Consider the following 258,643-nt stretch of genomic DNA (forward strand, 5'->3'; position numbering starts at 1 on the left):
CAGCTTCTTTTAAACTCTCCCTCCCCACCCACCCTTATCTGCCACACCTCTTTCTTCATCCTCCTCATCATGGCCATAAACCTCCACCTCTTCCTTTCGTATTGCTGCTACACCTTTACCTCCTCGCATTTCCCCAGTTGCCATGTTTTTCCGTCCACCCTCTACCCCCCACCCACCAACATCACCGCGCACACAACCACCAAACTCTTGTGCTCCTGTTTGACATTGATAAATGGAGACTCACTGAGATGACAGCATCATTACTCATGCTCAGTAGCGACACCACCTTGGACAGATAAAAAAAAAGAGAGGAAGAGGAAGGATGAAGGGAGGGATAAGAGGAAGATGGGGTGTGATGTCGGTGGAGGAGAAAAGCTCCAGCTGGAGAGGTTTGCTACAACTCAGAGCTCAACCTGAAATCTCTAGAGAGAGCGAAACTGAGGTGGTGCTAGGGGTGTGGAAAATCCAGGCAGCTGTGGAAGCACAAGCATTGGGATTTTCTTCATCTAAATCTGGTGGTTGACCTTTTAGTCAACAATTTATTAGATATCTGTTAAACTTAAAACCTTACATTTTTGATAGTTTCACTTCAGTTTCAGTTTTCTCAGCAATAGTGTCTTTTCTGAAGAGTGTGACCATGACCAGGATCGTCATCTTTTGGCCTTGGACATGAATGGAGCTTACTCTGAACAGCAAACAGTTTGCTGCCAAAATGTTCTTGAACCCCTTTTTTAGATAACAGTCCTGCAATAAACACGTAACGGTTATCCTCAGATCACAGTTAAAAATAAAGGGGTCTCATCTTTTCTGAGTCAAGAAAAGACTCATCTTTTCTGAAAAGAAGATCAGGGAGTATCTTTATGAAAGGCTGCAAAGTAACAAAATCCAAGAAAAGTGAATTTGGAATGAGTTTGTTATAAAGATTTCTGTCTAGACACAAACCTGGTCCATCTGGTAAGTTTGGTAACAATTTATGTTAAATTGGGAAATGTGATTCAAATTTAGCTTAGAAGAAAGATACAGCCAAGTTTGTTAAAAACTCCATCCATCCATTGTCTATACCCGCTTACCCTTGTGGAGCAGTGATGGAGTTGGTGTCTGTCTCCACCGGTCACGAGGCAAGAGTTGAGGTTCACCATGGACAGGTTGCCAGTCCATCACACTACAACACAGCAGACAAACAACCATACACACAAAAAAAAAGAAAGACTAGGTAACTTAAAAGACATGTCTGTGGACTGCTGGAGGAAGCCGCACATGCTCAGTAAGATGTTCAAAGCTTGAGATGTTGTTTTCTGCCTTGAACTTCTTTACAACTCTATCCCTGACCTGTCTGTTGTGTTTTTAGGTCTTCTAACTGGTCAATTAAAGTATCAATATACAGAGCGTAGCTGTATGACACTAGAAATATTGCATCCTAACAAAGAAAACATCCAAGCAGCGATTGCGATTCTGCATGCACTGATATCACAATTATAACTCCTATTCAATATATTGTCCAGCCCTATTGTATAGTCGCACACAAACACCAGCCTTGAGCACGCTCTGCAGGGACATTTATGACACCAAACAGATCAACAAATGATGTGTCACAAAGAAGGAGATGAGTTTAAAGGATGATTCACTCCTCTCCGAAGGTAATAAGGTAATGAAATGGTGCTGAAGAAATGTGGAGAGGAGAGACAGGGGACAGAGGGAACAGAGGATGTGAAAAAGTGTGTGTGGGGGGTGTGTGGGGGCGTGTGTGTGTGTGTCTGGTGTCAACTTGATGAATGTGGTGCAGGAGCCATTGTGGTGGTGGAGGAGCAGGAGGCCACCAGATAACGGCAGAGTAAAGCCTGAACGATCCCACGAACACGGACACACAACACGCTAATTTTTAATTCCCTTCCAATAACTTTATTCTCCATTTGTATTAGCCAGTCACATCACTGCTCTGCGTAAAAAGCAACCCCAGTTTGTTCATTATCTAGATATCAATGTAAACATACACTCATTGTCTAAAACACTGCCTGCCCTCTTCACATAAAGAAGTACAGAGCTTGAAAAATTTGCCATAGTGGAGCGGCCATGTAGTTTGACCTTGTATACGTTAGTATGGCGCCCTCTAGTGGCTTTAAAATGTGTCGGCATAATTAATGTGTAGACCTGGTATATACAAAATTCTGTAGTGCCATGTTCACTTCTTGAACAAACCTCGAAGACCTTCACAGGACAGTGAACAATTACTTGACCTCTGAAGACAGTTTATTAAACTGGACTGTATTTGGATGTATCAGAGTAACGGGGGCTGCAGACAGATGTAAAAAAAAAAAAAACAACAACCATGTCTCAATTCTTCAACTTCAAAACTATGTTCTACTTATTTGTATTGAACAAAATCTCACATGGAGTACTAGGCCTACTTCACAAGAAGAGAATTTTTTCTGACGCTTGGTGATTTAATCAGACATTGTGATTTGAACCTTAATGTTAGGATTTATGAGAAATAATGTAATAGAAAAAAAGCTAAATATTTGCTCAACTCTTTTTATTTTTATTTTACTTAAATCTCAATATTTTTAAAATCATACTGTATTATCAGTAAATACATATTTTTTGCAGTGCATTTTTGACTTTCTTTACATTTAACATTAATTAATAGAGAACAAGACAGAAAGAGAGATATAGAGAGAGAAAATTAAAAGAAAATATTGAATGTATCCAGAGATTTTTGAGTATTTTATTTTTATTTTAAAAATGATCTTAATCTGTTTTATTTTACTTTAATGACACTTTTTCTAGATTTTTTGTCTTTCTACGTTATTTATTCATTTGAAATGTTGCCAAAATTTTAAAGTTTAATCTGAAACTGTGTCACAGAATGATTACTAAATCTATCAATTTGAACTTTATTATTTACATTTTAAACGATAACTGACCTTAATCTGGACAGTTTGACCTTACCTAAACATGTTAAATCTCGGCTCTCAGCACGTGAGGAGGAAATGAATGAGAAGAGAAAACAGAGCAATCGAGCAGAGAGTTGCTGAAGCAGGAGAAGCAGGGTTTACGGCGCTCAACTCATCTGGACTACCCGGGCTAACTTTAGCTACATGTGCTGAGGTCGATTCCGACTGCAACGATGCCCACGGTTACTTTACCGCCGAAGGAGAATGCTCTCTTCAAGAGGATTTTGGTGAGTTATTCGTTGAAGGGCCGCTCGGTCACCAGCAGCTGACTTTTGGGGCTTGTTCATCAGTGAGCTGACAGCCGCTTCAGTATGATAGCAAAATGTCATCATTGAGTTAGTTAGCTCGCTAGCTAGCCTGGGCCTTAATATGCGCTGTCACTGCTCTGCATTAACGGCTGGCAGTGATATTATGACTGTTCTGAAAAATCTTGTTGTTCATATTAAACCACAGCGAATATTGCAGTTGTGTGGCTGATATTATGCACAGTTGACAGTCAGCTAGCGTCAGGCCCCGCCGTTTGTCACAACAAACAGCCTCCATGTAAGCTAACTCCCTAGCCACACGTTAGCCTCCAAGTTAGCTTCCACTTTCTCACCTAATGGCTCACTTCTGAATGTAATGTGGCGTTTGGCTTTTCACTTTTCATCGAATACAGACAGACACGCTATCTATTGTATGCCCTACATTAGAAACTGTGGCTGCACTAAAGCTTTCGGGAAATTTTGGGGTTCCTCATCGGCTAAGGCTAGTCAGCTTCGCTAGCTGGGGTAAGCGGTCTGTCATTTAGTGTTGATTAAAATCTGTTTCAGCGCTGTTGCAGCTGCTGTTCGCGATTAGATCAGGGCAGATTGGGGTTGTGCATTTCTTGCACGGAGGCAAAGCACAACCAGGAGCGGTGCGAGCGTGTCACCGTGTTTGTAGCGGATTTAGGCCTGTACATCCATCCCTGTGCTCCATGTATGTATCTGCCTGTAGCCTGGCTGTGAACTTGTCTGCACGCTGTCAGGTGTGGCACAAAATTACTAATCAATCTTTACTTCGGTTTGGTCATATTCTCACCGAAGGGACTGCTTTCTACTTCTTCCGCGCTTTGTGTTGTGTGTGTGTGTATATTATTGTACTTTAGCGCGGGTATTTGTACAGTAGTGACACACTTTCCAGGAACCGGTGTGTGCAGGTAAATCACCATTATCCGGTTCAGATAAACATGATTGTTTTGAGAGCCGGTGGCTCTGCAGGGAGCCAGATGACGTTGAACTCATTTAGCAGACCGCTACCAATCAGCTGGTCTACAACGGGCTGCTTTAAAAAAAGACTGTAATCTGCACTTGAATTTCCAAACTAATCACTTCTGCACATGGCATTGTGGTGTTGTGTGGTATTAAATCATTGGTGGTCAAATTGACAATTTTGACTCAATGTTACTATTTTAGTCATTTTTAGAGAGATAAGCACAGTGTGTTTAAGTTTCATAGTAAGTGCTTAATAAGACGTGTTCAAATCTCCCATACAATTAATTAAGTTAAATTTTATAGTCTGAAAGTGACTCTAAGCAACCTGCAAAGACTTATTTATTGGCGTCTATGATCTCAAATAGCTATAATTGACAAAATATGAAACTATAACTATTATGAAACTTTGGTTGGGAAACGGCTCAGATTTCACACCCTTAGAAAATATGTATGAAGACTGAAACTGCAAAGTAATACCACGGGGTGAAGGGTGGAAAAGAGCTTAATAGTTCTTCTTCACCAAGATAATAATCTTTATGAAACTGGAAGATCTACTACATGGTTCTGCACAAGTGATTGCAAATGTATCAGTGTATTAATGCTAGTACAACACAGTCAGCAATAATATTATGAATCTCATGATTTCCTGCTGTGGTCCAGGTCTAATGGTGTGTCCAGTATGTCCTCCTTATTCTGGTGCAATGTGTTTGCTTTTGCTACATTTCATCAGTTGTTTAGTTGATTATGTGTAAAATACAAAAAAAAAAAAAACATTACTGGCAGTTATTTGTGCACCAGTTTGTCAAATAAACATCAGTGTGATTTTAGCAGCATTAAAAGTATTGCGGAAAAAATAAGAGAAATCAGACAATTGTTGTATTTCTCCTTTTAAAAAATAATGTAAAATTTGGGTTTGGTTTCCTGTTGGGTTCTTCTCCGGCTCTTGTTTGGAGTGCACAGAAAAATACTTTATTTCTAATTTCCTAAAGTGGATCTGCAGCATAATATCGGATGAATAGGATGCTTGCAGAATAAGTTTTAGAACATATAGAATTGGTTTGTGTTTAAAGTTGGATGTTCCACTATGAGTGTGTTGTTTTATTTTATTTTTCTACGTTATTTTCCACTAGTAGAGCAGCCAAGTCTATCGGCTGCTTTAACTGTTGCAGGTTAGCTTTTATCATTCCGCCTTGCACATTTACGTGAAACAAAATTACAATTTGGTTAAGAAAGGCACAGTATTATAATTTTTCTATTGTGCACAATAAAAATGTGATGACAATGAATCAACATTAAAGCCTTGGGTTGTGGAGCAGAAATGATGTAGCATGACTAGCCAACAAGCTGCTGTGGCTGATTTCTAAACTTTTCTGTTTCAACAATAAAGTGTTCAGCCAATCATAGCAGACGATTGACTATGCGGCAGCTCAGGGTTTGAGGTGACATATCTGTAATATGTCACAGAATAACCTTCCTTTAAAACCCAGGAATGTCAAGGCCTCTAAGAGCACCTGCATGTCTGCACAAAAAATCATCTAATTGTTTCAAGGCATGATTTTTTTTTTCTTGCCACAAAACATATATAAAGTAATTAAGAATGTTCTGAGAAAAAGTTTGTTGGTCAAACTCTGTTTTTTTTTGTTGTTTTTTTTACTGCCCGTTTAGAACTCAAAAATTTACATCTTTTTCCTGAATGTACCACATTCAAGTGCCAGAAAGTTTTGATAAAAATCATATTCAGGCGTGAAAGTTCACATATTTACCTATTTTCTGTTTCAATGAGGTGTTTGGGCATAGATATGTAGGAAGCCATTTAAGGAAAACTGCATTGTTTTATACATGAGGCGTGTCTGCATTTTAATTTGTGTGCAGGAGAGCGAGACTTTCAGCAGGTAACAGGAAGGCTGAAGAGAGTAGAGGAACGTTGCTGTGTTTCATCAATTTGTTGCTTCAACCTGGAAATCCTTCAAACCTTTGGTAGTTTTAAAATGTGAACTCCATTATTGTGTTTAAAGACAATTGTTGTACTGATCCCAATGTAGTTAATGACAACTCAGGGCATTCCTAAAATGATTTGATCTTATTGGCTGCTGCTTAACTATGTTCAGATGTTTAGCAACAGAACAAAGAAAAGTTTCTGATCTCAAAAACGATTCCCTAAATTTAGCTGCAACTTTAATTAAACTGAGCATTCCTGCCATATGAAAGTCAGCTTCCCTCCAGCATGTCATGAAGTCCTTAGTAACATTAAAGTTTGTTGTGGCAGAGCTTGTTCTCTCTTCCAGTCTGACTTGCTTTCACACAGAATGTGGTGTCATCGCTGAAAACAGGCTTTGAAAAGTTTCGTCAGAATCAAATGTCGGCACCGGCAGAGAGCCCCTGCAGCCTGGAGACTCATGCTCCGACAGATTTTCTCTCTGACTCAGGGGGGCCGAGTTATTTTTGTAAGGAGCATGCAGAGAGAGCGCAGCTGGTTGCGTTAATGTTGCTAAATTTATTTGAAAATGCGCCGATGCTTTCGGCGTCATCAGCATTTGTGGCTTTTTTTTTTCTCTCTCGCTCTCTTTTTTTTTTTTTTTCTTTTGTTAAAATAAAAATTATTTGTAATGTGAAATTTCAGCAATTCTGCAAGATTCTTAACTTTTATGTAATTGTAAAGCTTTTAGAGAAGTTCTTCTGTTTAAGAGGAAGTGTGTTTTTTAGAGATTATATATTATGTTATTGTCATATATGCATTTTACTTTATGGGAACTATAATTTGTGCATATTTCAGTTGCCGTCCAGCAGCTCTTTTTGGGATCTATCAGCTTTTCATGCATAAAGGATTGCAGTGGATATTCAGAAACTTATTCGTCCAGCACAAGCAAATCTAGAGATAAAAATATCAAAGCCACAAACAGTTAGAAAAACCTATACTATATTTTTATTTTTCTATACCACATGTTGCTCTGCCTCAACATTTTGCCATAAACAAGCTCGTGTTCCAGCCAACTGTGGCTCCTGTCGTCCTCTTTCTTCCTTTTTGTTTAATTTTAGCGGTTTGTGGGTCAGCGAAATGCCATCTGCCACATTAGCTCTTCCTCTCTTATAAAAAACCCCGTTGTCTCGCCCAACAGCCACTAATCAGCTTAGCAGCAGAGGCGATGTGGTGTTTGTTCAACGACATCCCTAGATAAAGCTTGGAGGCAAAACTCTCCGCGTTTCTAAACCTCTGCGTATCAGTAAAAGGAGAAATGTGTTTTTTTAATGTCAATGTAATGGCAGGTGTTTCCCAATTAATTAGATTATCATCAAAGAAATAATTGATTTACAGAAAATCACATCAGAGGCATCCATCAAGCATTTATTTCTCATAATTTAAAAATAAAAAAACATTACAGCACACCAATAAAATAGATTTTCAACACAGAAGTGTTTGTTTTAAAAGTTTATGTGCAGCATGTACATTTAATTGTTAGTTGGACCTTTTTGCATGAATTGCTGCATCAGTGCAGAGTGGCATGGAGGCGATCAGACTGCGGCGCCGCTGAGGTTCTAAAGAAGGTTTGATGGCGATCTTAAGTTTGCGTTGTTGGGTCTGGCATCGCTAATTTTCAGCAGCAAACTACTTTCTAGCTTCTCTATGAAGTTGTTACACCATTTTCAAGCAGACAGTGATGCCATGTTCATTGGAGCAGATATTGTTGCTTTTTGGCAGAGTGGTAAGACACTGATTCCTGGTGGAAGATTAAATTTCCATAAAGCTTGTCAGCAGAAGCAAGCAGGAAGTGCTCTAAGAGTTCCTGGCAGACGGATGCAGCGCTCTGGGAACAGCCAGCGTCTTTGGCGTACCTTCCTCGTGGAAAGTGTCAGTTGCTTTCCTGCTGGATCGCTATCAACCTAGCAGTCATCAGCCCCATTATGTTTAGTCATCATTTCTTATTTTAAAAATCTCTTCAGTGAGCGTTCTAATCTTCTGAGGTGCTTTGATTTGTCTGAATAAGGCCGTAAAGTGTGAAACACACATGTGAGGTGGAAAACGCTCATCAGTTTTTCTGTAGATTTCTTTGAAGTTTCAGTTCAGAAAGTAATTTCACTTTTCATTTGACTTCTTAGGAAAGACTTTAGCACCATTTTGAGAGTTTTAGTGTAGATATCGGTGTTGCCTCTGGATCCTAATGTCTCCTCTCCCCCTGTTCTTTCGCAGCGATGTTACGAGCACAAACAGTACAGAAATGGGCTCAAGTTCTGCAAACAGATCTTGTCCAACTCCAAATTTGCAGAACATGGAGGTAAGAAAAGTATTGTCTGACAGAAATATTCCCCTCACCGTTTTCTTCACTCTTTGCCGCGTTATATCCCTGCTGCAGAGACGCTGGCAATGAAAGGCTTGACCCTCAACTGCCTGGGGAAGAAGGAGGAGGCCTACGACCTGGTGAGGAGAGGCCTTCGCAACGACCTCAAGAGCCACGTCTGTATCCTAACTCGCGTAAAGCCGTGAGGCGCTTTCAGTCTCTGCGCTGTGTGTTATGCAACAGAACCGTTGGGTTGAATTCATCTTGCAGCACATCCTGTCAACACAGCTCAGCTTCGGCCTCTCCTGTCATTCTGAGGCCCGTGTAAAATCTGTGCACCCTCTGCACGGATAAGGGTTACCTCAGCAACACCCCATCTCTGAGCGGACTCGCTGGTATCTCTGTAGCTCCAGTTTGCTCTTATCTCGAGTAAGTAGCTGCGTGTGGAGTGGACCAAAAGGAATGCCTGCTCATAAATCAAGTGGGGAATTTTCAGGGAGCAAAAACTTGGCAGCAAAGTCCCTTAATTAATGTTATTTGTTGCAGTGATTTAGTTGATTTAATGTGGTTTATTTTATTAATTCATCAGGTATTATTACTTGATATTACATGGTTTAGTCGTCACTTGTTTATTTGGCAAAGCAAATAGAGACAGTTTGAATTATTTATTCTCATCAGTGACTTTTTGGTTTTGACCGTTTAGTTTTACACATTTTGAAATTTTTGGTTCACTGATAGTCTGGATAAAAGTCGATTCTGTATTTACAAACTTTATTCCTCAGGATTGCCTAACTATTATATTCTTTCTACATTCCTTTTTTTATTCCTGCACCCTTGCTTCCATCTTTCCTTCTCTGCTGCCTTATTTTTTTTTTGGGTCTCCTTGTTTGTTGCTCATTTAAATTCCCCCTTATGTCATTCCTTCCTTCCTGATTTTATTCCAAATATTTAAAAGCTGTATTTAAACCTTGATTCGATAGTTCTTCAGTGAATTTGTGGTACTTTTTGACAGTTACACTCAAAAAAATGGACTGAAAACTTGTGAAAAGTATTGAAATTGGACCTGAAATATGTGTTGGGACAGTGTTGATTAAAAGGCTGTGCTTTGACAGGCCCACTGCCCTGACCGGAGCACCCTGACGTGTACAATTTGTCTCCTGGCCTCAGATGCTTTGGACGAACAGTGTGTGCTCTTTCCTTGACTCTCCCCCGCGTCGCAGGCTGGCACGTCTACGGTTTACTGCAGCGCTCCGACAAGAAGTACGACGAGGCCATCAAGTGTTACCGCAACGCTTTGAAGTGGGATAAGGACAACCTGCAGATCCTCAGAGATCTGTCGCTGCTGCAGATCCAGATGAGGGACCTGGAGGGATACAGGGTGAGGCGGACCGGCCACATCAAATCCTCTTGAGCCCAGCTAGCCTGTTGTGAGAAATAAGCTGGAAAAATGTTTGACCTTTGGCTTGGGTTAAAAAAAAAAACAATAACATAAAAAACAGTAGTCGGCAAAGAAAGATTGTTTGTGATTATGCACAGTTCGATTCATCAGCATCAAGACTTCAGGGTGTTAGTCCTCACATTTCATGATTATCTCAGCCTGGGATTCACATCTAGCGAGTGACTGGAACGCTGAGATAAATGTTGGGTTGAAGGGATTAGAAATATGAATGAAATTGTAAAAAGCTTCTCTCCGAAAGGCTTTAGAGCAAACCTGACTCAGCAAAACGATCCACTCTACAGCAGGGGTCAGCAACCTTTTCCATTCAGTGAGCCACTTTTTTTTCTCGCTGCTACAAAATAAAACTCAAATGGAGTGGCCAAAAAAAACATTGTTTTTCAAATATTTCTATATAAAATGTTTTATTATGAAAGTTGAACTAAATTAAACTAAAATGTATTTTTGTTTTCAAATTTTAGAAGCAAATCCTGTGTTACTAGATGGGGGGGGGTGATTTTGTAGAATGAAGTGAGCCTTTTCTATACATATGGAAAATGAAGATGGATGGGTAGCATACTTAGTTTTTAAAGCCTATTGTGGAAAACTCCTATAATGACTATTTCTTATTGTAAAATCAAAAACCTTTTATTTTGGTGTTTAAGGACCACAGTGGACACTGGCACAAACCCCCTTTTTTCACTCCCTGCTCTTTTCCTCCAAACATCAAATAATTACATGCATCAGAACTCAAAGTCGAAAAAGACATACATATTTTCTTTGTTTCCGTAGGAGACGAGGTACCAGCTCCTGCAGCTGCGCCCCGCCCAGCGGGCCTCCTGGATCGGATACGCCATCGCCTATCACCTTCTTGAAGATTATGAAATGGCTGCAAAAATCATTGAAGAGTTCAGGAAAACACAGCAGGTGAGATGCGGTGAAGGCTGTGTGAACGAGGGGCTGCTCTGCAAATCCAGAACGGGGTTTGCTGACGGATTTTGTCATGCTGTGTTTGACAGCTGCTGTTTTAATTCACATAAGAGTTTGTTGGTTTTTTTCTGCTTAAATACCAGACTCTGAAATCTGACCAGCAGTGCAGCTTTACCCTCTTTGTCTGATGAGATTAGCCTGCTTCCTGCCTTTGTGCCCTCGGTGTAGCACGACAAGCAGACGCCGATATAAACTTGTTCGCAGTTTCCTGTCCGCCGCAAAGCCAGCCAGCGGCTTCCACAGGTTTCCATAGGTACCCGTCGGTAAAAACTCACGTAGGCCTTTCCCTGCCTGTTTCCGCCCAGACGTCTCCGGACAAGGTGGACTACGAGTACAGCGAGCTGCTGCTGTACCAGAACCAGGTGCTGAGAGAGGCCGGTCTGTACAAGGAGGCCCTCGATCATCTGTCCAACTACGAGAAGCAGATCTGTGACAAACTTGCCGTGGAGGAGACGCGAGGTGAGTCTCCCCCCTGCCTAGCAAAAGTATTCACACCTTCAGTTTGCAGCAGAAGGTGCTCCAGTCAGGTGAGACCACGGTGGTGGCAGCGTCAGCGCACTTTTACAACATGACGGCATGGAAGATGTTTCTGATATAAATTTGCGCTGAGCTGAACTGTCGTGTTCCTGCAGGAGAGTTGCTGTTGAAGTTGGAGCGTCTGGACGAAGCCACAGAGGTTTACAGGCGCCTGCAGGAGAGAAACCCAGAGAACTGGTCCTATTACCATGGCCTGGAGAAAGCCCTGAAACCCAGTAGGATTAATCTGGGAGTTGGACATCATAGTTAACCACTCGGGTTTTATGAGACGCAGCTAAATGTAGTTCCTTTTGTCAGGCAGCGTTGAGGAGAGACTCAAGATCTATGAAGAAACCTGGGAGAAGTTTCCTAAGGGGCTCGTTCCTCGAAGGCTGCCACTTAACTTCCTCTCAGGTACATCTAATAATGCTCCGACTTTTGCTTAAACTAGATCATTTTAGAGACTCTTTAAAGTGCTTTCTAGATTTACTGATTCCTTTCTTTTTTGTTTTTGAAAACTGAATTTTTCTTTATGTGCAGGTGAGAAGTTCAGGGAGTGCCTGGATAGATACCTGAGGATGAACTTCAGTAAAGGCTGCCCGCCTGTCTTCACCACGCTCAAATCTCTGTACAGTGACAAAGAAAAGGTGAGATATTGCAGCAAGAGATGAATTGATTGTGAAACTGAAAGGATTAAAGGAAACAGGATTCACTTTTCTTTCCGCCATTGAGATCATCTTTGTTCTTTCTCTTCTCAGGTGGCAATTATAGAGGAATTAGTGGTCAGCTATGAAACGTCGTTGAAAAGCTGTCGAATGTTCAGCCAGAACGGTAAGCGGGAAGTGATTTAGTTAATAACTTTTGACAAAACCGTGTATTAAGATGTTTTCACTGCTTCAGATGACGGTAAGGAGGAGCCTCCCACCACGCTGCTCTGGGTGCAGTACTTCCTTGCTCAGCACTACGACATGATCGGCCAGCAGACCCTGGCTCTCGAGCACATCAACGCCGCCATCGAGAGCACGCCCACGCTCATCGAACTCTTCCTCATCAAAGCCAAGATTTACAAGGTAGCAAAACGTCACGCCACACATCTGGCTGTGTGTGTGTGTGTGTGTGTTTCAGTCGAGGGCTGCTGTTGCTCTATTGCCCCGAGTGACCGTCTTCTTCCCTGACGCAGCACGCTGGGAACATCAGAGAGGCGGCTCAGTGGATGGACGAGGCCCAGGCTCTGGACACCGCCGACCGGTTCATCAACTCCAAGTGTGCCAAGTACATGCTGAAGGCGGGCATGATCAAAGAGGCGGAGGAAATGTGCTCCAAGTTCACACGGGTGAGAAATATCAAGAGGCTGCTGGCTTGTTGCAGACGTGATTAGTCATTAGTTTTTCATCCAAATTTGAGCTGAGCAGCTCACTGCTCATTGGCTCTATTAAGACAATGGATGCAATAATTCTAGTTTTCTGAAAAGGTTGCAGTGGGATCAAAAACGATTTGAGTATACAGTGTTTTTCTTTTCTATTGAAATTAGGGTTGAAGTGATTAATCAGGTTAATTGTGGTGAATTGATTATTGCAACAATCATCAACTAAATTAGTAATCAGTGGCTATCTAGAGTGTAGACTCTTTAAAAAAGCCATTTGCTATTCAGAGCAGTAGATAATCCAAAACTGCAAAAATACATGCATTTTGCATTTAAGAACTCTTCAATGTGCCATTGTTTTTAATTTGATTAATCGCCAGAATAATCGATCATTAAATAATTATTAGTTGCATCCCTAATCGTATAACTCTATTGAAAAGCTGCCCTTGGTGTTGTACCAGATTTACTTTGGATGTTCTCCCAGAGTGAACTCAGACTACAGTCACCCTCTGCGGGGGTTACATCGGCTCTGATCTGCCTGTGTTTCTCATGTTCCCCCAGGAGGGAGCGTCAGCGGTGGAGAACCTGAACGAGATGCAGTGCATGTGGTTCCAGACCGAATGTGCGCTCGCCTACAAAGCCATGAACAAGTTTGGAGAAGCCCTGAAGAAGTGTCACGAGATCGAGAGGGTTAGTCTTTACTTCGGCTGCTTCCTGACCGCCTCATCGAGCGTCGCTCTTCTGTTTGAGCTAAAACTCTTCTTCGTTGCTCTGATTAGCATTTTGTGGAGATCACAGACGACCAGTTCGACTTCCACACCTACTGCATGAGGAAGATGACGCTACGCTCCTACGTGGACCTCCTGAAGCTGGAGGATGTTCTCCGCATGCATCCGTTCTACTACAAGGCTGCCACCACGGCGATCCAGATTTACCTGAGCCTCCATGACAATCCTCTGACGGACGACAGCAAAGAGCTGCAGGCGGACACTGGTGAGGGAAAAAAAAAAAATCAGGCCGAGATCATCGTTCACACTCATTCTTCCAAACAGTTCAGCAAACAAAGGCTGGAAATGTTCGATTCGGCTTTAAGTCCTCTTTGCGCCTTTATTCTCCAGCCAACCTGTCTGATAAAGAGCTGAAGAAGCTGAGGAACAAACAGCGAAGAGCCCAGAAGAAGGCGCAGCTGGAGGAAGAGAAGAAGAACGCAGAGAAGGAGAAGCAGCTGAAGAACCAGAAGAAGAAGAAGGAGGACGATGACGAGGAAATCGGAGGGCCAAAAGAGGAGCTCATTCCTGAGAAACTGGTCAAGGTTGGTGACGGAACAAAAAGGGAGCAGATCATCAGAAACTGATGGTGATATTAATGCGATTATCGGTTCTGTCCTTTTGCAGGTAGAAAGTCCGCTGGAGGAAGCAGTCAAGTTCCTGACGCCGCTGAAGCACCTGGTTAAAGACAAGATTGAGACGCACCTGTTGGCCTTTGAGATTTACTTCAGGAAAGGTTGGCTAGCCGCCTTTTCTCCTCCCACTACTTTAAAAGCTTATTCTCTTTCACCCTTTGCTAATCTGTGCTCTCCTTGTAGAAAAATCCCTGTTGATGCTCCAGTCAGTGAAGAGAGCCCTCAGCATCGATCCGGACCACCCGTGGCTTCACCAGTGCCTGGTGCGCTTCTTTAAAGGAGGTAAGGCCCTGTTTCTAGTTCTGTTGCTTCGTAGCGAGCATGTTTTCTCCTCTGCAGTGACCATCGTGTCTCATCTTCTGCCTTCCTTCAGTTTCGGAGAGCAAGGAACTGCCGGACGTGGTCAGGACGGTGCTGAAGCAGGAAATCACCCGGCTGTTTGGAGACAGCAACGCTAAGAGCTTCAACCAGGCCTACCTCACCAAGCACTCCGACTCCATACCACACCGACTGGCTGGTGAGCAAACGTCATGTCAATGGGTTAGCATGTAGCCTGTCAGCGCTGGAGTTGGATGCAAATATGTAGAACTGCGACATCAGAGCCAGTTTGATGTTGTATTATTTAGTAACAATGCTGCTCCCCCGTGGTTCTTTATTGAATTGTAAGCCGATCATTGTGTCCTTTAGTTTCCATTTGGCTCAATGTACAAAAGATATCAGAGTGAAACCTAAACTTACTTCAGGACTCTTGTCTTTGATCTAAAATATGCGTCTTGCAAAATATTTTTCTGCTTTAAGGCAAAACTTAGACAAGTATCTGTAGTGACACCAGTGAGGGCAGCGTATTGTAGAATCAAATATTATTCCACTTCAGGCGAGTTTTTTTAAAAAAAATGTTTTTATTATTATTAGTTTATTTGATAGGGACAGACATACAGCGACATAGACAAACTGAAAGAAAACAGCAGCCCCATGTTTGTGTCACAGTGCAATAGCAAAAGCTAATTCTCAGCACTTGTCCCTAGATGGGCTTTTTTTTTTTTTTTTTTTTTAAACTGCACCGACTCTACAAAGTTTAAAACTTGAGGATCAGAGACTCAATGCAGAAGAAACAGCTGCTCTGTTTTACAAACACAGCATTACATTCCCTCAAAGTCACGTTGTCTTCGTCCTGCAGTTGCTAAGATGATGGTGTATCTGGACTCGTCAACGGAAACGAGAGCAGCAGAACTGGCCACATCACTGGACGAGTCGCTCAACAACAGAACTGTACAAGTACGTATTCACTTGGTTCCAGATAAGATTCTACTTTTGAGATCTATCAGTAGCACTATTTACACTGTTACTCTATTAATTTAAGTAGTGTCTAATAATTTTTTAAAAGATTCTTATTTTATTAATTACTCTTAACATTTTTTGCATAAGAGGAAGCAAGACTAGCATTTTACCATTTTTTGGCACAAAATAAATGATCTATGATGTTGGGCTAGCATTGCAGCCCTGAATAATCTGGCGCTGCTTCCTCACTCCTCCTGTGTCCGTCTCTTCCTTTGAAACACAGACCTGCACAGAAGTCCTGGATTGTCTTCGGAGCGGCTCGCTAGGAGACCGTAAAGAACACGCGGAGTCGTACCGTGCCGAGTGTCACAAGCTTTACCCCTACACGTTAGCTTTCATGCCCCCCGGCTACGAGGAGAACACAAAGATGGTGAATGGAGATGTTTCCACAGAAACGGAGGAGCTAGCCAACGAGATGTAAGCGCTGCAGAACAGCAGCGGATAAGAAAAGAAGTTGGGCCGAAGCACAGAGCCTTGTGGTACGCCAGGCAGACATTTTTCTTTCTTTCTTTTTTTTTTTTTTTTTTTTTTAAAGAGCCAGAAACAGGAAGCAGAAGGGGGTGTTCGGTCCTCTGGCTCAGCTTAATCTGGTCTGACCTGGCATGGCTTGGCTCTCTCCCAAGTGGGTGAACTTCAGGACTGTGTGGGTGTGTGTGCCGAGTGCGTGCGTATGTATTTGTCGGTTACAAGGGGAGGGGGGAAAGAGGAAGATGACGGAGCAAACATTTTACTTTTTAACAGTCTGCAACCAAGTTGAACTTGAAAATAGTCATCGTGAAACAGATGGGTGAAACTGTGACACAAAGACACAGATTGCTGGTTTTGACTCGGGTTGTTGAATTGCAGCCACTTGGGTTGGGACTCCAAACAAACATCTACAGCACACCTGTGTTCCCTTATTTTAAAAAGAATATCTCATTTATATGGAAACGAGACACAGTCGTCGCTCTATGATGTGGCACGGAGTGGATCTGGTCTCTGGTCTGTAGCCAGCTGAACATTAGTCAATCTGAGGACATCCAGCGGCTGCAGGCGCATCTGCTCTAAAACTCACTTCAGCATCTGTGGAGAGTTGGGAGAAAGACCCGATTCCCCCCCACCCCCGCGGAGACACGGCAACGTGTGGACAGTTTTCCATCAGAATGTGCTTCCTTCACCGCTCTGGGTTCAACTAGGGAACATTTAAACCCGTCTGATCTTTTGGAGCACCTTGTAGCACAGAATAAAAGCTGTAAAGATTGTGTTGCGCTCTGTTTCCAATACACTGCTACTGTGTTGTTGTTGTTTTTTTTTCTCTCCCTACATGGTTATGACAGAGATGGGTAAACCTAAGCAATACCATAGTCACCTTCCTGTCCATACAAAAGGTCAGTGGAACCACCAATGCTAATCAGGCTTTGATACATTTGTGGATCCACTGATCCTGTAAGCAGAGGCCCGTGTGTAGTTGTCGTTGCAGTTAGAAATGGTTTTATCTGCATGTCAGCACTCTGTTGAAAAGAAAACGAGCATTTTAACGCGTCCTTCAGAGGGACTTTGTACCTGAAGTGGCTCTCGGAACGGTCAGAAATCAGCATTGAAGCCTGTTGAGGGAAGGTGTCGCAACACAATTTTACCTCTTCTGTTTCCCTCAGTTTCAGGAACTTTTCTTCCCCTTTTTCCTCTCATTTGGGTTCTAATGTGAAAGATGAAATCTGAGGTGGTGATGTATGATATCTCTGGATTTTTGTATTAAAAACAAAAGAAAAAAGATCTGAGTTTTTGTGTGTCTTTCGCTGCCCTCTTTATTGTAAATATAGATACTCTTAAAAGCTTTGATAGACTTTTCTCGCTTTTCAAATGCTCAGATGACAAAGCGGACCGCTTGTATTTTAAATAGATTTGACACAAAAAGTGCTTCTACTTTGGACTGGAGTATAAATTAATGATACAGGAACTTTTAACAAGCTTGAAGGTGAATCTGTTTCCTGTAGAGGTCGCTGCAGAGTCGGTGTCATTGTTCGATAAACAAAGAACTCATTAAATACTCATTTTGTGACAACTTGAGTGAAATCACTCCACGTAACGATGAACGCAACATTAAAATAATCTATGCCCACATGGCTAAATGTGAGAATAATTCAAATCTAAATTATGTCATTCTGTATTCATTTAACTAGTTCTAACGTGTTTTCAGTCGTACGCCTGTAGGCGGCGCTATCACTGCAAAGGGATTGGTCAAGTTAAACCAGGGCGCAGCGTAACCAGTCAGACTTTAGTTTGTTGCCTACTTGTGAGGATTTCAGTTGTTTGATAGTGGATTGTAGTAAATGAAATGTTCTATTATCTATCATAAATCCGGAAGTATTTATATGTAGTTTTAGCAAACATTGATTTCAAGTTCAAAATAATGATCGAATCACACATCTAATTAATATCCTATTGAAATATTTCTATTAGTATTGATGCTTTTTCTTTTTTTTTACTGTTTAGGATACAGTGATGAGAATTATTATTGCACTTTTTAGGGTTGTTTTTAAAGTCCACTATTTTTGGTAATCTTGTGGTAATGTCAGTTTGAACTATTCAACCCCGTGGTCTGTCAAACTGTTTTTTTTGTTTGTTTTTTAGCTTATTTTGTTTCCATTTTTACTAAAGGTTATTTATAATTTTTGAAGTGCCACGTCCTTTGGATAGCCTTTTTCCCTTACAAAGCTCTTTATTCATACAGAAATAGTAAAGCGATAGCCTATATTAAAATTTTATTTAAGTACAGTAACAAAGTACTTTGCATTAAACATCGCTAGATGTGGGATGTAGCGGTGATATATATATATATATATATATACACACACACTTACTCGGGTTGTCTGTTATAAATGTGATTATGTGAAACGTGTTAAGGAAAGGAATTTGAACCTTCGCCCCATCAATCAACATGTTAGATGTTAGATCAGGTCAGATCTCGATGTCTCTCCGCCCTCTGGCCCCTCCGATAAATCAAACACAGATGCTGAAGCAAAGACGGCCCACTTCCCCTCTTCTCTCACCCACGCGGCTGTCCAGCGCGGTGGAGTGAAGCTGAGCAGCTTTTGGCCAAAAAGGACGGACTGGATAAAGGGAAGCTTTTGCCCCAGAATCACTGGAATCAGAGAGTTTGGATCCGTGTGGAGCTCAGTGTTCATGGAGTCTTCTCTTGAGTTCTCCAGCTCTCTGGGCAGCGTGTCCTCCCTGATTAGCCGCTGTCGGACCTTCAAGGTGCTGGTGATTGGAGACTCCGGGGTGGGGAAGACCTGCCTGACGCACCGACTGTGCGCCGGGGAGTTCCCCCGCAGGAGTGAGGCCACGATCGGGGTGGACTTCCGCGAGAGAGCGTTGGAAGTTGATGGAGAGAAAATAAAAGTAAGAGGAGACTTTTTGTTAAGATACTCGTTTTAAGTTAAAATCGCCCGAAGGCGGTGCGGACATGCACAGTGTGCCAAAACATTTTTGCGCACAGCATAGATCGTTCTCAAGCTAAAACCTGTTTGGTATTTTCTTCCTCTTTTTCATGGAGCTGTTGCTTGTTCTCAGCTGAGCAGCAGATTCCCAGGATAGCAGAAAATGAGCCGGACTTTCTGTGTCTGCAGCTTATAAATCACCGCGTGGAGAAGTAATTTTAATGGCATGTTGTGTGTGAACCTCACCAGTGCATCTAATTCCAGCTAGGCTATTCTGTCATGGTGCACTTGTGATTTGTTGGGAAGCAGCATCCTGCAGACATGACCATAAGCTCTCCATAAAAATATATATTTTTTTAAAATGTGTGGGTGTTGGTTGGTTTCCTGAGTGTTTTGAAATGGACACATGAGAGAGGAAGTGTCTTAACTTTTTCTGCCTTATGCCGAGAGGGTTTGATTCCCTCTCTGCTCTCTGATGGAAGAAGTGTCATGTTGCTCAATAACAAAACTCATCTGCCTTAGATTCAAGATGTCATGGTGATTTTTATTTTAGATTTTTTCCCCCCCATTTTGTCTCGTTAAAATAAAAAACTGGGCCTTTGATGTGATGGGTAAACACAAACCGGAGTGTTATTAGGAAGTGGAAGGAAAAGGTTGCATATGTACGTCATACTGCCACACATGTTTTTTGTTTCTTTTCTGTTTTTTCAAGTGCTTGCATTCAGTGCTTTGTAAAACCACAATTCACAGCAGCTACGGCTGTAAGCTTTGACATATGTCTTTGGTTTGCAATTCAAAAGATTGATATTTGCGCCCATTCTTTGCAAAAGCATCTGATTTTATCGAGTTTTTGTTATGTTTCTTCTTCTTCATATGGAATATTCCTTTAGCAGAGTATCGACTATAAAAACAAATGTTCGGTTGAGATTAAACATTTTTCACAGGAAGAGTGAAAGTAACTTTCAGAGGAGAAGTTTGCTAAGATTGTAACATTGTACCAAAGAAAACCCAAGACTGATCGATGTTAGGATCATGTTCAAGCAGCAAGAGATGGACTTTGAATTCTCTTAGTCCTGCTGTGAAACGGACCCGTCCAGCTGCTTATCCTGCTGCTGAGTCCATTTTAAAGTACTGAAGGAATTTAAATATATATATCGTTTCAAAATATTGATCTGAATGTTCTCCAGGTCGATGTCAACATGTTTCTTTCCTTTGCTCGCTATCAGAAATGACTCACTCTTATTTCTCCGAACGACGCCGTCTTTTCTGCCTGCTTGGAGCTATTTCAACACACGATTGCTTTTCCTCTGTTTGCCTTCAGCCTCATTCATTTCCTCTTTTTTTTTTTTTTTTTTGTTGAATGTTTTTGTTTCTGCCACCTAACTTTTAGAAAAGACCACACCTCAGTTCGGTACTCAATCCCTTGTTTCTCATTTTGCATCCCGCCGATCAGCTCCAGCTGTGGGACACTGCAGGACAGGAGCGCTTCCGGAAGTCCATGGTGCAACACTATTATCGGAACGTCCATGCAGTGCTGTTTGTTTATGACATCGCCTGTCCGGCCAGTTTTAATGGACTGACCGCCTGGGTGGAAGAGTGTCGGCAGAACTCTCTGGGTCACGAGATACCCAAGTAAGTCAAAGTAAAAGCACTAAAGTTTAATGCAAAACAGAAACTTTTGGAAGCAAATCAGTTTCATGGTGCCAATACAAATAATATTATGAAGAAATAATTTTTTTATGAGTTAAAAATATAACTTTTTTTTTAAAGCTGAATTTAAAGTTTTAAACTATAACAGTGTTAGCTTTTATGACGGTGTTAACGGTTTCTGGTTTTCCTTTGAATGTTCTTCTAATCTCTGTGTGCTGCTACCTGTCTGGCCAGGATTCTTGTACAAAGTAACTTTTTAATCTCAGTGGGATTTTCCTGGTGAAATAAAAGTTTTAATAAAATAAACTCACTCAGTATCAACTATGTAGAGGCCGGTTTCCACAATGAATATATATATATATATATATTAAAACTAAAGTTTCAAAACTTACTTTTGCAAACGTGCACTTGATATGACATGATTTATCATTGTTGTCAGTCATTAAATAAGAAACAGGCTCTGATCTTGGAAATATCCTTTGTTTTTTTGTTTGAATTAAAGTCAGATTTTTATTAGTACTTCTCCAAATGTTCATGTAAATGAATATGAACATAATGGCAGGTTATCTCTTGAAAACATCTGCACTGGAAATTGTTCCAGTCTTTTTTTATATATATCACTCTCTGTTTTTTTTGTTTTTTTATCATTAACGTTTTAATATTGACTCCTACAATAAACAAATCCGATTTCTTTTAGTCTAATTGGTGCAGTTCAGCTGTTAGTTTAGACAACATGATTAGTTAAAACTGGTTGATCTGTATAAAACGTTAAGTTTCCCCAAATAAAGCCTGTAGGAATCTTCCAATTTGAAAAATATCCCATGTCCCAACTATAAAGCCCGGTGGAATTCCACATTGAGACGTGTTTCATTTGTTACCTTTCTCCTCAGGTTCCTCATTGGGAATAAGAGTGACCTCCGTGATGCCGGCAGAACCAATTGCCATGTGAGCCAGGAGCTGGCGACGAACTTCGCCAAGGCTCATGGGATGGTTTTCTTTGAGACTTCTGCCAAGAACCTGCCTAAGAAATGCTTAAATGGACGACGAGGTGAAGGAGAGGAGCTGTGTCAGCGGAGTAAAGTGGAGGACATTGTCTCTGCCGTTGGGACGATGCTGAAGAGACACAAAACACTAATGGCCAATTCACCAGCATACAGCGGATCTTTTAAAGTTCACAGGAAAAAACAGGAAAAGGAGTCGTGGACTTGCTGCTGAGAACGGTTCTGATTCCCTCCACACTCTCGAGTAGAAAATGTGACTCTATGGCTTTTTAAATATTTGATTTTCTGAATGTAAAAATTCACCTTGTGATTAATTTTGACCAATGCCAAATGTTTTTTTTTTAATAACTTTGATTTTCATAATTGATGCATTCCTTGAAATATTTGTGATCTTCTTGTTTATATTGTTTCAAAATAAAAGACTGTTAATACAAATGTCCTTGAGCCTTCACCACAGTGTTGTGTTTATTCTCAGCCTGTGTGGTCTCACTGGGAATGTGTGTTATCTGGGACTGTTTCTCTTTTGCTCCAGTACGTTCCTCATCAGTAGGCCATGATTCAGACACTGGCAATGGAGACTAAACTCCTTCAGGTTGCTCCCGGTCAAAATATGGGGAAAATTATTTTGAAAGTTCAATGATTTGTACAGTTTTCACGTTTTTTTTTTATTCGTTGCACACGTGCAGCTCGAACTTCAGTAAAAGCCTGACAAGTTTACCTCTTGGTGTTAACCTTTTACTTTTCCATTTTCAAATTTCAACGTACTTCAGAACCAGCTTCTATCCCGGCTCCACCAGTTTACCCTTGATCACTGAAATCTGTTTTTATTCCTTAACGCAGCAAAATATTCACCAGTCAGACTTCCACCTTTTCCAGCCTGTAAGAGAAAAAAAGACAAACACGGGTCCTCACATTTACTTCAAGGTTAAAATAAGATGAGGTTGTGAACTGAGTCTTGAATGCATAAGTGGCATAATATTTAATGATTTTTTTTTGCTCAAAATTTTTACTTTTTAGCAACAACACAGACTTTGTTTGTGGCATGTAACTGTTAAACTAAGGTAAAGTTTTCACACTAGTGTGTATGACGACATTTGGAAAGTTTTGTTTTATGTTTTCCATGATTTTGTATCTGAGAGGATCCGGAGGTCAGAAAGGTGCCCTCGAAAAATCTAGAAATCTAAATATTTCTGTGAAACACGCAATTAGCAGTCCGGAGGGTTGATGGTGTGACTGACGACATCCCTGCATGTTCGACATGTTCACCAAACGGGAGCAAGCTAAAAGGTTTCAGGCCGATCCGGCTGGGATTTATTTGCTCTTGCTAGAAAACATCCATCAGTTAACGCGCTGTAACAATAACATGTTCTTTTTATGATGCTCCTCTGACCATTTCCAACAAAACTTCACAGCGATCACACTGCGTTCTTATGCGTGACCTCGATGTGTGTGTGGAGGAAAAAAGTGCATCACATGTGTATCTGTGATGATGTGTGTAATCTGTGATTCATAGCTGGTCACATGAGGGACACACACAGCGGAGTCCGTGTGTGTGTGTGGGTGTGTGTGTGTGTGTGTGTGTGCCGCACTGGTGCAACATTCACCAGTCAAACGTTAGAAGTCTCACTGTGAACTCAAAGATAGACGATAATCAAATGGACGACGGCAGCTTTTTCTGGAGAACACCGGGAAAACAGTGAAGATGTTTTTGCTGAAGATGCAAAATCTGTTTTTTTAAGTAATTTATAACAGAAAGCTTAATTCATGTCTCTTAGAAAAAACTTTAGTCATTCTTTGGAAACTATGCTGAGATTGTTGCACAAACTCAGCATTTGAACATTTATTAGTCCATCTTCCTCAGTTACATCCTCACGTTTATGTTCAAAGGCAGGACATCAGATCTCTCCTTTCGTGGTGCTGCTGCGTTATGATCACATCTAAAAACAGGAACATTGTGATTTTGCAAAAACTTTGATGTCATAGTGAGATCATTAATGCTACTCGCATTTTAAAATGACATTTTTCTTTTTCGTACATTAAATGCACAAACCAAAAGTCTATTTCACATGTATATGTAGTACCTTGCAAGAGTTTTTATGCTTGATCTTTTTCATATTTTGTCTTGTCAACTAACTTAAATGTATTTTATTAGAGCTTCGTGTGAACAGATACAGCACTTGGGTTCAGAAAGGTGTTGCAGAAGGTTTAAAGCAGGGCGAGGTCATAAAACATTGTTCCTACCTTTGTTTATTCCGTTATCTAGAAAGGGAAAGAATATGGCACAACCAACCTATCAGCAGATCCCTTTGCTCAGTGAGATCCTATGATCATTTGTAAGCTCTTTGTAAATGTGTCTTCAGCTAAACAATGTGAAGAGATAATTTCAGAACTGTAGGTTCACCAGGTCAATTATATTTGACGTAACTTGCAAACTATCTCTGTTCTGATGTTTGTCGTTGAGTAAACTCAGACCTTTCTTTTTTTGCTATCGTTATCACCCCCCCCCCCCCCCACCCCCAAACAAAACAAAACAAAACAAAATCAGTCCCAATCAATAGTTCTCCAAGGCTTCTGAAGGTTTTTCTACAAACCTTTTTCTTTCTTAAACTTTTATTTTAATTACATTGGATAACATAGGAAATAATAAGGAAACAGTTTAATTCGTGTCTGTTTACATTCATCAATTCATGAATGAATTTTGTGCGGGTGAGTCCCACAGAGACACGACATCTAGTTTTTCAAGAAAGATTTATGTAAGACATCATAAATAAAATTTTACATTTTAAAAAGGAAAAGAAAGACAATACTTCAAATGAATGTATCAAAGTGGGCAGAATAAATAATAAAAAGCGAGAAAAGGTTTGAAAGAGAAAGAACAATGTCACCTCTGACTGATTCTGTTGAAGCAATGATAATTTCTAGCCTGTGCGCCTCTTCTTCGCCTCCCTCCATTTGGTTTGGGCTTTGTCTCTGACATCAGTGTTTCACATCGATACTCTGGCACCGTTTGCTTCGTTATGCAACTAGTCCACTCTTTCCGTGCAGACGGTTTGGTCTGTAATCCGTCTGAAAAGCAGCCTATGGGCTCTCTGAAACCTTCTCACCCTCGCACATGCAGACAGATCGTAAAGTACTCACTTCCATCACTCTACTCGGTGATTATTAAATGAGATGCAAAAATTCAGCTTAATATCTGCAGAAACATACATTCTTACTTCCAAGATTTTTTTTCCCCTTGTCCATTTGTAGTTTGAGATTTTCACCTGCAGAGGGCGTTCTTTTTATTTCAGAGGGGGTGCTGGTGTGCTCTTCATCCCGAACATTGCACAGGAGGAGAGCGCTGCTGGTCATTTATCTCCGAAGAGCGACTGGAGACAGACGCGTCCTTCCACCTGCTGCTGAAAAGACGTCAACATGTTCTGCAGACGGGCATTGCAGAGAGTCGGGCCGCTGGCACGGTGGCTTCTGAGGCCCATATCCAAGAGCAGTATGTTGTTTATTGACCACTTTCTGGTATTTAGTCTAATTATCAATTACCATAGGAACTGGTGTTCTTTAAAAGAAGTCGGAGGAACAGCTTGATGTTTTCGTCATTGGGGGAAAAGACCGGAAGTAACTTTTCAAAGTGTGATTTAAAAAAAAAAAAGATTATTACTTGCTTATGTGTCATGGGAGTTTTTTTTAAAGTTGATTTGGAAAAAAAAAAATCTTTGTTGTTTTTTAATGTGCAGAGTCTGAGGGAAGGAGGTGTGTCCCGGATGGGGAACACGCAGTTCTCACATGCATGACAGAGCTTTACAGCTAAACTCTTGAATTGTGGATAAAATGTTTCAAACCGTTTCCATATATTGGTAAATATTTGCAATTTTTTGTTAAATTGGTGTCATTTTATATATATATATATATAGTGAACTATCTGGAGTAGAATCAGTCCAAATATGGGAATCATGCAACAGTGTGGAGACTTTTAACATTGTGCACCATTAGCATGTCTCATTCCTGAATACAAGCATTTTGGAAGCGTTGGAGCTAAACTGTTCTTTCAGGAGATTTTTCTATCTTTGTCTTTGCATGCTTCCCCTGGTCATCCTTTGCATTTGGAGTTTGAGCTTATGGAATCTGTCCTGAGGGCGAGAGGCAGCTTTAATTTCCTGTTTCAGAAAATTTCTGCAAACCTGAATGTGTCTAGGCTGGAAAACTATTATTGTGGGACTTTATGATTTAAACAAAGACAGCAGAGCTGGATGCAGGAAGCTTATTCTCCTTGCAGGCTGTTTTCTGTCGCTGCCTGACGCACGTTCATTTTTACATGCAGCTTGAACTTGAGGAATCCACAGGGATTAACTGATTACCTGTATAAATAACCTGCGCATGGAGCTGCTGTGTCATGGGTATTAGAGCAGGAGGAAGGACAGATGGCTACCAAAACATCCACGGATGGGCAATATGAATAAACTTTACTAGGAAAGCCGTGCACAAACATGGAAACCCTGAGATTTAAATCCAGCAGAGCTAGAACAATAACCATCTCAATATGCCTGCTTTTTCTTTTGCTAAAAGTGGAGCAAGAAAAAAGAAAACAGCTTAGTTTTCCAATTCTTGAATCTGTTGCTCAGGTAAGATTCTCTGTTGTCTTGGTGAGTTCAAGATGGACTCTCCTTCATCTAAAATGTCACATTGATTCGGACTGCCTGGCTCGACAAGAGCTGGAGTCACCCAACATCCTTTCATGGTAACCTTAATGCTTGTGCAGCACTTTTTGCAAAAAATAAAAAAAAATAAAAATGGTTTTGAATACCAAAAAGTAAAACAAACTAATCAGACTTTATTTATAGACCACTTATCACACAGTCAGATGTAATGAAGAGCTTTTACAGACATTCAAACAAACATGCCCACAACAATGAAAAATCGCAAAACACATAAAATAGATCAGGTATTAATAATCAAAAATATAGCAGAAAGTAGACGATTACGTGAAAGGGATTTTAAAATCTTAAGTGACACTGTAAACAACATAGAGATAAATAATATTAAACACATGACGATCAAATTGAAAATGCAAAACAACAAAGCAAAGACAAACTCTGACATTCCTGTACGGCCGGTAAAAATAAATAAAATAAGGTATAATTCTGAAAGTCAAAATGAAAGTCAGGCTAAAAAGAAATCAATAGCTGATCTCACGACTGAACAATGTTCCACACCCAGTGTTCAGAGTCATCTGTGTGATTCTCTCTCTGAATGTCTGTACATTAATGCAAACTTGTGTTTTGTCAGAGTTCTCCTAACTTTAAAATACAGTTAAAAGGTGGACCAGGGGCTCATCATTAGACACATCAATATGGAGTTTTGTGTAGTCGGCATCAATTTCAAAATGCTGAAGGTTTTAATACCAAACTTAAAGGGATATTTCAGGATTTTTTTGCTGTGAGTCTAGTTAACGGTTTATCCTTCTGGGCCATTTAGTATAAATCCAGATTAGCTGGTTCCTGAGGTGGAGGGGCCGAGACCAAAGTGAACTTCTACTGACTTAAAACAACTCCAATCTCAAAAACATCATTGCGGATCATGAAAATCCTACTTTAAAAATCACATTGGCATTAGACAGGTTCTTACAAGGAAATGGATCTTGGAGGTGGTGCGCCAGTAATGACCTTCCTGTGTGAAATTTGCTCTGAGAATAAAGCACACCCATTCCCATCACACCAGCTTGTCTAATAATAATAATAATAATGTCTAATAATTGATCTGTCTAATACAGATCAATATGTAAAACAAATGAAAGAATAATATACTGGTAGAGTAAGGGAAAATACAAATGAGAAAACCTTAAATAACAATACGAAGAAATTGTTATTTAAGTTGTGAAGGCGATTGTTGTCCTCTTCATCATAGTCTTCATCTAAGCTGTTCTCTTTAGGGGAGCTTAGATGAAGACTGATGTTCAGCTTAGATGTTTCAGACTTCTCCCTTCTCTTCAGGGAAGAAGTCTGAAAAGATTAGATCAAAAGGCTTCATAATTCATAGCGGTATTTTTTTTAAAGCGTTTATTGTCTGCAACACTATTTGGTAAAACCAACTGATCACCTACAACCCGCTCGCTGTCGATCTTCATCACTTAAGGTTGGTCTTTGTTTTTTTAGGATCGATTTTTGCTGCACCAGCCAAAACACACATCGTGCAGAACATGTTTTGTTTTTCAAAAAAAAAAAAAAAAATCAAGCATCGCTGATCAGGAAGACTCTGCAGTCTCTCCCTGTGGAGGATTAATGGGCACATCTTTCAGCAGAATTGACATTATTAATGTTGTACGATTTGTAATAAAACAATACACACTACTGGTTAGTAGAAAAAAAGAAAAACTAAGCTTTTATCTGCTGATGCATCACTATTGGTAAACTCATTATATTCATTTTGTATAATATGTTAAACTTTGTACAGATTCAGTTTTTTATAAATAGAGGAAAGCCCTAACACCACATGTGAACCAAGCAGACGCTTCTGTCCGAGCTTCACATGGAAACTGATTTCTCCTGAGGAAGCAATGTGCTGGTTCTTAAAATGACTTCACCTTCTGCAGCAACTGTATCCATTAATTTGCTCTTTGTCTTGTTAGAGAGAGATTAGGCTCTGGCAGTGTCTGCGAGAGTCTTATCTAGGGCTTTGTCTTTCGTATTGCTCTTGGTGATGTTTAACAAGTAAAGCAGCAGAAGAACGATCCACTAAAAGGGGCTTTCAGCGGAATCACTGCGGCTCCCTGAAGGGACTGTTTTATGAGCCTGAACCCGCTGGACGAATTAGAAGTTGTTTGTTTTGATGCATCGGTCAGGAAGGGTTTTACTGTTTGCGTTGGGGTTAAATTCAGGGACAGTTCTGTGTTTAGCTTGGCTGCTGCTAAATCTTTCCGTGTCCTCGGTTACAAAGAGCCGCGTTGTATAACTGGATTAAAGGATGGAGACATGGTGAATCTGTCACAACGCAACGTATGATGGCGTGACTGCTTGCTGAAGGAGGAAATTTTCTGTGCTGTCTATCATTTTCCTGTTGATTTGATTCTATGTGGTGTAGGGCTTAATAGGAGAATGGAGGTTAACAAAATACTATCTATGTCTTCATTTAACAGGTATTAAATTAGATATACTGTGGAAGGTGTTAAATAAATAATAATGTACCTGCTCACTTTTTTCGGTTTGTGCATTTTTCCAAACTCACTCTCTCAACATGTTGTGTTTCCCAGCTGCCCCGGTGCGACACATGGCCTTAGGCGTTCCTGGAGGATCCACTAACTTGGCGTACGTTGTTTTGTGTGGAGGAGGCCTTACCGCTGCAGTCGTCTATGTGAGCACTACAAAGCTGAGCAATAACAAAAGTCCTCAGCCTGAAAACCTGCTGCATAATATTATTATTTATTTATTTTTTAACCACTTATAAGATCCGGAACCATTATCTAATTTGGTTGAATTAATAGCTTAGCTTGGAGCAGGAGCAAAGCAACAAAAAGTTTTCCTGATTACAAAGTTTAAAAAAAAAATGAATAAGGTAATGTCACCATTCTTAGAAGATGAAACATAAAGGTTGTATTTTGGGTTGCATGATATTTTTCTGGTGTCATCTGGAGCCAGTTAACATGCGACCAGCGTGCAGGCTGGACTCCAGACTTCACCTCAGCTTTACACACTGGAGCAGACACAGAGGCTGTTGTCTGCTCAGAGACGCTTCAGTCCTGAACATCAACAACAGAAAGTCTTGTTTCCTTGGAGAAAAACAGCTCGTTTCTGCTGCCTTATTTCATGATGTAGTGTGATGACTATTCTATACTAATGTAGGATTATAATGTGCATTTCTCTCGTTCTCAGGCCTATAAGACAGTTAATGGTGATGCCGAACGTTACGAGGACAGACTGGCCAGCATGAGGTCCGAGGAGAAAGGTAAAATCAGCTCATTTTGTAAAAATAAAAACATCCACCGTGTCTCACAAAAACAGTTTCTATTAAACCTTTCTTTTTACATTTTGTTAAAGTGTTTTTGGAAATCTTATGTGACTGACCAACTCAGTTCGGAAGTGGAAGAAAATAATAAATGGGTTCAACATTTTTTTTTTACCAAGTCTTAAAAGTGTGGTATGCATATGTTTTTGTAACTTCCCTTCAACTATGACCAGTTTTCTTCTTCCAGCTAAAGAAACACCCCCACTGCACGCTGATTCGTATTTTAAGGATGATATTCATGCTGATGTAATGGTAGTTGTCTTCCCCCATAAGCATTTAATGTTGGCTAAAGAATTTGATTTTGATCTCACATGAACAGAACATGTCTCGGGTGTAACCTTTACAGGACTTTTGTTAAACTTCAATGGGACTCTATTTGCCTTCCTTCTGACCTAAAGTGCTTGGTTGTCGCTAAGGCTGTCGCTAAGGCTGTCGCTGAGGCTGTCGCTAGGGCTGTCGCTAAGGCTGTCGCTAAGGCTGTCGCTAGGGCTGTCGCTAAGGCTGTCGCTAAGGCTGTCGCTAAGGCTGTCGCTAGGGCTGTCGCTAAGGCTGTCGCTAAGGCTGTCGCTAAGACTGTCGCTAGGGCTGTCGCTGAGGCTGTCGCTGAGGCTGTCACTGAGGCTGTCGCTAAGGCTGTCGCTAGGGCTGTCGCTAAGGCTGTCGCTAAGGCTGTCGCTAGGGCTGTCGCTAAGGTTGTCGCTAAGGCTGTCGCTAGGGCTGTCGCTAAGGCCAGGGAGAGTTTTTACCTGGAATAACTATAGCTGGAACAAGACATTAATGCTTCCCAAATGTCATTTGTTAGGAAGCTCATAGCTTGTCCTAATGGCCAAATACGAAGGGCTACATATGACTTTATTTACCTGACGATAAATGGCTTTGAAGTGGTTTTGTCTACAGATACAAAAAAAAAAAAAAAAAGTTGGATTCAGAATGGGAGTATGAACTGGAAAACTGCTAAGTCGGCTATAACCAAATTATTTGAACTAAAACCCAGTGAACTCCAAGCAGCATTCCCTACGTCTGTAACGAGTTGCACCAAATGAAGGCATCCCACGCAGTTCAGGTGCTGCACAAAGAGTAATCTTTAAACTCTCACAACTAGCCTGTTTGTGGAAAAGCACCAGGGTGTTTGTTGTGAAGTGACTCTGCATTGTTGAGTGGCTGTCCAGTTAAGAAAAGAGACGCATGTTTGAAAAGTGCTAAAGCAAATTGAAAATGAGTGCAGTGAGCCTGAAAACTGTTTTTCTGGCTGCTCCACCCAAATCTCCCGCATGGTAGAATGACTCCTGTCAATGGCTTCATCGTGCCTGTCTGTTTGGATTTGTGTCTGCGAGCTATTTGTCTGCTCGGCTTGCAGAAATCGTGGCTTTGTGCCCTGAGCTACTAACTAGTGCAAAACCTGATTGTTACTGGAAAAGTTGCTTCGGAGAAACGGAAACTTTAACAATTTGGATGCTGATGTGGGAGAGTGTTTAAAGTTTTATTCTGTTCTCAGATTTGATAAATGGTGCAAACATCTCATTTTTTATAGCTACAGTTTAACACCTATGTTTTATATATGTCAATATATTTAGGCTCCGATGATGGTTACCCTCATAAACTGAGCAGTTTAACAGAAGCTGCTTTGCATTTTTAGACAGATAAGACACAGGGTGCTGACTCAACAGAACCTCCACAGTCAAAAAGCTTCTTATGCTCAAATGATATCTCTGTTTTGACGAGCTGGTTTGTGGGAGGCAGTCAGTGGAAAACTACTTGACTCTAAATGATTATACAGGTTCATATTTATAAATGTTTACCAGTGGAAGTTCTTTTTTTCCAACTACCTAAAACATCTTGCAGGGTCTCATCGCTCTGAATCCTGAAGTCAGTCAGTCTCACTGTGATCTGAAGACCCAGTTTTTATCTACTTTCCTCAGGAAACATGAGCAATGGTGCCCAGAAGTGCCACAATTCCAGGTTTAATGTATGGTTTACATATTCATAGACACTTTGTGTGCTGCACTAAAATGTCTGAATGTATAATTTATCTTTACACAACATTTGTGCGGTTTTGCAGTTTTAAGCTGTCACATATATGAATTTTTATTTGACAAACACAAAAATGCTCTGACTGTAAAAATCAGACCCAATCATGAAAAATGTGGAAAAACATTTTGCAGCTAAATTCAGCTTGCTAGTAAAAGGTCAGAACCAAGAAGCAACGCCACATTCATGGACAAAAAGGATTTGTGGGTTATGTAGCAACTCAATTTGAAATTTGTTGCCAGAAGTGAATTAAATCATACAACTAATGAAACAAAACAAAGTTTTCCATTCTTCAAATTTAGCTTTTGGAAGGAAAATCAGTGAAAAATATATTTTTTGGCTTGAGATTGAGCTCATAATCTTCCAGCTGGTAAAAAAAACAACAAAAAAACAAAAAAAAAACAGCAGCCAAACACTGGAACCATGAAAACACCAAAAAATATTTCAATTTCTGAGTAAAATATTATGACGTATGAGTATTAATGAGAAATTGTTTCTGATTAATTTTCTCTTCATGACAGTGATTCTGATAAATCAGTTGCTTTGAAGTGTTTACTTTCTCCTAACAGAGGAATGACACACAGGTCGGCCTAAATAGTAAGTTTACCAGGTTGTATGTCACTGAATTAGTTTAAGTAAGCTTGACTGCTTTACTGCAGAGACCAGTCACTTCTGTTCATCTTATAGGCTGTGTCTGCGGCCCTCTGTTTAATGTACAGCAACCTCTTCATTTATTGGTACTCCTGGTCAGGAAATACAACAAATAATTTACTTTGGTGTTCTGAGACAAAGATGAAACTTTTTGCTTTTTTTCCCCAGGGACTCTTTTATTCACTTACATTTGTTCTGAAACCTCTTCATCTGCAGCTGAAGTCACATCAGAGGCTGCATCGTCTCCTCCAGTTGAATCCGCACAAGCAGAGGAGGAAGCAGCTCCCGGAGCTGAGGTCACACTAGAACCTGTTCCCGCTTCCCCAGAACCAGTGGCTGAGACGTCAGCCGAACCCACCGCTGACGCCAGCCCAGAAGAGCAAGCAGCTGCCGAGGCGTCTGAGGCAGACGTCATCGAGGCTCCAGCGGAGCCAGCAGACGCAGAGGGAGCGCCTGTTGCGGAGGAAGAGACCGCTCCGGAAGTTGAACTCGAAGTTGCAGCCGTGACCCCCGCTGAGGACGGAGCAGCAGAGAGCGCTGGTATGGCGGCCGTAGATGAAGCCCCTCCCGTTCTCCCTGCTAATGCAGAGACTCCCTCTGAAGCCCCTGAGCCTGAAGCAGTCCATGCTGCAGAGGTGGCTGCGTGAAAGTGAAAAGCGCTCAGCAGGGTGCATCCAGAAAGAAGGGCTTTTAGGATGTAGATGTGTTATTTTCCTGATTCCCTGGCCTGAGGGAAAAGGACTCATGAACCTCATTCTCCTACAAAAAGTAAAAGGAACATGCTCTTGTTTATTTCTGTATAGTAGTGGATATGTTATGCACACTAGAGGTTCATCAGTCCAGTTTTTCTGAGGCTTTTTTTCTCTTTACCTTTGCTTCCACATTCCTGAAAACCAACTAATCTGATAATGTCTTGTTTTAATGAAAATTATGGTTTGACTGTTGCGGGGGGAAATCAGCGATATGAGCAACAGAAAGAACCTCGTCGTGTTTTTATGAAAGAACATTTAATGGTGGCCTTAAGAGAGTGGCCAAAAAATCCTGCTGGCTCTTCTTTTTCAGACTACATCTAAGTAAAGTATTTTTTGCACAGCAACAAACAAAAACATAAATAAAGAATAAATAGTTTCAAATGGGTTTTTTTTGTTTCACCTTGCATTAACAAATGCTTATGTTTTTACTGTCACCCCCTCTCTGTTTTTAACGATTACACCAATTGGTTTCCATCTTATGAACCTTATCCATGTCATTATAAAATCTTTTTGTACTTTAAACTTTTTAAGACATTTTTTTTTCTGTATCAAAGTTTCTGTAGCTCCCATTTTCCTTAATACTGTTCAACTTTTATCCTTAAAAATTCACTAATCTGTTTGGGCATTAAAAGTTGTCCTAATAAACCAATAAAGATTAAAATATCACTGGGTCAAAAGGAAATTTGAAATGCTTTAATTATTTCATATTTCAACTGGATTTTTTAAAAATATACATTTGTACATTTTATTGCCTGTTATTGAAAAAAATAATAATAATATGTTTTATTTTGAAGAGAATTTGGTAAACATCAGCGCAAGCAGAGATGGTCCTGGACAAGCAGCATGTTTGATCTCAATTCTATCTAAAGATCATGTTTTTTGGGTTAAATTGACGTTTTCTGATTTTTTCCTACTTGAAACTCTTTTAAAATTCCCAATGGTAATATTTATGATTGAAGCTTACGGCGACATGAATCTCTGTACAGTCGGAAAAAAATCTATCTAAATTATTAAGATAATTAGTAACTTCTTATTAAGTGTTATTACTTAGAAATAAGTATATATGAGTAGTATTATGCTTGTTATGGTTTTATAGCAAACACAACCTGCAACAAAAGATACTCCACAAAATAGTTGGAACATGTTGAAAGATAATGTTTAATATCACCTTCAATATTTTTTTTTTTACTTATTGTGCAAGAATTGTTCCTTTTCTGATGTAGAACCTCCCACAGGGCCCAAAATTGCACATTTACTGCACATATAAACAAAACCTGAACCAGCTGCAACTGACAGATAAATGTTAGATGCCCTTGCCGCTTGAGCATCCTGCTTTCTAATGCCGCCCTGGGCAACTGCCCATATCTAAAACTGCAACTGGGCACAAGGAGCATAAACCAGTCTGGCAGTTTTCTATAGACCATCCAGTCACAGATACCCTGTCTTTGCAAATGTGATTATAAAATAGGTCATGTTTCATTTGGTAGAAACGTAAAATGCATGACAATCAAATATATTGTTTGTAGTTTTAGTTCTTCTGTTTTTGTATTAAATCCTGATTGGTTCTTGCTGTCCCACAATCTGCAAACAGCTGTACAGGCCTTGGCTAGCTCCACCGCAGAGATCATCTATGCCTTCGTGGGTGAGGAGAGTCTGGGGGAAGCTCTGCACCAAATGGAAAACGATGGAAAGGAGCTGAACAACTCGAAGGAAGATCTCCAACCACATCCTCTAGAGACCACAATGGAAACGTCTGTAGAGGCGGCTGTTTATATTGAAGAGCAGTTATTTGAGGTAGAAGAAGTGCCACATGGTCTAACTATTGAAGAATTATCTGCTGACCGGATTCCAGCCGCTGACGCAGAGCAGGAGGAAGAGGAGAAGGAAAGAGCTGTTTCACTTCCTGAGGAAATCGCAGAGGCTGAAGAAAACACTGCGATCCCCGACTTTCCTTCAGAGGAAAGCGTCTCCTCTCCGGAAGACTCTTCCTCCTCTGATGAAGCAACACCAGAGGAGGAAGAGACCAAATCTGAGCAGACCGCTCTGGGGACAGTTGGTGAGACGACTCAGCTGGCAGCCGCCTCCACCGAGCTAAGCCTAGAAGTTCTTTCAAACACGGAACCAGAACCTCCATCACTTGTGGCTCCAGCGGACAAGGGAGAACCCTGCCACAGCTGCCACTCTTCTCCATCCTCCAGCAAGGAGGCGGCGCCACCTGCTGCTCTGGGAGAGGATCTGCTCGACATGGACATCGCACAAGAAGCAAAGGAGTCCTTTGACAAACCGTTGGCAAAACAAAGTAAGAACACAGAGCTGCTGTTTGTTTGCACTTGATTCAGCCGAGCATGTAAGAACCCAACGCGACTCTGTTTAACCTGAAGGAAGGCAGACAACAAAGTGTAATCCTCTACCTTAAAGGGCAAAAGAATAAAAAAAATGGCAGTTAAAACAATAGCAAAAAGTAATCTAAATGCAAAAAAAAAAAAAAAAAAAAAAAAAAAAAAAAAAAACATTTACGTAATTGGTTGTTGAAAAATAATGACACTTTTCTAATAATTATAATTAAGGAAAAACAAAGTGTACACATAATAATAACTATACAAGTAATTGTAGATCATTTTGTGCTGGAAAAAAAGAAAAGCATTAAGTTACTGCCTTAAATTATTCACGTATGGGCCAACAATCAACTGGACATCTATTACTAATAAAGTGGCCAGTGAGTGGATGAAAATGACTCCATTTTAATTTAATTTGGAGTCAGAATCATCTTGATTCTGTAAACAGAGCTAGTCGTGTGAGAATGCCTAAGACTGATGACATTTAAAGGAGATGAACTTAAATTTTGTTCCATCTGCCTTTACACATCTGGAAGTCTAATCGGAAAAAACAAGGATTACTTTATCTCCTTAGAAACTTCACATATTTGTAGTTTTATGGCTTGCAGTTTCCAGTTTCCTTTACATTCTTTACTACACTAAAAATATATATCAGGACTGTTCTGTGTTAATTTAGTTATACACCTATACCACTTTATTATCTTTGCAATTAATTTTTATGGTTAATTAACTGGCTTGAAAGTTGTAATATGTGGGCTTATGAATTAATAAGACAGTAGATATTTACTTGTTTGTATAAAAAAGAGAAATGCATAACAAAACATATAGCTGCTTCTCAAAAAATATAATATGTATATAAAGGTTTTAATATTTTTGTACCTCATGTGAAAAAGTGAAATCATGTGGAAGGAAAAATTATGGAAGGAAAAAATAAACCAGGTTTGTTGTCAAGCAACATCCATTCAAGGATTTGGGGGAGCTTCACAAGGCCAAGAGGCCCAATACTAAATAAATAACACATCATTAAATCATTAATTAAAAGTATCATAGAATATGTAAACTCTTAATTAAATGTTTAAATAGTTAATTTAATAAACAATTTATTAAATATCTCTTAAACTGATTCAAATACAAACGTAGAATAGCCGAGGCAAATAATTAATTAAATGTGCATTTAATTATTTTATGGATCCTGTTCCTGCGCATCAACATAAAATAATAATCTGTAAGACGCAGCAGTCAAAGCTGGAGTTTCATTATGTAAGCCTTAATCAGATCTACAATAAAATACATTGAATATTTTACTCCATGTGTAATGAATGTAGTTTCACCTTCTGAAATGAGTGACAACATTTTTTCTGCTTTTTCAGGATACTAAACTGATTAACCTCGCTACTTTTTCCTATCAAAACCCATGCATAAAAGTGTCGTGCTTCCATCTCACATCTTCTTTTTTGTGTTTGCTTGTTTCAGCCATTGAGAATGGAGTTGTGGTGACAGCCATCTCGTGACAGAAAGTGTGCCTTCTTCAATCAAACCTGGGCGGCAGAAGACAAAAACAAAAGAAGAGGTCACACTCTGAAGAGTTGTCTTTATTAACAGTTGTTATTATCGCTTTTGTCCACTAGGTGACAGCATTGCAAAAACTTTTAAAGACGTAGAATTCAAAGAGTTTTTAGGGAGTGAAAGTCTTTGATATTGTAATAAACAGTAGCCTTAGATGTTTGCTTCTCACCGAAGCTGACATAAAATATTTCAGATTTGTATCACTGCTGCCCATACACCCAAGTATTTTGCAGTATTTCATTTGCAGTGTTTCATATTTAAGCTTTTTAATTAGAAAGTCACGTGCTGTTAGAGAGTTTAATGTTTCAAGGAAAATTCCCATATTTTGACGCACACTTCTTCTTTTTTTTTTATTGTATTGTTTTTTTCCTGTTGTTGCCCTGTTCATCAATTAGATATAGTGATGGAAATCTGTGTATCCTCCAAATTTAACAGAGCTGTTAAAACAAAAACGCAATAACGAGGATAAGTATCTACCTTCTCTTTGACTGTCATTTTGAGTGTAACTAAAGACTATATCAAAGAAAAAAAATACTGTCCAGACTGGCACAACATTTTGAGGCAAGCACTGCACATCATATGAAGGAAGACATTAAGAAAAATTCTGACTGTAAATGGGATGTTTATATGTTATTCGAGCTTTGCATGACTAGGACATAATGAGGAATGTACTTGACAAGCAGACGATAGCGGTGTCGTCATGGCATACTCATATTTCAAATAAAGTGGTGGACAACCTTGCTTTTTCTTTTTCAACATTCATTTACTGTTCGTATTTGTAATTGTTTGAACACCTGAACGAACCTGTCACCTTCAGAGATCCACAGGTATGTCAGGGCTGATTTCACTTTATGACATGCTATGTCAACTGGGTATGTATTTGTAATCAAGAGATAGTAAATTAAAATGTAAAGAGACATAATGTTAAAAAAATTATTCAACATTTTATTGTTAAAAATATAACTATTCAAAATTGAGAAACAGAGTAAAAGGCAAATAAAGTTTAAGCAAAACAAGTAAGCTTTTGAGACGTCATAATTATATAAATCTTTATTATAAGTTTTTTTTATTATTATTAAACATTTCTAATCAAAACTGTATTTGGTCAAATGAAAAATGTTGGAATCTTGATTTATTAATTCAAACGTTAAAGTATTAAAATCTAAACGTGACACTCAAAATAGAAGAAAGTTGATTTAAAAAAAGTTTAATAAAGTATTTTTTTAAAAGTCACCCACTGATAGTAAAGTTGTTTTTAATAAATGAAATGACTCTCACTGTCAAACTCTGACGTTTTATGATCTGACGTCAGTAGTCTGATTTTTCCGAACCTGAGAAGAAAAACAACCGAGCCGAGCTAATCTCCTTGTACCCCTGGAGTACTGAACCAGCGACTGTCCACTCATCCAGCCAACCAGCCGTGTTTCACCCACAACGGGGGCGCTGGAAGCCTTCGGCGGCTCCGTGGGGCTCCTTATCATGGCAACGGACACTACTGTTACCGTTAACTAGTCTGCGGCGTCGCTGAGCGGCGGGACTCTGGAGGCTGATAGTCGGCGCCAGCAGCAGCGGACACGGGGGACGGAGGAAGAAGGTAGTGTTCACACTCACACTGTAAACTCTGGTTAGCAACCATGCTAACAACAACAATAAGCAGCAGCTGCCTGGGAGCCAGCAGGAAGCCGATAAGAGGAGTTTAACCCGACATTAACCAGCCTTAGCAGCTCGGTTTGTTATTGTGGTTCCAGCTTGTTTTACCTGGAGGCTATCGGAGCTAGCCTGTTAGCTCTTGACAGTCACGGATTTCTTCTGGGTTCTTTAAAATTCGTAAATTAAGCAGGTTATTTGGTATCAACAGTAGCAATCTTTTCAAGTAGTGACATTATCTGAAAGCGTTAACACTGAAATCCACCTGCTACAGACATACTGGGCTATGAATTATAGAGGTCTGTAATCCAAAGCAGGTTGGATCTTGACTGTATGAGTCAGATGTGTCTCTACGAGCAATTTAAATTTGTATTAGCAACTATAATGGTATGCTTAACAACAACTAATAGCATGAGTCTGCAATAAGGTGTAGAAACAGGAGGTAGGTTACAGGTGTCAAGGTGTTCTCACGTTTTAAAAAGTTGCAGTTTAAAAACAGGTGAAGTTTCCATTCTTGTGTATTTTTTTACATGAAGTCTCAGACGAGGTGTTGGAATGAGCAAAGTTTTTTCCAGCTATACCTTGAGTAATGTTTCTTGCTGCACACTGCCCATCAGCTGGCTGAACAACACCTCAGGGGCTTATACATCCAGATCCTTTTAAGCATTGGTTTGTTCACTTTTAATTATTTGTACGACTTAATTTTTGACCTTTTGCTCATGTTTGAGTTTAATCATGGGAAATGATTACATAAGGAGTGCCACATAAAGCAACAAACTGCAAGCTACGATCAGCATATCATGCATTATATTGGTATTACGTTGTAAAGACCAGAAGGTTAAAAATATGTATGATAATATCTGCAATCAACAGATTTACCCAAAATACGGTGAAATTTTGCTACATATATATTCTGTATTTTTGCTTAAGTTTTTCTAGTGCAATATTGTAGTGGGAATAATCAATATACTATGTTATTTAAAAACAACATATACTAAAATATGGATAATTTTTAAAAAAGTGATTAGATTGTGTTTATATATTTTTTAATTCCAGGATATATACTATCATACAACTCATCCATGCACTACAGTTTTTACATAGAGACTAAAAAGACTGTGATTGTGTAGAGAGTAAGCTGAGACCTGGTGTGCCCCATAGTGAAGTGTGTGTGTGTGTGTGTGTGTGTGTGTGTGTGTGTGTGTGTTAATGTTTTGACTGTCCAGCCTTTTGCTCATCCAAAGTCTGAGGAGGCAGATAAAGCCTTGTGAGAAAGGTTATGGTGGGTCATCCTTTCATGGAGCGCTTTAAGAATAAACAGTTAAAGAGTAGATGATGAGACTGAACTCAAAGAGAGGTAAAGGATGAAGTGTATCAGAAAAAGGTTCACCAACCAGCGGGACGTTGACTTTAAACAGTCATCTCTGTTTATATCCAGAGTTTATATCAATGCATTTCAAGTGGTGGGGTGGTCCAGTCAAAGTCCAAATCTGAATACCATTTAGACATTTTTCTACAGATACTCTATATGCAATCTTACTGAAATACAGCTATTATGCTAGGAAGAATTAGCAGCAGTTCCAGTCTGTAGGTTTGCACAGCTGTCAGAGACCTACAGCAGACGACTGTAACTGGAGCAAAAAGTTGGCTCTACAAAGTGTTAACTTGGGAGGGAGGAATCGTGTATCATTTTTTGTTCCAAATCACAATGTATCTGCTGCAATGTGTTGGTCCTTCACATAAAAGCCTCCCCCCTGACAGACTGATGTTTGTTGTGGTAATATGATAAGAATCTGAGAGTTGTCCAAGGCAGGATGGCAATTAATTATATGATTAGAGTTTCTTTAATACAAATCTGTAACCAGCTCTATTAGATGTAGAAGCCTAAGAAGCTTCATCGCCACGTCACCCGTCCTAATAACTCGGTGGACTTTGCTTGTGTGTGTTTAAATATGGGCTGGGCGTTAAGTAAATCCTGAGGTCATATTTGCTGTGTATTTGTTCATTGTATCATCTGTGTGTGTGTGTGTGTGTGTGTGTGTGTAGGGAGGGCAGGACAGGACACAAGGCAGGGCGTTGTATCTAGACCAGCAGCCCCAGTTATTTGGAACAAAAGCTCAGTTGTTGATAGATCATGTGACTGTGTGCATGTCTGTGTGTGTGTGGGTCTGTGTTCCTCCCTCATCATGTGATGCAAGCTCGAGGCAGACTCTGAGAAGTGCTGACTCGATTCTGAGAGGATACTTCCACCGAGGGAGCAGGCAGGCATGCGGGCAGGGAGCAGAGACGGCCGTCCACACGGCTGGATGGACGGGTGTTGGTTGGAGAAGACGGAAACCTGCGGGGGGGTTGTTCTCGGCTCAGATGGGAACCATCGGCTATCGAGTCTCTTTACCTGTTTTTGGACTTCGAACAGGAGAAAAGTGAAGATGCAGTGCTTCATTTCGAGTCCACATGTCAGTGACGAGGCAAGTTTGGGCTTGTTCTGCTATCCGTTGTGAAGCGTTCATTGGGAATTCGATTTGGAAAACTTTGCGTTTTTCAGCGCGACATCAACACCGCTGCTGATTCAACATCAACCAAGAACATTCAGAACAATGCTGTGCTTCGTATCACTTCTCACTCTGGTAGGACTCAGTGAACTGGCCACTGACACATGTAGCTGTTTTCCACCGTGCTCCAAAATATCATTTGAAATTTCTGAAATACCCACATGACTCAAACTTAATAGGCCATGGTTATTCATTCCTGTAATTATCCTCTGCTGAAAGAAAGGCTTTAAAACCAATGCAGGCGTTTTAGAGGAACAACGGTCAGGCAGCCACGTGTCCTCAGTTATCTTGCAGGTCCTGTATTGCTTGTTTGATTGAATGCAGCCTGCTTGAGGAACCCTGCAGCTAACTGTTGGGTTTGTTTTTGTTTTGCTTTTACATACATTTCGATGTCAACTATTCGTTTTCCATCTGTACATTTGTCCATCTGTCTTGCAGTTGTTAGATTTGACCCCTCAACAAAGATCGCATGCAGGACTCTGCCCGCTGACACACCCTCTAACTCTGTACTTGTTTCTTATTGTCTTCTTGCTGCCCAGAGCAACATTTCACAATCTTTAACTGCTCGTTGAACTTGTTTCATGGTTGAAAGAGTCACTTTACAGTGCTCATGCAGAGCTTCCTTTGACTCAGAATAAAGGGTTTAAAACAGTTATAAGTTAATAAATAAATGAAATTATTGGGACACTAGATTTGTGGATATGTCATGTGATTGAGGAGCATGTTGAAAACATGAGTCACACACTAGTCTTTCTGAAATTGTATATGCATTTAAAACCAGAACTTTGCATACACATTATATAAATACACATTACATTCTTGACTGACATAAAATATGTCCTAAACTGTGCCTTTTGTTAGGACATTTAGGATTACCAATATTGGTCAGATGTTTTGGGTTTCTTTCTGCCAACGTCTCACAATAGTTTTCTGGTATTTTGGCTTAAGTGAGCCAAAGTTGTTGGCCATCTTTTTTCAGAGCTACCGACAAATTACGTGCCACTTTGTAACTAATTTGACTGTATCCTTAGGATGGATCGTTGTCCATTTAGAAGATGTATTTGTTTCTGAGCTTTGACTTTGAGGCTGATGTCTTTAGATGTTGCTTCAAAATCTTCCATATACAGTGTTGCCCTCATCTAGTATAGGAAGTGCAGCAAAAGATTCCACACAAAATGTTGCCACCCCCTGTACTTTAGAGTTTGCAGAATGTTTTGTTGTTACAGCAATCATTTCAGTTCCATAAAGCTTTTCTGCTTCAGACCAGACTTTCTAATCTCTATATGTTTCTTTTGGTGTAATTGTTTCTTCCTATCTGAGGTGTCTTTCGTCACTTGTTAGTGCAGGACTTGTTTCATTCTGGATAACGACACACCACTTTATCCAGCATCTTTTTAAGGTTTTTTTTCCCCCTCCTATCTTCTGTGATTGATACTCCCATTCCCATGCTTCCTATACATTTGTTTCATTGTTTAAAAAGACTAATATGGCACCTTAGACATCTGAAAATTATACCCAAGGATGAACCAGACTTGTGAAGGTCTATTTGTCTTCCTGAAATCTTGACTGACTTTTGTTGTTTTTTTTTCTATGACTTCACAAAACAAAGCTGTGTCAATGAAGCAGTGCCTTAAGCTACATTTCCAGGTGTGCCACCAGGTATCCCAAAGGTTGTGAATTAACCAATCAGACGCTTACAAAGGCATGACACTGTTATATGGGATTCCCCAAGTTAGTTAAAGGTGCAGTAATCTCAGTGTATTTAAACTTTTATTGACAAAGGTAATAAAAATGATCTCTGTCATTGTTCTAAGATTTAGCAAATGGGAATAATGACTCTAATCAGGAAAGGTTTAGACTTATTTAATGTCAGACAATTAGAAACTAGTGGTTATGTATCTTTTTTATCTCAACATTTAGTTGAAACTGTAAGATCTGAGTCCATCATTGGTTCTTTATGATGCTGAATAATTGAGCTAATATCATGTTGGTCTCAGGAGCACAGCATGGCTCATCCATTATACAGTGGTTAACTGTAACTGAGCGTGTTCGAGGACTCTGTATGGTCAAGCTGGTGCAGTGAGTTTGTAGAGAAAACATACACATTCTCTAAACTGTGCATTCATTTTACACCCCGTTGGTCTTTTTTTAATCATACTTTTATATCTATTTTAACTCGGGTATTATATTTTCTGAAACATATTTCAGTGCAAGATTACTTTAGGTAGTGTTTTAACTGTGAAGAAGAAAAACGTATTCTGTTGTGTTTGCGCTCTTCTTTGGTTTCAGAAATAAAAGGAATGCGTGGCGTCTGTAAATTCTTTAGTCAACAAAACAGTTGTTTTGTAAATAAATTTTTAAATTAATTTACCAAACACCTTAAACCCTTACAAATTATTTACAAATTAAATAATTTGTAAGGGTCTAGTGGCCTATTACTTAAACCAATGCCTGTTTGTTTGCTGAACTCATGTAATTAAATTTCATTGCAGAAGACTATAATTAAAATGTCATAAAATTATGTTTAACCATTGGTTGTCAAAACATTGGCAAAACATCCCTCTGGTTATCATGAATTGATGTGAAACATCCCAGCAGCAGATGGTCATAATTACAAAGGTACACGACAGTTTGGAATGTGGGAAGTTGATTGACCTGCACAGTGTCCTGATTGAACGCTATTGTGATGAATTGGAGCGAAGATGGCAGGCCAGACCTTCTCGTCCAACATCAGCGTCTGACCTCACAAATGAGCTTCTTTAATAATGGTCCTAGTGGAAGGCCCTCCCTGAAAAGTTGAAGATGTTATAGTTGTGGAGGCTGGGCAGGCATCATGTCGAAATCTATGGATTAATAATGTGAGGGCAAATAATTTCGAAAGTTCACAGTTAAAGAGCTGGAACGTCATCATAATAGTCCTTTGATTTTAAGGGTTTTGTGCACACCTTGTAGTCCAGTAATATGAATAACCTCTTCCTTTGCTTAACGACTGGGCAGAGGAAGTTCAGATGAGAAGTATTAAAGGTGTCAGACACTTGTCTAACTAAAGGTTGCTGCTGCACTGAACAGGCATCGAGAGCTGGTTCCTAGCAACTGTTACCATCGTCCTGTCTGGACACTGTTCTTGTGTTTGATGTAATGACTTGGCTTTCCCTCAGCGCTTCTCTTCCTGTAACAGCAGACAGGCCGAAGCCACTCAGAGAGAGATAGAGATCAGATCTCTGCTTTTAAGTCCACATTTAGAAAGACACAGGGAGATTTTAACTGTACTAAGTAGTGATCAATCTCAATGGTAGGGAAAGTCTGTTATTTCTGCCCAGTGCATTTAATATGCATTAATCTAGTTTGCTTGTTTTTCCAGTGGCTGCTGTTCTCGACATTAGCCGAGGTCACCAGGAGGAGGGTCTGTGTCTCCTCACCCCAGGGGAGAATGAATCATGACGTCAGTGGTGCTGGTTGACACTGGTGGAACGATGGTGGAGTATGTCACAGCTGAAGAAGATCCTCAGCAGGTGGTTGTTGGACAAGAGTCGATTCCTATCTGACACTAGTTCTATATTGTCATTGCCGTGGCTTCATTTTTTTTTTCATCCGTTTTCCCCAGCACGAGGGATTGTATGAGGCCGATGCGGAGCTGGAAGGAGAGGTGGAGGATGAGTGTGAAGCAGAGGAGGTCTGTGAGGAGCTGGAGGAAGTAGAGGAGGCTGACGAGGACCTAGCAGTCATAGTGGAGGAGGTGCCCACGGCTAGCCGGCTGGATGAGCAGGGTTACCCCGCCCAGGTGGTGATGTATGGGGATGAAGCCTACGTCATGCAAGAGTTGGAGGCGGAAGGAGAAGGAGGTGGGATGTTAACATTTTTAAGGAGCGTTTAGTTTTGCCAAATCTGAGCCAATCGGATCGACTTTAATCCAAGAAATTTTCATCTTACGCAAACTTCAGTGTACTTCATTGTGATTTTACGAGACAGACCAACACAAAGGAAGTTCATAATTGTGGAGTCGAAGTAAACCGGTACATGAATTAAAAATTATTTTACAAATAAAAATCAATAGTTTGAATATAACCCTGGCAGATCTCCCAGCTTCAACTACAGCTGGTAGGTCCACTGATGGAAAATTGTACATATTCTTCTGAGCTAAACACCTCAAGCTCAGTGAGACTGGATGGTTGGAGGTTATTGGTGAAGTGTTGCTGAAGATTTGTGATTGGATTTAAATCAGGTCTTGTCTGTGAGTGGGCTATCAAACACATGCATAAGTTTTGATTTAGCTCTGGCTCTATGTTCAGGGTCAATACCCTGCTAGAGATTGAACCTCCAGCCCAGGGTGAAATTGTTTGCAGGTTTTCTTCCAGGATTGCCCTGTTTTCATCTCCATCCATCCATCTTCCCATCACCTCTGACCAGTTTTCTCTCTCCCTATCGAAGAAGGAGATCCCAGCAGTTTGTTGCTGTCACCATGGGGAGATCTCTGGAACTCCTCCATCTATCATTGGGTCTCTTTGGCTCCTGGTCTGATAAATGCGATTTATGATTATTGGAATATATGGGTCTGAATCACAGTTTTTATATATATATTTTTTAAATGTAGAAACCACATGTCATTTTCTTTGTACTTCACAATTACACACTTCTTTGTGTTGGTCTATCATATAGAATCCCAATAAAATCCACTGAAGTCTGAGGTTGTAATAGGAATAATGTGCGCATATTATCCATGGTACAGAGTGAAAGGGTCATCTTAAACTTTAATTTTAGTCTCTTTGATTCTTTGCTTGTTTGCTAAATGCAACAGAAAAAATGATCCAGAAAATACAGACTGACAGACTTTGGTGTTGTTAGGTCGCCACCTTGTGGATAGAATTTAAATAGTTGATGCATAAGCAAGAACAGATTTACCAACCTGATCTTAATTAATAGCTCAATAGTTAATCTGTTAATAATGTCAGTTATTGTCTGAATGCATTCAAAAACCAGCTAACATTAGTTAGTTTTGCTCTTTCTTCTGAGCATATGTTAGCAGAATACAAAATGATTGCCAACAATTGCTTTTGCCTATTTAGTAACTGAAATTTAGATTAATAAAATATTTATTTTTCTAAAGCAGTTTGCTGCTCACCAAAAATTAAACTGCTACTCCATGAAACTTTATGTCATGGTTCTATAGGTATTTTTGTTTTGGTTAAATTAGAAAACCAATAACTTTAAATCGACCAATATTAACAATGGATTTTTGGGGTTATTTTTGTACTGTGTATGTGAGCAGGTAATTTGATAATTTTGGAATTTTTACCATTTGGCACTTGTTCAGTATCATTTTTTCTTTTTTGGTAGGAGAATGTTTTCCATTGAACATAGGTATGTCTCTTCCTGATTTGGGGACGTTTTCTACGGTTTTATAAATAAAGTTAAACTGATATGGGTAGAGTTTCTCTGCTCAATCAGCTGGAATCAATCAACCAATTTTTCCCTGCTTGTCTGGACAAACACTGAAAGCGCCCTTTTTTTCTTTAGCTCCTCTGAAAATTTATCAAAACTAAAAACTTTGATAATGCATTAACTAATCTCATGTTTACTCTGCTAATATGTCAGATGTGCACTTTTTTGGATAATAGTTAGTGACATAAAATTTAATGCGTCAAAAAGAAAATAAACAGTTATTCTTTCCTATTCAGTTTGACTTAAGATTCTTGCCATTGTCAAAGAACTTAGCTCATTTATTTTCTTTTGTAATATATTAAACATTAATTAGCATTAAAATAACAATACAAATGAACTGTACAAAAATGTACTGGGAATTGGCCAGTAAAAGCTTGGCTAGTGAATCTCCAGATTTGCAATTAGTTTGTAAGCACTTCATCCGCTTCTGGTTGTGCTTGTTGTTTCAGATCCTTCTTTCAGTAAGGTCTGCATTTTAACACGTTTTGTTATTTCTTCAATTTGAACTTCATTGGAAAATTTCAAATGTACGATTTTATATGTTATTTTGAAAATAACAGATTGTAGTTCTGAGTTAGATGCTGAGATTAAATAAAGTTGGATGGTGAAAAAAAAGCAGCAGCTATATTTGACGTATGAACTACGCAGCAGAGGGAGGGCGAAAAGAGAACTTCCTGTGTCGCTCGCGGAGGGATTTGTACATTCTGGCGTGATTCGTCTCGTTGAGATTTTGCCTCTGCTGCGGAGTGATCCAAACAGTGAGAAGTCAATGAGAATCTGCAGCGAGAGGTGGAAACATGGCGACTTCACAGCATGAGGGGCACGCAAACCAGCTCGATCTGCTCATCAGAGCCGGTAAGGTGTTTCCACGTATTGAGAACTCCGACTTTAGAACCGTGGTTGACGGGCGGCTTTTGTTTTTGAGACTCGAAGCGCGGCGCTTCGGCCCGCCCGCCGCGGTGAAGTGATCAGGAAGTGATCACCTTGGTCTCAACCTGCATGGCGTTGCTCGGCGGCTATCAAAACCCGCTTTAAAAAATATAGCGAAGCTTGCTGCTGGATGTGTCAGTGTGCGCCCTCGGATAGCTGTGTGCACGAAGCGTGTTTTGCATGTTTTGGTTGGTTTTTGTCGGAGCTCGATGAATGTGAATAACGGTTCGGCGCTGCACAACCAGGAAGTGTGTAGTTGTTGTCTTTGCCACGCTGTCTGAGGCGGAAGGACATGTGGGTTTATTTTTACTCTGCAACTACTAGATATAAATGTTATGTAATTTATTACACTTGGGTTTTTTTTCGTGAAGCTCATATGTTTGTTTATTTTTAAAGTAAATCCTAACAATCCTAAATAGAGCAGCACTCCTTAAAAAGTAGGCCCTGTACTTTTAAAATGGATTTAGCAAATTTCAATAATTTTTGCTCAGACTTTTGCCTACTTTCCTCCAGTATTCCCCCAGATTTTTAAGTCTCTATATTGTGATCCTACAATCCGTTTATCGTGTTTTTTTTTTCCTGTCTCCTTGTTGGACGCGTGGGACGGCCTGGCTGTGCTCGCTTTCTTCCCCTACAAACGTCCAATCAGGTTTCAGCAGGGGCGGGATCTTAGCTGTAGCTCGACCCAATGGGAGGCCGCGGCGGGTGTTGAGTGACAGGGGGATTTGTGAGCTTCTTCGGAGAGAACTGGAGGGAAATAAAGAGGAGTGTAAACACGGAAGTCGTCAGAGGCAGAACTACTTTTTGTCTGACTTCCAGGGAGATGATTATTACTGGGAGCCACTCCGGTTCTGCGCTCAAATCTTGCATTAAAAACATATTTTTACGTAATTCCGTTGTAATAACATTAGGGGATTTAATGAGGGGGGAAAAAAAGAAAAAGTAAAAGAGACTTTCGGGGTAGTATTTTAGCTAGACAGCGAATTCTTCCAGCTCATTGTCTTTGCTAGAGAGAGGTCTGAACGAGTGCAGCTGTCTAAAGATAGCCTGTTTCTGTCCCCTGCACTGCTAGATGGCCAAACATGGACAGGGCGTAATGCTTATCTCAGGTTTCCCACCGGTGATTGACAACAACAGCAGGTGCCCCCGGGATCCCTCTCATGGTCCCAGTGGAGGCCAAACTTCCCTTAACAAAGCCTCAGTATTACATTCTTTGAGAAATAGATCTGTTTTGAACTGAATTATGATCAAACTTTATTTTTCTTTTGCTAATAAATATTTCTGCATGCTTGCACTGAAGTGCAGCATTATGCGAACTGGAAATGGGTGACAGGTTTATTCGTGAGAGTATTGGGCTGAGCTTGCAAAAAACCAAACTAGTTTTTAAAGATTTGAATAGTGGACTGCAAAAGTTCTAACCTTTGAACTTTTCTCTTTTTGTTGCATTCAACTGGTTTTATAAAGATTTTTTTTTTTCATGCTAGACCAACACAAAGTCTGCCATAGTGGTGAAGTGTAATGAATAGGATTACAATATGTTTCTAATTAATTTTAAAAAAATGCAAAACTTCAGATATTAGTTGGGTGAGACAAGGGAGGTGTTAATCTAAGCGGCATCCTGGATATTATAGGCAACTCTGGGGTGCAGATTTTCCCATATCACAAGGGAAAATCTGTAAACACAAAAACCTTTATTCATCCTCTCCTGAATGCTGACCATTAGAGAAGAGTGGCAAAAAGAAAGCTCTTAAAAGTTGTTGCTGTATAGAGGAAGGTGCTCAGGTTTGGTGAGCAACTGAACTATTTTTTCTAACATCTTGAATTATATGTGAAGAAAAACAAAACTGTGCATCATTTTAAACGCATCCTCCTCACAGTTAAAGGTAGCGGCAGTATTATGCTGTGGGGATCCTCTTATGCTGGATATTTAGGTATTTTATTCATATCTGTTAGAGGCTGCAAAGGATTTGAAGCTGGACAAATCCCACGATGCGTCTAGTTAAACACCAGACCTGAATTCATTTCAGAGTCTGTGGAAACAATTGAAAATCAGGGTCTGCTGGGGGGTGGGAGGGTGCTTCAAGATTTTTATTAACTAATTCTGTGTTTATGTTGCAGTGGAGGCTTCTGGTTACAGCAGCGTCCACTGCTCTGACAAAACTATCGAGGCGGCAGAAGCGCTGCTACACATGGACTCACCATCCAGCCTCAGAGAAGACCGCAGCCCAGGTAGCTGGAGTCTGGGATGCGCCGTTTGTCGTTTTTGCTGTAACTAAAACAAGAAATAGCTCAGCGCTTTGTAGTATATCTACTTAGAATACTAAATATACTGGACTGTTCAAAAAATCTTTTCGATTTCTTCTTTTAGAAGCTTTTACGCCACAAAGTGAAGCTGCACCAGACTTCCTCCATGCTGCCATGCGGCCCGACGTGATTGGAGAAACGGAGGTGGAGATTACCACTGAGGACTGCTGCGAGGAGGATGAGGAGGAGGACGAAGAGGAGGAGATGGTCACCTCACTAGAAGAGCCAGAACCCGACAACGAGCCTGTCAGAAAGAAGCGAGGTGCACAAACCCGCCGTTTGTTTCCTCCTCTTTTTTTTTTCTTTTTCATGTTACACTGTTTGAGCTACAAATACTATTAGATTTGGTGTTTGTGCTAAAACCTGAAAATATGGATCATGAGCTCCAATCCTATTATGTAAGCGCACCATCTAGTGGTCAGCTAGAGCAGTGGTCCCCAACCTTTTTACCACCTTGACCCCCACTCCCCACCCCGATTGTCACAGATAGCTGTCGCTTGCGATAATCCTAACTGATCCTCCGGTACTGTGAGGGACCGCTCCGATCTAAAATTGGGCATATTCAACGATGTTGAATATGTCTGTCGCAGACTGTGTGGTTTTCCCTGACTGTGAGCGAGAACGCAGCCTGTTTAAATGTGACAGGTAGCCAATAAGAAAGCGCGGTGATGTAAGAACGGAGGGGAATCCCAAACAGCTGACTGAGAACCCGGTCAAGTGGTTAATGCAGCAAATAGAGCGGCTGCTCACACCGTCATTTATCCAACACTTTTTCTTTTTGTTGCGTCTTTTATGGCTTAAAATGAGTCCACAAACTATCACTGTTTCTATATAGTCATCCATGTTTGTTCATATTTAATTCACCCATGGTATGTTGGGGATTTTACGGGATTTTCTACTGGAATCGGGATGTTCATGACTGGAATCGGTTCGTGTGTGGTGTGTTGCTCCTGCCGTGTGGCTGGACACACCAACTGACCAAACCTGTTGTACGTCACCTCGTGTGTGTGTGTGTGTGTGTGTGTGTGTGTGTGTGTGTGTGGTCACAGAGGTTTGGAAATCGGCCGACAATTCTTAAATCATGCACCAATACGTCACCATTGGTCCACGGACCGGTACTGGTCCGCAGCCCAGGGGTTGGGGACGACTGAGCGATAGCCATTAAGTCCAGTCCCTGGACCATGATCTAATAGGAATCTCATAGGGGTGACGTCAACCGTCCTGTTTCTGTGGTAAAACCAAGAATAAAGTGCCATCGTTCTGGACTTAAGTTGGAGCAGAATGCAGAAAAACCTCTGGATTATTCTCAGTTCTTTCGGCGAGGTCGCCTTCAGAGCTTCACATCTGGTGAGCTTTATAAAATAAAAAGACTAACCACCTGGTCTTCTCATTTAGAAAGAGTTGATTGACATACTTACCTTCCTGGAAATTTCCCCAATAACACTCCTTAACCTGCAATAATATATTATTTAATCAGTCTCAGCAGTGCTGTCAGCTTTTTCTGTTTCAATCAAATTTATCTAACACAACCTTTAGACTAAAAGTAAGATTATTTTCAAATTAAAATCTTATTGCTAGAAGCTGGAGTCTGGTTTCTGTATTAAACCAAAAATTTCTATATGGCTTCCTGAAATACCGAACAATACCTGAGAATCTCAAAACTTAACTTCATTTGGCCATAAGAAGTACATAAGTGAAAGAAAACACATTGAAAAAAAATAAATAAAATTTGTAATAAGTGTATCAGCTCTTTACACTTAAAGATTTGGGACGTGGTTTGGAACACTTGGGTGTTACGTCTCATCAATCAATTTGGAAAAAACCTTTTTCTGACTTACAGCCACGTAAGAATCAACAGCACACATCTCCTGAAAGTCAACTCCATTCACACCCATTGTAGACCCGACTCCATGCCAACGTTCCAGACAGTCAGGACATGACGCCTCCTCGTGTTTGGACTTTTCAAACTTCTATGTGTAGATATGAATGTTTACTGAACGTGTCCGGTTGGAAAACCTGCCAATGTCTCAACTCCTTACGTGGATTAGGAAAAACGCCGCATGATGTAAAACTAGATGTACATGATTAAAAAAATGCTTATCTCTAATGAATGGCGACACACAAACTAAAGAGGTAAAAACGACAAAAACAAACAGCCCGTTGAAAATCCAGACACCTGTCACAATTCCTCAATCACTCAGGACAACAGGACTGACAAGATTCCCATCAGTCTTCAGTATTGAGTTGAACAGCAAGTTGTCCTATTCTGCCTTTTAACTCAAGCAAAGTTAAAGCAAAGTCAAAAATAAATAATATATTAATATAAAATAAATAAACGCTAGTCCACAGATTTGGTCACTGATAACAGCTGCAAGACATCCAAAACCTCAAAACGCCTTTCATCATCTGAAAACTGAAAGAATTTTGATCTTTTGATCAATTTCTACATCACTGGAAAATTCTGTTCATGTATTTTTGGCGGACGAGGAAAATTTCAATTTGATAAAAAAAAAAAATAAATAAAAAATTGTCCCTCCAGGACTGGAGTTTGACACCTGATGGAGAAATAAAATTGTTTATGAATATTAAAATGTAAAATCCCATAAAGGCGCTTTAGGATCAGCCTGAGGAGAAGGGTTTTTTTTGGTTTATTTTACTTTAAATCCTTTATCCGGTGAATGGTTTGTTAGAGATAACGATCACATCAGACCTGATATACGTTCACCACCCGAGATGTTTTCATCTACGAAATCAGTCGAGAGCTCCGACTCACCTAAAGTCTCCATCACTGTCCTGAGCTGCAGCACTTCACTAGAACGTTCTCTGTTCTCCTCTAAATGAAACCGTCCTCCTCTCAGATGTGGCTGCTGTCAGCAGAGAGTTGGGATGTGTTTGCCCTCTCTTCTCGTTGCCGCCTTTAAAGCCTCCAGATCAGGACGCCGGCGACACTGGTACTATGCGGGGCATCGGCGGTCACATGCTGCTGAGCTGGTTCAGTGTGTTACTATGTAATTAATCAGCGTGATGCTGCACGATTGCATAACAGCCTCGGCACAGGTGCGCAAAACGTGCGAGGCCTTTTTCGCTGTCTGCCTCCGCCTGTGTTTTGTAACGCCGCACACATAACTCCAAAAACAAGTTCACCGTCGTTATACAGCTGTTTTTTTCCAAGATGAGTGCTGTACTTTTCCACACTGATATAACTACATATAATCTGAATGTTTACAAAGTAATGGAAATGCAGGGATCAAATTTTATGTTTATATTAATAATATAAACTATTTTTTAAAAATTGTTGTTTTAAATTTTCCAGTGCAGTGCATTGAATAATGAACTGTTATTTGTTAAATGGCTAAACTGTCTGCAACAATGTTGTGCTTTGTTTCTGTTGCCCCAGATTTGGCAGTGGAGACTTTTTGAAAGGAGCTCAAAAACATGCGCAGCAGCGTAATTAAAAGTAAAATCAAACCTGAAGGTTTCCACTTTAGCCTTGTTATTATGCAGCTATTATTGATGGGAGTTATAAATGTTTTTGTTTCAGGAGTTTGGAAAGTTTGAGGATACAAATTACATAATCCCAGACTTGGTTTTTTTCTGTTCTCGAGTTCAGAGCTGGGATCACTCTGCCAGACGACAGGAGCCTCACAGGGCCAAAATAAAATAATGTTAAAGTATTGACACTACTTGACGTTTCCACATTTTACCACTCTATAACCACAAACAGATTAAATTGGGACATAAAGATGTACAAACTGTGGGCAAATGTGTAATTTAATCTGATTATAAATCTAGCTGTTCTCTGAAGGCCTAAGCTAACAAAAACCTCCAGTTAGCAATGTGAGCAGGTAGAGGAGCTCCATCTAATTCACAAATCATTTGTCTCATTGGTGACAGTTTCGTATATGTAGTATACTATATATCCTTATATAGTATATACTATACTAGTTTACACCATATATACTACTATAGTATACTGTATATATCCTTGTCATAAGTCGGAATAAGCTTTTAAAAAATACATACATATCTATCCTGTTTTATGTCCATCTTTATTTGAAATCCTAAAAATGTATTCTAAATCCTAAAAATATTTTGTCATCTAAAAATTTCTTAAACTATGCATGTGTTTAAAACTTATTTTTTTCAGAAAGTGATACTGATAAGTGATAAGTTGCGCCTCTCAAAGAGCTTTATTTGCTGTCCTTAAAGGAAAAATGGCTCAGAAAAGCTCAGAGAAAAGAGACTATTGACAGGACAACCAGTAGGGATGCATTCCACAAATATGACTGATGAACCAACGTCTCGTTTCAATGGCATGAAGAAAATGATTGTGGAGAGAAAGTTATATAACTCCCAATGCACTAACTATGGTGGTGGCAACATTATGCTGTGGGGTGTCTTTTCCCCAGCAGGGGTGGTGAAGCTTATCAGAGATAATTATCATAAACATAAGTGAAGAAAATGGGAGGCAGAAGTTCATCTTCCAGCAGGAACTTTCATTATGTGGTTGTGTGTGAGCAAGCAGTCGGCTAAAACAACAGCAGAGAACTATTCTGTTCCTGCTGAACAATGATTGGTCACATTGGTGTTTCAGCAACCTTCACACATCGCAAAACATCTAATCAAAACCAGCGTGGAAGGCAGTCTTGGAGCCGATACAGAACAACGCGGACTCAGACGCTTCTGTGATGAGCTACGATGCCTCCAGGCAAAAAACAGCACGGTGCTGCGATCAGGTACACAACATTAAGAACCAGTACTTGTCATAAGTCGGAATGACAAGTACCGAGAACAGGAGAACAAGTACTACTAGATCAGATTGTATGTTTTGCAGAGAAAGCTCTGATGCAGTGAAAGTCACTTTACACAAAACCTATTATCTATTGTCGAGAAACACTAAAATACGCTGGGAAACACTCTCTCAATTTCAAAATTTCAAGTTGCTCAAATCTAAAGAAAGGTGTAAAAAAAAAAAAAGAAGAAGAAGGCTTGTTAAGATAGCAGGCTTTTGATCACGTGAAAGAAATAGGCCGTGACAAATCATTTGAAAATGTTTTCCAACATCTGATGAGAAATTTTCAACCAAAAGACAAATCCATCAGAGGGAAACAAAAAGAGAAAAGTAAAAAAAAAGTTATCACAATAGCATGGTTAATAACTGCGTGCGTAGCCACACTTGAACTAACACTCTGTTGAACCAGCTTTTGGTTCAGTCTCGGGAATTTTATCTTATATTCTCCTCTACATATGGTTCAAATTCTGCAAAGAATAATGTGACGGACGTGTACGTTGATAGCTAGTCGCTCCCTCACTGACTATGTGCTCCGGTCAGAGAACAGCTGCGACTTTAGGTGTTATTACGGACTTTATTGATGATCATGTGAGAGTGTGTGTGAGTGTGTATGGATACGTGTGTGGTTTCTGCAAGATAAACATATACAGAAAGAGTAATTAGAATATTGTACATCTAAATTCCACATATGCATATACAAATTATAATGTATGCAGAATATTCGGTTTCAGGTGGAATCAAATATACATATCCAGTTACATTAACAATATATATAATTGTAATTGCAATTATGTAACACCTCAGTAACATTAATGTAACAAGGAACAGAATTACTGCAAGTAGCAAGTAATAACAGGATAATATAGGTGAGAACTAGGCACTCAAAGTGATAATACAGAGCATATGGATGCAGTACACTTAATGACCACAGGGTGGCGCATAAAGACCACGAATGGCAGAAGCGGTTCTTCCCCGTAAGGTCGAAAAATTATTATCCACTCGAACATAACGGCTCCATAAACGCTCAATGCTACATTTGGAAGCTAGTTTACCGTCCTAAACATCTTCAGAACAGTAGAAATAACACTACAATTCGGAGTACTGCTAAACAGCTCTCAAACTGAACTATTCTTGTAACGGTAAACCAGGAAATGAACGTTAGTTCGGCATTTCCTCGTCTGAATACATTGTATCTCGCGGTAACTAAGGTTACACAGTTACCGAACTAACAGCGTGTAGTAAACACAAACAGACGAAGGAATTATGTACTTACATTGTCATCAACGCACACGTACACACAAAGAGTTCAACATTTTAGTGAGGTGCTGGAACAGAGCTGCAAGTGTCTACTAGTGAAGCACACTGAAAGTCAACGGTCATGAATGTGCGCAGGCGCGTGGTACGTTCCTAATAACGTCTCTGATGTCACGACACAGGTTCCAGCAGGGAGTTTTCCACAGCCGCCCCCGGATTCGTGGAGCGAATACGTAGACCAGGAAAGTCTCTGCTGGATCGGCACAGCTGGGTTCTCAGTCGTCAGGCATCTCTGGAAGTTCGACCAACTTGGCGACGGGACGGGTGTAGAGGTTACCCTTGATGTCTACCTCTGCAACTCGCACCTTACCGCTGCCGCTGGGGATGATACGGGTGATACGCCCAATGGGCCATAGCGCCCTTGGGAGCTGTGAGTCGAGCACCATGACGACGGTGCCCACTACCAGGTCTGGGGTAGTAGTTCTCCACTTCTGGCGTGGCTGTAGGCCAGGCAGGTAATTACGGATGAAGTGACTCCAGAAGAGGTCGGCAAGTACCTGACTATGCCGCCATCGACGTCGTCCTAGTAGATCACTGGAGCCGTAAACTGCCTGAGGGAGTGAAGCATCTCGTCGTCCCATGAGGAGGAGATTGGGGGTAATCGGGTCAGGATCGGCCAAGTCGGAAGATGCGTAGCCTAAGGGCTTAGAATTGAGGATGCCCTCGACTTCAATGAGTACAGTCATTAGAGCTTCCTCTGGCAGAACTTGGTCCTTCAGGACTGTCTGGAGGGAGGCTTTGGCCGACTTAATCTCCCTCTCCCACACTCCTCCAAAGTGTGGAGCAAGAGGGGGATTGAATTTGAATAGGATGCACTGTTTGGCCAGCTGTTCCTTGAGCGATGGCTCAAGTGCGGCAAAGGATTGTTGGAGCTCTCTCTCACCACCACGGAAATTGGTACCCCTGTCGCAGAGTATCTCATAGGGTTTGCCCCTACGTGCTATGAAGCGGCGGAGAGCAAGAAGAAAGGAGTCCGTGTCCATACTTGGCATCAGATCAAGATGGATACAGCGGGTTGTGAGACATTTGAACAAGATGCCCCAACGTTTCTCGTGCCGCCGTCCCAACTTGGTAGTGTATGGGCCGAAACAGTCCACTCCAGTGGACCAAAATGGTGGCTTGTTAATACGAAGACGCGCAGCAGGTAGATCAGCCATCTTGGGGATCGTAGGCTTACTTCGCCATCTGCGACACTCAACACAGTGTCGTTGGTGTTTCTTGATAGCTTGGCGGCCTCTGAGGACCCAGTATGACCTCCTAATCTCCGCGAAGACTCGCTCTGGACCAGCGTGTAGGAGACGATCATCGAAGTCTTTAACTAGGAGCTGAGTGATGGGGTGCTCTGGTGCTAGGACGACCGGGTGGATTGAGTCTTCGGGTAAATCATCAGCTTTGCGGAGGCGACCTCCTACTCTAATCAGACCAAGTATCTGGTCGTACTCTGGTGAGAGAGAGCTGAGGCGACTGCTAGGTCGGATTGGGCGGTCGTGTTGCAGAGCACTGAGTTCCTCAGGGAAGCTATCTGCTTGCACCCGCTTCAGGAGAGCTACTTCTGTCTCGATGCGAGCTGAAGCGGGCATAGGAGCCACAGCCGCCCCGTGTTGAGACCGGTAAGTAGCATCTACTAGGTCAGACCAGGTCGTGTACTGCAGTGGATCAGGATAGGTGTCAGAGACTGTAACCTGACCACAGAACATGGACTTCCTGAGCTCTACTGTATCTTCTGCTTTCGCCACCAAGTTCTCCGGCCACTGGCTGGGGGATTCATACAGGAAAGCAGGACCATTGTTCCAGCGGGTAGGCTGAGCAAGCTGGTGTAGTGACTTCCCCCGAGTGATGTCATCAGCTGGGTTCTGGTCGGAGGGAACGTACCTCCAGTCATTAGTGTTTGTATGTTCTTGGATCTCCGCTATGCGAGTTCCAACAAACACCTTGTATTGAGCTGAGTCAGACCGGATCCAACTGAGCACCGTGGTAGAGTCTGACCACATGACGGTGTGACTCATAGTTAGAGTGAGCTCGGAGTGCAGTAGTTTGGCGAGCTGTGCTCCTGTCAACGCAGCGCTGAGTTCCAGGCGAGGCATGGATAGTTGCTTCCGTGGTGCGACCCTGGATCGTGCCATAACGAACGACACATGTGGGTGTCCTTCTGCATCTTCCATACGGAGGTATGCAACGGATCCGTATGCCTTCTCTGACGCATCACAGAAGACATGTAGGGACACATTAGACGGTTCAGCACTCGCGGTGACAGGTATGTAGCAGCGTGGCATGCTGACGTGCTGAAGGTGAGGAAGTTCGATCTCCCAATTCTGCCACACTGAGAGGAGTTCTCCGGTGATGGGTTCATCCCACTGTTGATCGTGCCTCCAGAGGGCTTGGATCAGGACCTTAGCACGAGTGGTATACGGAATAATGTACCCTAGTGGGTCATACTGGGACGCTAGGACTCTGTACACGTTCCTCAGTGTAGGCTCGGAGGTAACTGGTTGACGGTAGCCAAGTGTGTCTGAGGGACAGTGCCACCGTAGACCTAAGGTTGATTCCTGAGGATCCGCTCTCTCTGCTGTTAGCCACAGCTCGCAGCCTTCAGACCTTGCCTCTGACGAAAGGTGGGCGATTACTTCTGGTCGGTTGCTTGCCCACTGCCTCATGTCGAATCCACCAGCAGCAAGCAGGGCTCTCATCTTGTCTATCAGCTGTCTGGCCTGTTGTGGGGTGCAGACAGACTGGAGGCAGTTATCCACGTAGAAGGCATTGTTGACTGAGTTCAGGACCTCTTCATTGCTGGCACTGTTGGTCTTGACATGCTGTTGTAGTGCATATATAGCACAGCACGGACTGCAGGTAGTCCCGAAAGGTAGAACACGCCATTCGTAGATGTCTGGGCTACGCTCCTTCTCCATGTCACGCCACAGGAAACGAAGGAGTGGTTGGTCTTCTGGAAGTAACCGGATTTGATGGAACATCCCACGGATGTCTCCGCTGATGGCTACTGGGTACTCTCTGAATCTGAGGAGCACGCTGAGCAGCGAGGCTCCAAGGTTAGGTCCAGGAAGTAAGATGTCGTTGAGGGCAGTCTGCTGGTACTTGAACGAACAATTGAACACCACTCTGGCTTTCCCGTTGTGGTGAACCATGTGGTGCGGGATGTACCAGGACTCCTCTGACTGGCTTGCTTCATCGCTGCTGATTTTGGCAACGTATCCAGCTCTCTCCAACCTGTGGATCTCTTCGTTGTAGACCTTAGCCAGATCAGGGTTGCCGGATAAGCGTCGCTCTGTGGCTCGTAGCAAGGGCATCACTGCTAGTGGAAGTGCATGTAGCTTAGGGGCTGTTGACTATGGCAGTAGAGGTGTAGCGTAGCGAGCTATACCATCTACAGTGACACGGACAGTTCGCTGTTCCAGTGTGTTGACAGCCAGCTGATCTTGCTTGGAGCGTGTTGCTTCTTTCTCAGAACGAAACGGCAGGGTGTCGACTTGCCAGAGCATCTCAACATGCTGATGTAGATCTTGATTGGGAGACTGGAATGCTGCTTGGAGACATGACGTCTCTGTGGAGGGGGCTTGCAGGAAGTTGGTCGGTCCTTGTATGGCCCATCCTAGCAGAGTGCACACAGCTACTGGACTACCTTGAGGTCCTCTCAGTATCGGACGCACAGGAGTGATCAGATGTGGGTGATCGGAGCCGATGAGGAGTAAGGGCTGAACTAAGCTGAAGCTTCGCACTGGAACTCCACGGAGATAGCTAAACCTCCTCTTGAGCATCTCTGCAGGGCAGGATTGTTCTGCAAGACTGAGCTCATCTGCAGTGAAGGCATGACTGATGGCGTATTTTGCTCGAGTGTTGTTAGAGTTGCATACCTCGAATGACACCGACGCTCCGTTAAGCTTCACTACATCTTGTCTGATAGTGCGAAGCGATAGAACCTCATTCTCCCTCTGCAGGCCAAGATACTTGGCAGCGGCCGGAAGGAGAATGGTTCTTTCAGAGCCGTCATCTAGTATGGCGTAAGTGTCCAGCGTCTTGCCTCCGCTGTGCAGCTGGATAGGGACGACCTTCACCATGACACGGCTAGAGTGACTGGACTGGCTGACGTACACCATGCTGGAAGATGTAGCAACTGTGAAAAGGCTCTGGCAGGCTTTGGTGGCCACTTCATGCAGGACAAGAAGGTGTTGCTCATTGCAGGTGGAGCATGGCTTCTTCAATGTGCAGCTCTCCGGCTTGTGTCCACGCCCACATCGCCAGCATTTACTCTTCTCTTTAATCCAAGTACCTTTCTCAGCTGTACTGAGCTTAGCGAACTCTGTACAGGCACTGAGGTAGTGTTCTTGGTTGGAGCAGTAAGGGCAATAGGGCTTAAAGCGCTCTCGCTTCTTGGATGCTTGGCCGGGATTAGAACTGGCTGGGAAGATAGCAGAACCTTGTGGTGGCTTTGAGTTCTCAGGCTGGTTAGTCACATAGATAGTAGCAGACTTAAGTGGTTGGCTCTTAGCGGTCTTGTGCCTGCGCTCGGGCTGAGTGACTTCAGGTGTGGATGCTTCTGTAGCACGTCTTGCCACCTGAATAGCTTGTGCCTTGCGTTCCAGCCAATCTGCAAAATCAGGGAGTGTGTATGTCCGGTCACTGCCACTGCGGATGATCCCTTTAGCTATGCAATACTCTGCGAAGCGGTCTCTGTAGGTGGCGGGCAGCTTGCTCAGCAGTGTGTCCACATGAGAGCCACATCTCAGCTCAGCTCGAGAGGAACCATCGATAGTACTTAGCAGGCCCACTAAGGTGCTGACAGCGTATGAGAAGTCCTCAAAGGCCTGTGCGTCACCTAGCTTGATAGGGGGAGAGTTCAGGATAGCCTTCAGCTCTCCTTGGACAAGCTGGCGCGGCTGACCGTAGCGCTGTTCAAGGGCGTGCATAGTACTGGTGTATGGCGTTCGGTCGTTGACATACCTCTTTGCCACCTGATAGGCGTTTGGTAGTTTGAGGAGGTCGAGGAGCACTTGGTACTTGTAGTCCTCGGTTAGGTGCTTGTGTGGACCTAGCACACTGTCCAGTCCCTTCTTCATCATTATGAAGTCACTCTCCTTGCCAGAGCTGAATGGGATAAGCTTGGGCTTTGGAATGCCGTAGGAGGAGGCAATGGCCATTTCCAAGATGCCAGGAGCTGTAGGTTCCGATGGTAGGACGGTTTGCCTGTTAGGTGTTTGCGTTAGCATTGTAGTCATTTGTGTAGCTGGCAGGACTGATGGGTAATGCTGGTAGTGTTGAACTGCAGGTGCATAGGCAGGGTACTGAGGGTAGGACTGATATATGAAAGGAGGATGAGGGAAAGGGTTACTCTGTTGGACAGGAGGTAGATGGTTAATGGGCTGTGTTGGCGGAGCCTGAGGCATAATGGGCTGTGACACAGACCATAGCAGTTGTCCATTCTGTCTATTTGGAGTATGGGGTACGGAGATGGGATTGGAAATCCATCCGTTATCAACCGGTACTTGTGCCGAGGCCTGATGAACTGGCTGGCTAAGCATGGCTTGGTCTTGTGTACCTGGCTCCCCGGTCTGCAGTTGAAGACTAGGCTGTCGTGATGGGGAGCTGTGCTGTGACATTGGCTGCTGTGGGGGCTCTCCATCAACTACAGTAGTGTAGCGAGTGGGGCTGTGTACTGGTGTTGACCAATGGCTGCTAGCAGGACTGTCCAGGGTTAGCTTTGGCACGCTAGTGAACTGTGGAGGATAGGGTGGCTGATACACTGGAGCACTTTGTGGGTAGGACAGTCGTTTAACATTGTCCATTGCGAGCTGCAACTCCTGTAGTTGTTTGGTTAGGTCATTGTGGCGTGCTTCCATACGATGCCATTGCTCCTCTTTGCTTGCACTTTGCGTAGTTGAAACAGGCGTGATGAAGTCGGCAGACGCTAGCTGTCTAGCTGGTTGACTCACGGTCGGCTGATGGAGATGTTGATCAAAGGGGGACAGCTGTTTGGCTGGGAAACCGAGTTCGTAGTCCCCAAGATGCCGTGGGAGCTGTCTCATTCTCTGAGGACGGGCTTGGATGTTGTCCTCTCCGTATTCACCTGGGAAGGTCGCCATAGCGCAGTGGGCGGAGCTTAATCCGGCTCGAAGGACCACTTGTGACGGACGTGTACGTTGATAGCTAGTCGCTCCCTCACTGACTATGTGCTCCGGTCAGAGAACAGCTGCGACTTTAGGTGTTATTACGGACTTTATTGATGATCATGTGAGAGTGTGTGTGAGTGTGTATGGATACGTGTGTGGTTTCTGCAAGATAAACATATACAGAAAGAGTAATTAGAATATTGTACATCTAAATTCCACATATGCATATACAAATTATAATGTATGCAGAATATTCGGTTTCAGGTGGAATCAAATATACATATCCAGTTACATTAACAATATATATAATTGTAATTGCAATTATGTAACACCTCAGTAACATTAATGTAACAAGGAACAGAATTACTGCAAGTAGCAAGTAATAACAGGATAATATAGGTGAGAACTAGGCACTCAAAGTGATAATACAGAGCATATGGATGCAGTACACTTAATGACCACAGGGTGGCGCATAAAAACCACGAATGGCAGAAGCGGTTCTTCCCGCCGTAAGGTCGAGAAAATTATTATCCACTCGAACATAACGGCTCCATAAACGCTCAATGCTACATTTGGAAGCTAGTTTACCGTCCTAAACATCTTCAGAACAGTAGAAATAACACTACAATTCGGAGTACTGCTAAACAGCTCTCAAACTGAACTATTCTTGTAACGGTAAACCAGGAAATGAACGTTAGTTCGGCATTTCCTCGTCTGAATACATTGTATCTCGCGGTAACTAAGGTTACACAGTTACCGAACTAACAGCGTGTAGTAAACACAAACAGACGAAGGAATTATGTACTTACATTGTCATCAACGCACACGTACACACAAAGAGTTCAACATTTTAGTGAGGTGCTGGAACAGAGCTGCAAGTGTCTACTAGTGAAGCACACTGAAAGTCAACGGTCATGAATGTGCGCAGGCGCGTGGTACGTTCCTAATAACGTCTCTGATGTCACGACACAGGTTCCAGCAGGGAGTTTTCCACAAATAACCTTTTCTGTTTATTCTTGTGCTCAGCTATTATTATTACAAGTTTTATCTCTTGTAAAGAAATGCATATATTACCAATCATTTAGATCATATGTTTATAAGGGTGAAGCAGAGCTGAAACAAACCAGACAGAGTGATTTAAAAACAGATCATGAACAAAACCTGTTAAGCAAGTAATAGGAAGGAAGAACTACTGTTATAACTATCTTCACATACAAATTGTTTAACTGAACTATGATATAACTGAAGAGCCACTTATTGAAAACAGCAGTACCTTACCTCATTTTTTTTATTTGAAATATTTTTTTCTCCTTATTGGATACATATATCCAAATTAAAAGGTTCAATTTTGCTCTGATTTTTAAATCGTTTTCAGAATGAAAACTTTACAATCTGCTCTTGTTTCTCCATTGCTCAGGTGCCTAACACTGCACTATAAAACCTATTTATATCTGTCTACCATGGATCACCAGCTGGCTGATCCTAAAATAAATTATTTTGGATCCTATAATAAATGGACCACTGCTGTAACATACAGCATTTACGCTGTACAAAAATGAACATCACATCAGGGATCTAAAGACTCGACTGTTCAGTATTTACAACATAATGTAATTGTTGAATCCTTAAGGTTAGAGCTATGAACTACAGAACTGTTTTGTTTTTTTTAAGTCTGCCACGCCCAAAAAGGAAATGCTAACAATGCTGTTCATCAATCTCATGATAGCAAAATGACAAATAAACAGGATATTTATCAGCAGCAACAAGCTGCAGGGAGAACATTTACATAAAATATACAATTAGCCCCGACTTGGTCCACCTGCTGTTTACTGACGTTCAAAATGTGTTCATATTGTTGCAACCGCAAACACTCCGATATTTTCCTACGTCCATCCTGGACGTGTGCAGGGTGCAGGAGCGGATCTGTTCAGTCTGTGGTGTTACGTTGCCCCTTTACTCTTTGACCTTAGCAGCCTGAGTGAAGCTCAGGCAACACAACATAAACAACAACGATCATGTGGCTGTTATAGTAAATCTGGCTCTCCAGCACTCTGTCACAAGGAAACAGAGCCATCTTTATCTCATGTACAAATTGATTACTGTATTTAGGTCAGTGCTTGCTAAACAGAACTAAGACAATCTGAGAGAAACCCAGCAAAGCAAAAGGTTTGAGATACGATGTGTGTTCAAACAATAAATTAATCTGGGGGGGTTTTATGCTGATTTTAATAAGAAACATGTATCAGCAAAGCTGCAGAATGACATCAGCAACTGGCTGAGTTTATGGAGCAATATCCCCTCAGGGAGGAAAAACTTGTAGCACCTATGTCACACACATATTTAGGAACCTTGACACCGTGTATGGAATACATGCAAGAAGCTTCTCAGATATACAAAATCATAGAAGTGCAAATACACAGCAAAGTCAACTTCTTGTTTTCCAAACACCCACCTTCTTTCCAAGAGTTAGGAGATCCCTTTCTTCTGAAGTTCAACTCTGGAGCAGCAAAGCTTTTTATCTCCTAACCAGGAATTAGTTCTGCCAGAACGCACCACAGAAAACCACTGTGGCTCATTCAGCGAGTGTTTGCATGCTTTTAGCTCAGAGGGGGTGGTTGGGGCAAAGAATTAACTGACCCTCTAGAAGCAGGGCAAGGTCACAGCGGAGAGAAACCGGATCCGTTCTGCCATCTGGTGGCTGGAATCACACGGTGAACATCAGCTGGGACGTCTGACAAGAGAAGAGAAGGAGGTATTATTCACAGTGATGAACATTAACACAGAAACATGGCGGTGGCAGCACCATGTTGTGGTGAGGAAAAGGGAAGCGTGTTTGAAATGGTGAGAGCAAATTACAGAACACTACCTGTGTGGCAGTGACCGTTTGTCACAGCAATCAAAGCCCCACAAGCACAAATACTGCTCTAGAGAAACGGACCTGTTTGTAAAACGCTTCTAAAAGGCACCAGATAAGACGAATAGCTTTGGGGAGTTTAAACATCATTAAGTTGAATTTATCGTAACGATAAATCAAAAATTTCTATCATGATAAGAAGCTTATTGCAATAAAAAATACTGTAAAAGCTCACCTCTAATGCACACTTAACAATTTTAAGATAATCATAGCACCTAGGATCTTCTACTTACTATAAATGGTGTAAAGCATGTGCACATTTCTTACGTTGCAAAAAATTGGAAAGACAAGTAAGACACATGTCTTGACCTGCAAAGGTTAGAAAATGACTAAAAGAGAATACCTACGTGTCTTAAAAATATCCCTGAAGCTCACAGAAGGACTGGAGCCAAAAAATTAAACGACAATTAAAAATGCATTTATTTTATGAGTTTTTATTCATCTGTGTCAAAATTGCCAAAAAAAACAAACAAACAAACAAAAAACAGAGAGGGTCCTCCAATTCTAAAGTAATGCACTAAAAAGAAAGAAAAAAAAAAGTTAACTGTATAACACATACTGTATATGACTAACGTTGTACAATTGGGCTGGACAGTGGCGCAGTTGGTAGCACTGTTGCCTTGCAGCACTGTTCTCTTGTCAGACGTCCCAGCTGATCTTCACCGTGTGATTCCAGCCTTCCCGGCCCGGGGTCTTTCTGCATGGAGTTTGCATGTTCTCCCTGTGCATGCGTGGGTTCTCTCCAGGTACTCTGGCTTCTTCCCACAGTCCAAAAACATGACTGTTATCCTGTGACAGGGGGTACCCTGCCTCTCGCCCAGAACGTTAGCTGGAGATAGGCACCAGCACCCCTGCCAACCCCACTAGGGACAAGGGTGTTAGAAAATAGATGGATGGATGTTGGACACTGTTGGAACTAAAGATTTAGAGAAAAATAATTTATCTAAAAATAGACTTTATATTCTTTAAACTTCCCAAATATTGCAGAACAACAAATAGAGAACACATCTTTTTATTAGTTTTTATTCTCGTTTATTGATGGGCTCCTATACTGACACTGTATGCACTATCAGAATGCATGAAGATGTATAGTGTACAGTCTGTTAGTTCTGCCATCGCTCTATTGCTTTGTCTCCCAGTCGTTTGCTAAACTCCAGCATCACTTGGTGCAGCAGCGTGTTGATGCTCATCAGCTGCTGGTTCCTGGTCTTCAGCTCTTTCAACCCTGAACCCATAAACGACAGCAGTTCGTCGTCACTCTTCTTGATGCCTTTAATCACAGAGTTGTCTTGTCTGAATCCTTCCAGTATCTCTTTGAGAAGGGCCTCTGTTATGCTGCTGAAGTCCTGGACCTTTTGCTGGTACCACTCTTTCTCCTGCCTGCTGGTGCTGATGTCCTCCGTCATCTGTCTGGTGGACAGGTACAGCCGTTTGTTCTCTATTCTGATCTCCCCCAGCATCAGATTCAGCCCATACATTTCCACCTCCATTTCTCTCAGGGCAGAGGTCTGTTCGTTCAGCATGTTGCTGTGAGACTCCTGCAGCTCCTCCAGCTTGGCCTCCATCTCCTCTTTGGGTGCCAGCAGCTTTGTGATGCGCTCCTTCATGTCCCGGATGGACCGCTCCAGCTCGGACTTCGTCTGGGTCAGCGCGTCTTTCTGCTTGCGCAGCTTGTCGTTCCTCAATCTCTCATCTCTCCACTTTTTCTCCACCTCTTTCAGCATCGTCAATCGCTCCTCCAGCTCCGTCTGCTTCTCACTGGTGCTCCTACTGGTCTCCTCCGTCTCCGCAATGATCCGAGCCACCTCCTGCTGGCGGAGGCTCTGTGTCTCTCTGTTCTCCTTCTCCAGTAGAGCCATCTGATAGACCACCAAGTCAAAATCTTCGCTGTCAGGGTACCGCTCAAGCAGCGCAGCCCGCTCCTGCAACAGCGCCTCATACCTCTTCCTGTAGCTGCGTATACCGGACATTATTTTCTCCACGTAATCCTGCTGCCTCCTCTTTGCAGCCATCAGGAGCTTCTTGAGCCGCTTGACTTCCTCTTCCAACAGCTCGATTTTGGAATTCACCTCCTTCAGATCGGCGAGCAACTCTTTCCTTTTGGACTCAACAATCCGCCTGTTGATCTGCTCGTCCTCCTGTAGCTCAAGGATCATCTTCTCAAGCTCCAAGATATCCTTGTTGTGCCTGACAATGGAGGCAATGCGCTCCTCCAGCCGCAGCCGGGAGCTCTCCATATCCATGGAGATGTGCTCAAAGTCGGCTCGGACCTCATTCTCCACTTCAAGCTTTTGCTTGCACAATTTAGAATAGTAGGCCAGTGATTCTTTGAGGGACACCTGGGCAGCCAGAGCCTTCTCTAGGTCGTCATCCACTTCACTGATTTCCTTTTGCAGATTTTCGTGGGTGAGGTTGAAGGTCTCCTCCAGCGTTTCGCTGTGCCTCTTCTTCTTCTCTATCTGTACATTCAGCTCTTTGGTCAGCACCGCTTCTTCCTGTAGTTGTTGCTCACAACTAGAGAAGGACGTCTTCAAACTTTGCACATTGTCCTGCACTTCAGTCATCTCCTGGAGGAGCTTTTTTAGTTTGCTTTCAATTTCCCTTTTCTTGTCTTTAAGATTCTCTAATTCCAATCCGATCGTCTCAACCACCTCCCTCTGATGCTTAACCCGTCCCATCCTCTCGGCTAGCTCTTGTTCCAGGTCCTTTTCTTTCTCAGAGAATCCCTCCCTTTCCAAAGCCGCACTTTGCTGGAAGGACAATTTCTGCTGCTCAACATCAGTGATGGAGTTTCTCAACTCCTCCGTTTGCTCCAGCGTGTCGTCCAGATGCTGCTGCCTGCTGTATCTGAGGCTGATCAGAACATTCAGAGAGAGGATCTGCTCATCGTGTTCAGCCTTCACTCGATCTTTCTGCCTCTGAAGCATTTTGTGTTTTTCTAACAGCTCCTGCAACTTATTCTCTTTCTCCTGTAGGAACTGAAAGGATAGTCTGAGCTCTCTGTGGAACTGATCTATCTCCTCGACGTTAGTAGCCCGGGCTGCTGTCTTGTCTCTCACGATGTCAACCTTCAAACGATCAGTCATCTTTAGAATTCTCTGTCTAAGCTTGCAGTTTTCTATGGTCTCCACTTCCAACTGCTCACGGACAGCACGCCTTGTGGCCTCTAACTCGGCTACAGCTTCTGCAATGGCCGTGAGGTGGACGCATCCTTCGTCTGAGAACAGGATTTCGTCCTCTCTAAGCTCCCTCTCCAGGTCCTTCAGACGCTCCAGTGCCGCCACGACGGCGGGGAACTCGGGAACCAGGCAGGAGGCCATTTTCCTCCCAACTCTTTTGCTTTTTGCACCAAATTTGTCGCGCTAAAATTAGCCGTTATGAACCTACCCGCTATCGAACGCTGTAGCCACGGCAACGGAGCTCCATACGGGAAGCCGCTGAGACCAGAAAAGACCAGTAAACGCAAATCCCGAAATAAAGCGACTGCATCCAAAGGACAACGAACCTTCCACAAAATGCGCTACATTGACTTAAGGATATAGATTCAAAATCGATATATAACATGTTTGAAATGTAAGAGAAGCTATCGTGACTATAGGATAGAATGCAAAACGCTCTGTTTAGCGGCTTACCTGACGCTGAGGTTGACCTACAAAATGTCTGTGTCAGCTTAAAATCAAACAGCAAGTGTCAGCACACTCACCCTGGGTTGCCAGATTTGAGTTTTATACCTACATTAGTCATGTTGAATCTCCGCTTTTGTACATGGATGAGCAATAAAATGTGGCTTTCATAAGGAAATAAGAAAGACGTTGCATCACTTCAAAGCTGTTAACTCACATTCTACATTGTTTCAGAAAATGATTAAGTTTTATGTATGGAATTGCAATTAAGTCAAATTATCTGGATTATATGATAAATCTGAAGTAAGCCTGCTCACCTTTTCAAATTCAAAAATACTTTATAGATTCCAAAGGAAAACTAAATGTCGTTGTAACTAATTAATTCAGATTCTTCAAAAGAGTTAGTGTAGATGTTGATGGCTGTTGGCAGGAAAGATCTCTTGTAGCAGTTTGTGTTACAGCAAATCTGAAGAAACCTCTGACTGAAGGAGTACTCCTAAGAATACACGGTACCTCATGATTTTCTAGATTTTAAGAAGAATCTTTCTTTGCATCATCATCTCCAGAGTTTCCACAGTCGTGCATAAAACATTACCAGCCTGTTTTATCAGGTTGCTGAATGTTTATAAGTCCCTGGCTCTGATGCTCCTGCCCCAACAGATGATGGGAGAAGAGATAATGAGCAACTACTAGTAGTACTTCATCTTCCTTTCAAAAGTTGATAAAGTTTTTGACATTTATCCGTCTGAAAAGGCTTGAATAGCAATTTCTAAGGCTCTTGGACTGCAGCAAACCACAGGGAGAGGCATTATGCACAAATGGGGTTAATATATAACATTGGCGATTGTTCCCAGAAGTATGTGGCCTACCAGAATTACTCCAGGAGTGCATGAACAACTCATTTGGGAGGTCATAAAAGAATCAGAACAACATCTAGAGCTCAAAGCACAGTTGCTTAATTATTAATTCAAGGATATAAAAGAAACTGAGCCAAAATAGTATCCATGTGATAGTTACCAAAAAACCATTTCGAACAAAAAGAATCCAAACACACATCTCACATTTGCAAAAGATATCTTGAATAAAACATAGGATTGCTTTAAATAAATCAAAACACTGTAACTCATTAGTGTAAAAAACAAAATATGTTGGTGATTTTATTGCACTCTGAGTTGTTGAAAACACCTTCACTATATGTGGGAAGCTTTGTCAATATAAGGAAGCATATAACCTGCTTTTCTAGTTAAAGATGAAGAATGGTACTATTGGGAATATGAGAAAATAGGTTACTTTATGAGGGTTTTCTTTGTTTGAAATTTTATGTCATTAGTATTTTAAGTATATTTAAAAAATTAAAACGAGGTTCTTTTTCTATTCATCTATGTTTTGCCACACACACCATCCTCAGAATGAAAATATAATTGAACTGTTCCATTTAAAAAAAAAAGCAACGACTAAAACAGTTGATGTTTCGATTCTTCAAGCAAACTGCAAAGATAGGTATCAATCAGTTTGCTTTTGTTTACATCTGCACATGTATTTCGTGCAGTTGTGTTGACAAGTGGACCTGGCAACCTGAGTGATCGCATGGTGTTGACGTTTGTCGACAATTAAATGCGTACAAGCACAGAAGTACACCGGATAGATCAGCGCCCACACACTTGTGTTGACATTTCAGCATCCATAAACTATACCAACGGATGCCGGTTACATTATACATTTTGTGACGATTATCTGCTAGTCTGGTTTGAATTTTTTACTCACCTGATTAAAGCAGGGATACTCCTGCAACGGTGCTTGTTCTACACTCTGCAGCTCTGGCGGAAGCTCCATGGCTGGTCTGCACAGAAGAACCACAGAAACATGGACCTCATCTCTAAACCCAGGAGCAAATCTGTGGTGTGGACATACTTTGGCCTAAAAGCGGATGAGAAGGGACAGCCTCTGAACACCGGGGAGGTCATCTGCCGTCTGTGCCGGAAAATAGTGCTTGCTAAAGGAGGAAACACCACCAATCTGAGGAGCCATCTATCGCGGCGCCATCGCGCAGATTTCTATGAGCTCACTTCCTTCGCGACTGCTGGTGGTGCTTCGTTTGAATTTCAAGGTACTCTTCGGCCTATTGTTAAGGTTTTCCTCTCTTAAAATGCATGGACTATTAACTGTGCATGCAGGTTTTGTTGTAACTGCATACCTAACAGGCCTCCTTTTTGCCAGGTCGTTGTGCAGATGCAGATTAGTTGTAATAAAGTTTCAAGAACACGAAGTTGGCATTCAGCTCTAGATTAAAGGGCTACTCATCTGCATCTGCTAACATTGAACCAACCAGTTTTAGTTGGAAAAAAAATGATATATATGTATGTGTGTGTGTTTAAAAATAAAACTAGCATACCCAGAATGTTCAAATGGAGTCCTGCTTAAAAACTACATCACCTCAACAACTCAAACCTGGATATGTGTAGATAATTTAAAAAAACAGTATCGTTTTTGGTTTGTGAAAGTTATTCTTTTTGCAAAAACACAAGGCTGGTGTTAAGACATTTGGGGCATCAGACCAGCTTTCATTGGGCCCTAAAAACTAAACCAACAACACAACTTTAATAAACGTCTGAGATCTTCACAAAACAGCTGTATTTATAATATGAACTTGCACTCACAAGTTAACTTTTTATGTATCTAAGCTTCTAATGCGGCTAGCTAATTTAAACTCTGAAACCTGTTGGCTGTCCAATTACTCAGAACTGGACACAGAAGTGGGTAGTAGTTGCGTTTACATTAGTATTTTTACTGCACCATGTTTTTACTTTTACTTGAGTAATTGTATTATGAAGTGTCACCAGCCTTATTTGGAGTGAAATTACTGGATGCTATATATATTTACACTAAATAAAAAAAATAAAAAACATAATTTTTTTTCAACTAAAAATGAACATAAATATATCTACAGTTTATGAAGTGAGATTTCTTATTTGTATATGTTTTTTCTCAACAATTTCCCTGGAAGAAACAAAGTATATCTTACCTTTTATATGTATTTGTAATATGTTATTTATTTTTGATTTGTTTTTTCAATCTTTAAAGTTCCTGAATTTACGCGGAACTTTGTCTGATGACATCATTTTATCATTTTGAAATATTATATCAGATGTGATGATCAGTTTCTCAGTACTTAAGTAGACTTTTAGCAAAATGCTTTTAAACTTTTTTTTTTTACTTGACTTTTTTATTTTCTTAGGCTACATTTTTCTTTTATGTACCTAAGAAAAAATATGTTGAAGTAATGCTACTCTTACTTTAGTATAGTTTTTGTACCCACCTTCTGGATTTCATTTAGAAATGTTAGAGTGAAAGGGGCTGCGCATACACATGCAGATCACAATTTACATAAAGAAATTCAACAGGTGTGCATCTATTTAACTCAAATGTTGTGAATGAACCTATTAGAAATGTGCAAAGCCATAACATAATCTGGGTTTTCCTATACTCTAAACAGCATAGCAACTTAAGTGTCTGAAAACTTTCGAATTTGATGGATGATGAAAATATTTTCACCAATTTCTCTCTTTCTGGTATTTAGCACATAGACACTCCTGTGATAATCCAGACATGTCCTAAACAAGGAAAGTAAGTTCAGCCTGATTTGATACATGACCATAAGAAAAGATGGTTGTCTGTTTGTAAAGTGAGCATAAATATCTGGTTTCAACTGTATAACTATATAATGATTTTACTGAAATAGACATTTAGCAAAATATATTTTTTTTACTTTTACTTGGGTAATTTATTAGACTACTTGTTACTTTCATTTATTTTTAAAATACTGTGAATTAATGCTACTCTTACTTTAGTATTTTGTGTGCCCACCTGTCCTCTTGGATTTCATTTAGAAATGTCAAGTGTAGCGGTGCTGTGGTGGAGCAGCGGTTAAGCACAACCCACATATGGAGGCCTTAGTCCTCGACGTGGCCGTCGCAGGTTCAATTCCCAACCTGGTGACCTTTGCTGTCTTCCCCTTTTCTTTCATTACCCACTTTCCTGTCAATTAGAAATAAAAAAACCGAAGTGTCAAGAGTAAAAGGGGCATCATGATTTTAGACTTTTTAAGATCTACTAAATGTTTTATAGTAATTGTCAGTACAGCAAATTCAAGTACAAGTTATACTTTTTCCTTTCAACCTCCTTTACATCAAAAAGATATCACATCACCTTCTTGGTATATTTTTGAAATATCATTATAGGTAATTGCAATTAAATCCTTACAAAATATTATTCATATTAATGTCTGAAATAGCTTCGTTACCCCCCGCCCAGTCTTATATTGATTGATGCACCAATCCTGGACAATACTGATATCCAGTTTTCAATGAGAATAAATGTGGCGCAGGTTCCTTGACATAGTTCTGAATTTAACCAAAGATTGACAAATTATCCCCATTATTGTATCACTTCAGTATCAGGTATGCGATACTGAAGCGTCTTAAGAGGTGCTTCAGTATCACATACCTGCCCTTTGAGCTGGTTCTGGCTTTACCTTAGCATGTAGAACAGTGTGGGGGTTGTTTCTATTTCCTAATGAGGACATGTTGTTAGGAATGTGTGAGGGGCAATTTAAATGGGAGGCAGTGGGGGAAGGGAGGAGAGATCACTGACCACATGAGATAAGAGGAAAATCCAAAACCTGTTGGACTTGTTTTATAAATAATATGCTGTGTTTTAAATTAATTCAGTTCTAACTTTTGAGGGTTTTTTTGTTCCTGTTCTATTTTGGGGTTTTTTTGTTGTTGTTTTTTTCTTGTGCATTTCTGCAGCTGTGTTAGGACCATTATCTGGCAACCTCTGCTGTCCCTGTGTGTTGCCGTTGGTCGACTCATAAAGACGTAGAAACATAGAAATAGAGCAGATAGAGCTTGAACTATTAACTGGATTTTTTTTGTGTATTTTTCGTCACTCCGCCCTGGAGGGTTGTTCAGACTGAATCCTGAACAATACACCGATGCGCAGGGTTTCCCGCAGAAACCCGATCCTGTGGATCAGTGGCACATTAACAACATCGGCGCAGTTCTCCTGGGGACACTTCTACCACACAGAGCTCTGTCTGCAGCTCTGCAGCCAGCCAGCCGCTCTGCAGAAAAAGGGGGCCGCAAAAACATGGATCTCGTAATCAAGCCGAGAGCAAAGTCATTCGTGTGGCTTTATTTCGGCTATAAAGCTGGCGAAAATGGCCGGCCGTTGAATCCCGACGAGGTCGTTTGCCGTTTATGCCGAAAGATTGTGTGCGCAAAGGGAAACACCACGAATTTAAGGAGTCATCTGAGGCGTCGACATCCAAGTGAGTTCAATGAGAGCATTGGTTCTGCGACCGCTGGACCTTCCCTGGAGCCTCAAGGTAATAATAACGCTACATTTAGTGCCTCATTTAGCTACTGGAAACATCCACCAGCACTTTTTCTAATGACAAGTCGGGCATGAAACATTAGATACAATCATGCTCTGTATTTCGATGTGTTGCTGAATGGCCCTAAAGCGTCATTCTGTTAAAGTTTCAAACAGTTAACACGGATAAAACACGTCTTTAACGCTGAGAAATGAATTTAGAATATTCATCGTACTTTAAAACATTAAAATTAGCTAACGCAAACCCAGAGGCTCTGAACAATTTGCGTTAAATTCATACAGGATCCCTAACTGATTACAAGGAGGCCATCTAGTGTAGGTATTGGAGTTTGTATTTTCTCCTTATTTCATTTTCTATTCCAACTTGTAACTTTCTTTCTGTTTCTTTGTTTGCCAGTAAATTGTACAATGTAGCATCTTGTAAAACATTGAACTACGCCTGCGCACAGCGTAAATTTACCTAGTTGCTATGGTATTTCCTAAGCGACCGAGCACGTGCAGCAAACTAAAGAAAACACCAACATTTGGCCAAGCCTGCATTGTTATCATTTTTAGACAGGGGGCGCGGTGCTCTACTGCACCACCAACATTTTACACACCACCCTGGAGTGGATTCGTAAAAATATTACCATTTTCTCGAAGCGTATTAGACTTTATTTGGGCTACATAGAATAATGTAACTGAGGGATTGGAGCTGAAATCTGGAAGTGACATCACAGCCGAAATGAACGGATTCCTGATGCTGCTTTCGTTGTATCCCGGAAGTAGGAGTTCTGAATGACCCTACAACAAGCGTGACTATCCTGTTTCGAAAAGTAGAGAAGACAACGCTGTATTTTATTTGTTTGTTTCATGTAACTTTTATTTAACCAAGATTTAATATATATATATATAAATATTTCATTTACAAGAGTTCTGGGCTACACGGCAGCAGAACAAGATACAAGCAAGACAGTTTTGATGGGCAGTAAATAATTAACAATACTGCGTTAGACGCATGATAAATAGCAATAACAAATATGTCTGATATAATGGTTAATTAATTTCACTGAACCCCGATCCAGAACCCCACAGCATTCTGGTTGATGCAGGCAGTGGGAAAGCTATACAGCAGGGGAGAAATTGGAGTCCAGCTGCTCAAGACGAAACTGGGGAAAACATGGAAGATGTCGGCAGTTTGGCAGTATTTAAAAAAAAAAAAAAAAAATCAATAATTATGAATGCTGACTGATACACTTATACTGTAATCCATTTTTCAGCGATATCATCCAGTCGCCTTTAGATACACGTGACTAGTAAAACAACTCCCATAAAACATCCACAGCAAGAACATTTTTCTCCTTGTTTTTCAACAATCCTTTAAAACTGTTCAATGAAACCATCTCCTCAATCTGTAGATCTTTCTAAAATTGGTTTCAGTAAAGAGAAGCAGCCTATTTAAAAGCTTTCATTCTTTCCCACTTCCGTCTTGGCCTTTGGCACTCACAGCAAAATAACATTGTGGGAGCAAAGACTGTTGCCAGTTGATCTTTTCCGCTGGATGCAACTCTGAAGATATTGAGGCAGCTGGTCTGTGATGCCTTTATACTATTAATCCTCTGTGAAAGTAGGTACATTTGATTCAGGTCTACAATCTATCTTTATTATAACTGCTTATACTGTGTTCTTCCATACAAATTGGATTCTTTTGATCACATGTGAGGGTGAAATTTGATTGCCTTATAGCCGCTGGACTCAGTCCTATTCTGTTTGCTCTGGTTTTGGTCATCAGCAAGTTGCCACGTTTGAAGATGAAGTTTTACAAGAGGAAATATTGCTGATGAATTGAAAATTAAAAAAGAAAAAAAAAATAATACAAATTATTGCACAGGGTAAAAATTCAGTGTTGTAAATTAAATTTCTTGAAAAACATCTGATTCTAATGACTCCATTCTTACATAATCTTGTGTTCAATTATCCCTAACAGCTGCAATTCTTTTGACAGTTAAAACCTTATGGAGACTTCACTTGTATTAATTTGTGATCATTTAAATTCCATTTTTAGTATGTTAAATCATCAATACCTCACTCCACGCTAGCACATGATGACATAATCCAAGCAAATCTCAGTTTGCAGCATATTAACTAGTTATCTCCTGCTGACAGACCGAATATAGAAAAGCAGGTTGTATATCAGCTGATCGCAACATACAGGTTGATGGTGTCCGTGTCACTACTGATGGGTGATGGAAGAAAAGATTCAGATTAATCTTAATCTGAAGCAAGGTCAGCAACCAGATGAAAAAACATCAGACAAGGACGGTGTCTAAATTGGAGGTTGAGGGACTGCAGTAAGTGTGGCTCCTAAAAAAAAAAAAAAAAATTGAAATGCTGTGAATGATTTTACTGGCTGGTCTGAGTCACGCGGTGGATCTGGCAGCAGACAGCAGTATGGATTTTTTATTTTTTTTTACTTCCGAGCATGGCTATTGTGGGATTTGCATTTCGTGGCATATTGACCTGGATGGCGACTATAAGCAGGTTTCTATTGGCATTAAATTTTTAAAAAACATTTCTGGATGCTGCCTTCTAAACTGACCACCATTTTCTTACTGCCTTCCATGAAGCCAACACTTTAACTGTGATATAGATGGATCACAAACCAGTTACATGTACTGGCTATTTTTGCAAAGATTCTGGAATACCCTTAAGTTTTCCTTTAGCAGGAACATGAACACCAGTTTGAGTTCCTAGAACTGGTAAACTTATAAACGTCCTAAAAAATGTTACATTTCTATCTTGTCAGCACTATTTTAGAAATAAGAATAGTTTGGTGTGTGAAGGCTTTGAAGTCTTGGGCAGCAGATAAATACCCAGATAATTCTGCTTATCTAGAAGATCTCCCTTTTAATTAGAAAGCCGTGTTTTGTCCATACAGTTGCTACAAGAAATCAGTAGAAGGTAATAATACATCTATGAAATATTCTAATAAAATTTTTTTCATGAATGGTTTGCAGCTTTCATCGGAAGATCATTTCAAATACACGATGTTGCTGTTGTATTTTCTCCAGCTCTAGATCTCAATCACGAAGAACTCAACGAGGACGTGTCGCTCCTCCAGACACCTACCACCTCCAACTACGTCCCCGATGCGGTGGTCCCGCCGGGCGAGCCGTGGCTCCACGGCGGCCCCTCCCGGGCCGTGCTGTCCCTGCCTGCCTGCCTCTCCCTTCGTTCGGACGGGGCGTCGTCGGGCGAGGAACAGATGGAGCTGAAGGTGTATGCCAAGTGCCAGCTGCAGCAGGGGGTCCTGTTTGGGCCCTTTCTGGGCGAGGTGTGCAAGGGGCAAATGCCGAGCAACCTCAGATATGCCTGGGCTGTAAGTTGATACACCCACAAGATTTTATGTAACAGGATCATTTTTGTAAAGTTTAGGAAACAACTTTTCTAACTTTTCCAAAAGGTTTGAAATGCAAACCTTTTTCAAACCTTTTAAAGGTTTATAACACATTTACTGAAAAAAAATAATTTTTTTTTTTTTTTTTTTAGATCAGAGATGATTTTGCTTTCACCTATGTTGATGCATCTGATGAGAACAAATCTAACTGGATGAGGTGAGTTATTGATATCACATTGCCGATCTTCCCCTGTCAGCCAACGCGACTCACTGTAGATGTTTGCTCTGTTTTCTCAGATATGTGTCGTATACGAGCAACGAGGACGAACACAACTTGGTGGTTTTCCAGTTTTACCGTCACATCTACTACAAAGTTTCCCAGTCCATCTCAGAGGGAACGGAGCTCAGAGTCTGGATCGGGAAGGATTACGCCTCGCTTTTGGGTCTAGGCATGAGTGAGTTCTCATCTACGGGGTTAATGTCCTGTGGTGGATGACCTGGTGCATGTAGGCAGCTCATAAAAGTGGACTAGCATCCCAAAAAAAAAGTTCATTTATTTCAGTCAATAGTTTATGTACCTTCTAGATGTGTTGCACACATAATATTTTATTTTACTGTATGTTTCTGTCAACTGAAGATTATGGCTCGCAGCTAATAAACCCCCCAAAATTCAGCCTGAGAAAGTTTTGAATATTTCATAAAGCCAAAGAAATAGATCTTAATTCAGATATATTGTAAAGCAATTCTGACATTCTTGGCACTTCAACAGAGCTACAGGCTGATGCAGTAAAAGAAGTTCCCAAAGAAGTATTATGTGATATATAAAGAATACCCCACATGTATATACTATATATGTGATATATTTATTTAATTTGCTTTAAACAGAATTTTGGGTTTTCATCAGCTATTATCAAAAATAACAGAAATAAGTGCTTGAAATGTGTGTAATGTGTCCACACAAGGTTCGGTATTTTAAATAGAACTGCTGAAAAAAACCAAAACTAATTTTGGTTTTGTTCTAATTTATTGAGAAGCCTCTTGCACTGTTTTTTTTTTTCCTACCTTACCAGCTTTAGGCTGACTGGACTAAACTTGGTATTCTTGGCAGGTGGCAATGCAAAATGTGAAATTGGAGACAAGGAAACTGCGCTGCGCCTCCTGCAGGACGTCCAGCTGGTTACCCTCCCAGAGCCGAGCAGCACCTCGCTTTGGTCCGACAGCAGCCAATCACAGAGCCCCATGCCGGTCATCAGTGAGGTGACGACTGTGTCAAACCCAGAGGCAGGCGCTGATCCGGGCTCTGCCTTCTCCCCAGCCACCCAGAGCCAGTTCGTTTACAGCAGCTCCAGTGTGACCGACAAGTACGATTTCCTGCCTGGCAGCGAGAAGCTGCTGAGCCATCCAAATGCCCATCAGCACAGCGCCTGGCAGTTTTTTGGTTTGGAGCCGGATCCCACCGGTCGGCCTCTGGATCGAAGCATGGCGGTGTGCAAGTTGTGCATGGAGCGTGTGAGCTGTGGAGGAGGAGCCGCAGACCTCCAGAACCATTTGACCATCAAGCATCACCTCAAACCTCGAGACATCACCAAGGATCGCGTCCTGGCAGCAGGTGACAAGAAAATATATGGCCAGGATAAGATTGATCCTGCAACACAACACAGCCGTGTTTTGCGATACAAATTTCTGTCACATATGACAAACCTTACCCTAACACTACATTGTATCAAGTTTTAATTAACGAGGTAGTGAGTATTTATAGGTTATGTTCTTTCACTATCGATTTTCCAGGTATGCCCTATGCAGACAACTCTTCATCCTTTAGATTATATTAATGCTGTTAGCCGAGGTTTAGCCATTTTAATGCCTTTTTGTTTCCTTTGACAGGTCAGCGTATCGTTCCTGTGATGGCTCCCGGCGGCGTTCACACCAGCTCTCATGTCGCAACCTCTTCTCAAGTGACTACTGCCATCACCAGCTTCCTTATCAAGGATCTCCAGTCGCCAACTCTGGTGGAAGGAGAAGGCTTCAAACAGCTGCTGCACACGCTGCTGCCCTCCTTCAAGGAGCCGCTCTCCTCCCAGCAGCTGCAGACCATCCTTAGAGACCACTACATCAAGGCCAAGATCAATCTGGTCCAGCTGCTGAGGAGAAAAACCGCGAGCGCCGACATCGAGGAGATGAGCGACTACACCGCTCCTATCGAGTTCGAGCCCCGGAGGCGGGGGCGACCCCAGAACCTCCTGAGAGCAGCTTCTCACTTTGTCACTTTGAGTGTGGACGTTTGGCTCCACAGCTGGCAGAACAACTGCCAACATTACCTCACCCTCTGGGCTCATTACATTGATGATTGTGACTTCAGTTCTCACAACCTGGCTCTGGCCACCCAAAGACTGGAGGAGAGTGGAGCGAAGGACTTAAAGCTCCAGGCAGTGGAGACGCAGGTGAAGGCGATGGCGCAGGAGTGGGGGGTCAGCCAGCCGAACCTGGTCTTGCTGGGAATGGAGGGGAAGCACAGGATGATGCTGCGGCCCATAAAAACGGAGAAGGGAGTGGAGGCTACAGGGAGCCTCCCCCATCCAAATTCGACAACCTTTTTAGAGAGGGATGACTCGGCGTCACCCGAGGAACCGCAGGTGTCCGCCGAGCACTTCAGCGAGGGGCTCCCCTCCGTCCCGTGTTTCTTCAGCGCCGTGCAGGGCTGCGTTGAGGAGGTGATGCTGCACCCGGTGATCTTCAAGACCCTCTGCCAGTTCCAAGGCGTTCTCTCCAACCTGCTGCTGCCTCCAGCTCAGAAGAGAGGCTTGTACCACCATCACGCGCGGAAGCTGCTGCACAGCCTGACCAAGGCAGAGCAGGACCGGATCAAGCTGTGGGCTCACAGCCAGACCACCTGGAATTTGCTCTATCCGTTACTAAACTCTCTTATCAAACACAAGAGCCTAATCTGTGATATAATAAGGGACGTTAATGAAGAATGCATGGCCAGAGAGGAGACGGCCACCGAGTCGTCGGGCAGCTACCAGGCAAACTCCGCATCCAGCACGTCGTCGACGAGCCTCCCCTCATTGCGCTCCGAGTGGAAGGTGGTGGAGGAGCTCTGCTTGGTCCTCAAGCCTCTGGACGTGGCCTGTAGAACTTTGGCCAAAGAGGCCTTCCCTCGTCTGTCCCTCATCAAACCCATTCTCACAGGCTTGCTGTCACGCCACCTCGTGCCTCGGCCGGGCGACTCCTCGTCCATCCTGAAGGAAGTGAAGAGGATGATGAGACGGAACCTGGCGAGCTGCTACGACAACCCAGCAGTGAACAGGATACTGTGTGTGGCATGTTCCCTCGACCCCCAGTTTCATGGGCTGGGCTTCATGGAGGAGAAGGTGAGCTTTATTTTTGTTTGTTTCTTTCAAATACCTTTCCTAATAAGCTTTTTCCTTCCACTCAACTTTCCATTTATACACTTCAGATGAAAAAAATCAACCTTATTTAGCAATGATCTGTTGTGCCTTATCATATACTTTTCTGCCAGCAGATGGCAGTCTTTGTTATTTGTTGTTTAGGTCACTACATGACATTACTGTGTAAAAGAAAAAAAATATTTTTTTTTTAGTGGTCCAGATGGTATATTTAATTGAAAAGTTAATTTATTGCTGTAAATGTGTAAATTGTTTGAACATATTACACAAAAAGCAATATAATTCAATTCAAGGGTTATTTTTGAAATTATTTTAATGATTAAGCTCATAAAAAAACCCAGAAATGTGAATATTGTCTTTTTCTTTCATTTAGAAAGAGCAGAATTTCTTATGATTAGTCCATTTTAGCTATGGTTGAAATCATAACTAAAATGTTGTGTTATGAAAATCAAGAAAAAAATTTCTAACTAAAATTATATAGTTTATAAATGTTTTATGAATCCATTTATAAAACAAGACCCATTGTTTTATAAATGGGTCATTTGAAAATAGTCGCAAAGAAATCAATTAAGTAGTGCCATAATAAAAGCTAAAAAGGTCATTTTCGAAAACGAAAAGTTGTGAAAAAAATGTCAGATTGGGTAGATTTTCTAAGGTACATTTACCTGATGTTGGACCAATGCCGTCCTGGAGGCCAAAAAATAACTCCGTCAGCTCGTCGGCTTATCCTGAAGTTTTAAACACAAGAAATTTGCTCATGGATTCTCTCAGTGTTTAGTTCTGATCAACATGGTGACGGTGGTCTCAGACTTCAGATCTTCTCCAATTTGCCTGATTTTGATTTATTTACCTTTTTCCCTGGATGAGTTTCAATAATACGCAAAGAATAATAAACTGCTTTAACCTCATGTTGCAGGAGCAAGTGGCCACATTCAACTGGCTGAAGCAGGAGGCTGTGAGGATTGCGAAGGAGGACAGGAAAGGGGTGAAAGCCAATCAGATGAAGAGAAGCTCCCCTCCCGTGTCCCCGGAGTCAGACAGCGAGATCCTGCGGCGGAGCAAACGCCTCAAAGAGTGTCCACCGATCAACTTCAGAGAGCTCATCGTGGAAGACGAGTTCAGCGACGCTGGGGAAAACGACGACTGCGGCGACCCGTCGGACCCGTCTTGCCACGCGGGGCTCACTGGCATGGAGTTCCTGCTGGGCGACCTGTTCTGCTCCACCCCCAGGAGCCGGCAGAGCTCTGTGGAGGAGTCCGTCGACATGGAGATGTCCGTCTTCAGAGCCGACAGAGGGGCTTCGCTGGGGGTGGAGCCGCTGCAGTGGTGGAGGACCAAGGCGACTCAGTTTCCGCTGCTGGCCTCTGTGGCGCGGGTTTACATGGCCGCTCCGGCCGTGGCGGGAAATGCCGCCCAGGACTTCGCACAGGAAGGACCGGGGAGAACCACGAACAGGAAGAGGTCCACCATTCCGCCCGAAAGTCTGGACGCTATCTTGTTTCTGCACCACAACCGCATTTCCACGGCTGAGGGTGGGCAGGAATGATGGCGGGAAAAAGGTTTATTGAACATTAAAGGCGTTTCTTTTCCCCAGAGAGGTTCTGATGAAACGAACTGAGCCATTCCCTTCTGACTGGACTTGTCCGAGTTAAAAGTGATCCAGAAACCAAATCTGCAAGATGATTTAAAATTTGAAAAGCAGTGTCGTCCTGGAAAACCAATCGGCAAAGATCCCCTTCATCTGATTTTGCAGATAGGTGGTGAAGTTTTTCTTTTTATGTTTTATTTTATTTTTATTTTTTTTGGCTGCAGACTGCAAAATTGTATTAGATTAGATTTTAACTACTGATTTTGATTTAATTTAGTCGATTACCCTGTAGTCCTTTGTGCCTTATCTCGTTTCGTTAGCCACGCCGTCACATGAAATGTTTTCTAACCAAATTCAGCTTTTCTTCCCAACTTCTTTTTGTACCCACAGCTGGTTATTAAAATGACTGAACTGTTCCTGGACTCGTTTTCTGCTGTTTGCCTTTGATTTTTTATTTTCCTGTTTTGTTGATAAAAATATGAAGTAAAAGTAAAAGATTGTATCAGTTATGATCGCGTTGCAACGACACTATTAAGTAAACGTAAACTGTAAAACATGCTGTCATGTTCAAATAAAGGTTAGCATAACCTCTGCTGTGATAATTTTGTACCACCTTGTATTACTAAGCATAATATCTGTATCATAGACTTTAGAGAAGGAATTTTATACAGTCGGTGGTCTGTATTGTGCGTCCTCGAATGTATTCTTTCAGCTTTTTATAAACAAACACAGGAAAAAAAGGTTATTGTCCGAGTCATGTAGCAAACCTGTCCTATACTTCTTTTTCCAATAAAACAGCTTTAACAAGATAAACATTTTCTATGTTTGTCATGCGGGTCGGGGGACTTTAATATACACTTCTGGTGCAATATAAAGTAGTAAGTTCATTTCGGGCTTCGATGATTTATTTAAACTTTTATTTTTAGCAAAGTATTTCCTGAAGTCAAGGTAAAAAACTCAAACCACAGAGTATTATATCAACTGTCAAGCATGACAGTGGCTGCCTCATGCTATGGGATTGTTTCACTGCCAAAAAGTGGCAAAATACGGACGACCTCCACATTTTTCAATATCTCTAAAATCAACAGGTAATTTAACGTTTGGTATAGTTTGGTCTTCCAGCAAGACAATGTTCCTAAAACGAATATATGCAACAATTTTTTTTATATACATGAATACAACAGCAAGAACCTTGTTGTAGTCAGAAGTTTCTGTCTTTTAGTCTGGGAAATTTCATGGCATTTTCAGACTTAGTTCTCCAAAACTGGAATTGAGAGGGTTTACAAGTTCACTAAAAAGAAAAAAAAATTTCAAACTTACGAGTAATAAAAACACATTTGTTCCTGTAAAACATAAAAAAAAAAAAATGTTTATAAAAATTATATAAAATATTCTTGTTTCTATTTTCCAGTTAAAACAGTGAGGTGGAATTGAGGAAACCTTGAAATATCAAACTTGTCACACAAAATCATCCATCATCTACAGTTTAGCTTGAGCCAAACTGGGACCAATATCAATATCGGCTGGAGGGATGTTCTTCCTGCTCCGGGCTTTTCTCCTGCAGTGGATGAAGACGTAGACGGGATGGATGAACACCAGCACAGAGAGGAGAGTGAGAGTAATATCCACCTGAAACAGATGGAGCATATTTTGACGTGAAGCATCATTACGGTGCGACACGTTAAACCCAAAGATGCGCTCGTCTTTTGTAAATTGATATCTGGTGCTCACATAAAACGGATCTCCATCCAGAGGTCCTCTAACAAGGGAAAAGCAGGGGTACTGCAGCAGAGAAATGACAGCAGAGAGCGACATCACCAGGCCATACAGCTTCCCAAAGTGACGGGCTGGAAATCTGAGAAGGAGGGAGCCAAACACGCAGAAAGTCAGAGATGGCTTTTGTTCTATTGCGGACAAAAAGATACTGTGGCCTGCAGCACCTAAAAACGTTTAGTGTCTTTGTGTGTACCAACTGAATCGAGTGGAAAGTTAATTCTGAAAATGCATAAAGATTGCTACACAAATTACATTTTGTTTTCACTTCATGTAATAACTTTTGTGAAGATATCATTTTAAAGTTTCAAAAGAAAAAGTCTCATTGCAAGGAGAGAAAATGAAATAAACATCAGAGAAACACCATGAAATTTTTTAACACATGGCCAAAAGATGTAACAAAGACAGACATATTTTTGTTTGATGTGACAGATGAAAAGATGAAAATTATCTCTTTTTTGAATAGATGAAAAATCATCTGTTCATCTGCAGAAATAGTTTTCATAAGTGATCAACACTCAATGTACAATATTGCTTAGAGGAAAGAAAAAGAATACAAGAGTCTCAGAGATTTTTTTCAGTGTTGCATGCATCTGTATTCACCTACTTTATTTTGCTGCCCCTAAATAGAATCCAATGCAAACTGTTGCCTTCAAGTTTACTCAATTACTGAAGAAAATAGCTTTGTTAGCCACAATAAATTAAAATGACATACATTTATAAATAATCATCTTCTTTATTTATTCTTATACCAGCCACTCACGCGATGCTAATGAAGGCTGCGTTTCCGCCGTAGAGAAAGGATCTATTGAGGACCTGCAGGATGAAGGTGACGTACTGCAGTGGGAGGACAGGAATGGAGGCGCAAACAGAGAAGAGCAGGCACTGCAGTGAAGTCAGGAACAGAGACAGGTAGGAGGAGCGCAGGTCAGCATCCTGTTCAGTTTCTCCTGCAACAAGAGGATAGAAAGAGGGAAAGGTTGATGTTGCACAGACATACAGTTCACTGGTACAGGCTCCAGGGATTTACCAGGGGCCCGAGGCTTTCCCTTGTGTCTGTCCAAGATGAGTCCGTTCCACGGGGCACAGAGCACTCCGCATAGCTGGGTCATTGCAAAAGCATTGGTATACTGGCTCACTGAGAGGCACGTGGCAGAAAGGAGAACACATCAAAATCATGAAATCATTTTTTTTTTTTTTAAGAAAGTGAAAAGGAGTAGAAAATGGAGAAGAAGGTCTGAGAAAGTCACCCAGGGTGGGGTCGTTTCTGGCCAGCCGGCTGAGCCTGGAGTTGAGCGTGCCGATGAAGAGGTAGTGTCTCAGCTGCAGTATGGACAGCCACACCAGATGCCAGAGGAAGAACCAGGACAAAGCACAGCTCCGGAAGCTCGCCACTGAACAAATCAGAGGTTCAAAGCAGTAAATCCATTAACATCAGCCGCCTTGTGCGAAGCAACCTGCCAGTGAAGCAGTAGTACAAACATCTCAGTGCACTGAGAAGGAGTTCATACGTTTCTTACTTCTTCTAACTCCTTTTTGAGTGCATTAAGATTATTGTACTACAAAAATATGTCTTTTGCATTCCCTCTCCATGAGCGGGATTTTATACTTCTATCATGTTCGAAACAAATAAATAAATAAATAATAAAAATATTAATAAAAACACTTAAACTAAGACAAAAATCATGTAAAAGTGAGCTTTTCAGCAAGATAAATGAGCTTCCTTTATGTCACAAATTCTTGAATATATATTAGGTAAATTAAATGTAAGTACTAGTTCACCTGGCACTTTCACTTAAAAAAACAGAAAAAACATGTCTTGTTATAAGCAAAAAAAAAAAAAAAACCCAAAAAACTTTAAATTCAAGAATTATTTACTTAAAACAAGCTCATATAATAAGTAGAGTCTTATTTCAAGTGTAACAAAATACACGTAAAATATTACCCTGTTTTTATCTAGTTTCTATTTTTTTCTACAAACTAGATAAAAAAAATGCTTGGTCAGATTTTGTGTTTTTGCAGCGTAATAATTTTTGCACATTTTGTTGAAGAAACACACTGAAGTTTGTGGATGTAATGTGACAGGAAGTAAAAAGTCCAACTAGTGTGAGTGCTTCTACAAGACATTGTACAGTACAGTAGCTACTTAAGTCTCTTCAGTGCTGAACTGCTGTATGCAACACTTTTTAAATGCTGCTAGGATCTGTTGAACTGATCAGTTTCTCCGCAGGTGTTCTCAATCATAAATCTGGTACCTTTCTCTGTGTTTTCGACGTCTGTTTCGTCCGACTTTGCTGTTTCATCTTTCCCACTGGAATCCTGATTGGATGCATCCTCCTTCGACCTCTTGACCTGCTCCACGTTGTAGCTGTTGGCCTGTCCACAGGTCACCCTGGGCATCAGAACACACTGCATGCTGTCAAGTTTCAACCCAAAAGAGAACCTGAGAACAACAATGAGTAATAAGACGCTCACCCGTATGTGTAGCGTGGAGGGAGTGGGTACGGGATGTGGGTCCTGGGCATGAGGAGGAACGTCCTCGCCACGAGGATGATGCTGCAAAGGGACAAGGCAATGAAGGAGGACTGGAGAGAGATTCCTCGCTCGTGTAGAATCTGCAATGGAAGATGGAGACAACATTTGGTGATCTGCAGCAGTCTTTACATTCTTCATCTGTAGAATCTTTTCTGTGCGACTAGGATTATTGTCATCTAAAAGGGTCCCAGAAATAGGGTTCATTGTCTTTCTGTATCACTAAAACTAACTTCAGACTAAAGTCACTGGCTGGTGTTGCAAAGGTTTTCCCAGAAATTGATCTCATAGTTTAGGATCTACTCTCCCATCACTGATAACAGTTTGATTCTAGATCATGTGAAATATTATAAAGCTTTCCGGTCCTTTGCTCCGGCATAGCAAACTGTCAGATTTGTTCTTGTAATTTTATTAACTCTTAAGACATTTCTTAAACAAGTTTGAAACAGTACACTAAATCAATGTGGCTGAAAATAGTTTTTTCAGTTGTTTTTATCTATTTTGTCTTCTACATAAACTGCAAGCCACACTTTATGTCTAGATAAAATGAAGGCAATGATATCTTGTATTTTATTATAGGTTCCGACTTTTGCTAAAATTGGATTTTCAGCCTATTAAAACAAATCCATACGTAAATAATCGATTCAATTTCCACCAAATTAAAATATGCAGCAAAACATGGCAATGTACCTTGATGATGAGGAAGACCCCTGAAGAAGAGTCAAAGGCTCCATTGTAAAAAGTGATGATGGTGGAGCGATGAGCAGCAAACAGGTTCCCCACCTCCACAAAACAAACAAATTCCAAATATGTAGTTTCAATAAAGTGACCTCCTGTATTTGATTTCCAATGAAGGAGCTTCTTTTACAGAATAACCACCTGAATGTTCGTCATAAGGAGCAGAATTCCTCCCACAGCGATGCAGGATAAGGCAGGGAAGAGCATCAAGGAATATGCTGAAGAACAGTGGAAGAGAAAAAACTACAATAATCTTCTATCTCGAAGATGAATAGCAGTTTGACTAAACGTATGAAATATGTCTACTGTGAAATATTATTTCTACAACCTTACAAATTAAACGTGTTTGTTTGCATAAAACAATTGCAGACCTGCACTGGAAAAGGCCACAAAAAGGGTTCCAGTTGTGTACAAAGATCTGGAATGAGAAAACACGAGAATCTCTGGTCATTTACATAACATTAATAAAAGTCACAGGCATTTTTGTGTTTTTGTTAAAAAGGTTCATTTTAATGGCTTACGTTGTTACTATCTTGCTTGTTATTTTACTATGCCAATTTAAATGGTAAACACAGTAACTATTGACAGTATTTGGTCAAAGGAGGTAACGTCTGTCTGGGCGTGATCTGTCTCTGTAAGACCCTCCCTAAGTTTATCACGTTCACCATTGTAGGTTCCTCCTCTCATTTTAACAGAAATAACTGAACTACAAGCTCAAATTTTACGTGTCATAAAAGCTGTTTCTTGAATTTTATATATAAACCAGTTGGAAGACTAAGCAGAATATCAAGACTACCGATATAGTAGAAGTTCTCTGTAAGCATTGCAGACTGCAACCGAAATCTAAAATCAATAATTAAATGGATTAGTGCCCTGAGTTTGCATGCAGATTCGTGCTTGAACTTACACTGCCAGCAGTCTTGTTACCATGGTGCCAAATCGATCAAACAGGTAGCCGTTGATCAGACTCAGGAAGTTGTTCAGGAACGAGGCGATAGTGAAAACCAGAGAAAACTGTTCATCCTGACCTCTGCAGTCTGAAAGAAAGAGACACACTCAGACATGGACAAAGTTATGGAAGAAACCAGTTTTATTACCCACAGAGCAACTCTCAAACGTGTGCGAACCAAAATTAGACCACAAATAATTACTTCAAAGCTTTTTCCAGTCACATTGTGACTGTAACTCCATGGTTTCCCAATCTGCAGGTGTGTCTATATACTTTGTGAAATATTATTTTATGCATCTTCAGATCTTGTTTCAACATTTAGTCTTCTTGGGTGCTGAAATAGCATCAGTTATAGTTACATCCATTTACTATAAATGAAGTTCGGTGGCGCTAGTAGGGTTTTCTTGGTGTTTTCATGACTCAAAGTTGTCTTCAAATATGCATATAAATGTGGATTTTAGTGAGTGTGACAGGGTAAATATGACAAGTATAAAGTGCTTTGAGTGACCAGTATGACTAGTAAAGTAAGCATATCTTAGCATAAAAAGTTAAAGATATGAAAATAATAATGTTTTTTTTGTTTTTTTTTGTTTTTTGAAGGTTTGCTAAAAATATTATAGACAGATTGGTCCAAGTAGCTACATGTCCCTCTCTTACTTTTCTGGCTTTTACCAAATAAACATAATTTTAATCATCAAAACTGATATGCTTAGCCTAATTTTATGTCTGCCAGTGAGAAAAAAAACCCCATTAGGTCTCATATAAAACGAGACAGCAACAGCAATGCCGGTTGCTGTCTCCTGCTGCAGCTCTGATGACTGATGTTTTTTATCCAGCTTTAGGATAGATATTCATGCACTGTTAGAGCATTTTGACCCAACTGACAAACAAACAGCAAAGTCAACACCCAAATAACTGGAGAAATAAAAAATAGCCCCATCTTCAGAAACTTAAATCACAAAAGTCTTCCGTTTCTTCTTTTGCTCACCTGTCTCCACCAGAGAGCTGTCGCCTGCTGTGTTGTTGCTGCACAACTCACTGAAGTACTGGTCTTCCTTCAGCACAAACACCAGAGAGGTGTAACCAAACACCACACCAGCAAAGCACAAACACTCCAGCATCCCTGAGATCAGCGTCAGCCAGTAGCGCATCTTTGAGTCGACCTCGCAGCCCTGCATTCTTCCGTCCTTCTCCGCAAGAGTTCAGATGAAACGTTCAAGGATAAGGTCTGTCTTCAGAGAAAGCTATTCTGTTTTCTAAAGGTCCCTGGGGTTCTTCCAGCAAGCAGCAATCATCTTCCTACCTAAGAAACATGATAAAACAAAGGGGATGATCACTTTTTTAAAAAAATTGTCAGTTCCTCTGCCGTCTTCTGGTGAGCAACATTAAATTAACACAATAGAGCCAGCTGTGAAGCATGTGTTACGTGGGGATGAATCCCAAAGCTGCTAAAACAATGAGAGGCTGAAGGAACATCTGCTACTGGACAATATAACAGATGTTTTATTGTCAGTGGACATCAGGGTGTTTACTGTATTAGAGCTAAATTAAAAGATCTGATGCTGGAATTTCTTTTAGTAATCAATAACTTAACTTCAGTAGAGCAACATTTGAGCAACCACAACTACGGTAATATTACCAAGTTTGAATAGCTTGTATTGATTTTTTTTTTTTTTTACTGATAATCCTTCACAGCTAACCAATGCAATCCTACCAAAATATTTATGACATCATGTATTTTCTACTTCCAGCTATGCTATAGTTTTGAGCTGGAGCTTTACTATTCATAAAACATCTTCATTGCTGAGATTAAAATGAAAGTTTAGCCTTTTAAAATATTAATAACAATTTTAATAATAATAACTTTCACCTGGGTGAAGCCTCTTCAGTCCAGTTCCTGCGAGTTTATCTTGTCAGTTCTGCGACAGCATGGCAGGTTTTCCCTCTTAAAATGCTTCTTATCTTTCTCATAACAAACTGACGCTACAACATACTGATAGCCGACTTTACGGACCGTGGCAGTTATCTGCAGGAAGTCCTGCCTCTAATCCAGATTAGTTGGGTTAATCTATGAGTACTGAGACAAGACAAAATACTGGTGCAGTAGGAAACTTACATAGGCTCTAAAACATGATTGGTAAGCACAAAATATATTTACATGTACTTCTTGAAATACTGTTTGTGTGATTGAACTTAATTTTGCGCTCCTGCACTTTTATGCCAGACCTAGAGACACAACAAAGCTTTGTGTTTCTGTCCACAGCACCAGAAGGGAAGCCAGACTAAAGCAGATGCTCTGATTAATAATATAAAATGGATAATCTAACAGATCTGAATTTCTTGACAGGCTAAGAAGATTTCTCCAGGCTTTTTCAACCGATGTCAGGGAATCCAGATGCAACAAACAAATCTTCAGGTGCCATCTGACCACAGCTTGCTGTGGAAAAAAATAATGACCAACTACTGTTAAGGTTAGAATCACTCAGTCAAGTTTATTTCTGTGCAGGAAATGAGCGCTTACAAACGATGTGATGTTGAACAGGTCAAAGCGAGAAGCTCTGTCATCAGGAAGACAACACGTCAGTTTTATGGGGACAGTAAAGGGGAAATAATTGTAAAGACTATCTCCATATTTGCTCCACTGAATGTTATTTCTCCAAAGACAAACTTGGTCCAGGTAAGGTTCCAACCAACTACATAACTATCAGATGATCATTTGCAACATTTTATCCCCTTGGTTATAATAAAACCCAGTTTTGTAACCACATAGTAAATTTTTATTTCACCCACCATTTGATGTCACATAACTATCACGAGGGAAATTTTATTTACTCGAGTTCATCCTAAGAATATGCAGAAATCGGAGGTATAATTGATGTTCATTTTTTAAACATTTCTGTCTGTAGCAAAGCATGACAGAAAACTATTTCAGATTTTAATAATAATAAAAAAATCTACATATAGAAGGCTCTATATATGTAAACATAAATCCATGAAATGTATGTAAAAAGGAAAAGTGAATAAAACTGACATTATAAATTTCCTACCTTCTGTTTAACTATGGGAATTACTCAGCAACACAGTACCATCATGATTGCAGTGCTGTATTATACTATTATGTAATAAAACATAGTTTTAAAATGTAATAAAATGTAATAAAAACCACCATTATGTAATAATCAACACATTTAACCCTTGGATACATTTTAAGTTAATATTACCATAAGGTGCATTTGAGACTTTCCCATTTCCAAAAAACTGAGGGTTTCCATTGAACTTCATTAAGTCGATGTTATTCTATTTGAAATGCATGTTTAATACAATTTTTATAGATAAAATGCCACCAAAAAAAAAAAAAACAATAACATGCAAACAGCAAAATATTTCCACCAAGTCATCGACATATTAAAGCAAAAATAAATACACTGTAATAGCATGGCGTTTGTAAGGTGTATATTTTTAGAAAGCTTTTGGGTCTCCTTTTCAACAATGTACTTTTGGTGATGGGAGAAGAATTTGAATACTAATAAAATTATGGCAAACTCTTTGTTTCTTATTAAATCTTTCAGACTTAGACTTTCTTTTTTAAATAAGAGCTGAATTGAAAAATATCAATTAACTTTCAAACAGTGACTCTCAATTATTTGTAAAGGAATCACACAAACGTTTAGAAAAGATATTGTTTATTTTCATAAATCAGGAAAACGACAAGGTGAACAAGGACATAACAGGGTGGACTTTAGTCAAGATAGGGTGAGGATGTAAAATATCATAAAATGGTGTCATAAATCTAATGAACATGCATGTGGTGACTTGGGCCAAGTCTTACAAAGAGTTGTTTCTTATATTTATCCGTTTAATTGTTTGTTTTTTGCAAGCTGTGCTTTCAATATTTCTTTCGGTTTATTTTAACCCTCTGATGCGTAAATAACTGGATCCTACATGTTGGATTAATTTTGATTCAAAATAATGTTTTACATAATAGTTTCTATCCATCCATCCATCTTCTTCCGCTAATCCGGAGTTGGGGCGGAGTTGGATGGAGAGAGGGACGGAACCAGGCATGGATGGATGGAGTTCATCTGGGTCATAAAGCAGCTTCTCATCAGGACGGTAGAGTTAACTACTTATTTTCTTCCCTCAGATCTGCCCAGCAGGAGAAGCTCGCTGCATCTCCTCTCTTCCGGTGTCCGGTTGACGTAATAAATGTTGTCATTTATTATGACAACATTAATAGTTGTCATAATAAATGACAACATTTATTATGTTACCTCGGTGTGACGTAGCGACTCAAACTGAACAGATGAGGCTGTTTTCAGGATGTTTGATCTCTGATCTCCCCCACCAATGGCGCCTCAGATGAGCGAGTCGTAGCCACACACCTCATTACTGACGGTACTTGAATTCGATTCCATCAAGCTGTTGTGGGACACCTGATGAGACTCTCCCACTGCTCAGACACAAATAAAAAGGAGAAACAGGAAATTGGAGATGAATCATTTTCATCAACATTTATTATGTTGTTGTGATGGAAAATAAAAACCCAACTGAGAAGAAAGAAGCTGCTGAGTGGAGGACCGAAGGGAAGAAGTCTTCGTCTTCTGGTCCTAACAGGAAGAAGACATTTAAATTTATTTTGAACATTTAAAATGTCTTCGAGTTCTAGTATTAAATGTTTATTAGAATTTAAAGTTTATTCATCTTTCAGAATGTCTTTTTGCATCATTATCCCATAGCCATTATATTAGTTGACAATGGCATTAAAACAATATAATCGTTTATGGCAATAACTTCTGGGACAATTTATTGTCCGGCAAAATTTAAGTTGACGACTGTCACAATGAGTTTTGCTGGATGATAAATTGTCTGAGAAGTTATTGCCATAAACATTAATGAGACCATTTTCAAGTAATACAATGTCTATGTAGCATAATAATGCAAGAACACTTTCTCAAAGATGAACAAACTTTAAAAACGTAACTGAGAAGAAGGAAGCTGCTGAGTGGAGGACCGAAGGGAAGAATTCCTCTTCATTCTTAAACTTTAAATTCTAATGAACATTTAACACTGGAACTGGAAGAGATTTAAAATATCCTAAATAAACAAACAAACTACAAACATACTACTGTATTTTACAGTAGTAACTCTCCACTGATATCACATAATTCCTCAAGATGACAAAACATCAGCTGTTTTAAATGATAATTGGATATGACTTCAAAACAATGTAACCAAACTATCCAATGTAATTAGCAGGTGATGAATTACAAACTTCAGTTTCTTCAGTTTTTCCTGTAAAGCAGGGGTGTCAAACTAATTTTCATGAACATCCTCAGCAAGCTGGTTGTAGCAGAATGCACGACGTTGTATTATATGACTACTTCTAAAAATTTACTGTTTAACACTCATTTTAAGAGCTTTGGTTATGCTTTTTGTAAGATCAGTAAAGGAGTTATCCTCGACAGGTGGAACCTCGGGAGAAGTTCCTCATTTCGGCCACACGGTGGCAACATCTGAACTCTACAAAGTTTAGGTAGATCAGTAAATACTTACTTCTCTTCTAAAGTTTCAAAAATAGAAATATGTAAGGCTGTAACGTGTAAACTCTATGCTATTTCTTTGGAGAGCCAGTAAATAAAACCAAATTTAATTGCTGCAAAAATAATAATAAGAAAAACAAAAACAAAGAAGAAGCAAAACACAAAAACAAGACAAGTGATGATGAGAAAAAGGTGATACAAACCCCCTTAAAGTTCATTTTGTGTTTCCTTTGCAAACCAAGATTCCAGGGTGTTGAGAAGTTGGAAGTTGCTTGAGATCCAGTGAGACGATTAAGAGAAAGAATAGATGAAGTTGCAAATAAATCCACCTGGGAATCCGTGACACTTCCGCAGAGCCACAGGCTGGTCGCCTCATTTACTGCAATGTTGCAGTCAATCGCGGAAAATATATTATGTCTAAGAAATCAACTTTAAAAATATATATATTATAATTTACTGAGTTGCACCTGTATGTGAAGCTTCTGAAAAATGCTCTGAGCCGAAGATGGATTTCTTCCATTTTATTGGATGTGACATAGTCATAGGGGAGGAGTCCTGTGGGAAGGTGAGGAGCCACACCAACCTTTCCCATAGGAGTGACAAAAAGTTTCTTCTGTTTATTGGGTCATTTGTGACATTTAGAAACCACATAACCCTAATTACTTTAGAATAAATCAACCCTGGATCTGGGTCGTATCGTTTTGAACTATCCTGCTTTCTTATCTGTCGCTGGCCCCCACATCTTCCTCCCCCCAGCGGAGAGGAAGAGGACAGACAAGTAGACAGCGAAGGCGAGGAGGAAAGAAAAAACTGCGCTGCATAGGTGGGTGTTTTCTCCAGTATTCACCGTGGTTCCTCTCAGCATCTCTCGGGTGTAAAATCGCCTTGCGCCGACGTGTTTTTGTTGTCTCACCCAAACTCTTCACCCAGCCCGGAGGGGTCGGGCTCCCCCGGATTGTGTCAAACAAGAGAGCTTGGCTAGGCCCGAAGCCATCAAACACTTATGGACTTTAAGAAAGAAACCTGCTGAAAGTGTCTACGTGGGTGATGGCAGTTCTGGTAGTGTTTTGTTTTGTGTGTGGCTGGTTTGGGGTTTGTTGGTGGTGGGAGCGGAAGCGACTTTTGGTTTGCTGAACTTGGTTGCCTGAACAGGCTAGCGGCGTAGCAAGGAGCTAACGGAATAGCATCAATGTCTACGTTTCGTTGATGAAAATGAAAAAAAAGGGGTGGTGGTGGTGGTGGGGGAGCTGTATTAAACTACTTTGACCTGAAAGCGGCAATTATGTAGAAAAGAAAAACTCTACATATTATGTCGGTAGGTTTTAATACAAATGAAAGACTTGCATGGTGTTATAACATAAAACATTGCCTCTTCACTGATTGACGCGTTTGAAAAACGCTATTTTAAAAATATTTCTCCGCCTCTTTCCCCGGGATTTCCTGTGTATCCAGGACAGGTGAGAGTACACGGAAGTCCCCTGGGACGCTTTACCGCATTCTAGACCAGGGGTGGGCAATTAATTTCTTCAGGGGGCCGCATGAAAAATCTGAAATATGTTGGAGGGCCGATCCAGCAATGACTCAAATTTAATCTTGACTCATTATTCATTTTCTCATACCTCTTGTTGTAATAAAATATTTAAATCATATTCTTTTGTTAAGAAGAATATTCAGTAAATATTAATAAAAATTAATTTGTGGTTTGGCTGAAGTAAGAATTAATACTATCAAATTAATAGTTTAAAAAAATATCACATCTGAATTTATTTTTAACTTTTTAATCTCTCCACAATTGAAATGGTGTGTGTTATATTAATCAACTGATCAACTGCATATATGAGCAATAAATGGTTTTAAGTGTTGGAAAAAGCCTGACGAACCTGCAGAGCTGCAACTTGAAGGACTAACACAAAAGTACCTCCAATCAGATGCAAATGAATGGGAAAACAAGTACCACAAAGTACTTTAAATATAGCAGAAACTTAAAGAGGTACACACACAAAACTAATATCACTTTAGGTAACATTAAAATAACTCATTACAAAATGTAATTACAAAATGAAACTGTAATGACTTGAAAACTTGTAAGAACCAAAACTGAAATACTACAAGGAATAGACAGCTTCAAGTATCTTTGTCCTGGATTCTCTTAAATAAACCAACTTTTTTCCTGTGAGATTTGGACACCCATCTGTTGTCACGCCCACCAGTTTGTCCCAGTTCAGACCCAAGCTTTCCAGACACGCATTTACCTCTACTAAGAGCTCACTCCCTGTTGTTGTCCCTTTCATTGACCGCATGCCTGCCAGCTCCTCCGTGATGCTAAATTCTGCATTGATCCCGCGCGAAGATGAGCAGCTGGGCAGTGTCCCGTATGTCACAGCTCTCATCCAAAGCCAGGGAAAATACCGGTACTCAAAATCATTCACGCTGTCTTTCAGTTGCAGCACCAGGTTCGTCGCGATGTCCTCAAACCTTCTCGTTACGTTTGCGGCGGAGAGGAGATGTTCTCAAAAGCTCTTTTATTCTCAGGACATATTAGCACTGCTTAATATACTCTCCGTCAGAGAAAGGTTTGCTCTTCCTAGCAATCTTAGGGATATGACAAAACTTGCCTTGACTGCAGCTCCTCTAGATGCCAGGCGTTTTGTAAAAAGTGTTTGTTGAGCTTGCAACTTGGCTACGAAAGTACAGACGACTCAGTGACGCTCTTTCTCTGAAAAGTTCTTGTATCTCTGTGTTTGGTCACATAGTGACGGTGGATATTATAGCAGCCACCTGCGCCACAAACTAAACACACGGCCTTGCCTTTGACTTCAATAAAGAAATATTTCGCTGTCCATGCCTTGTTAAAAATGCAGAATTCGGAATCAACTTTTCTTTTTTTACCGTGAGATGACATTTTGTGGGGATCGTGTATTCGGCTGCTAGCGTCACCTGTTGCTGTGCGTTAGCATTTACGTACGTGCATTCATAAACGGTGCGTCAAGCCCTTTCAAAATAAAAGACAGCTGTGTCGCATGCACACGAAAATACGGTGTTTTGTTTTGACTGGGGGGACGCGGGCCGGACAGGCATGCCCAACGGGCCATATCTGGCCCGCGGGCCTTAAAATGCCCAGGTCTGTTCTAGACCGTAAACTCTAAGTCAAAGTCCAGCCTGCTTATCAATTTCGCCCTTTGTGTGCCCTGAAACGCCCACTCTCTGTGGATGGTTAACCTGCGCCGAGCTTTCAGGTGACTATCCTCCTGTTGTGTGTATGATTGCCTTTGATTTTTGTACACATTTTGGTCTGTGTTTAAAGTCTGGTGTAAAATCTCAGGTGCTGTCTTTTGATGTGGTGAGGGAGACGGCTTTTCCAGTCTAAGAACCTGTTGTGTGGGTCTGGACAAGTGGGGCGTGGTGACAACAGGAGTGTTGCTTCATTATTTAGTCCCTTGTGTGGAGGCTTACTTTTACCTTCTCCACTTACAGTTTTTAAGTCTGAATACAGACAGGAAATCTGCCTGGATATGCAGTGCCTTGCTAAAGTAGTCATTCCAACTTGAACTAGACACTTTAATCTATTTTACTGGGATTTTATTAGACAAAAATAAAAGATACACAATTGTATTGTGTGGCAGAGTGTGGCATGCATTTATATTTAGCAACTCTGAGACAATACTTTGTAGAAACACCTCATAGTCGTCACAGCTGCAAACCTAGAAGACTGCTGTATTTATCAGGTGATCTTTGCAACATAGTTCAGACTCCCTGAGAGTGAACGTAGAGGTTTGGTGAACTGCAATTTTCGAGTCTTACCTCGGTTGGTTTTAGGTCGAGACTTTTTTGAAGGTTTAGTGTGGATGTACGGTATGTTAAAGTGGGTCACTCCAGTTTGAAGTGGTTTGAAAGTTTTAACCTTCTGAGATTGTTGTTTATTTGGTGGCTCTGACCATTTTCGCTGATGCTGCCACCACCATTGTCCTGCAGACAGATTCTCCCTCCTGAGCTGCACCAATGATACAATTGGGCCTCTTTGCTGCTTCTGTGATAATCTAGATTCTTTGATCTAGAGTGTGTTCTGTTTCCTAAGAGTGTATTCACACCAGTCTTGTTTAGTCCATGTTAATTAAACTGATTGGTATGCCTACAGAGTCCGTTGATATGGGGAGATGCGAATGGAGAATCGAATTCTGATGTGGACCAAAAAAGCGAATTATGGTCCACTTAAAAAACATAGGACTGTGTTCAGTTGAAGTGAACTCTGGTGCAGTTTGAATGCATTAAGCATGTTAAGCAGACCGGAGGCCGCTCCAAAAGCTGGAAGCGGACTATAACGCTGGGCATTCTGGGTAAATACAACCAAAACAAACGTGTGAGTCTAACGCTAGCGGGGCTCGTTGTGTTTTGCCAAAGACAAGAAAAATCATACAGCCGCTAAAATCTGATGCCACTCGATTTTTGTTTTTATTCTGTGAAGAAAGAAGTTGCTCTCTGTACCTTTTTCAGAGGTTTTTGTGTCGTTTTCTGCAGTGGTTCTTGGTTCAGCGCCACTTCAGATGTGGGGGGAGGCAGGTTTTCATGTTTGGCTCGTTTACACAATGCAACCGCACCAGCTGAAAATGTAACGGAGTCTACTGGACTATCAGGTGGAAACACCCTGATGTTCTTTATTACACCTGTTTAAAAACTGTGCATCATTTTCCTTTTTGTGACCCAATTGTATAGCCATAACATACATAAGTTTGTGATTGTAAAATGGAAAGAGTTATTTTTTTTTAACACTTTATTTAGTGGAATGTAATTTTCTGTAGGATTTGTTTGGTTGCCTAGACTGCAACACAGCAAACCTGAAACTTTGTTTCTGCACATGCAATTAAGTAATTTCTCGTTTACTTATTTTTTTCCCCCTTTGGTACAATCAGCTGATCAGTGAAGCATAGAAATGCCTTACATATTTCTGTGTACACCCCATAGTGATTGCTGCTGCGACCTGCTGGAACACAAATGGAGTAGATTGAGGACAAGTCTGGGCACGCTTAAAAATGTCCCCTCTTTTGAAATGAGGGAAGAAGGGAGTGGCCGCTGAAAGAGAAAATGGACACAACGTCCTTTCTTTAGATACTTCTTTTGTTGCTTGGAATGATTCCTGGCCGTTCTGTCTGTGGAGACTGAAGTTTTCCTAGCTGGTCGGGTGTTTTAAGCAGGGCTATCATTTGCTAGCGTGTAATGAATGGCTTGCAGGGCACACCAAGGGTGTGTCCCTCCTCTGACACACACTGAGGTTGGAGTTCTGCTATGCTTGCTCCTCCTTGCTGTCTGTTTCTCCTTTTTTGATTTACCTCCCTTGATCTACATTTCCACCAATCACACCTTCCGCCTGTTTTTACTTGAAAGTCGAGTGTGGTGGTTGCCTCTGCGTGTTGTGTATGTGATGGTAAACTCAGAGTGGAATCAAAGTGAGCAGATAAATGCAGCGGTGAAGAGAAACCTCTGCTCGGTTGCCTCCCTGGGAGCTCGCGGTAGATTTCTTGGAAACATTGACCACCGACTTGTTCGGCAGCCGTTGCGCAAACATTCTTGTCGACAAGCGATCACTCTCTGTTTGCAGATTAAACGTAGTAAATCATTATGGGCTTTAATTCAACACAAGCTGAAATGCTTGGCGAATTTTTAAAGTGATTTAAAAATAATGTCGTTCTGTAGAAAGATGGATTATGAGCCCACAGTGGGGAAATTCTGAGAAAGTATTATCTTCAGAATGTGTTAATTTTTAACTAGCCATTAAACGCTGCAGCTACTAATAACTTTACCAGTTCCCTGTTCAATGCTCCATTCAATAATCACATGGTTTTGCCGTGTTGATATGTTTTCGTTATTTCTTACCACCACTTACTGCAGCCCAGAACAACATGGTGCTAACCAGCTTCTACGCAAAGCAACAGTTGCATAATCTCAGTAGTGGTCAGAGGATTTAGTGGCTTCTGCTCAGATGTTGACGTTTTGATGGGTACAAATTGTATGTTTGTTAAAAATATTCAAAATTCTGATATAGTCCATAATTAAAACATGAATTATTTAAATGAAGACACTGTGTTTTTATGGGATCTAAGAATGTCTGTAATGTTCCTATATCTGCAACAGTGAAGTATTATAATATTGTCCATGTAAACATTAGTAACTTACGGACTTCCCCAGCACGGCTCTGTCCTCCTAAAACTTAACGTGAGGTCAGCAGGACGTTAAGTTTCACATATGAAATGGTGAAGGGGCCGAACGACCAGCACACCTTCTACCCAGGACTTCTCTGTTCAGTTAGTAAGGATTTAATATCTAAAATGTGCTAAACAATAAAGTTAAGACACATTAAACTCTTTAACTTTAAAAAATAATTAACCCAGACTGAAGCAAAAACAAGAAACCATTTAGATTTTTACTCTAAAAGCTGTTATCCACATAGGTGATTACATGGGATTTGTTTTAGTTTTATGTCACTAATTAATTTGCTGGTATTGGTTGTTGCTTTTACCCTCCCACCTCAAGAATTAGCTGAGCTATGTGACAGAGGTGACTAAACCACTTTCATTTTCTAGTCTTATCAACAAAGTATGGTACGTTCTACATGTTTGTTGACTGCTCATTAAAAGAGAGATTTTGGATCACTAAATGGTCTTATAATTTTTAAGATGAAGTAGGATTTTAGGTTTAAGGAGTCTGTGGGTTTTTTTTTCTTCTGCTAAATGTTTATCACCTATTTGTGCAAGAGTGTGTTGTTCTTATTTGCTGCTATGCCACTTACCTTTGGTTGGTTATTTAAATTTCCCTAGAGTGTATTTTGTGCTATTTACCCCCTAGAAATGCAGATGACATTAACAGACAGATTTGGCCAATAGCCATCAGTGAGAACGCTGCACACAAGTCAGACATTTACTGGTTGTTAGTCGGTTTTAGTTGGAAAGAAGCCAGAGAAACCAGCTAAACTGAAACCAAGAGGCAGAGCATGAGAGAGTTTTGAAGATAAAGAAGAACAGGTGATGAGTGGAAGTGACTGCTGCTCTGGGACACGCCTTTCATGTCTATTAGTGACATACAATTTCATAGCTATAGGCTGTGGTGTTACTTGAGGTGATGAGAAAAGTGATGTTAAAAGTTATTGCATAAATAAATCTCATTTCCACACAAATTCTGGAGAGTGATAAACACAAATATTGCTTTAAAACGAAAGTTTGTGCATTATCGATTGAAGTTCTTAGCAACACCAATTACTTTAAGTCGCATATCTGGACCTCTAAATGCTAATCAATGAATATAAAAAGTTTTATTATGAGACATAAACCGAACATAAATCTACCTGGGGAAAAATAGCTTGAAAGTAAATCATACTGTCAGTTTTATTTTAAGTAATTATAATCCGTTAACTTATTTTTGTTATTGTAGGAAGACTAATTGTTATGAGTTTTTGTTGTTGTTTTGTTTTTATAGAGATGACGCAGATGACGTACAGTTTATATTCCATCTTATCAATATTTTGAATATATTAAAATCATAATATATGCTGAGAAGATGCATTTTTTTTCCACAGCAAGACAACACACTAATTGGCACCCAACTTCAACACAATCAAAACATAACCATGACTGATGATAACTAATCTTATTTATAACGCTATGAGAGCATGATAATAATATCAGGGACAAAAAAAATATAGATATGTTTGCAGTTGGCCTTGTGGTTGAACATGTTTTCTTTAGTGTTATTTGTTCAGTTATATTCAGATTCCCTCCATGCGCCCAAGGCCACTCATTTCCTTTCCCACTAAGATAAATGAGCTTGTGTTGTCTACATGGGACAGTTGCCCTTGCAGAGGTTCCTGAAAAGCCTGCATGAAACCCTGAGTGTGACTTACGGTGGACATGTTTGAAACATCCACTTTCTTGGGCTCTGCCTTAATGGCCACACGTGGAGTAGTGTGGGCCAGGACCGGAGCTCCTGGTGGTTTCATGTCAGGATGGTAAAGGTGGGACTATCTGGATTTAGGCCAAGGTCAATGCACAAAGCACCACAGGGTGTTCACCAAATCTCTGTGCGACCATTCAGATGAAGGTGAGTCAGCAAAGCTCTTGTCCAGGCCACAACAGCATTTTAACTTCATTTCAGCTGTGAACAGCATGTGTGTTGGACTGCCTCAATGACAGAATGAATGAAGTAGAAGAGATGGTTTATTATAAACGAGAGGGCACAGTTATAGTCCGTTAAGCAAAAATGTTTTGGGGGGGACTAAATTTGCCATTAACTTCTTTGAGAAGTTAATGGCTGCACTGCCCCTTTAACAGAGAGGGTTGTGCTGCTAATGGCCCAATAATAGCCTAATGGCCAATTCCCAGGCTTTAAGTGACGGAAACCATTTCCAGCTTTCACAGCAAAGTGCATCTTTCCACAAGAACGTTAAGATTTGTTAGAAGCTGCTGGGATTGACCAACTCTCTATAGCAGAAAGGAAGGAACAGGAAATTAGGTTTACTTTCTTGATGTGTTTGTTCTGTCAGAAAGATGCAACAACTCTTAACTTTGATTAAAAAAAAATACTTGTCTCACAGATTCTCACTGTAGATTTGCATGGAATAAGAAAACCACATGATCCCTCTATTGTATAACATAAACTAATTGGTTTTATTGAAAACAAAAGCAACACGTCAGCCTACTGGTGTATAAATTACTAACTAGTTATATTAACGTCATAGCTAGACCTGTCACTATAAATAAAATGTATAATAAATGTATAATCCCAGAATTATACATTTTAAAAAGAAACAAATATTGCTATTAAAACCTTCTACAGGTGATATTTAAATGTTTTTTTTTTTTCTGTTATTTTCCGTAATAGAGTTGTCATAGTTTATTCGGGTCAAACATCCGAACTGTTACAGTGGAATATTTCCAGACCAAAACAGAGCAGATTCTGCCTCGGAACAGAAACGCATTCAGCTTCTTTTTATTTTTTTAAATGAAGTAAAACTTTCGGTAACAAGATGGAAAAGCAGGATGACCTTTTTCTAGGTATATTTACATTATTGTTGGGACTTTTTAAAGCTGCAACCTGCTGTAACCTGAGACAAACGCAAACCTGAATGGTATGAAAGCAATGTTTTCTCAGTTGTAAAAGGGAAACTTTGTAAAACCTGGTAAGGAAGACCGGTCCATGTTTACCCGTTCCCATTAGTAAGTTGCTTTTCTAGATCTCATCGGCAACACCTGACAGCCTTCTCAACATAAACATGCTTTTTGTTTTATTTTAGAGATAAGCTTAAGCCAACTTGTTTTCTTGTTTACATATTTCACCTGAGAAACAGTACAGGGTTCTACCCACTTTCTCTTTTCAGCTTTTGTGAAAGATGAATTATGGACAAGCACAGATGAAAGATAAATTATGGGGCCTCTTTTTTAAAATTTTTTTAGGACAGCTCCCAACAGCTGAGGCAGGATATGACATGCTAAATCTTACTCTGGAATGTATGACAATGGTACTCCGGGAGTGTTTTCTTGCAGCTCCAATGTGCCTTTGACCACAAGTGACTCTATTTTTTTTTTTTCTTTAATTATTTTTTCCTCCCACACAGACAGAAAAAACGTTTTACTAAACTTCACAAAAAAAGTTGCCAGTGCTCTGTTGGAGTATTTGAGAACAGTAACAAGCGTACAAATTTGCCACTTTATTCAAGTTTGTTCACCCAACCACACATCACTCACTTGTATACAGATGTGAACACACACTCAAACTGGCATACATCCACACTTTAATACTGGAGTCTTTTTTTTTTCATACAGACAGGCCCGTCTGTGCGGTCGGAGAGCAGATTGGAGATCCATGAGTCGATGAACTTTGAAGCAGAAAATGATTTTTGCCCTGGTTTGGAGATGAGCCATGCTCATGTCATTCCTTTATTAGACTCTGCTGAAGTAATCCTTTTCCAGATTCCTCTGTCCTCCTACGCCAGGATAAAAGTCTGTGAAAGACTGTGATGGTCTTACTTCGGGCTGGACTGGCCTCTGTAATTTAGGTTTATACCATCTATGGCATGTGTTTAGGTTGCGTTTTCTTTATTTAACAGTAGAAGAAAAAAAAACCCTTCTTTCTCTGCGTCTTTCCTAAGCAACCATGTCTTAATTTCTTTCCAAGCATTTTCTTTGTGGCTACATGTTAAATTGAGTGCATTTGACGTGATTGATTGCCTCCATTATTCACAGTAATATATCTCAGTAGGCTGTTTTTAAAATGGCGTATCGGGTCTCATTTGGTTTTATGGTATCGTGTCTCAAGCGGTCCATTTATGTTTGACTCAACTGTCTTCAGTCTGGTGTGTTCACACAATTTTTCAAAGTAGCTGAGAACAACCACCAGTTTTAGACGATGGCCATATAAGGAGTCTAACAAATCCGTTTGATACTGTGTTATCTTGGATCCTTGGTGGTTAATTGTTAACCAGAGTCATGGTTGTGTAATGTTTTTTTTTTTTAGGTACAGTCATGGCCGCTGAGAGGCATTTTTTTTAAAAAAGTCATTACAGACATAAAATACAATGTAGCTCTGTATTCATTCTCTGGACAAAGTTCAAACACAACTTTACACATTAAGCTTGGATTTTTTTTTTAGTGCTGGCTTTATTTTTGCTTTGAGAGACTCTGATGACATTTTCTCTGCGTACTAATCCTAACTATACCCTTTAACCTTGTTTTTAGTTTTAACACAAATTTTAGTGCAAAACTAGAAATGTTCCAAGAATTCAGCCAATTAGGAACAACTGTGCTACTTGAGATTTTTAAAAGGTTGACCAATAATTGGCTGAATGGAGACTAAAAATTTATTCCAGGTGATAATAACAGCAGTACTCTGTGGTGTGGACTCTTTCTGACGGAGGAGTACCTAAAATAAACTCTCTAACACTTTTACTGTAAGACTCGAGTAACTTTGTACCACTAACCTAAATGTCATATGTTTCCTTACAATAAAATATATCTTATTTAGAAATTGATATATAATCACAACTCTTTTTGTTTTGTCTTTTTGTTGCTTTGATGCATTGTCGCAGTCTTTAAAGTTTAGAAGCTCACAGCCCCTCTCTGCTCTCACATCTTTCTCCCCTTTTCACTTTCTTGCTATTTTGAAGCCAAAAGGTGCTAACAAGCCCCACAGGCTGCAGCTGAAAATTGCCGCTCTTCCTCCTGTTGCAAATCTCACTTTCTAATTTTAACCCTGCTTAGCTGTAGGTGAAGAAAGATTGAAATGTGACGATAATCTGTTTATGTCACTTCCTGTCTTGAATTGTTTTAGGTGGATTCTGTTAGCAATTTTTTCTGCTTTTTCTCTTTCCACTTTCATCACTTTTTCTCTGCTTTTTTTTCCAGCTTCCCGCTAATTAAGTATAAACTTTATTATCGCTTCTTTGCTGTTTAGATTCCCGGCTGCGCCCTGCGTCAGAGCCCTGCTTTTTATCTGTGTACGTTGGTGTTTTCTCTCTGTCCTCTGATAAATCCTGGTGTTGGACGCATCCTGTCCCTGTGCTGTGTGGTGACGGTCCTGTCCTGTCCTGTGCTCTGCTCTCAGTGTGTGAATGGAGCAGTGTGCGAGTACGGCCTCCCTGCTGGCCTCCGTGCGGGAGCAGGAGAGGCAGTTTGAGATGCTGAGCCGGGCTCTGGAGGAGGAGCGGAGGTCGTGTGCCGGCACCTTGCCCCGCCCCCTCCCCAACATGCAGGTAACGCCCTCTGACCCTTCTACCCTCAGTACCCTCATGCACCTATTCCATCTCAATCCTCCTCGGATTCTTCCTGTTGATCTGAACCGGTTCATCCAAAGTCATCTTCACGATCACCCTCATCTCATCTGTGCTGGACGGCAGCAGACCACAGCAGGAGCTAAAACACGCGACTCTTAGAATTCAGCTTAAAGAAAGTCAAGTAAATGCTTTTTAAAACTTAAGCCCCAGAGGGGTTTTCTGAAGTATGTGTTTAAAATAAAACACCCAAATCAAATTGATATTTTCTTAGAAATTACAAGCTCTATTTCAATGATCTTGATATCAAGAGACTCCATCAGAAGTGTAAGTGTCACAGGGACTGCTATAGTTTCAGAGAAAATGAGAATGGAACATAAGATAAAATTATTTGCATAAGGCCTGTCACAGTAACGTGCTGAACAATAAATTGTCACAGAAGTTACTGGAATAAATGACAATTAATTTTCACGCAATATATTGATGATTCATAATAATACAAGCTTACTCTCTCAAAAACTAAAGACTAATAAACTTTAATAATGTACAGAACGCTTAACATTGAAACTGGAAGATATTCTAAATATCCGAAATAAAACACAACACCCAAAAACAATAAAAAAAGTAAGACCACCAAAATATATGCTTTTGTTTTTGGCACTACCAGAGCTCCCTACACTGTATTTTTGATGAAGATTCCTGGTCACTGACGTCTGTCCCACAAGCTTTGGGCATAAATTCAAACGCCGTATTATTTCAGTTTACATCTGTAAGTTGCACAAAGACCTTCTCGTGATCGTTCCCCTCTAGCTGTCAGGCTTTGGAAATGCTGCGCTGCCCGATGGTTTTGTCCCGACTTGTCCATGAATGTTTGCATGCAAAACTACGTCTTGCTTTTATGTTTGGTTTGCCGTTCTGACTTTTTCTGATCTGGATTATTCTTGTTCTTCTGTCTTTACTTGCTGGAGGGTATCCCCTGTTGGGGTAAGGATGAAAATAAGATCCCGTCTTTTGATTTCTTAAAGTAGTTTTGCTTCTCAGTCACGGGGCGAGTCGGTTACTTGGCTCTGAACCCAAACTTAAAACGCTCAATAATTCTTTCACTTTCTCAGAGAAACCCATTAGTGTATCGGAACAGCTTAGCACACTTCCTCATCATCAGGGAACCATTGCTGCTTTAGTCAATAACCATCCACCTCAGCTTGCTGCGCTTGCATGTTGCCGCACCTTAGTCTGACAATGTCTCAGGTCATTTCAAGGCTGTTCTGAGTCATAAGGTGCTGTTGTAAATGCAGGATGTTAAATAGTGAGTGTGTGCAGATCAGGAAGGTTGCTTGTGTTACTGCTGTGTGTTGTGTGTGTTAACATTGCCTTAAGGCAATGTTAACACACACATGCTTTTGCTACTCTCAAGGCAATGCTAACATGATATCAGTCTTTACTGATAGGTATCCACATGTCTCCATCTGCCCAGCTGCTTCTCTATCTGTCTGTGGCTTAATCTGAGCTGAACATTTTTGTGTCCAGTGGCTTAATCAGATGTGTGTGTATGTGTGGTGAAGGCTTTATTGCCATCAGTTTCCAGCCAACAGTGTCTTATTTCTGTTTTGTAACTTTAAATCACAAAGAATCTCATTTTAAATGGGTACTCAGCAGGATCAGAGGTCTGTGTATAACTAAAAAATCATCAATCATGCCAGCTGTTCTTTCTTTCATTACTGACAAATTCTCCATTTGTCATCTATTCATACCACCATCACAGCTCATTCATTTAGTTTTACTATCATAATGCAACAATGGCCTGCAAAAATATTCATACCTCCTTGAAGTTTCTCATATTTTGTCTATTTACAATGTTAACATTTAGAATTTTTTTTAACCCTTTTAATTTAATTTGCTTTTTTTTTTTAAAGCAATTTAAGTATAAGAGATGGCTTAAAGCCACAAATGTTATGTTTGGAAAAAATAACTTTTTAAAAATGACTTCTTTGGAAAATTTGTTTTCATTTTATAAAAAAAAACATTTTTTTTTTAAATAAATGAAGCAAACATCAAGTTTTAGCAAAAGTGAAATGTATTAATTTTCCTGGAATTTTTCTATTAATGTAAATTATGTAAAAATAATAAAAGTCATAGTTCCAACTCATCAACAAAAGCATATATAGTATATTCTAAAAAAAATATTACAGGTACTTTTTGTTCTGTTTTGGAAATTGAATGCAGTTATTCCATGAAAAACTGCTATAACTTTTATTTTTTAATATATCTATATCTTCCATGCCTGTTTTTAAGAGCCATTGTGGAATATCAAAGAGCCACAGGTTGGAGACTTCTGTGCTAGAGGCTTTATTGGTCAAGGCAGACTTTGCCTTCGATCTGTATAATGACTCTAGACTTTCTGTTCTACAGTGGAATGCTTCAGATCAAAACATATTCATGTGATAGAATGGCTTAGTCAAAGCCCAAACCAAAGTCCTAGTTAGATTCTGTGCAAAACTTAAAAAATGGATGTTCAGGCACAAAAAGCTGGTAGAGGCATACCTTCAAAGACTGTCTTTCAGTTGTAACTGCATTGAAAGGCGATCCTATAAACCATTTCCTCCCGATGGCTGGATAATGATGGTCAGTTTTCACATTTTCATTTGTAAAAAAGCTGCCAAACCCATAAAGCTTCCTACCATTTAAAAATATGCCACACTGTTTGTTGTCGTTGGAAATCCCAATAAAATAGATGTGGTTGTAAAGTAACCGAGTGTGAAAAAGTTCAAGGAGGATGGATTCTTATGCAAAAACCGTATCAAGGTAAAAATGTTTTACCTTCTTAAATATAGAAACCAAAGTTGTATCATCATGACTGTAAGTATATATTTCTTAAAACCATTTGTTTTGGTTCTGGTATGTTGATTGCGTGTCTGTAATGCATGATGGGAGAAAAAGGTCTCATAAAATTCCTTTTTTTCTTGCTACACAGATGTGGCTGAAATTAAAAAGTAGTCACTGCGTTCTCTTTGTTCTGGATGAATAAAGGCATCTGCTCAGTAGTTAGTGGCGTGACACAAATGCTGTGTTTGCCTAGAAATGCATATTTAAATCCAATTTCTTGTTGGTGCTGTGTGGGATTCTCTCATGAACATGGTTTTGTTTCTTGTCTGTTAACAGAACGGCCGCATTCCTTGTGATGCAGACCTAGAAAGGCTGACGCTGAACGAGGGTTACATCAACGGGACGCATCATGTAAGACTCAGACCTCTGATGCCTGAAGCTGCAGCTTTTCTGTCAATGGATAACTATATACGCTTTAGCAACATAGAGGTTATAATACGCTTTCTACAATATCAGTGGCTAATACTGATTTTAATAAACCAAACTCTGGACAAATGGAGTTCAAGATGGAGACTGCATTTAATGCTCTAACCCTCATGACTGGAACTGGTTTGAGAGTAAATATTTTATTGATCATCACACAATAAATCGAGCTAGCTATGTTATTATGTTATTATATCAAATCGGCCCTTTGGACTTGAGACATTGGGACTGAAATTGAGCATTATGTGCATGTAGTTCAGGATGGAGCCTGGTCAGCTGGTGCAGGAGACTTTCACAATGGAGGAGCCTCAGGAAGTGACCCCGGTAATCTCCGTGGAGATGGATGACGATGGGACTACAAGGCGCACAGAAACCACGGTGAGGAGAATATCAAATGACAGTGCCGTGTTTTATAATCAAAGAGTCCAGAACATTATTGAAAAGTTAATTTATCCCAGTATCTCATTTGAAGAACATCATATAAATGCAGTTCACATAGACTGATGCTTTCAAGGATTTATTTCTATTAACTCTGAGGATTTCTTTTTTACTTTCAGCTAATTAAAACAACATTTAAGATTGCATTATTACATCAGACTTATAAAACAATTTGAATAGAGATGTTTAATACCTGCTTAAAGATTGTTTTCAAATTCACTTTTAATCTGACAAAAAGAGCCTTGTTGGGAAGCATATTTTAATTTTTGGTGTATCTGTGTGCCATTTTGTGTCTATTGCAATTAAATGTTGACAGGGATTTTATGTTGTTTTGAAATGTTTGAGAATGTTTTCTCCAGCATGATTTTCAGAAGTTTCTGATTAAAGTAGCGTATGAAAACACAAACAGAACTGACCAAACCTCTCACGACAGCTACACGATGTCTTTTTCATGTTGCAACTAGTCTATGGGATTTGTAATATATTAACACAACATAGTTCTTAGTTGTGATCTGGGATTGAGAGAAAATTAGGTTTATTAAAATTTTGCTTTTGCATTCATGCTTTTTTACTGTGATATCTGTAAATAAAACCCAGTCAATCAGCTTCCTTTAAAAATGAAATAAAAACAGGCCAATCCTTGACAAAATGTCAAAAAGTGTAAAGAACACAGCTCCTGTTTTAGGGCTGGGTGTGTTAACAAAAAGCACGGTAATACACTCGCTCCCTTTATTCCCTTTTTAGGTAAAGAAAGTAGTAAAGACCACCACTACTCGCACAGTCATCCCCTCTGTGTCGGACACTCTGTCTGTGGATGGAGGCGGTTCTCTTGTCGGGGGTTACGCCTCACCCATGGTCTACAGGCAGGGCCCGGGCGGCGCCGTGCCCATGGAGTACCCCACCCACACCGTGCCCCGCAATTATCACTATGGCCCTGCGGGGGGCTACGACGACTACCGTGGAGGACCTCCGTCTGAGCCATACTCCAGCCTTAGCAGGGGTGCTCGGATGGACGATCGCTACAGGTAACAGGAGTTTCCTGAAATCTGAACTCCTCTTGTCAGATTTTAGTGAAGTGGTCGCTGCATTTTGAGCTTGTTGCGTTCAGACGGTTAAATGAATTCATTTCAACTCGGTTTTTCCTCCACTCTATTCTCTATCAGACCAATCCACCCAGACGGCTACAGAACCCTGGATCCAAGCTACCGAGCTCCCAGCAGGAACCAGTTGGACCCATATGCTGCCCAACCACAAGTGTGTTCAACAGTCACTGGATCATTAGCTTCAGGGCTTGTTTTAACTGAATATTGCTCTGGCATGCTGATCTTGCAGGTTTCTCCTGCTAATTTAATGTTGACGATTTGCTTGCCAGCTGCAGTGTGTCAAAATGTACTGGAATAACTGGTCTGCAGCAACTATAATGCGTTATTTCCCGTCTGTCTTTTCGCAGGTCGGGCGAATGGGAAGTGCAATGGAGCTGTCGGCCATTCCCCGGTTTGTCGCAGATCCGTACGGTCTGGAGGATGACCAGCGCAGCATCGGCTACGACGAGCCAGACTACGGCATGGGACACCCAATGCACTACAACACCATGCCCCTCAACCACGCCTTCCTGCATGGCCCTCCGCCACGCAGGACTGGGTGAGTGTGGTAGTACAGTTTCGCAAAAATCTTTTTTTTTTCTTCTCTGTCACAACTTAGACAAGCTTGTTCTTCCTCTGCAGGAGTTATGAAGGCGCTTTAGATGGTGTAGGAGAGGTTTACTATTATGGTGCCGGGGCACCTCTGGCTAAGGGTGAGAGGGGCAGCGTGGCTTCACTGGACACTCTGAGTATGAGGAAAGGCCCACCTGCTAGTGGATGGCGTCAGCCGGAGCTGCCAGAGGTCATCGCCATGCTGAACTACAGACTGGACCCAGTCAGGAGCAATGCAGCTGCGTACCTGCAGCATCTCACCTTTAAGAACGACAAAGTAAGACTTTTTCTTTAATCATGAAGATGACCTTCTCCATGTGGTGCCCTTTTTATCCACTTGAGCACCTGACCTTAAAAACATTTGTGCACACTATTGAACCTGGTGAAATATAAGGAAGCACGCTATAACACAAGCACATGAATAAGATCAACCTCCTTGATTTGCAGGTGAAGTCTGATGTCCGCCGAATGAAAGGCATTCCTGCCCTTGTGTCCATGCTTGACAACCCTAACAGAGAGGTCAGAATTACTCAACAACTGGTTTTCTGTCTGTTTCATAAGTTATTTATGCCTGAGCTAAGTGGAGCCAAATAAATGCCTAACAGGATTGAGCTTTTACTGCACTGCTTTTACTCTTTAAACTGAGTGCAATAAAATGTCTTAGACTGTGTGTTGACATGGTCGAGATGGAAACCTTCTGTGTTTGTACAGAATGAATTAAAGCTATAAATTTGAATTATTTGGGGACACATGGTCTTAATATGATTTTGGGCTTAATCTATATGAATGTCTTTTTTTTGTTGATTACTTTCATATAGATGACAATGTTGCAACATTTTTACTTTTTTTTCTGCAGAATGCAACGTAATAAATCTCAACATATTGTACAATTTGTGTCTGAAACAAGTTTTAATAATCTTCAAATCAGATATTTGTTGGAAAATTCATGTATTGGTCCAAATCAGAGGCACACTGGTTGGGATTAAAGGTAGTACATAACACTACATTTCTGTGCATCTAGAGTGAGAGAGAAGTGTGTTATGCACTATGTGCAGCATAACTCTGGGTTACAACATTCTGGTTCCTTTACCTGCGTTTAATCGTTTGTTTACGGAGTAATCACTAGTGTCTCATGAAGGTGTCCCTGGCTCTGTGTTACAGGTTCACTTTGCAGCGTGCGGAGCACTAAAGAACATTTCTTTTGGCAAAGATGCAGACAATAAAATTGCCATCAAGAACTGCGATGGAGTTCCAGCGCTGATCCGACTGCTGAGAAAGACGCGCGATCAGGACCTCACAGAGAACATCACAGGTTTGACATATTTTATTAAAAAAAGACAGGCTTCACATGGTCTGGACATCCAGACTGTACTGTAATTTCTTTAATCATTTATTTTTAAAGCTGCTTTTCTTTAAAAATAAACGATTGAATGAAGTTGAAAGAGACAATATTTCCTCCACTAATCTGGCAGCCAACTGGATCTCTTTCTGTTCGAAATTTGCATTTCTTTTGGTAGTTTTATTGTACATGCAGGTTATGTCATGTATTTCAAGCCCATTAAATCCAACACTGTTCTTTTCTCCACTTCCTTGCTACATTAAAAGTCTTCCTTCTGCTTTGCCCTACTCTTGTGATCAAAAGACTGAGAACTTTATTTCCTATCTGTAGGTTTTTCATTTGTGGTAAAGCTCATTCTCCTGATAATTTTCTTCTGTAGTCGATGCACATGAGAAAAAGATTGAATGAGAAAAACACAGGGGCGTGAAAAACTGAACTGAATTACAGGGACAAGAATGAAAATTATATTTAGTTAAATTACAGAAAATCACATTCTTGCAGGCTGTTTCTCTTCAAATTAGATTGTTTAGGTTATTTTAGTACTGAAAAGGTATGGATCATGATATAAAATGCTAAATAGGTGTATGTAATGAGTTTTGTTTCCTTTTTATATTGTCTGCTTACAGTAGCTGATAAATGTGGGTTGTAGACTGTCTTTGGAACGTGAACCTTGGAGAAAATAATGAAACTCTCAGCAAAAACCGATAAATAGGAATAAAAGATGCTGACACATAACAAAATAAATAATCTATGAAACAGTAGAAATGGGTATTCAGAAGTTGTGGATTACTATTATTGTTTTAATAATAATAGTATTATAATAGCATTACTATACAAGCATATTTCATATAATTCAAAATCTGCAGGTGTCCTGTAGTGTTCCAATTATCTCTGTTTTAAAAGTGACACTTTAAAACTAGACTAAACATCGTCTTTTCACACATTAATCATAAAATGGTGTGTTTTCCCCAAAGGGACTCTGTGGAACCTGTCGTCCCAGGACTCTGTGAAGATGGAGATTGTGGATAACGCGATGCACGCTCTCTGTGACGAGGTCATGGTTCCTCATTCGGGCTGGGAGCGGGCGACCAACGGTGCTGGAAGGGGCGAAGAAAGCGGCAAGCCTAGAACCCCCGAGTGGGACACGGCGCTCACTAATACAGCGGGCTGTCTGAGGTATGAAGGAAGGAAAGGGAAGAACGCAGATCAAAGCTGCCGCTAATGGAGGGGAGGCCTGATCTTTTCAGGAAAACAACAGGGAAGGAGTCTGGTTAAGCAGATTGATAGGACGAAGGAAGAAAGTTAACACAGCAGAGGACCTGGGTGTGTTTTTCTAAAGCTATGTAGAACATAGTTGGAATGCCAAAAAATGACAAGCTTTCATTAATCTGATTGAACTCTGCTGCTCTTCAAGAAATGTTTTGTCTACATAAACATGGTCTGACTAGAGTAATTATGTAATGAGTAATTTTTCTGCAACATTTGATCTAACAAGTGTGTATTTATGCTGCTTAGATTTCAAAAGGTTTTACCAAACAAATTCAAAAAGTGCAGATCACCCTAAGTTCTACCAGTTACTTTCATACATCACCTGATGTTATTTAATGTCAATCCCTACATAAATACCACTGTTCACAATCTCTAACACCACACATCGCCCTGAACCCACCGCCTCTACCATAAAACATAGAGAGGCCAGCATCATGCTCTGGGGTTGTTTTTATTGGTCAATCTGGGAACAAAAGGTCTGTTACAGGCCGGAAAAGACTTGAGACTGACAGAGGTTGAACGTCCAGCAGGTCAGTCGCTCTGGACTTCCAGCGACTTCCAGCAAAATGCTGGAAAAACAGCATTTTGTTGCTGTTTTTCCAGCGACAAAATGCACATCTCTCTCTTTCCTCCATTGTTATTCCACCCTTAGTTATTTAGAGTGAACTTTCACTCTAAATAACTTCAGAAAAGAGAGCTACAGTGGAGTGGTTAAAATCCAAGCAAACCTGCTTTTAGATTAGCCTGATCCAGTCAAAGTCTAGACCCAAAACTAACTGAGAATCTGTGACTGAAGAGTTTAGATATAAACCATGTTCATATCAACTCCAGATTCTATAAAGTATTAACAGAAGAGCTGAGCTTAAATGAACTCCACACTTTTAAGATTTGTATAAGTAAAAGAAAAAAATGTATCCTTGTTATTCCACCTCACAATTGAGTTGGCCTGTTGCTGACAATCCTTTCAGAGCCCTGCTGCTTGTTAAATCTGTAAGCGGTCTGCCACAATGTTTAAATAAATCAGAGGAACAGGAAGAAAGGAATTTAAGTTGTTACAGGAAATGGCAGAGAACAGTGGGGCAATGGTCTATACACTGTAAACAGTATTAGCAGGCCAGTGGGTCTGTTATCAGTGGATTCTCTTCAACAGCTCGGTTAATTAGAGCTATTCTGCTTCATGGGAGAACTATGTAAATAACTTTATCTTGAAGACTTTAAAAGTCTTGGTGGTTGAAGATTTGTGCTCGGCTTCAAGTAGGATCAACATCATGTTGAGCTTTGACTGTCTGCCTGATGCTCCAGAATGAAACGAGTCAATTGGGGATGAAAATGAGCCATTAATAGTCCAACTTATAGAATCTGGTTTTGCTATAAGATGGACGTGAGAGTTATGGTTTGGATTACTAGCTGTAAGAACCACTCTCGGGGTTTATTCCTTAGGGGATCTAGATTCCTATCTTAACTCTGTTTAAAAGGCTTCCAAGATTTCCAAAGACCATCATGCTTCCTCACAGGCTGAAAGCTCAAAATAAATACTGATGAACAACTTTGCTTAAATGTATTCAACTTTTTCTGGTATTTGTGTAAACTTTCACTCTAAATAACAACTTTAGACATGTGATATCGTTCTCAGTTTGCAGGTATTCCAACCCGGCTGTTAAAGTTTTTGAACAGAGATGAAAACTGTTTGAAGCTGGTGCAAACAGCTGATGGCAACTGGTTTATTTACTCAGCTTCCACTCCAACATTGTGGCTGTCTGTCGCTGAGAAATACAACACCGAATGGCTGCAGTTTTCTAGTTTATCCTGCTTCCTTTACGTTCCTCAACTAACTGAGTTAGTCGAGGACACACCCACACACACAGTTCAGTTTGAGCTTTAAGTAAGAATGAGTCAGAGATGTAACTGGATCTCGTCAGACTGTACTCTTCTTTGTGAAACTGCAGATTTAAAGAGAGTTTCGCTCAAACAACTTTGGGGGGGGCGTGTTCAGACACAGCTGTAATTGTTGTTGGCTCATGTTGTGACCAAAACGGACTTCTTTTTTTTTTTTCCTTCTTTACAGCTTTTCATTTCTCAGTTGCCTCATTCTTCTTTTTTCTTGTCCGTTTTCAGAAATGTGAGTTCAGAGAGAATTGAGGCGAGGCGGAAGCTGAGAGAGTGCGCCGGTTTGGTCGATTCCCTTATGTACATCGTTCAGTCCCAGATTAACTGTAAAGAGCTCAACAATAAGGTACGTGCAAGGCTGACTGGATTTACAATCAATATGTTCAAAATTCTGCATTTAAAACTAATTTTGTATCCTACAACTTTAATTTATTTTTATTTTTTCAATCTTTTTACACCTGCACCTTGTTCTATGTATCTCCACAGTTGACTGAGAACTGTATTTGTCTGCTGAGGAACTTGTCGTATCATGTGCACAAAGAAATACCGAACTTCGAGGCCTACGACGAGAGCAAACAAGCCAACTCGAGCCCTGCCCCCTCAAGCCAGAGGGCTGGCTGCTTCAGCTCCCGCAAGGGCAAAGGTCAGTGTCACAGAGCGACATGACATCATGTGTTGCGTGTGCTCATTCAGTTTCTGGGGCATTTGGAGTGATATCACTGACCACACGTTCCAACTCAACTGATACCAACACACACGCCTCAACAAACAAAACTAGTTGATGTTTGAGGAATGTCAACAATCTCTTCTCATCTTCTGTGGTTCTTCTGCCGGGTTTTCATTGAGAGCATTGATTTGCTTTCTTTTTTGCTGGAACGCAGGCTGATACTTTATCGTATCTGTATTCATGTTAACTGAGTTCATATAGAAATGGTGAGTTTTTTTAATTAGTTGTTTTTCACTTGTTTACTTTTTGATCATTAACAACCAATAATCCTAAAGTTCTCTCTTTATGAGCGTAAACGTTCTTTTTGTTTAAAAAAAACCTCTGCTGATAGATGATCGTGAAATGTAAAGTTTCTAACAGCACATGTAGAAACAAACTGCGTTTAATACACACCTTGTTTCTACTGAGGAGTTAGTTAAAGGGTCGAGCTGATGTTAGTTTGCTTTGTCTGAACTAGTTGATGTTTCCTTTTACTGAGCTAAACCTGTTGGCAATAAAAAAGACACATCTGTTTTTATTAGTTAACATTTATTTAACCAGATAAGATGATTGAGAACAAATTCTCATTTTCAACCACAACCTGTTCAGAAAACATTAAAATATCATAAAGCAAAATATCTTACAGAGGAAAACAGAAGAATGTCATAACAGAAAAACTTCTGAAAATACAACCATATTCGTCACCTGTGAATGATGCTGCGAGATCCTAAAAAGTTACTTTTTCAATCCCTTTAAATATTTGGATTCTTGAATACATGTAAGGCGCATGTCATCTGTGTTGGTAGTCAGGATGTGAGCACATTTTATTTGGGTGGCGGAGTAATGGCTGCTTTCCCTTTTAATGCTTTCTCTCCTTCGTTTTTTTTCTGCCACTCTTTCCTTCCTTATCTTTTTCTCTTCTCCGTTCGTCTTTTCCCCATCTGGGTCGGCTACAGATGAGTGGTTTTCCAAAGGTAAGCTTTCTTTAGCACTGTGTAACGACACTTAGCTTCCACTGCGTCATCTCGTCTGATCAAGTCGGGGTTGTTGACACTAACAAGCACGCCTGCTCTTCATTGTGGTTGTCCTGCACCGTAACCCTAAGTTAAGAACTTGCATCCTAGTTTAACTTTTCTTTTTGGCTAGTGTGTTTGCAGACGTCAATATTAGTAGAAATGCAACACCAGTAGAAATTGCACCAGAAATGTCTCCTATTTAGTTGTAGCATACACTTGTTTCTGTTCATTTCTTAAAATGTAATGTCAAGGGTCTGCTGTTTCTAGGAAGGAAAGATGAGGAAGCACCTGAAGAGAGAATAAGTATCCCACCGAGGGCCACGCCTGCTAAAGGTAAGCATAGACTGGGAGGCGATGTTTGACTGCATCACATAAATCTCCTCCACGTTTTTCTCTGCTCACCTCCTGTTACATGCTTCTTCCCTCCTTCCTGTGTCCATCCATCCTGCAGGCTATGAGCTGCTGTTCCAGCCAGAGGTGGTCCGCATTTACACATCGCTGCTAAAGGAGAGCCACAACCCCATCGTGCTGGAAGCCTCAGCTGGAGCCATTCAGAACCTCTGTGCTGGAAAATGGATTGTAAGAGCCGCCTTAAATCATCATCCTTTTCTGATTCACCAGAACTCCCCATGGGGCTGCAAAGGCTTCTGCATTTCTGTCTTTATTTCCCACCTTCGCAGTCGTCCCACTTCTCCTCCTGAGCTTTCAGGTGTTGATCAGTGAAGATGCTTTTGAACCAACTGACTCAGAACGTTTTGTCCTTGAAATGTAATTACCTGTAACAATTTGTGTTACACTTGTTACCAGCGGCATTGTAACAATGAATCGTCCTGATAAGTTGTATGTATTTTGCTTCCAAGTGGCTAAATATTCCTGTAGTTTTGGGAAAAGGTTTTGATCACTATTTTAAGGCCTGGAAGTTTTAGTTGGGTATTAGACCGTGTGTTTGATAAGCCTTTTAAATATGACTCATGAATCAATCAGGTATTAAAGTCTCCTGAATTCAAATTTATTCATGGCCATTTGTCAGCAGAAAACTCTAAAAGTCAAAATTTATTTTGTTGAATGAGATGTAGATACTTTTGTTTTTGTTCTTCTACTAATTTGTTCTTTTCAGTGTGCACTTTACTAATTTTATCCAAGCAATACTCTGCAAAATTAGCAACTTTGTACAGGAAATGTGTGAAGGAGAAATGTAAGAAAACTTTCTGAAAGACTTCCAGAAAGCTGCAGAATAAATGACAAGAAAATCTAATTAAAAGTTTAGAGAAAGAAAAATTATACTGAAAACTTTTCTCTGTGACAACTCTGTTTTTCTGTGTGATTGTCTGCAAATGCAATGTGGTTAAAAACAACTCATTGTGGACTTAGTTGTACCAGTAAACAAAAGTTGCTTCTCCTTCTATGTTTTTTTCTTTCTCTTTTTTTTTTTTGACCAAACCTCAATGTTTTGTTTGTCAGCATCTTTACTAAAACACTTGACTACTGATGCTTATTTCATATATTTGTAATTTGTAAGTTTTCAGAATAGGCACAACTTGTAGTTTACTGAAAATCCTCTATGCTCTTGTCTGTTTAGTACGGACGATACATCCGTGCGTTGATGCGTGAGGAGAAAGGCTTGGTTGTGGTGAGCGAGCTGCTGGACACCACCAATGACAGAGTGGTCCGTGCCATGTCCGGAGCGATCCGTAACCTGGCGATAGATCCGCAAAACAAGAAACTGCTCGGTGAGGCATCAGCAGCCGTTTCCAGCCAAACAGACTCTGGGTTTCTAGGGATGGATTGGATCGGCGCTGGTGTTTGTGTTGAAGAGTGTTTAACTTTTGTTCGCCTCTGCCTGTTGGCAGGTAAACACGCGATACCCTACCTCGTGGGAGACTTGCCTGGTGGTGGGCAGAATCAACCAGTGAAATCGCTGAAAGAAGAGACGGTGGTGTCCATACTGAGCACGCTCCATGAGCTGCTGGGATCCGACTTGGAGGCTGCCAAAACCTTGAGGACCTCGCAAGGAATTGAGAGACTCATGCTAACCATCAAGGACAAGTAATGGTGGAGTCGGATGCATATTGTTTGTTTAATCAGGGGGAACGAGCATCCTTAAAAAGTCTTAAATTAATGCATCTATAATCAAGGTCTTAACATGCCTTAAATTCTTTGGGTTGGCCTTAGATATGTTATTCCAAGTCTTAAATTATGTTGCGGTAGGACTATTTAATCTTGGATATTTTATGTAGCTTAATTGTTTTATCGCAGGACTTTACTGTTGCTCAAAACTTGAGTTCTGAGTTTTGAGTTGTTCTGATATCTTTGGTTGCTGCTACCAGGAACTAGCTGCTAATTGCGGCTAATTGCTAATACACTCTGCAACAGTAAAGCAGGTTAGGGCAATTATGTCCAACATGGATAAATGCAAATTCTATTTTAGCCATCGGTTAACTTCTGTTGCCAACCCATGCAATTTATTTATTTGTAATTTTTCTTTTGTGCGTTTGTCGCAATTCAGGATCTTAAATTCCATCCGTAACCTTACAAAGGTCGTAGGTCCTGAAGCAGCTGTGGTTCTGTGGGTAGAGTAGTCATCTTGTGGCTTGAAGGTTGAAGGTTTGATTTCAGCTTCTTCATGTCACATGTCAATGTGCCCCTGAGCAAGACATTTAAGTTGCCTACCGACGTGTGTATCGGTGTATTAATGTGTGTGCAAAAGGGGGAATGTGAGTCTAATGTAAAGTGCTTTGAGTGGTGAAAATGACTGGAAAAGCGCTGTTTAAGATCAGTCCATTTATTATTTAATTCTTAAGTTTGACTTGGTGAATCCTGAAGAAGGCCTGGTTTAATATAGATCAGAGTTTATTGCCTTTCTGAGGTTGCTTGCTTGCTTTTTTCTCTTTTTATAACATCCAGCATTTTTTTTTTTATTTCTCTTTGAACTTTGGGAAACAGGGACCGCTCAGACCGTGAGGTGCGTGGAGCCGGGCTGGTGCTGCAGAGTGTGTGGGCCCACAAAGAGCTCCGTCGGATTCTGGAGAAGGACGGCTGGAAAAAGACCGACTTCATGGTCAACTTAAATCCCCCGAAACCCGACAACAACAAGCTCAATGGAAGACATGACGACAGCACTTTGCCTCTCATTGACAAAGGTTGGGAAAATGTCAAGATTTCCTTCACTGTCTCACTACATGTGCACATTAAAAACACAAACACCCCACACACCGGCTTAATGTTTTTGCAGCTGCCTGCGTTTCTATTTATACTTCTAATGATTCAACTAACACAATTTATTTTTTCACATTTTTTGGTTTTGAATTAAGTGTTGCAGTTTTTGTATATAAAAAAAAATAGCTGTTTCAAGGTTTTGAAGATGTTTGCTGGTCTTGTAAGCCAAAAAAATCCAAGAAGTTGAGAAGCTTAGGAAACCTTGAGGCCTGAAGAAAATCTGGATTTACCAAAATGTACAGATTTACAAAGCAGCATCCGGAAACGTACTGAAGACAACCTTCATAGTCTGAAAACTACATTAACACAGTCAATTTTGAATGCCAGTTTATTAATTAAATGTTATGCATGCTGTTACTGCTCATAAATAAATCAAGTAATAGGCTGTTTCTCTGTGACTGTAAACCTTCGGTCGACCTTAATAGCAGTTTTTTTTTTTTTTTTAACCTGACATTTAGAAAATAAAGCTATTCACTCAGTTTTAATGTTTTGCTCTCATACAGGTGGGAAAAGGGACGAAGAAATGATTCCATTGAACGAGTTTGGACCAGGCAAGTGCAGAAAACATTACATACATCTACAGCTCATAACAGTGTAGAAGAGACATTATGCTTATGGAACATAGTGGAAACCCATGAATGAGGAAATGCTTTCATATAGATAATCTGTGAATGTGTGAGAAGACGGTGAATAAGAGTTGAATTATTAGAGTTTATCTTAGAACAGCTGTACTTTTACTAATTTACACTCCTCAGATATATTTTGCAAGTATAATTTGTGATGCCCGTTACTTCAATGGATTCCTGAGCAGGGTGGTGTTTTTAACATTATTTCTGTTCAAAAGAGTTTTAGTCTTTGCCACTCAGAAAGTGGAGCAGACTTGTCTAAAACCCAAACACAATGGCTACTCTGAAATAGACTTTCTATTGAGACAAGCTTTAGGAAATGTTTTTCAAACAGAGCTGAAAAAAATCTAAACATGAGCTCAATTGAGGCAGGAAACAACCTGGAGATAATGTTCTACTTTAGTGTAAGGTGTGAAATTGACAGAAAGGCTAAAATCCTACTGTACTGTGCTTTTTGTTTCTACTGTAAGGATAATGTTTTGTTTTTTTTTGTCTTGTGGCTTATGCGGAAAATCTATTTCTTTGCAATAATACAAAGTATCTTACTTGCTGGAGACAGCAATCAGCGTGAGCTCATGGTATCTGCAAAAACCCTCCGAGGTATAACAAGAACTCTGGGATGTTTTAGCAGCTACTGTACTCAAGATCCTAGACGGCATCACAAATATTTAGTTAAGATAGCAAATTAAGTAACTAATTTCATGGCAATGAGGTCCTGAAAACCTGGCTTGTTTGTTTTTTGTTTCGTTTGAATGGACCCTGCTCTTATTGTCCTCTAGTTTGACTCTCCAGGGATAATTTCTTCCTGGTTTTCCAAACAGAGATCAATCTTATTGGTTTTTATTGCATGAAAGACACTTTATTCATTACTACTCAGGAGAAAAAAGAAGTTTTTCTTTGCAATAATACAAAGATTCTGCAAATTGATTTTATGTAAACTGAAGATGGCCATACTCATTTAAAACTGTATATTTACATGCACTGTCTTTACAAAAAACAAACAAACAAAGAAAAATCCATTAAATTAACCTAGGTTTTTCCTGTTTTTGTATCGGTGAGAATTCCCAAAATTATTTCCATTTCTTAAATGCCAGAATGAAAAGAGTTCAGATTAAGATTTCTTTACTCCAATTCAATAGTTTAAATAAACTAATGTTGAAATTCCTTTCATAAATTTGGAAATCTCTGAAGATGGAGTCAGTCCTGAGGATTGAGGTAACTGGAGGAACAGTGTGGCCTTTACTCTCTCAGCAACATAGAAATTAATAGATTTTTTTTTGCAATGAATCAAAATTTTGGCTTTTGAAATATAATATTTGGAACATCTGGGTGTTTTTGTCTTATTTTTTTTTTATTAAGATGTTAAGATGTTTCTAGACTGTCTAGTCTAGAAACTAGACAAAAATATACTTGGTAAGATTTTGTGTTTTTGCATCTGTTTCATTTGGGAACAGATGAAGTGTGTGTATGTGAGAGTGGGTTCCACAAAGGAATACAGAGAACACCTCAGTCATGTCACGCAATTCCTCAGATACTGAGGAAACTATATTATATTTCATAGTCGGTACAGAACAAATGCATAACCATTTTCAGCTGCACAGCATCGCTCCTCCTGGGTTTCATGTCCATAGAAAAACAGGAAGATTTTACTGGCTTGTATCATAGATGTCTGTGTGCCACAGGATCTTAAAGACGTCTGCTTCCCCCTACAGACGCCTACTCCACACTGGACCAGAGAGGCAGAAAGAACACGCTGGATAAAACACTCGACGCTGCTGACCAAGATTCAGTACAGGTAGACGCTGATCCCATGGGAACCCACTTCCACAACGTTGCATGATGCACCCTCGGTTAAAACTACAGCTCCCTTATCGCTGAAAAAGAAAACCTCTGGAAAACACTTCCAACACCTTCTTTCCTAACCCCAGTTATTAAGAAACAAATTTTCATCTGGATTTGTCTGTAAATTGGGGTTTAGGACTGTTGGTCAATAAAAGCCCAGTCACGGCGCTGCTTCAGCTGCTTCAGCACCTCTGTGAAGTATTTCCACTTACGTTGTATCTGTTCAGGCAGAGTTCTCATAAAGCTGGGAAAAATACATGTCCTTGCTTTTCTCGTTTATAAGGTTGGAAATTCATGGATGTGATTAGATCATGCTCAACACACACTGAATGTGAGCTCCGGGAATGTTGTTGTGTGAACGTTCTCACACCCACAGACGGCATGTTGTAGCACGTCCTATCAGAGCAAAGTGCTCGATCTCTATCTTGAACGTTTTCTCCCATGTGTCTCCCTGAAACATGAACTAACATCGCACTAACATTTTTACTCTTTTTTTTTTTTTCATCTCATCCTTTGTTTCCCTTTAACTACATCCTCTGAACTTTTTGTTTCCACTCACACTCAACTCATTTTTTTTCTTTGTCCACCATTCTCTTTGTGTTGTCCCACCTCTGGGCTTCTCTTTCTGTCTTTTCATAAACTATCACACTCTCTATCTCTTTATATTTTGTCTCTTCTCTCAGGGAGGGATGTATGGGGAGAGGCAGGCTTCCTTGCCTCTGTTGGATTCTTACGATGGTTAGGTTACATCCACTGTCACACTGCATGTCAGCGCATGGTATGTGTCCCACCAGCTTCCCTGCTCAACTCACCGCATGGCCTAATATTGTAGAAGTGTGTAAAAGTACCTTGCAAAAAAAACCCAAAAAAACAATGTATACCCCTAGATATTGACTTTTTGTCATGTTACAGTCAGAAACTTCTATGTATTTCACTGGGATTTTGATCTGATCAACACGTGGTAGTTCGTAGGAAAATAAATTAAATTTATAACGTTTGGATGGGGGAAATAAAAAAAAGCATGACGCAACTACAGATCAATAGTGGAGGTAAGAAAATCTACCTGGAAAAGTCTGGAAAAAATTTTGAAATCAATTTTAGCTTTTGCCAAATCTGGAAAAGTTTTGCTTCAGTAACCAAAGATAAAAATAGGATTTCCTGGGAAATAAATGGCTTTTTACTTTTACCTAAATATAAATGGAAACCTTTTTCTTTTATCAGGAATTGAGACATATTCAATTGATTAATAATTCTCTCTTTTTTCATAATTATTTTACTGCTGGGTTTCAAAGTTGACCTAAGGTTTATGAACCAGATTTAGTTTAGTTTAGAACTTTCATCAGTATACAGTAAAAAAACAAACAGTGCACTAAGTTTAAAAAACTCAATGCTTGAAAAACTAATAATAATAATAAAAGTGTTGGCACCATCAAGCACTGGGATGATTATTTTTGTGCGGGGTTAAGGAAGCTTCTGGAAGTAGTGTGTGGCTGGGTTTTATTTAGGGGTTGTAGAGTAAAAAGGTTGCTAAATGCAAATGCCTGGCGCACTTTATTTGATTTTTATTAGTGATTAAACAGCTGAGAAACATGTGTCCCGTTCTTTTTATTTCCACTTTAGAATTTATGTTCTAATTTGTGTTGTCTGCTGCATAAAATCTCAAAATAAACACCATGAGGTTTGTGGCTGTAACATGTAAAATATTCCAGGACTTTTGCAAGGCACTGCAAAAGCTTTCATTGTTTTCATTGAGCTCTCATTGTACTGTATTTAAACCGTTGTTTTGCCCCCTCTGCTGGTGGAAACGGTTATTTTTCTTATCTTGATGTTTTTCTTTTTATTTTTTTTATTTTTTTCCCCCCTCACAGTTTTTGTCTTAAAATGTGATGACATTGCTTCCCACAGCTACTCCTCGTGAATCTTGTATTATTATTTTTCTGAGCTTGAATTTGAAGCATGAGCACCTTTGATCACTCGCTTCACACAGTCGGCTCCCAACACTCTGATTTTCTGTTGTTTTCCAGAAGAACTGATTGTGTGCATCGCAAGACGACAGCCTCCTCCAACTTACTGCCCCTGCTGAACTGACAATGGGGGCGACCACTACACTACCACCAGGATTTAACTCCAACATTGTACACTCACTCCTTTCTGTCGCAGCTTCTTCTTCTTCTTCTCTCCTTCTTCTTCTCTCTCTGTTACATTCCTCTATTGCAGCGGACGAATGAATGAAACCACAGGAAGTGAAGTGGATCTAAAGTGCTGCCTGTGGACAACGGATCATGACTCTATAACCACTCTGTGCTCCGTGATTCAATAACCACTAAGTTTGAGTTTGTGGCTTATGATTCTTCATCTCCGTGAACAGCACTACAGTACGACCTACCAGAAAGACATTAAAAGGCCTGATTTGCCACTTTTTAATGGAAATGATCAAACTGGAACACTTTGCGGGGAAGTTTTACAATCATGATGATGACACTATTTTGACAAAATCAAGGGAATGTTTTGTTGTTTTTTTTTTTTTTTGCCCTGATTGTTGCTGGTTAAACACTACAAATTTTCTCTGAGAATAATTGTTTCTGTCTTATTAGATCTGTTTAAAGCTTCTGCCTCTTGTTGCCGTAGTGGTTGATCCTCTACTTGCTTTGCTCTGAACTGCTACTTGTATACATGCTCTGTACCTGTGCCAAAATGTTGAGGCAGAGTTAAAAATCTTTTTTTTTCTTTTTCTTTCAGTAGCTGCACTGACAGATGTCTTTTGCTTTATTTGACGTGCCGCCTGTGTTTCAAAGTTTGCATCGCTGATCTCTTTGGGGCCTATGACTTTGGTGAATATCCATAAATATAAATCAGTGCAAGTGTCTGTAATCCATATGCGTCAGTACAGAGAAGTAAATGACAATATTTTTCCTCTGGCTTGTTGGAACAGACAGAAGAGTCTGTATTTAAAAGTGAGTCTTCTTCCAAATAGTTTAATAATCCTGGAAAGTCTTGGGAGATGCCGAACCATCCATCAAACTGGATCTGCTGGTCTTTATGAATGTGCAAGAGAACTGTTGCTAACAGTGAGCTAACTGGAGTGCCTCACATATTGGATGTATCCAACAGAGCCTGAAAAGGCAAACGTTTTTCACTTTCTCCTATCGCTGCAGCTTATATGTTGGGAATACAGTGGTTTTTTGTTGTTGTTGTTTTTTTAAAGCCTGTTCTGGAAGGAATAAGTGAACTAATGCTTAAAATAATCCTCTTTGTATGGCATGAAATTTCCGATTTCTGTTTAATTCACTGCTTCAGAACACCGTTTGGAAGGCGAATCTGTGTTGAGTTTTAGTCCGCATTTGTTAGTGCCGAGTGAGATGTAGATATTGTCTGGATTGTTAAAAGAAGCACTATAGGGGGGAAAATGTGTTTGGGTTGTTTTGTTTAGTTTTTTTTTTTTGTTTTTTTTACTTTTCCATTCCAGGTGAAAAATTTTCTTTTTTCCTAAACAGACAATTTGCCTTCGACCATAAACTTAATAATGTTGGAGAACAGCAAAGGATCATGTTCGAAAATCTGTAAGGAGGCACAGAACACAATTTACTACTAGTGAAAATGGTGAAAAGAATAAAAGCACATCTAAACTATATATATTCAAGAGAATATTTGTTAATTTTAATGGTTTTATGTATTTTCCTTTTATATTGATTTGGGAGTTCATTGTTTCGGGTGTGCTGGGTGAATGCATATGCAATCAGTTTTTATGTTTTGATTTAAAAAGATCTCCATTTTACGTCTTAATTAAATGCAAACAAACATAGCTGGATTAAAACTAACTTCCTACGCAGAACATTCTGATTGTGGATTACACCTTAATCTCTTTGCCTTGGCTCTTAAAAGTTGCACATTCTCATTTATGATTGAATTATGTAACTAGCAATAATGTTTTTAATAAAAAAGAAAGCTAGATTTCTGCCTTGTCCATCGTTGTGATTTTGTTTTTTTGCAATGAAACAGAAATAATGTGCAAGTATAAGAAATCAAATGTACTTTTTATGTGGATAAATCAACCAGTGATATTTTGTACAACATAAATCCGATGAAGGGGAATCATATACTGGTGGGTTACTGCTCATTCATTATTTGTTACCCACCAAGACAAGGTGAGCTTTTTTTTTTTTTTTTTTATGAAGTATTTGAACTGAGCTGCTGGCAGAGGCCTAATCAGCATATCCTATTCAGAAGTAGTTGTGGTGATTGTTGGTCTGGTATCATGGTAGAAAAAAACAACAAAAAACTTCTTCAGATACATTGTAATTGTAAATAAGAATTTATCTTTAATTACTCACTTATATAAAATAAAGCTATAACCAAAGTGTAAGTTTAAATTTAAGTGCGGGTGGAGTTCAAAATCAACAACCACAAACCTAAATTTGTGGTTCTTTTTCACTAACCTGCTCCCTTCTGCAGCGCACATCAACAAATGTCTCTTTCATTTGAGTTGTTCATAGATACTACTTTCTGTTCAGCTTTATGTCATAGATCAGAGCACTGTACTTTCTTTAAAATTTATTTTGATTAGCAGTTCTTCAGGTTTTATAAAATTTCCGTGGACTCTGGTTACTATTTTTATAACTCTTGGTCAGTAGAGTGCCTGCCTATTGTCAGAGGAATGAGTTTGGTTCACCAAGCTTAACTGACCTATGTGAGTCATTGAGGCACACAAAGTTCTCTAAACTGAAAACATGGATCAGTCATAATTAAAACTTTATGATGCGAGGAAAGCATGTGATTCTAAACCTATTTCTGAACATTACAGTGACTACTGATTATATCCTGACTTTTTTTCTGTCAAGGTGCCTTATGGTCTTTGTTAACTTGAGCACCTCAGTCAATTAATGTAAGAGGGTGGAATATGGTAGCAGGGTAGCTTTGTTCAACTGGTCAAATATTGACATGGGGTTGGATTTGCGTTCATAATACTTGAAAAATTAAATCAAATATTGTATTGAGACAGACCTTTATAATTGCTACATTATTCATGTTATTGTTATTTGATATATAGTGTCATATGCAGTAATATTTATTTTTAAATACTTAAACAAGTAAACATATTTTAGCTCCAAAGAACTACTAACTTAAATTGACAAAATTTCTATTATGTCTTAACAGAACAGGTTTCCTCGTTTGTTCCCTTCTGTAGTTCGACAGAGCGGCCACAAGGTGGCATTAGGCCGCGCAAAAACGGTGACTCCTCTTCAGATTAAACAGCAAACAGCGAGTGAGAGAGAGAAAACTGCTGAACATTTATCGATTCTTTGTAATGTTCAGTTTAACGTAAGTTTTATGTGAAAAGAAGATTAGTCGCTCGTTAGACAAATGCTTGTGCTATAGAAAAAGTAAAGGTGAGTATTTTTAAGCTAACCCGCAGCTAGCGGATTTACCAATGTAACATAGCTAACATCAACAAGTTCAGGGTTTGTTCAGTCGGGCTAATCGTTGTTAGAAAAAGTTTTTGTTGATCTGTTTTAGATTTCCTGATCTGCCTAATTACAAGAGCTAACAGTCAGCCTTACTGTTTTTATTTTTTTTAAATCAGTTCCCAAAGTCGGTCCTCGAGACCCGGCATCCTTCATGTTTTAGTTCTCTCCCTGGTGGCACCAACAAGCTTCTCAACATGTCAATGTTCTTCTTAGGCCTTCTAACGAGCCATCATTTGATCCAGGTGCGTTAAACCAGGGAGAGAATTAAAACATACAGGAGGCCGGCCCTCGAGGACCCACTTTGGGGACCCCTGCCGTAGACCTTTATTCCAGCACGGGAAAAGACGGACCTTACTCCACGTGTTCTGCTTTCAGACCCTTAAGAAATCGAAAACTTTTAAGAATCAGAAATCCGAAATGTTCAGTCTGGTTTTTAAAAAAGAGTGTACTATAGATTTCCAAATTAGACTGCAGACTACAAAATTTAGACCCGTCCCTAACAATTGGATTTTGCTGAAGTTAGCATCCGATGTAGCACGCACCAAGGGGGTTTCCGCTAAATTTAACTGGAACTAGATTATTTTTTAAAACTTTGCCCATCCTACACCGTGTGTTTTACAGAATATGCGATGTATATGATATAATCCAATTTAAATTATTATTTTACTTTTTTTTTTGTTTGTTTGTTCTGAAATTGAAAGTTATCCATAAGCAGCAAAGCAACCCTAGACCATCACACTGCCGTCACCATGTTTGATGCTCAGGTCATAACAGTATAGATGTGAGATGGACCATTGTACTCTCTCTGCTCAGCAGTGATTTAGGCCTTGAAACTTTCTCATGGATCCAAACCTCTACTTTACTGCTTGGTTAACCGTGGCAAGTATAGGCTGCAGTGCTTTGCTGCTCCTGAATGAGCTGTTTAAACCCTTTTGGAGTAACTTTGGTTGGCCGGCTGCTCCTGTTCCATCATCACCGAGGGAATTCCCTCGAGTCCCGAAGCCATAGAAGTTGCTTTGTAAACCCTTTCAGACAGATGGATGTCAATAACTTTTTAGACCAAGACGTATCTTTGCGTTTCAAGAGCTTTTCGCTTAGGGCTGGACAATAAATCAATACAACATACCACAATAAACATGTGATCAGTATCAACACATAGTACATCTGATAGAGTATTCAATATACAGAATATTCACTGAACTCCAATCAAGAATCGCACAGCATTCTGGGAGGCGTAGGCAGAAGAAAAGCTTTAACCGCTCAACCTCTCACTGTGAGCCAACCAAGGTGAGTGGAATCAACTAACTCACTCTTTGGTCACCTAGCAACAGCCTGCTGGGTAACAAGCAGTGTCAAATCCCCCTGTCAACAGCAGCAGTTTCAGGTTAAAAATAAACCTAAAAGTGTGGAGTAAAAACTGTAGATAAAACAGAAAAGGTCACGCCACTATTTCAGATATTTAAAACAAAATCTAATCAATAGTTAATAATATAGACAATTACCGATATCAACTGATATCATATGCTTCAATCATGATAAGTTTTCAGCCACATCATCCAGCCCTGCTTTTCGCCGACCTCATGTTGTCAGACAGGTCGTGTTTAAGGTTCTTGTTTCTATTTGATCTGATTTCATGTGTATAAGTTTGATAATCATATTTATTTGTTCCGCAGATCTGGCAGTAACCAGCCCTTGGTGTGACTCATTGAACGTAGCCCCAAAAAATGTGATTAATCACAGGTGATTAATGATGTAACCAAGAGACAGTGGTATTTCCTCACAGGGCTAGCTTTGATTGTAGAGCTTTTTGCCTTGAAGATAAACATTATTGCATTTTATGCTGAGTCTGGTAGTCTTAGTCTAACATTAAAAGTAGTTTGTTGATCTGAAATATGTATTTTTTGAATTGCTCCTCTTTATTGGTGCTTTTTGCTCCCAGGATCTTGTGAACATGCAGAGGTTCTGGTGGCCCGGCTATGAAATGCAGCTTCTTGAACAGCTGCAGACGCAACAAAACCTTGCCCAGTTCTGTGATACCCTCCTGCAAACTGAAGGTGAGGAAAACCATGACGGTGTATCCCAAAAACTAAAGAAATCCTTGTTAGTAACTCTCCCAACTTGTCTCCACCAAGGTATCGCCATCCCAACCCACAGCTGTGTCCTCGCCGCCCTCAGCCCTTACCTGAGCCAGAGGTTGTCGGACTCTCCCTCCCCTCCGTTGGGGCAGAAGCGCCTGCTCCACCTGCAGGAGGTGACGGCCCACACCTTACTGAAGCTCGTCGGACTCCTGTACTCCGGGCGGCTGGAAGTCAAAAGCAGCAAGGAGCAGAACGACGTTCTGGCCGCTGCCCACAAGTTTGGAATCTCTGACCTCGTGTTGGGATGCAGAGATGGGGAGAGGAAAGGCGCAGAGCTGCTGGAACGAGGGCAGAGGTGTCACACCGGAGAAGGCACAGAGCCGCGCAAAGGGATGGAAATGCAGGATGCACAGGTTGAGAGTGAGATAAGTGGAAAGATGGAGAATGATTGTCTTGTTCAAAGGAAAAGCTTTTTATCTGTTGGGACACAAACTGTAAACAGTACTCTGATATCTGTGGCCAGTCCTGGTCCTCTTTCTGATCAAATGCCGCCTCCAACTGTAGAAACAGCATTTTCTGCCTCGCCGCTACCTCAAAACCTCCCCAAGTTTTTGCTCTCTCCTTACCTAACCGTCCACAGCGAGCCAGAGTCTACAGCTGGACAGTCCTCTGACTACTTAACACACTCCTCATCCTTCTCAGCTTCATCCAGGTACAGAGGGACGGTGCTACCGGTCGCCAACGACGATGCCGGTTCACCAGCATCTCATGAAAAGAACATTTCCAGACAGTTGGTGGAGCGAGAGAGTTCAGGACAGGAAGATGGAAACGCGACTCTGGATGGAGGGAGTTGTGCTCAGCCAAGAGGAGTCTGCAGGGAAACGATACGGGGAGAAGAGAAGGAGAAGAGCAACTCAAATTTTAGAAGAAGCGGAAAGAACCTGGACAGGATGAAAGAGGTAGAGCAGATGATGGACTCTGCACAGATTTCTGTCAAGGTAGGACCTGCACACTGCACTCAGATGATGACACTGAACGATAATCAGGGGAAACTTCAAAAATGTCTCATAATCTGGAAACATTTGGAAGTGCATTAAAATCTACAAATTAAAGCAAATTTTAATAGATGTTTTGCATCCTGGAGTAATACTTCCTGTATGTCTCTGTATGCTGGCGAATCCTTTCCCCACTTTACGAAAATATATAGTGGAAAATTCCGGAGGTAACCTGGTGAAATAGAGGCAGAAGAGACTAAAGTTTGTTTGATGTGTTTGTTTCATGGCTGCAAATTGTAATGCTCAAAGCAATGAACCCACAGGAGCTTGAATAGGAAGAACAGAGCTGTGGTTTTATTACATTATTTCAATAATCTTTGGCTCAGGTGAAACTGAGGAGGAGGACTAAAGGAGAAGAGTGGGAGATCGTGGAAGATGTGGATGAAACAGCATTTTTTCCTACCAACCCGAATCCGGTAGATACACAGCATGTTCAGAATTTAATCTGTTCTATGCCACAATGGATGAATTTTGACCCACTCTCGAGTTTTTTTGTTGTTGTTTTTTTTTGCATTCAATCTAGTTGGGAAGGTTTTCCAACATGAACAGGATGTTAAAGGTCCTTCACCCAGCAGGATTCCCATCAGTTCGAGTTCAGAGTTTTGACTACGCTGCTCCAAAACCTGTTTTGAGTTTTTTTTTTTTTATCCATTCATAGTTGGACCGTCTGGTCTGCTTTAGGTCACCCAGGTGTTCCTGAATATAAGATTATGAGTTCCTGACCTGAGATTTCTCAGTTTCAGAGTTTCCTGGTAGAGAGCAGAACTCATAATTTCATCTATTGCGAAAAGTAGCGTAATAGTCCATCACTCTACCGCCACTGTGTTTGACTGACAGTATGACGGATTTTGTTAGCATATGTCAGATAAAACAGGACACATTCAATTTTTGTGAGTCTTAATGGGGCCGACCTGTATAAAAAAATAGACTAAATAAAAGTCAATCCGTGAAAATATTCCTTATAGTTAATACAGAGCAATAGATTTCCCCCAGTGAAGATTCACATTGAAAATTATTAGATTTAAACAAAAAAAAAACAACAGAAAAAACAAAAACGTGTTCCTAAAATCCGACTCGTGTCTGTTTCCGTAGAGTTGCTCCAACCAGAAACCCCCTCAATCTGCTCCTAAAGTTGTCCACACCCCTGCTCACTCTGTCCATCCGGTCCAGAAGCCAGAGACCCTGAAGGTCCAGCCTGCCTACGCCTCCTCCCCCCAGCCTCTGAAACAAGCCAACACCAGCTCGGACTCGGAGGCGCGCTCCAGCGGCTGGCTCTCTCTGAGCCGCAGCAGCGAGCTGGAGTCCGAGGGTCGCACGCCGCTTCAGGGTCCCACGGAGGAATCCGATGAGAAGATAGACAAGCTGCTGGAGAACATCATAATGAGCATGAGCATGCTACCGGACCTGGGCAGGAGCTGCAGGAAGACACATGTGAACCACGACGACGTGCCAAACTTCTGCCAGGTCCCTGGTGCAGAGAGCGGGGCGGGGCCCACTGCGCCGCTCTCCGACGTCTGCGCAGAGGAGTGTGTTTTCTACCAAGACCTGGGGAGGCAGGGGAGCCACTCAGACACGGACACAGGTGGGTATTGTTTAACACTGCTTTATTAATGTGACAAAACCAGAGCTGAAGTGATTAATTGTGATTTATTGATCATTCAAGTAATCGTTTACTAATTTAGTAATTGATTTATTGTTAACTGGCGTATACAGACTATAAAAAAGTCATTTTGCTGAAAGAACAGCAGATACTCAGAGCAGTAATTTAGTCAAAACTGTAAAAAAAATTTTTTTATAAATGTTCTACCCAGAACTCCTCATGTGGTAGTTTTAGCGTCACCTGGTTCAAATTCTGCATACAAAGTCAGATAAAATCCATGTCCGAGCCCTACTCTATGGATGTTAAGTCGAGCAGAAAGGATTGAGGTTTTCACATATGTTGATGCCACAATGATATTTCTAGCTGCATATGTGTCCTTTGCTACAAACGATCAAGTGATCACTAAAGAAAGGCTGTTATTACATTGTAGGTAATGCATTTCTCTTATTTCCAAAAGGAGTGGGGTTAGTTGTTTAGTTGCATCATTTACTCTATTTTTAATATTACATTGAAAGTCTTCAATGGTTTGATGAAAAATCTGCTGTATGAGCCAGTTGTTTTATCCAATTAATCGTTTAAACATCAGAATACTTGATTGCCAAAATAATCGTTAGTTGCATCCCTAATCAGAACATTTGGTGTCTAAAAATGATCCAGGAAGGATTTTTACTTTCAAACCGAAACCTGTACTTAACGGACTGTCCTCTCTCTCTTTCCTGTTGACCTTTAACCCCTGATGGTCTGGTTGTCCAGGGCTCCATTACTGTTTTGGAGCTCAGAACCAACCTGGCTACACAAACCCCTCAGCTGCACACACTGCTCTGCAGACAGAGCAACCACAGCACTCAGAGTTTAGATCCTTTGGACCGATGGACGGGCTGAGCTGGACCGGAGGAGAGAGCTCCCCGTATCCCGTTTCGTATTTCTCCAGCGGGCAGAAACTTCACGACTTGATGCTGCAGCAGCCATTCTGCCAGGAAGACCAAAACATCGAGTTTTTGTCTCTCTCGCATGAGAGCGACACGCAGTCAGCCGATGCGTTTTCCCTGCCAACCATGGAGGACTTGAGGCTGCCACCATGTCTCTCCCCGTTAGTGCCCTCTGCAGGTCACCAGCAGCCCGACACCAGCGTCTCGGGCCGGATGGAAAACGATGTTCAAAGTCTGCCCTGGCTCACAAAGAACGCCTGCATGCTGACATTTCCGCTCAACGCCATCACAGCGGGTAAAACTGAGCTGCTGGTAACGGGCAGCAGCTCACAGCAGTCGCAAAGCTTCAGGAAGCTCACGCTGAAGAACGAAGGACGGGCAGGCCCTGCGACGAGTGTGAGACAGAGAGAAATAAAACCCATACGAGAGAGAAAAACCAACACCATGAAGAGGAAGAAAAACAAACACGATGCTGCAGAAGACACGGCACCGCCCAAGAGGAAAAGAAGGCGGCGACCGGATTCTTGGAGAGAGTTGGCGAAAGTTTCATCCCTGGACCCAGAAGTCAGAAATGCAGCAACGACAGTTTGTTCTGTGAGTTTGTCATGTAACAACGTTCTGATGAACCAGAGAGAAATTGGCATCAGCTCCTTAAACAAACCCCCGTCAGCATCATCAGCCACCGGCAGCGAGAAATCCAGAGCACCCGGTACGCTCTGCACCAAACAGCCGCGGATCAGAACCAGGGGCTTCGTTAAGCAGTCTGAGCGCGGCACGAGCAACGCCGTCTCAGATAAGTGCTGCGTTTTAATCCCGGTGATCCGCCGGCCCGTCATGGTGCACAAACAAGATCCAGGCGTGACCAAGAGGAGACGTGGGAGACCGCCTAAAATAAAACTTGAGAATTTTCCAGAAGATGCCGGCGCCATCGTTGAGATCAAGGGTCAGATTGAGGCCGTCGAGGAAATATCGGAGAAGGAATCGCCAGTGGTAGACATAAAATGTGGAAAGCCGATGAGCAGTGCAGGCGAGGGAGAGTCGAGGCAGCTGGAGAGGACCGCTAGTGATGAGAGCTCTGGAAAAAACAAAACTGACAACATGAAAAGTGGTGAACCACAGAAGCAGTCGTGGATGGTGACTCTGAAGGAGTTCCAAAAACTGATTAAACGCAAACACTCCAAAACAAGGAAAGGGACTGAAGTCCAAGGCAGAAACAAACCTGCGGATGTTGGAGAATTAGAAAAGCAGGCAGAAATAGACAAGAGTGGCGTCTCAGAGACTCACCGCCGGGTGCTTTTTGATGCTACAGTTGATGAAAATCACAACCAGCTTCCCAACACATCGGCAGCTGCGTGCAAAACGAGTCTTCAGGATGTGATGGGCAACTCAGAGGCCAGGAAGAGCTGCGGTTCAGACGAGGGGGACAAACCGGCCTCTTCCTGCGACGTCCTGGAAGAGAAGAAACGGTCTGCTACAAGTCTTGTTGAAGGTATGAAGAGGTTTGATTTTCATCAGTGTTTTTGATTTGACTTAACTTTTAAAACCTCACTGACTGTCAGTCTGTGTGTTGCCACTGAAAGACTGAAATGTAATTATTTAAGAAGCTGAAAAGCTGTTCCACCTCTTGAACTTCTCAGCATTTCCTCGTGCTACAACCACAAACTCCAACGTAAATGGAATGTGGTACAGGAAATAAAGCGACACATATATGTTTAGTGATAAATGATACGCGGTTTTCATTTTATTTTCGAAGCGATGATCTGAAAAACGTGGTGTACATTGGAAGTCGCCTGTTTTCAGGTCTGTCTCTGCCATCTTTCTTAGGTCTGAGATGTTTCCTGTTCTTTTGCAAAACAGCTGAAGCTCAGTCAGATCGCATTAGAAATGATAAAGAGGCTCTTTTCTTGTTTTCAGACACTCCTTCCATCCACAGAGCTTATCAGGTTTTAACACATTTGCTGTTGTTGAACATTTGTGAAAAGGTGAAAAATATCGGTGTGACAAAGTGCGGTCTCCTAAACGGATGTCAAATGCCCTGAATGTTACATAACTAGTCTTAACAATGGACATATTGTTAAGATTGAGTTTTTGTTTTTTGAAACAAAAACTCATCTCGGTTTGTCAATGCAGGAACAAACTTTTCACACACTCTCTGACATTTTCAGTGTGCTCTGTTTTGCCTGACTTCTGCTGCGTGTGAAGAGTGATGTCGCCAAAAAGAAAGCCATTAGAAAATACCGAGCACTATTTGTGTCACCAGGTGCAGATGGCGGCAGCACTTTGTCCGGCTGCAATGGGAAAGAGGAGGACGAAGAGGTGGACGTCATACTTTACTCTCCTGACAAATTTTCAACCAGAGAGTTAGAAGAAAGGGTGGTCGTCATTCCAGATGAAGAGGAGGAGGACGAGGATGTTATTGAAATAGATGTGATAGGAGATGAAGGAGAATAATGCTTAGTTATGTTTTGTTTTTTGTTTTTTTGTTTTTTTACCATGTTTGTTCAGCACTTTTAATAGTTACATATTTTTATATAATTTTTGGAGTTCATTCGTTTCTATCTGGAAGATGCTTATTTTTATTGAATCAAAATTTAGTTTTCCACCAGATTTAGTTAGAAATGTACAGTTCGAGTGGCAGGTGTTTACATTTTTGTATTAACAAGCAGGAGGAAGGTTCTCACTGTTGTTTATATTTTTCAAATAAATTTGACTAATTTCTGAGAAAAAAAATAGAAGCTATTAAGTTGAAAACATTCCTATGTGTAAAATATAATGTTATGTTAATTAAAACGTTGTTTTTTCATGTTTGGCTTTTGACTTCACTTCCTCGGCGTATAGAGAAATGCCTCTAGGGGGCGCACTGTTTTGGAAGCCCTGGTTTTACGTTGTCTTGCAAGCGGAAGGCACAGAGGAAACGCTCCACACGTGTTTTAGCTGCAGATTTTGAAGGTTAGAGGAGAAGCAGCGGCTGGGATTTGTGTCCGCAGCAGAGGGTCAGAGGAGCGGCGCGGGTTTCGGTCAGAGGCCGGGGCTGAGCAGCACGGAGACAGAGACATGGATCCCATGAAGGCGCAGCAGCTGGCGGCGGAGCTGGAGGTGGAGATGATGGCTGACATGTACAACCGGTAAATCCTCTGCTAACAAACCGAAATCGTTGCCGAGTTTTACGCACATACACACACACACACACATAAATAAATAAGGTGAATGTCGATCACTCAAGTGTTTTTGGTTGATCTAGAATATATTCTGATCAGGATTGTTTTCAACCTACAACTTCTAAAGTCATACATTTTATATCTTCTAATGTGCAATCCGTAACTAAAGTATGTTCACCCCTGGACATTTGTCACGTTACACTTCATGTAACTGGCAGATCCTTTGATCCATCCCACTGTAGCTCCGCCTGTATGTTAAGGGTCCATTCATCATCATCTGAATATCATTAATTATGTACAATTTCCCAGTCCCCGTAGCATGGTGCTGCCACAACCATGTTTCAGTGTGAGAATGGCGTGTTCAGGGTGATGTGCATTTTGAGTTTTTTTGCATGTAGGATTCAAAAGTTCAGTTTTGGTTCGTCTGATCTAAGCTCTTCTTCCAGAAGGACAATGAACTTCAGCAGTAACATTTTATGACTTTTCTTCTCACCCCTCGGTCATAAGGTCACGATTTATATATAGGCAGAGCAGAAATTATCAGTGTTGCATTCTTTTTGAAATCCTGCTCTGGTCTGAAGGTGAGTTTTCTATTAGATAATAAAATATAAAAACAATAATGTGTTAAATTACAATATTTCAATAAAATAAAATAAAAAATCATAACAGAAAACAAATTATTTTTATAACTGTCTATAAAGCCACACCAGTTCAAGTTGTAATTTCTGGAGGATCAAATTGTTATGCGTTTTTTAAAAGAAAAATAAATGCCGTGGGAATATTTTTCTTCAGTGCATCAGGGGAAAGAGGCTGAACACTGGTGCACACAAAATGGAAATCATGTCCTTTGTACATAAGGAAGAGCACTGGATCTGATCGATAAATTATACTGGGCCAGGTTCACATACTGGGCCTAAACCCTAGTTCTGACTTAGCCCTTCAATGTCTCCTAATCTGATGTCAGATCAACAGATTTCTTGAGACAAATCTAAAGCTAATCCACGTCCAGATGGGGAGTTATATTAAAACTAACTGGAGGCAGGTTTTACGGTAAATTAAAGGCTGTTTTCATGATGAACATGGATTATCTGGAAGATATTATTGATGCTGAAAAAACAAAGAAGAAAAAGCACAAGATGATCGCTCTGAGTGGGGGAATAACCTGCTGAATGGATTTAACTGTTGTACAAAAACAGTGCAACTGAAAAGTTTTATTTCAGACGATGCTTTCATTTGACTCAGTGATGGAAACCCAAGTATTTATCACCTAAATGTTTTGGAAATGAGGAATCAAACAACAGATTTGTGAGTTTTGAGGGAACAAACGGTGGGGACAATAGTGCACACAGTCTGTAATTAATGCAACATGTGAATGAAGAAACAGTTGCATCAACTTCCCTCATCCTCCCATCCAACACTGGAAGTGCAGCTCAGTAAGCATAGAGTGACTTTCTGTGTTGACTGATGTCATATTCCCAATGTGGTGCAAGGTTGTAGAGTGAAAAATGTTTTGAAAACATGTACCAAACTTGTGCCCTGATCTACAAGATTTTTCCATTTTATCTGGACCCACTCATGATTCCAGATCTCCTGTGATGTGCTCAGTCTGAAGCAGGGCAGCACAGTGGAAATCATCCTGCTGACATCAAGTGTGCAGCAGGTGTGTAATGAGAACAGAAACTCTTCAAATTGAATGATTGTGTGAAAATCAGGCCAGTATGAATGAAAGAAGGGAGGTCTCTCCGGAAGTTGTCTGAGTCATGTAGGTTTGTTTTTTTATTTTAGCTGAATTGATTCACAACAGGGGTGCGTGGATTCATTCCTGTCATCTCTGGTTGACTCATGCTGCTTGTTTTCAGTTGTTGGGTTCTTTGAAATAATACTTCTCGCATAGCTGATAGTTTTCAACTTTGTCTTTGTTTTATGATCCATTTTGAGTTTCTCAGTGCATCATCCTGTTTCCACCATGTGCAGCACTTTTTACAAAGGTTTTGATTTATTAGTGAATGTTTAAAGCAAAGTATCTGGAGAAGGTGTTTTGTGAAATGTTATGTTTTTAATTTGAAATTGGACTTTTTGATCCAAGCCATTCATCAGCCATTATACTCGTCTGCCATAATGTTTTGTGAAATTTTATGGAAATTTATTGTCCTGCTGACAATTTTTAATTTTAATAAATTTAAATTAAAACCCAGCAGGTGGTGCTGTTGAGGTTTACCAGACAACAGATTTTGACCATAAATTAAATATTTTTTGGGATGACTGACTTTTTGTCTGTATTAACTCAACAATGTGACTTTTCCTTTTCTCAGGATGACAAACGCCTGCCACAGGAAGTGCGTCCCGCCACACTACAAGGAAGCGGAGCTGACGAAGGGCGAGTCGGTGTGCCTGGACCGCTGCGTGGCCAAATACCTGGACCTTCACGAGAGACTGGGACGTAAACTCACAGAGCTCTCCGTGCAGGATGAGGAGATGATGAGGAAAGCGGCGGTGGGGAGCGGATAGAGACTTTGAAGAAAACAGCCTCTATGTAGAGAAATACAAGAGTTTGGACTGGGATTTGTGGGATCTAACAGACTCATGTCTTAATAAGAGGGTGGGTAAATCAAAAATGTTAAGTTAAAGGTTTTGAGGGTCCATTAAGATGAGATTCCTCCTCTTTTGCATCAGAGGATGACGCAAACGGCAACACTGAAGAAGTAATGGAGGGAAGTGGTTCTCCACAAGCCTTTCTGGATTTGGTTTCTTCTTCAGATTTGCCTGAAGGTCTCACCTGCAGAGAACTGCAGGTATTCTGGGAAGAAGGACACATGCTTACATTTTACGTTCAGATTTATGGCTAATTTCCAGCTGTCTCTGGCCCAGAACCATTCTGGAGCTGTTACTGATTATGAAATGAACTCGGTCAGCCTTTCACTTTATTTTTTTTCTGTGTTTCAAAAAATATGTAAACTCATAAGGTCGCAGACATAGATATCAGTAACTTTAGCTGCTGCCTAAAACCTCCAGACCAGCAGGGGTGCCAACAGGGCTTGTATATATAAAACTGAACATTTCAGATTTGGAAAAATATTTAAGAATGAGCTTACTTTTGTATTTGGTTCCCAAATTTCTGAATATTAAATTGAAAGAAATATTGAATGTAAGGTAAGATGTGATTTAAAGAACTAACAAATGAGGGTTAACAGTCATGATTTAATGCCACTAACTTAATATGTTTTGCTTACTTTTGAGCTGGATGTTTTTTATTAAATTTTTTTTATTTACATTTAATTACAAATAATACATTTTTTTCATAATTTCTCAGGAGCCCTTGGGCCCCTACGTCCTGACTTTAAACTGTATTAACCACACACCAGATATGACAACAGAATAAATAAGTGTGAACTAAACCTGCCTACAAAATGTATTTACTATTTCTTTAGTAATTAATAGAAAATGATTAATTCTAGGCTCAAGGAACTCAATCTGTGATAGCATCCATTCATTTTAGCAGGAAATCATCACACTATCAAACTGAGGCCGACTAAAAGAGATATCAGGGTTTTGTTTGGTGGGTGTGATCTGCTCAGGGCCCCAAATACTGTAGGCTCGGCTCTGCCTACAGGATCTGTATAGTTAAAGCTATACTGAGTGTACAACTAATTTAGAAAACAGTGGCTGTGTTGGTTGAGATTAATTGTTTTTAACCAATACACTATGCAATATGTACTCGTGATTTTTTTATATGTCCAGCTGTTGCTGTATGGTTCTTCCAGATAAAATGGACTTTACTCTTGTGCTTGTGTTGACTTTGTTTGGCTCTTAGTGGACCACAGTGATTTGTCAGTTAAAATTTGTTAATGTGCAAACCACGCTGATGGTCTGTTGTTAATCACGCTCAATAAAACGGTGTTTATCTTCTGAGCAAATGAATCTGTCCCATGCTTGATGCGTCCCAATAAGTCGAGATTAAAAACATCATTTGTCAATTATACTAGCCAGTTTAATACCGCACTAGTTAAGTGTTGATCCTTTGCTGCTTAGTTATGACGCGCTAACGTTGTACCTGTTGATCGCGTGTAAAGTCAATCCCAAAGATCTTCTTGTTGTCCAAATTTGTTCCAGTCAGTTAAACCATTTGTGAACAAAATCCATTTATTCCACAATACACAGCCCCAGCTGTCAAAAACTTGTATGTTCTTCCGGGTTACCTCTACCTGTCACCTCTTGGTTCATATACTGGAGCCGACAGCCCCATCTAGCGACCAAATACACACATTTGGCTCCAATATTAGTATTTCAATAAGAAAAGTGGTTGAAAATATTTTTTCATCACAAGAAGAGGGCTATATTCCAAGTTTTTATTCGTGTTTGATTAGGGTATAGTGTAATCTGTGTAATCAATCTACATGATACTCAAGTTCTTTTCGGATTGGAAAGAATTTGTTGATCATCTTCTGATTTTTTTGACATGTTTGAGTTGTCTGGGAGGTAAACAAGAGTCCATCGCTGTGTTGCAGTGAGAGTAGGCAGGGCTTCCTCAGTATGAGTGTGTCTGTACCTTTAAGACAAACTGCGACGCAGCAGCGGTGAGGAAGTGAGAGAACAAACTTTCGTTTCCCCCAGTGAAACTTTTTATTTATACCTGCGAGCCTGTGCTTCGGAAACGGGAACCAACAAACAACTGAAATTAGAAGTAGCAGAGAGGGGGGAGGTGTCCGCATGTCTCTGTCTGGCAGGTGGACACTTTGTTCATTCTGCAAGAGAGTCCTGAGACCGACGTGGTGAGTGAATTTTCACTGTTTTCTCAGATAATAAAACAAGAACGCTGTAATATGAAGGTTAATTGGAAACACGCCTCAGACTGTGGGGTGGAGCAGGTTTGGATTGGGTCGTTTGTGCACCACAAAACCAGCTGCCCTGGTACTAGTCCATCCACGCCTAATAACTGCATTATTAATAGTCAACAAACCTGCGCAGTTTATAAAACATTTTAGAACTTAACTTTGTTTCCAAGAGAAATTGTTCTAGCACAAGAGAAAACACTTGTACAGCTGAAGAAATAAAGAAGAGCATTTTTTTGACAATTATTTGAAACTTTGCACATTTATTTAGGATGGGGGAGTTCTTGTTATATAGTTTTAAAGACTTAAGGCCTCCGTGACTTGTGAAAACTTTTGGTCATCACTTCCTCATAAACTTTAAAGTCAGTTCCTAAAGCGCAAAACTGATGGCTTGTGCACTGATCCAGTTCTCAATAATTTTATGGTTTATTTTACTTCAAATTTCCGTATGCATATAATAAACACAAAATATTACAGTCCTTGAACTTCTTCACATTTAGATATGTTATATCCATAAATTTGTTTGTATTTCATTGGGATTTATCTAATAAACCAGCACAAAGGAAGAACATTAAGGCATTGTTTTTATTTAATTGTACAAAAACCAGAGAAAAATAAAAATAAACTATTACCACAGCATGATACTGCCACCACTGTTTCACTGTGTTGATTGTGTCAGTGAATAAATAACTTTGTTTTAATTGTCCATTTGCATGAAAAGAAACTAGATTAACATAAAATAAAAAAGCCCCTCAGATTGCATTTAGAAACCTGAAACCACAGGGGTTTTTTTACTTATTAAAAAATCAATTCAAAGAAATGAGAAATCCCCATTATTAATATACTTCAGGAAAGCCGTTATGTTATGTTAAGAAAAAACTCAATAATAATAAAATTGAAACAGCTGACATCTGATGATCATAACAATTGAAAGGTACATTGTCAAAAACAAATATTGTTATTTCAACAAACCGTTTTATACAATTTCAATCAGTTTGAATAAAGGTTTTTAATCTTGTGCACTGCCCTCTTTTTGTCACCAGATGGAGGCAGCTGAGGGAGAACAGCTTGTTGAAGACGGTGAGCAGGTTGTAGCGCCCCCCAATGGTGGCGTGAACGAAGTGCTGGATGTGGGACAAGAGGGAGATGTGAGCTCTGATTAGGATCAGTAAAAGATGCTTCTTTCTTGACGTAAACGGCTGCTGACGTAACTTCCTTTTTCTGCTCAGATGGAGGAGTTCCTGGGCCCACAGGCACAGTACAATGAGGAGGAGGAAGAAAGGAAGTACTACAGAAGAAAAAGGCTGGGAGTCATCAAGAATGTTCTTGCCAGCAGCTTTGGAGCCATGATTGTGTACAGTGTTTATATGGGTGAGCTTCTAATCATCTATCCTTCCATCCATCCATCCAAAGGACTGAAATTTCTGAAAATTTGAGTCCGGAGGCGTTTGGAATTTTGGAAAGATGTGTTGGGATCTCGACAGAGAAAAGAGATAAAAACACTGACATATAGCAGAGCTTAAAATGTGTTTATATCCTCCTACGTTTGTTTTCTCTAGGCCTTTTACAGATGCAGCTGACTCTTCATTACGACATGACCTACCGTGAGGTGAAATACAGCAACATTGGTCTTGTGGACATCGACCGGAAGATGCTGATGGGCATCAATGTGACCCCGATTATCGGCCTCCTTTACACCCCCGTGCTCATCAGGTAGAGTCACACAGACATAAAGTAAACATGAATCCCTTTATCTTTATCTGATGATTCTTTTTCACACGTTTTATCTCCTTCTCAGGTTTCTTGGCACTAAGTGGATGATGTTTCTGGCCTCAGGAATCTACGCACTATTTGTCTCAACCAATTACTGGGAGCGGTACTACACATTAGTTCCATCAGCTGTAGCCATTGGTGTGGCCATTGTGCCTTTTTGGGCTTCGCTGGGAAGTTATATAACAAGGTGAGGCGCAAAGCGCTAAAGAAGACAAATTTTTGCTGATCCCTTTTGCTTCAGGTTGAATATAAGCAGAGTGTTTCTGCTAAGTGAGTAATCTTAGTCATATGTGGTGTTTTGGTTATTTTCAATTAATTTGAGATACAAGTATCCATAAAATAGCACCTACTAAAGAAACTGGGGAAGCAAATGAATTCCAAACAAACAAATCACATCAAACAAATCACTCCTGCCCCATGCTCTGGAAGTCACCTGGTCAGATAGCAACGATTGTTCACTATTTTGTGTATTCTACAAAAGCATAGTCGTCAGCAAAGAGACATACTTTTACTTTAACTAGAAACCTTTGTCAGTGGCAGGACCTACAAAAATCAAGCTGCTGAGCATGATGATGTTATATATAAAGGGGTGAAAAAAAAAACATGGTCAGGAAGCCTGCAGGACAATTTTGAACTTACCTTGTAAAATCCCGAACTGGTTGTGAAAATCTTCAGTGGTCCAGCTCCTCCTGATGTTTTGGTTCCTCTTAGAGCTACCGGTTCAGTAACCTGTAGAGCAGGGGTCTCAAACTCCAGTCCTCGAGGGCCGCAGTCCTGCAGTTTTTAGATGTGCCACATGTACAAAACACTGGAATGGTTTAATTAACTTCACCTTGTGTAGATCAGTTCTCCAGAGCCTTAATTATTCTATTCAGGTGTGGTGCAGCAGAGGCACATCTAAAAGTTGCAGGACTGCGGCCCTCGAGGACTGGAGTTTGAGACCCCTGCTATAGAGCATCCGGTGGGAGTTGTGAGGCAACTTTCTCTAAAACTTATCGGGACGAAAGGTCCTTTTCTGTGCAAGGTGTCAGTATGAGGAGCTGCTTCACTGCAGATCTAAAAATGAACACAGCTTTGCATCATTTTAGTTTAAAAGAGAAACGGTGTGTAAGGACTGACGAGTTATGCCCTTAAAACTGACTGCCACTATTTTGGAATCAGTTTGATGATGTGTTTATGGTTTTAAATTGTGGAGTCTGTGTTGTCTTTTGTGTTTGCATTTTAAATTATATCGTTTTACTATTTGTGATGCGATCATAAGTCAACTAGGAACTTACATTGTAGACTATCTTAGACTAGTAGAGTTCTCCCCAGAAAAGGCATAATTTATATATATTTTTATTTTTAAATAAATGTGAGCTGTTTTTTTTTTGTCTTAAAGCTCATTGTGCCACACACTTCCCTCCCCTCCTGCAGGATGGCCCAGCAGTACTATGAATTCGCCAACTACAAGGAGGAGCATGTTCAGGAGCAGAGGAAGCTTCCAAAGGGGGGCTGCTACAGCTACATCATCACCTTCCAGTCCATTTTCTACGTCATCTTCAATGTGAGTCTGCACCTTTGACCCTGCTCTGCCACCGTTTTCCACTTGTGCGTCATATTGTGAAAAACCAATTCTGAACATGAAGAGAAAATCAACGCAAATGTTTTTGTTGCATTTTCTTCTTCCATGTCAGCTGAGCTTCGTCTTCGCCGAGTTCCCCATGCGTCTCGTCCTCCACGATCACCTGCACGAGAACTACCACGTTCTCTGCAACGTGAAAACATGTGGTAAACACATCCCGTTTTGACTGGGGACAGATGAGTAAAGCGCTTTACTGAAGAAATTCTGAAAATAATATTTCAGTCTGAAAATAGTTATGTCTCATCAGATTATTTGCATTCGATTATGTTTTAGCAGAGAGAAAAACAAAACTCCAGCCAAAGGGTGTAACACATGGACAGAAAAAAATGGCTTACGCCTCTTTATCAAGTTATAACATTCATTTCATCACCTATAGGTTTAGTGTTAAACATGCTACATCATCCTCCACACTTATTAGCACTCCTGGGTTAGATGTGTAAAAAAATTCATTCATATTCATAATTTCATCTCACCCTGAAAATGATAAAAACAGACTTTATTCTGCTCACTTGGGCTGTAGGTATCATGTAACCTAGTGGTCAATTTTTGTCTTGGGTGTTACTCAGAAAAGGGAAAGACAATATTACATGTCAAGTGTTGAGGTTCATAAATTAGAAAATGGCTGCATGTATCCAGCTACTTTTTCAAAGTTGCACAGATTTACAATTGGAACAAAATAAAAAACAGGGAAAAAAAATGGCATTAAGATTAATTTATCTCCTAAATATTGACGTGTTAAGTAAGTAGCAGACAACAATTTGTCAAGTTGTTATCAGTGCATGGGGATTACGTAGGGGTCAGAGTTGAAACTTTAAGTGTTTATTTCACACATTGAAATGCAATGTGCCAAAAATACTGCAGCTGGTACCTTTTGCTAAAGATACAAATATTTTCTGCTGTGCACTCTTTTCCTTTTTAGTCATGTAATCTTGTCAGATTGAACTTTTGTGTAACAAACATACCAAAGAATGGACTTTACTGCTAAGTACAATGAAGAATCTGTGATGCTGTGGGCCTGTTTTTTGTTTCAAAGGCTGTTACAGTGAATGCCATCATGAATAGTTTGAAATGCTAAAAGTCTTTAGTATTTAGAAATGTCTCATCAGATTATTTGCGGTAGAAATTTGGTGGATTCTGTGAAAAAACTAAAACTATGATGTTATGTGGTCTTTCAGCAGGATAATTATCCTAAACTTGCGGCCAAAGCAACACAGAAACGGTTCACTGATGAGAAAATCAACCTCGCTAAATGGACATTTTAGTCCTTCAGACCAAAGCGAACCTCTTCATGAGGAACTGAAACCCTGCTGCTATTTGCAGCCGGATTGGTTTTTGAAGACATGTTTACATCTGTAAACCCCCATCAAGTCTTTCTACAGTAGTTCTTGCATGGAATTTCCCATTAAATAGTTTTTAATTCAAACCATAAAGCCTTCACTGGTTTGTATTGCCTTGGGGTTCAGGGACTCATCTACAGTTGGTTTGATTAATTTTCTTAAAGTGGAAGTGCAGATGGTTTCAAATGGACGTTCAGGGCCTCATTTTTCCTCCAGTTCATCCGACCTTTTAACATACAAAGCCTTAAACATGAACTCTCTTTGAAAAGCCACCTCTGATAGTTTCCCTTTTTTGTCACACACTGAAACTAACTTTATTTATATCTCTGAGAAACAGAAATTTCCAAATCTTCATATTTGCAGCTGTTTTTTTACAGATCAAACCTGCCTTTTTATCTGATGTCCAGGTGCTTCAATCAAAGGCATCATCCCGGGCTTCAACAGCACCGTTCTGAAAAACCTGCCCCGCTCCATGCTGCTCATCAAGGTGGAGAGCATCCTGATGGGTTTCGCCTTCCTCGCCATGATTGTTGTAAGAGAGGCAGCAGAGGACAATTTTATGTTATTCTACGTCATCTTCAATCTTATGATCTTTTTGCTGTGGTTCTTTTTAACTATAAAAATCTGTTTCAAGATTTTGATAGTTGTACTAGAGGCATTACTTGAAGAACAATCAATCGTAGCTATTTAATAAGTTGTTTTAGCTTTTTACTCTCCACTCCTTGCATGCTGCTTGAATCTGCATCTTATAAGCTGCAAAAGTCAAACACGGTTCTTACATTCAGTTCCTGTAGAGATCCCATTAGACATCATGGTTGTTATACATTGTGTGTAGCAGCAGCACCGCTTCCTGTTTTATTCGCTGTTTTCAATAACAGGTCATTTGAAAGCTGCTGGTCTTGTGTGTGGTTACTTCTTGTTCAGGCATCAAACGTTTGACCTCAAGCTTCCTCCCTGAAGAGGAATAATGAGACATACTCAGAAAAATGTAAATTATTCACTGTGAAACAGAAATAGTGTCTTAAGTATTTATTATTGGAGAACCTTGTCACATTTTGTCATGTTGCAACCACTAACTTCAACACCAACTCCGAAAAACGTTTTAGGGCCTTTAGTAGCCATAGCTGTCACGACTGGTTTCCCAAACAGTCCAAACTCCTAGTGATGCGGAGAATATTTATGTTACTCAGCATTATCTTCACTCAGCATGATCTATAATCAGTGTGTTTTCTTCCCACAGTTTCTGCTGCTGTGTGGCCCCGCTTACCGGCCGACAGAGGAGATTGACCTTCGCAGCATCGGCTGGGGGAACATCTTCCAGCTGCCCTTCAAGCACCTGCGGGATTATCGCCTGCGGCTGCTCTGCCCCTTCTTCATCTACAGCGGACTGGAAATGCTGTTCATCATAAGCGGGTTCTCACTGGTACTGAACTAATGCGCTGATTTTCTACAGTGACCTGCCAGTTACATCCAGGCTTGGTGGTAATAAATGGTATAATTATCCCCCCCCCCCTACAGTCCTATGGCGTCTGCATTCTGGGGATAAAAACCCTCTGGCTCCTCGTCCTGGTCTATGGCCTCTCCTGCTCCGTGTTCTCCCTCCTCTCTCTCAGCCTCCTGCGCCTCCCACGATGGGTGTGTCTGATGGGGGGTGCTGTGGTGCATGGAGTCCTGCTGGTGGTTCTCCTCGCTCTGACTGTTAAGCCAAACTCACCGGAGTATCTGGGTCCCCTGCTGGTGATCGTGGTGCTGTGGGGACTCGGCAGCGCCCTGAACAAGACAGGGGTCAGCAGTGAGTATCTGTGGTCATCCAGCTGACGTCATAACTAGGGCTGAAACGATTAATCGACGACTGAAATGATTTATATCTATCTGTCTGTTTATTTTTAGCTTCACCCTACATTTGTTTTCTTATTAATATTGTATAAAAAGAGTTAAGTGGTTAAATTAAAAATCTGTAGAATGTTCTTGTTTTTTTTTATCCAATTAATTGATTAATCATAGGAATAACTGATAGATCAATCAAATAAAATAATTGTTAGTTGCGGCCCCAGTCACAGCACAGCAACTCTTTCACTGCAGATCATTTGGTTTTTGCGTTTTTAATTATAATAGGGATATTAAACAGGTTAACATTAAAAAATAGTGGTACACTCTTAACATTTTTAATTCATCATAATACTGATGCTTTATAAAAAGGATTTTGAATTCTCGTGTTGCTCTTAAAATGGTTTTTCTCGTATAATTGTCTCCGTGTGTGCCAGCCGTTGTCGGCCTTCTGTACGCTGAGGAGAAAGAGCGCCTGGATTTTGTCTACACCATCTACCACTGGTGGCAGGCCATCGCCATCTTTGTCGTCTACCTCTGGTCCCAGATCCCCATGAGGGTACGTTTTAGTTAATATTTTTTTCCTGAATGTAATCTTATATGCTAATATATGTTACTTAAAAAAAAAAAAATAATCTTTTTGCCTCTTAGGCTAAACTGTCCATCCTTCTGGCTACGTTGTTACTGGCGTGCTACTGTTATTGGGTGATGGAGCGCCGCGTGGCACAGAAAGTGAAGCCCAGAATGCCTCGCATCCCTCGGCCAAGACACAAGGTGACCCATCTCTCTCTGTGTGTGTGTGCAGCTACTTCAAGGGAAAGCACAGATTTTCTAAAGTAAAAGTTGGAAGCAGTTTAAATCTCATCTGCAGTAGTGATAATTCAGATTAGTGAGTCCTGGAGACTGAAGCTAAATATTTGTTTTCAGTTTCCTCATGTTTGTCTCAGAGTGTTGCACAGAAGTTAATACTTTATAACACAGGAAAATGAGGCAAGAGGGTGTGTACCTCTCATGATCTGCCTGTGTGAAACACAAACTGAGAACAGAGCATGAAGTGTGATTCCAGTTATAGCAAATGCCTGATTAAAAAAAATAAAAGGTACAGATGAGTTGGCATCATGTTGTGGGGCTGCTTTGCTACAGGAGGGACTGGTGCACTTCACAAAATAGCAGAGACAAATGGAGAAACATCTCAGAACATCTGCCATGAAGTTGGAGCCTGTCTTTCAAATAGACTAAACATGCAGCCATATTAGTTACGAATGTGCTTCAAGACAACAAAGTCAATATTTTGGAGTCGGCATCACAAAGTACCAAACTCATTAACTCAAAATTTGAGGACAGGGTTGGAAAGATGTGTGTGAACTAAGGACCAGAACTCCAGCAAACTGTTGTGAGAATCTTGGTGGTGATTTTAAACTGTGTAAATAAATCATTCATGAGACAGTCCATTAAGACTGGAAAAGGCTGATCCTTTCTGTTTGGTTCATACTCCTGATACCTTCTAATACAGACATGAAAACTTGTTCACCTGATTGTGCAGGAGTGACTGAGGCCTTAAAATCATGGCTGGGTCGTAAAACATCCAAGTGGAGAATAAAAATAAAAGCTTATGTTTTTACCCTCAGGTGAAAGGCTACCGTTACCTGGAAGAGGACAACTCTGATGAGTCAGATTCAGAGGGAAGCGAGGAGGATGACGATGAGGACGAGGAAGAGAGGACGGAGGAGGATGAGCGCGTTGTGGAGGAGATGGTAGCAGGGGACAGGGAGGAAGAAGGCCGGGACGCCAGAGCGGAGGGCGCTGACTCGCCCAGAGCCCAGAGAAGAGGAGCTGAGGGTCGGGGGGCCAACGTGGAGGACGACGGGAGGGAGATATGACAAAACGAAAGAATGAGGAACATGTGGAAGCGCTATTAACTATAATGTTAACTAGCATCCTTTATATATTTAAAGCACAAAGGAAAGAAGGCGTTGAGCAAAACTTTCTGCATTATGGTCACATCTTGGTAGAATTGTCTGTGGATTGTCCTAAGAGCTGGTTAGTGCGGCCAGCTTTGCCTTTTTCAGATCATTGCAGTGGCATACACCTCGACATTTTACACATTAACAGACTTTGATGTTTTTCTGTGGTGTGTTATGTGACAGACCAACACTTTTACTTCACATTGTTGCCCCACATTTATCTCCATCCGTCATCCCACAACCTCTGATCAGTTTTACTGCCCCTTCTGAAAAGAAAAGCATCCCCACAGCATGATGCTTCCACCATCATGCTTCACCATGGTAATTGTTTGGACAAAGTGGTAGTTTTCACAATTGTATGCTACTTTGTGTTGGTCTATCACGTCTAATCCTGAGGAAATACATTAAAGGTTCTGGTTGATGAAGTCTGGAGAATTTCACTGCTAATAAGCACCTTAACGAGGAACTACAGCTCTTGTTTTGTCCATTTTTACACATAAAACTGTTCATAAGTTTATAGGCAAACAGATTATTTTATCTCATGTCTTAAAATGTTATATTTCTACAGGAGTAGAAATATTTCGTAGTATATTAAGGGCTGTGCCTGATCACTCTGAATCTACAGTTTCACATTTCGTCTGTTTCTTAACCTCATGTATCTTAGCAGATGCTTAAAATTCATACACAGTTTTATGCATGTTTTTTTTTTTTTTTTTTTTTAAAGCTGAGCAGCTGCCTAGAGGAGGCCATGACAGTCTTTAAGGGTGATAAAACCTTAAAGATTAAAAAAAAAAAATAAATACACACAAATGATGAATTTTCAGATATCAGTGTTTTATAAAATTTTGTTGAAAGGAAAGTTTTAAAATCTTTTTCATATTCAACGTATGTTTTTTAATGTAATTTTGATGTTTTCGAATGAGACTATATATTTCTTGTAAACATGTTCTGTCTACAGTGGGTAGAACGGGGCAACAGTTTAGAGCACAATGCTTTCAGTTTTCCATCCCCTCAATTTGCGCTTCATGTTTACCAGATCTGTCGATGAGCAGGATCTTTTGTTGAATCTGCAGAGCACTGGGCTGTAAAAGAAAGATCTGAAAGAGACAGATTTGAATAAAAAAAATAAATAAATTAGCAATTGATTTTATCACTTGAATAGCAACATGAAAACTTTGTGTTAACATCAAGACAGACAGCCTGCTTTATTCTGTTGAATGTGAATAAGGATTTTTTTTTTTGTGGTTTTAACTTCTGTCTTGCATTAAGACTAGAAAGACAGGGTGGCTGTAAATCTGCTTTTCTGAAGGATAACAGAGAAGAATATGAATGTGTGCTTAGATTTAATACTGTTCAGTATTCGGCAGACGGATGGCTGTTTAGTTAGCAGTGTCTGTGCAGCTTTTATTGCCATTGCAAAATTCATAAAATCTGCAAAAATATATAAATGAAGCTACTCTTATTTTTAAGGAGTGCAATGATTTGTCTACACCAAGCAAACCAACAGCTAGGTGATTTATTGCAAATAAGTTCAGCTACACATTTTTGTGTTGAACTGTAGAAAACACAGCATATGTGTGTGTGTATTTCTAAACACACACACACACACACTGTTTAAAGAGAACTCAAACTCCTAATTAGAACAGCAGGGAGGTTGTAGGATCGCAAAAACACAATAAAAAACTTTTTAATTTATAGGAAAAATGTTCTTCTGGCAGATAATTTCATTTATCACATCAATATTAAGGAGTTATTGACTTAAAACAAGTGTCTGTATTACCCTGAATAGTTAATTGTACTAAGATATTTGCACTAGAAAGTAGACAACAAATACTTGATTTTGTGTTTTTTACAGTGTGACAATGCTCCAATTATCCTCCAGCATGAAGGTCTTGGGTTCAAATCCCAGTCTGGGGTCTCTCTTTGTGGAGTTTGTCTTTTCTCCTTTGGCAAGTGTGGGTTCCCACCTCTCACAATCCAAAACTCTTATATTAATAAGTTATTCCAAATCACACATAGGTCTGAATGTAGGTGTGTGTGTGTGTTACGATGGACTGGTGATCTGTCCACGGCTTTCATCGATGTCCGTTAGAGACAGACACCAGGGTCTCTGCGACCCAGACAGGAAAAGCTGATCTAGACGACGGATGGATGAATGAGATGCGTTTCTGTGTTCACTTTTATTAAAATCCTTCCTCTGTCTTGGAGCAAAAGAATGATCCCCTCATTGCTTTTTCGCAGTTAAACAGACACTAAACTCTGCAGGATTTTCAAATGCTGCAGGGGCATCTAACTTGTATCATTGACTGGGTTAAGTCTGAAAAGCTGCACTTTGTATTTACCTATCCAACTTTTGAAAAGTGTTTAAAGCTTTCACTCAAAAAGTGCAGTTTCAGTTTTTCCCGTGACGCAGAAACAGCTTTGTGTGTGCTGTATGATTATACCTAATGGCCTCCCTTCTCCCAGATGAATACTTGACCTGTCACAGGAAGAAAATCACTGAGGGAAGATAATAACATTAATTTGCAGCTTTGGTCCAGATATTGTGCTTATTCTTTGTAATGCCGTCATCCCATTCTGAGCGTTAAAGTAGAGCAGATTTATTGTTAACGTCCTTCATTATGCCAAAATCTTTCCTGCTGTGACGGTAAAATATCTGGAGTGCAGAAATATCCTGTTAATGACGACCTTTTTTTTTTTAGACCTGTTTGGTCTTATAGAAATGTTTTGTTCTGCAGGAGAGTTTTCAATGTCATTGCAGTGAAGCGCAGGTACTTCAAATGATGAATTTGTCCCACTCCAAGCGAGGTCGTGCTTCTGTATGAAAATATTTTTGGCTATTTTTTAAAATCTGATTTAAAAAACATATATATATATTTTTTTTTTGGTTGGCTGGTTTTACACTTGGAGATCACATTTCTTGGTCAGTTTGAGAGTGAATTTATGCCTGAACATGTTATCTATGTTCGATGGCATGTTAACTATTATGCACAACACATATTTTAGTGAACTGAGAAACATCCTTATTGCACTGTTCCCCATATATTTGAGAGTTTGCAATAATGTATAGTTGCTGTTGTCTTTGTTTTGTTTCTGCATACACTGAAGCAGGAGCTTAAAATAGATGAAAGCGATTAAGTTTTGCTTACAAGATGTGTATTGTATTTTCTATCCACCATGTTTTAAAATTAAGTGGTAAAAAAAAAAAATCAAACATGTATCTCCATGGAAACTCTTAAGAACAGCAAGTAAAGAACAAGATAAAAGTGATTCCTTGAATCAACTTTCAGAGTACGTTCAAATACCAGCATTCAGATAACAAGGACAGTTCAGCAGAAATGAGAGTTACGGTTACTCAAACAATGAATTAAACAGAAAGCAATCTATTTAAAAATAATCACGTGTAAAAAAAAAAAAAGCCATGAGCACAAGCCGATACAAAAGGATCAGGGAAGGTGGAAGATTACGCTAAATACAAATGCTCTATTTTTGCTCCATAGTAATATTATTATTATAATACTCACGCGTGGATAATTTTTGCGAATCAAAAATTGCTTACGTTACTCTGGAGACACCTACCCCCGTTTTGTGTGCAGCTATGAAAGTTAATTAGTTTCGCTTTGAGACAGGATTCGTGACCTGTTTGCAATGCGAGAAATGCTCATTAAGCCGATGTTTATTTCATGAATCCACAGCTGAATAAAGAGTTTACTGGAGGATGCTCATGGGGCTTTTTGTTTTAATAAGCCTGTCTGCTGTGATGAAAATGAGAAGCTAAATTGTTCTTTTTCTTTTCTTAAGAATACTGGTCCCACTCTTTGTGTTGTCAGTTGTAAGTACACAGAATAACAAAACAACTGAGAAAGTAGCTTATTTATTTATATGTTGTCTTTTTCTTCTACATGCATCAGGTGTTTGTAATATCTTTTTGAATGATCAGATGTTTTCTCAAAAGTCTCTTTATGTGTAACAGAATAAGACTTGCTGAATTTATCCACAATGGCCCCTAAACTTGTACATGCTTGGTAACATTTTCTTCTGATGGCTCCTCATATTAGGTTTTATTGTTCAGACTCTGACATCGTTGTGTCTCCATACTGAGGTAACAATGTGCAAAGATGTTATGTGAAACTCTGTGCAAAATGTCAAAACACATCCCTGCATGTCCATATTGTTTATCTGCTCAGCGTAAACTTTATTTAACTTACCAAAACAAGTTAAATAAAGAAGAAACGATGGGTGGGCTTGGGAGGTAGCTGCTAGATCCCACATGGTTTGTGTTGTAGTTCTGGTCTGAACCAAACTGAGGTGGAGCTCACGGGTTCTTTTGCTCAAGTCCAACCTGCTGCTGGTCTCGATACGAGGCTCCTCAGTGCCTGATGGACTGGATCTTTGGTGTCTGACAGTGGGAGCCCCAGTTCCTCCAGTGCAGGTAGTCTCCACCATGCCTCTCACACTCCGTGATGTACTGCTGACCTCTGTAGTCTGGGCACTCAAAGCAGACAAAGCTAAGGAGAGGCAGAGCCACAAAGGGGATGATTAAAGAGACAGCAACAGGCGCAGTCTGATAAAGCTTAGACTTTTGAAGCAGTTTCAGCACTAAAATGTGATTTTGTTTCCCTTCACTTTATTATATTTGTGAGAAATTGATATTTTTATCATCTCTGCTGTACCAGTGCAAGAATGAGAGATGCTGTCATTCTCACACGTAAAACATTTAGCAGCAACATTTGTGTTAATTTATGATAAATCAGCATCATAAATTTGCTGATTTAGGACGCTTGTACATCCTAAATCAGCAAATTCAAAGACTGGATTTGGGAAAACAAATTATTATCCTGACTGAAATTCTTTTCAGATTATATTAGAAATATATAACATCTATCCTTCCTCTTAAGCCACTTGTTCAGGCTGTTTGGAGGTGCTGGGTCTATGTGAAAGATACCATCACCAGTGAAATCAAAATTCAAAAAACCGTATTCCCTGAATGAGTAAACACGTTGACTCCACTGTACGTATGAAAACATATTTTATGTATCTTCTCCCCTGAGTGGTTTTTGTTTCGGATGAGCAGATTTCCCCCCTCACTTCCACTCCAGTACGAGCTTTAAGAGCAGAATCTCTCTTAGAACTGAAAATGTGTTCTGTTTGCTGAGAAGTCAAAGCAAACGGGCAGATACGGACAAAAATAAAGTTAAAACTAGGACAAAAATAAAACTGTTTTGCAACACAGTGCATATTGTATTGGTAGCAGCCATCAGATGATGGGTAAACTGCAGGATAAACATGATCAAATAATCAGGATTTCTCAAAGCTGAGCCATTGACACAAAGCAGCACTATTCTTCCATCATCCATTATATTATCTCTGGAGGAGTTGTCAGGGGGGCTGGTGCCTATCTCCAGCGGTCAAAGGGCGAGAGGCGGGGAACACCCTGGACAGGTCGCAAGTCGCAGTACTATTTACACCAAATTTTGGCTCTGAAATCTTTATTTTTTCCCCACCAGGGGGTCTTTTGTGGGCTCTAGTGTCCCTCAAATGACAGTAGTCTGACAGGAAAGGGGGGAAGACATACGGCAAATGTCGGCCGGGTCCGGAAATCGAACCCGCGACGGCCGCGTCGAGGACTCAAGGCCTCCAAATGTGGGTTGCGCTATCCCCTACGCCACCACAGCACGCCCAGCTCTGAAATCAAAAATTAGACATTTATCCGATCTGTGATTTTCTGGATTTGGAGAACTGTAGCCTCAGTTTTCTGTTTTTAGCTGACAGGAGAGTCACCTGGTGTGATTTTCACAGAGTTTAGATGCTGATATTTGAGCTACTGTTGCCTTTATATCCTCTTGACCTATTTTCCCTGACACCAACGAGACATTTTCATTCACACAACAGTCAGACAGTCCTTTGTAAACCTGAGGGATGCTTGTACATGAAAATCCCATCAGATCAGAATTTTCTGAAACACTCAGACCTGCTCGTCTGGCACCAACAGTCATGCCACCTTCAAAGTCAATTATATCTTATATCTTATTGGAACTCAGAACATCTTCAGTATGTCTAGTTATGCTGCCATGTAATGGTCTACTTTAATATTTTTGGCTATCAAACAATTTAAGAACCTTAGCCGCTTCTTAAAGTGGCTAAGGAAGTGAATGTTCATAATTCAATTAACTTGTGTAACGCTGCAATAAACATGTAAATGTTGGTCTTCTTCTTACAACTTGCAGCTGCACCAATTTTTTATTTTTTCCCCCAGTTCTAGTTTATTATGTGAATGCAATGGGCTCTGATTGCTTTCTCAAGACACCTGAGAGATATCATTTTAATTGTTTTGAACATTAACTTCCTCTTTTCTGTATCCACTGTCTATGTTTCTCTTAGAGTAATGCTTTTGAATTACACATAAAAACACTTTTGTTTCAAGCTCAATGAATGACTTAATGAGTGTTGCTTTGTAGATAAAAAAAAAAGGGTTTGAGCTCCATTATCTTGAAAAGTGACTCAGCGATAACAAGCAGCTTGGATTGTTGCCTATTTTTTTTGCCTTTTAAGATTTTCTGAAACTTCGTTTATGATAAAAATAAAGCCAGTAGACTCACTTACGCTCCGCTGTGCAAATGCATGGAACCGACCTCGGGCATGAACCAGCCCACAGCCTGCAGGGACGGATGAAGTTCTCCCTCTTGAAAAATCATCATGTGTCTGCTTTGAGAAAACTGCAAAGAGTGTTTTACTATTAACAGACCTGCAAGCAAGATCCAAAGCTTTGGCTCCTCATTCATTAAAGTTTTATTTACAGCACAATAAATGGGACGAAACGACATGAAGCTCTCGGTGTGGTAGGATAAAGAACCAGCATAGGTGACCCGGTTGGGGTACTCACCCCTCTCTATAGGATGAACAGCTGGCCTTTGCAGTCATGGTGCTCAAAACCCCACCTAGCTGCAGATGTGATTGGTGAATGTGACAGCTTCAGATGTTTTAGTAAAAAAGGTTAAATATGTAATATGAAAACTGTGAACATGAACCGGGCAGCGCACACCTGACAGACAGAAACATTTATGCAAATATGGTTTTTTTCCCCCCCCACATTTGTTCACTTTTAAATGACTTTTTTAAGACTTCTGGTAAATAAAAACAACAGTGTGCTGACAGCCGTGTAAAATCTGCCTCGTATTTCCTGTGAAAGAAAATTGCAAAAGTGACTATTTCAAAATATAATACAAAGTGAGAAGTAGGCTTTCTTTTTCTTTGTTTCAGGAGTTAAAATAACGACTTAATGTGTAAAAGTTGCAGTGTCAGTTGATTTAATACAGAAAAGATTTTTTTTTTAAAGTTTATTAAATATCTATAGTATATTTAATTGTATACATAAAAAATATTAATGGATTTTTTTTTGAGAATAGTAGAAGGGATTTATGTAACAATACAAGATAGTACAATGTCATTGTTTGTACATTTAGATTTTTTTGTGAACCACCCAGCATGTAAATACTTCAGTATTACAACATAATGTTCTTTTTTATGACATCATCTATTTTGTCCCTCCTTCAGCAAAACATCTACACAACACGATACTGCCACTCTATACTCTAAAGTTAGGATACAGTTGTCTCACGTGTAAGCTCCATCTTTCTGCCAAGCTCTTCAGTTTTAGTTTCATTAGCTGACTTTGAGTGCATTTGCAAACAAGCATCTGGGTTTTTATATTTATTTTGAAGTAATTCCTGTTTGATCAGCTTTTCGGCTTGTGACAGAAGAGGACTCGTTTTACTTTGAATAATGACGCTCCCTTTCTAGCTTCTACCAGCAAGGTATTGCTGGTTTTCTCTCAGAATTATATCACATAAAATACTAACAAAGTACATTTAAGTTTGAGGTTGTAATGTGACAAACTGCAAATTAATGGGGAGTCACTGTACAAACTACCTTTTTCCTCTGATAATGTTGAATATATTTCACATCACTCACTTCTCTTCTTTTTGGTGAATGCAGAATACACACCACATATAGACACAATAATCAGCTCCTCACTGAGACCTACAGGCGCACAGGCTGTGTGACTCACTCTCCACTCGGATGGAGCGGATGTTGTCCATGCTGCAGTCATGAACTCCAGACACTTGCCCTGGAAGTGCTCCTGCTCAAACACAGTCACCTGCGGGGGGGAGCAGCACATGGGGAATGGAAGGAAACTGAGCCTGTTTACAACAAGTATTTTCAGTCTAAGTGAAAAGTGTGATCTTACTTTAACAGAAGGGAGCTGTGCCAGTGGCCCTGAAGAGCATGGGTGAGTTCCTGTAGGTTTTGGACACTCTATTTATGGCCAGAAAAATGAGAAAAGGTCAGGGAAAACCCAAGGGTATTTTTGTAATTATTAAACGGTAACTGGATAAAAACAAAATACACAGAAATGTTACATTTTAAGCTTATTTTTCACAAAACACACACACATAAATGATCAAATAAACCATTTGTGTCCCAACAACAACAGTTCCAATTTGACTGTTTTCCCTCTTGAAAAAATCAGTAATTTAAATCTTACCAGACTGTTTTCCTCGGACTTCCCGCGTAACAAATCCTCTTTAAGTAGACTTTTGTCTCAATTTGGACCTTCTGTTTTATATGAGCGGCCACGCGCCGTGCTCGTGCCACGCATGAACTCTGGCGACTGGCTAGGTGAGTCTGTCAAGTGTGATGAAAATAAAACAAACCTCTTCCGGCTGGCCAAAACCTTCAAAATAAAAGATCATTGTGACCTACAGACCAACTTGACACTATGCAATATTAATATTCTTGTAAAAAACTAAAACTTTTTGTATTTTTTGAAGCATTTCTGTCAAAATGCAAAAGTTAGTATTTGACAAAATATTTTATATAGACTAGATATTGCTAATAATATTATTAAAAACATACTATTATTACGTATTGTTCCACAAATTATAATTATGTCTTATATGAAGGTGACAAATATGTTTAATGAGAAGGTGTGTTTTATTTGACCATTATTATTTTTAATAATTAATTTTTCTTGACTTGCTATTTCAGGCAGACTTGAATATGGCGAACTGTTGTTTCATGTTTTTACATTCATTTGTACATTCTTTTATTTATTCTTTCATTGAAGACAGAAGAGAAGATGAACTTTGAAAAAACGCTTTTTGAGAGACAACTATTTAAAAGACTGGAGAGTTCCGGGAGTCGTATAACTAACGTTGGTCAACTTGACGCAGGTTGTGGAAACAGGCGCTTCTGAGCGTAAATCTGTGCGTAAAGTGAAGGAATGGGTTGGATCCAACTCTGTCTTTGTTAACCCTGAGCGCCCTGTCGACTCAGCAGATCATATAGACAGGACCCACAGAGGTGCGGCTTATGAATGCCGGGCCTGTTTTGGTCTAATCGTATAGGTCAGCAGTGCCATCGTATAGAGCAACAATGGAGGAGGACTATAGGCAGAGAATGAACAGGATTTTGAAATACCATTCAGGGGTGATGGCGGTAACGATGGCTTCCCAAACTCAAATGTCTTTAATGGAGATGCAGCCAGTGTTGTGGTTCCAATCATTATTATAATTTATCTAGGATTAAAATATTTTAAAGACAACACTGTTAAGTCTTTGGATTAGATCACACCTAGACACGGACGTGACATAAACCTATTCTTTAAGCGTGTTTACTGTGAATGTTCCACCTTCTTCAAAATACATTTCTCCAACTTTAGCAGTAGCTAAAATTTTGCATAATAATGTTTGTGGAAACTGTTGTTATTTGGCTGTTATAGAAATGTTCCCGTACAATCTTGCTCAGGCCTGGCCTATTCTTGATGCTGCACTGTGTGACCCTTTTGTGCCCCCAATATAAATCACAGTATTGGGATCTTAAAATAAGGTGGGAAATGATTTAAAAGGAAAACAAAAATCTCAGTGTTTTTATTTTCACAAATATGACTTATGAACCCAGGGGCTGCACAGTAGCGCAGTTGGTAGAGCTGTTGCCTTGCAGCAAGAAGGTCCTGGGTTCGATTCCCGGCCGGGGATCCTTCTGCATGGAGTTTGCATGTTCTCCCTGTGCATGCGTGGGTTCTCTCCGGGTTCTCCGGCTTCCTCCCACAGTCCAACGTTGTCAGGTTAATTGGTTTCTCTAAATTCTCCCTAGGTGTGAGTGTGTGTGTGAATGTTTGTCTTGTATGTCTTTGTGTTGCCCTGCGACAGACTGGCGACCTGTCCAGGGTGTACCCCGCCTCTCGCCCGGAACGCAGCTGGAGATAGGCACCAGCAACCCTCCCGACCCCATTTAGGGAAGAAGGTTGTAAAGAAAATGGATGGATGGATGGATGGACTTATGAACCCAAATATTTGAATGAACCTTTAATTAGAGTAAAAATAATTACCGTAAATGGAGGTTTGACCTATCTACACTGTTCTACTTTTCTGCTTCTCTCATTTAAAATTGTTGCCTACAAAAACATTCAAACATTATTATTATATTTTTTTTTTTTGTTGCAAAAATAACAATGTTTAAATACATTTCAAAAGATGTCGGGTCATGTATCAACATAGTTGACATAGTTGACAACTGAGACACTAAAATACAAGCAAGTCAAGCAAGGGTAATAGTGACAGGGAACAGAACAAGCTAAAAGTCTTCACTAGAATATTGTAGCTGTAAGAACATAAAGCTCGAAATCCATCTACAGTTTGTTTGTGCCCCTGTTCCTCAGCCTTGGATGCCATTTGAAGTAAAATTTCTAAATGTTTCAAATCCTGAGTTACCAAGTGTCTCAAACAAGAGAATGAAGAGAAGTCCATCGACTTTGCTTTCACAAATTTCACTCATGTCCTCTTTACATGATTTCTGGTGGAAGCAAGAATGCTTACTCTAAACATTTCTGAGTTACAAGTAAATGTAGATTGACATATTCCTGTTAAAATGTTTTTCTTTGTCATGTAAGAGAATCAGTTTTCCGATTACAGTGATAGGCAGTTTCTCATTATGTCTTTTTGTTTTTGGGAGGCATTACTTTGTTAAAAACACATTTTAGAAATGATCAAATATCTGCTTTGAAAAATCAATGGAAATGTCAGTTGTGAATGGAAACCCTGTGCTTTTAAAAGAGGTATGTAGTTGTACTTTTAGGTATACTTTTATCCTGCCTTAAGAAATGACCAGGATTGTTACCACTGGGTGAGGAATGCTGGCTCTCCTTTAGCATACGAAAGTTTTATCTAACAATATAACCATGTAGCATCACTTGGATTGTATGCTGCACAGGCTGAACTGTGCAGCATAAATCTTATTTTTGCTATAAGGACTTTGAAGGACTTATCCATGCCTTCATCACATCTCGTTTGGATTATTGCAATTCATTATATAGAGGACTGGATAAATCACAGATGCAACGACTTCAAATGATCCAGAACGCAGCGGCTCGGCTTCTTACAGGAACCAGGAAGCGTGACCATATAAGGCCTATACTGGCCTCTTTACATTGGCTGCCTGTTTTTTATCGAATAGATTTTAAGATTCTCTTATTAACTTATAAAGCTTTAAATGGATTAGCTCCCCCTTATCTTCTGGAACTTTTAAAATCTCAGTCCGTGTCCAGAACCCTACGTTCTAATAATCAGCTTTTACTGACAGTTCCTCGAACCCGACTTAAGAGGAAAGGAGATCGGGCTTTTTCTGCTGTTGCTCCTTCTCTATGGAACAATCTACCTCTCCAAATTAGATCTGCCCACAGCCTGGATCATTTTAAATCGCTTCTTAAAACTCATTTTTATTCCTTGGCATTTAATTGAACTAGTGTTTGATACTTTGTTTTTATTTATTTGTGTTGTTGTCACTCTTGTACAGCACTTTGGTGCAGTTCTATGCCTGTTTTAAAGTGCTATATAAATAAATTTGACATTGACATTGACATTGTTTCTAATTTTGAGCTGCAGAAATACAACTTAAATGTGTCTAGTGACACATTTACATGGTTGTTGCATTGAACCCCGCGGTGCTACAAATAGTTTGATGAAGTGAATGACAAATGGGTAAACATGGGTTTGATGAATGAGTTGTAGAAATGAAGTCAGATCAGATTCAGCTTTAAAACAGAGAGATGAGTAAAACAAACCACGGCTTGGCAGAAGATGAACAGAAACAGACATAAATGATGGTATGTGTTCTAAGATTTCTACTACAATTTTTTTCTAGTTATTGTTTGCTTTGTTACAGTGATGTATTCTCCAGCAGCACTGCCCTTTTTGAACACAAGTGTCTCCTATGTGAAAGTAATAAAGATACTTTGACCCAGAGTAAGAAAGGATATCACACAGTCTTTCAAGCGGGAAAATAATGTGGGTTGGGAATAGTCAGTCAATACAAAAAATGAAGAGAATCCTGAGTGGAAATAATAACAAAAAAACTTAACGCTTATGATTTTGAGTGAGCATATTTTCAGATAATGTTTCTATTTCGAGCTTTAAATCACATCAATGCTTTATTGCCAAATATAAGAAAAAATTGTCTAATAATTAGTTCTATGAATCATATCTCATCATTTTATTAATGTAGCGAATTTAAAAATACCTCTGAACTTGAATGACTTCTGATTCTACATTCACATGATTTTGGCCAAAACTTGTTGAAAAATATATTCCAACAGGTTTAGGACAACCTTACAGCTGCAAAGCCTGCCAGAGTTCAGCTCAACACCAACAAGGCTCTCCCCAAATGTAGTGGGGGGAAGGGGGGGATGTTTTGGAAATATTTCTACAGTCTTTCATGAAAAACATTTGTGAGGTCAGACACTGATGTTAGACAAGAGTCTCTGCTCTAATATATGCCAAGGATGTTCTGTTTGGTTGAGTTGACTTTGCGAAGGTCAGTCATGTTCTTCTACACCAAACCAACTCATATATGGATTATGGACCTCTCTGTAAATCGGTGCCGTTACGTTGGAACTGACGCTGTCATGTCCAAACTCTTACCAACACGTCAGGAGTAAAACTGAAAAATACTTTGAAAAACTGCAACGTTGAGCTCCATCCACTGAAAATAATTAGCAACAATCCCTCACCCCTTCCCCCACAACTGTCTTTGCACCAAACTTTACACCTGACATTGCAGTCCGGCAACGAATGTTCTCCTAACGACTTGCAAATTCAGATTCATCCATTGGAATTACAGAAAGGCATTGCAGAAAACATCCCTCCACTGTTTTTTAGTGCAGTGGCCGTGCGCTCTTCACCACTGCATCAGTCACTGAAACCCACTTCACTTCATGAAGCTCTCTTTCTGTTCATGAGCTAATGTGAAGAGAGTTGGTGACTTTTACCTTCAGTTCGGTGCTATCGAGTGCAATTTGCAAAAGACAGAGGCAATTTCTTGCATGCATATGTATTTCATTGAAGTTTTGTCACAGGCTAATGCAAGGTATCACAAATTTGATAAGTGAAAGGAAAATGATGCATCATGTACAACATTTTTTGCAAAATTAAATGTGAAACAGTGGCAGCAATTTAACCAATCCCCATTAATTTGGTACAAACAATAAATCAAATTGGTTAAGTGTCGCAGAGAAAGTGTCGCTCTATGTGTGTTTTACATTAAATTCAACTGTTCTATGAGCAGAAAAAGAGTTAAACAGACTCTTTTTGCAGTCATAGGATTAGTATCACATTCATGTCCATAATGATTATGTGCATCTTTAAACCAGATCTGTAAATAAAACACAAAATAGCAGCAGATCATCATCCCCTAATAAGACTGTCTACTCAATATCCGTTCTACACAGATGAAAAATAAAACAATTAAAAACCATAATACAGTAATGAGAGCTTCATATTTTATCCATTTAGGAATATAAATGTAATTCCAACAAATTTGGGAAATACGTTTTGTCTTTCTTTTACATAAACTTTTGTACTTTGTTATTTCTAAGTAAATGGGTTTTCAAGTATGACTGAAATTTGTTGATGGCCCTGAAAACAAGCATGTTCTCTACAGTTAAAAGCTGTTCTATAAAGTATCTTCAACGCCTCTCTCTGCTCTTTTTATTTGATTATCAGACTCTCAAAGGACAAAGGATGCGCAATGTTTGATTCATAATGCTCCCTCTTGATTCTCGCTGCCTCTATCTTGGGGCTTTGACCATGTTCAAAGGACAGGAAGTAGGCTGGCTATTGAACTCCGCTTTGCTTTACGTCAGCCACCGGCGTCTCAGCCGGAGCGCAGCTGTGGCCTCAGTCCTCTTTCTGAGTTCATGTGACGCTGTACATCACATGAACTCGACTGCCAGCTCATGCTTCACATGTGGCCTGTCTGCTTCCTCCATGCTATGCAGCCCACACCCAGTGTAATATTACCCTCACCCACACTGGAAGGAAAACACAGAGGGCTTTTAATTTAATGACCTCCTCCTACAGTGTTCATGAGAGAGATTCAGATGGGTGTTTGTCCTTGCATTCCCTTTGCTCACCCAAAGGTATAATAAGGTTATTGCTTCTCTCAGCTTATTGCTTCTCTCGTTATTGTTTTACCCAACTCGTTTTTATTACAGCTGCGACAGAAACAGGACAGAATACTTTTGTGAAAAGCCTCACTGTACAAAGATTGCTCCATCTTTGTCAAACGACAATTTTGAACAGATTTTTGGGTGTAGTTTATGAAAATATATGATTAGCCAGTAGTTGTGGTTGCTGACTCAAGTTACTGCCAAAACAACTGGGATGTTTTTGTGAAGCAGAGATTCAGAAGCTGATCCTGGTTTTTAGGAAGATTATTTTTGCTAAGTGAAGGGGAAAAGGAGGACATCACTGCAAGAAGAGCTGCTGAGGCTGAGAAAGACTAGAGTCGAGGGTGGAGGTTCACCTTCCAGCAGGACAACAACCTCAACCAACACAATATATGCAATGGAGAGGTTTCGATTCATCAATTAGAACAATGCATTCAAAGTTCAAACCTAAATCCATGTTTTATGACATGCAAGTCTTATTTTATAAAGCTGAGGTTGAGCTACATGTAAAACCACTACAGGTAAACATGTCTGTATCTACTCATCCAAAGCTGGCTCTGGCATTAGACCTAAAGTGGTACTTGCAGCAAAATATGAATACAGAAAAAGGTGAACGAGATCTAAAAGTAAATACAAGCCACACTTTTCAGATTACCACCTGTAAAAAAATTACGAATGTTTAATTTTTCATACATTGCTTCAAGTTGATCAATTCCCTAAAAAGAGGAAGTATTTTTTTTTAGAAGACACTTAATACAACATAAAAACCTACACATAGAACCTCCTGTATTGTCGTAAATAAAAAGCCTTTTGTCTCACTTTTGAAAACATATCCTAGCAAAGTTTCACAACGCACCGGAAGACTGACATCAAGTAGATATTTGTTTCTAGTTATGTCATATTTCACCTATTTCTGTCCTTATTAATTACTAAACACACCTTTAGCAGCATCTCTATAAAAAACACAATGGATTCTTGATGCTAATTGGTTGTAGTTTCCACTGCAACCAATTAGCATCAAAGTGTCTCTGCTTTGCAAGAAAGTGAAAATAAATAATTTCGACAAATCCCCCCTCCTCCCGCCAAGAAACAAAAAACTTTGCACTTTTGCACTAATGTAATGATAAATAACTTGACAGTAGGCGTCATTTCTTTATTTTCAATATTATTAATAGTTTTACTTAAGTGATTTGGGCTGCTGGTGTTTTCAGCCAGTTTGTTTGTAAATTCAACAGCGACGTCTTTAACTGGATAGTTTGTCGTTGATTGAGTCCTCTTGACAAAAAGCTTTGAGGTCATGTGTCTTCCTTGTAGTTTTATTTTATATCAGCTGGTATCCTGTGTCTCTCTCTGCGTTTGATGATGGGGTATTTCTATTCTGTGGGGGCTGTGAGCTCAGCGAGTTTTTTTCTATCTGCATAATCCCCTCACTCCAGGCGCCAGCATATAAAAGCTACAGTGGGGCCCCTGTACTTCCACACTGACCACCAGGCCACTCCTTTACTCACACAGGTAAGACAGTGATCAACACCCAGCAGAAAAGAGAAGAAAGGAGGGAGATAGAGTCCAGATATTTATGGTCATGGGAGTCAGAACTATAAAATAATATTAATTAATGTGATCTTATAATGGGAAAATCCAGCATTATTAATGAAAAACATCATGGCTTGCTCATAAAGAATATAGAAGGTTACAAAATAAAATTTTGTGCGGGCACATGGTGAGAACGCATTTTCAGTAGCCAGTGAACGGATCCATACTGTTAAACTGAATTAATTTGAGTGATTTTCTGCAGCTCACTTTGTCTTTTGTGCTTGTTCATTGTTTGACTGCGGATAAAAGACATCGATTGTTTTGAGCTCCAACAAGTGATGAACAAGTGTGGCAAAGTTTGAACAGACTGATGGATCTTTTTGTACCATCTGTCGTAAAACAGCTCAGACTTTGCTTTGTGTTGCTTTTGTTCTGCTGTGCAAGTTAAATGTTTGCTAAAGTGGGACTCTGTGGTCTCATCTCAGGTGACCGAGCTTTTATTACTCCAGTCAAAAGCAGAGAGAATAAAGGGATTTCAAAATGACAGGGTATTAACAACAACCCTTACGAATTACATATAAAAAAACACTGAGAAAAACAGTGAAAACTATATTAAAAAATAAAATTCACCAAAGCAAAATGAAAAAGTAAATTTTGATTCAATTTACATATTTGAGCAGGAGCAGGAAGAAGCTTGTTCAGATTAAATCTAATCCCTTGTCTATAAGTTAACGGTTATATTCTTAAGCAATATTAATGACAAAATCAGATTTATCAAGAAAAGCAAGTGACAGAGATATTTAGAGCATTGTAAATTATGTCGACATGAAAGCATCTTAAATTGTAATCGCCTTCTTTGCAGAAAGCATGTTTTAAAGTTTAACTTATTGTTTGTTCTGAACAAAATCTGTGCTGTTTCAAATTTTACTAAATCAGGAAATAGATTTAAATCTTAAGAAATAAAAACAGAAAATTTGGTCCCTTCTCCCAAATGTGTAAATAGATTTAATTGCTTTTATTTTGAAAAAAAAAACAACAACAACAAAGTTAGGGACTTTTGTTGATTTAAGACTAAAAGTTTATTATATTTTTAAAGGATTATATGAGAACATTTTAGAAAAATCAACCAAATTAAATAGTTTACTTTAATTGTTTCTACATATCTCTGGGATGTGAGACTTCAAAAATGATTTTTCAGAGTGTTTTGTCAGTGGTTGGTAACTTTTAAAAGGTTAAAACTGTAACTTCATCACAAATCGTTTCTTCTTCTGTTTTTAAGTCATGTCTGCTGAAGGAGAGAAACCCAAGTCCCAGCCTGATGGGAAGGCAGCTCAGAACAAGATGTCTGAGATGGGCATGATGTCCTACAAGGTACGGAGAGCACACCCACACATCTACAGCAGATTTTCAAACATCTCCAGCTCCTCTGCCTTGCTGTCTTTATTAAACAGTGTGAAGCAGACAGCCTTACAGTTTACCCTCTGAGCTCTCACCTGCTGCTCCCTCCTCCTGGTTTTTAAAGCTCCTTGAGTAGGTGGGCGAATGCAACAAATGGCTGAAAAATACTCCAGGCAGCCAGTTAGTGCTTTCCAGAACAACATGGGTTCTTCATAACGATCTCTACCCTACATTTGGAAAGTTTCCTCCATCTCAGTGTAACCAGTTCCTTTCTCCTCGCTCTGTGTCGGTCAGATGTGCGTATACGACCAGGAGAACTTCCAGGGCCGCTGCATTGAGATCACTGCCGAGTGCGTGAACGTGTGTGACATGGGAATGGACAGGGTGCGCTCCCTGCGTGTCTGCTGTGGGCCGTAAGTACCGCGACTTCCGCACGCCCACGAGTTTAAGCAGTGCACACAGAGACCCCACTTCTCTGAGCAAACAGCAGGTGATTTCACTGATGTGCCTCTGCATTATGGGACACTTTTGCTCTTTTAGGCAGTCAGGGGAGGCTTTTATCCACAGCGATTTGCATAGAGTGCAGCAGGAGAGTGAGCTTTACTTTTCCAGATAGCATCTGACTTTGACCAGAGCTGGGCAACAACTTTCCTCTGCTTATTCACTAACCAAGAAAGTGTAGTTCCCGTGTGAGCAGAATGAAAGACAAAAGCACAAAAACAGACAATAACAGAAAAAAAGAGCATCATTATACGACTCATTTTTCCACTAAATCCCCAAAGAAGCATCTCAGGCCAGCATGTGTCAACAATCAGTTTTGAGAAGGAGTCAACAAGCAGAAGAGCGAGATCAAAGGCTAAGCAACGCTCTCGCGAAGGCTAATCAATGCTGCTCTCTGAGTTTAAGAACTGAAACGCTTCCATAATCAGAGATTCAATGCACGTCTTTCGTCTTAGTGCATTTTATTCCATTCCTCAGATTTGTGGGCTTTGAACAGATGAACTTCTGTGGTGAAATGTTCATCCTGGAAAAGGGCGAGTACCCCCGCTGGGATTCATGGAGCAACTGCCAGAAGAACGATTACCTTCTGTCCTTCAGGCCTGTGCGGATGGTGAGCTCTGCTATGCTGTCACTTGTGAATAAAGCTATCTCCCTTCTATTTTTCCTCTTCATTTCTTTTTTTTGTTTTGCTCATCCAACACGTTGCAGGATCCTGAGAAACACAAGATCTGTTTATATGAGGTTGGAGAATACAAAGGTCGTAAGATGGAGATCATGGATGATGATGTTCCCAGCCTGCCTGCCTACGGCTTCACCGACAGAGTGGGAAGCATCTTGGTCAGCTGTGGGACGTGAGCATCTTAAAGTTATTTTACATTTATGGAAATGCTTCCTTTTAGGTTGACCTCATGTTTCCCACCATCAACGGTTCAGACATAATAAGATCTAGCTGCTTGATTTTTATCTCAGGTTTAACAAACAAGATTTTTATTTATTTATTTATTTATTAAAGAATTTAAACTATTTATGGCATGTTAAAAAAAAAACAAACATCAGATCTCATTGACCACAACATTCTTAAATATGGATGTAATGACTGTGGGAAGAAGACACAGCAATAACCTTTAGGAGTACAGTGCTTACAAAAAAGTCAGTAGTAGAGAAAAAGCGGTAAAAAGCTATTTATGAGGAAACTGTATTTTCCACAGAGGCATGACAGCTTTTCCTCCAGGCTGCTATGTCAAAGAGCTCAACATGAACTGGTCACTTAACTCCTTTGCCTTTTTCTACTTTTAGTTTTCATTTATTTGCAACTAAAAAAGTGATGTTTGCCACAGAGCGTCACTTTGGATGTACAGTATAGTCAGACTGGCCACAATTATTTAAGTTGATTGCAGGAAGGCTGGAGACCAAAGTTGTTCTCTTTAATTCTGTCTTCAACATCTGTCTCTCATGCTGAATTTGGAAATGTTGACAGACTTTTGCCTTTTCCAAAGAATACTCACAGAGACAAGTAATTAGTACAGCTAACAATGCTAATCTGTATAATTCCTGATTGGGGAATGATCACCAATGTTATGCAACATTGCATTCTGGGTGCTTAGTTGCTGCTCATCAGCTCCACTAAACAATGCCACACATAGATGACTGCTTCAGATTAAGAGAAATAGTCAAACTTAAGGATGTTTTCTGTATAATAATTTGTCTCAGTTGATCTTCTCAGTAGTTTTTCCATCACTTTACAGATAAATGTTGACCCAGTGGTGATTCCTGCATGAATAGGGCTCTAGGCAAGCTTTTGTTTCCAAGCCTGCATCCTCAGATGCAAACAAACCCAGTTTGTAATCAGTGTGGAAATCTCGGTCCTGATTTATCTTGTTCATATGTAATGCTTTTCATGGTTCAGTGTTAGTAATCCAAAAGGGCCTATAAAGTATGAAAATGTCTCATTTTGTCTTTCATAAATGTTTACATTTATGGTTTGTAAATCTCAAACTAAGAATCTCTGTTCAGTGTAGATTAATCAGATTCAGGTCTTACGGATTCACTTATTTAATATTTAAGATTTACAGGCAGAGATAATCAAATTCAGTTCATATTACTGGAAAAAAAAAACAAAAAAACCTTTAGCTTAGCAGAGAGCATGAGAGTTCAAATTAGACATCAATTACAGTGCCAGTAGCCTGCTACAATGAACAACCAATTTTCCTCTCACTCATGTAACCGCTGGTGTATTACTGGGTAGGGAGTCATATTGCTCATATGAAAACAGACACTGAGTTGGAGGACCGTCTTTTCTTCACCATCAGAAGCAGCATAGCGAAGAGCTGCTCTGTGGGTAAAATGAGGCGAACTTGTTGCAAATGCTGGCGATAAAGTTTTGGTGATAAATTAAAAAAACCAAACTGCCTGGATTCCTCTACATATCCGGTATCTCACCGACAATGCTAGGATCATTTCACATAAGTCTTTACTTGATGTTTAAGTGTGGATTTGCCACACTCCTACACAGCAGTTGCAACAACTAGAGGAGCCACCAAAGGACAAGTGAACTGAAAAGTGACTTGCTAAAGCTTGCAGTCATTTTTGAAGTTCGTCGAAGCTGTTGTTCTGATTTTATAATTATGTAAACACTGATTCATCCAGGAAACCTCCTACTGGAAGAATTTAAAGACGGTATCTTCGCAGTTTGTTTGTATTTACATCAGTCTCCAAGGGAAGAAAGTTTGAAGTCACATAAGCTATTTAACATTCGTTATTTTTAAGTCATTGCTAATTTGAAACAAAGACAGCCACTAGCAAGTGCAAACAGACACCTAGCAGTGCTGTCATGTAGAAGCTGGCTGCGGTAGAGCTGTTGCCTTGCAGCAAGAAGGTCCTGCCGGGATCTTTCTGCATGGAGTTTGCATGTTCTCCTGTGCATGCGTGGGTTCTCTCCGGGATTCCTCCGCTTCCCACAGTCCAAAAAAAACATGACTGTCAGGTTAATTGGTTTCTAAATTCTCCCTAGGTGTGAGTGTGTGTGCATGGCTGTTTGTCTTGTATGTCTTTGTGTTGCCCTGCGACAGACTGGCGACCTGTCCAGGGTGAACCCGCCTCTCGCCCGGGACGCAGCTGGAGATTGGCACCAGCAACCCTCCCGACCCCATTTAGGGAAGAAGGGTGTAAAGAAAATGGATGGATGGATAGAGGCTGCAGCTTTCACTAAACAAGGAGGCAACTTCTGCTCTCCATCCCCAAGCTTTCAGATCACACGGCACCAGCTGCACCGTTTCTTCGGGGTATACCTTGGATAGAAAATTTGCAAGTTTAACACACACACAAAAAAAAGACGTCTCTTCCACAAAATAAAATTTTGTCAGGGATCACATCATGCTTCTAAAGCATAAAAACTTTACAGGAGATTCGAAAAAGACGTTACATTAATTTTATGTGTTTTATGGCAAAATGAAAAGATACATTTTTCTTTTACGTTTTAAAGCTTGGGTCTCAATCTGCGTTCCTCGAGGGCCAGAGTCTTGCAACTTTAGATGCCGCTCTGTTTCAGCACACCTGGATCCACTGAACTCATAACCAGAGCTCTGGTAATGAGATCGGCAGATCATGCATATTTCAGCAGGGCTGCCAAAAACATTGCACTCAGGATCTCAACTGCATGAAAGTGAGGCACTTTTCACCATGTAAACCATACCTGTAGGACAAGGGACACATCAAAAAGACTGCAGTTTGAAATCACCTTTTTAAAGGAAAGACCATCAACCATTTGAAAAACGAAAATTAATACATTTCTTGGTTACAATATTCTACATTTTTTGGAAAGGGTCTATTGACATACAACTTATTAACCTTTTGCTTGTACTGGAAATGAAAGAAAAAAGAATATTTGTTAAAATTAGCCAAAACCTTCTTCCTTTTTATACAGGACCCCCTCTTGAGGGAAAGTTTAATAGATGTTACTTCTATAAATAACATCTATAAGCTACATTTGCTTCTAACTCTGAGGTGTCATAAAAAATGTCTAAATCTGGTAGCTATCTATATCACCAGGATACAACGGCGTTGATATCACCTTCCTCTTTTTACGTCACTGTATCCTCTACTGTGAATTTGATATTCACAGCATAAGGTGGAAATTGCACAAGTCTCACCTTTGTGGCTTGAGATCTTATTTATCTTATCTAACAAGTATACATAAGCAGTGCTTTTGCAGTGTTTTGTATGCCTGACTGAGGCTGCAGCCCAACTACCATACAGACTTTTTCCGCATTTGCATCTTCCAGCAGATCATGCATATTTGAACAGGGCTGCCAAAAAACATTGCGCTCTGATTCTCAAACTACTGCGTCAAAAAAAGTCAGCGCCTGCGTGCCGCTGCGTGTGTCAGACGGTTTTCACATCCGTGACGTCATTCTCATACAGGCAGAAACAGCTTTCTAATCACCAACTCTCTGAGCCGTCTGAGAGAGAGAGAGAAAGAAAGAGAGAAAGCAGGAATAGAGACTTTTTCATCAGCATCTTGCTGAGGGTGTCGTGGACGTCAGCAGCTCTGCGTCCCTGGATGTGTTCGCAGAGGTGTGGTTGCAAACAAAGCTTCTTCTCTGCTGTGATTACTTTGTTCTCAGTGCTGTGAAACAGTGGAAACAAACAGCTGGGTATCAGACCCGGCTATGTCTGAAAGCCTAACAAAATAGATCAATGTGTTTTTTTATTTGAGAGATTGTTTACCCACTACGATTCCTCTGCATCTGTCTGAACAGATTTTATGTACATTTCTCACTTATCTCTTACTCGTCTTTCACCCTTCTGTTTGCCTTTACTTGTGAGCAAAATGAATGAATCATTTTCATTGCAACTTTGGAGCTGTTCACGCTATGCTTCCTCTTTCCCTCCCCAGCTGGGTGGGGTACCAGTTCCCCGGATACCGGGGCTCCCAGTACCTGCTGGAGAAGGGCGACTACAGGCATTTCAATGAATTCGGCGCTCGCTGCCCTCAGATGCAGTCCATCAGGCGCATCCGCGACATGCAGTGGCACCCACACGGCTGCTACACCACGTCCTCCAAGTGAAGCTCTGTGAGGGTGAGGAAAAGAAGAAGTGGGGGAGAGGTGGAGGTCCAGAGAGGTGGAGGAGGGAGGGCAACAAAGGAGAGGAGGAAAGGGAGGATGTAGTGATGTTCCCTTCATCCCTTAATCGCTTGGTGGTTCACTGTGCAGACTAGAGTGAATACGGTAGGGATTTATTTATAGTTGCAATTCGGAAAACAGTGGAGAGTTACAGGAAGTTGTAGAGGAGATAATTACAAGAACCACTGGGACTATATCTGGTTAGAGAAACTCTTTATTTTTCTCTGCCATGCCCTGCCTCTCCCACATCCCTCTTCCTCCCCCTTCATCTTCCATATTTCACCCACGTCAGCCCTCAGCCAATCTATCACAGCCTGAGTAAGGGAGGGCAGGAGTTTGGATTTGTTTCATGTTTGTGTGATGGACAAAGGAAGATCTCGTAAATAAAGATGGAAAAACTCTGAAAATTTCAATTTCCCATCCTGCTGCTACACCAGCCCTAATAAAGTTACTCTCCTCCTAATTCTTTTTATTTGTCTTACTTAGCAAATGTGCTAAAGATATATATTTAACTCAAGGAAACAATGATGGACACCTAGGAAAAAGTCAACCTGCTTGCAATATCCCTCCATCGTGCATTTATTTCATTTTTTTTCCTGAAAGTTGTCTGGTCTTCTGCTAGAGTTATCAATCTCTTGTCTGCTGCTGCTTTAAAAGTTCTTCTTCTTGTACTATTTACAGTTTTGGAATGAACAGCGCTGCAGAGATTCTGGTATTTATAATTCATATCCACCTTAAACTTCCCCATAATTTTATCCCAGACCTGCTTGGTATTTATGATGGTGTGTAAACGTCACAAAACAACCTGATTAAATCACCGTTGTGTTTCTCGTTTAGTTGATTTCAAACAGCATTTTAGTATCAAAAGCTTAATAAGTTTTGTTAACTGATTTAACTATGATGTTTTGATGACTAAACGTGATCAAGTGGTTTTCTTTCCTCAGCAATAGATTTTCATGAATAAATTTTACTGCATGTTATTTCTGTTTCTGACCATCTTTAATCAAGTGATGCTGGTTGGTATATAAAATCACAGCCTTTTGTTGAAAAAAAAAAAGAAAATTATTATCTCCATAGAGCTTCAAAGCATCTTTTTGTTCATTGCAAAGGTTTGCTCTCATTATATTTCAGATTAGGAAGCTGCTGAGCAGAGCAGGAAATATTTTGCTTAAAGTCCAACAATATGTTCATAGCAACAAGTAAACGCTGAAGTCATTTGATTTCATTATGAACAGTGTATCTCCATCCATCCATTTTCTTTACTCCCTAGAGGGGTCGGGACGGGTTCTGGCGCCTATTTCATGTGAGACATTTCAGGCGAGAGGCGGGTTCACCCTGGACAGGTCGCCAATCTGTCGCAGGGCAACACAGAGACACACCGGACAAAAACCACGCCCACCTAAGGAGAATTTAGAAAAAACAATTAACCTGACAGTCATGCTTTTGGAGTGTGGGAGGAAGAGTACCCAGAGAAAACCCACACATGCACATGGAGAACATCCAAACTCCACGCAGAAAGACCCTGAGCTGGGAATCAAACCCACGATCTTCTTGATGTATCTGAAAAGTTAAATTTTTTTTTTCCAGATTTTGTTAGATTGCAACATTATTGTATTAAATTAATCTCTTTCCTCAAAATTCTATTTCCACGACGAAAGTGTGGGAAAATATTTTTGCTGATTGAGTGATTTTACCTGAAAAGTGCTTGGAAATAGTTTTTTTCCACGACAGTCTGGCGCCGTGACCCGGATCCCTCGACTGGACATCCGAGGACGCCGATGAACAGCGTTAAGGCGCCGACCTGGACTAAACTCCAGCCTCAAACCTCGATTAGGATTTAAGAGAGTCGAGGGCCGTTGGTCGGCTCCACGGCTCCAGCGTTGGGATCAACAAACTCAAAACCACTGTTATCAGGTGGGAAACTCACTCAGGCTAACAAACTGATTTGACAAATTCTAAATTATTAAATCTAAAACAGTAAATAGTCCGATAAACCTTTCACCCTGGGGAATAGAGATTGACGGTGTTAAAAGGAAAAGTTTTGTTGAAGTCCCACAGGAAAAAATTAAATAATAATAAAAAATATATAATATTGTGTTAATATATCTATCATTTTATATATATATATTAACTTCTTTTAAGTTATTCCATGACATTAACTTAAAAGAAATCTGACTTATCATAGCTGTATCTGAACTAATGAACTAAGCAGTAGTTTAAAACTTTGTGGAAAGCCTTTCTAGAACAGCTGCAGCCATTAGAGCAGCAAAATGGAGGCTCACATCATATTAAACGCTTTGAATTAGGAAGTGGCTCAAATTCATGTGTGTGTGAAGGCAGACAAACAAACACTTTGGCCAATTTAGGATATCTGTTATCCTTATATTGTAGAAAGATTTGGTTTAAGAAGCAAAATCAGAAATTTGACAAATGCAGAACACATGGAAGCTAACTTCTCCAGCACAGTATTTACACAGGATTCACATCTGACTACATTTAAACTAATCAACAACAACAACAGAGAGTGTTTTTCTGAGTTGTTCCAAATAGAAGGGGATCCCATTTGATTGCTCTTTCCAGCATAATGTCATCATTCTTTCTAATATTAATTCCTGTAATGGAACGAGACAAAGTTATCGGAAAATGGGTTACATCAGTGCCAAATATTTTCTCAAAAGGGTTCAATTATTAAAAGAGCATTAACTCTTCAACATGTCTGCATGTGGCTGAGTCATTCCTGTTTTACCATCAAAAGCCAATAAAATAAATGACTAAACGTAAAACTGGTTGTTCTTTTCAACCAATTTGATTTTATATTTTAAAATCCAGCTATTGTTCTGGGCGAGAGGCGGGGTCACACATTAGCTGGAGATAGGTACCAGCACCTTTCCTGACCCCACTAAGGACAAGGGTGTTAGAAAATGGATGGATGGATGGATGGATGGATGGATGGATGGATATTTTAAAATCCAGCTGTGCCAAATCATTGCAACAAATGTGGTGTGATCTTATTAAAAGTAACTCATATGCTGAACCTGCACAGAACTGAGTGCACTGTTAGTTGCTCCTTCAAAACTTTCACTAACTTAACTGGATGGTATAAATAACTTATAATCTGGAGCATATCTTAAAGGACGCTCCGCTCTAAACCCAGCAGTGTTTTCACTCAGCATATTTCTCGAAAGATCTCAACTTGATTTATACTGATGGAAACCAATTTGGCCCAGCATTGCTTATTTGTAGAAAAAAAGCCCATCCCTGCTTCCAGAGAGCTCTAACAACACATTACGTTTTCTAGCTTGTGATAAACCACTCGTGCATTATTTATCAATTCCACTGAAGAAAATATTGATGCAGTCTGCAAACATCAGCACAGAAGTTGATACAAACGCACTTCTGCATTGACATTGTCCTTCTATTCTTGCACGAAATCATCAGTTATTCTGAGTTAATGGTCTCCTTTTTCTTTAAATGTTCAAAAATTCATAAGTCTAATCACACATGTGGGAATTTATAGAAACTCTGTGCCACTTGGCCATTATGGGTTATCCTGGCAATCACACTGCATCAATGATGATTAGATTTTAATGGAACAAGCCTTTAAAGCTGCTTCAGTCATACAAGTGTGATAAAGCGACTTTTAGGAAGTTACAGTGGGGTATTAATCATTATTTGGCTGGAGACGGATCAAAAAATAGCTCAGCTTTAATCTTTTAACCCTTTCTTGAAGAAGAGGACAGTAATGTTTGCAGACATCTGACCTGCTGTCCTGTCTTGGGGACTCTGTATTGTTGTCAGTTACAACAGCAAAACAAAGCAGCACCGTCTGGATTCATGTATCGATGAAAAGTAGAATAAGTAAAAAGTCCAAACAGCAGCACAATCTGATGCAACCCGACACTGAGTGGTGGCAATGCAACCTGCTCAAGTTCTCAGCGTCAGATTGATGTTTATCCACAGGCCTGGGGTTGTGCTTTGTGCTTGAACTAAGAATGCACATTCAGATACACTTGTGGTTACATATTCATGTGCAAAAATCAATTGCAGAGTTTTGCTTTTAAAACCTAAACACAGAGTGTGTTTGTCTTTAACAGATTTATATTTTTATGTATTTTTTGGAAGATTTTTATTTTTATTTTTGAATGTCGATCCCAATATATTTTAGTAGAGGTTACTCTTGGATGGTGTTTTCTTTTTTGATAACCACTTTTGGTTATAAGCAACTGGCTTATTAACAGTTTAGATAATTATTTATTGCAAAAGAGAAAATAAAAAAAGAATGTGTCTACCATTTATACTTGGGTAAATTAAGGACTGAGAAATGTTATTTACTACTTTGAAAAAATATGGTTTTTAGTAATTATTAATTAAAACAGAAGGTTTTCAGAGCAATGCCTAATTATCAAAGATTACAACAAACACTAATTTAGTTTCTATTCATCAATAAAGCCATTAGATCATTATGTATTTGACCAAATTTGTTCTCCATTATTTTCCTTTATAGTGTTGTAGAAAATATTTAGTATTTGAAACTTCAACCTTTTTTCATTACAGATATCAGGGTGTCGTATGGTGAAAAACTGCTTTGAATTCAAGAAACACACTGTTAGGCAGATCATAATGGTAAACATCTCTACTGAAGCACTATTCTGCATTTTTCTGAATGATAACGTAAAACATGTCAGTAGTTTCTGTCTAAACGTGGCACAACAGCTTTCCACAAAATAGTGTAAAACATTGCAATTCTTAATGAATGCAAACAGTTACAACAAGATCTTTTGAAAGCACTTTCAGAAACAGGTAGAAAAAGGCTGCATCAATTTCTGCGGTTTAGTAGTTTTTCTTTGCATGATCAAAGTTCAGTTTTGCCCCGCAGCTTATTTGAGAATCCTTTCATTGCACAACAGTTCTTCCAGGAGTCGCTTTGAACAATGTTAAAACAGCACTTCTCCAGATAAAAGCTGTGCAGGAAGAATATGCCTAAAAAATACATTTTGTTTTCTTTCTTTTTTTTCAAAACCTACTCGGCTCTTTGTGTGCATCTATTTGTTTAGTCTGAGATCTTCTTAAAAGGAAATTCAGATTTACAGGCAGAAAAAAAGTTAATTGAATTATTAATGCAGGAACAGTTTGATTAGACTCACAAACCTATTCAACCTCAAAGGATTAATGACATTCAAAACACTAAAATATACATAAATAAATCAGAGCAGGTGTGCAAAACTACTCTGTAAAAGGAGTGGCCATTTATTTTTGTCTTATGGGAAGTGATTTATGCATTTGGTCTGAAAGAGTTTTTGTATGTTTCCTCTTTTGCCAAGGGAGCTCTGACGTCGCTGCATAATGGAAGCAGCTAAAAGGCTATCTAAATTATTTCTTAGAAATCCTTGGAGGGCCTTTCTTTTGGCACCTGAGGCTTATAAAAGGTTAACATTTGTTTTTCAAAAGATTATCAGTGTTCATGACACATCCAGGTGGTGTGTGTCAGCAGTACACTGTCACTCCTTCATGAAAAGATACACGTCAGTCAAGCTGTTTGAAAAGATCATTTTCTTTTTTTTTTTTTGCATCCTGATTCTGTGTGTTGAAGACTTTCCCATTTTTTTTCACAGCCTATTTCTGGCTCAGAGATTCAGGATTTTGTGACATCTGGATTGATAAAACTTTTAAAGTTTGATGCAGTTCAAAAAACAGAGAGACCGTGAAATCAGCAGTTAAAAAACAAAACAAAATATTAATACATTTTAGTTGTTTTTTCTGCATTTTTCGTCAGTTCCATAACCACAGCTGCTCTGCTAGCAACTTGGAGATTTACAATTAGGAGACAAAGCTGTTGAATAAAGGTTTCCGAAGTGTGATCCCCAGGGGGCTTTAAAAACTTCAAAGGAGTGTTTAGGAAATTACTCGCCAGCTGTCAAAAGAAAAAGATAAATGCGTCTTTTGTGGCTCAGGAGCCCAGGAGAAGATTTAAATGATTGTGCAGCACATATTTATCTGCAGGTGCTCTCAGGCAGGAAATCACACAACTTGCTAGTAGACTGGTGGACATATTTGTGGCTCAACAATAAGACTAAAGACATTTATTCATCTTCCAATCAAGGCCTAAATCATTAAACTACTAGCTGGTCGTCATAGCGATAAAAGCCAAAGCTTTGTGCAAATTCAGACAGCATTAAATATCTTGTTAGGACTCATGCAGTAGGGAGGTCAATTTTAATTTAGCCCCACAGTCATGGAGCAAATTGCAAAACGTATTAATTCAGTTCCAGCACTTTTTCCCCCTTGCTGAACTTTAGACCCTTATGGAAAAATGTTTTAACTGAAGAATTATTTTATTCCGTATTACTATATTGTTGGATATCTTAGCTAGGACTCCCTCAAATATTTGATTTTATCTAATGTAACTTCATGCTTTTTTCCTATATTCAAACCAAGGGAAATCTCACTGTTTTTAAATTGCGTAGTTTAATTAAGCCTTAGTTAGTTTAGAACTTTAAATTTATGCTCTATGTTGAGATGATGCCATCTGACAAAATGTAGTGCTTATTACTTGTTTCATAATCGATGACTGTATGATGTAATTATTATGAGGTAAACCTTTGAACTGCCGTGTTGCTGAAATATGAAATACAAATAAACTTCACTTGACTTGATGCAACAAGAGTCTGAGAGCAATACCGCACATTTCACTCCAAAATACTGCAAAACCATGTATTTTATTTGTATTTTCAACATGTTTACTCTAATTTAAAAACTGTAACATGTAATTATATTCTCATTTCGATGGCAGTAAATAAACTCTAGTCTGACCAAAAGATTTCAAAAGTCGTCTAAATAAAGGTTACTTGTGTGTCATTTATTTTCAGTATAAATATAGCAGCTCTTGAAATGTTTTGGAGGTTTGTAGAAGATCCTTGAAGAAACGGCATCATGAACACCAAAACAGATAGCAGACAGATCAGCAAGAAGGAAGTGAAAACATTTAAAGTGGAATTAGGCAACAAAAGCATAATCCATTGCATTAAACGTCTCACAGATAACCGTCCAATGAAGCATGGTTCAATGGCACTAAAACATTTTGTGCTGCAAGCAAAACCCATATGTGCTGAAAAACTAACATTCAACATCAGCCTGCAGGCAACACCGTCATCATGAAACATGATGGCAGTATCATGCTGTGGGAATACTGTGAAGCTGGTAAGAGTTGATGGAAAGTTGGACCAAATTTTCAGAAAGAAAATCATGTACACATAATCTTATTAGAAGCTGCAAAAGATTTGAGACTGTAGGACAAAAGGCAAAGATCACCTGCTGGAAATGTTCAACAAAAGAGACATATGTCTAGAGAAGTGATGACTCCATCCAACGAAACTGAGTTTAAACTATTTTCACAAGACAAATTTATGCATATTCCAGTCTCTAAATGTGGATAGATTGTGAGATTGATCCCAAAACACTTAAGGCTGCAACTGCATTCATAGGTATTGAGGTAAGTATTCATGTCAGATATCTTTTTCTATGAAGAAATTCTAAAAACCATGTATCTTTTTCTTACTAATTTATGCAGAAATTTATGTTGGTCTGTCACATAAAATCTTACTGAAAAACATTTGATGTAAAAAGGTAACGGGTGTGTAAACTTCAAACACGCATGATATGGTAAATACATATTTATAAAGATTGAAAAGACGTATTAGAAACAACCCTTCTGGCAATAAATTATGTAATTTCCATCTTGGTTATGGATCAGAGGAAAAAGCTATGATTCTAATTACTGAATGAAACCTCAAGTGATCTCAGCTCATGTTTACTGGTTCACTTTGTCATTTCAGCATTTCTGTAGCTCCAAACTTTCTTTAGAGCAGCTAGTGTGTTTAAATAACCACAGCAGGTTTTAAAACTGTAACACATATAAATAGGCAACAAGACCATGCACTGTTCCAGCCTTTTCCTCATTATCTTTTCATTCAACCTGCCTGAAATATAAACCAGTGGTAAAACCCAGTCCAAATAGAAAACATTCCCTGGCAGTCTGGCTCTATAAATAACCCTGTTTTCTTTTTTTTCCCCTCTCTTTCCCCCTCATGCCCAAGAGGGAAAGGCACACTTCACCTGTCACTCTCACACCCAGTTTAGTTTCTGCCTATAAATACATTTATAGAAGACACCTACAAGGTGCAGTGAGACTTCCTCGCTCTGCTGTTAAAATTAGACAGGATGAGCATTGACGTCAGACCAACACACACACACACACGCACACACGCACTCACCCCCACCCCCTCGCACACGCACACACACACGCAGGGTAACAAACACAAGGAGGTTCATATGAGAAGACCAATGCATGCACACACACAAGCTCTCGCTGCTTCGTCACTCTGTGAATTGGGACCGTCTCAGCAGCAGGGCATTATGGGATAGTTTATAGGAGCTTAATGAATCCTCAAGTTACAATACAGCTTGTGAATGACTGGGAGGGAAGCGGAGACACACACAGAGAGCCGCACATATTAAATCCATCTCCTGTTTGTCACGTTCGTGGTCAAATTTTCTCCGCATGTTAGGATTTAGGTTCTGCAAGTTGACCCACAGTCTCCATCAACGGGTCATCTCATTTCTGGGTATAAAACAACAAAACAATCACTTTTGTTTTCTTTACAGAATATTTACACCGTTTTAGTGCAAATAATACTCCAGCATTATAGATAAGTTGTGCAAAGTTTCCATTATTTGGGGTTCATAAACAGTTGGTCGTTAAAACCATTGCTGCACTCAGATCTCTACTAATGTCTTTTGAAATTTAACTCCACTGCTGATTAAAAAATATTAAATAAAAGTGGAGGACTCCAGTCATCTTGACGTCAGATAGGATCTTTGATCACTCAAAGAAATTAACTTTTGAAAATATATGCATTCAGGACGTGTTTGCATTGCTTTGAAAAGCGTCAGATGAAATCTGGGCCAAAAAGAAAGACATTTTTTGATACAAATGAGTCTGGAAAAACTTGTGGAAAATATGTCCTATTTTTGAGAGTGCTGCTCAGATAAGGAGTTAAGGAGAAGACAAGTCAGGGAGAAAGTTACGAAAAAAGTTCAAAGCAGAATTAGATTATAAAAACATATCTCAATGAGGAAGGTTCATCTGAATTTGAGTCGATTATGACACAACTGCCAAAACATAAAGAGATGACTGGCCACTTAAAATAAAAAAACTGAAAAGGAAATGATTAATTAGAGAAGCAGCCCAGAAGCCTAATGTAGCTCTAAAGGGCTTATAGAGACTTTAACAGATCAGGAGGAACATGTAGCATTCATGAAAAACAACTATTTGTGTTTTTCACAAATCTGGGCTTTATGGAAGAAAGGCAAGAAACATCTATTATTGAAACCAGATGACATCTGGTTCAAGCTGCTCTCTTTTGAGTTAAGGAAAGTAAGCAGAGGGAATAACTCATACAGACTCAGCAATATTGGACAAAAACTATATTTTCTGCAGAGATGAGTCTAGATTTCAAAATCAGAATAATAGATTATTAAATTAACCTCCTCAGTTCAGCATTCCTTTCGATCGGAGTACTTTATTTCTGACCCACTGTACATTATTTTAGTCTTTATTCTATTTGTAGATATATTTGATCTTGTGTTAATCTGCATGCTTCAATTACTTAATACTTTGCTTAAGTTGCATTTTCCCACTGTGGGTCAGTAAATAATATTCTATTCTATTCTATTCTACTTTTTTTCCCAGAGGTTTCCATCGTCAGGTCGGTTCGTCTGATCTGAATTGCTCCTACGCTTAAAACCTAGTAAGCCAGCAAGTCAGCTTCATAAAAAATTTCTATGAAGGCAAGCATGCTGTGTTGTGCTATGCAGCACTCTGGTAGGCAAAAACAACCAACTGTAATCTCAGATTTTACTTCACGACATTAAAAGTCAGTTAAAAAGACAAAATATGTTCTTATTGAGAGGTCTGAGATGATAAAATTAATCATGTTTTTATATGTAAAATAACAGAAAGTATTGGGGTTTTTACAATAATTATGTACTGAGCTGTGTAGTAAGTTTTATACAACACATCTGTTTCCACCTTGGGTGAAGAGATTTTTAAATGAGCAAGGAAAAAAACCCCCCACTACTACTGTAATCTAATCTCACACTGAATAAAATTCGTCTGGATACTAAATAGAAAGTTTTGGACATTCTAATGTCAAAGTAATTTCTGGTTCTATCTATCTTTTTCTTAGTACAACTTTAAATGTTTAAACATTTAAATATAAAAAATATTGCTCTGTCTCTTGATTCAAGCAGGCCGTGGAAAGCAGCTATTTTCTTGTAGCCACTTCCTGAAGATCTACAGTCATCTGACTTACTAGAATGATATGTTTATGTTTTAATTTTTCAATTAAGGAGTGGGTAATAGAAATGGCTTTGTGTCACATCATAAGTATTCCCTAAGAAAGAAAGTTGTTGCACTGAAAATTTATTAAACTTCAAAAAGTGACGTATAACTTAGAAAAAGTGTCCATTTGTTGTAGAAGGACCAGAGTCCAAGCAACAGACAGGAGGACTCATTTCCTCCCTAACTCTTACTTATTTATTTATTTTGGTTTGGAAAATACAGATGTGGCACAGTGAATTTTTATAAATGAGCACTTTTTCCAAATTGGAATAAATATATTTGTACAGCTTACCAGGTGGACTGGATGTGGACGGCACAGCGACTAAAATCAACACACCACTTCTGTGTTTTCCTGTTTATTTATGTGACTACAAAACAGACGACCTGCACTGAATGTGATGCATGTACGTTGGTCTGATGTCATTATGCTATTGTTGTGAAATGTAATGGAAAGAGTACCACGGGATAATTAAGTACTAATATGTTTAACTGTGCTTAAATGAAAAATGGAGTAGATCTAAAATGGGATTTAGTTATAATCACCCTAATTTTCCTTCCAGTGGTTATCTAATTAATATACTAAACACAACTTTTTTTTTAAAGAACTATAATCTGTCAAACTTTCTGCCCAGCAGACAAGCAAACCTTTTAACTTAATTCTCCCAATGCATTAAATCATATTAGTTTACAAGGTAAATGTTTAGTTGATGAATTTATTATCCAGTGTTATTTTATTATTATTTGTTCTCACCTGTTCATTTCTTTTTCAAAGCCTTCTTAGGACTTCTTGGTAATGAACTCATTATCTTTCCTTCCCACTAACTGCACAGAAACAGCTTCAAACATAATGAATTTAATCAGAGTGATAGAACAGAGTAAGTAAAACCATCAGATGATTCTTAACCATGTTTATTTCAACTCTTTTGCTGATCAGATTGTGTAATCAGATTTCAGTTTACATCCATATTTTAAAACACACAGTTCTGCCTACGACCTCACTAATCACTACATTTGGCGGTAATTTGAATGATGTCACTGTTTCATGCACAAGTTTGAGCATTTATCTTGAGTAGGTGGGTCCTGACTCTTTTTAGAGTCATTTTGTAACGCTGAGTAATGCAAAAAAATATTGTTCACAATTAAACAGTTCAAGTGTTACGAAACCGAAGCAAATCTTTGGGTCTCTCTGTGAACACGGTTCAGATCTGCCGCGCAGCCGCACATAATGACTATTAATAAATATCTGTCCACACATTTGCAGCCCTGTTTACGCACACATATGTGAGCACACAACTAGTTGGGCCTGACAGTTGGTGTGCGTCATGTGGTGTTGGTGCTCATTCACTGGCTCTCCAAAAAGTCTGAGGCTGACTGCTGAGTGACGTAAGATTGATATGTAACTCCTCTTCTCTCTGCTCAGACAAACGAGTGGGTGTGTTGAGCTTTCAGGAAGATAGACGGGGCACAGAGGAACGGGAAAGGACCGGGAAGAAAGCAGTGCTGACTGGGAGTTTAGTTTTTGGATGTGGTCTGTGCCACTGCACCGAACACAAGCTGATAGCAGACATGACGAAGGACAAGTTTTTGGGACATTATTAAATTGTGAGTTATGTGTAAATGACCACTTATTTCACCTCCCGTCCCCTGAGGTTTAACTGCATCTTTTTCACTCCTCGTCTCCCTAATCAGACTCCCTGTGTCCGCCCATGCTTCCTGTTTTACATCAGTCGCTGTCTAGCTCGCAATCTATCCACAGATGAGACCTCTCTCCTCTTTAGTTTACTGTGTCCACATTACGCGCCCATCTGCGTCACGCATGAGGCATGCCTGAGGGTTAAAAATAACAGATGAAAGGGGAACAGACGGATGCAATGAGAGAGGTGAGGGGGTTCTGATGACTAGGGGAGTCGGAGATGGAGGGCAGAGGAGGAAGAACTTGTTTTAAAGGCAGCAACTTATAGGAGAAATCTGAAAAATCCATGACCCATAAATACATAATGCACTGGCAGTATTCTATAATCTATTACCAGCAAAAGACACAGGACTGAGTGAACACATGGTTCAATGCTTTCCAAAGACACAAGGTCCAATAGAAGCATCTGAATGCTGAATAAGGCGAAGATAATGGACACTGACCACAATGACCATGAAATTGTGAGGCATGTTTGTGTGCTTTTCTCTTTTTCACGAGCTTACATAATAAAATATTTAATTAGATTTGTCTGTGGAGTTTTGTCGAGCTGCATGTTACACCCACAAACTTACTTGTATTTCATTGGGAACTGCTTAGCAAAGTAGCACACAATAGTAAAGAAAATCATGCACCGTTATTAATTATTATCGCATTTAATTTTTTTAGATTCAGTCTCTCTGAATCAATGTTTTGTGGAGTCACCTTTCGGTAAACTTACAGCTAAATGTCTTTCAGGGTTTGTCTCTACCTGCTCTACCTGTCTTATGTCCTTTGATTGGCCTATTCTTATATTTGAATATACTTTAATTTGAACCATCTCAGTTCAGCTCTGACTGTACGTTCATGTCTTTTGCATCTATTTAACATGTTGCCCTCCACCACTGCTTTGTTTTTAGCTCCAGTTATCCACCGATCAGCTTCCCATGACCTGCTAAAGAAATGCATCCCCAGAGCATGATGCAACCACCACCAGACTAATGAGAAGTGCTAGTTTCCCTCTATGCATATGTATTTTTGCATGTGTGTACAGCCCGAGTAATAACTAACAAGTTTAAAATAACTGAAACAGAGACAGAGACGTCATGAAAAGGAAATCCCAGAGAGAATGACGTGGAGAAAAATGTTCAAAATGTCTTTGTTTGAGAGCTGCAGCAATATTTTCAGTTTTAGATAATACTACTACAATAAATGCGTCATTGATGTCATTAATGTAAAGGCTTACTAAACATTTTTAGGAGGCTGTATATATATATATTTAAAGAAAGTTCTTCATGCAACCTGCAAACATCACAAAAGAAAGTCTGCAGAATTTTGAAAATGTTTTGTAACTAGAGCTTTACTAATTTTAATAAGAATTTTATACCTAAATTTTATGATGAGCATAGTGACATTTTTAACTAACTCAGCAATATTGTCTCAATTTGTTTGATAGCATGTAGCTCACCTCATAATTATATGAGTTTATTTTGTACAATAGTGCTAAATGGGACACATTTTGTTTGACATATTTCTTAACATTTTTCTACATGTAAAAATCCACAAAAGGTTGTTGCAACTTTGCAGCACCAACGCAAACTCAGCTTCTTGGTTAAAAGCTGCTGAGACAGTGTGTGCAGCGTGTGTATGTGTGTAGTTTATTTTCCCAGTTTCTATACCAACACCCACCTTATTTAGCCTCAGATATGAATTTAGCTCAGATATGAATACCCGAGGTTATATCTGGCAGTCTTCACATTGCCCAATATTGCTGCATAAGGTGACAGCGGTGTCAGGGTAAAAATATTGTACTTGCACAGGTCGACAATGGTCTGACAGCATTGACAGTGGCTGAATAAAGCATTGCTTCCTGCACCATGGCAGGGATAGACTAAACAGGATGTTGAATTTTTTTTTTTTTACTATTTCTGTTTGCTTCTAGTAGAAAAACACAAATAAATGTGCAGCCAGGTTTTGTAGATGCAGTCTTAAAGATCCCAGTTTTTGATTTCTGTCAATAAATTAGCATTACCTTGAATTTTTCCACTCAGTTGTTATTATTTCGTCGTTCGTGGATTAAAAAGAGGTTGATGGAAGCTTAATTTGAGTTTTGAATCTCCCTGCTTAATAAACACACTTTATGTTTGGCTGCAATTGCAAATAAGTGAGAAACCGAGGTCAGGACTGTTTGTAAACACAATTACTGAAATATATTATTAAACAGATCACATTCTGTGTGCCTGGCTGAATGTGTTTTTTTTTTCTACTATATCTGTCTGGGATGAAATTAATATTTTTTTTTAAATACTTTATTTTGGATTTTTTAGTAATAACATCACAAGTATTAACTGACAGGACAAAATTGGTTCACAATAAAGCACAATTCAAACAATGAGACATACTTAAATTAAAATACATTGACAATAATATAACACAACTACCAAATGACAAGAAGGACTGGATGGACAATGTGGGAGAGAAGGGTAACCAATAAGGATGAAATAAAAATGTATTTGAATTGGAAATAGGTTGAGAGACAGATGGTATCAGATTCGCTCATACATCCTGTTGAGTCCAGCTCGATTACAGGAAGATCAGTCAATCCAATGTGCTGGTCGATTTTGCATATATCTTAAAAATGGCTGCCATAATTTTATAAAAAGTCTTTCTTCTATTCTGCATCCAATAGGTTATTTTTTTCTAGGGTCACACAGCTATTAATCCCTCAAAAGCATATTTTAATTGGAAGTGGGGCGTCTGATTTCCATTCTGGGATGAAATTCTCGAGTCTCGAGTTATTATGATTAATTCAAACAGTGTGAGCACAAATCCTTGACTACCGGGAAATTTAAATCAAATTTATCCGTCAATCCCAAGGCATATATTTACACATCACAAGAAAACTAATCCTGTACCTTGAATAGCTCTCAGTACTCTAAAGAATGTAAAAATATGCTTCTTTAATCTTGAGTGAAAGTTCCTTTGCAAAATTTACTTATTCTAAAGGCAATAACAGTTCATTAAAATTGGTTTAAATAATTTGTTTCATAACAATGTGGTGCTGGCAGCAGCAACAGTGTAGTCAGTCACATTTTAATGTAATCTAAACGGCTCCTGGAGGCCAAATTCACAATTATTTTCACCTTTTTTATCTCTCTTAGAATTTTTAATGAGCTGTAATTAATATATAAAACACACAATGTGGCCAAAAGGTGTTCAGGACATCTGAGAAATTGGCAAAAGAATAACGCTTACAGCAATGCCAGGAAGCCTTCAGCAAATTGAACAGAGCCGACCAGAGAGACAGATGGAAACGCGACAACAACGGAGAAAATCAAAACAATGAAATACATCAGAGGAAAAAAATTAAACTCAGCTCAGAAAAAATGCCTAGGATGGCCCCACCCCTGAGGACCAACCTTGATCAAACCCCCATCTGTCTGTAGACAAAACTCACCTCAAAGGAAAACAAAACGGGATTCTGGGCACTTATGAGGCCAATAGATGAAAGTCAGTCACTGTGATTTGTCACCTGAGGGTTCACTATAAATATACATTTAAAAAGTTCTGCTTTCTAATCTTTTGTTGTTGAAGCCAAAATAATATGAAAAAAAAGTTATGGTTCCAATCCCAGAGAGATTCATGGTGGTTACATTTAATTCAGAATAAACTCTTATAAAAAAATTAAAAAAAAACAGCGAACATTATCGGCTCACAATCTGGGGAACAGATCCTATTGGTCGACACCAGCCAAATCTGCATTAATGTACCAACTATTTCTAAATGCGTTGCTAAAACCTTCATCACATTGGCATTAAAGTACAAATAAAGCTAGCAGCCAGTGGCTTAAACATTTTAACAAGCTTATCTCTCCACTTATGGAAGAAAAAGCAATTGTAAAGGATCGTCATCACAATCCATTTCTCCAGCATCTCCCCAATCCTTTATATGATTATGTTTACCCACTTAAGACATTGAATTTGATGTTTCCGCATGTTTCATAGCTGTATTTGCTCTTTAAGAGACTATTTTCCCCCCCAAGATGCAACTAATCTAGAAATAAAGTAGGTAGTTTGTTAACCTGTTGGGAAATAATGACAGAAACAATAAAGGTTGTGATATGCAGACATGATATGTTGCAGATGTGGCAGATCTACAGAGACAGTTTCCTTCAGTGCTTCCATGAAGGCTGCTCAAAACATCAATATTGACTCCAGGGTGACAGAACAATCATCATTCATACCCTGGAATGATGATGATCCGGAAAACTTTGTCAGCACCGCAGCTCTAAACCACTGAATAATAGTAAGCAGAGATTATTGAAAAACACTGTCATAACCCACGATTCCTTTAAAGACAATCCGAGTCAAACTGTTTCAAAATATAAAGGATGTATAGATTGTTTTTTCTTGTTTTCTAAATCAGCAGGGTTACATTTTCTAAAAACCAAGGAAAACCTACCCATCCTGGTCCCTCTATAACTTTTTCAACTTTATTTTTGTCCTGAGTCTGACACATTAAATGCAGTCGATGCATTTTTTTTTTTTTTTTTTTTATTTTTATTTTTTTACTTCTCATTATAAATATAAATTTCACCAGGAAGGCAAAAACAGCCGCACCAAAACTACTGGACTCTGAGGAGACATTGAGAGAGTAATGACCAATATGGATTTGCTAACCTATGACTGTCACTGTGGACATAATTTAGTTGATGATGCAAAATCTCAGCTGGGATAATAAAAAACATATGATACAAATAAATATCACATTCTAATTAGTTGGAAGATATTAACAAAAAATTATCTGGTTTTTATCAGGTTTTGACATGATCTAATTCTAATCTCAATTTACAAAACACAGATATGCCACTATTTAAAAAAAAAAAAACAATTAGTCAAAACGCTAATTTTCAAAGAAGCTAAGTAAACAATTGATTTACAAAATGTACAGCTGAAACCAAGTATTTGCTTATACTGAATAAAAAGACAAAATTTTTCCCCACTATCTGAAGTTAAGTCAAACCAACCTTCTCTCTTCTTAGATCCGTTAGAATTATCAAAATGATTTCTAGTTGCAAACAGAATATCAGAGATCTATTTATTAATATCTTTAAAATCCAATCTGCTGCAGATAGGCACCAGTCACCCCTGACCCTGGAAGGACAAGCATTTGTCACATTTGTCTTTGTTTGTGCAGTAACAGATTGAATACTGTGGCAGGAACACATATGAAATGCCAGGTTTTAAGCACTTGAAATAATAATAAAAAAAAAACATGAAAAGAATATGAATACATCCTTTATGGGGAATCAAAGACAGGAACACATGCTGACTTGCCACTGACAGATGGGAATAACTGGATTTTGTGAATGACAACTAATAAATTAAATGTGTTTATATTTCCAATGCTTACATACTGAAACATTATACTTCATTCCAATATATAACTGTATTCATATTTTTTCTTAGTTTTTAGTTCTCTATCTTCTACGTTTGTATGAAGGATGCAATTCAGGAGAAAGATGGGCTACACAGAGCATGGCATCTCTAAAGAAGTGTGCTGCAAGAGGAATGGAGGAGGCAGAAGAGGAGGAAGGAGAGTGGACTCTATTGATCTGAATGCATGAACAAATATGGTTGAGCGTTATACAATTGTTCCTTTACAAACTAAAATAGATAAGACTTAGAAGTTGCACACACTAAAAAGCGCAATCATGACGCCGTCATTCAGTGTGATTTAAAGTTCTTTGCTTCATGGCCAGAAAACATTGCCACCACAAAACAGTCAGTCACTGTAATGTTTTATTTTAGCTTTGATTACAGCACATATTCACTGGGGCGATGCTTGGATGAGCTTCTGGAATGTCACAAGATTTATTCCCATTTAGTGTTGGATTAGTTTTCCACCAAGATCTGTTATTGTTAATGGGAGAGTCCCACTGGGAAAAGGTCCAGACTCTGTGGTGGCCAGTCCATGTGTGAAAATGATGTGTAAATATCTCTGAACCACTCCTTCACAGATTGAGCCTAGTGATGCTGCCATCGTCTTCTTCGAATATTCTCATATTATCTGGGAGAAAACAATCCACTGATGGGATAATCTGGTCATTGTTTTTCATCAAAAATGACGGTTCCCCATCTTCCTTCTATTTTAACAATAATGTGTTGGTCAGTTTTTATCACGTTCTGCGATCCCCTTAGATATTTTTTAAGTTTGATGCCAAATATTTAATCCTTTTCCACAACCACTGGATGTGTCTTTTGAGATGGTTGTTTAAGAAATGAGAAGCTACTCAGTGCATCACTTGTTGCGAGCTGGAAGACAGCAGCAACTGTCCAATAGCAGGCTTGTACCAATTTCATTTGTAAAATCCGGGTGGAAACGTGTTTTTATTCAGACAGTGCATTATCTCAAGTAGAAGAAATAAAATGACAAAAAAAAATGTCAGCACATGTTTGCATCGACTCCTGTTGCATGTATCTGAAATTTTAAGCTTTTAATATTTACGTGACTCATTCTTTTCCAAGGATTCTACTGCATACAACTTTAATAGTTTTCACAAACAAGACTGGGCCTGAATTCATCCTGGATTTGGCTTCAGCTACACAAGATCGCTATTTACATAGAGATTTAAATCTGTTAGCAAATGGTGCTGAAGCCATTTTTAATTGTATGTGGCAAACATCTCTTAGTTTCTGGTAAATCGTGATAATTAACGGCAACAAGAAGTTCCTGTTTGGCAGTAAAATAATCATTGTGTTTGACAGGATTTATTAGATTAAAGAATGCTTTCATGTAAAAAGAATGCTTTCTTTTTACATGACAAAATGTGATTTTCATCTCTATCATCATGTACATGTCATCACTATAAACAGGAGACAAATAAATTGTGAGAGGCTTTCTCCGGCTTTCTCTCAAAAACAAAAGTTTGACTCATTTGTGAAACTATTAAAAAACAAATAAGAAATCTTCTAAAAATTAAGGCAGCTATTTGTGAAGATAATGGAGGACTTTTGAAATAAAAAAGGAAACAGATGCTGGCCGTATTTCCAGTTTCCTTATAAGAAGGAGAACTGACAACACACCATTGTGTGACAGAACTTGCGCCAACGTGTGGAAAGACACCAGCAGTTTATGGTTAAGCGGAAGCGGTGACGCCAAGGCGCCAAACAAATGAAAAACACTGGCAAACAAAAAAAAAAAAAGGGAGGGACCTCTGGAAGACAAAGAGAAGCAAGATGTAGGAAAGAGGAGCTGAGCAAGACGAGGAAGAATACAGCCGGCGTCTTTGTCTGTGATTATTGGACAGAAAGATTCTGGTGTCTCTGAGAATGCTTGTGACTGATGAGATGATCATCATAGTGAGCAATTTGCTAGTTTGCTTCAAAACAACACATGCTGAGTCACTTACAGTTAGTACATGTTCTGGTTCTTTACTGTGTTTGATTTTCTGATGCTCCTTTTCTGAGGCATCGTGGTCTCGCTGGCTTTTAAGCTGTTCATGCACATAAAAACGTTTTTTTTTGGGGTAGGGGGAGATGCCTTTGAACATGCACTCACATCCTCTGCCTCATTAATGTGAACCAAAGGTGGTCAAACTAGTTCACCTGCAGTGCAAGCGCATGCAGAAATGTAATTAAATCTTCTGTGCATGATCCTTACTAAAGGACGCTGCAAAGTTAAAATGATTGAACCTTTGACATCTTGCAAAGATTTAGCTTCAGGCACAATAGGGAAACCATCATAAACAAATATTTGAATAAATAACTAAATATTTGCATTAGTGTAATATTTACTGAAAAATGTAATTAAGCGAAAAAGTTAAGTGTTTGTGACAATGTTAAGGTCATGCGTTTTAAAAGGGCTTAGATCCCATATATCCTAAAATCTGATTGGTTAACCTGCACAACTAGTAATAGTGCTGCAGCGAGGGCCCCGTTGCAGCGAGGGCCAAAACAATTACTGGTACCCAACCAGCAAGAGTTTCACTTAGGCATGAAAATTATATTAGGTTAATAGTTTTTGTAAAACCACATTTTCAGCCCACGGTGTTTTAGCCTCGCCCACATCAAAACAAAGATGTTACACCTGAAGTTTAAGATCTGATTAGAAATGACATCATCATTCATGATATGCTGAAGCTGAAGTTAATGAAATAAAACTCATTTATCATTATTTATTTTCACATCTAATTAGTTGGCCTGTTTTATATACATTCAGCCACTTAATGTAACATAATTATCACATATTCAGATACATATGTTATGACTGATTTATTTTCACATTTAATTAGTTGGTCTGTTATATATATTTACTCACATAACTTAATTATCGCATATGACTAATTAATGTGTCTTACAAGAATCGTGAAATTTCTGTTACTCTGCAGAAATGCTGCGAACAGAAAATGTGTGGCACGTGGCTACTAATCAAGTACATGAAAGAAATTTACTATCATAAACCATCTACACTAGCTGGTTATCAGAATCACATAAGTTTCACAAATTTCTCATAAAATCTGTTTCATCTCAATTAATGCCGACAAAATGTCAAACGCTTCAGTGCAACTTTACAACTGAGAACTGGTCTTGTTTTGCATTTGAGCCCAGACCACAGAAATCAGAAATGACATAAAGCAAGACTGATCAGCTAATCAGATTTTTGGACAATGTGAGAGCTGTGTTGTGTAATCCAGCCAATGGAGATACAGTAAGTGCTACTGAGTTTTGCATTACAGTTCATTCTCTGTAAATAAGGGTGTGATGCCAAAGAGTTTCACTTTTATCCTCTAAAAGTTACTTTGCACACTGATAACATATGCAACACATATTCACAGAATTAAAAAAAACTACTTTAGTACCAGAATTCAAATATAACAAACCTTGAACATTGAACCTTGCTATGACCAGTTATGGATTATTCAAATTCAAATGAAATACAATTTTGACCTTTGCTTTGCTTCATATGCTTTTCATGAATTCAATGTAGCTGCAGCTGACTTTATATAGGCGAAGCTCCACAACAAGATAGAAAGCATGACTCTTTCTCCAGACTGAAAGTCTTTTTCCCTAAAACATACATTTCAGCTGGTCAGTTTAAGTGAGCAAAGTCTTTGAAAATTTAAATGAATGAATTTACTGAATATGCATAAGGAATATTATTTTTACCTATGTTCTTCGAAAACAGAAACACCTTCACCTTGGTGTTCCGTCACCCTGGCTCACACCCTCTCTGATCCGCTACCATCATATCACCTATGATGTAACACCGCGCTCAAACGCTCGGTCACACCTGCAGCAGAGGATCCTGGAGGCTCATTAGGACAGACCGAGTGATTGGCAGTTTATTTCAGGGTACTTAGCGCCACAGAGTGCAAAAGATGTCAGCGTGCCATGTTAGTAGGTGCAGTGACGCACTCGGCAGTTGGTAAGATAACAGCGCATCGAAGCCCAGGAAAAATGACACGTGGATCCAAAATGGACAGACAGACTCGCAGATGGACAGATAGACGGGGCTGGCAGATGTGAAAGAGTGGGCGCCGGCCTGGGGAAGCCGCGTTTTGTTTTTGTGTGGGGAATGCACAAACACGACGTAGTAATAATCACACCAACCGAGGAGAACTGCGCCCACACAGCACTGCCAACCTGCTGTGTGGGAAACTGGCACAACGCTGACTTAGTGTTGGGCCGCGGTGGCATTTAGACAAAGTTTACCACAGCGGGCAGGCATGCAAACAAATTATCACACACATTTAATCACAGCAGGTTCTGTGGGTGTGTGTAAAGGGAACGCCAAGTGAGGCTTTGGCCCCTGGATAGGCAGTGGGCACCAGAACCTTTAGCAGGAGGTATGAGCAAACAATAACACCTAAGGGTGTGGTGTGATGGATCCCCTATAATTACTCATCTGTTTATTATTCCTGTGGCTCTGTTGGCACAGAAAGAACTTCAGACTGTCACCTCTGTGTATGAGTGTGGGCATACTGCATGCAGCCGTGCACAGGCTCCACACACTCACAGAGTGACTCCATCCACCATCATTCACTCATCTGTTGGCCCTCCTGTGAATTTCTATGAATGGCTGCACTTCTGTTGTCTGCATCCTCAAGGTTCCAGTCTGAGCAGCCCGTCCTCATTGTTCGCTGTCAATGAGAGATTAAAAAAAGGTGGAATTATTTCCCAAGGTCATCTCTGACCTACTCCACTTGCGACTTTAGTCTAATCAGTGATGTAAATTCTTCTCTTTTTATTTTTTCTTGTCTTTCATTCCATGAAAGACAGTAAAAAACATGCTCTTTAGAAACCTTTCTACAAACGTTGAATTGTCTGCAGAGATTTATACAGACAGGAGTCCCAGGCTAAAAATTATGAATAATTACTCAAAGCATTCTGTAACAGCGTAGAGACGTTTAAGCAACTTTAATCACTATTGCAGAAGACAAGATGAATTCATGACAAAGCTGCAGATTTTAATGAATTCTTTTAGTACGTTTTAAAAATAGAAACGTGAAAAATCTTTTAGTATAGCAGGAGGTTGGAGCTCATTTTTGGACACAAACTCTCTTAAGGAAGATAAGATTGGCTTCCAAAGTCTAATGTTTCTCTAAAGCCGTCACGTTAGCTTGACAAGAGTACTACTAATGGCAAATCATTAGTAGAACACTAGTAGTTTTGGACAATGTGAGAGCTGTCTTGTCTAACAAAGTTACTTTACTTACACAAGACTGGCTGACATTTGCAGCACTATGTAGTGTACTACTACTAGTGTACTACTAGTGTATTACTCGTGTACTACTAGTGTTAGTAGTACCAGTGTATTACTAATGTTTTGTAGTACGTTTTATGCTTTCTATTTTTGGTGGTGTGGCTTACATGTATTCAAACTTTTTTTTTTTCTGGAAAATAAATAAAGTTCTTGATTTTTGCTTTCAGTCTGTTTGACTCAGAAACCTTCAGATTGTTTCTGCGGCCTAAGAAATTATGTTGCATTTTTCTAGACTCCTCCTTGCCACATATTTTATGGTATTTTTATAAGAGTCCAGCTAAACTATTTTAGTACATTTTTGCAACAGGCCATGTGAACATCTGAGTTAAAAGAAGAACAACTGGGGTTAAACAAGCTAGGACAGGATTACATTAAGCACTGACCACTGGTCAGTTCAGAGTCTAAATAAATTTGGGTAAATATAGCAAAGAAAAAAAAAATACCAAGAGATTTTTAATAGTCTTCATTTTCTCACCTTTCAAATTGTATTTTTACAATTTTGAATTACCCTCTAGTTTATGTAGAGGGTAATCTATCACATAATATATTTTCATACCAGCACCAGTTTCATCTATAACACCCCAATAACGTAATCTCATCAGGAATAAACAGAAAATTAGAAATACATTTTCTAAACATTCATAAGTTGTTAGACTTGTTGCTGAAAACACAATATTGTTTTACTTCATAGGTTTTCACTTTTTTGTTACTTTTAGGTTGTGACAAATAAAAAAACCCACTTTGTAGTTTTATGTAAACTGTGTCATATTTTAGGATTGTAAAAAATCTTTTAAAAGGATCAACAATGCACCGCAATTGTTTTGTATTTTTCTTGTTAAACTAACATACTATAATTTCTCAAATTAGGATTTTCTAGTCAGTTTTAAGTTAGCGCAAACCTGGTAAGTAGATGGTACATTTTACATTTATTTATTTTTAATCAAATAATCTAACTTATTCAATACTTATGAATGAGTATGGTGAAGGTGCAAACAAATATAATCTCTACAGCAAACATTTGGAAGAACAATTTCTGCTCAGAACATACCAAAACAGATTTTTCTGGTCTTAATTTAAAACTGCTTTTGGTGAAGAATGAGCCCTGCAGCGTTTTTGTAAACATGAGCCCAACAATTAAATATGGTGGTGGCAACATTATACTGTGGGAATTCTTTTTCTCACCAGGGACAACCCCCCCTCCCCCCAAAAAACCAACGTAAGCAAAAAAAAACTAACAAAAAACCCCAACTTAAAACAATTTGCTTGGGGGCTGAGGCACGCCTTCCAGCCATATAATAATCTTGAACATAATCAGAACTTGAAAGCTTCTGTGCACACAAGCTCTTCATCTTATCTGACAAACAAAGCTATTTTGCAATAAAATAAAAAAGCAAACAATTTAGTTTGATAATGCAGAATGCTTTGTAGAGACATAAACTACAGTGAAATAATGGTTCTACAAAATATTGGCTCCGGGAGGTTGAACCAGATCTCATTATTATACATATTTTTACATAGCGCTGCAAATGTCAGCCAGTCTTGTCTAACAAAAGTAATCTCAGTTATTATGGCCTTTTTCTCAGCTTTTATCACACAGTTTCAAATACTGGTAAAATCTAATTCAAAATGAGGAGAAAAACATGGCAAGTACTGACTCCGGAAAGCAAAAAGACGACAAAACACAACAGATGCCTTAATGTGGACGCCACTTCAAGTCTGTTCAGCTGTGACTCTCAAGCTGTCACTGCTTGTGATTGAAAACCAACAGTGACATGCCATCAGTTGCATCTGTGTCACTGTGACAACTTTTTTCTTTGCTAAAATTACTTTCTGAAACCAAAAATAAACCTCTGGTTACTCAATTCTAAATCAAATCAAATCAAATCAAATCAAATCAAATCAAATTTTATTTATATTGCACAAGTGTTATTGTTAATTTTGTCCCTTATTATGTTTCAAAGGTATCTCTAAACAAGTGGATTTTTAGTCTAGATTTAAAGGCACTCAGTGTTTCAGCAGTTTAGCAGTTTTCTGGAAGTTTGTTCCAGATTTGTGGTGCATAGAATCTGAATACTGGTTCTCCTCGTTTGGTTCTGGTTCTGGGGATGCAGAGCAGAACCAGAACCAGAAGACCTGCGAGATCTGGAAGGTTGATACAACAATAGCAGATCTTTAATGTATTGTGGTGCTAAACCATTCAGTGATTTATAAACTTACAACAGTATTTTAGTCTATTCTCTGAGTTAAGGGAGACAGTGTAAGAACTGGAGCGATGTCCTCTATTTTCAAGGTTTAAATGAGAGGGCGAGGACTATTAAGTGTGAACACTTTTTTGCCAATTACATGGATGGTGAAATAACTTCAGACTAAATACTACAAAAGAAAGTTGTGAAAACAAGTAGCAAAAGCATCTTGGCCCCATGAACGTTTTTCAGATTTTGACATGGTAGGAAAACCAAATGAAAGTTTTTTGTTGTTTTTTTTTCACAAAAATAATATCCAAAGTGTGTTGTGCATTTATATTTACGTCAAATCTGTTATGTTGTAGAACGGGGTTTGACTCTAACTACAGCTGAAAATCAGGAACCATAACTAAATATGTTTCTGTTTGATCATGCTTTTGCACTTTTTGAGATTGAAGCATATGCATATGTCAGAATTTGACTGACACATGGCATTAGGTATTGACACCTTCCAAGTGCCCGTTCCTTCCTTGTTGAGATAGGTGCCATTCCAGAGCTCCATCATCAGTAATTATGTCAGCACTCTCATTAAACCACAAACAGAAGGAGTGCGCATGCCGCAGTTAAGCACACCGACAAAATTCTCTTCAATGGCGGTTGTTTGGTGTGACTCGCTATCTTGTGGCTTAATCATAACTCGGGGGCATCCTCCTTCTCTCGGACAGAACCATCTATAGGACTGTTTTTTTCTTTTCTTTGTATCACTCTGTCTGGGCGCAGCGCGCCGGAAGCAGACCATAACAGTCTCTGAGAACGCAAGCCAGGAAACAAGCCTCTGCTACCCATCCTCCGCTCCTCCACAAAGCCCAGTCATCATTACCGGGCACCGTGCCTTATTGGCTTGCTCCCGCCTCCCTCATCTTCTTCATACACACACACACACACATGCTCCCACCCTTCCTTCTCTCTGCCATCACCAATGTGCGTCGAGAAAGTCTCCTCCTCCCGGTCCTGAGCGCAAGTCTCCAACCAGCCTTTTACGCGCGTAGAAGCTCTTCTCGAGAATCCCCTCGCGGTCGGCCCCTCCCCTTTCCGTTTTCTCGCCGCCCTCATTCATTCATGACCCCCGAGCAGTGACGTAGGAGATTCCACGGTGCCCACTGCCGTAGGCAACTACGGCATGCTGGAGTATATATGGGACAGTCGTGGCCATCAGCCGGCACACTCTCAGTCGCTCCGACTCGGGAACCAGAGCATCAGCGGAGATAGCAAGGCTTTACTTCGCCCTATCAGGCTAACTCGCTTTGGGCTTTGGTTCAGGATGGACAACTCTTCTATTTCTCGGAGCCGACGAAGCTCCATCATGCGCAACTGCAAAAGTAAGTTTCTTTTCTGTCTTTGGCTGAGGACAATTTTTGGATTTTACATGGAGCTGAAACGTGTTTGCTCTATGATTGAATTTGTGCATGGAGGCATTAAGTTTTATATAAAGAATATATGTGATTTCTGTGGTGTATAGGCTACAGAGGAAATTGATAGATGATGAATGTTTTATTATTCAGAACCACATCTGAATTTCCTATTAATAATTTCAGACTTATTGATAATTGCACGTTTTTCGTATTGGTAGAAGTAGAAACGAGTTTTACTCAAGTCTCAGAATTCAATTTTGTGTTTTGACTTAGCGGTTTTGTGGCCATGTTGTGCGTAATGGTCAGAGCGAGTGCGTAAATGTGATAAGCATAACTCAGAGGTGTGTATTCTTTTGGAAATTGTAACTTTAGTTGAAGTTTCCGTGTATTGAAGCTCTTTATTGAAATTGGTGAATTAAACACATATTTCAAATGAGTGCAGTTGCTTTAACGTTGGGACCCTCTGTGTTTTTGCACTGGATAAAAGAGGATGAATTCAGCACCACGGACTGCGCTCACCTCTTTTCTTCTCTGTCTCTCCTCCAGACGGTCTCTCCCTCTGGCTGGTGGTCTGGCTGGTCCTCGGCAAGCCAAATCCGGCGTCGGCGTGTCCACACCACTGCGTGTGCTACCCGACACCCATGACTGTGAGCTGCCAGGCTCAGAACTTCACCGCCGTTCCCGTGGGAGTGCCGTATGAGTCCCAGCGCGTATTCCTCCAGAACAACCGGATTACGGAGCTCAGAGTTGGCTCTTTTGGCTTCGGAACTCAGGTAGGAGGGCAAAAGAAAAAGAAAAAGTTTCAAAACGTGTTTTAATTGTGTATTTTGTTTTTCCAGCATTTAAATCTGAAGAAAAAAATAGCTCAAGATTTTTATATGTTTTCTTGTAGGTTCTGTGGCTGTTCTCCAACAACATCACATGGATTGAGGCAGGTGCTTTCAGTGAGCTGAGGGACTTGGAGGAGTTGGATCTGGGAGACAACCCCGGCCTTCACAGGCTTGAGGGGGGAGCTTTCCGCGGACTTGAGAAGCTCCAGAGCCTCCACATGCACCGCTGCCGGCTCACTGCCCTGCCCCATGACATCTTCCACAAGCTTTACAGCCTACAGTTCCTCTACCTACAGGTAGGGGCGCTAGAGACACATTGCTGCACTCATTTCTGATTCACATACACGTGCAGCTGCCCACACTGTGCATGTGCTACCCACATTCCAGATCAGATAGGTGAGTTAATGTTTTTCTTATCTTCTTTTCTTGATTTTCAGGAAAACAACCTTCACTTCCTGCAAGATGACATCTTTTCTGACCTCATCAACCTGAGCCAGCTGTTTCTCCATGGCAACCGGATCCGAACCCTCTCAGAGAATGTGTTCCGTGGCCTGGTTAACCTCGACCGGCTTCTCCTCCATGATAACCGCATCCGTCAGGTGAACCGCCGCGCCTTCCGCGATCTGGGCCGCTTGACGATGCTTTTCCTCTTCAACAACTCCCTGGCTGAGCTGCCAAGCCAAACCCTGAGGGAAACCCAGGGCATTGAGTTCCTCCGCCTCAATGCCAACCCCTGGTCCTGTGGCTGTGAGGCCCGTGGCCTGTGGGAGTGGTTCCGTGAGGCCCGCGTCTCATCATCCGAGGTGATCTGTGCCTCTCCTTCCGTCCGCCGTGGCCAGGATCTCCGCTTCCTCCGAGAGATGGACTTCGCCCTCTGCCCCCTGCCTGATCCTGGCTCCATTGCTGGCTCCACCACCACCACCTTCAGCACCAAGACCCGCTGGTGGTTCCACAAAAACAAGCCCCAGTCCTCCACAAAAGGCATCTTTGAGAAGTCATCAGAGACTGTCAAGGCTGGCTTGTATGGAAAAGGTCCTTCTACAACCACCTCAGTGGTCAAGTATGAATTGGCAGATGAAGAGCTGGCTCTGCCCAAACTTGACCCTGAAGAGTACTGGGAAAACTATGGCAATGAAGACTCAAGTGTCACAGTGAGGTGCTTTGAGCTTGAATGTCCACCTGAGTTTGATTTGCCTCCATCTTCCTCTCCTCCCAGATCATCCTCACCCTCTTTACTCTCTCTACTAGCCCTCTCTGTCTTCACCATCTGCCCCCACCTACTATTTGGCTGAATTGAACTCTTAGTGCCACACCCCTTCCCTTCCAGCCTGTTTTAGAGGCTGAAGGAACCCTGTTAGACTCTTTATACCCCCTTTGCCCACTCTGCTGTCAGGTATTCCTCAAGGAACAGCATGGGAGATTGGGGGAATGGCTAGATTCTTAATCTACCACCTATAGGGCTTAACACTTATTCAGGGCTGCTAAGAGTTCTTCACCTACAATCATCTACAATGATCAACAGGTATGGCTTTCTGTGCCTTACCTGCATTACGACTCCCTGCGAGCAGGGCTACGAGGGCTGAGTCCATCACCAGTAAGAAGGCAATTTGATAGCAGTTGTGTACGATGTTGTCAATTCTGTCACCTCAACTTTAGTCAATACTACTAGTGCTATTAATGCATCCAGTTATCTGGCTGCTATGAATACTACGATTACTGTTAGAAACAGTGTACAGTAATTACACTACTGTAACCACTTAAAGTGTCATGTAAATAGGTTTGTGTTGTGTGAGTGTTCAGGCTGACTTTGTGGTCTAGCACAATCACTTTTCATTTGGATCCAGGAAAACTGTGAAGGCTTGTGCCTCTACTTGACAGAGCACCATGCACAGTGAAGCAGGAAAGAGATAGGAGCACAAAAATACTGTGAAGACAAAGACGATAGAGGGGAATTCAAGATGACAGGGACAGCAAGTGGGAAAGAGGGAGAGTGTTTGAGCAGCAATAAGAGTGGGAGAAGGTCAGTGCTGGCAGTAGAAGCAGCAACCTGCAGGAGATAAGTAATAAATCTGGTTCATCTGTAGTCCTCCATTCACCACCCTTCTGTAAATATTGTGTTGTTTAGCGACAACCACATGGAGAGAATGCTTTCTTTCGGAAAGCTGGAGATTTTTGATTTTGGATGTCTTTCTGTGACATATTGATATAATGTGTGATGATTGTTAACTTGAATGCCAATGAATGATCTTGATATAAAAGATATACTGAATATTTCCTGTATCACGCCTTTCTTTGATGAATATCTTCTAAATGGAGGGTTTTTTTGTGGGCGGTTGGTGATTTTGAAGCAATATGAATGTGGGAGAGAATATGGTAAGGCACAAATATAAGATACAAACAAAAGTAGCAGATTGCTCTTGGGTGACAAAACTGTGACTAAAGAGCTTGTGGACTTAAAGAACTGACCACACAGTCACATGGGCAGCTCTGGCTTCCACAGGCATCTGTGAGTGTGCATCAAAGGCAATGAATGGATTCACAAGTTGGCAACTCTGCAAAGGCAAATACGTCACTAGATTTAGCACTTCACTGACTCACAAAGGGGTTGCGCCAAACGGACAGACGAGGTGTAAATTGGATGCTTTTTGTGAGCAAACTAAGAGAGCAACACAGGAATCCGGAGCCAGTAAATTAAGACTCCCGTGCAGACTTGTTGAGAAAAGGCTATTCCAAAAAGTCAAGTTTTGCAGGGGATTCTGAGGCTGCAAGACATTTTGATCAAGAAGCGGAAAGAGTTAAAGCTGAAGCAGGAAGTTTCCAAATATAGGCATCCAGACTGAGGGAACAAAGCCGATGTTGATGTACAACTATGCCTTTATTTCCTCTCTCTGCTCACCTACTGTTGCACTCTTTATTTCAAGCTATCTCGATCCCTCAAAGGTAGTGGAAGAGATTCTTCAACGAAGGTTATCAGGGGAAGGCCAGGATGTAGTAGGAGTGAAAGAGTAGGTGGTGATGTTAGAAATCTTCACACATGCAGACAGATGCAATCAGAGAGCTGGTGAGCTTCGCAGTGCTCTTCACTCCTTTGATATTTCTCGCCGCAATGAGGAAAGCCTGTGGGAAATATTCAGTGCTATCTTGCTGTTTAGTAAGTCTCCTAGAGGAGGTCAAACTGAGCCACGGTGCTCTCTAGTGACCATTATGTCACTTTTAGATGACCAAAGTGCCAGTTATACCATTTCCCCACAGTTTCCTTTGTTAGTTTGACAGTCTGCATGTTTTATGTTTTGTATCTGAAGAGAAAAATAGTCATTAATATATTAAACACTGACATGTTATTTATTTTTACTGTAAAAGAAAAAGACATGTTCTTGAAAGAATAAATTCATACTTGTTTTAAGAAAGTCTGTTTGTGTGGGAGTTTTATTCTATGTCTTGGCAAATATCCAGTCAAGCACCCAAAGCAAAAAGAGTACAGCACACACACGCACTCACGCACACACGCGAATTCACGCACACGTACGCATTCACACTGACACACAGAGTCTGCTGGCCTTGTGTATGCAGGCAGCTGACCATCCCTTTCAGCTACACAACTATTAATAAAAGCAAAACAGTAACAGAAAGTGAGCAGGTCTGCAGTTCTCTGCTTAGTGAATCTAAACCAAACTCAAGGAATAGGAATCTTATGAGATTGGTATACAGCAACACATAATGTAAATCATTCACTCTAAATTATGAGCGTACAGATTAATGTGATTTTATTGACAAAATGATTTTGTCGTTCTAAGTTAGGCCATGTCATCATGAGTTACAAAAAAGTCACTCATTATCAGTTTTTGCAGTACAAGATGAGCTTAAATACATTTACCTGACAAGCACTGTTTGAAAACTCTAGATTTTCACTTCTGTTTATAGATTGCTTAGTTAAAACTTTTTCATTAAACCTTCATGAGCTGAAGTTGAATAACAAAGGTCTCTTCTATATTAATACATGAACAATAATCGTCCCATTTCCCAAACAGCTTCTGAAAGGCTTAGAGGCGACAGAAAAATCATTTAATTTTTTACTGAAAAAGGCTGCTTTCAGATATATTTCACAATAAATATTATTAGCAAAGATGTTTAAGAATGTAAAAACACATTTATACTACTTCTTAAAACCACCTGTTGTTGTGATTCAATGCGATCAGAACTGTAAAAGCACATTTTGGAACAAAAATATACATACTGTCCTAACTGAATGCACAACTGTTCAAAGCTCCAATTTGCATTTTGTGCAAAGCGGTGTGTTTCACTAAAACGATACACTCTGGCAAGAGCTGTTGCCTTATCACTGAACTTGAGCCACTTTGTGAAGAAGAATGGACGAAAACCTGAGTACCTAAATTGGCAAAGCTGGGAGAGCTTTGCCAAAATACCCCAATAAATGTGCTTTGTTGGGGTACATAAGTACATAAGTACCCTGATAAAGGGGTTTTTATTTATTGGGACGTGTTTCTGACTTTAACTCGACAAAGTTATAAAATGTTTACTGCATGTGAATATTTTTCCAGTGCACTGCATATTACATTAATTCAGCAGCTCTTTTGTACTCTGACACATTGCACTTGTAAACCTATGCATTCAAGTCATGCAGTTGCTAAAATAAATTATCAGTTAATTTTCATTTAAAGTTACAATATGTTTGTGGCAGATTGCATCCCAAGCAAACAGACAACCCTTTCATCCTGTAAGCACACAGTTTGCTCACATAAAGCTCACTCAGAAATTTCTTACTCTACTTTGTCATGCCTATATAAGGACGAAACCAGCACATCACTCGCCCCGTGTTTTAGATTCCCATTGGTCTCTGAGCTTCTGTTTGGCAGGAAAAAAAAATTCCATGACGCACCTTCGTTGTAGAGTACATATAAACTGTGTGGGTTTGATTGGATGCCATCCATGTCACTCAGCAGTCAGAACGGACATTATCTCTAGGAATGCGAGTGAGGTGGAGGGAAAGGCTGTGAGCGAGTGTCTGTCGACGCCTCAGTTATGTTGAATAGATGAATATTAATGACTTCCAATTTAACTTGTAGAAGAGAAGGAGCGGTGCAGAGACAGAGTGGAAAGCTCTGCGCTTGTTTGAGTGCGTCACTATTCTGTCACACTTCTCTCCACCTGCTGGGCCCTTGCTGCTCTCGCTTCCCTCCTCTCCCCACACACATTTCTACATTGTCACCTTCGCATGTGCGAGTGCAATTTGCAAGTTATTCATCTTATTTTGTGTTCAGGAGTTGAATTTATGCCATCCCACAGACATTTTCCTTGAGTACATCTGTGCTCCCGTTTCACACTTTTCCTGTTTAGCACCTTGATGTTATGCTCTGACGCCTGTTCAAAGCACCTTGACGTCATGCTCTGTGTTTTTCTTTAAACATTTGCACACTATGCTTGATTCCTTTTTAGGCTGATTTATGTAATTGGAAAAAATAAAGAGCTTGAACTCATGGTCTTTTCTCTCAGTCTTTCATGTAGCCAGTTAGACAATGTCTGACTGGAGCTGCTGTCCAAACCAAACTCATCTTCCAAGAATTTTTTTCTCTCTTTGATTTATTTACAATATTCTGCTTTAAAAATTCTCCTCAGGGTACTTCTGCCTTTCAGTTGTTCTTGTGTCATTCTTACTGTCAGCAGCCAGTAAGAACTGCTCCGAATCTAAGAGTTAAAAACAAAAGACGAGATAAAGCTGAGAGAAAAGTGTTTTGATGTGCTCCCCGAGCCATAATTGTTTGTTTGTTGTGTTTGAGATCCAGGGAAGCTAAATAATAGCCAACTTTGAAATAATAACAAGCTTGCTTACATAAAGCATATAATGAAAACACAAATAAAAATGAATTTAGAGCAACAACAACAGTCGTTCTTTTCCTTTGTAAAGAAATTTAAGACATTTGATTGTGTCTCGTGTTATCTTACCAAACATTGGACACATACATAATCCTCATGTCAAAGAATACGGAGAATGGCCACTGTGCAAGTAGATAACAAACATGTAGGTGTCCAGCAAAAGGACTACAAGGGGTGAAAAGTCACTGATGTCAAACCAGGACTGGAAAACAGAGCTCACCGCTGACAGAGGGCTGAAAATAAGGACTTGTGTGAAAGAGATAGCGACAGTAATATAGCAACCGAGGAGGTGTGACGTTTGAGTCACGTTCTTGGATCTCTGTTCAGTGGAGAACATTTGGACGGCTTAAGTGTGCAAACACACAAAACACGTGCGGACATACACCCTCATTGGCAAGAGGTCTGCGTTGCTGCTGCGCCTTAAGAGGCCGACTGGGAGACAGACGTTTCTTTGTGCATCACACAAGCGGGAACCAGGAACATCTACAGGCCCACTTATACATCAACAGGCAAACTCACTAGAATTTTTTTCCAACCAGGTTGCCCTAAAATATCCGATATCTGCTGTGTTTTCTAAAACACAAATATTTGGAGGTAAGTCAAGAGCTCTGCAACAATCAAATGCACAGTCACATTTAATACATTGGAATACGGGTTCTGAAGAGGCTCTTAGTCAAAGTAAAAGTACTTTTTAAAAATAACAACCTTTAAGAAGGTGTTAAGCATACTTTTGATGGAGCTCAGTTTTCTCTGTTAAATATGTTGTTTATGTGGTTTCTGTGCTCAAATCTAAAATGTTCTAAGCAGGAAATCTTCAACTTGAACAGATAGAAATGTTTGGAAAAACATCAGTTTACGTGTAACTAGTCTATCTAAAGTGTTTCACTGGCACCAAGTAAAGGAGTGGTTTGATATCCATGAGGTTAGGTAGTTGGGCTATTGTAAAGCAGAATGACGCGACGTGTGTGGGTTCTCTCATGAACCCACTGAGTCTAACATAAGACAAATTGACACCATTATGCCTGAGATGCTGTGGAGTACGATAAGTCATCTCGGCTTAATCCAAACCTAAATTACATTAAAAGCTCATTCTGCTGTCAAATGTGTTGCCTCTCTAGTAATGATGATCATTGTCAGATGCATGGCTGGTTTGCACCCATGTTAAATTATGCCCAAATTGAATCATTCCTGCTAGACTTCCTTGTTTGATTGTTTTGACTGTGAGCATTTTTTTCCACACTCATGTTGCTAATGTCAGTTTGTTTTTTTGTGAATGTGGACTAATTTGGGGGCACCTGTAGGCAGACGGCTGCAATAGGGGGTATCACTAAATCAACACTAAACAGGTTTGCAGGTGGCTTTTGATATTTTAAAAAGCAAAAAATTAGTAATATTTTATTTTGAGTTGTTTTGATTCATGGATTCTAGTTTTATTATTATTCTGTGTTCCTTAGTCTCTTTCTTTGATTGCATCAACCGTGTCTAGTGATTCTAAATTACATTTATTTATCCCTTAAGTCAAGTCATTCTTTAGTCTTAGACTCATTTTAGTTGACTTATTGGTTGTCCTTCACCCCTTGCTGCCGTTTTCTCTCTCTCTCCTCAGTTTGTCTTCTGCTCTCCCCTCATACCTGCAACCTGTGAGTCAAAAAAGTGAATGTCGGGGTGCTATGGTGTAAAATTGGAGATCAAATGTCTTATGAGCATACTAAGATTTTACTCTCCTTGTGCAGTTGTGTTCACCAGGCAGCAGTTTTTCCCACAGGAAATCCTATTGGCTAATATTAATAACCGTCAGAACCTGAAAAAGCCCAGAATATTTGTGGAAAGCAGGGGGTGGGCATGTCTGATCTCTCTATCGTATAATCATAAAACAGCACCAGAGAATCGGACCACCCACAGTTTGCACTTCTGGGTTCTAGACTTTCTCAGAGTTTGGCTGAATCAGACCATTATAGATCAACTTCCTCTTTCTTCTTTGATTTAGTGTGCCATGTTTCCTGGACTCACATGGAGCGGTTCCACGGGATTTTCACAAATCACCTCTTTTATTTGGATCCCACAGCTCTGAGCTAAGCTTTATGTTCCACATCTTCCCACTTCTTTGTCTCTGTTTCTCACCAACTCCTCCTTCACATTTAACTTTCTCTCTTCTTTTTGTCTCAAATGTCATCCTCTAGTACGTTCTGTTCTGTTCTGCGGGTGATGACCGGCCGTGTCACCACAGTGTGGCCTCAGTCAGGAGTCATGTTTGGTAATGTGTTCTGCTGCAGCATTGTTTCATCATATGGGCTTCAATTTATTACACAGAGAAGTTAGAGATGGATGGGATGACGGGGAGAGGACATGTGGGAAAATGTTTTTTAAATTTTCTCAACCAATAACGCTGCATAAAAAAGAAGTTGATTTGTTACGACCGTAAGTTATATATTTTTTGGGATTTTTTTTTAGATTTTGTGGCATTTTTAAATTTATTTTTGATTTGGTTTTGCAGAATAGGTCAAGCACTGACAAATCAAAACACAAAATGGTGGTTAAGGATAAGCTACATGCCTTCAGATTTTAACTTCTATGCTGTTTCATGAGGAGATTGACGAGCTAGTGTTTTCTTTTTTTTTTTTGACAAGTAATGAAGCAAAACCTTTAACCTTTGTGATTCAGTTCAACATGGTCTCCAGCATTTTGCAGTTTACATGCTCTATATTTGTACTTCACTCCAGGCAGGTTTACAGTGACTAACAGAAAAACTCCAGCAGTAACAGTAAACATGATCCGACCAGAGGCATGGAGTGGAGAGGAGCAAGATGACAAACAAGGACATAAGTAGCTCCCCAACTGGACAGTGGGGGATTTAACTCAGGGCACCATTCACTTAATGAAACTACAGAAATGCTTTTCCTCTCAGCAAGACAGAGAAATTATTTACAGTAAGAAAGAGAAAGCAGTGCTTCTGGCTTCAATCTAATTCTTTCTCCCTTTTTGATAGCCGGAAATTGACCGAAGTTCTGACTGCAGAGCTTACGACCCCGAAAACTACCTTGGGAAATACTACTTACTAAGTAAGATATTAAAATTATTTACTTCTTCATGAATTAATTAGTTGTATATTTTCCAAAACAGAAATATTCCACATTTTATATCTAGTAGATTAAAACAAACATGGAAGAGCATTTAGGTCCATGTTGAAATCAGGGTTCTTCTTTTCAGGTGCGGGCTGCTGAGTCATATTATGTCTCTCCATATCATACAGCTTTCAGATCCCGCTGTGGGAGGGCTTTATGGCGGCTTGCATGCTTCTCGTTTCTCTGCGTGAAGGAAATGTTCCTCCTATAATGTCCTTAGCTGTGGGTGCCTTTCAAGTTTACTGAGTCATCGGTTAAATTAGGTTAAAAACAAACCATCAGTCATACCTTTACTGTGAAGGGATAAACAATAATATAAAAAAAAAAAAAATTCCAAATATGTCTGGGAGAATTACAAGATGATCAAAGCGTGGCGGATCATCACAGGCTGACAGCAACGCAGTTCGGTTCTGACAAATCTTCACCCAGTCTGACCTTGAAATAAACAGAAACGGATGATGAAAAGCAGTGAATATTTTTCTGGCGAATACCAGGAGATGATGCAATAGCTGGGTGACAGGAAACTCTCACAGTTTCAGATGCAGATGGATTTATGTCAATTAAAACCTCAAAATGCCTGAAGTACATAACATACATCACATTAACTAGCATGTGATGGAAGTACACTTTGCATCCTATAGGTATTCAATAAACACTATTCCGAACCCTTTGTTAAGTATTTATTGGATCAAATGCTATTTTGCTAATTTTCATTTAATAAACTTGTATTTAAAAATGGAAAACAAGAAGATAACACTTCAATAGATTAAAAATCATCAAATTTAACAAGACAACTTACAAAATGTTGAGCTGAATCTTTCAAATCATTTAAAAAATAAAACGCCTCAAACCACAAATGCTCATTTTGAATTCAATGCCGGGAATGTAGTCGAGACAGAGACATGTTGCCACAATGTTGCATCACCTTTCCTTTAACAATTGTCTTTATCTGTTTGAGGAACTAAAGAGAACAACTCTTTCATCCATTTAAATGTTCACTATACGTCTCTGACCTTTCATGTCATACTATAGAAAACCCCAACAACCCTGGAGTTTGATCCTGAAAGGAGTTTTAAACTCTCAACTGAAGGGCAAAGTTTTCAGTCATATAATTTCATTGATATTTGATTCTAACAAAGCATCTACTGCAGGGATATTGTCTGAATACTTTTTCTTTGCTTTTAACATGGTTGAGTTTTGCCGTGCATCAGATATATAAAAACACAGCAGAAATATCACAATGACAAATTTAGACGTTGTTTGAAAGCGGGACAAATGTTTTAAAATGATCAAGATTACAGAGGCACAGAGTTTCTGTCAATTTCTTCAAAATCATGAATGAACCATATCTGTGTGTCTCACTGATGACAAGAAACAGGGTTTGGGCAGGTTGTGGATCAGAGTGTAGACTGATCGTCTTGCATGTGAGAAGATGTGGTTTGGTCTACAGCCCCTACAAGTCAAACTGTGGTAGAGAAAAGTAGGTTACCCCTTTTTACTCTTGCATCTGTTTCTTTGAATAGGACATACAGCACAAATACTGTGCCTCCAGTGAGTACATATGATGACGTTTGATTTACTTTAGCCACTGTCTTGAAGTATTTTAGCATCATAAATGATGTGTTTGTAAAATTCTTGTGATAAGTAATTCATGACTTTTTTAAATGAATAAATGCATGGAAACATTTTAAAGCAGTGTTTGACACAATAACCAAACTTAGCTCTGATCTGGTGTCCTTGGCATCAATTTTAAAATGAGTTGTGTGTGTTTTAATGAAAACTGTGTCACTTTGTACGATTATATATATTCAGTACTAATGCCCCGGTCACATTATTGTGTTTGTGGATAATGATTCAGTGAGTTGCTGTGTAAGATAAATTATCTTCCTGTTTTGATGTGCTACACTTTTTAGAATACAGTATTTACTGTTTGATCAGCAGGAAGACACAGATTTTGTGGACTTTATGAAAAGTCCACAACATTTCAATTGTCAGGCACCACATGTGAAGTGATGTTGGCTAGTGCTATAAAACTTTGAGTACTAAGCAACAGTCTCAACAATAATGTAATAATAATGTTATCTAATCTCAATGCAATTTAAATGCCATGTTTTTTAATGGATTTTAATTGTGCCAATATACATGGCAAAACAGGAATCCATAACACCAGCTTTAAACTACTTCAGCTACTCATATTTTAGTAAAAAATATTTCATGTTTTTTTGTGTTTTCTCACTTTCTCTACAGAGTATCACATCATAATTTTATTCTATAAGAGGAGTAGCAGAAATGATGAACACTGACAGATTGTCGAGTCACATTTTGCAATGATCTGCCCTTTCTGATTATAGACTCCTGGTTAATACTCACTGCTTACACTCTGTTTTCTTCAGCATTAGACTCAGAAATCAAGGAGACACCTCAAGCCTCCACCTTGCTGTCCTTCAGATCCACACATTTAAGTAATTACTGCCTTTTGCAGAACTTGTCCTTCATCTTGTTTAGCGATCTGGAGATCCTCCGCATACCAGCTGCTCCAATAACTCGTCTCCTCCAAATGAGAACAATTGAATTCACAAGACTTCATCTAATAAACCTCCTGAGCTTTTGTAGTACCCTTTCATTTCCTATCCAGGCATTTCTTAGCTGCTGCACAGTCCCATTGTTATTCAAGTCCTTGTTGTTGGATTGATATTTCTTTTTTTTTTTTTTTTTTTTTTTTTTAAAAGGAGACATCTTCATAGCTTTATTAAATCACTTAATGCTGATCTTTGTAAATCTGGTTATTCATGTTTTCATGCTCAGAGTGACTACACATTGATGATGTCCACTGTTCTGTGTACAGCTAATTCCAAAACTGTAGCACAGATTAAATTTTTCCTTTACTGTTCTACAAATCAAATGGATCATAAAATTGCAAATTTTTTGGGGGAATCTAGTTGTCATTTTTGACTGAAAAATAAAGTAAGTTGCTGTATTTAGAAAAATAAACTTTTAAAGCTACATTTTAACTTCAACAGGTTTATCTAAACAACTAGAATATTTAACAAACAGGAGAAAAATGAGTGGGAGGCAGCATGTATTCATACCACGTAAATGTTCTCCTGAAAGCAGTAAATAAGACGTGGGGATAAAGTATGTGTGGGTGTGTTTGTGGTTCTGGTTTCTCTGGCTGCCTGATGAGTCCTAATTGAACAGCCTTTTGATTCTAAATCATATTTTTCAGCAAACAACCCGAAGTTTAGAACAAACTGATGATTACCTGAAAAGTCAGGGATTTAAATATTGAAAAAAAAATGCAGCCTTTCTTTTGTGTTTAGCACTGTTTTATAATTTTCACCCCACTGATGTGGTTTGATTTGCTAAATCTTGAAATATTCTCATGTTCGTTCTAACATTTTGTCTCAGTACTTTCACTTTAGCCTTCCATTCCCACCCTCCTCCGCTCAGACGATCGTATCACTCAATGCATCACAACTGAAATACGTCATTGTGGTTAAATATAGAACCCAACTGATCCCACAATCATGTCACTTTTGGCATGCTTGGTCTTGTCTTGTGTGCAGTGATTCTTTTTAATCCCAACAGACCTTTCGAGAATCCTGTGTGTTGAAGTGAGTCATTAGCTGCCAGTTGTCCTGCCTCCTCCCAGTACCTCTCCTTCTGCTCCCAGAGTCTATTTTAATTCAGTAGAAATTATAAGTGACTGAATTACAATTGCTGTGTTCCTCTGACGTGCCCCTGTATGCACAGTATCTTGAGATGCTCAGTTTTAAGCCTCGAGCCAACACGGAAACAGTTGGTGTTTGTGTGCGCTCCCAATGCCTTCATTCAGCTCCTGTTGCTATTATTTCACACTTTATTTTTGAATCAGTTGCACTTCAGGTTTGGTTTCTTTTTAGTTGAGTTTTTGATGGATAGAAAGAATAATTTGTACAAAAATAAATTTATAAAATTGTGAGAATTTGAGATGGACAGCCTTTACACATGATTTCAATTAATTTCTGTTTCAAAAGTAAAAAAAAAAACAAAACAGAAGTTTGCTCTCAGCTTATATGTGATGAACAAAACAGTTATTTTAGTTTTTAAAACTGTTAATTCGTACAAACCCGATCCTGTAGAAGCCCACTTTGTAATGAGCTAATTTTATTATTTGATCTAGAGTCATTTTATCTCTGACCAGAATTAAGGCGCATGAAGTCATCAAACCAATGATGGGCGTCATCACAGCAGGTAGAGTTTGCTCAATCATTTTACTGTGTGAAAAACTAAAGCAACGTTCCTCAGTTCAATGGGAATCTGACTCTACAGATGATAAAACTGTAACATAAAGCACACATCTTTAATGAAAAATAACTAATAGCAACAAAACATCCTCCTCCTCTTGTGGCACAGCCTCATATTGAAGCAATAAATACTGAGCCAGAAACGCAAAGTCCATCAAACAAACATCTGGATCAAACCTAACAATTTCTGCCACAGCTCAATGTATTCAGTTTTTTTGAAAGAAAGGGACACTGATGTAAAAGTTGCCTAAAAAGCAAATGTTACTTATTGTACAAGCAACAAGTAAGTGAAATGAAGTGTTCTGTATTTGTTGAAAATCCTCTTTCAATAAATACATTTTCATATATTTTCAACAAGAAGTGGAGGATACAGTTACTACTTGCACTGCCTGCAAAGGTTCACAAGAGGGCAAACTATCTATGAAATTGTGTTACAAGCATCAGGGTAATAAACTGGCTTCAGAAAAATCAGAATAGACAATTAGCGCAGTTTAAAGTTTTGTAATTCTCAGATACACCCTATGATTTAAGATGCAGACTTTTTCTTGTTGACGGTTCTGAGGTCTATGCATTTATTTAATATTTTCCTTTCTGGTTTTCTTAGATTCTCAGGGGTGTGAAAAATGTCCTGCTACATCTCAAAGTAGCAGAACACTGGGCCTCAAACATTAGTTGACAAAACACTATCCATATTGCTAATAGTGAAGGTTAAATAAAAAATATTGTTAAAATGTAGGAATGAGCTGAATCTTTCAAGATATTGAATTCGATTCCGTTTAGGAAGGAGATTTTAATGGATCAGTTTGAGAAAAATTGATTCAGAATTCACATTTGGAGAATGAGAGCAAGTATATTCATGTTTTTTGTTAACTTAATGGGGAGTGAAAGTTCACTTTAGTTTTTAATTGTTTTTGTGGATATTCTCCTCATTCTTCACTGAGGAGGTCCAGCATCGTTGCCCTGCCAACAGCTCTTTTCATGTCCACCCCCATTTAAAAGTCTCCAAATCCACCACTGTGTCTTCTCTATTTTAAAACAAAAGATGCATCAGAAGAAAAATATCCAAATATTCATTCTTTGAAATTAGAGTTGAAACAAGTTTGCTGACAGATGGAATTGTGCAAGTTACTCCCATGAAACACAGGAAGCCATCATGACTTTTTGCAGAGCAGATGAAATCTCATTTCCTGGTCAGCAAAAAATATCCCTAAATCAGCAATTACAGTTATGGTACTAATATAGACAAAGAAACTGTAGTGAGACAGAAAGGTTTTGAAAGACTGTGGCTATGTCAGTAAATTGTGGTTAAAATCTGACTCTACTTACAATAAATATGTTGGGTAATGTTACATGTGGGATAATTGGTTATTGTCTTTTTTTAATTACAGTTCATGCAGAAATTCTGAATAAAACAAATGAGAAAATTCACTCAAGTGAATTGTTCTGATAAAAGCTTTACTGGTAGAAATACAAGATCAATATCAAAACAAAATAGGGATGGGACTTTATTGCTTTAATTTCAATTAATTAATTACATAGATTTTATTTTAAAAACATTATTAATTATTTTTTTTGTTTTTGACATGTGAAAGTCCCAAGCTGGAACCTTTGTTGAAACAATCTGATGATAAAGACTATTGAAGTTTTGCCAAAATGAAAATTGAATGGATGTAAAAGCGCTTTAGACCAATCTGAGGGTTGAACAACCTAAATAATAAATTAAAAAGAAGAAATATCTTTGTAGTTGAGCTCATTTGACTATTTATTCAGTAATTTAAGTAAAACATTTTGTCCAAACATTTCACTGACAAAGAAGAGGATAGAATACTTGGGAGAAAGAAGTGATTTACTTTTAGTAAATATCCAGGCTTTGGAAAGCAGTGGACCACATTGTTTATCCTGTTGTGGTTTTGGCCATAAGTTGATTCCTAACTACTGGAAAATAAAACCACAGGATTTTATTACCCAGGGTAATATTTCCTTATGAACATCCTTAAAAACTAAAAGCAAAAAATAACAATTGCTCCAGCATCATTAATAAAGAAAGTATATATTTCTCCTCCTCCCAGTTATTCTTAAGTCTTGCACAAGTGGTCACACCGGAAGCAAGGCGTATAAGATTCGATGGCTTCTTCAAAATGTAGATTTGTCCCCTGTGCTTGGTAGCTTCTCATCCAACAGAGGTAAGTTTTTACACACGTATGAAATCATGAATTCTTATAAAATGTTTCAATGATCATCAATGAACACTTTAAATTTACTTTTATAAACTTTGCTCTCATGCTTAAGATAGAATCCATGACAATGTGAGATTTTAAGTTGAAATTATATAAATTTGTGGTTTTTTTGTTTTTTTTTTTTGCTCACACTGATGAAAGTTTAGCTTCTGTTTCAGAATCTAACAATGTCACATTCTAATTGTTAAGATTTTACTTCATCAATAGTGCAGAAAGATGAGTGTAGAGTACCGAGCCTCAACGACAGCTGATACGGACGTCACCAGAAGTGAAATTGCCTACAAAAGTTTTTCCTCTGATGGGAAAAATTTTCTCTTTTCAGGTACTGACACAACTCTAACGTTTACTCATGCTTTTTCTCATTAACACATATCTGGTATATCTAACATAACCATTGTTATCTTACCAAATAATGGCAGTTTCTCTTTACTGCTCACATATCGATATTCTTATTACTATTCTAATAACTTGCTAAATTGTTTTTAGGAGCAGGTAGAGGAGCAGTAAAATCTTTAATGCAAATTTGTAAAAATGGCTTTTGGAATATTTGTGGATTTGTATGCAGCTAAAGCTCTGAATTGTCCCTCTGAAGCAAAACATCAACCAAGCTGCAGATTATTTTGATCAAACATGAAACAAAAAGTACAATGCTATCTTAATTTTTTTTTTTTTTTCAGCTTGCATCCCTTCCTTTTGCAAAAGGAAACTGAAAGTTGCCATCTTGCATTTATTTCAACAGGCAACTCTAAACAATCCAACATCAACAATCGTAGCCCCCTTTGGATTTGAATTCACTCAAATATAAATTTAATTCAATTCATTTTGTAGTGTTTCATTTTAAAGGCTATTATCCTAAAAGTTTTCACAATTCAGTAAAACTGCAACTTCCTCAAATGACTTCAATAATTTTAAGTTTATGCTTCTGCTTTCCCTGCTGTCAATCAGTTTATTCCCTGAGAAGCAAGAGCTTTAAGGTTGCTTCAATTGGCCTCGGACTGCTCTGCGTTGTGCTGGTGGGATGGCTAATCGGTCAGAGTGTTCACAGTGAGTTATCCTTTTTCTAAATTTGCCCAAATAGTCACACTGTGTGACCTAAAACATTTAAATGACTGATTTGTGTTTTTGTTTCTTTTTTACTCTTCTGTGCAGATCAAAAGGTAAAACAAGACCACGAGGACACATTGAAAGCCCTCAATGAAAACAAAGAGCAGCTTCAAGCAAACCTGAAGACATTGCAAAGTGCCAAAAGAGAGCTAGAAGCCAATTTGAAGCAGCAACAGGGAAATATCAATTACTTTTCTAAACAATTAGACATACTGCATTCCAATAACAGAGAACTAACAAATGAGAGAAATGATCTTAAGGCTAAGCAAAGAGAGGCAGATACCAACAAGATTGCTTTAAACAATGAGTTGGGACAGCTGAGAGACAGTACAGCCCGGCTGCAGAAAGAAAAAGATGCACTGAGCACTGCCCAAACCAACTTAAATGCACGATATAATGCAATTGTCAAAAGCACCAAAGAACTACAGGCTAATTATGACACTGTTACTAAGGACAGGAACAATTTACAGAACAAATTTAACAATGTGAGCAGATCCAGAGATCAGCTCCAGTTAAGTTACAATGACATTATCAATAAGATGGAGGAGCTCCATGACAAATACAACTTCTCCTTGAGTGAGAAAGACAAGCTGTCGAGCGTCCACCTAAACCTTACAGACGAAATCAAAGTACTGGAAAACTTGAACAATATGCTGAGAAAGGCAGAAAGCACCTTGCAGAGTTCATATGGATCGGTGCAAAGGGAGAAAAGTGAACTTCAGAGCAGCCTGAAGAATGTAACCGCTGAGCGAGACCTCCTGAAAGCAAAAGTTGATAATCTAACTGCTGAGCAAGAGGAGCTGCTGGGGAGAATCGACAAACTGAACGCAACTCTTCAAGGTAGCATTGAGGAAATACTCAGAAAAGTCTTTACTGAAGCTTTTAACATTTTTTTTCCTTTTCAAACATAATAGATGCATAGATATGTAATCTCAGAGTATATCAATAAGCTAGGAGTTTGTTTTTTTTCAGTTTGGCTAGCTAAGGAATGTGTTCAACTTTATTGTTTGTTTCTAACACAGAGAAACGTTGCCCTGCTGGCTGGAGGAAGTTCCAGTACAGCTGCTACTTCCCCTCTACCACCAAGAAAACCTGGATGCTAAGCAGAGAGGACTGCCACAGCAAGGGGGCAGACCTGGCCATCGTGACCAGTAAAGATGAAATGGTGCGTTCATCGAATATATACCATGAAAGTGTCAATAAAGTCAAAGTCCTTTTAAAATGTCTAAACAAATCTAATTAATACTGTGGAGTTGCAGAAAAAAATACAACTAGTGAGTTAGAAATCTATAATATCAGAGAACCCTTTACAAGTTTAGCCATGTATAGTGTACTTAATCTCAGTTATTATAGCCGCAAACATTTTGGTGCAAATCTCAGTTTATATGTATCTTGAAATTTAATGGTGTGCAAAGACAAACAATTTTAAGCAATGACCCATACCATCTTGCACTTCACAAATGCATTTCATTTTGAGATAAGTCAAAAAGTGAGTTGCTCAATTCTTACTTCCAAACTGTGACCTTGTCGTCCTTAAATCCTATGCATTGTATTTTAAGAAGTTGCTTCAGAGGAAACATATGAGGTTCATAGACTAGACCCAAGGTAGTGTTTTAAAATGCTCTTTAATTTTTACGTTAAGATCCATATGAACATGTGGAGAGATGGTTGATATCACCTTAACAGGGCAACCAACTCTCTAAGTAAATCACAAATTTCTTTTGAAAACCTTTATTCCCAGCAAGATAGTATTTTATCAACTGTCTTGTTTTTGTCCTCCTAGAACTTCATCAACAGCTTGTACAACGACAAAGAGGTGTGGATCGGTCTGACTGACGGAGGAGTGGAAGGGCAGTGGAAATGGGTTGATGGAACACCACTGACTTTAACGTAAGGAGCTTTGAAACATTTTCTATCCAAAATTTAAAATCCACATAACAGTTTTTATTTAATTTTGCTTTTGGGCCACTGCATTATTTAGGTTCTGGGCTCAAGGGCAGCCAAACAGCCATCAAGGGAGGAACCAGGACTGTGTGGAGGTCTGGCATCGTACCAAAGGGGTCGGTGACTGGAATGATGAGAACTGTAGTGTTGAACAACACTGGATCTGTGAGAAGTAGCTTTCCTTTGCAGTTTGGCTTCCAAAAGACATTCAATCACTTTATCATGTATATGAATGTACTGTGATCAGATGAGACCGAAATCAACAACTTTGATCTACATTCAAAATGGTATATGTGAGGAAAAACTAAAAATGCTGTGAGCACGGTGTCCCCACAGTGAGACATGGTGGTGGCATCATCATGCTGTGGGAAGGTTTTTCTGCAGCAATTACAGTAAAACTTATAAACTCAATAGCGTTCACAGAATGTAATTATTTACATTTTTTGGTCTTGAAAAAGTTTTCCTTTCTTTTCATTCAGTATTTTTGCATATTTGGACTTGAGCTGGAATTTCATTTATAAAATGGAGCTTGCTGATGATCTGTTTTTTTCTTATTGTTTATTTGATTATTGTTCCAACTCCACCTTAAAAAAAAATTATATAACACATTTTTATCCATTTGTTTTAAAGTGTGCTTAAAAGATTTTATGCTTTGAACCAAAATTTGAATGAAAATATATTTTAAAAAATGTAAGTTTTTTTTTTCTTGCCAGTGCAGTAACACTTAGAGTTCAGTCTTTTTTGTATTAACGTCTTGTTAGAATCCAGATTAACGGTTGTACATATTTTAATACCAAACCAGTTTATGCTACAGATAACCAGATTCTGTGAATAAAAAAAATTATTTTTGTTGAGAGTATACCTGTAACTATTATGTGGTTGTGTGATGTATTATTTAGCTTTTTCCCCTTGCTGATCACAGTTAAGTTGGATTCTTGATCCAAAGTCTCGTTCAGTTCTTGCAGATTTTTTTCTTGTGAAATGTGTGATCAATTCATTGTATACCTAAATGTATTTTGTTATTAAATGAGAATAATGAACTCAGTGTAAGATAGGTCTGCCTGCCATCTATCTCCTCTATTTTTTCAGTACTTTTCAAAATCTTTCTTTGTTTTGCCTTTTCACACGACACAAAAAGGACAACCAAAAAGAACATGAACGTCATGCAAACAAAGGCCTGAATATAGCAAAATAAAAGGTGGATAATTGAATTGAGCATATGTAACAGAGAGAAAAGTGTGTATGAGTGTGTATGTGAATTTTGCTCAAAATAATAATAATAATAATAATAATAGTGTGTATGTGTTTGGAATGGGATTTTCGATTTATGTGTTTGGAGCCACCTAGTGGTATGATGAGTGACTGCACGCAACGGGTCCTTCAGGCGCTCTCTCGGCTTCCCCCACCAGAGTTTTGAGGAGCGCTGGTGGAGGTAGGTGCGAGAGAGGCAGCTCTTTGCTAATTTTTTTTACTTAGGGTCATATTTTTCTAGTTCAACAATTAACAAAATACTGAGAGATTATTTAATATTTAGAAATATAATTTATAAAGTTTTCTCGTGGTTGGACTGGAAAAATATGATCCTATGAGTGAGAGCAGCGCCAGTTGGTGTTTGTGGCTGACAACCGGTCACAACGCTAACTGCGTCTTTTGTTTTCTTCAGCTGTGGACCAGTTGTGTGGAGTCACATTGTTTCTTTTCGTAACACATTAGGTGAGTTCAATGTGTGTATATATTTGGGAAAATAAATGAATGAATAAATAAGTGGATCGTTTTGTGAGTGTGGCTGATGACTGTCAACTGCTATGGCGGTTGCTTTGTTGTTGTTGTCGGTTATTGTCAGTTGTTTTGCCGTTTGACTTGTTTTGTTTTGGGGAACTGTGTTGTTGTTTGGAATCTATACGATCACACCTAAAAAAAAAGAAATAAAAATAAAAACCAGAGTTCTGAGGAGCGCTGGTGGAGCTGTGGACCAGTTGTGTGGAGTCACATTGTTTCTTTTCGTAACACATTAGGTGACAACCAACAGGAGGGTTACACATAGATGATGAACATTTTGAGTGCAATTCCTCACCAGTATTACAGAAAGTGTATCACCATCAGAGAGAAAATGCCTTGTTTGTACTTATCTCAGTCTTTCCATTTTAATAACTTTTACGCTTTTTTTTTTTTTTTTAAGTCTCCACACTTCCATTCTTCTAATATAAATAGATTTACACTTTTGTAGTTTCTGGGAAAACTTACTATCTAAATCAAATTATAATTTTGACATAGTTTAATTATCCTTGATGTGCTTAATGTATTTATGTATAATTTTTGAATTGACCAATCAGCTATTGGAACTACTCTAATCAAACTCTATGTGTTGGAAAAGTTTACCTTGAGTGCTGTAATGGGCATGAAGCCAGCATGGCCAGTTATTCTTCAAATTCAGGATATCTAACCCATATGTAGAAGTTGCTGTCATTCAAACACTTTTTCTCTTGGCTCCATCAAGGATCCTGATATCCTGTCACAATGATAATAAACCAACACAGCCTCAACAGAGAAGTTTTCCTTACGTTTAAATCCATCCACATTCTATCAAACTGCCAACAAGGGAGCCCACTGAGTTCTCAATATGTCATTAAAGACCTTGATCTGACTCAGCAAACTAAAATTAGCATTTCTGATTAGTTTATGACAACTTAGATCATCCATTTATGGGATGATTACACTTTACAAATATAATTCAACCATTCTTTACTTTTGTAATTACCTGCTTTTCTTTACTCCTCTCAGCCATGGGGAGTTGATGGGTAACATTTGCAACCATAAGGCAACTGTGAAGATTTGTCAGACCTGCAACGACTTCTTCTGTGAGCCCCACGCTCGTCAACATGGCACACAGTTGCACAAACACATTAGCAAAGACATCGGCAGTGACATCCAAGATAGAAGCTGTCTGCATCAGAAGTCCAAAGATTTTTACTGCACAACTGATCACATGCACATTTGCAGCATTTGTGTGGAAGGAAACCACAAAAGACATGACATCATTTCACAGAAGATTCAGGTAACCATGAGATGAAAACTAGGAAAACATTGTTTTGCTGGATCTTCACTAATAATGCTCTTTTCTAACAGGTGGATGTTGGTGAGGACCTTGGGCAGCATGATACAAGTTGTTTACCAGCTTTTGATTCTTCTTTATTTTTTTTTTTGTGAATATTGTCTTGATGTCAAATATCTGTTTTGGACAAAACGTGTGTGTAAATAGGTCCAAAACAAAAGTAAAAGTTACTCTAAAATTAACAAATAGCAGAGACACAAATTATGATTGAAATCTGCTTTGATCACATCTGATTAATAGGGTAAATATATTTTAAAGGTCCTTAATGTGATATTGCTTCAAGCTGTTTTGTTGCTTGTTCATTTTTCTGATGTTATAATCCCTTAGTTACATAACTGTCACTGACCTTTCCCCAGACCTGTGAAACACCTGGTGTAGTGGGAAATGATGTAACACTGTAATAATGATACTGGAAGGTGATCAAATTAAATAAAGTGTGTGTTCCATTTTCATGGAAAAAACAAACAAACATGTAAAGCTCTGTTCAGTTACTGCTGCAAAATACCTTAATTTGTCTACTTTAATAATTACCACTCAAACAGTGTTCTGCAGGCAGATGCAGAGAGTTTTCAGAGTGGGTTCTTTCCTGCAATATTTGCTGTGTCGTATCACACCAAATCTTGTTTTATAACATCAGGATGTCCTGTGATTAGTGGCAAATTCTAAGTTGGTCTACTTTTTTTTGTTGGCCAGTGGTGCCCCCTCCTGGTGAGATCAAGTTCATAACAGTGAAACCAAACTCTGTTGCGTTGGAACTAAGCGGATCTAAGAAGTTCAGAGTTAAATGGAGCTCTTTAACAGAGGTAGAAGGTTTGTTAGTTATCAAAGACCTGAATAAAGTGGAAATAAACAACCTTCAGTTCTTCAGTGTGGCCACAGAAGATGAAGGTGGCAATTTAAGTAAATGGTGACAGGATGTGTGTCTACAGGTAAAAGCAGGTAAAAGCATGTTTTATTGGGTTCATTATTAAATCCAATAAATTAATGGTTTAACAAACCTTTTTTCATTGTCTTCCTTCTCGCAGCCGTGCAACCTCCTTGAAATTTGATTTGACAAAAGATTGTTTTGAATCCACGACTCTGTCTTTAACTTGGAGCAAAGGAGAAAACATGGAAGGAATCCCACATCAATTCCTGATTACCGTCACATGCTCTTGTCTTGTTCGACAGAGCGTGGCCTCAGAGAAGTATTGACAAAGTTTGGGCTTGAAGACAAGTATGACACCAAGGTAAAAATTAGCAACATCCTCCAAATTATTCAGCATGACACATCAGAGATCAACATCAAAACAACAGAATCCCCTACTGAAGCCTTTCTGAGGAGACTTTTAATGTGTGACACAAATGCTAGAAGTGTAAAATGTGTATCTAGTGATCTGGAGATGGACAAGAAGAATATTATCAACCCTCTAGATTTGATAACTGGATTGTTTCTCTGTTCAGACAAGTTCCTTCAGCAGAATATGGTTGGTAAAATGGTGTGCCAGTTTGCAGTCACACTCCTGCTGCCAAACATTGAAACAAGAGAGCTAACCATGATGCTGTGGTCTATGCGTGAAATTGTCCAAAATTTCACACCCTTGCAGCAAGCATTCAGAAGAAGAGGCAGTGAGGAGACTTGTGTTCTCTGAAATGCCTCTTGTATCATTTGCCAGGCTGGGAAAGCACTTTCTATCCAAGTCTGAGATGTTAAACAAACTGCTAAGTAACACAGAGCAGTACCATGACATATTTTACCATTCTGCTTTGGAGTGTGGAGATGTGCCACAAAGAATTCCAGAGGGGCTTGTCAAATTCAGCTGGTACCTTCCTTGTGGAGTTCTTGAGAATGGTACTTAATGCTCTGGATGCTCTTAATGCAATGGATAAAAAGTTGAGGACAAGAAGCCATCGTGCCATTTTGTTCAAGTTCGCATGACAGGAATGCCTGCTTCTGATCAAAAGAAAAGGGATGAGGCATTGCTAGAACAGTTCAATGTGACGATCTAGAGGGATCTTCAGATAAAGGCGTCAAAGCTTACAGATGTAGTAAGCTTTGACTCAAGCACCTGCATCTGACACCTTCCTTCTGTTTGGAGAGGAACTCCACCAATGGCTTCTTATAGCTCCAACTACAGTAAGACTGCACACAGCAGGCAACTTTAAAACGTTGCCTGCTAACGGACCTAAGCAAATTCCCTGAGAGGTTATCTGATAGATTTTGCAAAGAGGATAGAAAGATACTGGAAATCTCTATGATGCATAATAAGTTGCTAAGCTTCCGGTATTTCAAATGCAGGAATAAGTGCTTTACATCATTCAAAGAAGAAAAAAAACAACAACAAAAAAACAACAAATCTAACCATGAAAATAGAAAAGAAAAATCATAACTGGTAATACAGTGAACCTAGGACATTCGAAAAACTTTGGAGATTACCAGCAGAATCTGATGGACCAGAATCAGATGAAATGGGAAAAGATGACAGCTGACAACAGGCTGGCAATAATTAGGTTAAGTTATGTTTATTAATATTTAAATAGTAAATGTTCACGTTTATTTCAATGTTACATTTACCTTGAGATTAAAGTTAAATATTCATCTGAAAATGTACACAACTGCATCTGGCAAATTGTAAAAATAAGCAGAAAAATATATTAATATGTCTAAATAAAGTTTCAATGTGACTTGTTGTCACATTGTCAGACATTTACACAAAATTATTTAAAACATTTAACCTTCATTAATGTGAAATTACTGTTAATTATTTTTTAATAAGCCTTGGAGTCATTGATCTACAACCCGCTATTATGCACATACTGTAATACATTTTTACAATGGATAAATAAACTAATGGGTCTACCTGAGAGGCAAGTGAAAAAGTACAGAGACCAAGATTATTGAACATATGAGAAGACTTAACAGTGTGCAGTCTGGTTCACGTTGGTTTCAGTGCAGTAAGCTGAGGCTCGAAGGAGATTCAGCGAGACATCATTCGCACAAATTCTGTGGAAAGGTGAAAAACTTTGTCATTGTATTTCATCAGAGTGAGTCAACAATGTTCTGAAAACCTTCAGCTAATCAAGAACACAGCGTTGCGTGCTCACATTAGCAGAAAAGATTTCCACAATTTTGGTTGCTCTTTGCCTTCTAAAATCCACAACTGTACAGTATTTAATTTCATGCCCTATATATTGTTTCATATGTACTTGCATATCAATAAACACATCTAATGTGGGTCCAAATCTGAAGAAATCAAAATAGCTTAGTGGAACGTCAGGCTTTGTCACCTCAATGCAGTATATGTATAGATTCTGATGCACATACTGCATTGTACACACAAAAGTGTATGCATATTAGAATGAAGAATGTCTAATTCAAATCATTCTGCTGTGTCAGGGAGAGGGTGATTACTTTTGTGAAGTAACGCTCATGTTAATTTCCTTCCTCCTAATTGACCATCTTGGACTGAACTGTGAATGATTTTTTTTTTGCAGTGGATCATGTGTGATATATTTGCTGTGTCAGAGTGATGCTCAACATCAGTGAGAAAATTTAGAACAGCCTGACTTAGCTTATGACATTTTACATGCAGGTTACAGGCCAGAACTGTCCATGAATAGATAAAGTCAGCAAATATTTGAGTCCCCTCCAAAATGGCCTGTGACTGTGAACCAAGATGTACTGTAGCTTGATATTCATTCATATCAACAGTAAAAACTGCCTAAGCACTACTGCAGAAGGTAACATCTACAGTCTTCCCTACTTCCACTCTTTGGGAAAGAGCCAATCAGTATCAAGAAAAATGAATGGCGCTCCCGGATTGATGGCTTTGTAAATGCCAGCCAATAGCATGTCTAGTAGCATTGTGCCCAGTTTTTTTCAGCCTCTCAAGCTGCCTTTTCTATTGAAAATCCACAAAAAGGGTTTTTCTGGAAATAATTTGGTGTCACAGAAAAATCTGTGAATAGGTGTATCTCTGAATACTGAACTGTAAATAGGTGTGGGTCCACTGCAGTGTTTAAGCTTTAGAATATTTTACCTTCAAAGTCCACCTCTCCGTCTCCGTTGAGGTCCACGTCTCGCAGGATCTCATCAATCTCACGGTGGTTCAGCTGTTCTCCCATCAGTTTCTTCATAGCTTCTCTTAGTTCCCCAAGGCTAATCTGACCATCACCGTCCGAGTCGAACTTAAAAGTAAAATAGTTTTGAAATTAAAAATCTTATTTAAAGAAAAAGAGCTTTAACGTTTAGTAATATGCTGCTAACCTCTCTGAAGGCATCCCTTAACTCTTTTACTCCAATCATGTCTGCAGTCTCAGCAAGCATTTTGGGGCCCATCAGTTCCACAAAGTCTTCAAAGTCCACTCTGCCACCACCTGTGAAATAAAATATTATATTACTTGCTTTTCAAAGCATACTGTGTGATGTTTCACATGAAATCATAGAAGTGGAAATTCTGCTAATTTTGGCAACAGCTCCATGGTAGTGGGTCGAACTTTGTTTACCTTTTCTGTACTGTTTGTGGAAAACATCTTAAATTGACTGCATTAGTGTTATGAAGACTCACAGATCTGCTGGCTGAGCTCAATAAGTTCCATTTCAGTCGGCATGTATCCCATAGTCCTCATGCACTCTCCCAGGTCCTTATAGCTGATGAAGCCATCTTTATCTTTGTCAAACTCTCTGAAGGCTTCACGCAGTTCTGCAGGTAGAGACCAATTTGAGTGATAAAAAAAGGAAATTGCTAAGTTGAAGATTTATTGCTGCTGTACATGAGTGTGAAACAGAGTTTTTCTTTAGATTATGGAAGAGGACATTTAGTGAAGTATCTGATCTCAGAAGCACGTTGCTCTCAGAAGCTAACATTGGTGGACCTGAGAAGATTTGTGAATATGTATGCAACTGAGATATTTTGCTAAAATAAAACATTGTTCACATTCAGCTCAGTAGGTGCAACGTTAGAATTTCAAGTTGTGCAATATAAAGTTCAGACTTCAGCAGTTGGCAGTGGAGTTGCTGATATTTCAGTACCTTCCATTTCCTCTGGTCGTAGGTCTCTGTCCTGTGTTGGTGTGAGTCGGAGACAGACAATGAAAAACAAAAACAAAAAGAGTCCATTAACATTACTCTCTGACATAACATTCACATCACTGACAGCACTGTTTTAATGTTACCCTTTCACCTCTCCAGATTCTCTCAAGCATTTTTTTACCTTTCACCGTCTGTCAGCGTGAGCTGAAACTCTATAACAGGATTATGTGCTTTTTGGTCTGACTAAACAGACTTTCTATGTCCAGCTGTGGAGAAAGTGTGTCATAAATATGCTCCAGGTTAAGCATCTGAATTGTATAACAGGCATTCTTAGTGCATTAAAACTGAAAAAAGTTTTTTTCCTCTGTGTGTGTGCGCTTCAAAATAAAAGGGAACTCTGTGAAATCCAGACCGTTCAAGCACTTTATTGCAGAATAAGACACAATGCCATTATTTATTCACATTAAATAATGGCAAAAAAATGATGGACGGATGACAAAAGAACAGTTCCACTTGCAACTGCCTTGGTTTTTGGCATTAGTTGAAGGTTATGGAAGGATAAGTCTCTTGACTGCTTGTTCTGCGAGGTCATGACATCAGCAGCAGCAGAAATAATACAGGCTTGGATTAGAGAAAACAGGGGACACTACAGCAGCAGGGAGATTACAGCTGTAAATTGTATTACAAATCGTGAAGGCTTATCGGTTTATCATTTTCCTATCTGCAGCTTATTTTCATTTGCAGCTGAACTGCTGCTTGGTCAACTTTTGTTTTCAGATCAATATACTTGAGAAGGTTAAATGAACATGTTAGACACTTTTCTGCAGTGACTTTATGGATGATGTAATATTTGGACCATGCCTCCTTCAGTCTTGTTCCACTGGTCACGTCTGAAACAAATTCCCACACTGTGCATAAAACCCAGAAGCTTTACCAGTTAATTTAAAGTCAGACCCTACTTTACATCCCAAAATGACAAGAGCGGAAAGTAAAATAAAAATGTCAACAGCAGGTTTTGCAGATGCTGTTCGCAATTTTGTTTTTATGAAAAGATCAAAAAGATTAAAAACCCTCTGTTCTCTGTCTAGGGATTCCATTATTTTCCTTCTCCCATGGAGAAGATTAGGAGCCTTTTTTTATTTTACAAGGTTAAATCAGTTCAACTTGAAAGTTTGTAACATAAAAATAGCTGCATCTGTGTCTGTGCATGTTTCTGTCCTGAACTAGTAGCAAAACAGTTGAAATGTGTTTGCTATGAAAGTTGGTTGTAAATCTTAACATGGCTGAAATCTGTCACAAAGGATTTTATGCATAATCTTTTAGCACATATTTAGGTCATACAGCAGACTCTACAAGTAAAGAGGTAAAGCAGCAGAATAAATTGTTGACATGAGATTTGGTGAACACAAGTTTTTGTTGCAGTTTACAGAATTTCTTAGATTTTTGCCTACTTCATTTAAGCATCCTGTTCATCGCAGTGGCAACATAAACATCACTCCTTCTTCAGCTTTGATGGTGACAGTTCAAGTTGTTTCAAAAGTGTTTTATTATTGCTCTGACTGCAGATATGTGCAGGTTTACACAAGTAGCTGTGGTACTGAAAAAAAAATTTGATACTTGTGAATATTTTACAGGAATAAAACTTTCTTTTGTCTTTTGTATTTTAGAGAAACTTGCATTTATTGTCAATTCCTATTCATGCCCCTAGGACAATAAGGAGTGACCAATTACTCATTAAAAGATAATTTTCACTTTGAAATGCTTAAAAAAAGAGAATAAATAACAACAACAACAACAAAAAACTCAACTTTACCACAGACGCCAATAATTACAGATTCTGCATCTGCTTGCAAGAGCAAATTATGATATACAGGCATTTCTGCTTCTTAAAACTGCTGAGAAATTTTGAAATGGTCAGAAAAGTGCATCAATCTTTTCCATGTGATGTGATTGAACAATAAATTTAACAAATGTTTTCTAACAGAAACAATTGGATTTGTTTAAATTGGATTTTAAACATTTGTCAAGTTCAGTGTGAAGTTAAAAAAATTTAATTTACGATGTGCTAACACAATTATTCTGTTGGAACATAGGAGGGGTATGGATCGGTACTGAAGGTGATTTTAATTGTAAAGATGACTCAGCAGATTGCATTGACTCAACCTTGTCCAGTGTAGTTGGGTCAAAGAGTGTAAACGAGTGGATCAGAGTGAGATGCTTGCTGTAAAGTTGTGACTGAGTGGGTGTAAACTCTTGTGCAGGTGAGCGTCATACATACAAGTTGGCTTTGAGCGAAGCCCTGTCTGAGGAAGATACAAGCAGGCCCCACTATGTTGTGCAGCATGTTGCAGTTCTTAACCAGAGTGCATAGGGGGTCATCAAATTCCCGCCTGCTCACTCCTTCCTCCTCATCCTCCTCCTCCTCTGTGTCCACCTCCCCCGCACCACCCAGGGAACCTAGCATGGCCGTGGCTAACGCTGTGTCACTTTGCTGTACGGACGAAGCCCCCTTGGACAAAAGGAACCAGTTGGATTAACATTATGATATTCTATTCCGAACATACGATGTCATTTATTTACTTTTACAATGTGTTTTGGATTCCACAGGACAACAAATGACTAAAATTGTCAGTTTCTTTATCTGTTAAATCTTACTTTGATAGAGTGTCTTGTATGTAAATCAAGCAGAATGGGTATTTCATGCCAATTTTTTTTTACAAAAAATAACAAACTTCCAAGTATTTTACTGGGATTTTGTGTGATAGATCAACACAAATAGCACATGGAATGAAATCTTTGTTTATTTTGAACAACTAAAATCACATATGGTTTTCAGTTTTTCTACACTAGGAGACAACACTTTTCTAATATCCCTAAATAAATAAAACCATAACCAATTAATATCTTTCAAGAACTGTCATCTAACCAGCAAACAGAGTCTGACTGTACTTCTGTGCCTGTAGAAAATATTTTAAAATCTGGCTCCTGGAAAGTCAAAAATGTCAATATGACTGTATTTAGAAAAGTACCATTAGGTAATATGGTCTGTCAAATACCTTTTAATTACTAGTACTATATTTGTCTTTTCTTTTCCGTTATTATTATTTTCGTTTATTTTGTAACCTGCCAGTGGGACTACAGATGGAAATTTGGCACTTAACTATTATCTTATAAATTTACATGCAAATATTCATTAATATTAATATTTGTACCATTAAAATAAGAAACTCAGCTGAACTGCTAGTATTATAATCACTATAAATCCACAAGCTTTGTGAAAGTCGCCAAGGTTTTGTAAAAAAACAAATAAAGATAGATAAAAGAAAGCAATATAAAGACAACATTAGTAATATTCTAAGCTTTGAACATCTCACAAAGCACTATTCAACCCATCATCCAAAAGTGGAAGGAATATTAAACTGCAACTCTCAGCAAAAAATAACTCTTGGTGTAAACAGAGAAGCTAGACAAGGAGGGTCTTTTTGAAAGAAGAAGCCAAGAGGCCCATGGTAACTACAAAGTGCTGAATCAGAGTGATTTATGTTAAGGAAGGACACAATGAAATTAAGACAAAACGTGTCCTGATCAGATAAAAAATATATAAATAAAAAAGTTTTTTATCTACATAGAAAATTATTTATATTTTTTAAAACTACCAGCACAGATCACACTGAACATCCAATTCCCATTGTGACACATGGTGGTGGTGGAGTTATGTTGTGGGTAATCTGGTCAGTGCAGGAAGAAAACGTGCTAGAGGTTGGAAATGACTTGAGACCGGTTCAAAGGTCCAAACAGGTCAACGACCCTAAAGCTACAGAATTAGGGTTGTTACAAAAGATGGCCTGGTTAAGATCAGTGTTTTAGAAGGACCAAATCAAATGACTCATCAAAATGAATCTTTTCCTGAAAGACTAGGAAAACTTTCAGTCTGTAGATGTGGAATCCTAGAGGGAAAAACCCCAAAAGACTTGCAGCTGCAAAACTCCAAAGGATGGTTCTTAAGAGTACTGACTCAAGGGCGTTGGATACAAACACCCACTATGTTCACTTAAAAAACAACAACTTGAAAACCATGCATGATTTTTCTCATTATTGTGCACTGTTGTGTATTAATCTGTGACACAAAATCTAACAAGATGTGAAACTGTTTCTTTATCTAATTTCATGCTAATGCATACTTACCTTTTTCCTGTTACTGTCCTTGTTAGAAGTCTTGTTGACGTTTCCCATCACCCTCCCCCACCGGCCTCCTCCCACCCCCACCCCTTTCTTCCTTGGTGGTTGCAACACTTATCCAAGACTTCTTCTTCTCTTTTTCCTTCACCCCTCTTTGCTGCTCAAAAGTCCCATAAAAGAGGAAAATCCATGCTAGATCCAGTGCATCCCAAGTTGAGAGGGGGCAGCTCCTTTCAAGAGGAAAGAAAGTGAGTCCGACTACGCTGCTGTCACTGAAGGCGACTCCTCTCAGTTCACGTGTCCCAGATCCTATTGGTCCACTGAGACGTAAAGCAGGTGTGTGATGCCATGCTAAATCCTAAACTCCCGAGCTTTAAAACGTTTGGTGTGACGGTATAGAAAGCAGGATGAGAGAGATTGACGGGGTGGGTCAGGAACACTGGGTCATATCTGGGCTGAAACATGCTGCTCCTGCCAGACTCTGGCTGTGATTGCAGGACTTGACCATTTTTCTCTCTCTCCCTCCCTCTTACAGACACACACTCACACACGCTCTTGTTTATCTTCACAGATCATTTCTTGAATTTGGTTCAACTAAATCTAATTCATCTCATCCATCGTCCATCATCCATCACACCAGCTTCATATTTATGCTCTAAAAATGACCAGTCTGGCAGAAGTCTAAGGGTGTGTGTGTGTTTGAATCAGTGTATGTGTAAATCTGCAGGAGAAAAAGGGGGAGGGGATGGAGGAATTATGGATGGAGAGTTGGCCGCTGGTTTAATCCCTGGAATTTCAGATTAGAGAAAAAGAGCTATGCTGTCAGGCGATGGGAGTGATGGGGTTGTGAATAGAAGAAATATGTGTTTGCAATATTGTTAGTCTCTATGAATACTGAAGAAATGTCTGAAATGTATACAATCTTGAATTATGATTATTCAAGATGATGTTTTGGAAATAAAAATCATAATGACATCCTTTTTTACTCAATAAACTTATTAATGGATTAGTTGAATTAGGCAAAAGGTAGAATAGCTGAATATAATGACCTGTAAAAATATTCCCATATTTCTCTCATTATAACATGAACCTTAAATGAATCTATTGGGATTATCCTAATACAAAGTATTGCATGATTCTAAAGTTTAAAAAAAAAACGTTGTACGGTATATATTTTTTTAATGTTTAGAAAACTAACAAAAAATGAAAAAATAAAAAACAAATAAACAAAAGAAAAAACCTAGGAGGGCATGTCATGGATTCCCACACCTGGAGCTTCTCAAATAGAGTCCAGAGCATTTTGAGCATCTGATGAAACTGAACATGACTGAGTTTGGGGTATTTTTCCAAAAAGGTGTGGCTGAAAGTTTTAGTCTGTGCAAATCTGATAGAGACATGCATCGTTAGACCAATAAAAGGTGGAACGGTGATATAATGACCCAAACGGACCAAGAAGAAGTCCCACTTTCAGCAAAGTCTTTTGAAAATAATTGAAAAACATTTGTCCTTGTTCTTACACTTGGCAGTCGTGTACTACTTTGTGTTGGTCTACCACATTAAATCCTAACGATAATAAAAAAAGTAAAGAGTTGTAACATTAAGTAATGTGAAAAAGTTAAGCACTTCTATAAGAATTCAAAATCTGTTATAAGTTGAGCTTTTTAATGCAGAATGTTTTACGCTGTTATTGATTTTACAAATCTAATATGATTAAGCTTACAATTTTGTTTTGCTTTCATACAGTTTTTTTTCCTGCTGACTGATTTATATAATTTTTGGAAACTTTCAGGTAGAGTGAACCAGATTTCTCCCCTCCCCAGTAGCTGCTGCTTAATTCACATCCCGTCTGTTTATTTTGTGAAGCCTCTGGTAGTTGCTACTGTTGTCAACAGCACCACCGTCTGGTGCATTTGTAATGCAAGCATGGATCATCTTAACAAGACAGGTAAACAACAATTAAAGTGCCATCTCTGTGCGTTAGTTGTTTTACTGCTGTCGGATCCATTTTGGTTTTTGTCAGGTTTTCAGCCACTAAACCTCCCTGTGATTTATGAGTGCCAGGAGAATTTTCAAGACCTGCTTTTGATTATATGTGTGTCTTTATTAAAGTATTTTAAGGCTTCATGTGAATACATTTTTGGTCTCTGTGTGAAAAATATTGTCAATATTTACATTTGTGCTCATATGTACATAGTCAGAAACTTTCACTCTTTTTCTTTATTTCTATGTGTCTTCATCCTTCACCTTATTCTGCAAACAAAAGGGATGTTTGTTTCCTTTTTCTCAATCAGTCCTGCTGATGGTAAATATATAAAAATTGATCTTCAGATATCCAATATTTATAGTTATTTTTTTAATCCCCATCTACCAACACTAAGAGCTTTTAATCCAGTGTTGTGTGTATTTGTGTGGGTGTCTGTTTTAGCACAACTCCTGCTGCGCTGTTTGCATGCCAGAGATTAACACATGAATAAGGCTGCAGCTCTAATCCTCGCTGGACGGTTTAGGAAAAATTACACTTTTTTTTGTCCTTTTCTAAATCTAGTCTTCAGCGCTCTCATGCTCACGCTTTTCTTTGACAAGCACCATACATTTATTGTTCACTCCTTCTATTACATTTTGCATGTTCATCCTTTATATTTTTCTAAATAAGTATCATGATTATTCAGGTAGATTATATGTTTTGTGAAGCAATAGTTTTAGTTGCACTGTAACCATTGCTGTCATCAACATTTGTGATATTGTACTAAAATATTATAAGCACCTTGAAGAGCAGAAGGAAGTGTCTTGGCAGAAGAACATTTGGTTTACATCCATGAGCTGTATGTTGTTTAATACAAAATAAAGTTCAATTTGAGAGGGAATAAAAGTTGAGCTAGATTTTATTCCATCCACACAATAATTGTTCATCATCTCCTGTCTCAAGATCAGTGGAAATGGACAATCTTCATCTCCACCCAATTTCTAATTTAAATAAGAAGCTGCATACATTTATATTTATTTATGAACTTTTGTACAATTTAAATTGTCATTGTTTCACCAGCAGGCTGTGGAAAATACGAGACAATGATGGAGAAACAGTTTAAGAGTTGTAATGCTCATAAGTGGCCACTATACGTCAGCATCATACCTTCCTCCACAGCACACCATAGAGGAAGCATTTGAAATGTTGCTGCTACATTTTCTATTTTTGGACAATAAGCAGAAGTGAAAAACAAAAAAGATTAACATTGTAACTGTGAGTGTGAGGTTAAGCATGTCACAAGTTTAGTTATTTTATATATGTATTTATATTAGTCTCTAAGCAGTAAAGTATTTAATATTTTTTATGGTCATATTATAATTCCACACAGACAGATAGCATATCTTTTAGTGGAGAAAAAATATATACATTATATATTTTTAGTTACACATTATATTATTCTTTTTATATAAATATTTCTTGATGATTTGAAGAAAATTGTGTGAAAATCATAAACAGCATGACTGGGTTCACATACAAAGCTGAGTTTGACATCAAACTAGGGGGCAAGTAATAAAAACATGCCCCAAAATCAAGCATCACAAAAATTATGCAGCTTAACCTTTTTACTGAATGTAAAAAAAAATCTTGCCTAATTTGCCAGTCTAGTTAACTTCATGTCTCTCAGTCATTAAACGCCAAGCATAGCAGCTGGGTGACAGTTTGCGCTTCATCCCTCAACAACAGAGAGCAAAGCAGATGCCCAAAAAACATGGCCAGAAGATTTTCTAACAGGAAAATCCAGTACTGAGGTGCTGAAAAACAATGTGGACAACTTCCAAGAGTGGGGATTTACATGATACCCAATGCTAGTAGCTGCACTGTGGCTAAGGTCAAACCCTGTGACTGATATCATCTGTCTGTGTATCTGCACACTGACACATTAACACACATTTGTAGAATAGTTCATTAATCACCCTGTTATAAGGTTAATTGTGCAACTTTATAAAGCAACTAAATATAAAGCTGTGGCATTTTTATAACAGTACCTAAATGTGTTGTCCAGAACATTGTTGTCATTACTCTACTTTTCTATAAATTGTCTCTCACTGATCCAGAATAAAATCCAATTAAATCTGGGGGTCTGGCCAGGTGCCCCCTAATATATTATAACATAAAAAACTCCAACAACCCCCTCAACAGTCCAATGGGAATACACACTCTTGGATTCACTTTTTGAAAAATATCAGCATTAATTTTAATTTGGTATTCCACAGGTGTTGGCTGAGTTCTCCAAAAACTGGAAAAGTGTGTCACCCATGACAGTTCAGCAATATTTAGATCTCATAGGGTGCCCTGCTACACTATGATCTTACACCATGGTGATGAATGTGTTTCACTCTGAATTGTCAGATTCTGCCTCCTCCACATATGATGTGTGTGATCCTCAAAGAGCTCCTAAAAACATCCTCAGTCCATGATGGCAGCCCACTTTCTTAAACAGAAAAAAAGACTGGGATGTTCCTGACCTTCTTTTTCTACATCGTTGATTTACTTATCAGAATATGTATAATGCCTACTGTAAGTCTTTCTCCAATGACTTTTAGACCACTGATTTCAAAAGCCAAATCTGCAACAGCAGAACTGAACAAAGTCATATTACGTTCATTTTATCTCACCTCCTTTGGAACATAAGAGAATTTATCCAAGAGGAGAAAACCAAACATTGCTTGTAGCAAAAATATCCTATTGCTTTATTTACCTTTTGTCTATTCGCCATTCATCTAAATCTATCCAGGACCAACAATATCACGGATGAGGAACAGCTGCCTGTTTTGCCAGACTTTAAAGCTATTTTGCATCAACCAGTTGTGATACAGTAACACCCATGGAATAAAAGAGAAAGCACTCTCAGAGACAATCACACAGAATATAATAATCTGCTTTTATTTCTGTGTCTTATTTGCACGCTCTCTTGACCCTTCTGTGATTTTCTCTGAATCTTAAGTATTTAATATTTCATTGAAGCAGAAGATTAGACTTCCATTTTAATTTTTCTAAGATAGCAGCTCCTGTTAGCAATTCATAATCATAAGAATGTCATGATCAGTAGGGAGCATATATAAGCAGATTTTTTTTTACCACCTAAATCAAAATAACAAAAAAATAATGGATCTTTTGATAAGGATCAATGAAATGCCATAATTTTGGAGGATATAACTCATTAGACAGAAAGATAGAAGACAAAAATACCTGCGTAGATGTGCTGGCATTTGGAACAAGTTTCTTTCTTTGACAAAACATTTCTCAAACATTAGTAAATCTTTCACATTATTTAGCTGTAAATAGGTTTTTAGCACTATTATTACAGTCCTGATAGTGATGATTATTTCCCTTTGATTTTTTACAGTCAAAAACACCAGTATACATTTACTGAAACTACCCTTTGCAACAACTTCAGTCTTTTTAAGAAGTTCACAGATAATTATCATCTGAGATAAGTCTCTATATTACACACTGTAACAAACTTTAAAGTCCTTTTGACTACTTCTGAATGTCAAAAACCCCTAAATAACTTTTCAAAGATGTGTTTTAGCTGTATGATAGAAGATGTTTTTAGTAGATAAGATTCAGAAATCCCTGGACTCCATATGAGCAAGCTAGATATTAGCTTCTAAACCCATTTCAAAGTCAAAGTTTTTTTTTGTTCTCAAGATAAAACATAAAATACATTAGATGGAAATGCTTGTGGCAAAAGCTAAGGGCCACATTGGGTATTTTACTCAAATAAAACAAAGTTTTAAATTTAGTCATTGTAGGAAAAAAGTTATTTAATCCCTCCCAACACCAAACAAAATAGAAGTTAAATGCTAATCTAGAGATTTGAAAGTTTGGCCAGGCTCTTTTTAACTAAATTGAAATGGCTGTGACGTTAGTTTGCAGGGTTTTTTTCCTGACAGAGGTTATTGCAGCAATGCAGAGATTGGGCCACATCATGTGTGGCAGTTAAAACAAAAGCTTTTGCTTTACATTTTCTAATTTCCATACTTCAAACGTTTGATTTCAGTTGAACAAATTACTATAAATCAATGAAGATATAAACCATTTTTAGGTATTTTCTGCAACATGGAGCATTCTTTAACCAAGTTCAATAAATTTAGCAAAAGTCACTACATGTTTGTAGAAAAAAAAACAACTGATAAAAGATGAAAACTGTGTTACACCTTTCATTTTTCATTTTAAGATCAGTAAAAAAAACAACAACAACTATGCACCATTTTCTTTTGTCCTGTGTGTCTCAATCAACCATCTGAGTTGGTAAACCAGGTTTATTTATTTAGTCCAGGGCTGCACAAAATCAGTCTGAGTAAAAAAAGGCCCCTTGGTTGCACTCTTGGAAACCCCTACAATAAAGTAATGTAAACACAGAAGTGGTTATTTAGAAAGCTGTTCACAACTATTACTTTTAAGGAATTAAATAGGATTCTTTGTCATTTTTCCAATAGACAGAAAAGTTTCCACCACAATTTTTGCATTCCCTTCAGATCAATTTAATTGTTTTTACTATTGTGGTTTCTTATTTTAAATATATTCTATTCAATTACCATTTTTTTAAATTGAAAACAGAGAAAGAATGTAACATTTTAATTTAAATACTGTACTATATATGAACTGCTATTAAATGAACAAGAACAAAGAAACCATCATATAATTTGTATGGGAACAGCGGGATGCCATAAGAAGAAAAAGGTCCTGATGCAGTCATTAAAAGACCTGACATACTTTTTTCATCCTGCCACCAGACAAGGCTGTGCTAAATGTCCCACATTCCCCGCTCTCATTCTCAAACACCTACTCGCTGTTGAAAGAGAATAATGCCATTTGCACCTGTTCTGATTTTCTCTGATGCTTTTCCATGTGACGTAAAAGTTATATGTGAATTCCCTTTTTCAGGTCCTGGAGTTCCTATGGATTAGCGATTCTGTTCAAACGATGCCACCAGGGGATAAATGTAGGCAAAATGTCACAGAGAAGTCAGAACTGCATGTTCTTTATCTCTATATCCATGAGCGTAGAGTCCAACTGTTGCTGCACAGTGTCACAGTTATAATGGTCCATCAACTAACCCACTTTTAAATCTGTCCACAAAATCTGTTCTTGTTTTTGTACTCTTGCCCTCTTTGTATTTTCTGCATTTTCAACAACAACCACAACAACATTAAAAACCGGTATGTTAACTACTAAGCCTACTGAGCAAAACGTGTTTCCACACGTAAATAATTTTTCTTTTATGGGAACATTTTGGTTTTGTTGAGTTCTCCCCTTTATTTTTAACACTGAGTTGTCGAATCAAAGTTAAGCATATGGCTCCATTTTATGTTGGCATTGTTTAAGCTGAGAATTTCCACACTATCAGATTTTTTTTATTGCAGTCCAAATGGAAAGAGACATTTGGACTGGTTAAACTAGATCAGGGGACTTCAAATCCAAGCCTCGAGGTGCCGGTGTCAGGCAACGTTTAGACATGTCCCTGGTCCAACACAGCTGAATAAAATAACTGAATCCCCTCCTGAGGGTGGAGTCAGGTTTCCCAGAGTCTTGCTAATGAGCTCATTATTTGACACAGGTGCATTGAAGCAGATAAATGTTTAAATGTTACAGGACACTGGTTCCCACAGCCTAGTTCTGGAGACCCCTGCACTAGATATTAAGTAACAGATTTTTTGGCACTTTGTTCCTCTTTCTCACTGCTTTACCCATTTATAACTATATGACAGTTGAAATCAGATAGTTGTATCAACTATATAAATAGATTCATGTGTAATTTGACATTAAATCAAACACTGAAATGTTAATAGGTCTGATTTAAATTTCCTATATGGTATCTGTTGCTTTCTTATTAAAATATAAAAATTGATTAGAAAAAAGAACTACTACACCATTAAGCATCATATGGAAAAGCCCACGTGATGATGTTATGACTTTGGGATCTTCTGATAGGTGGATTCACAGCATTTGGGTTAAATGGAGGAACATCTGTGGATGTTAAAGAAACAGCACTTTCCTCATGTGAAAACTGGGAACTTTTAAGAGAAATCGCTCTAGATACAAGGAAGAATGTTGATCCTCCATAAGTCTGGTTCATGTTTGGATACAAACAGCAGATACTTGAAGATGCCAAATTCATGTATTCACACTATTCATTATAAGTATCACCAACATGAGGTCGTCCAGCCATCTCTGTTCAAGAAGGAGATGGTTCCCTGTGTTACAGATTAGCATGCTTTGCAAATCAATCAACCTAGGAAAAAAACTCTTGAAAATCCTGGCATTTGTTCACGGTAAGAGATGGACATTACCTAAATGAAGACAATTTATGGAGCAAAAGGGGTTAAAAAGTCTCTCAGGAAAAAGGTGACATTAAAAAACTGATAATTTAAATACTATATATTGTGAAAAGATTTAAAATTTTGGAGGTCATACTGCTTGGGATCTTAGTTGTAGAGTAGCATCAAAGTTTATGTTTTGGGTAGGACATCTGAATTTTAAGAAAGATTAAACAATGATAAGTCAGCACTCGCTGCTCAGACACAAACAATATTTTTACAATCTAGTAGACGAAATGTTCTGCTATATTACTTGTGTTTAGCTGGCTTGTATCTAACAAGGATCCGAATATTCAGAGCAGCACCAACATTGAAACTTCCAACAAAGACTAAATCCTATGTTCTGTATTTGCGGGGAAAAAAATAAAAAAAAAACCTGCCAGCCTTTCAGAGGTCAGATTGTACTAAAAAAATCTCATCTTGTTCCTGAAAGTTCAACTCTATTCTCTGCAGTAGAAGTAAATTTTCCTCTAAGCTCTAATCTCCCTGTGCATCACAATCAGTCTCTTCTATGTTTCTTTACGACACTCAGCCATCCATCCCTCATCCTGACCCAACCTTCTTTATTCGGTTTCTCATTATTCAGTCCATCTGTTGCTGTTGCTATGGATGGCAAATCAGAATACAGAATGAGAGCTACATATAGAAACACAAAATATTTTACGTTTTCTATGAGACTGTTGTTAGTCTTGCTGCTATGCTGTCTGCTGTGACAAAAATCCCATCTGGCCAGATGAAATGAAAAGCACATCAAAGATATCACTGCACTTTCAGGGATTATTTAGAGTTCCTTGATCTTTGTTAGAAAAAGTTGAGTTTATTCAAATAAAACCCAACTATAGGCTGCAACAAACACATCAGCAATGATGAGTCTATTGGCTTTAGCAGTAACCCTGCATGTACTAAACATTGTGACTTAGAGCTGCCAATTTAGCCTCGCTGCAAATAGTCAGCACATATGACTAAATGTGCATTGAAAAGAAATACTTTACAATATAAAGCTGAAACCACATGTCAGACTCTGAATACGCATTATTAGCCAAGAATGAGCAAATGAACAAGGAATTTGACGTTGGTTTTAAAGCACAGACAGCGTACAGACTTAAAGTACAAATATATAACCTTTATAGGGAAATAAAAATAAGGATAAAGAAACAATATGCATTCATTTGCAGTCAATGTTTTTTTGTGTTGTAAGAAAAAAGGATTGTTGTGCAAAAATGCTTATTTTGTGTTTGCAGCAGAGTTTCTGACTGTTCAGGTTGTTAAGTGTTTACTGGCAAGGGATTCGCGCTGAAAGCAATATCTTAGAAAATACTTTTGCTGCATATCAGTCAGAAACACATTGTGCAAAAAGGGTCATTAAAAAAGATGAACAGACAGCAAGAATTGAGTATCTTTTTGTAATTTCATATATCCTAACCATTATTATGGTGTTATTATTATTATCATTATCATTCTGCTTTCTGGATTTTTTTTCAATTCAATCAAAATATAACCTTACTTCATTTCTGAAGAGGGAAAAGCACCTGCTCCATCTTTTGACATTCGGAGAGAAGGAGGACTTTTCTAAGAAACACAATGGCATCTTGGTCAGCAACAAATCTCTACCAGCCTCCAACCAGGATTCGTTCATCCCTTGAATGAATTCTTACACATTCATTCATGTGTAAGAATATTACATGCAGCCATGTCTCTATTTATTCATTAAATAGAATAAATAGAGACATAATTTAGTCATTATTTACGAATGAATAAATGGATGAACACCTGTATGAAACCAGTTTCTCCAAAGACCCATGGATTTTTCTTGTCTGAGTGGAAGGATATTAGCTGAAACACCATAACCAGATTCAGAAATGTTGTGAAGGGAAGGTCAAAACAAATGAATCATCTACTTGGTGGCGCACACACTGGGTGTCTGCTTACAGCTATAAATAACCCATTCTGGTTTCCAAAGGATGATGTTTATCAAGACAAAACAAAAGCAGTGGTGAGGTAGTTTTCTACAGGTCAACCCTGAAATGTTCCCCATTAAAGGAAATTGCATTATGGGGTTTGCAAAGGACCCAATTCCAGAGGTGGAAATGAGGAGGCCTTCACTAATAAATAAACTGAGGAAACTTACACATAAATCACAGGAAGAGGGACATGGAGCATAAGCAGCACTACAGAATGAACGATGACAGCCAGTGAGGTGATGCACTGAGGCAAGGATAGAGAACGATCTTGGCTCCAAATAAGTTTAATCAGGGGGATGTGGAATAGCTGTGAAGGAGAGTAAACAAGGAGAATGAAGATGAAACAAAAAGCACAAGTATCACACAGGGAGCAAAACTAGACACAAAATGATCTACGGGTCAAAGGGGAAAAAGCCTAACACAAAAATAGGAGGGCAAACCAAAATGCACAGAGAGAATAACACAACAAATAAGTTAGAAACAAAACAAAGGAATGAACCCTAATAACAATAATGAACACAGAGAAACTAATTGAATTTGGCAAAACCTTATGAACGCATATTAACGACAAAGAAATTATCAGAACACCAGTCAGGAAAATTTATTAAATGAGAAATGTTTTAGGTGATTTTCCTAGTTTGAAGATAGTTGCTCAGTTTTATCCTAAATCATATAACGATGGAAAGAATTATTCAAGTGCAAAACGTATTCCAACAAGTGGGATTTTGATGTGATAAGAGTCTATGTACAACCTCTACTACTCAAACACATAAATCATGTGGACAAAAATCAGTATGTCGCCCTAAAACTCTTCTACAAGCACACAAACAGAAAATGAAACCTAAAATCTAGGTATTATTAATCTTTTCCTGGTAGGGCGTGGCAAACTACACATGACCTTATGCAGACATTTTGCAAAACTTTTGAAGATCATTGTAACTCACTATTAACACTAAACTGAACTGTAATAACACAAGACACTTGTTCATGCTGACTTTTCCAGTCAAATTTCTGTCACATGCATTTCCTGTTTTTCACCCCAAAGCACAAAAACTTTTATCATGTCAGCATGGAACATACATGGCCAATGAAAATCTTTGTTCATCTTAAATTGGAAATACAGCCACAAAAAACAACTTCAGCAAAACAAGACCATTAAAGTCACGTTGATACTGTTGGGGCTGATATTATGTCTTGCTTCTGATAGATTTGTTCATCTGGCAGCATCAGCACATTGGAGCTTAGTTAATTATGAGAAGTATATTATTACTACATCCTGTCAATATTCTTACACATGGGTGAATACAATGACTGAAAATCTCCTAACAATGTGTGAACAAACTCATTCTGAATATAGCCAGTTATGTCTCTACTATGCAGCAAACCTTTTAGATCAGTAAGTGAGATTAGTGGAAGTATTTGAATGACCAAAGAGAGAAACCTTTCACAATATGCAACATCAGCAGAAAAAAGAAATTGTGGTTTAACAAAGCTTGAAGTGTTCTTCATATCATAAATGCAACTTTGAAAATGCTGAGGAGAGAAGTCATGTACTATGTAGTCTTCTTGATCACCATCAATTACCAGTTTCATGTTTAGGTTGATAAAGGACCCAAGTGCAGAACTGAATGAACATCTTTAATGAAGAATAACAAAGAGAACTCAAAGAGAGGGAAACACAGGGAAGCAGGTCCAGAACCTTTTGGCAAGGAAACAGAAGAATCCAGTAACAAATATAGAAAATTCAGGAGCTGAAATATTGAGGAGTGTTATTACTGACAAGATGCAGGTGGTTGATTACAAACTGGCAAAGCTGGGAGAGAAATAAGCAAACAAGTTGACTGAGGGAAGATGAACCATGAAGCACAGATGGAGCTGAATATGGACTGAATGGATCTAGAACCGAAACCAAAGTTCATTCACTGAACCCTAAATATTGCACATCTTCGAATAATTACCTTTTTTTTAATCATTTTAAAATGGATAATTATTTTAACTGGTAATGAATGGAAGCAGCTAAAGATAATACTTCTCTCTGTCCCAAAACTTTTTCTGTGCTAAAGACTACATCTTCCTTAGGAACCACAGTAAGTATGGAGAAAAGTTAAATCAAATCAGAACTGGGTTCTGCAGCAGCAACACTGTGAAGATGATCTAGCAAGCATCCAGTATTGTGTTAAATAGGCAACGCTCCAAGGAACAAGCAAACTCACTGAGATGTCGTCTGAGAATGACTCATGTTTCCTTTACGTTTTCTCTCAAGTGCTGGTCTTAGACATTATAGGAAAAAAGGCCAAATGATGAAAGAACAGGGAATGCACCTATTCATTCATTTGACAAAACAAATCAGTTGAAGTCCTCCAAAAGCTGATCAGAAGGCAGATTATTCCAACCAATAAAGGGCTTATCTGTTAATGCGAGTGCAATAGTTCATTCTTGAAAAGAAGGTGTATTTTCTGTGTTTCCATGTCTGACCTCGTCAGATTACAGTCACAAATTGCTATGCAGAGTGCATTTTTAGACGTAACGTATAAATGCTCAGCGGCCATCTGATTAATTGAAAGCAGTCCATGCCTGATAGCGGCTTATGTCAGCCAAGCAATGTAAACACCAGCTCATAAACTCAGAAGTGACCCAATTTTCCATTTTATGGCCCTACCTGTCCAAAGACGGAAGCCACAATGGGGCGCAGCTTCCTTTTGTCTCCTTCTGGCAACCAGAGTTCTTCAGGGTCTCCATCAGGGGAGGACAAACTCAAGGTCTTGGCTTTGGGCTTTGGTGGCCTCTTTATGCTTGCTGAACTCCACCGTCTGAAGGATTCAATCTTTTTCTTAATGGAACCCTAGAGAGCAGTATCACTGGTGTCAACCAAGCATAGCAAAAATCTCTCGAAAGAAAGACAGGAAGAAAACATAAAGTAAAACTATCTTACAAAATGGAAAAAAATGTTCAAATAGATTTTTTTTTCTTATAATTGATAGAATAGACTTTATATCTGCATCAGTGGCAGAACTTTGCACATCACAGTTATATATTGGCATGCAGATCCACTGACCTTCTTTATTAGCTTCCCCTCCTGCACGTCCACTGACTGTACACTTTTCATCTCAGTCATCTTTGCAGTCCAGCTGAACCACAGGGACGTCTTTATTTTGTTCTCCCTGTGCCTCGGTCTCTCGTTCTGTCCTTCTCTTTATCTGTCACTACAGCATCTGACACCAAATCATAATCTGAGGTATATCCCCCCGCTGCCTTTGCTCCTCCTCTCATCCTTTACACTCTCCATGTTTTACCCCTCCTCTTTTATTTACATCCATCACTCACTTTATTCTGCGTTTGACCGGATTTTATTCGTTCTCCAGATTGTGCACATTTTCATTCACAACGAAGCATAGCAGGAAATATTCTTTAGTCCCGTCATACAGTTGACCCTGTATAGAAAATAGATCTAAATATTCAGAGTTATATATTTAGTAGGGGTGTATCAGTGGCACTCGTCACATTGTGTCTGATATGAGCCTGCCACTATTTTCCACCCATGTATGTGAGTTCTTTGATAATCCTGTATTTATTTCCGCCCTCACCCTTCTGCTCTCATGCTAATGTTGGCTTATCCTCAATCCTCTGCAATTTATAGTGCTTCACATTGTTCATCATTTTCCTCATATGGGATGTTTCTTCATATGTATGCGCTAAATCGTACATACACACAAATACCAATTAAGCATCTTGACTGCAAGAAGCTTTAGCGCTGGCTTTCTGGGCTCCATTTCTGCTGCGTTCCTCAGAGAAAAAAAAATATTACCATTGTAGAAATTTACCGCAAAAAAAGCTTTGTGTAATGATATAAATATCATTATATTATTTCTATTAATACAAGTTAGGCTGGTTGAGATCCAGAGTTTTCAAGGTGCAGACAACTAACTCTAAAATACAATGAATAAAAAATACAGCCAAGATTAATTTCAAAAGCAACAAAACTTGCAAGTGCTTTTAAAATATTTTAAAAATCTTAGAGTGTGACAGTTTCAAGTGTTGCCGCAGGGAGTGTCAGAATTAGGGGGAGCATGTGAGATGGTCTATTTTTCAACTCAGATGGGATGTTCAGGTTAAAAAGTCCTGAAAGTATATGTTGCAAACTTGATGTTTGCTGGATTTAAGTCAAGTCAAATGAAGTTTATTTGTATAGTATATTTTAGCAACAAGGCAGTTCAATGTGCTTCACATAATAAAAACATAAGACAGTGAACAAACAAGCAAACACACAGAAAAAGAAGCACAGATAACTTCAGTTTTGTTTCTGTTCAGCTGGAGAAGGTTATGGTACATCCATGAACTGATTTGATCTAATAATCAGTGCTTGTATAGATAATTGGACCTTGTGACATCATAATGTAGAGCTGTGTATAATCTATTTAGCTATTGTTGATCTATATGTATTATCGATGAATCGGAAGCATGTGATCACACGTGCAGAAAATCAGTCAAACACAAATAATCAGACTTTACTTATTTTATTCTTTTTAGCGCTAAAAAGAAAGAGACGCTTACCCTCACAGGCTAATTTGTTGTGACGTGAATACACCGGGATTAAACAGCATCTGATCAAAAACGGACGATCCATTCTTTATATCTAAGACACGCCTTATTGGTCGTCTGATGAACTACGTCAGCTAAGGAATGCCATGATATCATGGTGTCAGCTTAAGTTTCACTTCTACTGAAAGCCTTTTGTTTGAAAGTGAAACATGCAAGGTCAAGTTCCATTCCTCCAAAAGCTCTCTGTGCATAAATGAAACATACTATGTGTGAAATACAGCTGTATGTGCATGAGTACACGTGCAACCCTGGATAAGCGTCTCAACAACTCCCCCTTTTGGTCTCTAAGAGACCACAAATAGAACATCAAACAGCTTGGGGAGCATCACACATCCTGAGGAAACACTGCCCACTGTTCGGAAAACTCCCCGGGCCCATTACGATGTTTGTTGTTGTCATTTCATTTCATTCTTATGGGGTAAAAATCGAACAGAGCGCCCCCTGGCCCTGGGCGGCGGGTAGAAACCACAGTGTTCCTCTTACAGGCTAACAAAGAACATTCAACAAAAAATAAATAAAAAATAAATAAATATTATTTAAAAAATTTATGGATAAATGGTAACAGAAATGTAAAATGAATAAAATGTTATTTAATACCTGAAAAGAAATGCAAAATGAAGAAAATAATAAAACATTAGATTTTATTTAAAAATAAATTTAAAATGAGAAATGAATAAACATTAGTGAAAATGTTGATTTTTTTAAACCAAAAGTCAAGAAGATAAACCTTAAAATGAATATTTGTTAGATGATGCTTGAAAATTTTAAACGTAAACAAAGAAATTTTCAGATTCCTTTTTTTAGATGAAAACCATGTGCAATGCACAGAATAAGAGACAAGCACATTTGAAATATGCAAATCAATGTTATTTTCAAAAATTCAGTAGAAGTACAATGTAATTATTCTAGAAAATTCATTAGAATTCAGTAGTATTGAGTTGTAATGCGATCTACAAAGTTTAATCAAGGCAATGTCTTCTAGCACACTATCAATGTTGCACCAGTTTGAATTGCACAATAAAATGAAATTAATGAGTTAAAGGAGTAAATTTTAAAATAAATATTAGAAATTGAAGCCGGCATTTGAAATCCGTTTTATATTACTATTAATTTTAAAAAAAATTTGTGAATACAATGTGAGGTTAATACTGTGAATGCCGGTAAACTATAAATTGAATAATGCAAAATGAATAAAATGTTAGTCAATATGCAAGCTTCAATAAGTCAAAACTTAATGAAAATAGGATAAATGATTAAATGTTAGATATAATACTGACAAATAAAATCCTAAATAAAGTATTGTTAAGATCCCTTTTAGTACTCGAGAGGTGAACCCTTTAAGTTCAAAATATGAAAGTAGTTAGTGGTCATAAAGGGATACAAACTTACCATCTGAAAAGAAATATGTTTAGTGAACAAAATGAAAACACATTTTAAACTTGGCAATCAATGTTTTAGATAAAAATTCAGTCTTAACACAATGCAATGATACTGGCCAAATCTTAAGAAGTCAACAGGATTAATTTGTTTTACTGAGATCTGCAAACTTAATTCAAAATTGTGTTGTCTAGTATCTGTTAATGTCAACCAGTTTCTACGTGTGTCCAGATGCCTCATTTTCATCCAGGCACACCGAGAAAGGATTGGACTTTTTACATTTAAAATCTGGAAAGTTGCAGCTCCACAGTTGCGCTGCACTTGACCTGTGAAAAGATGCTGTGATTCAGAGGTTGTTGTTCCCCTACCATGATGACACAGGCTCTAAGTCTCACCATAGCACAGACACCTGTCACACCAGTCTATATTCTCTCAAGTAGTTTATTACCCCTGCATAAATAAAATATCCCATCTCTAGCCTATTAAGTGCCCTGGGAATTTGATGTTACACCAACTGTCAGGGATCCGGCCCACACTGCGGTTACCTGTTGTAAAATTGAAATAGACCTAGTTATCTTTAACTGGAATAGTGGGCACCATCCGGGCTCCGCTGTTGATTACTGGAAATAAAGCTGTTAAAGTGTCACATCTAGAGGGCTGTTTAAACTTAGTCATATTAAGCATGCAGTTAAAACCCCAAATGTCAGATGGAATCAAAGAAGCAGGTTCAGTACATTCTGGGTCGTCCAGCTGTGCAGGTCACACAGTTAGACATTTGATATTATTGAGCTGTTGCGGTTAATCAGTCTAACCACAAGTTGGTTTCTGTGTAATGTATTGACCTAATTTAATTTTGTTTGTGCACAAACCTTAGCCAATTTTGTTTTAAATTTTGATTCATTCATTCTGCTTTGCCTTGGGAGGTAATGATTGATTAGACATTTTATGATGATTTCACTATCTTCTGCTGTTGCTGGCCAGGCTTCAGGCCATCCTGTGAAAGCATCAACACAAATCAGCAAATATTTTTGTCTTGCAACGGGTTTATCATGTCAGTAAAATCCAACACAATTTCTTTCCCTGGACATGTGACTGAAGGAAACTGTCCCTGATGTGGATTCAAAGTTTTCTTAGGATTCAGCTGTCCGCACACCGAACAATTTTTCACAAAATGTTTCACCATGTGGATCATTTGAGGTGCCACCACTCTTTAAGATTGTGCATCATCTGCTTCGTCCCAACATATCCAACCCGTGAGCCTCTTGGAGCAGCTCTCCTATTTTCCCAGGAGGCAGAATTAACCTGCCATCTGGGCCCCTCCAGCACCCATTTGTTTCACGTTTTTCTCTTCAGGTGATGCCCCCTTTTGGCATCTCACCACCTCTTCCAGGCTCTTAACCCTTGTGTGTTGCTTCTGAAACAACAACCATCTGTAAAGAACTGTCTCACCTCTGGTCCCAGCAGAGGAGCTGCTTGAAGTTCTGGTGTTACCTTGTCTGTCTTTGCCACCAGGTCTGCACACACGTGTGGTTCTCCTTCTGAAAAACAGTCTGCCATATTTATGTCTTGGTGTGTGAATGAAATGTTTGGAGCTTTCAGGACTTTGGAAAGTGTTTGTTGTCTCAACGCTGTCATGGTGAAACTCAGTGAATGTCCCATGACTATGTGTTCAGTTTTTGTATCGGGTATCCCAGCTGCCTGTTGCATACAAGGGTGATGCCCTTTTCCTCCCCCTTTTTCTGAAACAAAACAGTCAGTTTTGTTACAGAAATATCCTCAAAGAACTGAGGTGGCTTTAACGCAGGTCTCCATAGTTGGTGCAGCAAGCAAAAGGTCTAGTGGGCAGTCCTGCAAAATATCTTGCAAAACCTGATTAAACTAAAATCAATTCTATTATGAGGGAATAGTCCGTCTTAAAAATATTTATATGTATTGCATATCAGATGTTAATTTATTTTAACTAAAGTCTTTAATTCTAGTAATGATAATAATTTTCTGCTCACAGTTAATGGAAATATGACATATTAAATTTGAATATCTTACCAAACAATATAAAGAAACTATTTAAATAAGAAATGTAGGTATGCTGGGAAATATGTTTGAAGATTGTTAATTTTATAAAGCAAGGAGCCTCATCAGAATGCCTAATGTCACTAATTTATGGAAAATTGCATTACATTTTACTTCAAAATTTATTATGTGATCAGATCCTGAATGACTGATCTTATATTTTTCAAGAGAGCGGGAGAAAAACAAACCTAGTGCTGCTGTGGCAATCGAATCTGTGGCTGCCAGGGAACATTTCATCATCACGCCCAATTCTTTCACTTGGTGCTCAGGGTGCAAACAGAGAGAAATGTGAGACATTTAATACCATTCTGATTGTTTGTTTTTGTTTTTTTTTTTTTTTTGCGAAAGAGACAACAGCAGCTACACCAACAGGAGCTACATAAATGTCCGAGACTTTTACCTGCCAGGTTGTTTCCTTCAAAGTGGAAAGGAAAGGTTCCTGGTACCATTCAGAGACGTCTCTGTCGCGGAACAGGGTCACATGGTGGATCCGGAGGAGGAACACAGAAGCGCAGACACAGGAGCCAGGGCTTCCAGGCCATGAACGTTGACATTAGGCTGCTGTAGGGTAAATTTGTTAAAAGTTCTCAATAGATGTCAGCAAACTCAGACACCACTGGCTGGATCAGATACTGTCCTTCTGTTTGGAAATTTCCACAACGAAGGGAGGTGCCATCAGGAAATGCAACAATTATTCCATCAGCCAAGCACATGATTGTTGCTCCCATCTTTATCAGCAAAGCTCGCTCAAGTAAATTCATGGGAGTCGTAGGAAAACTTACAAAAGAATGTTTCATATTCTGATTACCCAAGGTGAAGGTCAGAGGCATCGTGAATAGCAGACTGTTCAGTCCCTGAGAACCCTGTTAAAGACACAGTTCTTGATGTCAGAAAAAAGGAGGATCAGAGTTCAGAGTGGAATGTGTGGCTCCGGTGTCAACCAGGAAGTCTGTGTGTTTTCCTTCCACTGTTGCAGACAACATGGGGTCTGCTGTCCCCACATTGTCTCCGGGGTCCTCAGCAGTGTGTCAGTAGATGTTCTGTGTGGCCTCAGTATTCCCCTGAAAGCAATGTCCAGGAATCACATAAGGATTGTTGGGGATCATACCTGGCAGTCTTTGGTATGTTCACACAGTGTTTGGCCCAGTGTCCAAAAGGTCCGCACTGGTAGCACATGTCACGGTCCTTTGGCCCTTGGCCTCGTGCTCCGTGACCTTGCCCCATGGCCCTCATCCACATCCAGCCAAACGCCATCCCCGTCCACGAGGAAACGCTCTGTATCTGTTTGAGGATATAAAAAAGAAAAAGCAGGAGGAGGAACCAGTTCCCCCCCCAGCATGATTAGAGTTTTGCCAGTAATTTGGAATTTTACCCTGTGTAGATTTATTTTGAGAAGATGCTGCTGCAACCATCACATGTTCTTGTTTACTTTTTATTTAATTAATGTAATTTTGTTTTGCTTCCTGCAATTGGAGTTTCAGTGTCTGAGTGTCTAAGCCCTTAAGACTGTTTTTTTAATTATTATTTTATTCGTCCTGCGCCTTTAAGAGGTGATGAAGCAGGTGTCATTTCCATCTCACATGTTCACACCCTGCAAGATCTTGAGTGTGTTTTATAGACTGCATAACATATTCCCTTTTAAAACTGCTTCTTTAAGCATTTCAATTAAGTTTGAGTATGGACCTTTAAGATTAACTGTAGTTTTTCTGAGCCAGGTTTCTAGATATAATGTCATTTAGCTGGGACCAAACATGGGATTTGGGGAGGATGGGGTTTGATCTAATACAGTCCAAGTCGGGGTTCTATTCCCAGTGTGGACTCCTGAAGATTTGTGGGGTAGCAGTTCCCCCTTGACTGTCAAAGTTCCTTCTGTGATATTTAATTATTACGGGATATATCCCCTTAGAGCACGTGTCAAACTGAATCCGGGCCGCTGTGGGTTTGTGAGGCCCTCCAGATTCTAAACTAAACATTAAGTGTGCTTAAATATTATGTTATCAATCAAATTAATGCAGTTCTATCCGTTTACTGCCAAATTATATCAATCAGTCGCTCCAGTTTCTTTTAGAATTATCAGGGAAATTCACCAAAATCAACAAATCCCTGCACTTTTCTGAGCAAATAAAAAAAAAAAGTGAAACTTCCTTACTTGAACTAAACAGCTGCCTCAAACCTAATTGATGTCACATTATATGACCTGTACAGCGAGTAATAAAAAGTCAAATTTACCGTTATAAATAAGTGCAAATATTTCCAAATAACTACCACAAACACTTTCTATTACAAAAAATCACAAAAATTCAATGATATTTAAGAAATGCGTGATATTTTAACAGTTTGTGAATGGCTTTTATCAATACATTCTGGTACAACTGGCCCTTTAAGAGCAGTCATCTTCTTGATTTTGCCCAAAACGAAAATAGTCAAGTCTGTATTGTTATGCTAGTGTGTTCAGAGCTGGTGGCAATGACCCTTTTTTTTTTTTTTATTTTATTTTATGTTATTGTCCCTGTCAGGAACCCAATAGTTTTCATTTTGCCTGAGTTCTGTCTCTGCAGTCTGCCTGTTTTGTCTTTAGTCTCTTTTAGTGAAAACTCCTGCCTCTTTCTGTTTTTATTTTTAATTGAAAAAATTTATTATCATTCAGTGTTGCCCCTTTTAATTATTCTCATTTGTGATCTTGCTATTGGAGCATTTGCCTGCATGTCAGCTAGAACAATTTTATCTATTGTTTGCTCTTTTTTATCTTAATTTAAGAGGATTCCAGTTCTATGTTATCCTGTTGCTGCTTTTGTTATTTAACATTTGATCAGCTGACCTATGTCCCTTATAGAGCCTCATCCTGTCCTGTGGTGTGCATGGCACGCTCACAAATTATTAGTTTTACCTGGCAGTTATATTGTTTGTAGGAGATGTGTCAGCAAAAAAGAAATTAATTAGAAATCTTACATGTAGATGTTGTCAAATTCATCAAAGTGGAACACTTCTGTCTGATTCCTGACAGATGACACAACCCAAAGTTCGCTCCTCTCCAGAACATTGTTTTTTTCTTGGGTTTTTACACTTTTTAAACAAAAATTACCGTCCTAAATTTAAACCAAATCTAAAATCCTCTAATTCAATATTTCTTTATGAATTTAATAATCATCAATCAATCAATCAAACCTAGTTTAAACTTTAGTCTAGAAAATGTTATTCATATTCACAATCATCAGTTTGAAGTAACCAGTTATTTAAATCAAAGTTTCCTTTAATCTTTTATTTTATAGCAGTAGACATCTTTTTATAATTATTCTTTATTAAATAATTAATAACTTCATCAGTTACTCAGTGCTTGAGTACAGTTTGTTTGTTCTCATAATCACACTAATTTTCATCAACCAAAGCAGCACAAACAGAAACATAAATATTTATCTGATTTTCAGTTAGTCACAAATTTTCAGTCTGCTTTTCTTGTTGTCCTATGCTCAAATTATCAATTTTATTGAAGCTTCATGAAATTTCCAATATTAGTTAACATATTTAATATGTTAATATTATCTTTTAGTTGTCAGGTTCCTGTTTTTAGGTAATGCGCACATTTTTATTTATTATTTATTCATTCATGTATTTATTTATTGTTATTAAAACTATCTCAGACATATGTTAGAATCCAGCAGTAACTGAACTACCTGCTGCTAGAGCACTTCACCCATTGTAATAAAATGTAAATTCATTTATAGAATGAAATTCTAAATTAACTGTTCAGTTTAAATGCAACAAATACTTTATGGTATATAAACACTTCAGTCTCAATTATTTTCAGCCCTTAAAACTGTTCAATTTAATTTCAAACTAGCATGTATTACCGGAATATTCCTTCTTTTCTTTTTTAATAAAGGAGAGAAAGTTTTACAAATCATTATTAGCTTAGACTCTGATAATTTTAAGTTGGTGAAATTTAGTAGCATAAATTTTGTTAGATCTTTTGCTGAAATTTTAGTGATTGTAGATTTTCTTCTAGTTATGCTAGTTATTCCCTCTATTTGCTCACCAACCATAAACAAAGGTCCTATACCCCCTTTTAAATCAAATTTCTTCCTGTCGACCTCGTCTGCCATGCCTGGAGCAAGAATCACCTCTTCTCTCCTCCCTGCCTTTTTTTTTTTTTGTTATTATTTATTACTCACACACACGGCGGAGAGCCTCTGTGTCTCTGTTTTTATTTTTTGTTCTTCCCCTTTTATTTTGAAATTCATCATGTTCCGCCAGATAAGTCATTAGTCCGTCTATTTGTTCCCCGAGAGTCACCCAAGGGCCTGTGCCCCACTTTGAGTCGTAACCCTCATCCCTGGAGTCACTATCCATTTTGCAAATTCCGAAATCACCTTATGTTTTGTTTAGTGGGCACAGCGGCACCTGCTCGTACGGCGACGAGACAACACCACAGACAAAGTCAAACCCCTTTTACTGTCCGCACGGCGGCGGGACGGCACACAACTAATAAAATTAAAACCTTTTTCCCCAAATTAAAGTTCACAAACGCCAACCATGGTTTCAAAACATATTACAACATTAAACAAGCAGAGAAGCAACACATGAGAGCAAAATGTCTGCAGCTCTCACACACACAGCTGACACACACGCACTCCGCTCGGCGGCGGAGCTAACAAACAAACAGAGAAGTACACATAAAAGGATCCCCGCTTTTCAGCTCCTATTTTAGTCCTGGACGTTCTCTTTTATTCTAACTCTTATCGTCTTCCCACACAGAAGACGTATTCTCTTTTTATTTATTCTCTTATTCTCTTTTCACTTATATTTCGTCCCAGGAACAGATCGCGATGAACTCTAAACCTTAATTTTCTCTGTTCCTATGATGGCCAGTTATCACCACTTTTTGTGTTTCTTTAACGGGCACAGACTGGCTACGCGTTCTTTTTAGAGATTCGCTAAATCTCAGGGCTAAAACCGACAAAACCCAGCGTTTACCTTCCGCCGCGTCCGACGAAAAGGTGAGATCGCCACTTCTCGCGGACAGCCAGTCGCCAAACTTTTTTTGTTATATTTTATTATTTTTATATTTTTATTTGATTTTGTTTTTAATTAACTTCCTATGAATATGAGAGACTTTGACTAACAAACGGAAGCACAACAAACGCCAGTACGAACGCACACACACACACCGACAAATCAGCTTACTCCGTTAACCCCACAGAAATTACTACGTCTGATATTTAACTTTAGGCAGCCCCACAACAGACAGTGCAAATGCGTTCAAGGAAAAAGTTTCCTTACTAGATTTTTTGGGCCCAACGCTGTTACACTGTCCGGCCAGGCCGCAGCAGCCCAAACGGCTGGCCAAATCTGCACAACTCTGCACGTGTGTCAACATGCAACCATCCTCTACGCTACCAAGTTGTTGATCTATATGTATTATCGATGAATCGGAAGCATGTGATCACACGTGCAGAAAATCAGTCAAACACAAATAATCAGACTTTACTTATTTTATTCTTTTTAGCGCTAAAAAGAAAGAGACGCTTACCCTCACAGGCTAATTTGTTGTGATGTGAATACACCGGGACTAAACAGCATCTGATCAAAAACGGACGATCCATTCTTTATATTTAAGACACGCCTTATTGGTCGTCTGATGAACTACGTCAGCTAAGGAATGCCATGATATCATGGTGTCAGCTTAAGTTTCACTTCTACTGAAAGCCTTTTGTTTGAAAGTGAAACATGCAAGGTCAAGTTCCATTCCTCCAAAAGCTCTCTGTGCATAAATGAAACATACTATGTGTGAAATACAGCTGTATGTGCATGAGTACACGTGCAACCCTGGATAAGCGTCTCAACACTATGGTATCTACTTTTATTACTTATTATAATATGAGCTAGCAGAAAAATAGATATTTAATAGAAGATGCCCCAGGATTGAACCTTGGGGAATCCCACAGGTGATTTCTCTCTCCAATGAGAAGTTACCTAGTGACTCAACAACTGCCCTGTTTTTTTAAAAATAGGATTCAAACCAATCAAGTACCATCGAGTCCACCCAGCTCTCCTGTTGCATCAGTTTCATGTTCAACAGAGTTAAATGCTGCACAGAGGTTCAACAGAACGAGCACTGAGGTTCTTCCATATTCTAAAAGTTCATATGTAGGACAATAATAGCCAAGTAATGATTTATATATCAAACTGCTCCCCAAGATATCTGTGCATGAGTGTAAAGATGTCAGGTTGATATACATCAATGTGTCAGAATGTACATTCTATTATAATTTTTAAAGAATTGTGACCAATCTGGTTTCAGAGGCCACATTAAAAATGCACACAAGAAACGGCCAGCTAAAAGAAAGAAATCTCTTTCCATGGGAAAGAATGTGTCATATTCAACCATTCTGTACCCGCACGGTTTAATAGCTGGGTGTGTCATTGCGAGCACTTGTCATCACTTTGAACATTTCTTATAATCCAACAATGTAAGCTAAACAGAAACAAGTCTTAACAACATGTAACAACTTACTAAAACAATTTTTAATTAGATAATGGATGAAATGCATCTGTCTTCACAGATTTATGTAGCTAAACCTTGTGGGAGACAAAAACATTTTATGTTGGTCAACAGAGCCTATGTTTAAACAGTCAAAAAAAAACTTTGCTTCAAAAATTATTGCATTTGTTTCATGCAAAAAAGAGACATCATTCTTGCTCAAGTTTTCACAGCAAAGAAATTTTGATCACTAACAACTTCGAGTAGGCTATTCTGTAACAGACACAGTGGGCAATGTTAATGTATTTCACATCGGGCTGTTACAGAGAAAAAATTAAGTGGCACAACAGTAAAACATGGCATTCATTAATATAAATTATGCACGTGTATTATTATAATTAACCAAAAATTATTCTTGTCATTTTGATTAGTTCCTACTGTTTTCCTTCTTCTTTTCATTCTTGATTCATCTTATTTTTCACTTGTGTCTCTCATGCTATATCACTGTCTCACTGGCCAATCTCTATTAACATCAAAAGATGACTCCACACTAAAACATTTCAGTCAAGTTGAGCTTAACTAGTGCATTTCAACATCTTGGTATTTTTCTTTGCAGCTTTGCTGAAGTCATCAGATTATTGTTCTGTCTCAAACTAGCCAAACTCACACTTCCGCTTTTAGAAACATGATTGTTCTCAAAGCATGTATAGCATCCCTAGATTTTTTTGTCTTTTCATTTCCACTGACATGTTGGTCTCTTTTTCTCTTCAGCTCATGTTAAACGAATGTAAAGTAAGTTAGACAACATTAATTCGATTTCATGTAATAAAATACTTTTTTAAGTTGGAAGTCTATTCTCCTTTTTCAGTGCAGATTTACACATCTGTGAAAGTTTCTGATGTCAGAGAAGAGAGGGCGAGGAGTCTTCGTTGACTTGCTCCAGGGAGCAAAACGAGTCTTGGAGAGCCTTTGAGTGTCAGAACTTTCAGAAAGCGTGGATCCACCAAAACAGCCAGACCTGATTATGTTTCTTCAGTTTTTTTATTTTTTTTATTTTTAAGGTATGCTTTGGTGTACTCAATAACCTATTAGTGTCCCTTTTGCATTAACGAACTGGTTCCATAACCAAAGTGACAGACCTCCAGCTGTCTAAACCTGGAGCAAAAAATACCACTACTACTGTTCTATCTTAGAGTGCTTGGTCTCAGTTGGCTGAAGAAGAATGTTTGTTTAGATTTCTTTGAGTTCTCCTTGTTATTCTTCAATGTTTGTTCCTGTTTCCTCTCAAAAAACCTGGAAAACATCCTTTACAAGACATAATTTGTGTCCTTATAATTATTTTAAATTCATGGACTGTTAGTGAGTGATCTTAAGTCTAAGATGCAACTTTTGGGAGTTATTTCTTTGTCTCCTGCAGAATCTATAGTGAGACTATGCTTAAACATCCACTACTGACTTGACATCAACTTGACAGCAAGTTGATGTAAAGTCATCCCTCTTCTTGCATCAGACGGACAACCCATCTTAATTTTTTGTTTACAGGATATTTCATGAGAAATATGAGTTAAAGAGAAGGCTTATAAAGAAAAATATTCCTTTTGTTCCTGTTCATTTTTAAGGATCTGATGCATAATTAGTATAACAACATCATACAGTACAGAAATTCTGTCCAAGGAAAAGGATTTCCAGAAAAAACAAAACAACAACTTTAACACCACATCTTCAACAAAGCCAAGATGTGGCACTAAGTCTCTCACTAACAGTGAGTGTTAGAGAAAATAATCAAACTTTTAGAACACACCAGTCCAAACAGCAGTTTCAGAAAAAACTCACTATGAGACAAATACGCAGGAAAGTCATTAAGAGGCAAAAAAAAGTCCTTGTTTTAAATTGTAGCTTTTTTCCCAGACAGACTGAGAGCGCACCATACCATGAGACATAGCATAGTCCATGAACTCATCAAGGAACTCATTCTCACTCATCTTTGTGGTGCGACACCAGCAGCACTGGCTCACTGATAAAGATATTGCTAGTAAAGCATCATCCCACA

The 258,643-nt window shown here is 39.3% G+C and overlaps 17 protein-coding genes, 4 long non-coding RNA genes and 1 pseudogene across 37 annotated transcripts; 14 read left to right on the plus strand and 8 right to left on the minus strand.

Moving 5' to 3' along the window:
- The first annotated feature begins 2,998 nt into the window (after positions 1-2,998).
- On the plus strand, positions 2,999-17,256 carry naa15b (N-alpha-acetyltransferase 15, NatA auxiliary subunit b). The gene is made up of 20 exons (XM_044112950.1): positions 2,999-3,178; positions 8,373-8,457; positions 8,536-8,640; positions 9,681-9,838; positions 10,688-10,822; positions 11,191-11,344; positions 11,518-11,637; positions 11,720-11,815; positions 11,942-12,048; positions 12,160-12,232; positions 12,302-12,471; positions 12,582-12,734; positions 13,326-13,454; positions 13,544-13,757; positions 13,883-14,076; positions 14,159-14,267; positions 14,350-14,448; positions 14,540-14,683; positions 15,344-15,441; positions 15,728-17,256. Exons 1-20 carry the CDS (start codon positions 3,125-3,127, stop codon positions 15,923-15,925), a joined length of 2,595 nt encoding a protein of 864 aa, XP_043968885.1. The 5' UTR covers positions 2,999-3,124; the 3' UTR covers positions 15,926-17,256.
- A 1,157-nt stretch (positions 17,257-18,413) lies between these two features.
- On the plus strand, positions 18,414-22,013 carry LOC122828911 (annotated as a pseudogene).
- Positions 22,014-24,849: 2,836 nt separating this feature from the next.
- LOC122828912 (fruit protein pKIWI501-like) lies at positions 24,850-33,679 on the plus strand. Its single transcript, XM_044112951.1, has 4 exons — positions 24,850-25,061; positions 28,815-28,915; positions 29,434-29,506; positions 32,462-33,679. Exons 1-4 carry the CDS (start codon positions 24,989-24,991, stop codon positions 32,890-32,892), a joined length of 678 nt encoding a protein of 225 aa, XP_043968886.1. The 5' UTR covers positions 24,850-24,988; the 3' UTR covers positions 32,893-33,679.
- A 577-nt stretch (positions 33,680-34,256) lies between these two features.
- Positions 34,257-37,640, plus strand: LOC122828915. The gene is made up of 2 exons (XM_044112954.1): positions 34,257-35,296; positions 36,807-37,640. The coding sequence occupies exons 1-2, from the start codon at positions 34,498-34,500 to the stop codon at positions 36,842-36,844; spliced, it is 837 nt and encodes a 278-aa protein (XP_043968889.1). The 5' UTR covers positions 34,257-34,497; the 3' UTR covers positions 36,845-37,640.
- Positions 37,641-38,231: 591 nt separating this feature from the next.
- On the plus strand, positions 38,232-51,055 carry LOC122828916 (ETS-related transcription factor Elf-2-like). 3 transcript variants are annotated; one of them, XM_044112956.1, is made up of 5 exons: positions 38,232-38,493; positions 44,460-44,610; positions 44,703-44,940; positions 49,586-49,696; positions 49,836-51,055. In XM_044112956.1, exons 2-5 carry the CDS (start codon positions 44,536-44,538, stop codon positions 50,111-50,113), a joined length of 702 nt encoding a protein of 233 aa, XP_043968891.1. In that variant the 5' UTR covers positions 38,232-38,493; positions 44,460-44,535; the 3' UTR covers positions 50,114-51,055. The 3 variants fall into 3 exon arrangements, with proteins under 3 accessions (XP_043968891.1, XP_043968893.1, XP_043968890.1); XM_044112958.1 differs by lacking the exon at positions 38,232-38,493 and adding an exon at positions 40,754-41,014; XM_044112955.1 differs by lacking the exon at positions 38,232-38,493 and adding an exon at positions 40,755-41,173.
- An 8,163-nt stretch (positions 51,056-59,218) lies between these two features.
- Positions 59,219-68,689, minus strand: LOC122829297. The gene is made up of 3 exons (XM_044113739.1): positions 68,543-68,689; positions 62,806-64,727; positions 59,219-62,158 (listed from the first exon to the last, which is right to left on the minus strand). The coding sequence occupies exon 3, from the start codon at positions 61,967-61,969 to the stop codon at positions 59,219-59,221; it is 2,751 nt and encodes a 916-aa protein (XP_043969674.1). The 5' UTR covers positions 61,970-62,158; positions 62,806-64,727; positions 68,543-68,689.
- Positions 66,014-68,230, minus strand: LOC122829298 (myosin heavy chain, embryonic smooth muscle isoform-like). The gene has a single exon (XM_044113740.1). The coding sequence runs from the start codon at positions 68,228-68,230 to the stop codon at positions 66,014-66,016; it is 2,217 nt and encodes a 738-aa protein (XP_043969675.1).
- A 1,626-nt stretch (positions 68,690-70,315) lies between the features above and the next one.
- LOC122828913 lies at positions 70,316-83,107 on the plus strand. 2 transcript variants are annotated; one of them, XM_044112952.1, is made up of 7 exons: positions 70,316-70,640; positions 76,978-77,285; positions 77,456-77,520; positions 77,601-77,758; positions 78,412-78,912; positions 79,188-80,674; positions 81,627-83,107. In XM_044112952.1, the coding sequence occupies exons 1-7, from the start codon at positions 70,397-70,399 to the stop codon at positions 82,254-82,256; spliced, it is 3,393 nt and encodes a 1,130-aa protein (XP_043968887.1). In that variant the 5' UTR covers positions 70,316-70,396; the 3' UTR covers positions 82,257-83,107. The 2 variants fall into 2 exon arrangements, with proteins under 2 accessions (XP_043968887.1, XP_043968888.1); XM_044112953.1 differs by lacking the exon at positions 70,316-70,640 and adding an exon at positions 73,347-73,919.
- Positions 83,108-83,198: 91 nt separating this feature from the next.
- On the minus strand, positions 83,199-90,259 carry slc43a3a (solute carrier family 43 member 3a). 2 transcript variants are annotated; one of them, XM_044115235.1, is made up of 13 exons: positions 90,161-90,259; positions 89,279-89,589; positions 88,249-88,378; positions 87,713-87,759; positions 87,483-87,559; positions 87,294-87,386; positions 86,547-86,686; positions 86,327-86,463; positions 85,322-85,465; positions 85,102-85,209; positions 84,835-85,021; positions 84,030-84,153; positions 83,199-83,927 (listed from the first exon to the last, which is right to left on the minus strand). In XM_044115235.1, the coding sequence occupies exons 2-13, from the start codon at positions 89,466-89,468 to the stop codon at positions 83,778-83,780; spliced, it is 1,527 nt and encodes a 508-aa protein (XP_043971170.1). In that variant the 5' UTR covers positions 89,469-89,589; positions 90,161-90,259; the 3' UTR covers positions 83,199-83,777. The 2 variants fall into 2 exon arrangements, with proteins under 2 accessions (XP_043971170.1, XP_043971169.1); XM_044115234.1 differs by having other exon boundaries at positions 89,279-89,593; positions 90,161-90,245.
- Positions 90,260-91,977: 1,718 nt separating this feature from the next.
- LOC122829500 lies at positions 91,978-94,302 on the minus strand. The gene is made up of 3 exons (XR_006370377.1): positions 94,034-94,302; positions 92,839-92,897; positions 91,978-92,740 (listed from the first exon to the last, which is right to left on the minus strand). It is a non-coding gene; the product is annotated as an uncharacterized LOC122829500 (long non-coding RNA).
- Positions 94,303-94,394: 92 nt separating this feature from the next.
- ctnnd1 (catenin (cadherin-associated protein), delta 1) lies at positions 94,395-126,869 on the plus strand. 11 transcript variants are annotated; one of them, XM_044115117.1, is made up of 23 exons: positions 94,395-94,653; positions 105,414-105,561; positions 108,739-108,813; positions 109,141-109,263; positions 110,068-110,348; positions 110,487-110,577; positions 110,774-110,964; positions 111,048-111,294; positions 111,465-111,536; positions 112,179-112,329; positions 113,331-113,532; positions 115,741-115,858; positions 115,999-116,155; positions 117,175-117,192; positions 117,502-117,567; positions 117,686-117,813; positions 118,814-118,964; positions 119,085-119,280; positions 120,178-120,374; positions 120,954-121,001; positions 122,789-122,871; positions 123,602-123,656; positions 124,943-126,869. In XM_044115117.1, the coding sequence occupies exons 2-23, from the start codon at positions 105,421-105,423 to the stop codon at positions 124,999-125,001; spliced, it is 2,850 nt and encodes a 949-aa protein (XP_043971052.1). In that variant the 5' UTR covers positions 94,395-94,653; positions 105,414-105,420; the 3' UTR covers positions 125,002-126,869. The 11 variants fall into 11 exon arrangements, with proteins under 11 accessions (XP_043971052.1, XP_043971056.1, XP_043971059.1 ...); XM_044115121.1 differs by having other exon boundaries at positions 123,602-123,696; positions 124,943-125,076; XM_044115118.1 differs by lacking the exon at positions 94,395-94,653 and adding an exon at positions 104,796-105,306.
- Positions 126,870-130,061: 3,192 nt separating this feature from the next.
- Positions 130,062-136,843, plus strand: LOC122830073. Its single transcript, XM_044115129.1, has 7 exons — positions 130,062-130,109; positions 130,323-130,437; positions 130,516-131,459; positions 131,843-131,932; positions 132,609-133,098; positions 133,870-135,534; positions 136,306-136,843. The coding sequence occupies exons 2-7, from the start codon at positions 130,335-130,337 to the stop codon at positions 136,494-136,496; spliced, it is 3,483 nt and encodes a 1,160-aa protein (XP_043971064.1). The 5' UTR covers positions 130,062-130,109; positions 130,323-130,334; the 3' UTR covers positions 136,497-136,843.
- Positions 136,844-136,886: 43 nt separating this feature from the next.
- Positions 136,887-141,121, plus strand: timm10 (translocase of inner mitochondrial membrane 10 homolog (yeast)). The gene is made up of 2 exons (XM_044115132.1): positions 136,887-137,170; positions 139,516-141,121. The coding sequence occupies exons 1-2, from the start codon at positions 137,100-137,102 to the stop codon at positions 139,709-139,711; spliced, it is 267 nt and encodes an 88-aa protein (XP_043971067.1). The 5' UTR covers positions 136,887-137,099; the 3' UTR covers positions 139,712-141,121.
- A 655-nt stretch (positions 141,122-141,776) lies between these two features.
- unc93b1 (unc-93 homolog B1, TLR signaling regulator) lies at positions 141,777-151,707 on the plus strand. The gene is made up of 13 exons (XM_044115130.1): positions 141,777-141,972; positions 143,076-143,180; positions 143,262-143,403; positions 143,592-143,745; positions 143,831-143,992; positions 145,222-145,351; positions 145,482-145,575; positions 147,174-147,298; positions 148,007-148,189; positions 148,285-148,558; positions 149,031-149,152; positions 149,245-149,367; positions 150,222-151,707. The coding sequence occupies exons 2-13, from the start codon at positions 143,076-143,078 to the stop codon at positions 150,471-150,473; spliced, it is 1,866 nt and encodes a 621-aa protein (XP_043971065.1). The 5' UTR covers positions 141,777-141,972; the 3' UTR covers positions 150,474-151,707.
- Positions 151,708-154,926: 3,219 nt separating this feature from the next.
- cryba1l2 (crystallin, beta A1, like 2) lies at positions 154,927-157,616 on the minus strand. Its single transcript, XM_044113741.1, is given in 4 exon segments — positions 154,927-155,065; positions 157,161-157,447; positions 157,450-157,495; positions 157,600-157,616. Coding segments are annotated over 4 exon segments (489 nt in total).
- A 337-nt stretch (positions 157,617-157,953) lies between these two features.
- LOC122830078 lies at positions 157,954-159,241 on the minus strand. Its single transcript, XR_006370485.1, has 3 exons — positions 159,103-159,241; positions 158,806-158,873; positions 157,954-158,715 (listed from the first exon to the last, which is right to left on the minus strand). It is a non-coding gene; the product is annotated as an uncharacterized LOC122830078 (long non-coding RNA).
- crybb1l2 (crystallin, beta B1, like 2) lies at positions 158,776-174,593 on the plus strand. Its single transcript, XM_044115131.1, has 7 exons — positions 158,776-158,847; positions 166,497-166,572; positions 167,873-167,964; positions 168,286-168,404; positions 168,970-169,102; positions 169,201-169,343; positions 173,387-174,593. Exons 3-7 carry the CDS (start codon positions 167,875-167,877, stop codon positions 173,556-173,558), a joined length of 657 nt encoding a protein of 218 aa, XP_043971066.1. The 5' UTR covers positions 158,776-158,847; positions 166,497-166,572; positions 167,873-167,874; the 3' UTR covers positions 173,559-174,593.
- Positions 174,594-199,810: 25,217 nt separating this feature from the next.
- Positions 199,811-204,282, plus strand: rtn4rl2a (reticulon 4 receptor-like 2 a). Its single transcript, XM_044115133.1, has 4 exons — positions 199,811-200,009; positions 200,589-200,815; positions 200,935-201,168; positions 201,310-204,282. Exons 1-4 carry the CDS (start codon positions 199,811-199,813, stop codon positions 202,162-202,164), a joined length of 1,515 nt encoding a protein of 504 aa, XP_043971068.1. The 3' UTR covers positions 202,165-204,282.
- Positions 204,283-216,248: 11,966 nt separating this feature from the next.
- Positions 216,249-220,325, plus strand: LOC122830080 (C-type lectin domain family 4 member M-like). Of its 2 annotated transcripts, none has more exons than XM_044115135.1 (7): positions 216,249-216,355; positions 216,617-216,731; positions 217,355-217,453; positions 217,559-218,353; positions 218,536-218,678; positions 219,297-219,403; positions 219,495-220,325. In XM_044115135.1, the coding sequence occupies exons 2-7, from the start codon at positions 216,626-216,628 to the stop codon at positions 219,631-219,633; spliced, it is 1,389 nt and encodes a 462-aa protein (XP_043971070.1). In that variant the 5' UTR covers positions 216,249-216,355; positions 216,617-216,625; the 3' UTR covers positions 219,634-220,325. The 2 variants fall into 2 exon arrangements, with proteins under 2 accessions (XP_043971070.1, XP_043971069.1); XM_044115134.1 differs by having other exon boundaries at positions 216,272-216,355; positions 216,599-216,731.
- A 1,050-nt stretch (positions 220,326-221,375) lies between these two features.
- On the plus strand, positions 221,376-223,131 carry LOC122830081. The gene is made up of 3 exons (XR_006370486.1): positions 221,376-221,472; positions 222,239-222,512; positions 222,584-223,131. It is a non-coding gene; the product is annotated as an uncharacterized LOC122830081 (long non-coding RNA).
- A 1,975-nt stretch (positions 223,132-225,106) lies between these two features.
- cabp2a (calcium binding protein 2a) lies at positions 225,107-245,247 on the minus strand. Of its 2 annotated transcripts, none has more exons than XM_044115137.1 (7): positions 245,125-245,247; positions 244,729-244,911; positions 227,581-227,611; positions 227,117-227,251; positions 226,816-226,925; positions 226,589-226,736; positions 225,107-225,552 (listed from the first exon to the last, which is right to left on the minus strand). In XM_044115137.1, exons 1-7 carry the CDS (start codon positions 245,182-245,184, stop codon positions 225,527-225,529), a joined length of 693 nt encoding a protein of 230 aa, XP_043971072.1. In that variant the 5' UTR covers positions 245,185-245,247; the 3' UTR covers positions 225,107-225,526. The 2 variants fall into 2 exon arrangements, with proteins under 2 accessions (XP_043971072.1, XP_043971071.1); XM_044115136.1 differs by lacking the exons at positions 244,729-244,911; positions 245,125-245,247 and adding exons at positions 229,859-230,089; positions 231,766-231,821.
- A 2,987-nt stretch (positions 245,248-248,234) lies between these two features.
- Positions 248,235-251,741, minus strand: LOC122830083. The gene is made up of 2 exons (XR_006370487.1): positions 250,898-251,741; positions 248,235-250,676 (listed from the first exon to the last, which is right to left on the minus strand). It is a non-coding gene; the product is annotated as an uncharacterized LOC122830083 (long non-coding RNA).
- Positions 251,742-258,643: the final 6,902 nt, after the last annotated feature.

The sequence above is a fragment of the Gambusia affinis genome, linkage group LG04, assembly GCF_019740435.1.
Source record: "Gambusia affinis linkage group LG04, SWU_Gaff_1.0, whole genome shotgun sequence".
Classification (NCBI taxonomy): Eukaryota; Metazoa; Chordata; class Actinopteri; order Cyprinodontiformes; family Poeciliidae; genus Gambusia; species Gambusia affinis.

What these genes read in the sequence shown, in the direction of transcription:
- naa15b (XM_044112950.1), top strand. Translation starts at nt 3,125, where the DNA reads ATGCCCACGGTTACTTTACCGCCGAAGGAGAATGCTCTCTTCAAGAGG. An exon ending in TTCCTGAGAAACTGGTCAAG is followed by an intron (nt 14,077 to 14,158) that starts GTTGGTGACGGA and finishes GTCCTTTTGCAG; the next exon opens with GTAGAAAGTCCGCTGGAGGA. An exon ending in CATACCACACCGACTGGCTG is followed by an intron (nt 14,684 to 15,343) that starts GTGAGCAAACGT and finishes TTCGTCCTGCAG; the next exon opens with TTGCTAAGATGATGGTGTAT.
- LOC122828912 (XM_044112951.1), top strand. Translation starts at nt 24,989, where the DNA reads ATGTTCTGCAGACGGGCATTGCAGAGAGTCGGGCCGCTGGCACGGTGG. An exon ending in GAGGCCCATATCCAAGAGCA is followed by an intron (nt 25,062 to 28,814) that starts GTATGTTGTTTA and finishes TGTGTTTCCCAG; the next exon opens with CTGCCCCGGTGCGACACATG. An exon ending in CATGAGGTCCGAGGAGAAAG is followed by an intron (nt 29,507 to 32,461) that starts GTAAAATCAGCT and finishes CTTCATCTGCAG; the next exon opens with CTGAAGTCACATCAGAGGCT.
- LOC122828915 (XM_044112954.1), top strand. Translation starts at nt 34,498, where the DNA reads ATGACAATCAAATATATTGTTTGTAGTTTTAGTTCTTCTGTTTTTGTA. An exon ending in CAAACCGTTGGCAAAACAAA is followed by an intron (nt 35,297 to 36,806) that starts GTAAGAACACAG and finishes TGCTTGTTTCAG; the next exon opens with CCATTGAGAATGGAGTTGTG.
- LOC122828916 (XM_044112956.1), top strand. Translation starts at nt 44,536, where the DNA reads ATGACGTCAGTGGTGCTGGTTGACACTGGTGGAACGATGGTGGAGTAT. An exon ending in CTGAAGAAGATCCTCAGCAG is followed by an intron (nt 44,611 to 44,702) that starts GTGGTTGTTGGA and finishes CGTTTTCCCCAG; the next exon opens with CACGAGGGATTGTATGAGGC. An exon ending in CAGAGAAGACCGCAGCCCAG is followed by an intron (nt 49,697 to 49,835) that starts GTAGCTGGAGTC and finishes TTCTTCTTTTAG; the next exon opens with AAGCTTTTACGCCACAAAGT.
- LOC122829297 (XM_044113739.1), bottom strand. Translation starts at nt 61,969, where the DNA reads ATGGCGACCTTCCCAGGTGAATACGGAGAGGACAACATCCAAGCCCGT.
- LOC122829298 (XM_044113740.1), bottom strand. Translation starts at nt 68,230, where the DNA reads ATGGCCTCCTGCCTGGTTCCCGAGTTCCCCGCCGTCGTGGCGGCACTG.
- LOC122828913 (XM_044112952.1), top strand. Translation starts at nt 70,397, where the DNA reads ATGGACCTCATCTCTAAACCCAGGAGCAAATCTGTGGTGTGGACATAC. An exon ending in TGCTTCGTTTGAATTTCAAG is followed by an intron (nt 70,641 to 76,977) that starts GTACTCTTCGGC and finishes TATTTTCTCCAG; the next exon opens with CTCTAGATCTCAATCACGAA. An exon ending in AACAAATCTAACTGGATGAG is followed by an intron (nt 77,521 to 77,600) that starts GTGAGTTATTGA and finishes CTGTTTTCTCAG; the next exon opens with ATATGTGTCGTATACGAGCA.
- slc43a3a (XM_044115235.1), bottom strand. Translation starts at nt 89,468, where the DNA reads ATGCAGGGCTGCGAGGTCGACTCAAAGATGCGCTACTGGCTGACGCTG. An exon ending in TGTGGCCTTTTCCAGTGCAG is followed by an intron (nt 87,560 to 87,712) that starts GTCTGCAATTGT and finishes ACTGTTCTTCAG; the next exon opens with CATATTCCTTGATGCTCTTC. An exon ending in CAGAAACGACCCCACCCTGG is followed by an intron (nt 85,210 to 85,321) that starts GTGACTTTCTCA and finishes CGTGCCTCTCAG; the next exon opens with TGAGCCAGTATACCAATGCT.
- ctnnd1 (XM_044115117.1), top strand. Translation starts at nt 105,421, where the DNA reads ATGGAGCAGTGTGCGAGTACGGCCTCCCTGCTGGCCTCCGTGCGGGAG. An exon ending in TTGACAACCCTAACAGAGAG is followed by an intron (nt 111,537 to 112,178) that starts GTCAGAATTACT and finishes TCTGTGTTACAG; the next exon opens with GTTCACTTTGCAGCGTGCGG. An exon ending in ATTGAACGAGTTTGGACCAG is followed by an intron (nt 121,002 to 122,788) that starts GCAAGTGCAGAA and finishes TTCCCCCTACAG; the next exon opens with ACGCCTACTCCACACTGGAC.
- LOC122830073 (XM_044115129.1), top strand. Translation starts at nt 130,335, where the DNA reads ATGCAGAGGTTCTGGTGGCCCGGCTATGAAATGCAGCTTCTTGAACAG. An exon ending in TTCCTACCAACCCGAATCCG is followed by an intron (nt 131,933 to 132,608) that starts GTAGATACACAG and finishes CTGTTTCCGTAG; the next exon opens with AGTTGCTCCAACCAGAAACC. An exon ending in TGCTACAAGTCTTGTTGAAG is followed by an intron (nt 135,535 to 136,305) that starts GTATGAAGAGGT and finishes TTGTGTCACCAG; the next exon opens with GTGCAGATGGCGGCAGCACT.
- timm10 (XM_044115132.1), top strand. Translation starts at nt 137,100, where the DNA reads ATGGATCCCATGAAGGCGCAGCAGCTGGCGGCGGAGCTGGAGGTGGAG. An exon ending in ATGGCTGACATGTACAACCG is followed by an intron (nt 137,171 to 139,515) that starts GTAAATCCTCTG and finishes TCCTTTTCTCAG; the next exon opens with GATGACAAACGCCTGCCACA.
- unc93b1 (XM_044115130.1), top strand. Translation starts at nt 143,076, where the DNA reads ATGGAGGCAGCTGAGGGAGAACAGCTTGTTGAAGACGGTGAGCAGGTT. An exon ending in TACACCCCCGTGCTCATCAG is followed by an intron (nt 143,746 to 143,830) that starts GTAGAGTCACAC and finishes TCTCCTTCTCAG; the next exon opens with GTTTCTTGGCACTAAGTGGA. An exon ending in TTTTCTACGTCATCTTCAAT is followed by an intron (nt 145,352 to 145,481) that starts GTGAGTCTGCAC and finishes CTTCCATGTCAG; the next exon opens with CTGAGCTTCGTCTTCGCCGA.
- crybb1l2 (XM_044115131.1), top strand. Translation starts at nt 167,875, where the DNA reads ATGTCTGCTGAAGGAGAGAAACCCAAGTCCCAGCCTGATGGGAAGGCA. An exon ending in CCTTCAGGCCTGTGCGGATG is followed by an intron (nt 169,103 to 169,200) that starts GTGAGCTCTGCT and finishes AACACGTTGCAG; the next exon opens with GATCCTGAGAAACACAAGAT. An exon ending in ATCTTGGTCAGCTGTGGGAC is followed by an intron (nt 169,344 to 173,386) that starts GTGAGCATCTTA and finishes TTCCCTCCCCAG; the next exon opens with CTGGGTGGGGTACCAGTTCC.
- rtn4rl2a (XM_044115133.1), top strand. Translation starts at nt 199,811, where the DNA reads ATGCTGGAGTATATATGGGACAGTCGTGGCCATCAGCCGGCACACTCT. An exon ending in CTTTTGGCTTCGGAACTCAG is followed by an intron (nt 200,816 to 200,934) that starts GTAGGAGGGCAA and finishes GTTTTCTTGTAG; the next exon opens with GTTCTGTGGCTGTTCTCCAA. An exon ending in TACAGTTCCTCTACCTACAG is followed by an intron (nt 201,169 to 201,309) that starts GTAGGGGCGCTA and finishes CTTGATTTTCAG; the next exon opens with GAAAACAACCTTCACTTCCT.
- LOC122830080 (XM_044115135.1), top strand. Translation starts at nt 216,626, where the DNA reads ATGAGTGTAGAGTACCGAGCCTCAACGACAGCTGATACGGACGTCACC. An exon ending in GAAAAATTTTCTCTTTTCAG is followed by an intron (nt 216,732 to 217,354) that starts GTACTGACACAA and finishes GCTGTCAATCAG; the next exon opens with TTTATTCCCTGAGAAGCAAG. An exon ending in AATCGGTCAGAGTGTTCACA is followed by an intron (nt 217,454 to 217,558) that starts GTGAGTTATCCT and finishes TCTTCTGTGCAG; the next exon opens with ATCAAAAGGTAAAACAAGAC.
- cabp2a (XM_044115136.1), bottom strand. Translation starts at nt 231,813, where the DNA reads ATGGGAAACGTCAACAAGACTTCTAACAAGGACAGTAACAGGAAAAAG. An exon ending in GCTTCGCTCAAAGCCAACTT is followed by an intron (nt 227,612 to 229,858) that starts GTATGTATGACG and finishes ACACCAACACAG; the next exon opens with GACAGAGACCTACGACCAGA. An exon ending in TGAGCTCAGCCAGCAGATCT is followed by an intron (nt 226,926 to 227,116) that starts GTGAGTCTTCAT and finishes TTTATTTCACAG; the next exon opens with GTGGTGGCAGAGTGGACTTT.